This window comes from Lutra lutra, chromosome 7, assembly GCF_902655055.1.
Source record: "Lutra lutra chromosome 7, mLutLut1.2, whole genome shotgun sequence".
NCBI classification, from domain to species: domain Eukaryota; kingdom Metazoa; phylum Chordata; class Mammalia; order Carnivora; family Mustelidae; genus Lutra; species Lutra lutra.
The window spans coordinates 37,825,454-38,113,811 of NC_062284.1; the positions used below are offsets into that span (position 1 = coordinate 37,825,454).

General features: G+C 36.2%; 1 protein-coding gene and 1 long non-coding RNA gene across 12 annotated transcripts; both read right to left on the reverse strand.

Annotated features, from left to right (window-relative positions):
- Nucleotides 1-21,198: 21,198 nt before the first annotated feature.
- Nucleotides 21,199-63,309, reverse strand: LOC125103654 (uncharacterized). Its single transcript, XR_007128460.1, has 7 exons — nt 63,134-63,309; nt 60,241-60,358; nt 56,063-56,096; nt 44,063-44,182; nt 42,982-43,106; nt 23,457-23,592; nt 21,199-21,268 (listed from the first exon to the last, which is right to left on the reverse strand). It is a non-coding gene; the product is annotated as an uncharacterized LOC125103654 (long non-coding RNA).
- A 39,273-nt stretch (nt 63,310-102,582) lies between these two features.
- Nucleotides 102,583-235,378, reverse strand: ZNF280D (zinc finger protein 280D). Of its 11 annotated transcripts, none has more exons than XM_047736401.1 (23): nt 235,172-235,291; nt 226,984-227,040; nt 220,062-220,107; nt 219,881-219,942; nt 216,515-216,661; nt 213,711-213,776; nt 213,472-213,611; nt 205,249-205,366; nt 192,877-193,047; nt 192,453-192,562; nt 177,497-177,720; nt 174,236-174,393; nt 173,153-173,253; nt 171,911-172,057; nt 165,909-166,043; nt 163,778-164,085; nt 163,173-163,313; nt 155,355-155,417; nt 148,996-149,114; nt 148,814-148,850; nt 129,662-129,707; nt 110,966-111,021; nt 102,583-106,180 (listed from the first exon to the last, which is right to left on the reverse strand). In XM_047736401.1, exons 4-23 carry the CDS (start codon nt 219,906-219,908, stop codon nt 105,559-105,561), a joined length of 2,937 nt encoding a protein of 978 aa, XP_047592357.1. In that variant the 5' UTR covers nt 219,909-219,942; nt 220,062-220,107; nt 226,984-227,040; nt 235,172-235,291; the 3' UTR covers nt 102,583-105,558. The 11 variants fall into 11 exon arrangements, with proteins under 11 accessions (XP_047592357.1, XP_047592356.1, XP_047592355.1 ...); XM_047736400.1 differs by having other exon boundaries at nt 219,881-219,949; XM_047736399.1 differs by lacking the exon at nt 226,984-227,040 and having other exon boundaries at nt 219,881-219,949; nt 235,172-235,266.
- Between the last annotated feature and the right edge of the window lie 52,980 nt (nt 235,379-288,358).

Sequence of the window (288,358 nt, forward strand, 5' to 3'; positions counted from 1 at the left end):
CTCTGTCCTATAAGGTTTCCGGTAAGGAAATATCAGTTGTAAAAGTAGCAAAAGAAAAAAAAAAAAAAAAAAAAGAGGAAAAGAGTAAATAGAGCCAGAAGTGACAAGAGCATATATTCTTGTGTCCTCTTTTTTTTTTTTTTTTAAAGATTTATTTATTTAAGTTGAGAGAAAATATGTGTGTGCAAGCAGAGGTCGGGGCAGAGGGAAGATAAGCAGACCCCCCACTGAGCGGCAGCCCAACTTTGGGCTTGATCTCATGACCATGACATCATGACCTGACCCAAAACCAAGAATCAGATGCTTAAGTGACTCAACCACCCAGGCGCCCCTCCCTGACATTTTTTTATGCCTCTTTGGATCTCTAGTTATTTCTACAGTGATATACACATAACAATAGTTACCCACAGTATACCTCTTCGTCATATAATTCTATTCCTTAGGATTTTCTTTCCTTTCCTAGTGGATAGTCTACCTAGTAGACACCCAGGTGCCCCGTAATTATCTATTTTAAGTCTATTTTTTCAGAAAGGCGAAAATGGGGGGAAAAAGTATATCTTAGAGTCTATGAAACATGGATTTTCCCTCCTGGAAGTAAATTTCACTGTAATACATATATCCTAAGTCATGTCATCATGACAGAGCACAGTTAAGAAATTGTAATAATGAGGGGCACCTGGGTGGCTCAGTGGGTTAAAGCCTCTGCCTTTGGCCCAGGTCATGATCCCAGGATCCTGGGATCGAGCCCCACATCGGGCTCTCTGCTCAGCAGGGAGCCTGCTTCCCTTCCTCTCTCTCTGGCTGCCTCTCTGCCCACTTGTGATCTCTGTCTGTCAGGTAAATAAGTAAAATCTTAAAAAAAAAAATTCTAATAATGATAACTACAATGACCAAACAGAAACTATAGCTATTAAACCACCCCTCAGCAGAACAGGATCTTAATTTTTTTCTCAAGTAATTTTTTAATCCCTCCTGGACACCAACCAGGGTGATTGCTATACTCTGCATCAGGTAGGGTCTTCTGTGATACAGATCAAGACCCAACTGGCTGGTCTAGAGGTTTACTTGGGTAAAGGTCATAAAGGAGAAAGGAAAAGAGGACGAGCCCCAAACTGCAGCACAATTGATGGAGTCTCTGCCAGGCCAGTGGGGAGTCTCCAAGCAAAGCCTTCCCATTAGGGATGTCCCATGTTGGGTCAAAAAAATCCCAACTCTAATCCCCTGGTCATGCTCAGGCACTGTCTGGGAGCAGCTTTGGCAGAGTATGGGCTCAGCACGAATAGGGCCGCAGACCCTGATGTGCAACAACTGGAGGTTCTCGGACCATGGCTTTCCTTGAAGCAGCTTCCCTGAAAGAAGATGGAGGAGAGCTCCCCCATGATGACTACATTAACACGTGGAGAGTCACTCTGCTTCCCACAGTTATAGCGGCTGTCTCGTGTCCCTGATCTTCTCATGTGTCATCTTTGTTAGCTTCGTGACTCTACAGATGTCTTCTCTAAAAAGATTCCACATGCCCACTTTTTCTACTTACATTTCGGAATCAGGCACATCAATCCCTAAGAGAGGACATAGTGTACATTCGGAGTCACTCCCAGTGCCAAACTGGGACCCCTGGTTTCCCACAAGCCCACACATGACTGCTCCTCTTTCTAGAAATCCCCTGTTGAAGATGCAGACTAGGACACTGCCCCCCCACATTCTCCCTTGGCTGCATAATCATTATGGAACAGGCTCCAAATTTTAAAGACTTTTAGGCTTAGAAACCCATGAGAGGAGTTCTCAGGTATTTTATGGAATAAGAGAAACTGTGTTCAAATAATATCTTATGATCTGATGCAAAGAAACCCATACAAGCTTAAAGGATGCAATTCTGAACCTACATACAGGATGCACTGGCAAAGACAGACAGGATCTTTGACCTTGAACAAGTTATTTGACCTCCCTGATGTTGGTTTCTTCCTCTGTAAAATGAAGAGGGTGGGCTAGATAATCCTTGAGGCCTCTTCTTGCACTAACATTCTATGAAATAAAAGTCAACTTAGAGATTAATTGGGTTTCTGAGCCTCGAGCAATTAATTACACTGTCGCTGCCCTTTAACAGACCCATCACAGAAGAAAATTAGATTCAACTGACAGATTTTAATCTTAGCCAACTCATGTTGAATTGAAATCCAACATTATTTTTTAAGATTTGCAAATTAATGCTTTCACAAAAGGTTCAATAGCTTTCTGGGCAAGGAATTTGACCTGATGGACATATTACAATACAAAAGCCATTCTTTTCTATTTAAAAAATTGTCATTGTGCTGGTTTTTTTCTATGTTCAGAACCTTGGCAGGCACTCTACCAGAATTCTATAAAATGATCACGAGTGGTTTTGTGAAATTCTTTACCAATTTCTGAAGTGCTCAAGGACACCTGTAATCAGGGACTCTAGTTGTACCCACACCTACTTCATCTAATCCCATTATGTTTTTCTTACTTTTGTTTTCCTGCTGCATTGCCTTTACCTTGAGTCAACACTGAATTATTACTAGAAAAACATCTTGGTTAACTTTCTACCCCCCCCCCCCCAAAATCTGTTTCGATTTCCAGTTAATAAGGAAGTATTTTACTTTTTCTTTTTAATACCTATTCATTTCAACAATGCTGCTATTTTCCTATTTTTCTCTTAAATATAACAGTTTGTATCTAGCTTAGATTTTAAAAATTAAATCCCACAACTTTTGGTTGATTGGACTTGATTCCTGATAATCTAGTTTCTACTTTTTTGTCATGTTCTTTGGATCAGTAATATCTCCCACATAAAGATTCAGAGAATAATATGAACACCCACATTTCCCTAAGAAAACTGAAATAAGAAAAACTGTGGAAGCTATTGTTGTGCACCACTGTACATATTCTGGTCTCATTTCTCCCCCTTGAGATAATACTATTCTATATTTAATAGCATTTATCATTCCCATGCTTGTCTTTATACTTTTAATACTCTAAAAATGTGGTATTTTGCATGTTTAACAAGACTGAGCCGTACTTCCTAAATTGCTCTTCAATGCACATGTTTGTGAGATCACACGATGCTTTTACATGTACACCTACTGTTTTCTCCAAGCCATGGCTTATATGCTTACTTTCTCTAAAATGACTTTTAGTGCATGGAATTTTAAAACTCAATGTAATCAGATTAATCAGATTTTTTTCCCTTTACATCTAATGTGGGTTTTGGGGGCCTTATTTAAATACTCTTTTAGTAATGTGAGATCATAAAGCTTTTCATAATCCAATTATAATTCACCTGGGATTTATACATTCTGTATAATGGGAGATAGGTGTATAATTTTATTATCATTTTGTCTATATGAATAATCATTGTTCCAGTACCATTATATTTCCCCAATGATCTATAATGCACCAATTTTAGTTTTAATTACTACATGTTTATAGTAATACTCACTACCTGGTAGAGCAAGGCTTTACCTGATATACTGTTCTTCAAATTTTTCTTGGCTATTCTTTGCCCTCTATTCTTCTATATAACTTTAGACTTCCATTGTCAAGTCTCATGAAAAAAAAACTATTGGGAATTTGATTAGAATTTCATCAAGTCTATGGATCAATTTGGAGAAAAACCAATGCCTATATGTACAGGGTACAACTCAACAGCTTTTTAAAAATGTCCTTTACTTAAGCTTTAAATTTTTTGTCTCTTTTTATTTCCAGTTAAATTTTTTGTTGCTGTCAAAAACAATGTTTATATCATTGAAGGTCCCAGTAGGAAACATACCCTCACATTAGGTCATTTAAAAGACATAGGCAGGGTTTAAGCCAACTACCAGGGATTCTGCTGTACCTGGGGGCAATAATGTTAGAGAACACTTACCACTCCTAAACTTAAAGGTATGGGAAGAAAGCAATTTTCCAGAACGCAAAGACTAAAATAGCTATGTGGAGAGGGCCCTCTGATGGGAGCTGTGACCTTTGATAGAGGGATACAGCCAGCCAAGAACAACCCCACAGGAAGAGAGATGAGGTAATATAATCCCCATCCTCTTTTCCTCCTCCCTTGGATCTCCTGCTGGGACCACCACCTGCCGAACTGAATGAGAAGCAGGAAAGCAAGGGAGCCTGTCACTACAGTCCGTATCCCAAGGTACTACCAGTGTAGAGAAAGGTGAAGAGGGAATCTAGAGGGGCAAATAGATGTACAGCACCATGTCTTTTTCACTATTAATTTTGTTTATTGCTGCTTTATAGAAATGAAAATTATTTTTGTATATTGACTTTATATCCAGTAGTCTATTTGGTGAATTCCATTTTAAATTGTAATCACTTATCTGTAGATCCTCTTGACTTTTCTATGTTCAGAACCATCTTTTTCTCTCCTAATGCCATTTTAAAAAAGATTATTTGAGAGAGCATGAATGAGCAAGAATATAAGGGGGTGGGTAGAGGGAGAGGGAGAAGCAAGCTCGCCACTGAGCACTGAACCTGACATGAGGCTTAATCCCAGGACCCCGAGATCATGACCTGAGCTGAAGGCAAACACTTAACCCACTGGGCCACCCAGGCACCCCTTTTTTCTTATACTGTTTAAGAAAATTTATTCCCCTGGGTGCCTGGATGGCTCGGTTGGCTAAGTGTCTGACTTCAGCTCAAGTCATAATCTCCGGGTCCTGGATTGAGCCCCTGGTGCTTGGGGAGGAGTCTGCTTTTCCTCCCTCTGCCTCTCCCCCTACTCATGCTCTCTCTCTCAAATAAATCTTTAACATTTCTTTTTACTTCCTTTATTTGAACTGACTATAACTTCAAATAAAATAGAAGAACTAAAGAACTAATGGGGCATCCTTGACTTATATGTTTGACATCTCACCTGTAAGCATGATGTTTGCTACAGATTTTTTTCTGGTTTTACTTCTACTATTGCAAAATCACTATATATGCACTGTATGAAGTGAGAATATATAGATAACTGAATATAAGAACATTATATTTGTATTAGCAGAACTTATGATTATTAACACCTTTGTGAACAATAAGAATATATATGTATAGATTTTTAATAGAATGAGATTATACTGTATACACCTAGTATAAAGGTTACATACTGTAAAGTGAAATTCATCATATAGGTGTTTTATTCCTTTGTTTGTGAATTTTTATCCTGAATGGAAATTTAAATTTTATCAGTTTATTTCTACATTTGGAGATAAAGTGGTTTTTTCCCCCTCATTAATCAGTTAATTTCCATTGCAATATTTCTAATAATATTCTTTTTTTAAAAAAAGATTTTATTTATTTATTTGTCAGAGAGCGAGAGAGAGAGTGCACAGGCAGACAGAGTGGCAGAGGGAGAAGCAGGCTCCCTGCAGAGCAAGGAGCCTGATGCGGGACTTGATCCCAGGACGCTAGGATCATGACCTGAGCTGAAGGCAGCCGCTTAACCAACTGAGCCACCCAGGGGTCCCCTAATAATATTCTTATTTGGTTGTTTTGTGGAAGTGGGTAGAACGGGTGGGCCTGTAACCTAGATAGAAAACTTTCTTGTTCAATTAACCTTGGGTACACTGATCAAAACCTACTGTGTTAAAATAGCAAATACTTTATTTTTCTTTTAAAGGAACAAAAGATGGAATTAAAATCATAAATTTAAACAAAATGCAGTGTATTTGATAATATTATATAAAGTATATTAGATTTTTCTGCCAACTCTCATGGTTGATGAGTATTTCCTTGAATATTTGTAATTTTGGATTGTGAGCTCATCTTTAAAGAAGCTTCATTTGTGGGAATATGGTGTGGCCTAGGTTACAGAAATGTCTCCCAATTGGTGGCTTAATTTTTTTTCCCCCAGAGATGCAGCTATGCAACTAGTTCAGAATCACTTTTTAAGTGCTTATTTCTAGGCTTGATTTGGGGAGGAGGTATGGGGTATCTGGAACAATATATGTGAAAAAAGAAAAAAATAGGGAAATAACATCATTGTGGGTTGCAGTCATTTCACATTTTAAATTACTTAAAATAGTGAGCATAATCTAGTTAGTGTATGTGAACTTTGTACAAGTATTTGTCTCTGTGCTTGGTCCTTTAAGGTTTTTTTGGCCACAAACGACTGACCTAGTATTTAGAGAAGGGGTGAAATAGCTGGATATCACTGGCATAACACAGTGGTTCACAAACACCAGAAATATCTCTGGAACTTAAGTACAACTGCTACATGTTGAAGATTGAAGTTGTATCCTTAACTTACATCATATGTTCCATATACAAAAATTAATCCAAGATGAATCAAAGACTTAAACCTAAGAGCCAAAACTATAAAACTATAGAAAACATAGGTGGAAAATGGAAAAACATAGGGGTAAAATGTTCAAGACACTGGATTTGACAATGATTTCTTGGAAAGAACACCAAAAGCCCACACTACAAAAGAAAAAAAAAAACACCATAAACTGGACTACATCAAAATTAAAATGTTCTGTGCAAAGGACAAAACAGAATGAAGAGACAACTTAGAGAATGGGAGAACATATTTGCAAATCATATCTGATAAGGAGTTAATACCTAGAATATATAAAGAGCTTCCACAATTTAACAGAAACCAAGCATCCAATTTTAAAAATGGGTAAAGTATTCGAATGAACATTTCTCCAAAAAAGAAGTACAAAAGACCCACAAGCACTTGGAAAAAATGCTCAACATCCCTCATTATTAGAGAAATGCAAATCAAAACCACAATGAGATACCACCTCACACTCAGTATGATAACTACTATTTTTTAAAAAAATCCAAACCAGGAAACAAATGTTGGCAAAGATATACAGGAGTCAGAAAAATCAGAACCCTTGTGCACTCTTGATGGGAATGTAAAATGGTATAGCCACTGTGGAAGAGTTTGGTGCTTTCTTAAAAATTATAAATAGAATTACCATATGACCCAGCAATCCCCTTCTACATATATACCCAAAATAATTAAAAACAAGGTCTTCAAGAGATATCTGTGCACACAAGTTCATAGCAGCATTGTTCACAAAAACCAAAAGGTAGAAGTGTCCATTGATGAATGAATGGATAAACAAAATGTGGTATATAGATATAATGAATATTATTCAGTCTTAAAAAAGGAATGAAACTGATAAATGCCACAACATGGATGAACCCTGAGGATATTTGGCTAAGAGAAATAAGCCAATCACAAAAGGACAAATACTATATGATTCTACTTACATAAGGTACCCAGAGTAACCAAAATCATAAAATACAAAGTATATGGTGGTTGCCAGGAGCAACCTGTGGGGAGGTGGGAGGAGTGGGGAGCGGTTGTCTAATAGGCACAGATTTTCAGTTCCTCAATGTGAAAAGACTTCTGCAAGTGGATGGTGGTGATGGTTACATAATAATTGGAATATAGTTCATGCCACAGAACTGTACACATAGAAGTGGTTAAGATGGTCAATGTTATGTTTACTTTATACATTTTTAAAAAAATGGATAGATGAATGAGCTCTACTCATTGGATGGTCTGACTCAGGAGGGCAGAGGTGGGACCCTGGCACTTCTCTCACAGCCTTCACAGTAAAAGCCAAAATAAAAAAAATTGAGATTCATTAAGTAAAATGAAGTAGGCTGGAAGAAGCAATAGAGGAAGGACCTGTAAATTATAAAATACCTAACTAAGCCTTGATTATTCTCAATTTCTACTGGATGCTTATCTTTCCTGCTACCTTCAGTAAAACTTTTATATTTTAGAACTTCTCTTCACTTATAGTAGAACAAGATACCAAAGCTTTTACCAACATAGCTATAATTTCAGAGAGGGACCAATTTTCCATTTTAAATTCTCCTTTCTGACTATTCCAGCTTTCCTTTTTCTATTTCATCTTGACTTCCTTGCATTTCATTTTAAAGAAATAATGCTTAACTCCTCAAAATATCTTAAAGCTTGATGGCTGGAAAAAAATCCACAAATTGTTTCATTTATTCAGGCTGAGTTCATACCTGTTATTAGCTTTCTTCAAATAAGAGAAACTACATTATTGGTAATCACATTGCCCTTGGGATTAATTGTCTCCACTACTAACTAGAACAATCTTTCAGCATCGCTTGACAAATGTGTCAACTGGATGCATGATACCATGTCAGAGATAGTAGAAATTTTACTAAAAGACTGTAGAGATGTGGTACCAATACCAACTCTAAGGAACAGAGTGGAGATCTTTTGGACTCATGAATGCAAAGCAGAAAAACATACACATATTTGATAGATTTTAAAGATATTTGCTTATTAACCTTAAATTATCTTCCTTTTACCTCCACTTACAATATTCACTTACTAGATAGATGGTTCATAGTGAGCATTCAATAAACATTTGTTGGGTAAATATGGAGCAGAGTCAACTAGAAAAGCAGTAGGATATGTAAGAAACTCTTCTCTAGTACATAAAAAAAATAATCAATAGGCATTCTTACATAGAAGTTTAGGATTTCCAAACTAAATATCTAAAATATGTAAGAGGAGTGCAAGAAACAGTCCAAAGACACATTACTTTTGACCAATTATTAGTAACTTAGTAGAGCAGAGCCTAAGTTGGCCTCCAGATCAAAATTTGAAATTCTGTTGAGTTTTTTTTTTTTTTTTACACATAAGGGAATTATTACTTACATAATTGAGACTTTCTTGTGAGAAAGGCAGGTTATTGAGTTTGGTGAGGCTACATCTTGTTCTGCTCAGCCAGGGAAGGCTTTCTGGTGTAGGGAGGTCCAATCCCTCGACTGACATGTGTCTTCTGTGATTGACAGAAATAGCAATTCCTAGACTTTCATTGACAGCAAAAGCAATTCCTACCTTAACATTTATTACCTTTGCCACGCTAAGTTGTCTAATACAGCTCCCAGGGACATCTAACTTTAAAGAGGGAATTCTTATTGGTTTCAACTCTGTATTGAAATGATTCTTCTCTATTGCTATTTACTTAATTGTGCATATTCAAAGAATTCTCAACTCAACCAGGGCTAGTTGTTCCTCTCTTTGTTCCAGAAATGTCCAAGTAATTCTTAACCTCATCTTACTACTAGCATATAATAACACCTAATATTATTTTTTGCTATGCACCATCAACACTTCCCATGTATTATCTAATGTAATGCTTTTTACCACTCTAGGAGTAGGCACTGTGGTCACTGTTAATTTAGAGAAGAACCACTTAAGGGCCAGAGAAGATAATTTGGGATGCCCAAGATGATAAAACTTAAATGATGAAGCCAGGATTTGAGAGTCACATGTCAAGCCATTGGACTATATTGCCATCCAAATGCAACATGGAACATAGCCTTCTCAGCAATAAACTGAAGGTGCAAGGAAGCAGTGGATGCCCCTCATCATCCACAGGTACTGGAAAAAGTGCAGGAGAGAGAGACAGAGGAACCTAAGGGCCAACTGGCACCAACTCCAGGTCCCAACCACAATGTTGGAGCCCCAGACAAGGATATCATTTCTGGTAAGAATCTATTATTTGCTTAATGCTTGCTCAGACCTATGCAGAATATACTAAGTATAACTTCCTTGTTCTTTCATGTCCATCTTTCTGCAGAGAGATGAACAAGGTAAGGTGTAATTTAGTCCTATTTCAGAGACCAATCTTGCTCATGTGAAAGACCACCATAGAAAAAGGATACTTTTGTTTGTATCTGCTGGCCAGGCCTGAGCAATGAAGTCTACAATCATGGATCTTATTGTCTCACTTACACAATAAAGATATTTTTTTTTTCCCCTCCCGTGGGATATTTCAATTTCCCCACCTCTAAGGCACAGAACATATTAATTCTCAATTTTGCTTACTCAGGACCCCAATCCACAGTCCTTACATAGACAAAACTATAATGAGAAGCCTGAGTAATTAGTTCCTTTGACATCATCCAGGCTGAGGGATTTTGTTTATTTGCTTATTTATTTTAAGGAAAACTCCTGGGACTTGGATTCAGTGGAGAATGCAGGATTAATGAGAGTAGAATTTTACCTTTCTAGTCAGCCAGACTGGCCACTGCAGATGGCTAAGAAATAACCCCAGACCCTGGTGCTTCCTGTGAATGCTTCACAAAATGTTAAATAAGAATGACATCAACAAACAACAACTTATCATTATAACACATGTTAGGAAAAAGTTACAGTATTTCAGAAGCACCGCATGGATACGAAAAAATTTCTCAGTACTAGAGCCAATTCAGTAGAGACCCTCAGTACATAATTTATTCAACTGTCTTTCGATAGATAGACGAATGTTAGCAACCAAAAAGTGACATCAACATGAAACCCTAGGTGCAATGGATTCTGTGTGGGGTTGCCCAGACCGGTCTTCAGGTAGTGCTGTCAGTGGGCAGAGCTCAGTGGTAGGGCCGGTCCAAAAGTCGCCCTTGGCTACAGAGAACCTTCTTCACCCAGGATCAGCTTGCATCCACTGCCTGTTTGAAGGGAGAGTACGAAAGCCTAGCCTCCTCACTGCAAGGGGAGTTGACTGCAAAGAGCCATTTCAGCTCCTCTGAGGAGCTCCCCAAAGAGTGAGCTGAGGCCTTCGTTGAGACTGTGCTGAGCTCAGTCTTTTGGGCTACCCAGGCCTGCCTCTTTCGCTTCCCAAAATGTTGATCCCAAGTGTATCTACTTTCTAATGAATACTCTGCTAGTTTCTAGCTTCTCAGAGAACCCAAATTTTAGCACTAGAGAAATCCAATTCATTGTCCCTAACATATTATTAAAAATATAAGTATAATAAGGAAACAGGTTTTTAACCAGCATTTAATAACATTTTTTAGGTATTTTTAAATCCCCGGTACAGAACGACTTTCTTATGGCTCTAGGTCGAGCCGGTTGATTTACTATGATAGAAAGAAATCAGATGGGAGAAGAGTGTTAGAGATAGACTACCAAGTTGTCAAGTCCCCACACTCAGGAAGTTACAGTGGGGATTGAGAATGGAACTGGAAGTACACAGGGCAGAGAGAAATAAATTAGGAGGTTGCTAGTCCCAACAGAATAACATAAACCGAATAAGAACAGAAAGTTTCTTGTTAAGGCAGACAGCCATTCAGCTTTCTATACGACCAGTTTCCTCAAAGGGCACTGTCAAAGGCATTATGGCATCATGAAGAAAATTTAGTATGACAATCCTCCGTCTTCCCTTTGTGCTTTGTCCCCTCAGCTCTTGCTCTGGTCTCTCAAAAAAATCTTCTCTAGTGTATCTTTTTAGTCAACAGACACATGCTGAAAGTATTTGATTTTTAGTAGAGAATTCTACGGAAGGTGAAGACCTTTCAATTCAATGAATCTAAATTGCCAAGGGGAGAATTTCAGATACTGTGAGTAGAGGAAGAAAGGGAGTTTGCGGGGTGGTGGTGGTAGGGGACAGTCTGCCCAAAGACTAAGCCAGATACTCCCCTAAAAGACTTGTTAACAGAGTTTTGAATTCATCATGCCTCAGGCTGAGATACTTCGTCCGCCTCACAGTGGCGATCTGCTAGGACAGTCGGCTTCACTAGCAGTTTGAATTTCAATTCTGAATTTAACAATTCATTCAACACATAATTACTGAGAACCTACCAAGTGCCAGAGAGCCAGCAGACAAACCGGCAACAAAACAGACAAGGTCCTGGCTTTCTACTGGGGGCAGGGGGAGAGCAGAGAAATGAACACAAGTAAACATTTCAGCTAATAAGAGAATAAAGCAAGGTTCAGATGGGGACCATGGTGACCTTTTTGCCTGAAGGGACTAGGTCAGTAAAAACCTTTCTGAAGAGGTAAGATGTGAGCACAGGTTGAATGGTCATCATCAAAACCATGGGAAGACTTAGGTGAAGAGCATCCTAGCCAAAAGCTGTGTTCTGCAAACAGCAAAAAGTGTAGCAGGAGCAGAGCAAATGAAGGGAGCATGAGAAAGCGGTAAGAGTAGCAGGAAGGGAGCACATCGTGCAGAACTTTGGAGGCCAAAGTCAAGAGCTTGAATTTTGTATTAAATGTCATAGGAAACCACAAGACACCGTTTTCAGGATGAAGGAATAGGATAGGATGTATGTTCTCCAAGATCCCTCCAAGAGCTGTATGAGGAAAAGACTGTAAGGGAGGGGGTTGAGAAAGGTGGAAGGAAGTGGTTGGGTCTAGAATGGATTCTAGAAATAAAACTAGCAGGACACAGAGGTGGATTTGATGTGGGGGGGGGTGTGAATTGGATGTGGATGTGGGGGTGGGGTTGTGGTAGACTGGACCCCAGGATTGGGGGGTGAGGGGGGATGGATTGGACACCAGGGGTGGGGGTTGGGGTGGGGGTGGGAAGGGGTGGGGGATGGATGTGATGGAGGGGGAGAGGAGGGGAGAAAGAAACAAAGGAGTCAAAGATAGCTGTCAAGTGGTCTTTGCCGGAACAACTGGACAGATGACACTATCAACTGAGATGGGGGATTTTTAACAAGAGTCACTTTTAACAAGAGTCAAAATTTCCATTTGCACCTGTTAAATCTGAGATGTCTGTATCCTAGTGGAGATCTCGAATAGGCAGTTCTACATATGAGTTTATAGTTCAGAGGAGAAGTTGGAGCTAGAAGTATAGGTCAACATAATAAGGATGCTCTTAAAACCCATGCACCGAGGGGTATAGCTAAAGACAGGAAGAGATTTAAGACAAAGCTCCATGGAACACTAATACTTGCCACAGTGGTTTACAACACTGGAATCATTAGGAGAGCTTTAAATTAATATTGAACCTGGACCCATCCCTCAAAGATTCTAATTTAATTGGTTCTGTGGTACAGCTTGAGTTGTATCAAGAGATTTTAAAAAGCTTCCCATGGGATGCCTGGGTGGCTCAGTCAGTTAAACGTCTACCTTGGGCTCAGGTCATGATCCTGGGGTCCTGGGATCAAGTCTCACATCAGACTCCTTGCTTAGCAGGGAGCCTGCTACTCTCTCTGCCTGCTGCTCTCCCTGCTTATGCTGTCTCTCTCTCAGACAACTAAAATCTTTAAAAGAAATTAAAATAAAGAGCTTCCTGAGATTCTAATGTGCAACTAAGGCTGAGAACCATTGACTTAAAAACTGGGAAGAGGATTTTAAGCCAGAATGACCAGAATAAACGGAGTCATCAGCAAGACAGGAAGAAAATCATGTCTTGGACGTGAAAGGAATATTCCAAGAATGAAATGGTCAGCTGTGTCAAATCCTGATAAGAAGTAAAACAAGAGAGGGGAGACAAGGGCAAAAAGGGTGGAAATGACCCAAACATGATGAAGTTGTGAGGATGAGGGCCTGCCTGGCATGGGTCACAGAGACTGCAGAATGAGGAAGGAGGGGCAGCTGCTGTCTGAGTCTCCTCTGCCCCAGGACCAGGACCACCCAAGTCCTGGGCTCAGATCCAGAGTCCGGCTGCCCCTTGTCCAGCAGCTGGGATATCCACGCCCCTCAAGTAACAGCATCACAATCACCTACTCATAAAGTCGGCCAACATTTACTGCACAAATACATTTAAAACATGTTGCGCACTTTTATATGCTAGTCGGTGTTGGGCAGTGGGAATATAAAGTCAAATAAGGTACTTCTGCTTTCACAGGATTTTCCATCTGTCGAGGAAGGTCACAAGGAAGTACGACAAAATAGTCATTTTGATTCAACATCCACATTGCCAATCTACTTTCCATTCCCATTTCCACTAACCTGGTGTAGGCCTTGAAAATATAATGGTGTTCTAGCCAGTCTCCCTGTGTGTCTTCTCTCCCTTCTTGCCGCTCTCGTTTAAAACTTGCTGCCAAATTCCTCTTCCTAAAGCACAGGTATGATCATGTCATTTGTTGTGTGAGGAAGCATTAATTGAGCACTTACTAAGTATAAAAAGAAATACAGCCTTGTCTCCTAGAGCATAGGTCCAGTTCTAATCCTAACTGGGTAATCTCAATTCAAAGTGGACCTTAGCATTATCCAGTCCATGCAGAAGTCCTCTGTACACACCTACTCAGAAATCATAAGTACATGACTAGATAAAAGCACGTCATGTACTTCAACACCTTCAAGGATGGAGAATGCACTTTTTAAACAGGAATTCAATACATGCTCAAGAAGTTAGACATTGGGGCGCCTGGGTGGCTCAGTGGGTTAAGCCACTGCCTTTGGCTCAGGTCATGACCCCAGGATTCTGGGATCGAGTCCCGCATTGGGCTCTCTGCTTTGGCAGGGAGCCTGCTTCCCCCCTCTCTCTGCCTGCCTCTCTGCCTACTTGTGCTCTCTGTCTGTCAAATGAATAAATAAAATCTTTAAAAAAAAAAAAAAAGAAGTTAGACATTTTTCTAAGTTCTTCCTTCAGGAGGGCTTCCTGGCTGGCATTCCGGGCCTGCTGTCTGAGGACTCTAAGGCATCCCAGTCAGCTTCTGGTGTTCTTCTTCAGGCTTCCTTCCCCAAATGTGCTTTTACAACACTATGCCTTTCACCTGTTCAAATCCTTCAAGATCAGTTTCAAGTGCTACTTTCTCCTTAAAACCATCCTGAATCCCTCAGCTGACATACCACCTCCCTCACCTGAGATCCCTCAGACTTATCTTTACCTTCCTCATGGTTTCCACTTTTAGGCATGGGGGCACGGGTCATTTTCCATGCCTCACTGCTAGGGGCAGGAGAGGTGGCCCATCTGGTCGGCACCTTGGTCTCCTCCACGTTGCCCAGCATGGGGACACTTGTGGAGTGAATGATGCAGCTGTTCTCTGGGTCTGTTTCCCATTTTTGAGACAAGGACACCATATTAGCTTTGTTCCTGACTCTAATATGCTTATTCCCCATTTAGAGTATTAGGCACCTATTGCATGCCTGATAGTATAGGTTTCCCATTTCAAAGACACAACTGTATTCACAAAAGTGTGGGTGGACCTAAAGGGTCTAAGGCCAAGTGAAATAAACCAGCAGAGGACAAACACCATGTAATTTCACTTGTAAGTGGAATTGAAGATACAAAGCAAACGAACAAAGGAAAAAAAGAGAAAAAAAAATCTCTTAAATACAGAGAACTGATGGTTGCCAGAAGGGAGGTGGATGGATGAAAGAGATGAAGGGGATTAAAGGTACACTTAGGTTGACCAGCACTGAGTAATGTATACAACGATCTGATCACTCTATTGTACACCTGAAACCAATATAATGTTAACTATACAGGAATTTAAAAATAAGTTAGAAAAAGACAACTGTGATGGGAGCAGGACAAACAATACATATGAAACAACTATCTTATGAACGGAATATAATAAAATGTCAGTTGCAAGCAACAGAAGGTAACTGAGCTCATAGAGGGAGAAGTCTGTGATCAATGGTCACTGTGTGGTGAGGGTGGTAAAAGGAACAGAACCAGTTGAACTGGGCTTTGAATCCTCATTGAATAGAGATGGTAGGTCCCAGGCATTTTAGGGCTGAAACAAAGGTGGAGTCAGGGACACTAGAGGGAGCCAAGGCTTAAATCTGGAGAAAGCTTCCTGACTCATATAGCCTTGGTTCATAGATTCTAAAACATTTGCTCAGTAGATGGAGAAGAATACACTTTATCACACATTCCAATGCTTCCAGTGAACAGTTTTCAAAACTAAAATTATTTTGTGTCTATTTTCAGTTTTGACTGGTGTTAAACCACTTTGGAAGAGATAAATATGTGCGTTTCATGTCGTTTTTACCAGAGATTATCTCCTGAATCTTAACTCTGAGCTTATCTAAGACAGTTCACAACCCCCAACGAGGTCTGGAAGGTGGTGGTAGAGAAGAGTTCTGCGGAACCACGTTCCAGTGACCTCCCTGCCACCTCCGAATGGCTGGAGCTGGGTTGTCCTAGGACTACCGGTTCTCAGAGGTCTGGGCTGTCACATCCTCAGAATGGGGGTCTAGAGGTTATAGCATGTACTGTCCAATATCAGGCCTCTGGGACTTATTACGGCACTGAGGTCTCCCCTCTAGCCTTACCTTTGGTCCAAATCCACAAAAAGTCCCAAGCAAGGCCTGTTCTAAAGTACTCAGCGGCATCAGCACTATCAATGATTGCCTGATGGATGGGCGGCTGAGCCAAGGCCCCAATCACAGGCCCTTGACGGGAGGGAGGAGTAGCAGGAAGGCAGGAGAAAGTACATTGGGCACAGCCCTGCTTTGCTGCCCTACCTCAAATAGGGTGAAATTTTTGAAGTTGCATAGCTACCAAAGGGTTAGAACTGGACCATATATTTTGCTGTATATAAATGTTTACTTGAACTAAATTTTGGGATCCAGGAACTTAAAAAATAAGTGAAAAGGCTATTACAGCTCTAAAGCAATAGTGATTAGAACTGGCCACACCTAAAAGAGAAGTCGTCTCAGGGCCAAGAGAGAGGGCACTCTGAGAAACCCTCACTTGGAGGTTCTTCTCACAGACCTACCACTGGTGCCGTTAGACAGAAGTCTAAGGAATCAGAAGGCATGAGGTCCTCACCTGCTGCTGGAGTGTCCAAGAGGCTCCCTTTCATCCAGATGCAACTTTCAGAGTTCCTCTTGATGTGGCTTTCATCCAGTTTCCACTTAAGGTGAAGGCCAGGAGTCTGAAGACCCCGGTCTCGAGGGAAGACTGGAGAGGAAACTGGGGGTCGGGCTTTTATGCTGAGTTAAGAACAGAGATGAATTATCCAGCCTGTCGATGTTACTTCGAGTCCATGCTGCTGTCCTGGCATCTGAGGATTCTCCCCTCTCCCCTAAACTCAAAGTGAATAAGGAAAGAAAAAAGGAAGCAAGCAGATAGGGAGGAGAGAGAATTGGTCTCTTTGACCACAGGACATGGCCAGAAGGGAGAGCTGCGTGAGAAGAAACAAGAAAGAGGTTGAAGGGGTTACTCCTTGCATTGGGTTGGGGTGCGGGGGGGGTGTAGGGCAGAGCCCAGTTACAGGCAGGGTCAAGGAGAGTGAGCAAGAGTATCCTGTCTTGGGCAAAGGACACTTCTGTGCAGGCGCGGGGGCAGTGAAGAGTCAGCTGAAGGAAGAATGAGGGGGCGGGGTGGGCAGGGAGCTGGCTGGCAGAGAGAGGCTCAGAAGATTCTTGCCTATGTGGTCCGAGTTTGCTTAGCCTCCGGCAGCTTTTCTCAGGAAGAGCCTGGCTTCCTTCCATGGGGAGTGCCAAGCCCTGACGCAAAGAGAGGTGGACAACCCACCCTTCTGCCTCCAAGGAAACCTTTTAAACCCTGTGAAAACCAGGGCCAGGCCCACGGCAGGGTGTTCAATGTGTAGCACGTGTGGGGGGCGGGGAGCTGGGCCCACAGGAGCGCCTTGGTCTGTTGTGCTGAGGCTGGGACAAGACAAGGTCAGAGCCCCTGCCAGCTGCCAAAGGTTAAGGGAGATCACAAGCTTCCCTGCACTTGGGGGAGGGAGGGGACGTGAAACTGAGAAAGGATAGGGAAGAGACAGCCCTCTTCATGAGTAAAGAGCTGAGACAGTCACATCAAGGGACGCTCCTATTTGGGGGATGAAAGTGTCAGCCAGCCCTCGGGGGGCTCAGCAAGGGTGGTAGCCACCACGACAGTTGTCTCAGCTGACTCCTGCGGGCTGGCTTGGAGGTGGATGTAAAGCTTGGCAAAGGCCAATATACATTCCCACTTGTATACACTTCCCCATTCCTACCCATCAAATCCTTCATCGGGCTCAGGTGCCACCTTCTCCACAAACCCTCCCTTCAATTCCTCAGCTGACCCATCACCTCCCTCACGTGAGATCCCTCATTTGCCTTCTTAATGGGTTCCACTTTTGGTAATTAGGCCACACATCCTCTTTCTCATGCGTCACTGGCAGGTGCATGAGAACTGGGTCCTTCTCTGTCTCCTCCACAGCGCCCAGCACGGTGACTCAAAAGTTTAATGAGGCGCTTGTGAAGTAAATAAAGCAGCGATTCTCTAGATCTGTTTCCTATGCTGTTACAGGAAGGTTTCTACAAGCTCTTATTTTCTGATTCCCAGGTTAGGTTAAGTATGAGACACCTGCTGCATGTCTGAGACTGTGTCTCTCATTTCAAAGAAACTCACAAATGCGATCTCGCTGTGGCCACACAACATGCAAGGAATAATTGTGTTATGAGACTGAATAAAATAAAATATTGAACTGTAAATCACATTCCTCAGAGGAGGGAGAGACAGACGGGTGTGGTCCAGCGAGAACTCGGAGGGCTAACAGGATGAGTAGTTAGCTGAACTAAGCCTGGAGGATGGTGACTCTGCATGGGTCAGAAGACCAAGCCCTTGCCTTCGACGTCCTGCCTGTGGAGCTCTTCACTCCTGGTTTTTATCACTGAGTGAACTAGAGGAAGACAGGAGCCAGGAGCAGCCCCTGGCAGGACAGGACACCATCTGTCTGGCTGTCCAGTCTTCGGGCTGATCTGTAAGCCTTCCAGGCAGAAGTTGCTGTCATTGTTGAGGAGGATCTTGGATTTCTGCTACCCAAACCTTGGGAAAACTGGGGTGCAGGGTGGGTGGCAATCCTCCTTGACCTTATCTCCCTTCTCACCTAAGAGAGAGTAAGCTTCCTTGTAACACTTTCCACATAGATCTTGCCCCGATCATCCAGGAGGTAAGTTTCCACCTTCTTCTGGGACTGTCCATCTCTTTACCCTTGTCACAATATGTGGGGTATCTTTTACATGGTTCCAGCATCCAAGTATTGGGGAGTGACTGTGGTGCCAGCTGGCGGCCATACAGACTCAGATGTCCTCAGCTCAGGAACCCAAGATCCCTCTACAGCCCCTGCCTGAGATATGAGACTTGCCCTCTCCTTAGTCCAGTCTGTGTTTGGTTTATCAGGTAGGAAGGACAGTCCTGGCTCCTCCAGGAATAGCTTGTTGCTTTATCTGTCAACATGAGTCAGGGGAGGAACAGAGTTGCCTAGAGACCAGTCTCAGGCCCCAGCATTGCCTTTTCATCTACATATAACAATTGCTCTGGGACAGCATGGCCTGTGAGTCCAACAAACAGGCACCCACTAATCTGAGCCCACGGGCTGGCGTTGTCATGGTGGCATGCTTCATGGCTTCCCAGAGAGCTTCACTCCAGCTCCCACCACTGCCGCCACTTTCCCTCCCTATGTGTATCTGTAGGTCTCTAATGCCTGGCACACAAAAGATGTCCCATAATTGATGCTAAATCCTGAGGGAGATACTTGGCAGATGAATGACACTAGCTAATGCAGCCTTAAAGGTATGGTATTACACAATGAAAAAAAAAATCTTCACTATCTCATTTTACAACAGTAAATCTGAAACCCCATCTTTCAGAAAACATCATCTCCACCATGACGCCCTCGTCAATGATCCTGTTTATCAAATTCTGTTGAGCCAGGGTGGAAGGAACATTGCTCTGTAATCTATTTACCTTAAGGAGCTCAGTCATGTGCTCAGCTCATAGGCTGTTTATCAGGATGAAGGATGCTCTCTGGAGAGAGCAGACAGCAGGACGGGCCGAGCTCAGATGACAGTCTGCCCTGTGGAGATTGACTTTAATGAAGCTCAGAATAAACAGGAAGATTAAGAGGACGCAAAAACCAGTGACACATTCTGAGTTCACCTCTACGTGGGAAATGAAAGGTTCCCTGTCCAGCTGAGGGCTGTCTCTGGGTTATAGATGGGGGCATCTGTTTGGTCACTAACGATCCCGTGCTATCTGGATCAGCCTTTGGGCAAAGGAAGAAGAAGAAAAGTGTTCTCTTAACAGACCCACCTCTGTGCAATTTAAATTTACCCATGGTGCGATGGGATTTAGAGTGAGTAGAAAGATGGAGTTATATTAAATGGTTTGAGAAATTATTTAACGGGCAAAAATGTTAGCCTGATAAAGAGGGGTTAAATATTTTTACTATTGCTTTTAAAAAAAAAAAAATAATACAGTTCCTCCACTTTGTGCCAAGAGACCAGGCTAGCTCAGAGGGTTAGGACTCCAAAGTGTGCTCAGTCTAGGGGTGACTTCCCGTATGGAAGGGCTAAGTTCTTGGAATAAAACAAAACAAAACAAAAAACCCCCTAGTCCTCCTCCTAAAACAGTGCCCTTTCCATAGGCGTTAATGGCATTCTGACATTGTACTCTATATTGTTGCAGTTCCTAATTTCATATATGATTTTTTTTCAATAAATGAAAAGCAAAGTTTACAAAGCAACCGGAGGACACAGTCTAGAATTCACATCCATCTTTTGGAGATGATGGTTTTATTACTTAGAGGATCCAAATGGGGATCTTTCCTTATTTCATTGCCATTTCTTCTTTGAAAACATACATGTTACTAAGGGTGGGAGCAAATTACTTCTTTTAGACAGCACATCCTTATTCTTTAATCAAACGGCGAGAACTGGTGTGTGTCACACGTGTGCAATAGGCAGAATGTAATCGCGCTGATAGTATTGCAACCTTTACACCAGTAGATGGCAGTCTGATTCAAACCGAAACGCGAACCTCCCAGGGGTCCTGCAGGAACGTGTTCTGAGCTCTGTGGCGACAAGGCACTCATCAGCCAGGATGCGCCCAAGTGAAAATGTGTGGCGATACAAAAGTAACTGAAAATCATGTTCGCACGCTCCTTTCAGAAAGTGGACGTGTACAAGGTTATAGAGTGATCAGATGCCGGAGTTAGAGGTATTCGTTGAGAACTCCCTTACGGAAGAGCTTCCTTCAGGAGTAGCGCTCTGAATGGAGTGGAAGGGGCAGGAGGCAGCAGGCAGCAGACACACCAGGTGGAAGTGGCCTGGAGTTGGAGAAGTGGTATGGGGACTAGGAGTCAGATTCGGTCTACTGGGAGCAAGTTATCTGATGCAGGCTTAGGGTCAATAGCAAATCTTCACACAATGGGAAGAGAGTGGGAAGACACCTTGGGCAAGGTTGCTGAGACCAAGAGAAACACTCAGCTTTGCAAAAATAAAACAGGCAAGTGAAACATGGCCAAAGTTATGGATTGTATTTCATTCTCACTTCTGACTGTTTATCGCAGTAAATTAGATTCAACTCAGCCAACTGAGCCAATACCTTTAGCTTCTGACTTTATGTAAATTAAGAACTTGTGTTTGTATTTTATGTTATATAATTCTGGAGATGGTAGAACTCGTACTGGTCTACGTAAATGCTGAGGTTTCCACCTAGATATGGTGAAGACTCCGTGTGTCTCCAGCACTTTCCAAAAGCCATCCTTCAAACTTCAATTTTTTTCTTACCTTCATAATTTCCCAATCTTCTGGCTTGTCTCTCTCCGCCAAGTTGCGTGTATCATTTCTGTCTTTTGCCTAAGGTTAGGATAACAGGAAGGTCAGAGTATAAAGAGAGAAATGTATTTATGGTTGGGATTTAGCTTGTATTTATTTTTAGAGCATTTGAGGCAATGGAGGAAGCTTAATTGGCATTGTACTTCCTAATGCAAGTTCATAGTTAAAGCAGTAAGGAGGTGTTTTAAATAATTCAGCAGAAACTGCACCAAATGAATGCATTAAAATCTCTTTAAGTTCTAAAGTATAGAAAACCATTAATGGGAACTATGTTGCTTAATCTACAAAAAGTGTTTTCCATTCACCATATGTTACCAGGACTATAACTAAAATAGTAATTTATTATGAGGATGAGTCTTTAAAATGCTGCGCTGAGGCCCCAGGTTCTGGAACCACTGGCTGGGTCAGCACTTCGTGGTTTTAAGCAGTGATATGCCTTAGGTAAGAGAAAGAAAATGAGGTTCATTAATTCTTGATGTGCTTTAAACACAGAAACACTGCACTTTTTTTTTTTTTTTTTCCTAGACGGGGAAAACCATCCTTAAACAAATAGGCTAAATGCTTTGATTGGTTAGCTCCCCTCCAGGTTAGTAATAATGTCTCCATCTCAATGTGAGCGAATGAATGGTCTAGACAAGCTGTCATTGGGACCTGGCTTTGAGGTTTCCACAAGGTCCCTGCCTCAGTCACCATTCTAGTCAATAGAACCAGTCTGTAAGAGGACTAGGTGAAGTCCAGTGTGCAGTCTGGTGGAAAGGAGTGGAGGAAATGGAGCTGTCATGCTGGGGGTCATGACCTAACCCTCGTTAGCCCGCTGCTCTCTCTAGCTCAGCCAGTTGGTCTCTGTCTGGCTGAGTTTCTCATGGTGGGCGCCATCGCCCAGCTCCCATGCTGGCCTTGGGATCTGAAGATAGTCCTGGGGCCATATTCCTTGATGTGAAAATGCATGTTCTGTTCAAGTAAGTTTGTGCGACTGGAAGGAGGTGTGGAGCTGAATTAAGTGGGGTGAGTGTGAACGACTAATCTAGGAAGATAGGAGGAAAGAGCATTGCATTGTGGAGGGCCTTGGACACCTAGGACTTGAGTTTTTTAGAAGCACATTTGGGGTGGAGGCTACACACACACTCTTACACATAGTCCCAGTGGTTTATGACGTGTTTTCCAAAGCAGTTGCCACTTAAATTTTTTATTTCCAACCATAAGCCGTGAAAAGAGTCTTATGGCCCCTAAAATATTCATGTTATTGCTGCTGCGTGTTCGTGCTAGAATTTGAGGGCTTGCCTTCAGCTATACCTTAGCATAAAAGAAATCGTAGTAAAAATAATTGGCATAAAGCCATCAACTTGTTCATTTGCTCTCTTTCACTGTAAGACAATAAAGGAATTAAATGAGGTCTCATTTGGCTTTACACATTTGCATACTTAAATGTTCGGATGCTTCCCTGCTAAGTAAATTGAGCCTGATCAGGCAAGCTAGTAGTGGGTGAATACGTAGAATTTTCAATGGATTAATTCTCTGACTGCAGATTACTAATGATATTTTTAATTATTATACTATATCGATGGCATATTGTTGGATGGATAAAGCAGGTTAACAAAACTGTGTGCTATCTGTGAGGAAAAAATTACATATACATCACACATGGGTTTTTTCTTTCTAGATACATGTGATAAGGTAGTACACACATAGAGACATATACACGTCTAAGAAACCAGGATGTCACTATCCATGAATACAAATTAAGTCATTTTAACATTTAAATGGCCAAACTACAGTGGCCCTGAGCCCCTTTCCCGCTCCATTATCCAGGCTTTTAAAAAGTCCCCTTCCCAAAATATTTCTGAGGGCCCCAGGGGAATTCACATGCATCAGAAATATATTAGCCTCAGGCCCAATGACTCCATTAATGTGAAGCCCCCATCTACATTTCTGATAAATTTGAAATTTACTCACACACATCAAGAACTACGAAAAAAAAAGTGCTTCCAATGGCATCACTTATTCCTGCCAACTACATGCTTTGTTCAGGAAGCAGCAGTTTGGAGGTGATAGTAAAGTCTCCTCTCTTCTTTGTGTTTTTCCACCACCCAGGATGTCCCAAAGCAAAGCAGTTTGGTGCCCAAGTGTTGCAATTCCTGAAATGTATACTCTCTCTCTCTCTCTCTCTCTCCCTCTCTCTCTCTTGCTGATGTGTACGTACACATATTACCTTTCTCTGGATTATAGGCCATCCACTGGGCCTAAACTGGAGAAATTTTCTTTGATTTTCCTTCCACTGGGAGGAGGCATTCAGCCAAAACTCAGGCACTTTCCTCCTTCATTCTCTGCTTCCACTCTTCTTACAACTGTTAATAAAATACATGTCTCTGTAAGTGCCTGGGTGGCTCGGTCCTTAAGCCTCTTTGGCTTAGGTCATGATCCCAGAGTCCTGGGATTGAGCTCCGCATCAGGCTCTCTGCTCAGTGGGAAGCCTGCTTCCCTCTCTCCCACTCCTCCTGCTTATGTTCCCTTTTTCACTGTGTCTCCCTCTGTCAAACAAATAAATAATTTTTTTAAAAAATGTATCAGCATAATACAGTCATATTGAATATAGAAGGAAAAAAATTCTCTCCCCCATCAACCAATTTATGCCCAATCCTCCTTACTGACACTCATCCAACTCTGGATTAGGACATTTTAAATCCACATGGCCAACTTTTGTTCAGATTTTTAAAAAATCAAATATAAAGAAGATTTTAAATAACAAAACTAAGAAATTGAATCTATCTACCTATCTATCATGTACCTATAATCTTTAAGAGAGAATATATTACTCAAGCCCATTTGAAACATATATATACCAATCAACAATGTAATAGCATACAGAGGAAGCCACAAGAAATTCTGAAGAATCAAATAATACAATATTACCTGACTATATACAAAAAAATTACTATAGAAAGAAATCAGTAATAAGAAAAAAATTTTTTTTAATGTACATGTCTGGAAATTGAAAGATGTACCCTTTGGTTAAAAGGGAAATTTAGGGGTGCCTGGCTGGCTCAGTCAGAAAAGCGTGTGACTCTTGATCTTAGGGTCATGAGTTCGAGCCCCGCAGTGGGTATAGAGATTACTTAAAAAAAATTTTTTTTTTAAACTTAAAAAAAAAAAGGAAACTTAATAACAGAGAGAGACAGGCAAACCATAAAACAGACTCTTAACAAAGAGAACAAACTGAGAGTTGCTGGTGGGGAGGTGGGCAGGGGGATGGGCTAAATGATGGGTATTGAGGAGGGCGCTTGATGTGATGAGCACTGGGTGTTATATGTAAGTGATGAATCACTAAATTGTACTGTACTAAAACTAATGTTATACTATATGTTGACTAACTAGAATTTAAATAAAAACTTGAAACAAAAAGAACCCTTAAAATTAAATGGTATTAAAAACATACCAGTTAGAATCACTACTTGGAATGAAATTTATAGATTCAATAAGCTTATACTTATCAGAAAACAAGAAAGATTTAATGAGCTAAGTGCTTACCTCAGCAAGTTGGAAATGAACAACAGAGAAGGCCCAAAGATATATGAAGGAAGGAAATCATAAACATGAGAAGTCAATAAAATACTCAACAACAGCAACCCTCCAAAACAGAGAAATTTAGCTAACACAAGACTTGAATTTTTTTAAGATCAATAAAATAGACAAGCTTCAGGTAAGAATGATAAAGAGGAAAAAAATGAGAGAGAGAAATTGCAAATAAGCAAAATACAGAAAGAAATTAGAAATTTAAAATTACATACATGCATATATAAACACCAATGTATTTGAAGACCTAGACCAAATGAATAAATGTCTATAAAAGTATACAAATGCCAAAATTGATGCAAGATGAAATCTAAAATGTGAATAGATGAAAACCACTACTCAAATCAGAAAAATAATAAAAGAATTCACCTTTGCATAAAAGGAATAAAAATCCTCCAACCCCAGACAATTATACAAGTAAATCTACGAAATTCTGAGAAATATTTGATTCCTACCATATGCAAGTTGTTATAGAAAGTAGAAAAAGTGAGAAAGTTACTCAATTCACTTTATGAAGTCAGTAGAACCTGGATTCCAATACAAAATATAGTAGTAGAAGATAATTACACCCATTTCATATGTGAAAATAGATTTTAAAAATCCTAAAAAAGCAATAGCTAACTGAACCTAGCAGTGTTTTTTTTTTTAATGACATAATAAAATAAGATTCATCCTAGGAATGAAGAATCGTTTTATAATAGAAAATCTGTCATATAAATCACCATATTGATGAACTAAAAAGGAAAAATTACCCAGCTATCTCATAGAAGCCTAAAAAGAATTTGGAACAATTGAACAACTATTTGTAATATAAAAATATAAACTCGCAGATAACTAAGAACAGAGGAGAACTTCTGCAATGTGTTAAAGGCTCTACATTGCCACCTACGGCAAACACCATACTTACAGGAGAAAGTTTAAATGCAGCCATTGTGAGATTAAAAAACAAGGCAAGAAAACAGTTACCACCACTATTGTTCAGTATAATATTGGAAGTCATGGCCAGTGTAATAACAAAGAAAAAAAAATTAGAAGTAAAACTATTGAAAGGGAAGAGACTTCTTTTTTTTTTTTAAGATTTTATTTATTTATTTGACAGAGAGAGAGAGAGATCACAAGTAGGCAGAGAGGCAGGCAGAGAGAGAGGGGGAAGCAGGCTCACTGCTGAGCAGAGAGCCCGATGCAGGGCTCGATCCCAGGACCCTGAGATCATGACCTGAGCCGAAGGCAGAGGCTTAACCCACTGAGCCACCCAGGTGCCCCGGGAAGAGACTTCTTTGTATCATTATTTGCTGCAGCATGGTTATCTACATGGAAAACCTTCAGAATCAACAACCTGTCAGAACAAAAGAGCTGGGATTTTCATTACACTAACAATTAAGGAGAAAATATAATTTGCAAAGGAAACAACTCACACTAACAACAACTATATAAAGTGTAAGAGTGAAATAATAAAGTATGCTAAGACCTCTATGGAGAAAATCTAAGGCTTTATACCCTTAAAGGGTATTAAAACAATCTGAATAAATGTAGGGATTTTTTATGTTAATGGATGAAATGATTTACTTATTTTAAAATAACAGTTCTCCCCAGATTAATCCATAAATACGAAGGGCATTCCCTATTAGAAATAAGAGATAGCCTAAAGCATTGTGGTAATGCTGCAGAAATAGGCAAAGAGAACAATGAACAAAATAGAATCCTCCAAAAGACACTCACTGACATATAGCTACTTGACAAATGAAAAAGGTGACATTTCACATCAGTGGGAAGAAATGGATTCTTTAGTAGATAGAGTTGGGGTAACTTTCTTAATATTTGGAGAAAAACAAACATAGATCCCTCCCTTACACCATATATAAAAGTGAACTTCAGATCAACAAGTCCTAAATATAAAAGATTAAAATTATACAGCTAAAAGAAGAAAATGTAAAGAGTATCTTTGTCTACTTGGGGGTTGGAGAGAATTTCTTAAACAAGACCTAAAAAGTATATGTCATAAGGTAAGAAAAAAATCTTGATGGTTTTGACTTTATCAAAATTAATTTTTTTCTTTTTTTGAAGATTTTATATATTTATTTGACATAGAGGGAGAGATCACAAATAGGCAGAGAGGCAGGCAGAGAGAGAGGGGGAAGCAGGTTCCCCATGGAACAGAGAGCCCCATGTGGGGCTCGATCCCAGGACCCTGAGATCATGACCTGAACCGGAGGCAGAGGCTTAACCCACTGAGCCACCCAGGTGCCCCAAAATTGAGTATTTCTGTTCAAAGAAGAATACTATGGATAAAATTAACAATTGACACTCTGGGAAAATATGTGTGCAATGATTAAACAAGCCAAGGGATTTATATCTTAATACATAAGAAATACTTACAAATAAGAAAGAAAACCCAGCAGAAAAATAAAAAATATAAATGAAAAATTCACATAAAGGGAAATCCAAAGTTACCAAATCACTGAAGAAATGTTCAACCACATCAGCAGTCAGAGAGATAGATATTAAAATGAGATGCCGGGGCGCCTGGGTTAAGCACTTGCCTTCGGCTCCAGTCATGATCCCAGGGTCCTGGGATGGAGCCCCACATCGGGCTCTCTGCTCAGCAGGGAGCCTACCTTCCCCTCCCTCTCTCTGCCTCTCTGCTACTTGTGATCTCTGTCTCTCTCTGTCAAATAAATAAATAAAATATTTTTTTAAAAAAATAAAAAAAATAAAATGAGATGCCATTTGACATACATAAGTTCAAGAGTCAGAAAATACTGTTTTTGGTGAGGATGAAGGGACATGTACTTTCAGGTATTATGAGAGGGAGTATAAACTGACATAGGTGTTTCAGAGAGCAATCTGCCAAGTAATTGGTAAACCAAGGATTTATAAAGCTCTCATTCATAACCCCAGTCTTGATTATACATCCTAAAGAAAATCCTACCCAGATCCGTAAGGGGACATATTTGAGGATGTTTATTGCTGCCCTGTCTTTTCTAGTGAGCAGTGAACTTCGAATTGTTCAACTTTAGGGGAAAGGATCAGAAAATGTGAATAGATTCTATGGGATATTATACAGGAGTAGGAAGCTAGAAATTAAATATACGTAGAACCACAAGATAGATCATAAAACAGTGTTGAATCAAAAAAAGTTACATCACAATACCCTTTGTGCGAATTAACACATACACATACAAAAGAGCACAACATAAGTTATCAGCATACATAAGTATCTGAGACATCTGCCAAAGGCATCAGAGTGGATTATCTTCTGTGGGGAGGAAGGAATGGGTGTGTGGGGACCGAGGTTGAAGGGGGAAAATAAAATAAAATAAAAATAAAAATATGATGAAATAAACAAGGGGCTGTGCATAGACCCATGTCAGTAGCAAGAGTGCTGGGAACCAGAAGTGTGATTAACTCAGCCCTTGGCACCTGAGGAGAACAGGGTCCTAAAAAGGAAGAAAGGGACATTGCAGAGCACTGACCGTCCCTGAGACAAATCTCCATTGCTTCATAGCTAAAAGGTATCAGAATTCCTCAACCACCCCATAACTTATAAAGTAAAACCCAAGGTCCTTAGCAACACATTCAGCTCTTTTCACATCTGACCCCTGCCTCCTTCAACCTCTTTGAACTTTTCTACCATTTGTCCCCTAAGAAGGCACTAGACTGTTTCATTCTCTTTGCACCTGCTATTGCCACCACGTGGGTGTTTTCTTCCCCAATTATCTAGTCACAAGCTCCTCCTCATTCAACTTGGCCCCCTCTATGAACACCTTCCTTGACATTTTGTCCTGCTCTTCCCCCATATATACAACTATCAGGGTACTCACCACCTGGCATTGCAATTACTTGTCCACATCTCTCTCTCCCGGATTAAATTGCAAGCTGCTTGAGGACGTGACTGTGTCTTATTTCGGCATCCAAACATGCCTTGAATATACAGCCTTCTTATAACTGGTAATTGAATAAATGAAAGCATGCTCAGTCATCAGAATCTGTAGAGATTTTTAATAAGTATCCATCTTTGTGTCCAGAGAAGCTCTTATTCAAGAGGTGTTGGGAAAACACCAATGTATCAAGTTGTGAAGACTGGAAAGGTGAGAGAGGATGGACTGTGAAGCTAAAGATGTAAGGAATTCTGAGTTATGTTCGTGATGCTGCCACTGCCCCCCTCCTTTTTGCAGGACTCATCCCTACCACTATAAACAGCCATGGGCCCTGGGTAGGGACCTGGACTTCCTTGCATCTCTGACCTGTTGATTCTCCCTTACTGGATCACTGTTGTGATTCCCATCAGCCTTTTTTTCACCAATGTGACAAGACATATGGACTTAAGACATAGGGCAAAACCAAGAGCGTAACTGCTCGCTTCGGCAGCACATATACTAAAAAAAAAAACCAAGAGCGTGACTAAGCTGTTTGAAGAATTGTGAGGTGGATGCAAGCTGGCTTGTGCACTGGGCATGTGAAAGCTGTGGCCGCCCTCACTTCTCATCTCAGAACTCATCCAAGACAGGTGGGTTCAGGGAAGTCACCATTTTGGAAGATGTTCACAGATTTTCTTAAGAACCAGTCCTGGGGCGCCTGGGTGGCTCAGTGGTTTAAGACTCTGCTTCCAGCTCAGGTCATGATCTCAGGGTCCTGGGATCGAGCCCCGCGTAGGGCTCTCTGCTCAGCAGGGAGTCTGCTTCCTGCTCTCTCTCTCTGCCTGCCTCTCTGCCTACTTGTGGTATCTGTCAAATTAATAAAAATCTTAAAAAAAAAAAAAAACAGTCCTAATGTCAGTTCCTCAACCCTTGTTGAGTTCCAGCCTAGAATTCTGATTCACTATGTATTTTACAGGTTTGTGGGAAAGATTAACTTGGACGATATTTACAAAGCTTCTGTCCAGTTCCTGGTGCACAGTGAGTACTTGGCAAGTTAGTCTGTTCCCAGCCACTGCTCATGAGAAAAATAAATTAACTAATGGGAAAAATTATTCGAAGCCCCAAGCGCATTATAGATTCTGATCATATTTTTTTACATGCTCACCACCTTCCTTCAGTCTTGCAACTCTATCTTCATCAAACTTAATCTTGATATTCTAATATGCATGTTTTGAGCTGGCTCATTGCTTAGATTAAGCAGGTATGACTCCAGGGACTCTGGTCTCTTAGCGCAGTTTCCAGTCCATAATGATTTCCCCAAATGTCCTGCTTTCAAGACTGATGTTCTCTCCATTAGAATCAGTCAAGTCCCAGGCTACTCACACCCTTGTTTTAGACTTTAAAGATAGTGGCTTGCAAAGTCGACATATTTATACCTATTACAAGGGCATCACATTAGCAAAACCATCACCCAGGCCAGGGATATAGAAGTACATCCTAGGGCGCCTGGGTGGCTCAGTGGGTTAAGCCGCTGCCTTCGGCTCAGGTCATGATCTCAGGGTCCTGGGATCGAGTCCCACATCGGGCTCTCTGCTCAGCAAGAAGCCTGCTTCCCTCTCTCTCTCTCTCTGCCTGCCTCTCCGTCTACTTGTGATCTCTGTCAAATAAATAAATAAAATCTTTAAAAAAAAAAAAAGAAGTACATCCTAATGAGGATCAAGGGAATGGCAGACAGGAAGGGGAGGTTAGAGGAGGGTGCCCCAGGCCAAACACAGAGAGATAAGGAGAGGACATAGGGTAGTAGAGGAAATGCCGAACAGGCATAGGATGGTACCAGAGAGGCGCTATCCATTTCTTAAGTTGATTTCCTGTCTTCCACAGTTCTTCCATTCTTATTATGAAATTCTTGCCTGGGCAAGATTTGTGGGTATAGGGATGCCTGGGTGGCTTAGTGGGTTAAAGCCTCTGCCTTTGGCTCGGGTCATGATCCTGGGGTCCTGGGATTGAGCCCCACATCAGGCTCTCTGCTCGGCAAGGAGCCTGCTTCCTCCTCCTCCTCTCTCTCTCTCTCTCTCTCTCTGCCTGCCTGCCTCTCTGCCTGCTTGTGATTTCTATTTGTCAAATAAATAAATAAAATCTTTAAAAAAAAAAAGACTTATGGGTATAGTTTTTTTCTTCTCTTTGGTCTACCTCCTCATTTTCTTAGACAAAATATCTCCCCAAAGACACATTTTCACCTCTTTGCATGAGTTTTCAGGAAACTCATCCTTCTCCCCACCTCCACTAGCCCCAGTAAGTTCTCCAGGTAAAGTTAAACTGCTTGGGCCAAAGGTCGGTCACATTTTATTTACATAAGCATAGGGACTATCAAGAACACCGGGAAACACGATGCAGATGTCTGCAGCTACACTTTGATAGGCCCAGCAGCTGGGGCCGTTTGAACTCTTTCACGGGAAGTAAGAAACTAAAATCCATAAAACAATCTTCAGGCAATAACAGTGAGTTTGTCCACCGAGAATAGAAATCATTGGAGTAAGACTCAGCATTAGTGAGCTTCCTACTAAATCTAATTATTTTCTGGAGTGAATTTGTTGTGGGGAATGTAACAATGGGTGCTGACTTTCAAATACTTCTGAACTTATTTAATGTTTGACCTCATTTAAAAAAATTTTTTAAAAGATTTTATCTATTTCTTTGACAGAGAGAGTGAGCGAGCCCAAGCAGGGGGAGTGGGAGGCAGAGGGAGAAGCAGACTCCCCACTGAGCAGGGAGGCCAGCGTAGATCGATCCCAGAGTCCTGGGATCATGACCTTAGTGAAGGCAGATGCTTAACCAACTGAGCCACCCAGGTGCCCCATATTATTTGACTTCATTTAATGCATTTCCTGGTAAGTATTATTAAGAATGAAGCCAAAAGAAGAGAGAGCAAGTTTTTCTTGTCTGTTTGTTGCGAATGAGACCAATGAAACTAACCCTTAAAACTACTGAATTGCTTATACCAATCGGAAAGCCACTCTCTTCTTGACTTGAACTACAAGGTCGAAATGTCACTTTGGTCAGTTAAAGTGGTATGTCCTGCTGGCGTGTTTATTCTTTGACAACCAAGAATTATGATTTTAAAAAGTGCAAAGTCTAAGTAAATAAATAGGAAGAAAGAAAAGGCAACTCTGTGTAATTCTTATCACAAATGGCACTTAATATCCGGTACCAACAAACCTACCACTACTTTCCTCTGCTGGGGGCCACCTGTAAGGGTTGAAGAAATAGTGGAAGGCAGCAGAGACTTGGTAGGCGCTGTCCTATTCAATCCGGGCACAGTTCAATTTACTCAAAACCCCTTTATAAGAACACAGTTTACAAAACAGTTGTGAGTATCCACTAATTTGGCTGAATTAAAAACATTGTAGACTTCTACTGATAATAGCGGTAGCCATCAAAGTGCATTCAGCGAGCTTACTGGACATCAGGCCCTCTTGTAGGCAGCTGTATTTACCTTACATATTGAGCCTAATTTTAGAAATAAGGATCACGAGACTCAGAAGCAGTAAGAACTAGTCCATGATTTCATAGCAATTGAGGGCAAAGTGGAGATGGGAATGTGATTCTGTGGGACCCTAAAACCCAACTTCTTTCCTTTACTCCTCATACCACATCCCTGTCAGTGGTGCCTCCGAGACACCAGCATGTTTCATTCGGAGCCCATCTGTTGGGTAAGGTGGGTGATGGATTCCTATTTGAATAAAGGATTAAATGACTCTTTAGGAAGGCTTTTCTGGAGCATCTTAGGCAGCTGCTTCATTTTGCTTCTCCTGTCTCTTGCAACAGGGTAGTATTAAGAAAAAAAAATTCATGGTGCTTGCTTCCTGGATCCAAGACTTTCCCCTAGTCTTGTACTTCCAGCAGAGCCACTTAAGAGCATTTACTAGTGATGGCGGCTCCGAAAGTCATAAGTAAAGAGAGTGGAGGAGTTAATGTGCAACTTTTGATATTGAAAATAGAGTTGTGCAGAAAAAGATGTTAGTCCTCAAACAAGATTATTTTCTCAAGGTAACATTTCCAAAGTTCTTGTTTCCCCTTGAATATATCAAGAAATAAGTCTAGAAGAATCAACTCGAAGAGTTCTCTCATGCTACAGAGAAGGTATTCCTTCCACTAGAGCAAGCTAGACCATGAAGCTTATTGTCCTAAGTTAGGAGTAAGAATATGGTAGAGAAAGATTAAAGGTCAGGAGAAAAAACTGATCCTTCTGACTCTAAGGGATAGAGAGAAGAAGAGAACAGACACAGTAGCTGTCAGAGTTCTTATTTTTTCTCTTTCTTCTTGGGACAATGGTCTAAGGGAGGGTGGCTATGGAAACACCAGCTAAACTGAGGAGCAAACAGTGCAGGGAGGGGAACCATAGAACGAAACGAGAGCCTTTATTCCCACGTGCTGTGGTTCTGAGTGAGGGCCTTGAGGGCTTACCTTGGAATCAGTGGAACCTTCAGACCTGGGTTCCAAATGGAGGCAGTTGGAGTCCTGCATGGTAAGGATGCAAAGGGGGCAGGATCTACATGAGTGAGAATGGGGGGAAGCCAAGTAAGCCAAGGAGCCTCTAGACTAGGAGTGAGCACACTATTGTCCGTGGGTCAAATCCAACCCAAATAAACACCCATTTGTTTACACACTGTGGAGTTGGATAACTGTAACAGAGACTCTAGGGTCCACAAAGCCTAAAACATTTACTGCCTGGCCTTTTATTTAAAAAGTTTGCCAACTTCTGCCCTAGACCTTATGAAAGGCTGAAGGACAAGCTGCAGTGAGGCCAGTATGAGATGGTGCTTTGGAGCTCAAAGGACCAGAAGGTACCGAGCAAGTCCCGGGAGCTGGACTCCTTTCTTTCATCATGAGATCACCTAGCATAAACTCTTCCATACACAGGCTATCCTGGAAAGAAGCTGGAAAAGGGACTGAAGACTGAACTAAGAAATTCAGGAGGCTGAGCTTTTTACCTAAAGAGATTAAATATTATCTAAAGGGATAGCTCTATTTGCTCAGTAGGTTGGCCTGAATATAGTTTTTCCAACATGAAAGGGTTGAGATTCATGAAGAAGCCTGAATCAGGAAATTGCATTTCCTCTGAATATCTCAAAGAGTAAGTTTTATAACCCACCTACTGATTTATAGATTATGAGCCCTGATAAAAACCATAGAGATATTTTAAACCTCTTCTCTCATTGTACAGATAAGATAAAGAAAGAGTGTCCCAGAAAGACCACGTTCCTGTAGTTATGTAGAGGATGAATGGAGGCTTGAAGCTAAGTCCCCTGATCCAGTGGTTCCAAATACCACATTTTCAAAGGGATCATTAGTGCTTTGTCTTTCCGGTCTTGGTAGGAGATAGCACAGTCAAACATCAAAGAAATGAAAGGAGTTTGATAAGGAAACTGTTCACAAAGGTGTGGTCAGGGTTTAGGTATACCACAAGGGAGAATATAGTACACCAGGGCTAGCAACAATGGGGAACTCTTCCCGTCCAGGGGTGGAGTGGGGGGTGGGGGGCTTGTCCTGAGATAAGGTACTTAGGAGGCAAACACCAACAAGAGTGGAAGGATACCTCTAGCTCAAAGTAACCCAACAGGGAAAAATCCAGGGAAGTATGTTTCCTGACTTCACTTTTTTTCTACTCTTTCCTCTTTCTGTTATTCCATTAGCTGAATCCAGAAAATTAACCTCAGAAGATAAGTAGGGTGGATGTAGTATCTAGAGGAGAAAACAGAAAAATTGGTACCAAGATATAAAATAATCCTACAAAACAGTACCTGGAAGCATTCCTAGCTTGTGGTAGGTGCTCAGAAATTTTTGGATGAATGAATTGGTGAATTAATTAACTTTACTGTTGATAAAGCCATTCTTATGAACTTTTAAGGGATTCTTAACAAGTACCATATCCAGTCAACATACCATCCATCCAAGCAGGAAAGTTCTAAAGGGAGACATCTCTTCCCCACAACAGAATATGCAGCTCTCATAGCTGTAAGGGTTATTATCAGAGGTAGGCTTTGGGTCTGTGATTGTAATAGTTGCCTATCTATTGGTGCATAACAAATCATCACAAACTTAGCGGCTTAGAACAACATGAATGTATTATCTCACAGTTCCCATGGGTTAGGAGTCCAGGCATGGGTAAACTGAGTTCTTTGCTCAGGATCTCACTGGGCTGAAATCAAGGTGTTGGCTAGGTTTGGGGTCTCATCTGAAGGCTAGGGGACTCTTCCACGCTCATTCAGGTTATTGCCAGGATTCACTTCCTTGCAGCTGGAGGACTGAGGCCCCTCTTTCTTGCAGGCTGGTGGGCAGGGGTTGCTCTCAGCTCCTAGAGGCTGCCCTCAGGTATAGCTACACGGCTACCTCTGTAAACCCCTTCATACCTCCAATCTCTTAGGTCTGCCTCCATAATCCCACTTTGGAATAAGTAAAGTCAGTTCACTTATTAGTAACCTGATATCTGATATCTCATCACAGGTTCTGTCTATATTCAAGGGGAGAGGATATATAGGATGTATGCTCCAGGCTGTTCGGGTCTTGGGGGTCATGGTAGAATACTGCCTTCCACAGTGATGCAAGTTCTAGTGTTCTTCCAAGTTTGCAGATTTTTTTTTTTCAAGTAAACAGTCTGTTTACATTTGTCATCCTGACTCAGAATCTTTAAACTCTAGAGTGCTTTTTGTTTTGTTTTGCTTTGCTTTAATTTGGGAATATTTCCAGGCCATTTTTATTTTCAGAGATGCATGTTGAGTAGGCTGGGTATATGCTTGGATTTTTAAAAATTTTTTATTATTTTTTAAAATATTCTATTTATTTATTTATTTGACAGAGAGATAGAGAGAGAGCACGAGTAGCCAGAGCAGCAGGCAGAGGGAATGGGAAAAGCAGGCTTTCCACTGAGCAGGGAGCCTAATGTGGGGCTCGACCCCAGGACCCTGGGATCATGACCTGAGCCAAAGGCAGCCATTTAATCGACTGTGCTACCCAGGCACCCCTATGCTTGATTTTAAAGCCATTTCTGAGAAGGGGATTTGGTGAATCCGATGTTATTCACAAAAGAAGGAAGAAGAAAGAATGGTTGATTTAAATATGAAATATAATTATTTGAATTACTAAGTACCTTATAGATTCTGATTATAGCTCTACAAAATTTTGTAAGCATGGTAGCTAGGGTCTACAGTAATTTGTAGACCAACCATGAAAAGCTAAGCAAACTGCAGACCATTTACAACCAAATCAAAATAGCATTAATAGACCAAATAATGTTTACTCTTAATGCCAAGAGCAAATGTATTTTTTATGCTTTTATGCTTTCCAGAATATCTGTGAGATAGGAGCATTCACACAAATGGCCACAGTTAAATATGAAGAAAAATTCCTACTAGTAAATATTTATAGGAGTTCAACTCCTGAACTTGACCCTCTTTGTATCTTAAAAATCAAAGATTTATGTGGGTCCTACACAAAGTGAGATCATATTTGATTGTAGATTTTTTTAGGGCCGCAAGGAGGAAAAGTATCAGATACATTATTTTCCATAGAATCTTTGACTGAATGTTCCCTTTGGATTTTGTGAGAAAAGAACAGGAATTTTAATGTCTTATCTAAGGTTTTCTGTACTATCCTACTGAGGACCAGGGAAGGAAGCAGAAGGGGCTGTGGAATGGTTTTGGTAGTATCCCCACTGAAGCCACCATTTTGGCATGGACCAACTCTGTTACTGCAGTTGTTACACTTTGAGAAAAGTCCATCCTTGGATACAGTTTGAGCAGGACATCATGGGGTGAGTAAGGAGATGGCACTGATTATTTTACGGACTCCCTGATCATCCCACTTTTGAAGTCTCCCACTCCCTCACTCCCTGCCATATGAAGCATGGGATTGGCAGCAGAGAGAAGAGAGAGGAGAGCAGGGGAAAGGGAGAGAAGCACTGTGGGAAGAGTGGCAGAAATCGTTCAGAAATGGTTTTTGCCTCCTCATAAATAGAATAATAAGAAAGTCTTCAAGTAGGGAATTAGAGTGTATCTGGTTCCACCTTTCCTCAGAAACTAAATTCAGTCACATTTAGCAGCTCAGCCCCAGAGGCACTACTATCGACCACCAGGCAGAGCTCCTATATGGAAATACCATGAAAGTGGATAACTTTTAGGGAAGAGATTCAGGGAACTCTTCCCTTACAATTTAGACAAACAATAGTTTTCCTGGAGGCCCCACCAGTTTACTTTCTCTTGCATCCCATTGGCAGAACTAGATCACACGGCCATCCCTAGCTACAAGAAAGTAATTTGGGAGGTGGGGGAAACCTGGGTGGCACAGTGGGGTAAACATCTGAGTCTTGGTTTCAGCTCAGGTCTTGATCTCAGGGTCATGATCTCAGGGTGTTGAGATCGAGCCCCAAGCTGGGACTCATCATTCAGCATTCTTCTCTCCTCCCTCTGCCTCTCCCCCTTCTCACATGCACATTCTTTCTCTCTCTCTGTCTCTAAAATAAACGTCTTTTTTTTTTAAAAGAAAGTGAATTATTTTTTAAACTGGTATGTATGGAAGTGTTGAATTACTATATTGTACACCTGAAACTTACACTGCATGTTAATTAACTTGAATTTAAATAAAAAGTTCGAAAAAATAAAAGTAAAAACTGCATGTAGACACTGATGAAAATGGGGTTCTGTTAATATAAGACAGGGATCAGCAAACTTTCTGTAAAACACCACGGTTTCATCTTTAGGGTCTGAGGGTGTCTGTTGCACCTGCTCAGTTCTGTCCTTGCCTCGTGGAAGCAGTCACAGGCAATACATGGTGAGACTGTGTTCCAAGGAAACTTTATTATTAAAGAACAAGCAGCAAACTGGATTTCGCCTAAGGACTGCAGTTTACCCAATCTTGACAAAGGAGAAGAATATTAGGTAAGAAACAAGCAGGATCTCCCATCCCACTTGTCTGTGTTTTTTTTTTTTTTTAAAGATTTATTTATTTATTTATTTGACAGAGAGAGAGAGAGAGAGAGAGAGCGCGATCACAAGTAGGCAGAGAGAGGAGGAAGCAGGCTCCCCACTGAGCAGAGAGCCTGATGGAGGGCTCGATCCCAGGACCCTGAGATCATGACCTGAGCTGAAGGCAGAGGCTTAACCCACTGAGCCACCCAGGCGCCCCCCACCTGTCTGTTTTTAAGAATCATTCCTTGAGGGCACCTGGGTGGCTCAATGGATTGAGTTTCAGCCTTTGGCTCAGGTCATGGTCTCAAGGTCCTGGGATCGAGCCCCACATTGGGCTCTCTGCTCAGTGGGGAGCCTGCTTCCCCCCCTCTCTCTACCTGCCTCTCTGCCTACTTGTGATTTCTCTGTCAAAGAAATAAATAAATAATTCTTTAAAAAAAAAAAAAAAAAGAATTCCTCCCTGAGAACCCTTTTCTCACCCTGCATTCTAGGACTTGAATACATCAAGTAAATAAGGATATCAAACATGGCATTTCATATTTGGAAGGGGTTCAGATTCTGGGCTGCCATAAGACTTGGTTTCTAATCTTCTGACATAGGTATCTGAGATTCTATGCGACATGGAGCTCAGCTACTCTGGTACCTTAGTCATACTGTTTATTCCAGTGCGGGAGCCCCACAGCACCTGAGTCTAGAAGTCACACACAAAAGTGAAGAAATGACTGTCACAGGAGGATGAATGGCTGCCCTCTGAAGTTTTCATTTGGCTCCTAAATGACAAAACTGGGCCGACCAAGAGAACTTGGTAATTTTCTCTGCTTGTAGAGAAGCCACCTGGTGAATATCACATTGCAACCACCAACCCTTGGCAGAGGTTGGAACAGCAGCTATAATTATAAAAAGAGCAGGGAGGAGAGTCTAAAAATCTCTTCTGAGTGGCAAAAATTCTGAAAATCAAGATAATTACAACACTCGTTCATCCTGATTTCCTTAGCTATTTATAGATGAGGAGAAGCTGATGCACTGAGAGCTTTTGCTTTTCTTTTCCTTTCTTTTCTTTTTTTCTTTTCTATTTGCATTAAATCCTGTGTGGCTCCTCTCTGAAATGTGTGCATATGCTGAGTCCATGTGAGATGCCACCACTGGCACTTGTCATAAGAATTAAATCCCTCTCAAGCTTGTTTACAGCTCAGCACTTGTCATACTGCTCCCTTGAGCTTCATGGCTGGTTGGGTTCTTTTTTTCCCCAGCTCTGCGGAAGATTTAATTTCTTTTTTGTTTATGTGTGTACTTACCCTTGCAGGTGCAGGGAAAAAAAAATTGCTGTGCCCAGATGTTTTGAAGCTGCAGCAGCATACATACAACTCAGATTAAACAGAAAAATTGCATAAGACAGGGCAGGCATTTCAAGTACATTATTCTATAGGGTATTTAATAAACCTATCATGTTTGCTCGACAATAAGACTCTTGAATATAACTTTAGGAACAGAGGACTATTTTAAGGCATCACCAGCTTGATTTGTTTATAGACGACTTTACAATGAGATTTGTCACTTTTGAGTGGGACCCGTTACATTTACCCCATTTTCAACTTAGGAAATATCTTCCCAGAACAGAACAGTCTGGGAATTGGATGGGAACATCGCCTATCAAGTTGTCTCAGTTCATTACTGGATTAATTAGACCTCAGGGATCTAAGGCCAGATTTCACCTTAGTTTTGAAACACAGCAAACATAAGCCAAGCACAAACAACCCTCTTGCTGCTCGTTGGGCTCTGTACTAATATGCAAACGCCCTGTTCAAGCTGCAGATGGATAATGCTGCTGCGGACCCTCAGTTTGGATTTTCCTTTACCCAAGGCACTGGGTTAACCTGCTTTGTACATAGCAACTGTCAAATAGTGGCGGGAAGGAGTTCAGCTTAGGAGAGGAATTAATGCTCAAAATTCTCCAGACTCCACTTCACCAGCCTCCAGCCATTGTTTCCCAGGACTGCGTGGAGGTAGCTCATCACCTTTGGCAATGAGTCTTTTAAAATATTCCCTCACATCACAGCCAAAGCTTAGCTCACAAGGCTTGTCAGGAAGGCCTATACAATATACCCACCCCCCGCTTTGTGACATCCTCCCCGCCACCCGCCCCCAGCCCGGAGCATGTTACTGTTTTTACCTTTCCCTGAGGTGTAGAAGAGTTCCCAGCTGACTGGCTTAGGATGTTGGTTTAAAAGAAAACCCCTATCTCTCTTTGCTCATGAAGCTAAAGACCCCCCAGTAGAATTAGTGAGGTCTTTAGCTAGTAGAAAAGAGTGCTGTAGGCCTGTTTCTTTGTAGGGAAGAAAAGAGGTCTTGCAAAAAAAAAAAAAAAAAAGAGAGAGAGAGAGAGGGAAGCTCTCACGTTTTAATTTAAGTGCCAGTGTTGGATCCCCAGTTGGCAAAATCATTTATAGTCAGTATTTGGCCCAGCATTTTGCATATGCAAGATCAGAGCTTATTAATATCATCTCTTACTTGTGCCTCCCAACACTGCCACCAGAGAACATAAAAGGCTTAGACCATGCACACTGCAAAATGAATGGCTCCTTCTTAACTTCCACAATGCAGGTTTTTGCTTGTACCAAAAGAGTTATAGTCCCCTGGTCATCCTGGTAATATGAAACACTCTCTTCATCCCAGTCACTTCTAGAACCCCCACTTGGAACATGGGGACTGTATTAGAAATCAGTATCTCCTGTAATGGGCTGTGTATGGAAGACAGAATAGTAGGCTTCAGAAAGCATCTGTGATTTCATAGAAGATGACTGTTTGTAGGTCATTGTCAGTTCTGGAAACAAAGCCATTATATAATTTATAGTCTTGTCTATTTATGTTTTCTGTCTTTAATTTGTTCAAAGCATATCATTAGACATTGATTATTCTTATAGCAGGAAGCCTATGGACTCATCAAGATGGGGTGGGACTTTATGAATGAAATCTGTTGTAGCGGTGGCTTTGCTAGTGTAAGTAATTTATTATATCTCTACAGGTAATGATTATAAATATTTTAAACATATGAAGCTTGTACGTTGGAGCTCCAATCAGGCATAGCTACCCACCACCAGACTATGGGTTAGATAGAACCACAACCACACAACCAATGAGATGAAAGTGGATAGATATGGCCAGCTCCTCACTCTCAGTGGAGTGTGAACCCAGGTGATGACTTCAGCAGCCCAGAAACATCTGCTCCCCTGCTCCCCCCAAATCTTCATAACCACACAAACAAATAGACATGCGTATACTTGCCAGATCCAAAAATTTACTTGTGTAAAACCCTGATCACTTCTGCCAAGAGTCAGGTATATTGTGTTAAGAAGTAGCACAGGGAAGCTACTTTTTAATGTATTTGTCAGGGTCATGGGAGCCTGGAGCAAAGCCATGAGGAAGGGAGTCTCCGGCTGGCAGTCTCTGTTAGGTCACCAGAATAAAAGAAGCTGGAAAGAAGTCTGGCGGCAGAGGGTACTTTTGGGAAGGATGGAGGGGAAGTAGAAGGGAGACAGAGAGATATTGCCTATGCACTTTTCCTGCTTCAAAACTGTCTTAGAAATGACTGGGCTAATGTACAAGAGGAGAAGCTAAACAAAGGTCAACTAGGGCAAGCTCCATTATCTCTCAACTCACAAGTTCAGAGGGGCTAAAGCTGTAATGCAACTAGTTGTTTCCTCTTTTCTGTATGGCTGTCCCAGTCTATCTTTCCAGTTCATCTCCTGCCACTGTAATCTTTACCTAAACCTGGTCACCTGTCGAATACTGTGACATCTTTCTTAGGCAGATCAGTCAGTTCCTCCACTGTGCTTCCAGTGTACATTGTATAAATATTACCTCCTATGGGATTGTTTAAGTGCTGCCTCCCATCGAGATTCAACTCCCAGAGAGTAGTAATAGCATTTGATTATCTGGGTGTCCTTAATGTTTAGCCCACGATAGGTACTTGATATATGTTTATCTGTTGGATGGATGGATGGATGGATGGATGGATAGCTGGATGGGGTATTGCAAATTTTAAGGGAAAAAGAAAAGAGCACAAGGAATTCACAGGTGAGAAATTTCCAAATGAAGTCCTAACCAAAACTCCAGCCACTTTCTCACAGAGGTTCATCTTTCACCTCTGAACATTGGTCTCGACGCTGCCATCCTTTCCAAATGAGAGCTACAATCCAGGCAAGTCGTAAGGCTTAGAAAAACCATAGGAAAAGTCATGGGATCCTGCTAATTTGAAGATGGATTTAAACTTCAGTCAGGTATCAACATTGCCAGCTTGTGTTATCTCTTCATGCATTTAACAGAGCACTTACCTCTCAAAACCCGGCTGTGGCTTGATCTCACATGTTCTTCATACTTGCTTCAACACCTGTTAACCACAACACTGAGGCTGCCAGTCCTGGCTTCATCTTGCTCTCTGACTGTTACTACGACGTTGTAACCACAGCTCTGCAGCTGCTACACTGGCAGCCATTCCAGGGACTGGGGCTGGCCTCTGGTCCCTGGGGTGCTTTAACCGCCACACAGGTTCTTGGTGCAACAGACACTTCTCTCTCTCCCTTCTGGCCCTCACAGCCCCTTGCTCATCCTGCCTTTATAAAGCCTATTTCTTTGGTGTTGCTAGCTTGCGTGTGTCTGTCACTCTCACTGGAGTGCAAGTTCTGTGAGGGAAGGACTATGTCCTACTCGTTATTGTTTCTCTCATTCTTATCAGAGCCTGGCAATGGAAGGTAAGAGTGAAGAATGAATGAATGAATGAATGAATGAATGAATATGTTCTCATTAAAATTCTTTGCTGCAACCTCAATTAAGTCACTCATCACTCCTACCTCCTATTACGCCCCCCAAAATTATACTTGTGATTTAGTGTGATTGCTTTTTTTCCTTCACCCCAGAAACAGGTAATTTTTCTTGATTATCAACAGCAATGCTGTAATACAAAAATAGAAAAGAAAAACCTAGGAATGGTATAAACCTGCTAATGGTTCCCTCTAAGAGTTATCTTTATACATCTCTAAATTACATTTAGTAATATTTGATTTCCTCAATCTCTCAGGCCAGTTGGACATGGTGTGCCCTGCTTAGGAAGCTAAGTGCATCTAATTCCATGAACACCAGAGATATAGTGACTCTGCATTTTAACTATACGACTTGTAATTTTTTCACTTAAAGAACTGAATGTTTCTGCTTTTTTGGGTCTTAAGAGCTAAGTGTCTCTTTGGAATCTTTGGGAAATTAGACAATATATTGAAGCTTTATCACACCTTTTAGTACTAATGATTCCAGACGGATGATACCTCCACTTGACGTATCTAAATTGACTCACCTAAATTCAATCTCCATTTCCAAGTCAGAGGGCACATCTGGGTGTGGTGAAATGGGAAACGAGGGCCTCGGCTCAGAGCAGACTGAGGCTGGTCGACCAGCTGGGCCATACCTTTCTCTTCATGTCTGTGAAACAGGGATCATAATGTTGACTACATGGGGTTCTTGTGAAAATTAAAAGAAAATGTGGAGCACCTGGGTGGCTCAGTGGGTTAAAGCCTCTGCCTTCGGCTTGGGTCATGATCCCAGGGTCCTCTCTGCTCAGCAGGGAGCCTGCTTCCTCCTCTCTCTGCCTGCCTCTCTGCCTACTTGCGATCTCTGTCAAATAAATAGGTAGAATCTTTAAAAATAAATAAATAAATAAATAAAAGAAAATGTGGCATGCATAATGCTCTTAGCCAAATTCTGTGAAGCAGAATTTCCTCGATTATATTAGTACCCTCCCCCTTTGGACATCCAGGGCGCACTGTGGTGCCAATATACAGACACAACCTCCTGTGGCAGAGGGATCCCTGGGAGTGGGGGTGGGGGCGCAGGGTGCTTCACAGAGTTAGACAGTTGGGGCAAATGGTGAGAACAATTTTACAATGTTTTGATATAAATCATCCAGAGACGTTTTGCCTCTTCCCTACTGATAGCTCCTTTTTCCCCCACCCAGTCCGGAAATTCCTCTTCTAGGCCTCGGCCTTTGGGATTACTGATTTTCCAACTTCACCCTTGTAATCCTCCAAATCTCAGGAGCAAGATCTTTGCTTCCCCACCAGCCGTGCTGGCAGTTACCTTTGCTATCAGTTTAGCCAGAGTCCTCTGTTGGTTCTCCTCGCAGGCAAATGCTCCAGCTTTCCTGGTCCAGACTCACCTCTCTGACCTAGGGCCTTCACACCCTGAGTGCCATTCCCATCAGTGCAGCCCAAGCAAACACTCCTGCCTTCAGATGTTCAGGTGTTGCTTGACAGGGTATTCCTTCAACCCTTAACAGAGTATTCCTTCCCTCTGACACTGGATCATTTTGTTCCATTCTTCTTCGGACCCTCAGTGATCCTAAAAATACATCTTAGCTCATCACAGTCACTCTCACTCACCATTTTAATCTTCTCAGACTCGTGTGGAAAATTCCCGTCCTTCACAGGGGTAATAGCGATGGCCACAGCAAAGGCACATTTACAGCTCAAGAACACTTCTGGAAGTTGTTTCTCATCTTTCTTTAAAATAAAAGTAAAAGAAGTTCAGAGTGCATACTTATTTTTTTTATATGTACTACTTCTACCTTTAACTAACTAGTTCCCTTTTAACTAACAGTCAATTTATGAGGAGTAATATTTTTAAATTTAAAATGTCCATTTTTTTCTCTTTAAGAATTTTTTTATGTCAAAAATGCAAAACGGGGCACCTGGGTGGTTCAGTCGGTTGAACTTCCAACTCTTGGTTTCAGCTCAGGTCATGATCTCAGGGTCATGGGATCAGGCCCCACGTCAGGCTCCCTGCTCAGAACAAAGTCTGCTTGAGATTCTTCCCCCTTTCTTCTCCTTCCCACTCTGCTCTTCCCCACTACTCATGCGTGCTCTCTCTCTCAAATAAATAAACAAACAAACAAATAAAACAGAATCTTAAAAATAATACAAAATTTAAAAATGCAAAACATATAAACAAAAAGAAAATGTAAGATACTACATAATCCCATAAATCAGCTTAACCACTACCAAGTTTTTTGTTTTGTGTGTTTTTCATATTTATCTATGTATCTATATCTGTGCTACAAAATCTCCATACAAATTTGTTGTTAAAAATCATTAAGATAGGGGCGCCTGGGTGGCTCAGTGGGTTAAGCCGCTGCCTTCGGCTCAGGTCATGATCCCAGGTCCTGGGTTCAAGCCCCACATCGGTCTTTCTGCTCAGCGGGGAGCCTGCTTCCTCCTCTCTCTCTGCCTGCCTCTCTGCCTACTTGTGATTTCTCTCTGTCAAATAAATAAATAAAATCTTTAAAAAAAAAAATCATTAAGATACTGGGGTGCCTGGGTGGCTTAGTCGTTAAGCGTCTGCCTTCGGCTCAGGTCATGATCCTAGGGTCCTGGGATCAAGCCCCACATCGGGCTCCCTGCTCAGCAGGAAGCCTGCTTCTCCCTCTTCCTCTCCCACTCCCCTTGCTTGTATTCCTTCTCTCCCTGTCTCTGTCAAATAAATAAGTAAATAAAATCTTTTTTAAAAAATCTTTAAGATACTGAAAATGTTCTGCCTTATGTTCCACTAAGTTTATCATGTGATCACCACTTGTCATCATGATTTCAAGAGATTTCTTTAAATAATGTGCTAATATGTGTACAGTAGTTGCCTAATAAATATAATCTCCTTTTCATAAACTAGATTGGATTATATGACTTCGTATAATTTTGGTTGTGTTAAAGGTGTAACATTAATGCAATAATTTTGGAGAAATTTAAATTCTACTTTTTTTTTTTTTACTTTTTAAAAGTTAAATTCAATTAGCCAACATATAGTACATCATTAGTTTCAGATGTAGAGTTCAATAATTCATCAGTTGTTTATAACACCTAGTGCTCATCACATCATGTGCCCTCCTTAATGCCTGCCACCACTGCCTTCCCTCCAGCAACCACCAGTTTGTTTCCCAGAGTTAAGAGTCTCTCATGATTTGTCTCCCTCTCTGATTTCTTTCCATTCCATTTTCCCTGCTGTCCTCTATGATCCTCTGAGCTATTTCTTATATTCCACAAGAGTCCAGTGCTAGATGGCTCCCCAGGGGAATTCTACCAAACATTTAAAGAAGAACTAATACCTATTTTTCTGAAGCTGTTAAAAAAAAAAAAAAAGAAAGAAATGGTAGGAAAACTTCCAAACTTGTTTTATGAGGCCAGTATCACCTTGATCCCAAAACCAGACAAAGACCTCACCAAAAAGGAGAATTACAGACCAATATCCCTGATGAATATGGATGCTAAAAGTCTCACCAAGATAATAGCTAATAGGATCCAATAGCACATTAAAAGGATGATTCACGGGGTGCCTGGGTGGCTCAGTGGTTAAAGCCTCTGCCTTCGGCTCAGGTCATGGTCTCAGGGTCCTGGGATCGAGTCCCACATCGGGCTCTCTGCTCAGCAGGGGGCCTGCCTCCTCCTCCTGTCTCTCTCTCTGCCTGCCTCTCTGCCTACTTGTGATCTGTCAAATAAATTAAAAAAAAAAAAAAAAGGATGATTCACCACCAAGTGGGACTCATTCCTGCGATGCAAGGGTGGTTCAACTTTTGCAAATAAATCAATGTGATACATTACATCAATAAAAGAAAGGACAAGAACCATATGATCCTCCTAACTGATGCAGAAATTCTACTATTAAGAAGCACTTAACAAAAGGTTTCACTCTTTCCACTCGTAGTGTTTGTTTTCATAGCATTTTATCTTTAAACTAGCTCATATTCATCAGTGATTAACATAGCAGCAAATTGTGTTACTTTAACTATTTCAAGCTTGGGATTATGAATATACTCAGCCTTTTTAAAAAATAAGAAAATAGCTTCCCCAAGGAAGTTTCTGTTCCATGTCCTTTATTGTCTCTTCAAGCACCCATCTTTCTCTTGTGGTCCTTTGTACTGAGAAATACTGATAAAGATTGTCCACATGAGCTGCCTTAAATTCCTTACTAATTATCCCATAATTCTGGACACTGGATTCCTCCCGCTCTACTTTACTGACACCGGGCTCCTTTATTTGTTAGGACAGAGGTTTAGCTACTATTAATCAAACTGTTCCTTTTCTGTTGAGTTGTGTGAGTTCTTTATATATATTGGATATTAACACATTATCAGATACATGATTTGCAAACATTTTCTCCCATTCTGTAGGTTGCCTTCTCATTTTGTTGTTGGTTTCCTTTGCTGTGTAGAAGCCTTTTAGTTTGATGTAGTCCCACTTGTTTATTTTTGCTTTTGTTGCCTTGGCATTGGTGCCAAATCAAAAAAAAAAAAAAATCGTTGTAAAGATCAATGTCAAGGAGCTTAGTCTCTATGTTTTTTTCTAGGAGTTTTATGGTTTCCCATCTTACATTCAAGTCCTTAATCCATTTTGAGTTGACTTTTGTGTATGGTGTACATAATGTTCATTTTTAGATGCATGATTTGCAAGTATTTTTCCCAACCTGTGGTTTGTCTTTTCATTTTTAAATGGTGTCTTTTGAAGAGAAAAAGATTTTAGTTTTGGCAAAGGCCAATATACCTTTCTTTTTTTTTAAAGATTTACTTATTTAATTTTTTTATTAAAGATTTTTTCTTAATTTATTTAACAAACAGACATTACAAGTAGGCAGAGAGGCAGAGAAAGAGGAAGAGAAGCAGGCTTCCCGCTGAGTGGATAGACCAATGCAGGGCTCGATGTGGGGCTCGATCCCAGGACGCTGGGATCATGACCTGAGCTGAAGGCAGATGCTTTAACCCACTGAACCACCCAGGCGCCCCTACTTATTTATTTTAGAGAGAGGGTGAGAGCATAAGCAGGAGGGGCAGAAGGAGAGAGAAAATCTCAAGCAGACTGTGCTGAGCACAGAGCCCAATGCAAGGCTTGATCTCAAGATCTCAAGATCATGACATGAGTCATGTTGGAGGCTTAACCAACTATTCGGCCCAGGTGCTCCCAATATACCATTTTTAAAATGAATTATGTTGTTGATGTCATATCTAAAAAAATCTCTGTCTAACCCATAGTCACAAATATTTTGCCAATGTTTTCTTCTATAAATTTTATAGTTTTAGGTCTTACCCTTATATCTATTGATCCATTTTGAGTTAACTTTTGTGTATGGTATGAGATAAGGGTCTATATTTGCTTATTTGTTTCAATGGATATACAATTATTCTAGCTCCAGGTTTTAGAAAAGAATAGTCTTCGGTGAGCCTGGGTGGCTCAGTCAGCTGAATGTCTGACTCTTGGTTTTGGCTCAGGTTGTCATCTCGGGGTCATAGGATTGAGCCCTATGTTGGGCTCTGGGTTCAGTGTGGAGTCTGAGATTCTCACCCTCTCTCTCTTTCCCCACTCATGTACTACTCTCTCTCTCTCTCTCAAACAAAAATAAATAAATACATAAATAAAATCTTTTAAAAAGAATATTCTTCTCCTACTGAATTATTTTAGAATCTTTGTCAAAAATTGATAGACTGTAAATGTGTGCATTTATTTCTGGACTTGCTGCTTTTTTACATTGATTTTAATGTCTGTCTTTATGCCAATACTACACTATGTTAATTTCTGAAATTTTGCAGTAAGTTTTGAGATTGTCAGTATAAACCCTCCAGTTTTTTCAACATTTGTTCAGCTTTTAATTTTTTTAATTACAAAAATTGTTTTATTAACATATAATGTATTATTTGTTTCACGGGTACAGATCATAAATTTTAGGATCAATTTGTCCATTTCTATGTCAACAATGTTTTATAGTTTTTAGTGTATAGGTCTTGCTCTTTTAATGACTTTATTCTTAAGAATTTATTCTTTTGTATGCTATGGTGAATGGAAATGTTTTCTTAATTTCATTATTGGATTGTTGTCCTGATCCTGCATCTTATGACCTCACTTCTCAATTCTAGTATTTTGTTTTGCTTTGTTTTGTTTTTACTAGATTCCCTAGAGTTCTTGCAGGGTGGGAGGGAGGAAGACTCAAGGTTCTCCCTGGTAGGGAAGTCCCTCCCTATTCCAATGTCCGCATAAGAGCTGTAGTTTTATCTTTTTGATATGTTGAGGTCCAGCTTCAAAATACCGTTTGGATACAAATAACCTATCTTACTGTCATTGTGCGGATGAGGAAACTGATCTCAGAATCACTGAGTAATTTGATATACGGTTTAAAATTAAATGAAATACTCCAAAGGCAAAATAAGGTATGATATGGACATACAAAAGAAGTCAGTGAATCAGTAAAATTGCAGCTAGTCTTGTTCCCAATGAAACATTTTATTCTCTCATTATAAATATTAATTCACGGTGGATACAACTCTTTGGCTTTAGGTAAATTTCATAGAAAAAATATGTAGATTTGTCATTTTTCTTATCTCAAATTGAAGCTGCATTTGAAAAGGTTAAAAGGATGCATAATTACACCGTTATTAAATGTCATATGGACTGATATTGTGCAGGTTAGGCCAAGTGGCTCTGTAACTCGAGTGTTAATTATTTGCAAACCTGCATATGGGAGGCCCCTAAGGATATTATTACTGAAGTATTGGCCTTCTCCTGACTTCACTGATGTTAGTGTCAGCAAAGCCAGTGAATCTGTCATGTCTTTCCTGTTTATTCATAGAGGTTGTAGTGGTATTTTAGCAATATTCTTGCTTTTCATGGATAATTGTTTCTACTTTTGAATTTATACTCATGTAACATTTTAATAATCTTTTTCATATGCAGAGCTCACTTAAAATGTATAATAGCCAACTTGTTATTAACTCTTTTTGACAGTGAGAAGTTAGTGAGAACTGAATATTAACAAGCAGAGAAAGAAAGCCGCCAGGACTTTCAATTATTAATAGAAGTAGGAGTTATACCCAGAGACTTTTTGACACAAGATACCAGGTAGTGAACAGTCTTATTTTAAAATAGCATGACAGAAATACTCTGAAAAGCCCAAGTAAAATAACGATAACAAGAAAAGAGAATAATATATATATTTAAAAATATTTGAAAATGTCTGCACTTAACTTGGTAGAAAAGCTAATCATAATCATTACACAGTAATTAGAAGCCATTGAGTTTTTGTCATTTACTTAACTATGCTTATATTTTGTAAACATGAAGTGTCTTCAGTTGGGTAAGAACAGAACAGAATAACTATTTATTAAAGTATAAGATAAATGTTGCTGTGTTTAAATCTACCTTTTTGTTGTTGTTATGATATCAGGAAGGTATCAGGGAGCAGTTGAAAATGAGAAATTGGGTCATTGCTATACAAGGAGATACTAGAAATTTTAATACAACATTTTAATACAGTTAGAAACAGCTTTATGATTGGAGATTTGTGTGTGATAATACATACAACTATAAACCTCTGTTATATTTTAAAATGGAAAACCCAACTCCAAGATCCAGAGATGTTTTTATAAACATATTGCTCATACAGAGAATTGTGAATTACAAATGTAACACATGAGGAATATACACATAACTAACATATTCTATTTTTTTATAGCTAATATATTTTAAATTGACTTCAAAAAATAATTTTACCAGTTATTTTAGAACTTAGAAGCATTTTGGTGGACCAGAGATCATTTAAAACCTGTTAAGATCATGGGCACTGATGCCTCCTTTTTCTATTGATCAACTTCCCTACAGCACAACAGAGTATACAAGATGCTTCACTTGACTCTAAAGCTGTCTATGTTCAAAATTTATTTTATGCCATTGCTGCTCTTCTCATTAATAAGCATTTTTAAAGTGTCTATTGTATCTATTGTTCTTAGAACACTGAAAAAATTAAATTAAATTAAATTAAAAAATAAATAAAGTATCTATTGTCTTACAGTGCCTGCCATGGGAGAAGGTCACTGCCAAGCATTACACATTCATACTAGGGCCACCTCTAGTATGACCTCAGGGAGGTCAGATGTCTGGGACTAGGGCTCAAATCCTGGCTCTGCTGCTTAACTCAATCTGCCCTAAACTTAGTTTCATTAGTTTCACAACACCAACTTTATGGGATTGTTATGAGAGTTAACGTGGCTGTATATAAACAAAGACCTGGCTCCTAATAGACACTAAATTAATGATAGATGTGTAGTAACAATGTCTTGTTCATCACTATCTCAGGGTCAGGGGATAAAGTTTCTGGTGGGAAAAGTGAAAAAAATGATGAAAACCATCTTCTGGGGGCACCTGGGTGGCTCAGTGGGTTAAGCCTCTGCCTTCGGCTCAGGTCATGATCTCAGGGTCCTGGGATCGAGTCCTACATCGGGCTCCCTGCTTGACGGGGGACCTGCTTCCCCCTCTCTCTCTGCTGCCTCTCTGCCTACTTGTGATCTCTCTCTGTCAAATAAATAAATAAAATCTTTAAAAAAAAACCAACTATCTTCTGTTCTATTCCTTGCTTGCCCTATGTCTTCTGTATTTCTCCACTGTGGTAAATAGTAGTAAGCAGTGAAGGAGGTTCTACTGTGTTGAGGAGAGCAGCAGCCCAGCTCCAGACCTACCTCAGTCTGGTCCAGGATTTCAGTAAAAAGAATAAAGCAATGCAGTGAGTTTACTGTGCAGGCCAGCACACTACAGTTGTCAAGCAGACAAAGCTGGAGTCAGGGTGCACCTGCGTGGCTTAGTTGGTTAAGGGACTGACTCTTGGCTTCAACTTGGGTCATGATCTCAGGGTTGTGAGATCAAGCCCCATGTGGGGCTCTACTCAGCAGGGAGTCTGCTTCTCTCCCTCTTCCTCTCCCTCTTCCTTTGCCCTGCCCCCATGCTCATGCTCTCTTTCTCTAAAATAAATAAATAAATAAATATTTTTTTAAGAAACGTGGAGTCAGAACCTTTACTTAGGAGTACAGATGATGTACTGGACTGTAGACTCTTTTGTGTTATATCTCTTAAGGAGTCTGAAAAAAGCCATCTCTGGCAAGAGGGGCTACAAGTCAAAAACCCTTAAATTAGACAGCTCTTGTACATTAGTAAAGGTAATTTTTAAAAAAAATTCCAAAACCATGTGTGGGTGGGCAATGGGGATGTAGGCTGACTCATACATTGCTGGTGATACTGTAAGAGTAGACTTTCGGGACAGTAAATTGAATGAGATTTAGGGGGAAAAGAATCATTAAACTAATCATATTGGTCAAGACTTCCTTATTTAAGAAAATACATTCTTCCATAACTTTGGAGGACTAGAGTTGCTAACATTATTGAAGATTGAGTTGTTGACCATCCAATATTTTGTGCTACATCTCAAGATGTGCAAGAAAGAGTTAGCTATCTTTTCCTTTCCAGCTTGGACATTGACTGAACAGACTTGGATCATTTCTTCCCACCAACAAACTAGTCACTGCCCAGCCATTGCTCTCCTCTTCATACATTCTCCAAAGGAAAGAGGATGAATGTACCAGACAACAGAGGATAGGAAAATATCCTAGATAAAGTGACTGTCACCACATCTGATACTCTAATCATGCCCATTGCCGTGATATTATTATTTCTGAAAATACATTCCAAGAAGCAAATTGAAATGGTGATGGGGGAAGGTTTGTGCAATTACTGTGCCAAAATATCATAGCTGTGTACATTTTAACAGGAAAAGAAAAACAAAACAATACCAAACCTGGCAATGGCCCAAATTCTCAGAGGCTGAGGAATGATAAAAGTACTTCATCATATTATAATAATAAGCCATCTTATCCAATTCAATTTATTAAAGATTGAGAATGTATGTACTTTAACAGCTAGTGGGAATATAAGGATGTATGATAAGGCACGGTCCCTTCTGGCCCTTAAGTGGTCACTGTGTGGTGTTGGTGATAAAGGTAATGGGCGTTTTTGGACACTTACAGTTACAAAAAATAATACAGAGAACCTGTGTACCCTTTACCCAATTTTTTCCCTAATAGCAACATCTTGCATTACTAATAATATCAAAACTGGGATATTGACATTAATAAAGTGAAAATCAGAACATTTCTATCACCATGTCCCCCCTCTATAGCCACATCTACTTCCCTTCTTTGTCTCCCCACCAAGAACCAAATACTAATTAGTTCTCTATTTCTAAAACTCATTTCAAGAATATAATATAAATAGAATCATTCGGTAGGTAACCTTTGGGGGTTATCTTATTTTTATTATTAAGTTTTAAAATTTTAATTCCAGTATAGTTAACATACAATGTTTCAGGTATACAATATAGTGATTCAACAATTCTACACATTACTCATAACTGTACTCTTAATCCCCTTTATCTATTTCACCTGTTCCCCTATCCACCCACACTACCCCACCTCTGGTAACTCTCAAGTTTGTTCTCTATAGTTAAGAGTCTGCTTCTTGGTTTGTCTCTCTCTCTCTCTCTTTTTTTCCTTTGTTCATTTGTTTTCTTTTTTAAATTCAACATTTGAGTGAAATCATATAACATTTGTCTTTCTCTGATTTATTTTGCTTAACACTATACTCTTCAGTTCCACCCATGTTGTTACAGATGGCAAGTTTTCATTCTTCTTTTATGGCCAAATAATATTTCATTGTATGTATACACCACATCTTCTTTATCCGTTCACCTATCGGATGCATATTTGGGCTGCTTCCATAACTTGTCTATTGTAAAAATGCTGCAATAAACACAGGGATGCATGTATCCCTTTGAATAGTGTTTTTTTTTTTTTTGTAAATAGTAGCAGAATTACTGGATCATAGTGCAGTTTTATTAACTTTTTGAGGAACCTCCATACTGTTTTCCACTGTGGCAGCACAGTTTGTGTTCCCACCGATGGTGCAAGAGGTTCCTCTCTCTCTACATTCTTGCCTACACTTGTTCTAGTGGGGATTAGCTTTTTTTTTTCACTCAGAATAATTCTCCAGAAATTCATTCAGGCTGTTGTGTGTATCAGTTTGCTGGTTCCTTTCATTGCTGAGCAGCATTCCTTGATATGGATTTATTGTATTTGTTTAATCATTCACTCACCGAAGTACATTTATGTTGTTTCCAGTTTTTGGCTATTACAAAAAAGTTCCTATAAATATTCACTTGCAGGTATTGATATAAATGTAATTCTTCATTTTTCTGGGATAAAGGCCCAGGAGTGCAATTGCTTGGTGATATGGTATTTGCATGTTCAGTTTTATTAAACATGGCCAAATTGCTTTTTAGAGAAGTGATGCTGTGTTACCATCCTACTGGAAACATGAGTGATCCAGTTTACTCACATTGCCAACATTTGGTATTATCACTGTTTTATTTTAGCCATTCTGATAGATACGTAGTGATATCTTACTTTAATTTGCATTTCTCTAATGGTTAATGAGGTAAACATCCTTTCATACGCTTTTCCACCATCTATCTATCTTCTTCAGTGAAATGTCTCTTTGTGGTTTCTTCCCATTTTCTAATTGGATTGTTTTTAATTTTTGACATTTGAGAGTTCCTTACGTATTCTAGATGGTGCATTGTTAGATATGTGGCTGGCAAAAATTTTTTCACATTCATTGCTTGTTATGTTACCTTCATAACGTGTTCTTGGAGCTTTAATTTTGATGAAGCTCAGTTTATCAGTTTTCCATTATGGATTATGCTTTGGTGACAAGTTTAAGAACTCTTGGTCTGATCCTAGATGCTGAAGATTTTTTTCCTTTTCTTCCCCCCTAAAAAGTATTATAGCTTTATATTTACAAAGTGCAGGTCAAAGTCTGGTTTTTTTAAAAATTATGTGTGTCCATTTTCTCCATCACTGTTTATTTAAAGGCGAACTTTCCTACATTGAATTGCCTCTGCACATTTGCCAAAACTATGGTATATTTGTGTGGGAATTGCAGAGGGGGGATGTCTCTTCTGTTCCATTAATTAGTGGGTCTATTCCTCAATAATACCAATCTGATTGTTTTAGCTATTCTAGTTTGTCTTCCATAGAAATTTTAGAAGAATCTTGTCTATATCTACAAAAATTCTTGCTGAGCTTTTGATGGGAATTGTGTAAAATCAGAATATTAATTTGGGAAGTATTGACTATGTTCTTTCTTCCAATCCATAAACATGGTATGACTCTCCACTTACTGAGATGCTTGATTTTTTTTTATTCAAGAACAATAACATACAATGTTACATTAATTTCAGGTATACAATATAACTATTCAACAATTCTATTCATTACTCATTGCTCATCATGATAAGATTACTCTTACTCCCCTTCACCTATCTCACCCATCCGCCCACCTACCTGGCAACTGCAAATCTATTCTCTACGTTTAAGAGTCTGTGTTTCTCGTTTGTCTCTTTTTCTTTTGTTCGTTTGTTTTGCTTCTTAAATTTTACACATGAGTGAAATCATATAATATTTATCTTTCTCTGTCTTATTCCACTTAGCCTTAGATCACCTCGATCCATCCATGTTGTTGCAAATGACAAGATTTCATTCTCTTTTATGGTTGTATAACAGTTCACTGTCTATATATACATCTTTTTTTTGTAACTAAATTTTTTTATTTGTATCATGATTTGTTCCCCCAAAGATTTTTTGTATTTGATTTTAGTTGACACATTATAATACATTAGTTTCAGATGTACAGTTTAGTGATTTGACAAGTTAATACAAGTTATACTATGTTCATCACAAGTTTAACTACCATCTGTCCTGTTACATTACTATTGTAATATCATTTACTGTATTTTTTCTGTTGTGACTTTTACTCCCATGACTTGTTCATTCCATAAATTAGAAGTCTATACTCCCCTTCCCCTATTTGGCCCAAGCCCTCCACTTCTCTCCCCTCTGGCAACCATCAGTATATTCTGTTTTTATAGTTCTGATTCTGCTTTATAATAGATATGGGAGTTTGGTATATGACAAAGCAGGGCACTAGTGGGAAAAAGCCAGATTCTTCAAATAAGTCATGATCATACAACTTATACCCAAATAAATTCTTCCCAAGGCAAAATATGATATCAAAAATGACTCCATAGTTACTAAAAGAAAACATAGATTACTACATATAATCTTACAGTAGGGTTAAAAGATGTAAAACCAGCATTACATTAAGGAAAATAATAAGTAAATTTGACTACATAAAAATCAGTAACATTGTCAATGAAAACTATATATATTAAAGTTAAAAACAACATACTGGCAAGAACATCTGAATATTAATTATGAAGTGTCACTTAAAAATCCACAACAAATATTTACAACTCAGTTGGAAAAGATAAACACCACAATAGAAATGTGGGAAATGATATGAGAAGTCATTTCATGTATAAAACATGCTGAGAATAAAAACAAATGCTCATCCAGTGCGTACTTTAAAAGTTGCAAGTAAAAGAAAAAAACGGTATACTACTTTTTACCTATAAGTAGTATATCTTTACTTAAAGTTTAACAAAGACCAAAACATTTGTTTAATATTACTCACCGGCATGATGTAGAGGTACAGATGCTGTCAAAACCTGAGGATGCAAATTTAAATTAGTTGTAACCACTATAGCAAAATTTAGCTGCATAAATAATTTGTCAGATTTATGGAGGTATAAATTACATGTAGTAACATATATTCTTTTTTTAAAAGATTTTATTTATTTATTTGAGAGACAGAGATCACAAGTAGGCAGAGAGGCAGGTGGGGGCAGGTGCGGGAAGCAGGGTCCCTGCTGAGCAAAGAGCCTGATGTGGGGCTTGATCCCAGAACCTGAGCCCAAGGCAGAGGCTTCACCCACTGAGCCACCCAGGTGCCACAGAAAATATATTCTTTTAAAGTGCATAATTTGATGAGTTTGACAAACACATACAGTTATATAACAATCACTAAAATAAAAAATTTATCTATGAATTATATTTTGTTCATTAATCTTTCTAGTCATATAATATTCACAAGTGTTGATAACATTCACAATCTTGCCTTAAGAAGTAACTGTGCATCTAGCTATCCTCTATCTCCATCTTATCATAAGAAAGATAACAAGTAATTGCTTGACTTAGTATTTCAATAAACCCAATACAACTACATTATTTAATACCTATTACTGAGTGTTATATTTAAATTAAATCAAAATAATAACAAATTTAAAAGCAAAATATAATAATATACTAGGAAAATTTAAATGTCTTAGCATCAGTGAACAAACTTAGAGTACTATATTTAGTTATCCTATTTAAGACTTTCAACATAATAAAATCTTTTTGTAGTTTTATGTTCTCCTCCAAGGAATGACTGGTAATTATGTTTAGTGCAGCAAACAGTGAGTTTCTGATTGCACTGCAGCTCTAGTTCATTAGTACTAAGCTAGAATGAGCTTGCACATTTTGAATTAGATTGCAGAAGGGTGCAAGCAGTCAATAAACTTTGGCACCATTTCCAGATTGGCATGTGAAAACCCGAAAGACGCCCTTTGTTCATAGTCATTTTTTCAAATGCTGGAGAATTAATAATGCTTCTGTTCAAAATGAATGCGTTAAAATTAGAGGACTGAAGAAAAATCTTTTTAAATAAGAGGGTCAGTAAACATGAATCACCATTTGTATATAGATCTAGCAGACTGTAAGAGTAGACTGAGTTTTCCAAGGCCTCCCCAGCCTGGATATAAATGGGGGTCATGGTCACACAACAGCCTCAAGTCCTCATCTTTTTTGTGTCATAGTATTTTAGACGAATTCTGGGTATAAAACATATAACTCGATTGTGTTTTGAAATCCTGTTTGACAATCTTGACCAGTTTAATCCCCCTCATTTATCATGACCACTCATATATTGGGATTCATTCCATATATATATATATATATATATATATATATATATATTAAATATTTTATTGTTTCCTACTTTCTAGGCTTTTTATTTGTTCCTCCTCATCTTTGCTTGCTTATGTATGTATGTACGTATGTATGTATGTATTCATTCATTAGATTGAGTTTTCTTTTTCTTTTTCTTTTTTTTCCAGTGTAAAAAGGTGTTTTTATTAATGCATGGGGACAGGAACTGTGGGCAGAAAAAGTTTGGGTTGAGTTTTCTTTACTCACTTTTTCCCCCTTTACTGATTTGGGAGTTACTTGACTGAAAATCTAAAATTGGTCAATACCTCTTTCTTCTTAAAAATATAAGGACTCTAATTACAACATGCCTTTACTACCCACCCTCTTCCATATTAATTTGGATTGTTTTTCAGCTTCATTTTATTTTTTTCCAGTTCCATAATGGTGATTCTTTATTTTCTTTTTTATATCATCAACTAGTAATTTTTAAAAAGATTTTATTGATTTATTTGACAGAGAGAGAGAGAGAGAGAGATCACAAGTAGGCAGAGAGGTAGGCAGAGAAAGAGGGGGAAGCAGGCTCCCCGCTGAACAGAGAGCTCGATGCAAGGTTCAATCCCAGGACTCTGAGATCATGACCTGAGCCAAAGGCAGCGGCTTAACCCACTGAGCCACCCAGGTGCCTCTCAACTAATAATCTGATTTATCCACATTGTTTTGGTCATATTATTCTTACAGTCCACATCTCACATGGGTTAAATCGCCTAAAGTATATATTTTTATCTTTCTTCAGGGGTCTGACTGCAATAAATTTATCCTTTGCTTGTTTAGAAGGGATTTCATTTTTCCTTACTCTTAAGATAATTCACTGGGCATAGATTTATAGACCTGTAGTCATTTTCCTTTAATATTTTGAAATTATTATTTTATCATCTTATGACAACATAACTCTATAGTCAGTCAGTTGAAATTTTTTTGCATTATAAATACAGTCTTTTCTTCTTTGGTGTCCTAAGATTTTCTTTCTCTTTTTGGTATTTTGTACTTTGGTGATGATGTGTTTACTTCTGCATTTCATTTGATTTATCCAGTAGCGGACTTGGTGTATATTCAGTCTGAAGATTCATGTCCTTTCTTTAATTCTAGAAAATGTGCACCATTTTCTCTTCAAATATTGATGCTTCTCTATTTTTTCCTTGTAGAATTGTTTTGAGATATATGTTAGACCTGCTAATTATACCCTTTATATCTTATAACCTCTCTTTTGTGTTTTCCATATCTCTAATGTGCATTCTGTGTAATATTCAGTGATCTATCTTCCAGGTCACTGATTCTCTTTTTTACTATTTAAAGATTTCCTGAGTTTCAAATTTCACTGCCTATAATGACAATGACTATATTCATTTATTAAAAATATGCTTGGTTCTTTTTAAATTTTGCCTCTTTTTTCTCACAGTGATTTATTTATCATTGTGATTGCTATTACTTCCTTCATCTCTGATCATTTAACAGATTTATTTTGTAGACTGTTTGAGAATATTCTGTTACCTCAAGTTCTTAGCTTGTCAGTTCTCCAGTTTGTTATGTCTTGTGACTCTTCCTCACACTACATCACCTCATTTTGTTTATAAATTTTTATTTCTAGCTTAACAGTAATGGGGATTTGCTTTATATGTGTGAATCAATGCATCCTGGGGGTGTAGAAGATCCCCATGGAGCAATTTTGTAGGTTTTTTTCCCTGCTGTGTGCCCTCAAATTTTTTCAATAGTCATGGATAATATTTAAATTAATGATTCAGATCATGGGATAATATAAATTCAGATACTATATGCCACATGCAGTACTGGTGGAATGGTCTTATGGTTAATTTTCTTAGAGGAGAACCCCACCCCCATGTCTCTGACCTTCCTCAAATCAGGCAGATGACCAGCTACTTTTTATTTTCCAAAAACTTTTTGGGTGAAGTTCATTTAGTCTCATTTTCATAGAAATAGCCTCCTTGGGGAGACCTTAGCTTTATTCAAGGGCTCAGTTCCAGTTCCTTATTTAGGCTCAAGGTTATATCCCAAAGTAAGACAAATCTCTATAAAGACATTAAAACTCCCATCCCTAGCTTTTAGACCTGATCAGGACTTCCCCTTCTGGTGATGGTGGATAGGTAGTTTAGACAAATCCTCCTATTGAAAAAAACTAAAAAAGGTTAGAATAGAACAACTATATTCTTAGAAGCATCAAAAAATGTAAATGATATGAAGGAAATAAATACTGGAGCTAAATCCGGAGTAGAGAACAACAATTCAGGGGTTTGCTTTTGCCCAGGGAGCATTTGCTGACTCAGAACAAGTAGCTGAGAGGATACACAGTTGTATAGCCCAAATTGGTCTTCAAGGAAATAATTGATGCCCCAGCTGCTAAGAATGTTGTCAGGAAAGAGCCTTCAACTCTTGCCTTTTTCAGGGATTGTCTCAGCTGTAGGAAGCCACCTGACCAAGATCATGCCATTCCTAGAATGGCCCACATCCAATAATTGATTGATATGGAGGTATAAAAGTTTGGCCATTTATTCCTACTTAGGACAACATTAATGGGCCATTTCAACTCACCTCTTATTGGGTCTGTATCTTAGCCTGACCTTTCCTTCTACCCAATTTCTGCTTCCTTCACCTCTTTTTCACAGTGGTTGATCTCAACAACACTCTCAAATAAACACCTTAAACATTAAACTCCATTTAACTTTGCAGAATTCTCAAAAACATTTTTTGTTGCAGGTTGGGTTTTCTGTGAAGCAGAGCTTTTCATAGCTTTCAAAAGTTAGTATGGAAGACTTAGATTCCAGGGCTTACCTAATAATCATCTGTGGCCCAGAAAATCTCAAGTCCTAGGACTGGAATATAGTAATTTGAGATGTCTGGAGCATTCATTCAAACACTTGACAGCAGCAACACAATCCACCTTGGAGAACTACAAATCAATAAGGAAAAACAACAATAACCCAGTAGAAAAATGGACAAAGACTTGGATAGCTTCTCAACTCAGTAATTTTCAGGAAAATGCATACTGGGGCACCTGGGTGGCTCAGTGGGTTAAAGCCTCTGCCTTCGGCTCAGGTCATGATTCCAGGGTTCTGGGATCGAGCCCCACATTGGGCTCTCTGCTCAGCGGGGAGCCCGCTTCCTCCTCTCTCTCTGCTTGCCTCTCTGCCTACTTGTGATCTCTCTCTGTCAAATAAATAAATAAAATCTTTAAAAAAATGCATACTAAAACTATATTAGATGCCACTGATCACTCACTAGAATGGCTGAAATTTAAGACTGATATAACCAAGAGTTGTCAAGTATGTAGAGGAACAGAAACAGTCATGTACTTCTAAGTGGAATATAATTGGTACAACCACTTCAGAAAATAGTTTGCTCCTATTCACTAAATTTTAAGATATGCATACCTCATGATCCAAAAATTTTACTGCTACAATGTTCATATTCTACAGAATTGCATGTGTGTATGAAGAGATACATGCAAGGGTGTTCTTTGCAGCCAATGAACTGCTACACATAGTATTATTATTTATAGTAGCAAAAAACTGGAAAATATTCATGAATAAAAAATGTAGAAATTATGTCCCTTAGTTATAGAATGTAAAATGCTTTTATTACACAATGAAATAATAGTAATGAAAAGAAACAAACTATAAATACAATCCAGATGCAAAAACATGGATAAGCTAACATAATGTTAAAAAAAGGAAGCCAGAAACAAAATAATACACTTTATATGATTCAATGTATATGAAGTACAAAACCAGGTAAAAGCAAATTATACTACTTGGCCATGCATGTTTTATGTCCTCAAGTATAAAGAAAAACAAGGACATGATTACCATAATTCAGTCAGAAGATTACACATACACACACACACATACACACACACACAAATGTAGAATTAATGAATGAATTCAGCAAAGTGTCAGGATACAAAGTCAACACACAACAAAAATCAGTTGCATTTCTAATATGCTAACTGAACAATTAAAAAAAGGAATTAAGAATAAATGACAATTGTTGGTGAGGATGTGGAGAAAAATGAACTCGTGTGCACTGTTGGTGCAAATGCAAACTGGTATAGCCACTGTGGAAAACAGTATAGAGGGTCCTCAAAAAATTAAAAACAGAGTTATCATATAATCTAGCAATTCCACCAGTAGGTATTTACCCAAAGAATATAAACACACTAATTTTATTTATTTATTATTTATTTAATTAGTTTTTTAAAGATTTTATTTATTTATTTGACAGAGAGATATCACAAGTAGACAGAGAGGCAGGTAGAGAGAGGGAGGGAAGCAGACTCCCTGCTGAGCAGAGAGCCTGATGTGGGACTCGATCCCAGGACCCTGAGATCACGAACCGAGCTGAAGGCAGCGGCTTAACCCACTGAGCCACCCAGGCGCCCTATTTATTTTTTTAAAGTAGCCTCCACACTCAGTGTGAAGCTCAACATGGGGTTTGAATTTGAGACCCTGAGATCAAGAACTGAGCTGAGATGAAGTCAGACACAACCAACTGAGCTACCCAGTCACCCCCAAAAACACTAATTTTAAAAGATATATGCATTCTTATGTTTAATGTAGCATTATTTATGATAGCTAAATTATGGGAGCAACCCAAGTGTCTATCCATAGATGAATGATAAGGAAGATGTAGTACACACACACACACACACACACACACACAAACACACACACACACACACACACACACACACTGGAATATTACTTACTATAAAAAAGAATAAAATCTTGCCATTTGCAACAACATGGATGGATCTAGAGGGTATGATGCTAAGTGGAATAAGTCAAAGAAAGACAAATACCACAAGATTTCACTCATACATGGAATTTAAGAAACAAAACAAATGAACAAAGAAAAAAAAAAGGAGACAAACAAAAAGCAAACTCTTAAATATAGAGAACAAACTGATGATTACCAGAAGGGAGGTGGCAGCGGGATGAAGAAAATAGTGGGGATTAAGGAAATTAAGAGTACACTTGTCATGATCGGCACTGAGTAATGTATAGAATTTTTGAATCACTATATTTTACACGTGATACTAATATAATAAAAATAAATTTTAAAAATAGAATTACCATATGATCCAGTAATTCCATACCTGGACATATACCCAAAATAATTAAAAACAAGATTTTGAAGAGTTTTCTGTACACCCAAGTTCATAACAGCATTATTCACAATAGTCAAAAGGTGGAAGCAACACAAGTGTTCATCAACGAACGAATGGATAGCAAAATATGGTATACAATGCAACACTATTTAACTTTTAAAAAGAATGCAATTCTGACACATGGTACAACACAGATGAACCTTGAGGACATTATGCTAAGTGAAATAAGCTAGTTACAAAAAAATAAATACTACATGATTCTACCTATATGAGGTACTCAGAGTAGTCAAAAGAAAGAGACATAAAAGGGAATTGTAGTTGCCAAGGGAAGGGAGATTATGGAGTTAGTGTTTAATGGGTATAGTTTCAATTTTGCAAGATGAAAAGAGTTCTGGAGATAAATAGTGGTGATGGTTACACAATAATAATAATATACTTAATATCACCAAACTTTACACTGAAAGCTAAGATGATAAGTTTTATGTTATGTGTATTTTACCACATTAAAAAATTGAAAATAATCCACAAGTCATGGTTTATGGGTTATTTTGTACTCACAATTCTATGGATCTGTATATCTGTTCTTATTCCAGTAGCACATTGTTGTGATTATGTAACTTTGTAGTAAGTTTTGAAATCAGAAAGTGTGAGTCCTCCAACTTCGTTCTTCTTTTTCAAGATTGTTTTGTCTATTTAGAGCCCTTACATTTCCATATGAATTTGAAGATTGGCTTTTGCAATTCTGCAATTAAAAAAAAAAACGTCATTGGAGTTTTGCTAGGGATTGCATTGAATCTGGAGACCACCTTAGGCAGTGTTGCCATCTTAACAATATTATGTCTTTCAATCCATAAACAAAGGGTATCTTTCCAATTATATAGTATCACTGTTCTCCAGAAAGACAACAAATAGGTTAGGAGAGAGAGTGAGAGGAAGGAGAGGAAAGAGAGAAAGAGAGAGAGGTAGATTTACTATAAGGAATTGGTTCATGCAGTTATGGAGGCTGAAAGTTCAAGATCTGTAGCTGGCAAGATGGAGAAGGAAGGAGGGCAGTTGGCAGGAAGTTGGCAAGGAAGCTAGTGGTATTGTTCCACTTTGAGTCTGGACGACAGAACCAGGAGAGCCAATGGTATAAATTCCAGTCGGAGTTCAAGTCTGAGGGAAGGAGAATATCAGTGTACTAGTTCCGAGACAGGCAGAGAAGAAGCTTTCTTTCTTACTCAGCCTTTTCTTTTACTCAGGATTTCAAGGGATAGGATGAAGCTCACTCACATTGGGGATGGCAATTTGCTTTACCTGATCTACCTATCAAAGGTTAATCTTGTCTAGAAATATCCTCAAAGACACAACAGAAATAATGTTCAGCCAAAAAATCTAGACACCATGGCCCAGTCAAGATGACAAATAAAATTAACCATCACAACTGGTTCTTACCTGCAGCCAAAGTTGAGAACCATTGCTCTAGATACTAGAAAGAATGAATTCTACAGCCTGGAACTGTCCCCAAAGAGTTAACAGTCGTCTTAATTGTTAGGTGCTCCTCATAATAAGTAGGAATACAAGTAAAGAGAATGGCTAAATAGGTTGGCTAAGGATGCAGAAATTGGAGGAAATGATATCCTAACAAAAGTTTGTTATATGTACATCTAGAAACATTCATTTTTCTCATATCTCCATACAAGAGAAGCAGATTCTAAACATGTCAACAGGGATTTTGATCTCTTTTAAGCAATGAACTACTAATGCAGGTTTGTTGCACTGAACAAGAAAAATGACTTTAATTTTCCAGCATAATTTGAAAACTTGCCATTCAATTACTAAATATTTTAAAACTTTTCAGTATGTTCCCTCTTGTGTTCTTATAAACCTTTTATGAGTTGGGAAAAATTAGTGTCACATTCATGAATAAGTAAGCACAAAGGCTGCATTGGTGCAAATTCAATGATCACCACTATTTCGTTTTGTCATTTGGCAGCAAGAATAGACTTAACATCTAAACATAATCAGCACTGCATTTGTGATGTTTTATTCTACAGCTCCAAATTCTAAATACAGAAGTTGAATCTGTTTATCCTCTGGTAGCATATTTAGGCACAAAAGGCAAACTTTTGAATGTGCATCCTATTGCCTATTGGCCAAGCATGGACCCTTTCTCCATTTAGCAAAGCAGCTTTGTCAACAGCAACTGGTAAAAAGTGCATGAAAAAATGAGAAAGGCCAATGATGCATTCTTGATCAAAAGCTGATTCTGACTTCTTTCTGGTTATAATCAAGCTAAACTCAGAGCTAACCACCTCTGGGGGGACAGAAAACCACCTTAGAACAGATGTAAACCACCTGAGTTCGGAACTCTATTTTCATATTCTGTGTGATGTAGCGAACTTTGAGGATGTTATCAAGAAGTTCTCTTTTTATTCATTTATACAAAAGGAAATGGTAATGTGTATCTCGTAGGGTTGTCATAAATATTAAATGACATAACCTATTTAAAAACAATAGTGCAGATTTAGAGATATACTCTGTAGGCACTTGTTCCCTCCATCCCTCTCTTACGGTTTTCTACCACCTTTCCTCCCCCAGGTAGAAAGTACATGGACTTCACTTATTGTCTGTCGAAACCTATACTGTGGATTAACACCATGTAATAATCTGAGGCCGAACTTGATCTAAAAGGGATGGAAGAAAATAATCCTTGCAAGATCCCAATATTTGGTAGAAATGAAGCTGAGGGGGAGTACAGTGAGCCCAGAGAAATTGGACACTCTAGAGAATCACAGAATTGTGAGCTCACTAATTGTGGCTGTTGTTCGAATTGGTTTGCTGGTGTGTTATATCAGCCCTAGAGGTACTGAAAGAGAAAGAAAGAGATTTCCTTGATAAATAATTGAAGCTAATTTTCAAATACTTAAGAGACTGTATGACCCAATCAATTAATTCCTATCTATCCTAACTGCCCACCCTCTGCAGCTGGGTGAACTCATTCTCATGAACTACATGAGGATATTCAAATTTGACTATTAGAACTGCTTCATGTAAAATTCTACTGCTATCAAATTTCCCGATTTTATTTTTTTTATTTTAATTCAATTAATTAACATATGTTATTGGTCTCACGGGTACAGGTTTGTGATTCATCAGTCTTATATTATACTTAGTGCTCATATAGTGCCCTCCTTAATGTCTATCACCCAGTTACACCATCCCTCCTTCCCCTCCCCTCCAGCAACCCTCAGTTTGTTTCCCATGATTAAGAGTCTCTTATGGTTTGTCTCTCTCTCTGGTTTCATCTTGTTTTACTTTTTCCTGTTTTCCCCTGTGATTTTAGCTTATGCTTTGCTCATTGTACTTGATATTATCTCCTTTAAAAAATCAGAAAAACAAAAATCTGCACAACAGTTCAAATTTAAGATACAACCTCACTAACTCCCAAAAATTCCACGAAAATTATAGTAGAGGGGTACGATGACAGTAAAAGTGTATGCCTTTTCCTCATCAAAACCCCTTCCTTACTCTCCAAAGACAATTACTATATTGACTTTTAAAAATCATGGTAGAATAGAATCATCACAAAATTTACCATCTTTGCTAATTTTAAGTGTACATTTCAGTGTTATTAAGCACATTCATATTGTGTAAACCAAACTCCAGAATTTTCATCTTGTAAAACTTAAACTCTATACCCATTAAACATTAGCTCCTCTATTCCCTCCCCCTTATCCTTGGCAACCATCTTTCTACTTTTCTCTCTGTATGATTTTGACTACTGTATGAACCTCATATAAGTAGAATCATATAGTATTTGTATCTTCGTAACTACCTTATTTCACTTAGCATAATGTTCTCAAGGTTCATCCTTGTGGTAGCATGTGTCAGTTTCATTCCTTTTTAAGGGCAAATAATATTCCATTCTATGTACACATCATATTTTGCTTATCCATTCATCCATTGTCAGACAGTTGGGTTGCTTCCACCTTTTGTTTTTATACAGTAATTAAATTTGCAAATTACGGTGATAAAGAAAAAATTTTTATTTTTTAATTTAATTTTTTTCACTGTTCCAAAATTCATTGTTTATGTACCACACCCAGTGCTCTATGTAATACATGCCCTCCTTAATACACACCACCAGGCTTACCCAACCCTCACCCTTCCCTCCAAAACCCTCAGTTTGTTTGACTACAGTAAATAATGCTGCTATGAACTTGGGTGTACAGATCTCTCTTAAAACCTTGCTTTTAGGGGCGCCTGGGTGGCTCAGTGGTTAGGCCTCTGCCTTTAGCTCGGGTCATGATCCCAGGGTCCTGGGATTGAGCCCCATATCGGGCTCTCTGCTCAGTGGAGAGCCTGCTTCCTCCTCTGTCTCTGCCTGCCTCTCTGCCTACTTGTGATCTCTGTCTGTCAAATAAATAAATAAAATATTTTAAAAAACCCTTGCTTTTAATTATTTTGGTTATACGTCTAGATGTAGAATTGCTGGATCCTGTGGTAATTCTATTATATTTTTAAGGAAGCATCAAACTGTTTTCCACTGTGGCTGTACCATTTTATCTTTCCTCTAACAATGTGCAAGAATTCCAACTTCTCCACATCCTTCCCAACACTTGTTATTTTCTGTTTATTTGATAGCAGTTTTCCTAAAAGGTGGTATTTCATCATTGTGGTTTGGGGCTCAATTTACCTAATGATTAGTGATGTTGAACATCTTTTCATGTACTTGTTGGCCATTTTTTAATCTTCTTTTGCCTCTTTCTGAATTAGATTGTTTGCTTTTTTTAGTTGCTGAGTTATATATATAAATACCAAATAAATTTATATTTAAATATAAATACCAAGAATGCATGTATTCTTGGTATTTACTCTTTATCAGATACATGATTTTCAGATATTTTCCTCCAGTTGCCTTTTTACTATGTTCATAGTGTTTTTTGAGGAACAAAATTTTAAAAGTTTTGAGGTAGTTCTATTTGTCTGTATTTTCTTTTGCTGCCTGTGCCTCTGAGGCCATTTACTGATTTTTAACATATGTGCCAGAACCATTTAATGGCAAAAGAAGTCACTTTAACAAATGATATTGGGACAACTTGATGTTACATGCAAAAGAATGAAGTTGTACCCCTACTTTGCACCATACACAAAAATTGACTCAAAAATGGATCAACGATCTAAATATAGGAGCTGAAGCCAGAAAGTCTTGGAAGAAAACATAGTAGTAAATCTTTATAACCTTGGATTTGGCAGTGGATTCTTAGATATTACAGCAAAAGCACAAGCAGCAAAAGAAAAAAAAATGGATAAAGTAGATGTCATCAAAATTTAAAATTTCGTACACCAAAGGACATAATCAAAAAGTGAAAAGATAATGTACAGGATTAGGAAGACTATTTGTAAATTATATATCTGATAAGTGACTAATATCTATGATATGTTACAACTTTTACAACTCAACAACAAAAAAGACCCACAACCCAATTTTCAAAATTGGTAAAAGACTGGGGCCCTTGGTGGCACAGGTGGATAAGCATCCAACTCTTGGTTTTGGCTTGGGTTGTGTTCTCAGGGTTGTGAGATGGAGCCCAGTGTCAGTGGAGTCTGCTTGAGATTCTCTTTTTCTCCCTCTGACCATCCTGCTTGTGTTCTCTTTTTCTCTAAAATAAATAAATCTTTTTTTTTTAATGATAAAGAACTTGTATAGACATCTCTTCAAAGAAGGTATGCAAATAGTCAAGGAGCATATGAAAAGATGCTCACTATCCTTAATCATTAATGAAATTAAAATCAAAACTACATGAGGTACCACTTCATACCCACTAGGATGGCAACAAAAACAATGACAAACAATAACAACAACAAAATAAGAACAACAAAATATAACAAACCCTGGTGAGAATGTGAAGAAATTGAAAATCTTGCACATTGCTGGTAGTAAAGTAAAATGGTGTAGTCACTGTGGAAAATAGTTAATGGATTCCTGAAAAATGTTAAAAATAAAATTACCATGACCCCATAATTCTATTCCTAGGTGTATATCCAAAAGAACTGAAAACATATACTCCAAGTACATGTACACACATGTTCACAGCAGCACTATTCACGGGAGACAAAAGGTGGAAATAACCCATCAATGGATGAATGGATAAACAAATTATGGTACGTACACATATGGAATATTATTTAGCAACAAAAAGGAATGAAGCACTGACACGTGCTACAACATGGATGAAACTCAAAAATATTATAGCAGGGGTGCTGGGTTGGCTCAGTTGGTAGAACATGCAACTATTGATCTTAGGGTTGTCAGTTCTAGCCCCATGTTGGGTCTATGTAGAGGTTACTTAAATAAATAAATAAATAAATAAGTCTTTTAAAAATTACAGTAAATTAAAGAAGTCAGATACAAAAGGTCACATATTATATAATTCTATACATGTGAGCGATCCAAAATAGATAAATCCATAAAGATAGAATATAATTTGTTGATTCCTGGGAGCTGGTGGGGAGGGGAGAATAGGGAGAAACTGCTTATTTGGCAAGGGGATTTTTACCTTGGAGTGATGAAATGTTTTGTAATTAGATGAAGGTGGTGATTGCACAACATGGTGAATATACTATATGCCATTGAAATGTCACTTTTAAATGTGGCATGTTTTATATGATTTTTATATGATTTTATACGATTTTTTAAAAAATCAATTTTTAAAACAAATGTTTAAAAGAAGAATATTATATTTACAGACTTACCAGGAAAGCTGGAGAAGTAGACTTGGAATTTGACTGCAAAAGAAAAAAAAAAAAAAAAGGAGGCCAGGCAGTCAGAATTACATGACATTCACACCATAGAATTAGCCTGGAGGGCAAGTGCTGCTCTGAGATTGAGGCTATGTGCCACAGTTTGCTTAGAATTTTCCTTTACTACATTATGGATGGTGCCATGGGCAATGTTATCCCTTAAAGAAGAATGTTGTGCTATTGTCAAAATATGAATTCTTCTTTGGTCCTCCATCCTTGCTTCAGTATCTCGGAGTCCTAATGGGGCACATCTGACTAGCTGAGTCTCAATTCAAGTGCCCACATTCTTGCTCAAGGGTGTTGGGAAAAGTATTTGACTTTTTCTGCTCATATAGGAAGAGGCAGGTCTTACCTGATTCACCAAACACAATATTCCTTACCCAAAAAAAAAAAAAAAAAGGCTCACATGTTTAGTAGCCTTTTTCCTCCAACTGGTAAATGTCTACTGCATATTTACCTTAATTTGGCATTCCAGGTCATGCAAGTAGAAAATACAAGGAAAGGAGAAAAATAGCTCCATTTGCAGATGACATGCCAGTGGAAAACTGGAAATGCTAGTGAAAGACTCTAAAAACTACTGAGAAAATTTGCTAAAATGGCCAGATACAAGATGAATATACAAATGCCATTAACTTTTCTAACCCATTAGAAATGGGAATTGAAAATGTTCCCATGGTGGCACCTGGGTGGCTCAGTGGGTTAAGCCTCTGCCTTTAGCTCAGGTCATGATCTCAGGGTCCTGGGATCGAGCCCCGCATCAGGCGCTCTGTGCAACAGGGAGCCTGCTTCCTCCTCTCTCTCTGCCTGCCTCTCTGCCTACTTGTGATCTCTGTCTGTCAAATAAATAAATAAATAAATAAAATCTTTAAAAAAAAAAAAAAAGAAAGAAAATGTTCCCATTATCATAACATCAAAAATGCTAAATGCTTAAAAAAAATGTGATGAAAAATTATGTATAGCAGTCCCCTCCCTCATCCACAGTTTTGTTTTCTCTAGTTTCAGTTGCCAAAGGTCAACTGTGGTCCGGAAGCACATGATCCTCCTTCTGACACGTTGTCAGAAGGCCAGGAGTTGCCTAATGGTACATTGTGACGGCTGGTCCTTCACTTCACTTCATCTCATCATGTAGGCATTTTATCCCATTTAACATCACAAGGGTGACTACAGTGCAACAGATATTTTGAAAGAGAGAGAGACCACAGTCATACAACTTTCATTATAACATACTATCTTGATTGTTCTATTTTATTAATTATTATTAATCTCTTACTGTGTCTAATTTATACATTTAAAATTTATGACAGTTATGTATAGGGAAAAATGTAGTATAAATATAGGATGTGGTGGTATCTGTGGTTTCAAGTATCCTGTGGGGTCTTGGGACATATTCTCTGCAGGAAAGGGGGGGAATATTATAATCTTTAAAAAGACATAAAGCAAAACTTCAAGAAATAAACTTACCATATCTATCCAGAATTGGAAGCTAATATTATAAAAGATTCAGTCCTCCCCAAATGAATACATAACATGAATAAAATGCAGATCAGAAGAGTTATTCCTGAACTAGATAAAATTGTCCATATACAAATATTCATATGGAAAAGTGCATGTGGAAGAGGAAAACTCTCTAAGAATATCCAAAATATTGTGAGAAACAATAGGGAATAGCTAAAATTTTGTGAAGAACAATTGCCTTCACATATTAAACTTACTATAAAACTACGGAAATAAGAATAGTGTAGCATAAGCGTTAGAGTAGGTAATTGGCCTAGTAGGAACAAATAGAGAGGCAGACATTAACCTGCATTATAAAGGTGACTTTTTGATTTAGTTATGAAATGGTAGCTTAGTTGTGTTTTTTTTATAGTTGATTATTGAATAATACATGGTTCTGTTTGACTAAAACAAGTGTGTGTGTGTGTGTGTGTGTTTGTGTATGTCTATCTATACTCCTAACACACAAACACACATGCACAAAGCCTGAGAGCTTTCATGTCAAATTTTAACAGTGGTTACTTCTAGGGATGAGGATTTAAAAGGGAATAGGGAGAAAGAGGAGGGAGGGGCTTTCACTTTTTATTTGACATGCTTCTGTAGGGTTAGTTTAGGTTGTTTGGGTTTGTTTGTTTTTATTTATAAAGAGAACAAAGGCACAGTTTGATAGAATCGACAACGTATTGAGCAACCAGCATTGAATTACTTTCACTGTTCTCTGTTGAAATGTGCAGGGGGCCTAATTTATTTTTTTAATATCTGCATTCTGAATGCTGCTTCTTTAATAAAGACTTTAGCAACTCTGGGGCCTCATCGGTATGTCTGCAATATAATCTTTTCACTGAATCAGTATACAATTTTAGGCTCATTCACTTCACTAACAATTTTAACTCATTTCAGACATTCCATTGGTTTTAGATTCCTTGGCACAAGCAATGTATCATATTTTTAGTCGCTGTTTTGTCTGTCACTGAAGTCTTAATAATACGACATTTCTTCCCTAATAGGTCACCAAATGTTTCTATTTAGACTAGTTTCAACTACTTAGGAAAGAACATTCATTATGGATTTCAGCTTCAACTGTTCTGAGTTAGTCAACATAGGTAAGTCATATTTTCCTCATCTCTGAATGATTAGAAGAGCTGCACTTCCAAATAAAATTGTGAGAGGCAACATAAAATACTTCATAGAGTGTTTGACACTTTGTAAATCGGTTGTGAATATTATAAGGGTCTTCTGTTTTCCAATATCTGACAAAAATATTTTTCTCCGGAATTCTCCCAAACAATAATCTGTTTATTAGAATAGCACAAATAGCACAAATCTGTTTATTAGAATGACAAAATGAGTTAAGTGTTGAGTACAAAATAGAAATATATAGGATGAGGTTAAAAACAGTGGGATAGGTTCCAACAATGCATTTTACTGGCACCATCTTGTATATGGGGGATAATACCCCCATCTATATATCCTGGTGCCATCTTGTATATAGGGGATACAGAGATAAAGTTACTTGACCAAACTTGCTGGCTGGCATAGTAGAAACTATTGATCATGCCCAGTAATACTTCTTCACTTTCTTTCTGGTAGTGCTATCTGAGATGAAAAATTACATTGCCTGGCCCCTGCTGCAGCTATGTATGGCCACATGATCAAGTTGCTGGCAATGGGCCAAAAGGAGTGATTGTTCCTAAAAGGGGAGTGTCTTTCCTCACCTGGGCTTTTTTTTTTTTGGAGCAGTTTTAGGTTCACAGCACAATTTAGGACAAGGTATAGAGATTTCCCATATCCTTCTTGCTGAAGAGCTTTTTAAAGTTATTTTTAGGGGCACCTGGTGGCTCAGTGAGTTAAATTAAGCCTCTGCCTTCTGCTCAGGTCATGATCTCAGGGTCCTGGGATCGAGCCCCGCATCAGGTTCTCTGCTCATTGAGAAGCCTGCTTCCTCCTCTCTCTCTACCTGCCTCTCCCCCTACTTGTGATCTCTCTCTGTCAAATAAATAAATAAAAAGATTTTTTAAAAATAAAAAAATAAAAAATTATTTTTAGCACAAATGATTAGATTACATAAAGGAAATTTTGACGACTAATACTCTACTGAGATTATTCTTTTTAGTAGTTATATATGAAAGCCATAGAATCATTTGATTGAGCCACATTAACATTTGTCTGTTCGATTATATTATTGAGTTTGAAATAGTAACTTTACAAATTTGTATTCATAGTTTTTATTGACCTAAACTGGCCACATTTAAACCGCTAATGGTTTCTATATTTACCAGATAAAGCAAAGGATGGAAAAACATTTCACTGTGAAATGTGTCATCCTCCAGGAGTTTCATCAAATTGCCTTTGCCCACTAGCTACAATAAAGCTAATGCATTTACTAACATAAAATAGTGCACTGGTTTTGTTGAGGTTTATTTACTGGTCTAATGATTATTTCAGAAAAGCCAGGACTCTAAATGACAGCCACATGGATAATTGCATTGTAATGCGTTTTCTTTTCAATTTAGTCAGGTTAATTTCATATCTAACAAAACTAGTGCTTTTCAAATGTTGTGACTGGTATAATATGAATGAAAAACAAATAATTTGTAAAATATTTGAGCATATTAGTTCTAATGCTATCTACAGTGTTTTTTCAAAGTACATTTTAGTAATGTTAATAAATATCAACAAGTAATTTGCTGCTCATTTGATAAATTAACTTTTATACATGAGAATGAGTGTTATAAACTTACATTTTTGTGACTAGGAAAGGTAAGATTGTTAGCTCTTTTCTGCAAACTTTGAGCTCTGTGGCTGCTATCTATCTGAAATGGAACTTACCTAAAAGGTCACTTAATTGAGTTCTTGGTTGTCATGGAATTGGCCAGTTAAATTCTGGCCTACCTTATCATTTTGGTATCTTTTGAGAAATAGAATTTTTATTTATTAAAATTTTTATTACAATGTAGTCAACTTTATCAATCTTTATTACGATGTAGTCAAATTTATCAACATTCCAATATGCTCAGTACTTTGTTTTCTTTTTGCTTTGTTTTCTGCTTCTACAGAAAACTTTCTATATCAAAGTCACGAAAGTCATCAAAGTCATCAAAGTCATTCTCCTATATTATATATCAAAATTTTATTATTTGATTTTTCACACTTAGATTCCTAATCCACCTTAAATATTTCCATGTATGATGTGAGGAAAGGTCAGGTTCACATTTTTCTTCAGTTAGATGGGGCTTTCTCTCTCTTCTGACCTGCAATACCATCTTTTTCATAAATCAAAAATCCATTCCAGCAAAGCTGCAATGTCACTGTGTACTAAATACAATGATATGCCATCTAATTTAACAACAAAATATTTCACACTCCACTGCACCTTAAGAAAACATGACATTTGGAGCTCACTTTTACTTCCTTACTTTTTTTTTTTTTAAATAATGGGGATGTACTGGTAATAAAAAATAAAACAAAATGTTGCACATGGTGGTACACATGACACTTGAAACACTGCTCAGTTATAACCACATCATTGCAATTTATTGTGCCACCCCACAGCAGTGTGAACTAAGGACAGAGCTGCATAAGATCTCTGTTGCAATGACAGTTGACCCTTGAACAACGTGGTTGTTGAAGGTGCTGATGGACCATAGCTGAGAATCCACATACAACTTTTGGCTCCCTCAAGACTACTAATAGCCTATTATTAAATGGAAAGCCTTACTGGTAACATAGTCAATTAACACATATTTTGTATGTGTGTATATATTGTATATATGTGTATATATTGTACTATAGTCTCACATAAATAAGCTAGAGAAAAGAAAATGTTATTAAGAAAGTCATAAGGAGGGGCACCTGGGAGGCTCAGTGGGTTAAAGCCTCTGTCTTCGGCTCAGGTCATGATCCCAGGGTCCTGGGATCGAGCCCTACATGGGGCTCTCTGCCCAGCAGGGAGCCTGCTTCCATTCCTCTCTCTCTGCCTGCCTCTCTGCCTACTTGTGATCTCTGTCAAATAAATAAATAAAATCTTTAAAGAAAAAAAAAAGAAAGTCATAAGGAAGAGAAAATATATTTACAGTATTGTACTGTATTTATAGTGTAAGTTAACACCATCTGTTTATAAAATAAATGGTCTGTCAGTACCTACATCATTATTGTCTGATATGATATAAAGCATTATAGGTGTTACATATATAACTAACATTTGACATAAAAAAATGAAAAGATAATGTGAAAAGGAAATTTATAGTTATTTATACATTGATAAATAAGCAGCAGTATAATTGCTTTATGGTAGCCTAGTGTAATCAACACTATTGCTTCACAGTAGCCTGGCCTATATACTAATGGATGAGTTGTTATAAATTTTTTATAGCACACAGTATTATAGTCATATACATAATACAGTATTGAAAACACTGTTACTTTTTTAAAAAAAGAAAAAAAACCACTTACCTGTGATGATAGATTGATATGCAGTTTCTCCAATTATGAGAGGCATACTGTAATTCTTAAAAACAAAGTTCTAAAGCAGGAAACTAACACATTGTTAATTTTATATTAACTATCACTCACCTTATGCCTATGTGAGGATGGGCTGTCCACTTCCTACCAGTCTCACAGGCGATGTTCTGTGTGATGAACCCTTGGGTGTTGCTGATAATGGTGACACAGAAGTGTCTCACACAGTTCTTGTCCTGTGTTTATTAGGTTTTCATATGAAGACACATACACTATAGAAAAGTTTATTGACTGTATGGCATGATGATTAGTACTATTCATTGAGTGGAAGTGAATCGTCATAAAGCTCTTCATCCTCATCATCTTCACACTGGGTGGGTTGAGGAGGAGGAGGAAGAGGAAGGGTTGGTCTTGCTATCTCTGGGGTGGCAGAGGGGGAAGACCTGGAGGAGGCAGGCGAGGAGGGAGGAGACACAGGTACACTCAAAGTGACTTGTGCAAATACATCATAATTTCTGACTTTTTTTTCATTTCTCTAAAAATGTTTCTATATGGTACCAGTTCTTCTTCCACCATTTGCTTTAGTTTCAGTGCCTGAGTCACAGAATAGTCCATGTTGAAGAAGTCAAAGCAGTCTTGAATAATCAAAACTCTTTTGCCAGATTGTCTAACATCAACTTGTTTTCTAACACTGCTTCTTCCATGTCTCTTTCCTCGTTGTCTGACACTGGTTCCGAAGCACTCATCTCTGTCAAGTCATCTGTTCATTCCTCTGATGTGATGTGTATTAGCTCTTGAGTTTCTCCAAGATCCTTATCTTGAAACTCTCACCTTTATTGCCATATCCACAACCTCCTTAATGATTTCCCTGATTGGTTCTGTCATAAATCCTGTGAAGTCATGCACAAAATCTGGGCAATTTTCTCTAAGAGGAATTTATAGTTTCTGGCTTGATGTTTTCATGGTTTTCCTAGAACAATGACGGCATCTTTGATGGTGATCTTTCCAGACCTTAACGGTGTTCTCTGGAGGTTCTCTTCCATAGCACTGATAATCTTTTCTGTAGAGTACCATGTGTAATCAACCTTAAAAGTCCTTATGACCCCTTAATCTAGAGGCCGAATTAGAGACACTAGAGGTTAAGTAGACTACTTTGGTGCTTTCAGTGTTGAAGTCTGGGTGGCCAGGGGTGTTGTTCAACATCAAAAGAACTTTAGGTGACCAGGTGGGATTTATCCATGGGATGCAAGTGTGGGTCAACATTTGCAAAACAATCAGTGTGATAGAACAAATCAAAGAGAAGAGAGAAGAACCACATGGTCCTCTCAATTGATGCAGAAAAAGCATTTGACAAGATACAGCATACATTCCTGATTAAAACAATTCAAAGTATAGGGATAGAGGGAACATTCCTTATCTTCATAAAATCTAGCTATGAAAAACCCACAGCGAATATCATCCTCAATGGGGAAAAGATGACAGCCTTTCCTTTGAGATCAGGAACACGACAAGGATATCCACTCTCGCCATTTTTGTTCAACATAGTACTAGAAGTCCTAGCAACAGCAATCAGACAACAACAACAACAACAACAAAATAAAAGGTATTCAGATTGGCAAAGAAGAAGTCAAACTCTCTCTCTTCACAGATGACATGATACTTTATATGGAAAACCCAAAAGACTCCACCCCAAATTACTAGAACTCATACAGCAATTCACTAATGTGGTAGGATACAAAATCAATGTACAGAAATCAGTTGCTTTCTTATACACTAACAGGGAAACTGTAGAAAAGGAAATAAGAGAATCATAGCACCAAGAACCATAGGACACCTGGGAATAAACCTAACCAAAGAGGTAAAGGATCTGTACTTCAAAGAACTACAGAACACTCATGAAAGAAGACACAAAAAGTTGGAAGAGCATTCCATGCTCATGGATTGGAAGGATAAACATTGTTTAAATGTACTATACTATACTATACTATACTTCCTAGAGCCATCTATACTTTCAATGCCATCCCGATTAAAATATCACTGGCATTTTTCAAAAAGCTGGAACAAACAATCCTAAAATTTGTATGGAACCAGAAGAGACCCCTGAATTGCCAAGGAAATGTTGAAAAAGGAAAATAGAACTGGGGGTATCATATTGCCTGATTTCAAACTTTACTACAAAGCTGTGATCATCAAGATAGCATTCGACTAGTACAAAAACAGGCACAAAAGACCAGTGGAACAGAGTAGAGAGCCCACATATGTACCCTCAACTCAATGGTCAAATAATCTTCGACAAAGCAGGAAAAAATATACAGTGGAAAAAAGACAGTCTCTTCAATAAATGGTGCTGGGAAAATTGGACAACTATATGTAGAAGAATGAAACTCGGCCATTCTCTGACACCATACACAAAGATAAACTCGAAATGGATAAAAGACCTCAATGTGAGATAGGAATCTATCAAAATCCTAGAGGAGAGCATTGGCAGTAACCTCTTCAACATTGGCCACAGCAAATTCTTTCAAGATAGGTCTCCAAAGGCAAAGGAAACAAAAGTGAAAATGAACTTTTGGGACTTCATCAAGATCAAAAACTTCTGCACAGCAAAGAAAACGGTCAACAAAACAAAGAGGCAACCCACGGAATAAGATAAAATACGGGCAAATGACACTACAGACAAAGGGCTGATATCCAAGATCTATAAAGAACTTCTCAAACTCAACACACACAAAACAGATAATCACGTCAACAAATGGGCAGAGGACATGAACAGACACTTCTCCAAAGAAGACAAACAAATGGCTAACAGACATGAAATAATGTTCATCATCATTAGCCATCAGGGAGATTCAAATGAAACCATATTGAGATACCACCTTACGCCAGTTAGAATGGCCAAAATTAACAAGACAGTAAACAAGTGTTGGAGAAGATGTAGAGAAAGGGGAACCCTCTTACACTGTTGGTGGGAATGCAAGTTGGTACAGCCACTTTGGAAAACAGTGTGGAGATTCCTTAAGAAATTAAAAATAGGGGTGCCTGGGTGGCTCAGTGGGTTAAAGCCTCTGCCTTCGGCTCAGGTCATGATCCCAGGATCCTGGGATCAAGCCCCATATCAGGCTCTCTGCTCAGCGGGGAGCCTGCTTCCTCCTCTCTCTCTGCCTGCTTCTCTGCCTACCTGCGATTTCTGTCAAATAAATAAATAAAATCTTTAAAAAAAGAAATAAAAAATAGAGTCACCCTATGACCCTGCAATTGTACTACTGGGTATTTACCACAAATATACAGATGTAGTGAAAAGAAGGGCCACCTGTACCCCAATATTCCTAGCAGCAATGGCCATAGTCACCAAACTGTGGAAAAAAACAAGATGCCCTTCAATGGACAAATGGATAAAGAAGATATGGTTCATATATACAATGGAGTATTATGCCCCCATCAGAAAGGATGAATACCCAACTTTTGTATCAACATGGACGGGACTGGAAGAAATTATGCTGAGTGAAATAAGTCAAGCAGAGAGAGTCAATTAGCATATGGTTTCACTTACTTGTGGAGCATAAGGAATAATACGGAGGACACTGGGAGATGGAGAAGAGAAGTTAGTTGGGGGAACTCGGAGGAGGAGACAAACCATGAGAGACTGTGGACTCTGAGAAACAAACTGAGGGTTTTGGAGGGGAGCTAGGTGGGAGGTTGGGTGGCCCTGGTGGTGGGTATTACGGAGGGCACATATTGCATGGAGCACTGGGTGTGGTGCATAAACAATGAATTTGGGAACACTGAAAAAAATTAAATTAAATTTCAAAAAAGAACTTCAAAAAAGGTCCCTTACTGGCAAGGTACTTCCTGATGTCAGGGACAAAACATCAACGGAACCAATTCAGAAAAAGGGTTCTCGCTGTTCAGACTTTCTTGTTATACAACCAAAAGACTGGCAGCTAGCATTTATCTTTTTCTTTCAAGGCTCAGGAGTTAGCAGTTTTATAGATGAGGGCAGTCTTGGTCATAAATCTGACTGCATTTGCACAGAACAGTAAAATTAACCTATCCCTTCCTGCCATAAATCCCAGTGTTCACTTCTCTTCCTTACTAATAAATATTCTTCGTGGCATCTTTTTTTCCAGAATAGGACACTTTTGTCTGCATTAAAAATCTGTTCAGGCAGATATCCTTTTCTTCTCAATGACTTTCTTAATGGTGTCTGGGAACTCATCTGCTGTCTCTTGGTTGGCAGAAGCTACTTCTCCTGTTATCTTGACATTTTTAAAGTCAAACCTCTTTCTAAAATTATCGAACCAATCTTTGCTGGCATTAAACTCTTCAGTTTTAGGTCCTTCACCTTGCTTTTGCTTTAAGTTGTCATATAAAGACTTTGCTTTTTCTTGAATCATGTTAGAGTATGTGTGTGTATATATATATGCCTTTCTTATAGCAATGCTGCACGTATAGAAGAGCTGCATTTTCAAAATGAGATAAAAAGGTATTTCACAAAAGTACAAGGTTTTTGTGTTTACTGACAGGGATGGCTTCACAAATTTCCTTTTCTTTCTTCAGTGGTCCCTAACAGTGGATGAATTCATTTTGAAATTTTGGGCAACCATGGCTGCAGATCTCAGTTTATGGTCTATATCAAGCAGCTTCACTTTTTTCCTGCAATGTCATGACTTTTCTCTGCTTTTCTGAGGACTTCCAGCTCCACTAGGGGCATTTTGAATGGGTCCCATGTGTTCTTTATTCAAGGTTTATGATATTCTACTAAAAATGATGAAAAATGAACAAGAACTGCAAAAGATCACTTTTTACTGGGATGCACAATTTATTGGAAAGACAGACTGCTCATGAGATGATTAGCATCACACAGCATTTTAAACAGGTACTCCCAACATGCGAGCTCACCGCAATAGCAACAGGAGGTGGCCGCAAAATTAATTCAGAGGACAGTATATACTACAGTTAATTTTATGTGGTTATGATTTAATGCTGCCTCTTTAGGTTTGTTTACATTTCTCTTGACTGTGGAGGGTGCCATGAATTTTCTGTGTTTTTGTGCACAAATTTAGATAAATTTGAACCTTTTCTAATAGCTTAGTGTATGTTTATAGTAGCAAATGATAAAATAGACTACCACGTATATATGTTTTGTGCATTCATGACATATCTAGCTTTTTCTTTCTTTTTTTTTTAATATTTCTGGACTATGCAGTTTGAGAGTTTTTTCAAATTGTCACAGACCTCCAAAATGATTTCCAATATACTTATTGAAAAAAAATCTGCACATAAGTGCACCTATATGGTTCAAACCCTTATTGGTTCAAGGGTCAACTGTATTCAACACTGCCATTATTGTATAAAAGCAGCCATTGGCCATATGTAAGCCAATGACCGTGGTAGTGTGCCAAAAAATGTTCAAGGTCACTGAAATGTAAATTTCATATAAATTTCATGCATCACAAAGCATCCTTTTGATTATTTCCAACCATTAAAATATATAAAAATCACTCTCAGCTCAGAGGCTATACAAATACAAGCAGCAAGACAGGTTGGGACATTGAACCATACTTTTCCAACACCTAACCTAGATGGTCATCCAGAACAGTATTTATCAAAATGAGCTGTGAGGAACTTTAATTCAAAGAAATCTTTCTCAAATATAGAAGGTCAAATAGCTTTATGAAAGCCGTAGATAAGACCTCTGGGAAAGATGGCAGGATAGGAGAATCCTAAGCTCAATTTATCCCATGGATACTACTAGGTGATAGCCACACCAGTGTAAATAAACCAGTAAATGACCCAAAGACTGGCAGAACAGACTCTCTACGGTGAAGTGTAGAGAAGAGGCCATATTGAAGAGAATAGGTAGGGCAGAGATGTGTTCTGGAGCTAAAGGGACCCACAGAACTGTCTGGGTGGGACAATATTGGTGTGTAGAGGGAAGAGAAACAGACTTTCACACCTGGGAGCTTGAATGGGAAATATGAATCCCAATAACTTCTGGCTTTGGAAAACTAGAGGGGCCAAATTTGGGGAGTTCTTAAAATTAGTGCGGCATGATAGCCCTGGAACTTTAAAAATCAGCAGGTTCATGGGAGAGCCTGGAGGATGAGAGGAGACTGAGTTCTTGCCCTTACAAAGACAGCACAACAAACAGACTCCAGAGATACAGCATAGAAGCAGTGGTTTTAAAAATACCTGGGATATACAGGAGGGAGTTTTTACTAATCTTTGACCTTGTGCCTGAGGGACAGGGACATTGGGAGACTTCTCCAGGAAAAAAGGAGCTGGCAAGCACCAATTCCTTACACTCTTGGCCACCTGCATGTACCAATGCAGCACAGATACTCACTACCTATCTTGCTAGCAACATGTTCTACTCACTGTTTCCTTATTGGTTTTCTGTTTGGATGATCTCCTACTGTTATTGTATTACTATCAATTACTTCCTATATGTTTATTAGCTGCTTTATGTATATATAATCAATTTACAGAAATCAACTGCATTTCTATCCACTAATAATGAAACACCAGAAGAAATTAAGAAAACGATCCCATTTATAATTGCACCAAAAAGAATAAAACACCTAGAAATAAACCTAACCAAAGAAGCAAAAAGTGAAAAGTGAAAGACCTATACTCTGAAAGCTATATAACATTGATGAAATAAATTGAGGATGACACAAAGAAATGGAAAGACTTCAGTGCTCAAGGATCGTAAGATCAAATACTGTTAAAATGTCCACACTACCCAAATCTATGGATGCAATGCAATCCCTATCAAAAATACCAACAGCATTTTTCAGAGAACTAGAACAAATCTTATAATCTGTATGTAACCATAAAAGACCCAAAAAACCAAAGCAGTCTTGAAAAAGAACAAAACTGGAAGTATCACAATTCCAGATTTCAAGATATACTACAAAGCTGTGGTAATCAAAACAGTATGGTACTGGCACAAAAAGAGACAAGTAGATCGATGGTCCAAACAGAGAGATGATAAGATGGTCAAAATGGAAAGCCCAGAAATAAACTCATGATTATATGGTCAGTTAATCTTTGACAAAGAAGGAAGTATATGCAATGAAAAATGATAGACTCATCAACAAATAGTGTTGGGAAAAACAGAACAGCTACATGTAAAAGAATGGAACTGGACTACTGTCTCACACTGTACACAAAAATAAACTCAAAATGGCTTAAGGACCTACATGTGAGACCTGAAACCATAAAAATCCTAGAAGAGAGCACAGACAATAATTTCACTGACATCAGCCATAGAAACATTTTTCTAGATATGTCTTCAGAGGCAAAAGAAACAAAAGCAAAAATAAACTATTGGGACTACATCAAAATAAAAAATCTGCATAGTGAAGGAAACAATGAACAAAATTAAAAGGCATCCTATGGATGGGAGAAGATATTTGCAAATGACATACCCTATAAAGGGTTAATATTCAAAAAATATAAAGAATTCATACAATTCAACACCCAAAATATAAATAATCCAATGAAAAAATGGGGAGAAGAAACAGACATTTCTCCAAAGAAGACATACAGATGGCCAACAGATCCATGAAAAGATGTTCACTGTCAGTCATCATCAGGGAAATGCAAATCAAAACTACAATGAGATATCACCTGTCAGATTGGCTAAACTAAAAAACACAGGAAACAACAGGTGTTGGTGAGGACACAGAGAAAGGGGAACCCTCTTGCACTTTTGGTGGGAATGCAAACCTTTTCAGCCACTCTGGAAAACATTATGGAGTTTCCTCAAAGATTTACAAATAGAACTATACCAGTAATCACACTACCGTGTATTTACCCCAAAAATACAAAAACATAGATCAAAGGGACACATGTAACCCTGTTTATAGCAGCATTATTTACAATAGCCAAACTATGAAGTAGCCCAAGTGTCTATCAAAGATGAATGGATAAAGAGGTGGTACACACACAGGAATATTATTTAGCCATAAAAAAGAATGAAATCTTGCCATCTGCAACCAGATGAATGGATCTAGAGAATATAACACTAAGTGAGATAAGTCAGAGAAAGACAGATACCATATGATTTCACTCATATGTGGAATTTAAGAAACAAAACAAATGAACAACAAAAAAGAGACAAAAAAAACAGACTCTTTACTACAGAGAAGAAGCTGATGGTTATCAGAGGCGAGGTTGGTGGTGGGAAGGGTGAAACAGGTGACGGGGATTAAGATTATACTTACCATGAGCACTGAGTTGTTGAATCACTATATTGTACATCTGAACCTAATATAGCACTGTATGTTAACTATATTGGAATTAAAATTATGAAAGGAATTTTTAAAAAGCCATATTCTATGTATCTCAGTTGTAGATTCATGCTGTACATATTAAACATTCTGAAAACCTCCGCAATAAAGAAAATTATCTTTGCCTAATCCAGCTGTAAAGAACCTTATATGTTTGCCCAAGTTCTCTTTAGTTAGACAACACACCTATTTACATGCCTTAGAACCAAGATACCATATATACTTTGAGAAATTTTGGTATGGTCTACTTATTTTACAAACGAGTAAAATAAAGTAACAAAGTGCTGAGAATAAAAAAAAGTCTTATTTTTCCAGAAATGGTGTGAGCATTTATTGGTTCTATCAGTAGTAAGAACAAGAACCAGTTTAAAAACCATCCCAATCTTTCAATAACTTCACATCAGTAGTCAATGATCACCCCTTCCACAAGTCAGCCAACCAAAACAGCCTTACTCTAGTACACATGCTTCTGAAAGTAGCCAGTCAGCAATAGTCTCATTTAAGTAACTATACAAAAACAGATAAAGGTTAACCAATCCCTAACCACTTCTTACAAGTCTTCAAGTGCATATATAATGAAAAAAATATTGAGATCAGGTTTCTGCGGAAAGGTGTAAATAACATTAATTAGTTCAAAACAATTTTCCATCAGAATCTAGTGGTTTCTACTATACTTTCAGGTGAAAATTTTGTTTAAAACCTGAGGAAGTCTAGCTGAGAGTAAACTGTGTACTCTTGAAACTTGGTAGCTGTGCTATAATATGGGTATTTGGAGGAGAGATCACATCTTCCTCACTCTGAAGGAATTTTAGGCTTTTCGAATAAAAACAAGTTCTAGAGACAGCCCATTTGGCTACAAAAGTTTAATCTCAGGGCTGAATCCAGAGATTCATAGGTCTTTATCTTTTATCTATTGGCTCTTTATATCTGAAAGGAGCTTTAGAAGCCTAGCTATTATTCTGGCAATAAAGTTTTGGTTGGTTGCTTAACTCCTGAGAATTAAAAGGTTCTCATCCTCTGTTCTAGGAAAGTACTCCTTGTTCTCTGCCAATAAATCAAGTAAACTCCAGAATCAAGTTTTAAACCCAACTAAACCTATCAATGACAATGTTGCATTAGTAACTGTGCTTCTGAAAGCCAGAACTTTCATCACCAACTTGATATTTTTGGCGTGTTCTTAGTGCCCTTCTCAAGTTACAAGTTAGTCAATCATTCAACTCTTTATTGAATGCTTATTATGTGCTATGAAGCTCTAGGTTAGTAGTTCTTAACTTGGACCATATATAAACCAACTATAAGGATTTAAAATCATGATGCTCAGGTCCTATTCGCAGAAATTTGTCTAGTGTGTACCCCGAGTAGTGAGTTTTTTATAGAGCTAGGCTGATTTTCACCTGTAACTATTGAAACCCAGGGTCTTAAAAAGATATTTGTACACCTATGTTCATAGCAGCATTATTCATGATAGCTAAAACATGGAAACAACTCAAGTGTAAATCTACATATTAATGGATAAATAAAATGTATATACATGTAACTGAATATTATTCAGCCTTAAAAAGGAATAAAATTCTTAAAATGCTACAACACGGATCAACTTTGAAGAGATTATGCTAAGTGAAATAAGCTAATTACAATAGATAAATAGTGTATGAGGTCACTTATGAGTAGTCAAAATCAAGAGATAGAAAGTAGAATAGTGGTTACCAGGCCCAAAGGGAAGGGAGAAAAAGGAGTTATTGTTTAATGTATTTATTTCAATTTTGCAGGATAAAAAGTTCCGGAAATGGATGGTGATGGTGGTTATTCAACAACATGAATGCAATTAATACCACTGAACTCTATATTTTAAGATAGTTAAGGTGATAAATTATGTGTATTTTACCACCAAGAAAGAATTGAAAAACAGGGGCGCCTGGGTGGCTCAGTGGGTTAAGCCTCTGCCTTCGGCTCAGGTCATGATCCCAGGGTCCTGGGATTGAGCCACGCATCGGGCTCTCTGCTCAGCCAGGAGCCTGCTACCCCCTCTCTCTCTGCCTGCCTCTCTGCCTACTTGTGATCTCTGTCTATCAAATAAATAAATAAAATATTTTTTTTAAAAAAGAATTGAAAAATAGTCTTTGGCCATAGATAAATGGTTTACTTCTGAACTCACAATTTTATTTCTTTGATCAATATGTCCATTCTTATGCCAAGCCTACTTGTCATAATTATGTAGTATTGTAATACATTTTGAAATCAGGAAGTGTGAGTCCCCCAATTTGTTTTTCTTTTTCGAGATTGTTTCAGCTATTTGGACACTTGCAAATCCATATGAATTTGAGGATTGGCTTTTCCAGTTCTGGGAAAAAAAAAAAAAAAGAGCATTGAAATCTCGCTAGGGATTGCATTGAACCTGTAGATTAGTATGGGTGGTATTGCCAAGGTAACAATATTAAACTTTCTAATCCAGAAGCATAGGCTCTCTTGCCATATATTTAGGTCCTTTTTAGTTTCTTTCAACAATGTTTTGTAGTTTTCAGTATACAAGACTTTCACCTTCTTGGTTTCATTTATTCCTAGTATTTTACTTTATTGGATGCTATTAGAAGTGAAATTTTTTTTCATAACTTCCTTTTTGGGTTATTCACTAGTAGTGTATAGAAATACAATTAATTTCTGAATGTTGATCTTGTACCCTACAGCTTTGCTGAATTTGTATCCTAGCTGTAGTATCAAAGTTATCACCTAGTCACTGGTCAGGAAATGATTATTTCTTTCTCTGGTATCCTCAGCCCAGATTTAGGCAGCCTGAAATGAGGAAATGGTCACTGGTGTGGTGAGAGATTGGTTCCAGAGAAGTCTTCTAGCTCAGGCTCAAAGAGGAAGAGTGTCTTCTGGTTAGCTACAGGACTCTACAAGCATCAAAAATGTTATCATGTTGCACAAGTTCCCTTATATTCTTAGTTTTGAGTTTTTATCATGAAATGGTGTTGGATTTTGTCAAATGTTTGTTTTTTTTCTGCATCAGTTGCAGTGATTATGTAGTGTTTTTTTCTTCATTCTATTAATGTAATATGGTACATTGATTTATATTCTATGTTGAACTAACCTTGCCCTCCTGGAATAAATTCCATTTGGTCAAAGTGTTCAATCTATTAATATGCTGCTGGATTTGGCTTGCTAATATTCAGTTGAGGATTTTTGCATCTATATTCATAAAGGACATTGATTTCTAGTTTTTAAATGTCTTTAAATGACTTTGGTATCAGGGTAATGCTAGTCTCACTGAATGAGTTACAAAGTGTTCCCTCTTTTATTTTTTTGAAAAGTTTGAAAAGGATTGGTGTTAACTTTTTAAAATTCTATGGTAGAATTTACCAGGGAAGCCACTTGACCCTGGACCTTTCTTTGTTGAGAGGTTCTTTAATTACTGGTTGAATCTTTTGTGATAACTCTGTTAACTTTTCTATTTCTTCTTGATTTAATTTTTATAATTTGTTTATTTCTAGGAATTTCTGTATGTTACTTAGGTTATTTAATTTTTTGATATGCAACTGTTCATAGTATTCTCTTATAATCTTTTTCATTTCTCTAAGGTTAGTAGTAATGTCCCCATTTTCATTTCTGATGTGGGGTGGTGGTGTTGGTTTTTTGTTTTTTTTTTTTTTTTTTTGTCTTCTCATATTTATTTTGTAAGCTATTTTTTTATCTTAAATCAGCCAGAGTAGATTTTCTGTGATTTGTAAGTAAGAAGCCTGAGTAACATGGCAGACATCCCTGACTTGTTCTTGACTTAGTGAAATTTTAAAAAGTGTTGGCTTCTACCTGAAATTTTGCTTAGATTAAAATTCTGTAAGTCAGTCAGAGAAAGAAAAACATCATGTGATTTTACTCATATCTGAAGTTTAAAAAACAAAACAAATGAGCATAAGGGGAAAAAAAGAGGAAGGTAGAAGGAACAGATTTTTGACTATAGAGAACAAACTAAGGGTTACCAGAGGGAACATGGGTGGGGGGATGGGTGACATAGGTGATGGGGATTAAGGAGTAAATTTGTGAGGAGCACAGGGTATTGTATGGAAGTGCTGAATCACTAAATTGTACACCTTGAAGCTAATATAATACTGTATGTTAACTAGTTGGAATTTAAATAAAAACTTAAAAAGCTGTATGGAAACTTTTAGGGAAGCTTTGGCTTAGTCTTGCAAGTGTTTACACATCAAACTTGTTTGATTTTTAAAAAATGAATAAACAGCCTTCCTTGTTATTTCTGTTTTTAATTACAAAATTTTAAGGATTCAAATTTGGGGGTAAGGTGGAATAAGCACACTCCATTCTGATTTTCTATTGAACGCAGCTATAAAACCAGGACAGAATGAATGCAACACCTTTTGAGAACTCTGAAAAGCAGATAGAAGTAGGTCGAGTGGAGGAAAAGGACAGAATTCAAAGTATCACTTAATCAGTGGTGAATGAACCATTTTTCTCCCTCTGGTAGCCCTCAGCCTGATTTTGAAATGAGGAAATGGGCATTGGTGTGGTAAGAGGGAGGTGTCAGAGAAGGTTTCCAGCTCAGGCACACAGAGCCTCTGGTAGCTATAGGACCCCACGAGCACCAAAAACTGAGGGAGGCAAACTTCCCAATCAGGGGAATTATAGTCTCAAACTGGTGAGGGGATCCCCATTGCTTTTTTAACTCCCTCTGACTTCCCTTCTCTACTTAGCCCTGGACATCAGTGCAGTTATGGTGTGTTTGGCAGAAATGAAATAAAGCCCCAGCATTCTAAGCGAAGGATCAAAAGGGAGTCCCATGGAATTTGTAAGTACCAAGGAGAGTAAGAGTAAGAGGGAGAAGCTTTTGACAAGTACCTGATAAAATTGTTAATGAACTCCTGATATCACTTCTGAGGAGTGCATGTGTGGTCCTGTTCATAAACAATATACCAAAGACTGAGAACTCAAAAAAGAGAGAGATGACCATTCAGGACTCTGGCCACTGAACAGAATATGTGTGAGACAGATTTGAATAAAACTGTGAAGGCTTTGAAAATGGGAGTGACATTGAAACCATACCCACGGATGGCTGGTTGGAACTTGCAACCTGAACCCAACCAGGTTAATTGCCAGCTAAAACAAAAATATCAACATTCTCCATATGAGTAAAACAAAACACAGAGTCTCATAATATTAAAAATGTCCAGGATACAATCCGGAATACAAAGTCTATAAAGAACCAGACAGATCTGAACTTACATGAGAAAGAGACAATCAACACATACCAATGCTGATTTGATACAGATGTTTGAATTATCTGTCAAAGCACTGGAGAAGCTATTATAAAATTGTTCCTGGAATAGAGACAAACATTCTTAATATGAACATGAAGACACAAAGTCTTAGTAAAGAAATGGAAGACAAAACAAAGAACCAAATGAAAATTTTATAATTAAAAAATACAGTATTTAAAAAATCTGACTGGAATGAATGGATTCAATAGCAGAATTGAGAAAGCAAAATGAATAAGTTAATCAGCAGATAGATCAATAGAAATTATCTGGTCTGAAAACAGAAAAATATTTTTCAAACAAGTACAGAGCCTACAGAACCTTTGAAACAAAACCAAACTAATGTTTGTGTTATCTGAGTTTCCAACAAGGAGAGAAATCAAATAGAGCTGATACCATTCACTAAGATGGCTATTATTAACAAACCCTGAAATTAATACATGTTGGTGAGGATGTAGAGAGATAAGAACCTTCTTTCATCGTTATTGGGAATGTAAAATGGTGCAACCACTGTAGAAAAGTTTGGCAGTTTCACAAAATGTTAAATATAGGAATTATGATATAACTCAGCAATTCCACTCTGAGGTGTATACTCAAAAAAACAGAAAACAGGATTCAAACACACAGGATTTGTACACAAATATTCATAGCAGAATTATTCACAGTGGCTAAAAAGTCAAAACAAGCCAAATATCCACTCAACATAAATGGACAAACAAAATGTAGCATATACATGCAACGGAATATTAGTCATAAACAAGAATGAAATTCTGATATAAGCTGCAACATGGATGAACCTTGAAAACATTACACTAAGTGAAAAAAATGCAGATGTAAAATAATACAGACAAACATGGTATGATACTACTTTTGGAAGGTATTGGAATATACAAATTCACAGAGACAGAGAGTAGAAGAGAAGTTACCAGAACTAGGTGGTGGGGGAAAGGGGAATTACACTAAATGGATACAGAGTTTCTGTTTGGGCTGATGAAAAATCCTGGAAATAGATAGCAGTGATCCTTGTACAACATTGATAATATACTGTATAGCACTGAATTGTATACTTAAAAACATTAAAATAGCATACCATCCTATATTATTGTATTATTAAGTGTAAAATTACCAAATTGTAACTCTGAAACTAATATTACACTGTATGTTAACTAGAATTAAAATAAAAACTTTTTAAAAATGTTAAAATAGTAAATTTTATATTGTGTATATTTTACCACAATAAAAAGGGTTCCCTTTGCCTGAAAACTTCCCAAATTTGGCAAAAGACAGAAATGTACAGATTCAAGGAGTTCAGCAAATCCCAAATAGCATAATCCCAAAGAAATTCAGACCCAAAGACGCCATAATCAAACTGCTGAAAACTAAAGACAAAGAAAACAATTTGAAAGCAGTAAAAGAAAAACACCTCGTTATAAAGGAACAATAATTCAAATAACTACAGATTTTTACCAGAAACCGTGGAGACCCAAAGTGGCACAACACTTTTTAAAATGCAGGAAAAAAAAAAATCTGTCTACCTAAAATTCTATATCTAGTTAAAATATTATTTAGGAATCAAGGTGAAATAAAGACATTCTCAGATGAAAGAAAGCTAAGAGAATTGTCATCAGACCTACTGTAAAAAAAATTACTAAAGTAATTTCTTCAAACAAAAGGAAAATGATACCAGAAGAAAACTTTGCGTATTATTAATAATGGATGAGCAAAAGAAATGGTAAGTTTCTGAGTAAATATAATAGATCATTCTCTCGAGTTCTTCAAAAAATATTTGACAGTTGAAACAAAAATTATAACATTATCTAATGGAGTGTTCAATGAATATAGGTGTAATATATATATATATATGACAAATAAAACATAAAACAAGGAGGATAAACGGACATATGATGGCAAATATTCTACATTAAACTTTAAGAGGTAAAATATTTATTCTAAGTAAAATGTTAAAGCTAAGAATGCAAATTGTGCAGCTACTCTGGAAAACAGCATCTTATCAAGTTAAATATGCACTTACAATGTGACTTAGCAATCCTTCTCCTAGGTAATTATTCTATAGAAAGAAAAACTTACGGTTACACAAAAATATGTATATGAATGTTTATATCTGTTTATTTTAGATATTTATTTGTATTCTCCACACTCCATTTATAATCACCAAACTCTATTAACAATATATTTATAATCACCAAAGAGGAAACAATTCATCTGTCCTTTAATGGGTTAATAGATAAACAAACTTGGTTTATAAATATAATGGATTACTACTCAGCAATAAAAAAGAATCAACTATTTATATATGCAACAGCTGTATAAATCTCATAGGCATTACACTGAGTGAAAGAAGCCAGTCTCAAAGGTTACATAAGGTAGTGTTATATTTATAGGACATTCTGGAAAAGACAAAACTATGGTAACAGACCATAATATCAGTGATTGCAATAAAAAAATTGAAGAACTGGAAGGAGTAACAGGTTAATCAGAGTGATATTTTACCTCACATTATACCCAGTAAGCGACAGAACAAGTAGACAAACAAAATCAGTAGGATATAAAGAGATTTGAATTACAAAATTAAGAAAATTGACCCAGTGGACATATAGCCAACAACTACAGAGTATATATACCTTTTAAGTATACATGAAAAATTGACATTTACTCAGTCATAAAGATAATCTCAACACACTTGAAAGTTTGAAAATCACAGAGAGTATATTCTCTGATATACTACTACAATATAGATACCATACATACCCAATGGATTTGATAAAATTAAAGAGATTGATTATAGCAGGTGTTGGTGACAATTTGGAACAACTAAAACTCTTGTATAATGCTGATGAGAATATTAAGCAATGTAGCCCCTTTGGAAAACAGTGCAAGAGTTTCCTAAACAACTAAACATGCATTTGCCATGTGACCTAGTAATCCCAGTCCTCCGTATTTACCAAAGGTAAATGAAACATTTATCCATTTAAAGATTTGTATACAATGTTCATAGCAGCTCAAACTAGCAAAAACCTGGAAAGAGGGACGCCTGGGTGGCTCAGTGGGTTAAGCCGCTGCCTGCAGCTCAGGTCAGGATCCCAGGGTCCTGGGATCGAGTCCTGCATCAGGCTCCTTGCTCAGCGGGGAGCCTGCCTCTCTCTCCGCCTCTGCCTGCCTCTCTGCCTGCTTGTGTGCTTTCTCTCTCTCTTTAAAAAAAAAAAAAAAAAAAAAAAAACCTGGAAAGAATCTGTACTGTATCCTTTTCTGTGCTGCATACTAAATTACTATGAATTTAGTGCTTAAAATTGGTATTTTTGAATAATTAATTCATTAATAGTTCAAAATGCCAAAGGTATATAGGATATGAAGTGAAAAGTCTTCATCACCCCTGTCTCTCAGGCATCTACTTCCTTTCCCTACTCAAGTAATCCTTGTTTAAATAACTCCCAAAGAGCTGTTTTGTACATAGTAAAGCAAATCTGTAATGTGTATATGTGCATGCACACACATGTGGTACATTTGTACAAGTACCAAGAATGGAATGATACACACCAGGGTTATTAACACTGGTTACTTTGGGTATGTAGAGTAAAGGGAAAAGAACTAAGAAATGAAGAAAATCTGTTAACTTTTTAAAATACATATCTGCATCATTTAACTGGGTTATCTAATTCTAGTCAGGAACACAGGAAAGAAGCAGATTTCCTACCTGATTACCTTTGGCAAATTTCTTATTCTTTATGCCTCCATATCCTCATTTACAGATGGAAGTACTGATAGTTTCTACCTCCTAAGACCTAGGGGCAAATTTTAGCAAATAATTGATATAAAGGACTTTTAGCCTAGTGCCTGGCATATAGAAAATGATTAGTAAAGGTTAACTATAAAAAATAATAACCTTAAACTCATTTTTAGAAAACAAAATGATTCAGAAGGGCCCAACCATCCAAATAAAGAAGCTAGACAGACAGAGAACAACAAAATGTACTTAAAGAAATGTGTAAGGGACACTTCAGTTCAAGAGTGTTATAAACTCATACTTTAAACTCTCCTCCTGCTCTATATATGTGGATTATAGATTCAGTCAACAAAAAGAAAAAGACAAACTCATGTTCAAACATAAAATGGACACTTCTCTGGGTCAGAAACAGAAAGCAATAGTGACATGTAGCCAAAGCCACAGCCCTGCAGATTTCTGGGTCCACAAAGCAACTAGAAGCCAGTGGGATTTTTTTACTCATTGGAAGTGACGAAAGCCTTCCATATGTGGCATGGAACCATGGTCTAAGTGGGCTCTGTGAAAATGGTTGTGATCACTATCCGACGTTACTGCTTATGTAAACCTGTATAACTTCATTATTAGTAGAATCAACAGAAAAAACTGCACTGACACCTGAGCAAAGCTACATCCTGCCCAAGATACTGGGCCAGCTGCAGTCTCAAGCCACTTTGGGGCAGGAGTTTCTAGACATCGAAACCCAGTTTTGGACTAGGGTCCTGGATGACTAGAGGGAGGAAACTACAAAACTGCCAAACAGAGAGGGGTGATCAGAGAGAAGTGGGGGGGGTGGGGGGAGCAGGAGACTTCCACTGAATATTGAATCTTTAGATAAAAATTCCACACCATCTGATGGAAATAAACACTAAGAAAGAAAACCAAGAACAGAATAAGAAATAACCAAAAAGTCTGGACAAATATTTTAAAAAATCTTCTTAAATAGGTCCTAATCTAGTAAGAAAGAGGGAAAACTCAGGAGGAGAAACTTACTGCAGGCAGGAACCCAGAGAGTTTGAGCACCGAAGTTGACTTCTGCTTTGAGAGTACTTGCTGAACTGGAGGAACCCGAGCATTATACAGTCTATCCCTGGTGAAGGAAAATAAAGCTCATGTCTAGTAGGAGACTAGCTTACAAAGCTGAGACCACAAAGGTCTACATCTTAGTGTAAGGATGAATTAGAAATACTCGCTTACTCCTTACTCCTTCAACCACTGGTACAGAAAAAAAAAAAAAAAATATATATATATATATATATACACATATATATGTCTCAAACTATGACTTATCTGGAGTAAGGAGGATTTCCCCTGAGAATTTGTATTTATAAACTAAGAAAATTTATGTAGCTATTTCAAGCAAAATAACTTTAACAAAATAACAAAAATGTTAAGCATTACCTGATTTGATAAAGAGGGTCACTATATAATAAAGCTCAATTCACCAGGAAAATAAGCTGTGGTTGTATGTACATTATATATAATCTTAAAACAGAAATTGATAAAATTACAACTATAAACTGATAAACCCATCATCAGAGTCTGAGAGATTTTAAAATGTTCTCTTTAGTAACTGATCAAGGGGAATAAAAAAATCAGTAAGACTACAGAAAATCTGAACATAGTTAAGTAATTTGATCTCAAGTGTATGCCTTCTGCCCACAGGACTTCTTTCAGTGTTTCTTAGATTGTGGTCTCCTGATGATAAATTCAGAAAAAGTCTTTGCCTTTGTTTTTGAAAAGCATTTTTGCTAGGAATATAATTCTAAGTTGACAGGTTTTTTTTTTCTTTTTCAGTGCTTTTAAGGAAATCTGATGTCATCCTCATCTTTGTTCCTCTGTATGTCATGATTTTTTATCTGACTACTTTAAATTTTTATCTGGCTGCTTAAAATTTTCTCTTTATTACTGGTTTTGAGCAATTTTATCATGCTGCCTTTGTGGGGTTTCTTCCATGTATCATGTACTTGGGATTTGTTGAGTTTCTTGGATCTGCAGGAGTACAGTTTTCATGTTTGGAAAATATTAGGCCTTGATGCCCTGCAGCTCATTGGATTGTTTCTACTGCTATCTTAAAAGACTCTGAATTTTCTTTTGCTGTCTCTGATCTGCCATTAATCACATCAGCATGATTTTTATCCCAGATGTAGTTTTTATCTTTAACATTCAATTTGGATTTTTAAATATCTTAGTTTTTTAAAGATAATTCTATTAACTGTTTTAATGTCCTGTCCTAATTCTAACATCTGTATCAGTTCTGGGTCAATTTTGACCAGCTATTTTCCTCATTATGACTATGTTTTCCTGCCTCTTTGTATACCTCGTAGCCTTTTCCTGGATGCCAAAAATTGTGAATTTTACTTTTGTGGATACTCAATATTTTTGTATTTCTTTATATCCTCTTGAGTTTTGTTCTGGGATATAGTACACTGGAAATTACTTGACCCTTTCAGATCTTGCTTTTGTGATTTGTTAGTTGGGTACAGAGCAATGCTCAGTCTGCTATTACAAGTGCTAATTATTCTCGCATTGAGGCAAGACTTTCCTGAGTTTTCTATCCAACGATCCCTGAATTTTACATTTTTAAATTCTTATAGGAATATGTACTGTTTCTAGCCCTATTTAAAATGCCAGGATTATTCTGCCTAATCCTTTCAGATTTTTCTTTCCCTAGTTTGTTTTCCCTAATTTCTTCACACACAACATAGTACTCTGCTGAACACTGCAAATCTCTGTGCAGCTCTTACCTCTCTAGGACTTAGTCCTATGAACACTTCTTCCCTGGGCCTTCCCAGACTCTCAGCTCTGTCTCCTCCAGGAATCTCTGTTTATGCCTTATTTTCCTTTCTCTGTGCTATGGCTTGTGACCTCTCAAGACCATAAATTCAGGCAACCATAGGGCTCACCTCATTTGTTTTGTGTCGTGGATCACTATCTTTCATTTTTGAGGTCACGGTCTTGAAAACTATTGTTTCATGGGTTTTTTTGTTTATTTCATGGGGGAAGGTTAATCCAATACTTATTACTCCAAATTGGCCAGAAGTGAAAGTTCTAAAAACTATTTTTAAGTTATGCAATAAAATGATTCTTAAAAATCTCAGGGGGAACTAATCTAAAACTAGTAAGCAAGATGATAGTAGTAAAAGATAGGAAATGCTGAGGTAGATCTAAAAAGGTTAGGAGGGGCGCCTGGGTGGCTCAGTGGGTTAAGCCTCTGTCTTCAGCTCAGGTCATGATCCCAGGGTCCTGGGATCGAGCCCCACATTGGGCTCTCTGCTCAGCAGGGAGCCTGTTTCCCCCTCTCTGTCTGCCTGCCTCTCTGCCTACTTGTGATCTCTCTCTCTGTGTGTTAAATAAATAAGTAAAATCTTTAAAAAGAAAATAAAAAATAAAAAGGTTAGGAAATTCTGACAAAAGGTCCTTGGATACTGGCATGAAAAGATTTTCATGATATTATCAGTCAGGATAGGTTAGACTTATAGTAACCACTCCATAATGTCAATTACTAAAAGCAACAAAAATTTATTTCTCACTCATTTTATTTTATTTTTTTTTTAAAGATTTTATTTATTTATCTGAAACAGAGAGAGAGATCACAAGTATGCAGAGAGGCAGGCATAGAGAGAGAGAGGAGAAAGCAGGCCCCCCGCCGAGCAGAGAGCCCGATTCGGGCCTCGATCCCAGGACCCTGAGATCATGACCCGAGCCGAAGGCAGAGGCCCAACCCACTGAGCCACCCAGGCGCCCAATTTCTCACTCATTTTAAAAGTTCATTGCAAATTGGAAGGGTGATTTTTCTTTTCATTAGTTACTCAGATGACAAGCAACCACCATCTCAACTGTCGCCAGTAGACAAGTCAGAGGAAAGACAAGAGTCTAGAAGGTCTCAAATTGGCAATTCAGTGCCTGAGTTCATAAGTTACACATCATATTTGCTCACAATTCACAGGCCAGACCCAGACAGATGGCCCCAATCACCCACAAGGGAAGTGTAATCTTCCTGTGTCAGGTTCTCTAGGGAGAACCTAACTATATGATGAAATATCCTAAGGACTATCACAGACCATCCTTCTGGTCAATAGTTATTCAGTGCACCCTCCTTCCTACAGCCCAAACACATTTTCTCTTCTGAGGAGAGGTAACTCAAAAGTCCCATTAAATCAATGGCAGCAAGCTCAAAGTTCAGTTATCTTCTGCCAGTCTCTAATCGGGGGATGGTATGCACTAGTCTCCTCTTGAACTATTGACCTCTGACCTAAAAAGCTATCTGTCTCCTACACATACAAGATTGAAATAGAATTAGAAAAACTGTAATAAACGCTCTTATGCAGAAAGGGAAAGACGGGTGATACACAAAGTCACTGGCCCAAAACAATTCTCTCCTACAGAAATCCCTCAAGGAGACCCTAATCCATTGTTGTCCATAGTTATTGAACCCACCATCTAGGAGGTCCTTCCTTTTTTTCTTTATTCTTTTCACATCTGAGGTGGATATTGGAAGTAGGTTCTATTTGGGGACCAAGCAACTTTTTCCATCTGCTATCTCATGTAGAAAGTTGGGGGCCCCAAAAACTACTAGTTCAAAGGAATACATGCACCCCAATGATTACAGCAACGTTATCAACAATAGCCCAGATTATACAAAAAGCCCATATGTCCATCAACTGATGAATGGATAAAGATGTGGTGTGTATATATACAGAGAAATATTAGCCATCAGAAGGAATGAAATCTTGCGGGATGCCTGGATGGCTCAGTTGGTAAGCGCCTGACTTTGGCTCAGGTCATGATCTCAGGGTCCGGGGATCGAGTCCTGCACTGGGCTACTTGCTCAGCAAGGAGTCTACTTCTCCATCTGCCTGCTGCTCTCCCTGCTGTGTGTTCTCTCTCTCTCTGATGAATAAATAAAATCTTTAAAAAAAGAGAATGAAATCTTGCTATTTGCAAGGACATGGATGGAACTAGAGTATACTATGCTAAGCAAAATGTTAGTGAGTCAGCAAAAGACAAATACCATATGATTTCACTCATATACGGAATTCAAGAAACAAATGAACATTAAAAAAAGTAAGAAAGGGTTTTTTTTTTAAAAAGTGTAAAACCAAGAAACAGACTCTTAATTATAGAGAACATGTTGATGGTAACCGGTGAGGAGGTGGGCAGGGAATGGGTTAAATAGGTGATGGGGTTTAAGTGGATTAAGGTTTTATAGGTGCTGGGGACTAAGGGGGATTAAGCCATTTGTGATGAGCACGAGATGTTATATGGAAGAGTTGGGTCACTAGATTCCACACCTGAAACTATTATTACTGTACGTTAATTAATTGGAATTTAAATAAAACTTGGGGAAGAAAAAAAAGGAGAATTAGGGGCCTAAGTGTTCATTTTAATTCTTGAACAATTATAAACTTTAAGTCCAGGTTCTTGGTTTCTTTGACAGTGTCACTTTCTCAAAATATCTGCTTCTTAATTATATAATTCCAGTTAGCAATGAGCTAATAGTCATACCCACAATGTTAAAGACAAGGTCCCTCTAGCTTTTCCTCACATTTAGATGGAGTACTTTGAGCCATCAGGCATTGGTTACAGACTGACACTTTAATACCCATTTCCCAAGCCATTTTGCCCATCTGAACAGACTTGCAGGCATTAGTATTTCCAACTCTTGACAGATATTAATATTTAGGATATGGGAATAAGGAATCAAAATCTCTGGGAATTCTCAGGAATCCCAAAATTATGCAGAATCATCACTCTGTATATGCTTAATATATTTTAAAATAGTTATCAGTGACCATAATAAATATGGAATCATTTTTCTGTGATAATTATGCTAAATGTTTCATATATCTTCTGTTGAAAAGACACAATAATATGTGGTTTATTAATATGGATCAGTGTATTGTGATGATTATGTATTTCAATACCACTGTCTCTGCCTGACAAAGGTATTTTGATAACAAAAATATTAAATGAAGGAAACATTAGCATAAATGCCAAATAAAAATCATTTTAAAAACTGAAAGTACTACAGGGGCGCCTGGGTGGCTCAGTGGATTAAGCCGCTGCCTTCAGCTCAGGTCATGATCCCAGGGTCCTGGGATGGAGCCCCGCATTGGGCTCTCTGCTCTGCGGGGAGCCTGCTTCCTCCTCTCTCTCTGCCTGCCTCTTGCTGACTTGTGATCTCTGTCTGTCAAATAAATAAATAAAATAAATCTTTAAAAAAAAACTGAAAGTACTACAAATACTTGTTAAAAGTTTATCTTAAAATGAAACTTAAAAGCACATAATAACTGCCCTATCTGATAGTTTTTATCTTTATTTTGTAACAATCATTTCAGACACAAAAACTTATCTTTCATTTTTGCATTGGTATTAGTTGAGTTGCTAAGGATTATCCAAAAACATTTGCAAGTTGGTTTTAGGTTACATGTTGATTTATAAAAGCTTTTTTCCCTTTTTGATAATGAAAATATTTTGTCTGCATTCCCTGGTTTTGGTCTTGCTGTTGAACATGATACTGCTTTTGCTAATTTAGAGTTTAGATCAATTTCTGATTTCATTTCAGCATGTTCCCAAACATTACTTCTTTTCTTAGCATTTCTAGTTAAAGTATTTGCAAAGAACAGCAGCCTTTGACAAATAGTCATACAAACTAGGAAATGCCAACAAACTTACTTGGTATATTTGTTGTTTTTTTTTTTTTTTTTAAAGATTTTATTTATTTATTTGACAGAGAGATCACAAGCAGGCAGAGAAGCAGGCAGAGAGAGAGGAGGAAGCAGGCTCCCTGCTGAGCAGAGAGCCCGATGCGGGGCTCGATCCCAGGACTCTGAGATCATGACCTGAGCCGAAGGCAGCGGCTTAACCCACTGAGCCACCCACGCGCCCCTACTTGGTATATTTGAATGTTACATTTGGATGTCCCATCAAGGGTAATAGCACCATACAGAATCAGAAGTCAAAACTGCCAATTTAAGGAATTAATTTGCTTCCACATGGTACTTCTTGGAACACCATTGATGGGATTTGCATAAAGTATACTACATACATAATCCTATTAATATTCATTTTATTTACAAGAATGACTCACCATTAGTAGCAGACAGGAACATAACATGTATTTGTAACATGGCAATAGCTACAAGCAAGATTGTGTAATCAGACGGTGACCACTTCTCTTCTACATCCTCCTGTTCTGATTCCTGGAAATGTTGACCTTACTCTTGGACTCTTGCTTTTGGGCTTGATTTCAGTGAATTCCTTCAATCCAGTAATGGCTCTAAATTCATTACTAAGCTTTAATTCTTGCTTAGTTGCAATACTTTCTCCTATTTCATCAATTTTTTAACTGACTTGTCATGAGATTCAGAAAAATACATAAATTTCCCAAGAAATGCTATGAAGAATGCCTGCATAGAAACACTATCAGGCGGCCTCTTCTTAACCAAATTCATAGTTTGAACAATTAGTATGATGGCCATATTCTTGATTTAGTTAAGCTTTGTTGCTTAAAGGTTTTCTCCTTTTTCTGATTGGGAATAAGAAGTTTTATATCTTCCAACCCTTCAAGTATCTGAATTTCTGAACTTTCCCTATTCTCTATTTCCACTGGCAATCTTACCATTTCACATCTGGGTTCACTTCTTTCTTAAAATATCTTATCAAATGCTAACTAATATAGTAAATAAAATTGTTATACATACCCTTCCAATAGAGATACAACTTTACTGTATTATTTTTCTTCCAAATATTGTAGGCAAGTTTACCAAATCTTCCACCACAGCTGAATGGGGATCACCCCATGTAACTTAACCATCTGTCATCTAAACCAATGCAATATAGTTTAATTTAGTACAGTTTTGTTTCTTTTTATGGCAGCACTCCACTTTCAGGGCTAATCCTCTATCAGATGGATTAACTAACTTGAAATAAACTGCCTTAACTTAAAATAAAAATGTTTCTTTCTTCCTTATGCTGCATGTCCATCTAAATAAACAGGGACTCTCTGTTCACAGTCCCTCAGGAGCACTGACTGATGTAGTAATCATTATCACCATGTCAGAGAGAAAAGAAGGTTTTAAAGAGTCTCACATCAACATTTAAATGATCCAAGTCAGAAGTTACTTTTCACTTACAGCTCGTTGGCCAGGGAATCATCATACGACCACATACTAGAAATATTTGGTGAATAGCACGAATGAAAATCACACTAGGTTAAAAAAAAAAAAACAAAACTTTGTTTGAGGAGTCAAAGAAAAAAAATCTAGGTAAATAAACTCCTAACTCAAAGTTCATGCTGGAGCAAGAGGGTGCCCATAACCATTTTGGGGAGATAATTGAAGTTAAGTATTAGTATTTTTCAATGTATAAACCGAATACTCTTCAATCTAATATTGCACTTAGAATTCTAGTACAGGTAATAACAACAAAATTTATGAACTAAGAGCTTCTCTGTCATGTTTATAATAGCAAAAATAAAAGAATGGTTATAAAATAATGATATATCTATACAAAAATATAGGGCAGGTGCTGGCAAACTTTTTCTTAAAGTGCCAGGTTTAAGCTTTAGGCTTAGGAGCTATATGGTTTCTGTTCTGTACAACAGTGCAGTTTCAGTGCAAAAGCTACAACAGACAATATGTAAACAAATGATATGGTTGTATTCTAATACAATTTTATTTATAAAAGCAAGTGACCAACTATGGGTCAGAGTTTGCTAGCCCCTGAACAGAACAATTAATGTCATGTTTTTAAGGCAGTGGGTGAGGACTGGAAATATTTAAAAAATTTAAAACTATTATTTAAATTCTCCCAAGTTCTCCACAAATGGCAAGTTTTACTTTAATATCTGGGGTGGGGGAGATTCATTTTTAAAAAGTGGTTGGATTGGGTGAGTAATGCAGTCAATTTTTCTGTTCTATTTTCAGAAAAGCCAAATGGCCCCAGATGTACTTGGGGTATTTTCTGGAAACCAAAATCCAAGGTAACTTCTGTGACCTGCAATTATTCAGGCCATTAACATTGCAGCTATGGCTTCATTTATAGCTTAGTTCAATAATCTTCATAGTGATGAAGTGTGTCATCATTCATCACACAGTATGTCATCAAAGAAGACTGACTTATTTTTAGTATATTATTTTAAATAATAAAAGCGATTTAATAATACTTTTAAAAAGCAATCAAAAGTTACCTTTACTTATCTGTAAAAGTAATTTCTCAGGATACCTTATCCCTCTATGATGTTACATTTGTTACTACAGATGTATTTAATTCTTTACAAGATGATTCTAGACAAGTATCTTTTTATTTATAGCTTTTGAGCTGAAAATTAAACATTGCCATAACTTTAAAAATCTACCTGACTATTCATTTTGTCTATATGGACCGGCAGGTCTCTCATTTTTAAAAAAATCTCATTTCATATCTCATTTAAAAAAATACTTTAAAAATAACTGTTTCTTTTTAATACTTAGAAATATATAAATCTAATGATTCATGTCTTAGCTGAAAGAACAAATCTTAGTGTGAAAGTAATCTAGTAAAAAGGAAATATTTGCAATCCTTCTTTAGTGTCTATACACAACAAAAGTCCTCCTTCATTGAAGTCAGCACAAGTGAGTGGTTTTGGAATAATAATTTCAATGGAACAAGAAACGATCATGTCAACCATGAACTAAAAAAATGACATTACAGAAATCTATAAATATTTGATGATGTTAAAACTTCTATAATTATTATACAAAGTATATCTTTAAATTACTTGCTATCTTTCCTATTAATAATATATTCATTTACTACATTAATAATATATTAATAACTCTTTCCTCCTGAGGTAAAATTCCTTAAATCCTATTAATAAAAGAGATCATTAGGTCCTTTTCTTTAGGTTAATAAGTCCTCCATTCCAAATGCTGTATGAGTAAATAATACAAATCCAAATCACTGTATGAGTAAATAAAACTACAATTAGTATCATCAATGGGAGGGAGGGTTATTTGCAAAAAGGTAATTTATTTTAAAAACAGACATTCAATATAACTATAGATATGGGAAAAACACTAATTTCAGAATCAGATCAAATTTCATTTAAATCTTAGCTTTGTAACCTTAAGCAAATAATTGCTTAGATATTTGGTTTTCTTATCTTTTTTACTTATAGCTAAAACAAGGTGACTTGTATCTTGTCAGTTCCTTTTTAAAATGTTTAGATAGTTCTTAAAAATTGTTAAGGGATGAAAAAAAATCCAATTTCCTCCCTAAAACACTGGAAGGAAGCAAAGGGGAAGAAATAACACAAATAGAGATGGCATTCAGAGTTTCAGTGTAAATTAAAAGTATACCCCACAAAATGAATATAATGCTTCATAGTGTCATTGAACTGCACTTAGAATCAACCCTGATTTTACTGTTAGGTAACAAGGAACTATAATACACTAAGGCACCTTACTTAGTAGGTAGTTCTGAGGCAGTCACTAGAGTGCATCATTGGCTCTTGGTAGTCTAAGCACTCCAAAGCAGGCACAGGCAAACCACAATCCATTGGCCAAACATTCTTGTTTTGTAAATAAAGTTTTATTGGAACACAAGCAGACTATCATTCACATTGCATCTACGGCTGCTTTCAAACTACAAGGAAGAGTTGAATAATTGTGGCCCACAATTATTTATTATCTGGCCCTACACAGAAGTTTGCTGACGACTGAACTAAAGCATTGCTACTCAAAGGTTTGATTTGCACACCAGAACTGTTTGTTCCTGAATGGAAATGAGATGAGATGGTGTGAGAACATAAACAATGGTTATTTCAACTACACTTTTGTTTTCATTGCCAGACTTTCTCAATGAAGGACGTACAGTCTTGTACAGGTTCCTTTTCTCATAGTGGATAGGTAAAAACAGCTCATTGATTAGCTATTTTGAATACCACTACTCTAAAAGTACATAGAGCACAGCAGAAGGAACTACCCAAAGCTCAAAGGGATAACAGTGTCACTTCGAGACTTATCTTGGCACAGTGATCTAGAGTTTTGTAGCGTTAGGTGATAGATTTGGTAACTAATTAAACAGGATCCAGAAAATGGCCTTTACATAAGACTTCCTTCTATTCTTTGCTCTTCCTAAGTTTTAAATTACTCCAAAAATCTTGTCTGCTATAGATTTATGTTTCAACAAGATGAAATGTAACAGCTAACATCCCTCTCTCCCTATCTTTTCTTGGTAGCAGGAAAGATGAAAATATTTGGCCCTCCGAGAACAACTTTTCAAGAAACTAAGTCAATAATATATTTTACTTATTTAGCTTCTTTAATTTGCTGAACAGATAGAAAACTATAATAGTAAATTATATTTCTCTTGAAGTAAAAGAATTTTTAAAGTAAATCTATTCTCTGCAAACATTAACAGTATTATCCCCTGTACTTAAGTCCTAATTTAAAATAAACCATGCATCAATTAAAGAATACAGAATGAAATCCTACCGCTAAATTTAACATGAAATTTCCTTGAACAAGTATACAATTTCTAAAGGCGCCAAAGGTAATCCGACTCAAGCAGTTTTCTGAAAAATAAAATTATTCAGGGACAGATTTTTATTGCAAATATTTACTCAAAAACTACTATATACAGCAGAATTTTAATAGCCATTTAAAACACTTAACATTCAGTGAAACAAAATTTAAGAATTCAAAGCACATTTTAAGAAGTAAAAATGTAGCATTTTAAATAAAATTTTTTTAGTACTTTAAAGCAAACTACTGTTATTCATATTATTTATTTCTATATCTATTATTTTCTAGATGATAAAAAAAAACTGAAAAAACAATTTAGCAGCCATTTTATGGATAAAATAGGATACGGATAAATTAGGCTAAATATCCCAAACCAAGTTTTTACATCACTGCTTTAGGTCCCATTTGAAGTTTCTATTTAAATTACAATTAAAGAAAAAGTCACTTAAACATGGCATGAGCCAGGACATGTTTTCAGTTTACTGCTTTACAATATCTACATTATACCATACTTTGGTTTGGCTTCCAGACCATTTTATGGGTCTATTTCTAAAGATCATTAAAACAATATTAAAAGCATAACAGCTACAGGAGTTTGAACAACGGATTTCTATTTTATACAACTAGCACATCAAGGATTTCTGCACAGCTTACACATTGACAAAAAGCACAAATATAAATTTATATCTTAATAATTTCACTTTCACTGAAAGTTTAAGATAAGCTTACAGCCTGGCAGGCTAACACTTGTATGGAGGTACACAGATTCAAATATTCTGTTTACATGCTTCTGACAGTCTGGAATGTTATATTAAATCCAAAATTGATTTTATGTTCATCCAAATTCTCATTAGATCAATTAATTTAGCACTCTAAGCATGCTCCATTTGCCAGCGTCATACTTAAAATGAAGCCTTCATTAACAATGCCTATCAGCCATTATTTTTAATCAATTATTCCCAAAAAGTATGTGGTTCCCAAATCTCTTCCTTTAAGTTAACTGAAAAGGATACATAGGTAATAAGAACTTTTAGCTTAGGACTGATGTAAGTTTCAAAAGCTTTATTATTATAATTAATATTCTAATAATCAATTCATATTGGTCACAAAGTTCTTCTCACAAACTGTTAAATGAGAATTTTCCATTGCAAACGTAACTTTCAGTAAAATCCTGTTATGTGTTAAAGGCTTCCTGGAAATCCATAGAAATCATGCTATTATCAGTGAATTGATTTAAGAATCTGGGTTGAACATACAGGTAAAGTGTATACAAATAACTTCCTTCACATTTTTCTCTTTCTGAACTCCAAAACAGCACCACTGAGCTCACCTGATAGCACTGTTCCAAATGTTCTTACCGTTGGTACACTAAACTTAGAATGATTAATAAATTTCAACTTCTTTCTTTTTCATCTGCCAGGTCTACTGGTGTCTCTGTCGTGCTAGGGCTATTTTCTCCAGGAACACTGTCAGTTTGATCAGACTCTACTTTATCAGTCTTGGCTGAAGGATCACCACTACCTTTCTGAAGAATCTCTGTGGCTTCATACTCAAGTACCTCTGATGGAGTCAAAGGTTCTAAATGAATACTGCCTTGCTCACTAACATCAGAACTAACAGATTCAGGTTCATCTTTTTTTCTCAAAAACTGGTCAATGCTAACATCACCAGATGTTAACCGCAAATCCTTAATATTCTTCGAAGAAAACCTAGCTTCACTGGAGTTGGAATCTTCAATCTGATCACATGAATTTATATTTCCTGAACTTTGACAAATCTTCAACTCTGTTTTCTGACAAATGTGCTCTATTTGTTTTTCCTTTTCTACTTTATCTGCATCAATATTTGAATCATGACTGAAGATATTCTTTAACCCAGTCTTTTGGTCTCCAAGACAGGTATCATTTTCCTTATTTGAAACTGTTTTGCTTTCTTCACTTTTTGTTGCTAATGAGCCTTCAAATGAATTTGTATCACATCCATTTTTTTCTTCCTCTGAAGCTTTATCTTGTTTACTGAAAAAATAAAGCCATTTATTATGTATTTTTTCAGAACACAATGTATCTGAACACTATCAAAATAAAGACATGCTCTTAAAAAAAAAAAAAGGTCTAGGTACATTTGCCAAAAAGGAAAAGAATAATGCAGGTCCCAAGTCCTTGCCATGTTAGAATTTAGGATTTAGGAGTGGCCATTTTCTTAGGCAAGAGAGTGAGAAACTCCAGAGCCACATGTTAAAAAGAGACCTGGGGAATCTATCGAAACTGGTTTTAGTCCTGGTAATCATTACTTTTATCTATTCAAACCATTGCTTATCTTTAGTTGAAATTTAAGCATTTTTATTAATTTATATGAGTACTTTAAATAAGAAGTGAATATATTTGAGAAAAAGACATTTTTTTTAAAAGATTTTATTTATTTATTTGACAGACAGAGATCACAAGCAGGCAGAGAGGCAGGCAGAGAGAGAGGAAGAAGCAGGCTCCCCATTGTGCAGAGAGCCTGATGCAGGGCTCGATCCCAGGACCCCGGGATCATGACGTGAGCCGAAGGCAGAGGCTTCAACCCACTGAGCCACACAGGCGCCCCATGAGAAAAAACCATTTTTTGAATGATTTATACATCATCTTAAAATGTCTTTCCCTATGCAAGATCAATCTGTATTCATAAACAATTTCTCTAATTTTTAAGTTTTACTTAAAAAAATATAAACACATGAAAAAATATATCTAAATATACAATATGCATACATAAATATGTGTATACATAAATATTTTTGTGTATATGAGTGTGTCTGTGTGTTCCCTACTGTCCTAGCATGTTAACACAAAGTATATAGTGCATCATAAAACATTAGAAACAGAAGACTTTAAAGAGAATCTCCAGCTCCTTATCTAGATGTTACAATACATATTTTACCCAAAATAAATTTAATGATTACAGATAACTTATTTCTTCTATTAATCTACCTGGAATTTGTACTTTTTCTAAATGAACGGACAAAATATCAAAGCAACATTATCAAATGGTCATTTATTACTTACTAACTTACATTTATATAAGTTAAATAAATCTGCTATTTATTTTGTTCTGATCTGTCTTTGGACTGTTCTTGGGCGAATACCACCTAGTCTTACCAATTACAGATTAACAATATATTTTATTATTTAATATAGCAAATCATCTACTATCCACTACTTTTTCCCCTAAGTTTAACAGTGTAAACATGTAAAAGACATTTGTACAAGAATGCTCATAAAAACAATGTTTAAATAGCAAATACAGAGGGGTGCCTGAGTGGCTCAGTTGATTAAGTGTCTGCCTTGGGTTCAGGTCATGATCCCAAGGTCCTGGGATCATGCCCCAGGTCTGGCTCCCTGCTCAGCCAGGAATCTGTCTCTCCCTCTGCCTGCCACTCTCCCTGGCTTGCAACAGTTCTCTTGCTCGCTCTCTCAATGAACAAAATCTTAAAAAAAAAAAGTGAATACAGAAAAAACCAAATATCTAACAAGAGAGCAATGATTTAATAAATTATGGTAGTAAATAGAAAAATATGAAACTTCCCTTAAATACCACTGATTTCCACACCAAATCCCATTAGGATTTTTTAACTAAATATTCATTACTAAACCTATAAATTAATTTGGGAAAATGGCCTATCATGCATTAGTTAATAATTAGTTATTTTCTGTCACAGTAAGTTTTCATTTTTCTTCATTAGGTCCTGTACATTTCTCATTTTTGTTATTGTGAATTAACTCCTTTGTCCATTATATTTTGTAATCACATGTTATTGGCATACTGCAACATTCAGATTTTTATACCAAGCTACCTTAATTAATATTCTCATTAACTTTATTCTTAGCTGATTTTCTTGGATCTTATAGGTCAATTATACCACCTACAAACAATTACAATATTTTCCTCATTTAAATTTATATAATTATTATTTTTATTCAGATCTTACTGGACTAGCTACAATTTACAGAAAATATTAAATTATAGAGAAGTGATTAGTCTGCTTTTCCTAACGCCTTCATTGAATTTTTTTTTTTTTTTTTTTTTTTTTTTTTTTTTTAAAGATTTTATTTATTTATTTGACAGAGAGATCACAAGCAGGCAGAGAGGCAGGCAGAGAGAGAGGAGGAAGCAGGCTCCCTGCTGAGCAGAGAGCCCGATGCGGGGCTCGATCCCAGGACTCCGAGATCATGACCTGAGCCGAAGGCAGCGGCTTAACCCACTGAGCCACCCAGGCGCCCCTTCATTGAATTTTTGTTAACCACTGTCCCGTCCCCAAATTCTAGGTGAAGAAAGGACTAGATCATTTTTCTAGTAAAGTCTAAGAGACAACTTCATAAGGCCTTATTCCATAATTTTCTTTTCAGGGGCAATAGATTAATCAATCTCATTCAGTTAATAAGCACCCTACCCCTGACAATGTATAGCTATATATAAGATACACCACATAAAGGCAGACATGCGGAGATTAATTTAAAAAACAAAGTAAAATTATCTTTATTGGAATTAAGTTCTAATTAGAATGTTAGATTCTCTTTTGCTAAGAAAGCTTTTTAAAAAAATATTCATTCTTTTTTTTATTTATATGTTATGTTAGTCACCATATGGTACATCATTAGTTTTTGATGTACTGCTCCATGATTCATTGTTTGTGTATAACACCCAGTGCTCCATGCAATCCGTGCCCTCCTTAATACCCATCACCAGGCTCACCCATCCCCCTCTGTCCCTTCTAAAACCCTCAGTTTCTTTCTCAGAGTCCAAAGTCTCTCATAGTTCATCTCCCACTCTGATTTTTCCCCCTTCATTTTTCCCTTCCTTTTCCTACTGTCCTCCATGCTATTCCTTATGTTCCACAAATAAGTGAAACCATATAATTGATTTTCTCTGTTTGACTTATTTCACTTAGCATAATCTCCTCCAGTCCCATCCATGTTGATGCAAAAGTTGGGTATTCATCCTTTCTGATGGCTGAATAATATTCCATTGTGTATAAGGACCACATCTTCTTTATCCATAAGATACCTTGGAATAAACCTAAACAAAGAGGTAAAGGATCTATACTCTAGGAACTACACTCAGGAAGAAACTGAAGAAGACACAAAAAGATGGAAAAACATTCCATGCTCATGGATCGGAAGAATAGGCATTGTTAAAATGTCTATCCTATCCAGAGCAATCTATACTTTCAACGTCATTCCAATCAAAATACCAATGGCATTTTTCAAAATGCTGGAACAAACAATTCTAAAATTTGTATGGAACCAGAAAAGACCCTGAATCACCAAGGAAATGTTGAAAAAGAAAAACAAAACTGGGGGCATCATGCTGCCAGACTACAAGCTATATCACAAAGCTGTGATCAACAAGACAGCATGGTACAAAAACAGACACACAGACCAACGGAACAGAATAGACAGCCCAGAGAGGAACCCTCAATTCTATGGTCAACTAATCTTTGACAAAGCAGGAAAAAATATCCAATGGGGAAAAAGTCTCTTCAATAAATGGGGCTGGGAAAATTGGACAGTTATATACAGAAGAATGAAACTGGACCATTCTCTTACATGTACACAAAGATAAAATGGATGAATGACCTCAATGTTAGACAGGAATCCATCAAAATCCTAGAGGAGAATTTAGGCAGTAACCTCTTTGACATCAGCCACAGCAACTTCATTCAAGACACATCTCCAAAAGCAAGGGAAACAAAAGTGAAAATAAACTTTTGGGACTTCATCAAGATCAAAAGCTTCTGCACAGCAAAGGAAACAGTCAAGAAAACAAAGAGGCAACCTACAGAATGGGAGAAGATATTTGCAAACGACACTACAAAGGGCTGATATCCAAGATCTATTAAACTTCTCAAACTCAACACCCAAAAAACAAATAATCAAGTCAAAAAATGGGCAGAAGACATGAGAAGACATCTCTCCAAAGAAGACAAACAAATGGCTGACACATGAAAAAATGTTCATCATCATTAGCTATCAAGGAAATTCAAATCAAAACCACACTGAGATACCACCTTAACCCAGTTAGAATGGCAAAAATAGACAAGGCTAAGAAAGCTTCTAAAATAAGATAAAAACAGAGAAGGAGACAAACCATAAGAGACTGTTAACTACAGGGAAAAAACTGAGGGTTGATGGAGGGAGGTAGAAATAGGTGATGGCATTAAGGAGAGCACTTGTTATGAATAGCACTGGATGACATGCTAGTGATGAATTTCTAAATTCTACCCCTGAAACTTTAACTATGTTACTTGTTAACTAATCTGAATTTAAATAAAATATTGAAAGAAGAAAAAATGTCTTGTGGTCTTTAGTGTTGATCAGAGCATTAAATTTTTTTAAAGCCAATCCCTGAAGTTTGAAACTTTTCTGTCAAGGTCCCACCACAGAAGTAGCTTTATGAAGCTTCTGAAATACTTTAGCAAAAAAAGATTTTAAGATTACCTCTTTGCAAAAATTGTCCTCATTTTGTAACTTGTAGGATCCTGTAATTGTTTTCATTTAATAGGGGCAATTAAAATCTGTTAACATTTTATTTACTAGTAAAAAGATTAACTAGTTAAAAATTTTACAACTATAAGATGTTTAAAGGATGTTTAAAAGATTTCAAAATTAAGGATCTACAGTATGTTTATGTTGTATTAAAATTTCAAAAATGTTTAAATTAAACTAAAATAACAAACAAAATGTCAACTAAAATAATACAGCTCAAATATCAGCTTTTTATGTAGTTTAATTTTAAGACATTCAGTTTTTCCTTATATTTACCTTTCAGAATTTGATGTTTCTGTTTCTCCTTCAGCCATATTAGGTCTTGCAATTTCCTGAAATGATTAAGAATATGTTTCTTTTATATTCATGGTTAAACTTAAATTAAACTACTCTAAGTATCCTAAACTTTCTGGATTAAGGGAATTTAAGTGTGCACCTAATATAGCAAGGAAATAGAAAAAACATTTATTAATCTAAAGTATGTACTATATAATAATTCTCAAAATTAAAAACAGAATTTTTAAAACTCTAAATCAATAAGAATTTCAGTATACTAGAAGTCTCTGAATCAAGGTCATGAAACAGTTATCCAGTTATAACACCTGCTTTTCATAGTAAAACTTCAGTGAGCCAGAGGCCAGCTTAACCGTTCATAACAATTACCAATCATTAAGCACATATGATGCATGAGGTAGTATGTTAAGAGCTTTACTATCTCATTTAATCTTCATATTAGACATTCTCAATTCCATTTCTATAGTAAGAAATACAACGATATAGGTTAAGTAGAAAACCCCAGGCAATAACCAAAATAAATGGTGAAGATCCAAATCTAGGTCTAGCTCTTAACTAGTACAGTGATTGACTGAGGACTGTGAAATTGACAGTGGCATATTAATTCCATACATTTTTTTTTTTACTCTTCTAAAACCCTGGTAAAATGAGGCAAAGACATAAAACATTTTCATTCATAAAGACCATGAAAACACTAAAGCATACTAACTGACAATGAGATGTCAACAAATTTTTAGATGGAATGTGGCTGAGAAGTTGACTTTGCAACATGGAGGAAGTTACAACTAAATATCTGAGCAGAGGAGTGCAACGAGAAGAAAATTTGCCCAGAGAACTGAAGCAATCTGAACCAGTACATAAAAAAAATGAAACCCAAGGACTGCTGAGAAATCCAATGCTCTTTCCCTCATTCACACAACAGATACCTATTCTTTCCTCTACCACAGAAGCTAAAAGTTAACTTTCTAAACTAGAGACAATTTAGACTTGTGAACACCAGGAACGGCAAAGGGAAGCCATGAGGCACTGGGAGAAAACAGAAAAATTTAGTCAAAGTCCATAAACTGAATAAAGGTCCCCACAATTCTTCCTCTGCCTGGCTCCCAGAATGCCAGCAACTAGAGGAATCACTCTTCACCACCAACAGCTGGAATCTAGAACACTCCTCTTTGGAGAAAATTATCAGTCTCAAGGAAGACAAGGTTTCCCATAATGACTTTGAAAGTATCTTTCTCACCAAAGAGTCAGCTCAGCATCTGATTTTCTTATGGTGAAGTCTAAACAATTCCCACACAGACTGTGCAGATTGTATAGAGCACTAATTCAGGAGGATTAACTAACCATCACATTATAATCCATGGCAGCAGTTCTCCAAGTGTATCTCACAGATACCTTGGGCCTCCAAGACACCTTTAGGAGGCGGTGAAATTAAAACTCTTGGTACAAAACCAGTAGTGGGTAAATATGCTGGCATGCTGGCATCTTAACATGAATCAAGGCAGTGGCATCAAACCAAACTATACTAGTAATCACTGTATTCACTGGCAAACACCAACAGTAAAATTCACTTTATTAAATATCAGTCTTTAAGTTCATGTCTTTTGAATTTTCTGTGTGATAAAAAAGGAAGTATGCATAAAGCCCTGCAATTGTCTATGATTGAGTTGCAAGCTGAACTTTGGCACAATTATTTCACAGAACATTGTTTCTATTTTAAAGGTTGCATGTTAAACTATGAATATTTAGACTTACTTATTTAGGAGATATTTTCTTGAAAATTGACAAAGCGAGCCTATCACATCAAAGAAAACAACCGACAGTGCTTTTTGTCAGTAATAAAATTTAAACACATGGTAAATTTTAGGAAAACTTGTATTCACCATTAATTAGATTTATGCTAATATCAATGACTTGGTATGATACATAAAGATGTCAACACTTGCAAGATCTATGTAACTCAGCGAACCAGTATTTTCCAAATGACTAATTGATGATGTTATAAAATCATGCATGAATAAAAGATCCAGACAGACCAACAGATTTGAATGTATCAAAGCTTAAAAAGTTCAGTGATGTGGAATGAGATTCTACATTGCAAAAAACCTTTAAGAAATCTTCAACTTGTCTATTTTTGATGTAGTATCCAAAAACAAAAAAATCACAATTATTTGAAAAGATTGTTGAAGTACCATGTAAGGCTGGATATTCTTCATATATTTTGACCACAATAACAACATATCACAACAGACTGAACGCAGAAACATGTGAATCCAGTTTTCTTCTACTTAACTAGACATTACAAAGATACGCAAAAGTACAAAACGGTATCAGTGTTCTAAGTTTCTTGTTTTTTGGAAAATAGTTATTTCTCAGAAAAATATGTTATTTATGTAACTATATAGTAGGTTTGTTAGTTTGATTTTTAAGTTACAATTTTTTTTAGATCTCACATTTTTAATTTCTAATATGGTAAATCTAATACTTTTTGAGAGTATATATATATATATATAGTACCCTTTGGAGTTCTGCAGTGCACAACCTCTATGACTATATAAGGAAGCCCTGTCCCCATTCAACAACAAGTATTCAAAGAACTCGGCCGTGATTTACTCTCTAGTATATGGGTAGCCAAGGATCACCATACCATTGAAGACATCCTTTATTTATTTAGACAACCTTTTTTAAAGGTTTTATTTATTTGAGAGTGAGAGAGAAGTGTGAGCTGAAGCGAGAGGGAGAGAGAATCTGGAGCAGATTATGAGCGCAGAGCCTGATGCGGGGCTTGATCTTATGACCACAAGATCATGACCTGAGCTAAAACTAAGAGTCGGATGCTTAACTGACTGAGCCACCCTAGCACCCCTGAAGACATCCTTTAACATCAGAAATATCAAAATGATAGGAATAAAGAAAGGAGCTAGGAGACATTGGAGACATTGCTGGGGACAAAAAGAAAAAATATATAATAAACATTTAATATGCCCAAAGAAGCATAAGAGGTTATTATATCCATTAAACAATTACAAAAATTATGAAGAGAAAAATGGAAGAATAAAAATATTAAAGAGCTCTTCAAAATTAAATATATGTAACAATTAAAATAAGAAAATAAGTTTAGAATTTTTTTTTAAAGATTGAATGAAAAAGACAAAAAGTAGGAAGGCAAGAAAAATGATACCATACAACTAGAGTAGTTAATGCAGGAAATACAGTGCTACATCAATAGGAGAGGAGAAAGAGAGAGAAAATGAACAAAGAAAAGTAAAAATTTGCCAAAGAAATAATACAAGAAAACTTGCCCTAAACATATATACCCAAATTACAAAGGCTTATTAAATGCCTATCATAATGAATGGAAAAAGGATGACTGGTGAACATATCATCATGAAATTTCAAAACACCAGAGACAGAGATAATCACTAAGGTTGCCAGAAGAAAAAAATAACCAAAATGCAAAGAAACTGGAGCAAGAATGATATCAGACTTATTAAATACTTTCAAAACTGCACAGGAAAAATCATTTCTATGTACTTCAGCCAAACTATCTTTAAGTAAATATAGTTTAAAATACACAATGAGTAAGAAAAGATGCACCCCTTCTGAGGGAGTTGTTAGAGAACATGTTTCATTAAAATAGGAAATAAACCAAGGAAAAGGGAACTCCTAGTTTAGAAAATAGGATATCTAACACAAGATAGCAGAGGAAAATCCGGATACAACAAACTACACAACAGGCTTAGAGAACAACTAGTTTAAACTAAAGGAGATATGAGAGGAGAGATTCAGACTTTCTAACAATTTTTTTTGACGTGTATGAACATTTGGAAAAAATATTTCCAAACATTAGACAAATCGCAACATTTAAAAAAAAACAGCATTAAGTGTTATAAAAACTAAACAAATGAGTCAGTTTAACTCCATAAAAATAAAATAAGATATAGTAAAGGAAAAGAAATCATAAGATCTCAAAAACTTTGATGTAACTATGCTGAAATCAGTGCTATGTCAAGCTATACTGGAACCTGAGGTAAAAGGAAAAACACATACCCTTATATACACATTTTTGTTTCTTTTTTATTGTGGCAAAATACACATAAAATTTACCATCAAAACCACTTTTAAGCATACAGTTCAGTGGTATTAAATACATTCACATTACTGTGTGACCATCAATATCATCCATCCCAATTTTTTCATCTTGTAAAACTTAAACAACCCCACATTCTCCTCTTCCCCTCAGCCCCTGACAACCACCACTATCTCCATTATGCTTTTGACTATTCTAAGTACCTCATATAAGGGGAATCATATGGTATGGTTTTTTTGTAACTGATTTAACTCATTTAGCATAATGTATTCAAGGCTTATCCATGTTGTGGCATACTGCAGAATTTCCTTTCTTTTCAAAGCTAAATAATATTCCATTGTTTGTGTATACTACATTTTGCCTATTCTTTCATCTATAGATGGTTACTTGATTTACTTCCATGTCTCAGCTATTGTGAATAATGCTGCTACGAAAACGGGCATACAAATATCTCCTTTAGTCTCTGCTTTCAATTCTTTTCGGTATACTCAGAAGTGGAATTGCTGGATCATATGTATTTTTTCTTTTGAGGAACTGCTGTACTGTTTTCCACAGTGGCTGTATCATTTTACATTCCCATCAACAGCACACAAGAGTTCTGATTTTTCTACATCCTCATCAACACTTTTTTGTTGTTTTGTTTTTGTTTTTTTAAATAGTAGCATCCTAACAGGTATGAGGTGATATTTCTTTTAATAATTTTTTTTAAATAAACACATAATGTATTATTAACCCCAAGGGTACAGGTCTGTGAATAACCAGGTTTACACACTTCACAGTGAGGTGATATTTTATAGTAGTTTTTATTTGCATTTCTCTAATAAGTAGTGCTATTGCATATCTTTTCATTTTAGTGGCTATTTATATATCTTCTACAGAGAAGAGTCTGTTCAAGTCCTTAACCCACTTTATTAATTGGATTGTTTTTTGCCATTTGAGTTTTAGGAGTTCTCTAAATATTCTGGATATTAACTCCTTATCAGACAAATGATTAACAAATATTTTCTTCCTTTTGTGGGTTACTATTTTATTTTGTGTGTCTGATGTACAAAACTTAAAAATTTTCATGAATCTAATTAGTCTTTTATTTCCTTACTTGTGCCTTTGGTGTGGTAACCAAGAAATCATCGACAAATCCAATGTCATGAAACTTTTGTTTTCTCCTAAAAATGTTACTGTTTTCAGACTTACATTAAGGTTCTTGATCCAGTTTGAGTTAATGTTTGTATATAGTGTTAGTAAGGTTCCAACTTCATTCTTTTGCACATGGATATCCAGTTTTCCCAGTACTGTTTATTGAAAAGACTGTCCTTTCTCTACTGGTCTTAGCCTCCTTTTCAAAAATAATTTCAGCCTATTTCTGTGGCCTTATTTCCAGGCTCTTTATTCTATCCCACTGGTCTATGTGTCTGTCTTTATGCCAATACCATACTGTTTTGATTTCTGTAGCTTTGCAGTAAGTTCTGAAATCAGTGTGAGTCTTCCAGTTTTGCTCTTTTCAAAACATTTTTTTAGCTCTTTGAGGATCTTTGAGATTCTATATATATTCTAGATTCTAGGATGCAATTTTCTATCTCTATAAAAATTTTTAAAAATGCCTTTGGGATTTTTGTACAGATTGCAATAAATCAGTAGATTACTTTTGGTGATATGGACATTTTAATAATATTGTCTTCTAATCTGTGAATATAAGCTGTTTCCATTTATGTTTTCTTTAATTTCTTTCAATAAGGTTTTATAGTCTTATTTTACAAGTCTTTCAACAATTCCTATTTCTTTTTTTTTTTTGATGCTACTATGAATGGAATTATTTTTGTAATCTTTTCAGACTGTTCCTTGTGTTTAGAAATGCAACTGATTTTTGTGTATTGACTTTGTATCCTACTACCTTGCTGACTTCATTTATTAGTTCTAACAGGGGTCTTTTTTGTGGACTCTTCTGGATTTTTACATAAACAGGATAATTTTACTTTTTTCCAATTTGATTGCCTTTTGTTTCTTTTTCTTGACTAACTGCTGTTTCTGGGCAGAGTTAAATCTAGCTCTAAATGTCCACTAAATCTAGTTGGCTTATTAGGTTCTCTGGTTCCTTACTTACGTCTGATTGTTCTATACATTATTTTAAGTGGGGTACTGAAGACTCCAACTGTTATTGTAGAACATTAGTTCTTCAATTCTGTCAGTTTTAACTTCATGTATTTTGGTGATTTGTCATTTATAATTGTTGAATCTTCTTGCTGTATTGAACCTTTTAATATATAATGTCCTTTTTTTCTTGTAACCTTTTTTCATTTAGCCTATTTTGTCTGATATTAGTAAAGACACCCAAGTTCTCTTTTGATTATTATTTGCATGGAATATCTTTTTTATCACTTCACTTGAACTTGTGTCTTTATTTTATTTTTTATTTTTTAAAGATTTTTACTTATTTGTCAGAGAAAGAGAGAGAGAGAGAGAGAGAGAGCATGCACACAAGCATGGCAAGCAGCAGGCAGAGGGAGAAGCAGGCTCCCTGCTGAGCAAGGATCCCAATGCAGGACTCAATCCCAGGACCTTGGGATCATTACCTGAGCTGAAGGCAGAAGTGTAACCAACTGAGCTACCCTGGCATCCCTAACTTCTGTCTTTATCTCAAGTGAGTCACCTATAGATTATATGCAGTTGGATCCTGTGTTTTTATCCATTTTGCCAACATCTGTCTTACAATTGGAGAGTTTAATTCATTTACATTTAAATTACTGAAAAGGAGGGATATATATCTGTCATTGTGTTATTTTTAATATGCTTTATATAACTTTTTTGGCACTCATTTCCTCTACTACTGACTGTGTTTGTTTAGTTGATTGTGATGAAATGTTTAAATTCTTTTTTCATTTCCTTTGTGTAAAGTTATTTTTTTTGTGTGGTTACCATGGGAATAACATTTAATATTCTAAGGTTGTCACCCTCTAATTTGATTTTATACCAGCTTAAATTCAATAACATATAAAAACTCTGCTCCTTTATAGCTCCATCACCACCCCTTTTGGCTGTTCTCACAAAATGACATCTTTATAAACTGTGTACCCAGATATACACTAATAATTATTTTAAGTGCATTAGTTTCCTAAATTATGTAGAAAACAAGATTTGGAGTTAGAAATCAAAGTTATAGTAATGTTAGCTTTTACACTAATATTTTTTCTTTTTATGCATTTCTCTCTTAATTCATGTAGAAAACAAAAAAGTTTAAAAGCATTGTTAAAATAGTACTAGCTTTTAAAATTTCCCGTGTACTTACCTTTATTGAGATATTTATTTCTCCTCATATCTTTGAGTTACCATGTACTGTCCTTTCATTTCATCATTACAGAACTCCCTTGAGCTTTTTTTGCAGGGCAGATCTAGTGTTTACAAACTCTCTTAGAGGTTTTATGTCAGAATATCTCACTTTTGAAGGATAGTTTTTTCTAAAGATTTTATTTGTCAGAGAGAGAAAGCACAAGCAGGGGAAGTGGCAGGCAGAGAGAGAAGCAGACTCCCTGCTGAGCAGGGAGCCCCATGTGGGACTGGAGGACTCGATCCCAGGACCCCAGGATCATGACCTCAGCCAAAGGCAGATATTTAACCAATGGAGCCACTCAGGCGTCCCTTGAAGGATAGTTTTAACACATATAAAATTATTGAGCTTTTTTTCCTTTTAGTACTTTGAATATATTGGTCCACAGCCTTTTGATCTCCAAAGTTTTTGATGAGAAATCTGTTGATAACCTCATTGAGGATCCCCCTGATGTGATGATTTGCTTCTCTCTTGCTGCTTTTAAGATTCTTTGTTCTTTGAGAGTTTGATTACAATGTGTCTGAGTGGGTGTCTTTGATCATCTTACTTGCAATTCACTGTGCTTCTTGATGTTTACATTTATGTATTTCATCAAATTTGGGAAGTTTCCAGTCATTATTTCTTTATGTCTTTGTCTCTGTCAAATATTCTCTGGAACTCCCTTAATATGTATGGTGGCCTGCTTAATGGTAGGCTCCAGCTGCCTCAGGCTCTGTTCACTTTTTCTCAATCTATTTCTTCTCTGTTCCTCAGACTCAATGCTTTCCATTGTCCTGTCTTCAAAGTTTGCTGATTCTTTCTTCTATCTGCTCAAATCTGCCTTTGAGTCCCCCTAATGAATTTTTCGTTTTCAGTTAATGTACTTTTCAGGATGTCTTTTTTGTTTCTTTTCAGGTTTTCTCTCCCTTTAATATTTTCATTTCATTAACATACTGTTTTCTTGACTTCCCTCACATAACCTTTTGTTCATTGGGCATCTTTATAATACTGTTTTAAAGTCTTTGTCTAGTATATCTGCCATTAGGTCTTTTTCAGGACCAGTTTCTATTTAGAGTTTTTTCCTTTGAATGGGTCACACCTGCCTGTTTCTTTGTATGTCCTGTGATTTTGTTGAACACTGGACATTTGAAACTAATAATGTTGTAACTTTGGAAATCAGATTATCCCCCTTCCCAGTGTCTGCTGTTTTTGTTTCTTTTGATTGTTGTAGGCTATCTCTGTTCCTGGGATCAACATGAGATGTAAACCTCAGGTCTTCTCATGTCTAGTTTGAGCTTTTCTCTGGGCAAGTACAACTGCTTTCTAATTTAACCTATATATGTGATTGTTTTTGAATGTCCTAATCTTTAATGTAAGGCTCCTAAAAGGGGAAAAACACAAAATTAAGTGGAATAAAAGGGCACTGTATCTTTTAAATCTCCTGAAAGTCACTTCAGTTATAAAGGAAGGGGCTTGCAGCAATGAGGAGAGGTGTAACCTCAATGTGCCCACTTCTGTGGAATGCTGTGGTGAGAAGCATCTATTAGTGACAATAGCACAGATACTCAATATTTGGAGGCCAGTATCCTTTTTGGGCACTGTGGTCCCTTAAGCTGTGTGCAAGCTGCTCCAGGAACATGTGCACAGCTGCCTGCTATGTGGCTGAGGGTAGGGAATGGGTAGCTGCTACTGTGCTGAATGCTTACACTGACTGATATTAATTACAACATACTGCCCAAGTCTTCCCAGGAAGTTGTAGGCATTCAACAGACTCTAGACTTCCAAAATACAGGAATATTCCATTTTCCTTAAGCACATCACAGATACTGCATTTTATTTTGCAAGTTGAAGATTTATGGAAACCATGGTGCCATCTAAGCCTGGATGACAGCCTATCTGTTTACTACATAGTTTACCAAATGTTTTGAGCCCACTGTTGAGACCTACTGCTCAGGAAAAAAAAAAATATTCCTTTCAAAATATTCTGCTCATTGGTAATGTACCTGATAACCCAAGAGTTCTGATGGAGATGTACAGTAAGATCAATGATGTTTTCATGCCTATTAACACAGCTTCCATCCTATAGCACTAGACCAAGGAGTAATATTGACTTTCAAGTCTTATTATTTTAAAAATACATTTCATAAGATTATGGCTGCTCTTCTGATGGATCTGTGCAAAGTCAACTGAAAACCTTCTGGAAAGGATTCACCATCCTAGATGCCATTAAGAACATCCATGATTCATGGGAAGAGTTCAAAATATCAACATGAATGGGAGTTTGGAAGAAGTTGATTCCAACCCCTATGAATGACTGAGGGGTTCAAGACTTTAGTGGAAGAATAACTGCAGGTGTGGTGGAAATAGCAAGAGAACTAGAATTTGAAGTAGAGCCCGATGATGTGACTGAATTGCTGCTATCTCATGACAAAACTAATGGCTGAGGAGTTGCTTCTTACGGATGAAAAAAAAGTGATTTCTTTAGATGAAATCTACTCTACTCCTGGTGAAGATGCTATAAAGACTGCTGAAATGACAACAAAAGATTCAGAATATTACATCAACTTCATTGATAAAGCAGTGACAGAGTTTAATAGGATGGACTCCAATTTTGAAAAAAGTTCTACTGGTCAGCCAGTAGCCATCAACATGGAGGCAAGACCCTTTACCAGCAAAAATATTATTACTTGATAAAAGTTCTGATGATGGTTCGCATTTCTTGGCAACACAGCAATTTTAATAAAGGTAATGTACATTGTTGTTTTAGATGCAATGTTATTACATACTTAATATATAGTACAGCATAAACATAACTTTTATATGCACTGGGAAATAAAAAATTCATTTGACTTGCTTTATTGCAATATTTTCTTTGTTACAGTGGTCTGGAGCCAAAGCTGCAATACCTGTGACGTATGCCTGTAGTTACGTCAGACAGATTCTGCCAGTACAACTGTTGCCTCCGTGGGAAGATAGATTCCTGGTGCTTTCTACTCTGTCATTTTCCCAGAATCCCAGAATGCTTTTTTTCCTCAAAGCATCAGTTGAAAAAGTGAAAAGTAGGTGTACTGAACTCACAAAAGTAATTTAAGTTTAAACATTTCTCTGAAAACCCGAATTTATTGTTTCATTTTACTGGCTTTACAGGAAGCAAGCCTATCTATATCTTCAAACGTAGTTCTTTTCCCATCTTGTTTTCAAATAAGCAAATTGTCATGTTTATCAATTTCTCTTGACCAAGTGATGATTTTAAATAATTTAAAACTAACTTCAGCTTACTGAAATATCTTTTACAGGATGCTACTTTGGCTGGTATTATTTTAATATTTTGATTAACACTTTGCTAATCAGTTTTAGAGGACCAAAATACATTTCTTAACTTAATATTACAATTTGTTGATATTGTGATAACCTATTCTACATGAAATTTCTATAGAACTTAACTTGTTCTTAACTCTAAGAACAGAGTCAGTGGCTGCTTTTTGTAAAACAATATCATTTATAGAAAATAACTTTTTTCTGGCTTAAAAATTCAAAATCTGCAGACACTTCATTTAATTTTTCATATATATATTTCAAATATGAAGTTAGCCCATTTATAATCTTAATGTGGATTCAATAAGCACTTTCCCTATAATTATCAATATTCTCATTCACTGATTCATGCATTTCTAATTTATTTTATCTAATTTAAAAATTCATGTGAATATTTACATCTCCTGCTCAAGTTTTATATTCACTGAACACATTTTAAAAATTACTTTCTTTCATTTGTTAAAACCAAAGGGACAGGACTTTTATTAAGCATACAGCTTTATTTATGGTCATTTTTCTGATTGTAGAGTTTTATTAACTTTTGCTACTTTGTTCAAAATATTCTATACAGGTAATTTGTGGAAAAATTTAATATATTTGTATGAAGATGCTTTTGAGTTCAACATAATTTTGACATTTGATATTAAGTATTTTCATATTTAATAAGCATTTTAGTTTGGATGCAAAGTGTCTCAAGTGCATTTGATCTTAATGCCTATATCTGTATGTGATTTTCATTTGTTTTTAGAATAGACAAGAATATTCCATCTGCTTGTTGAATTACCCCACTCCCAAAATACATATCTTTTCTAAAATAGTAAAAAAGATAATCATATTTGAATTGACAGATGAGGCATTTTTTATATTAAATTATGATTATGAGTTGAGCAAGGTACAAATATGGCATAATTATTTTTTGGGAGAAAAATTTTATCATTTTATCTTTTCCTCACAATTCAGAGAGAAGTTTTTAACTTTGAATTTCATAGTAATTCTAAGAGTGTCAATGTTAAAGACTTCAAAACTTTCAGTATCTGGAAAATTGTGTTTTTCCAACCTAACTTGTTACAGTGCCCTATAACTTTGATAAATTTTTGCATGTGTTTTTCATCTTCTAAACAATACATCACTTGACTTTGTAGATGCCGTACTTTAAAAAAAAAATTTGGTATACATTTTCAGTATATTTTTAATTAATACACACAGTTAGACATAATAAAGATTAACAATCAAATAGGTGTACATAAACATTTGTATAAAAAATATAAAACATCAAACATTACAAAAAACAGAAAATTATGTAACAGGAGAATTAGATAAATGTTAAGACAGAGGAATTTATCCCAAGTCAAAGAACAAGATAAAGCCACGGCCAAAGATTTAAGCAAAACAATATAAGTAACATGCTTGATGGAGAATTTAAAGCAACAATCATTAGGATACTCACTGGGCTTGAGAAAAGAATAGAAGACATCAAGGTGACCCTTACCACACTGATAAGAGTTAAAAAAGAATCAATCAGAGATGAAGAATATAATAAATGAGATTGGAAACACGGTTGATGCAAGGAACAGCAGGTTAGGAGAAGCAGTGGAATGAATTAGTGACAAAGAAGACAAAATAATGGAAAATGATGAAGATGAACAAAAAATAGAAAGAAGAATTATGGGACATGAGCACAGACTCAGGGAACTCAACGACTCCATCAAACATAATAGTATTAGTATTACAGGAGTCCCAAAAGAAGGAGAGAGAGAAAAGAGAGCACAAAATTTATTTGAAGAAATAATAGCTGAAAACTTCCCAAATTTGGAAAAGTAAACACATCCACATCCAGGAAGCACAGAGAATTCCCATCAAAATAAAGAAAAGCAGGCTAACACCAAGACATACTGTAATCAAATCTGCAAATATGGTGATAAAGAAAAATAAATCTTAAAAGCAGCAAGACAAAAGTCCTTAACTTACAAAAGGAAGACCCACAAGGCTAGCTGAAGATTTCTCAACAGAAACTTGGCAAGACAGAAGGAAGTGACATGATACACTCAAAGTGCTGAATGCAAAAAATCTGCAGTGAGGAATACTCTATCCAGCAAGGCTATCATTCAAAATGGAAACAGAAATAAAGAGAGTCCAGGAAAAACAAAAACTACAGGAGATCGTGACCACTAATCCAGCCCCATAAGACATACTAATGGCGACTCTTTGAGTGGAAGGGAAAGACCAAAAATGACAAAGGCAAAAAATGATCAGAGAAAATCTCCAGAAATAATGACAAAACAAGTAATGAATCCCACTTACAACTGCACCAAATATAGTAACATACCTAGGGATAAACCTAACCAAAGAGGTAAAACATCTGTACTCTGAAAACTATAAAACACCAATGAAAGAACCTGAAGATGACACAAAGAAATGGAAAGACATGCCACTTATGGATTAGAACAAATGTTTTTAAAATGTCTATACTACCCAAAGCAATCTACACATTAATGCAATCCCTACCAAAATACTGAGAGCATATTTCAGAGAGCTAGAACAAACAATCCTAAAATTTGTATGGAACCATGAAAGACCCCGAACAGCCAAAGCTATCTTTTAAAAAAGAAGCAAAGCTGGAGGCATCATAATTCTGGACTTCAAGTTATATTACAAGCTGTAGTTATCAAAACAGTATGGTACCGGTACAAAAACAGACATAAAGATCAATGGAATAGAAGAGAAAACCAAGAAATGAACCCACAACTATTTGGTCTATTAATCCTCAACAAAGCAGAGAAGAATAGCCACTATAAAAGAGATAGTCTCTTCAAGAAATGGTGTTGGGAAAGCTGGACAGCAAGAAATAGAAGAATGAAACTGGACTATCTTAAACCACACATAAGAATAAATTCAAAATGGATGAAAGACCTAAATGTGAGATAGGAAACCTAAAAATTCTAGAGGTAAACATAGGAAGCAACCCCTTTGACACTGGCCATAGCAACTTCTTTCTAGAGATGTATCCCGAGGCAAGGGAAACAAAAGCAAAAATAAACTATTGGGACTTCATCAAAATAAAAAGCTTCTGCACAGCAAAGGAAATAATCAACAAAACTAAAAGGCAACCTATGGAATGGAAGAAGATATTTGCAAATGACATATCTGATAAAGGGTTAGTATCCAAAATATTTAAAGAACTTATAAAACTCAACACTCAAAAATGAATAATCCAATTCAGAAAGGGGCAGAAGACATGAACAGACATTTTTCCAGAGAAAACATAAGGATGGCCAGCAGACACATGAAAAGATACTCAAAATCACTCATCACCAGGAAAATACAAGTCAAAACTACAATGAGATATCACATAGGTCTATCAGAATGGCTAAAATCAACAACACAAAAAACAACACTGTGGCAAGCATATGGAGAAAGGGGAATCCTTTTGCACTGCTGGTGGGAATGCAAACTGGTGTGGCCCCTGTGGAGAACAGTATGGAAGTTCCTTGAAAAGTTAAAAATAGAACTACCCTCTGATCCTGCAACTGCACTACCAAGTATCTCCCAAAGAATACAAAATACTAGTTCTAATTCAAAGGGATATGTGCACCCTGATGTTTATAACAGCATAATCCATAGTAGCCAAATAATGCAAACAGCCCAGGTGTCATTGATGAATGGATAAAGAATATGTGATATATATATATATATATATATATATATATGGTATTTATATTTATAATATTATAATTTGTTCTAATATATTATATATTTATACATTGTTATATATTATATAAAATATATTATATAATATATAAATATATATATATAAAATATTACTCAGCCATGAAAAATAATGAAATCTTGCCATTTACAACAATATGGATGGAGCTAGAGAGTATTATGCTAAGCAAAATAAGTTAGTCCAAGAAAGACAAACACCATATGATTTTCACTCATATGTAGAATTTAGTCAACAAAAGAAATGACCAAAGGTGGGGGAGCAAGAGGGAATCAAACCAAGAAATAGATTCTTAATGAGAAAGAACAAAGTGATGGTTATCAGAGTGGAAGTGGGTGGAGGGATGGGTAAATTAGGTGATGGGGATTAGGGAGTGTACTTGCTGTGATGAGCCCTGGATGTTATATGGACATCTTGAATCACTATCTTATACACCTGAAACTAATAATGCACTGTATGTTAACTAACTGGAATTTAAATTAAAAGTTAAAAAGAAAAAAAGAAAGAAAGAAAAGCATCTGTACCTGACTCCTCTCTGTTATCCCTACCTGTGTTATAATGAAATTCCACTAACCCTGAAATTGGAGGGGAAGATCCATGGTATATATTTAGTTAGGGAACAACAGCAACAGATTGTTGCAGTATATAGAATACACAAGCAGCAGAACAGAAACTATGTTAGAAGCCACTAAATCATATGGATTCCAACTATAATATAGTATATGAAAGGAATTAATTTTAAGAGAAAATGTAAAACTATAGAAACGAAAAGTGATACCAGGAAAATCTTACCTGGGCATGTTAACAATTCCAGTACACTGCATCTGATCAAAATCCTGAAGACTAACTCAAGCTATCCATCCTATCAGAGGTGTACCTAAAATAAGTACCTACATCTATTCAAAGAACTATCCACATCACATATATTCTTGAAAGAAACACCTGGACCAAGATTGGTCTACGTGCCTTCCATTCAATAAGGCATTCCTTTAATTATTTTTGGCTTGCTAAATTTTTAGTGTGAAGTTTTTTTTTCTTTTAACAAAAAATAAGCTTAAGAAATTTGGTTTTTGTATGAAAGGCAGCTTCATTTGACACAGATGAAACAGGACAATCAAAGGAAAGTAAGAGTTTGATGATTTATTCTAATCAAATATGAATATATCAGGAAAGAATAGATGATATGATGAAATTATGGATTCATAGATTTTCTTAATGTTTATGCCTTTACATATTTGGAAAGAAGAGAGGCAAACCCTGTTGCCCCTAGGGCACAGGAACTGACTGACTAGGGGATAGAAGGAAAAAATCCTACTCTCAGGACCCAAAACACAGAACCAGCTTAAGAGTGAGGCTACACCAGTTCCCACTCACTTCCCACCACCCACTCCCCACCACCCACCTCCAGGCTAACAAACACCAAATAACAAGGAACAACAGTACTGATGGAAGAAAGGCAAGGGTCTATTTATAGAGAAAGACACCCTTTAAGCCTCAGTCTCACAGGAAGAGCTAAAGCTGAGTATGAAACAAGAATCCGGAGGGAAAAATCCTCCAGTAATATAACTCCCACCCTCAGCACAAAGAAATACTACAGGAATTGAACCTGGTAGTATACCAAGGGTAACTATAGCAACAAGAAAGCCAAAACTCAGATCAACTCACTAGGTGAAATCAAATCCCATAGTAATGACCTAACATAAGAAATGGTATGCCCACTTTTCAGATACAAATACTATTTATCTGTCTTCAATATAATTTCTTGCTTTCAACCATACATTGTATAACACAAAAACGCAAAGGGGGAAATGAACTGTCAGGAGACAAAGCAATCAGCAGAATCAGACTCAGATATGACTCCACTACTGGAAGTATCAGACAGAAAATTTTAAATTACTATTATTAATATGTTAAATGTTTTGGTGAAAAAAGGAGGACAATATGCATGACCAGAATGGTAATTTTAGCAGAGGGTCAGAAACTGTAAGAATCAATGGAAATTCTAGGGGAAAAAAACAACCACAATGACAGGGATGAAAAATGCCTTTGATGGGCTCATCAGCAGATGTGACACAAATGAAAAAATGAATCAGTGAAACTGAAGATAGGTCAACAGACAGAAATTACCCAACATAAAACACAAAAAAAGTACATGGAGGATACGGTGGATACTAAAACAAGGCATCTAAGAATAGGGGTTAACATCAAATGGTATAGTATTTAGGAAATTGGAATCCCAGAAGTAGAAGATATGGGACAGCTCGAAGAACACCAATCAGGATAAACACCCCAAATAAATAAATAGATAAACATATAGGTAAATATATGAACAAACCAGACTTAGACACATCTTGCTCAAACTGATGAGAACTAAAGATAAAATCTTGAGGGGAACCAAAAAATTCAACACATTATATATATATAGGAAACAAAGATCAAAATTACAGTAAGACATTTTGTCAGAAAATATGCAAACCAAGAGAAAACAAAATGACTTCTTTAAACCGCTGAAGGAAAATAAAACTGTCAACCCAAAATTCCATATTCACCAAAAAATATCTTTCAAAAATGAAAAATATATTTTTAAATGAAAAAGGCATAGAAGAATTAATTATCAGTAGATCTGCAACATAAGATATATCAAAGGAAGTTATTAAGGCAAAAGGAATGTGGAATTAGACAGAAATGGAGAGCTAACAAGGAAATAAAGAGCACTGGACATGGTAAAGAGAAAGTTGAATATAAAATTATTTTTTCAAGTTTTTAACTGCTCTAAAAAATAACTATCTAAATCAAAAACAGTAACACTGTATTCTGTCTTTATAACCTATGTAAAAATAAAACATATGACAACCACAGGAAAAAAGAACCCACAAACTATTAACATCAGGAATGAATGAGAGAATTATCACTGCAGACCTTAAGACATTAAAAGATTAATGGAATAGTACAAACAAGTCTATATAGATAAATTCAATATTAAAAACCACAAACTACCAAAATCCATTCAAAAATAATCACATAACTGGGGTGCCTGGGTGGCTCAGTCAGTTAAGTGTCTGCCTTTGACAGAGGTCATGATCCCAGGGTCCTGGAATGAGGCATGCATCAAGTCCTGGGTCGGGCTCTCTGCTCAGCAGGGAATCTGCTTCCCCAGGCCTTCTACCCTCCCTTTTCCCCCTGCTCATGCTCTTATTCTCTCTCAAATAAATAAATAAAACCTTAAAAAAAAAAAGAATAATCATATAACCAAAAAATCCCATATCTATTAAACTTATTTGTAGTTAAAAAACCTTTCAAACAAAAGAAAACTTTCTATGGTGTAGAAGAAAGCTACTTGGAAGAAAGTGGCTAAGTCCTGCTAGGTTTCACTTATTCACTGTTCAGTATGGAAATGCTGTTCAAAAGATAAATGCTGAACCTGCCTCATGCATCTCTGAGCATACTCAGAGATATGGAAAATTTTGTAGTATTAAAAAAACTGACATCAAAAAAACATGTACTTGAACAAAAATATTTCTACAAAAAAACCCCCAAAAAACAAACAAAAAAAAACCTATTTCTACATACACCATTAGATTGCCCAGTAAATAACATTTATAGGATAACCCCAAGTATTTTATTCAGAGTGCCTGTTTAAGACAGTAAGAACACATTTAATATATATTCAAAATATTTTTTAAACAAGATTTATTTATTTTAAAGAGAGAAAGAGTGCAGTGGGGGGAGGGGCAGACAGAGAGAATCTCAAGACGACTCCCTGCTGAGCAAGGACCTCTACAAAGCGCTCAATTTCATGACTAATGAGATTGTGACTTGAGCAGAAACCAAGAGTCAGATGCTTAACCGACAGAGCCACGTGGTACCCTTGAAATATTTCTATTTTAAGTATTAAATTTTCCTGGCAGCCCAGAAAATAAAATCATCTGGAAAGATTAATTTTCCAATGTGTAAACTATTTGACATTTTATTGATTTCAGGATTTTTAAATAATAAACTTATCTCCATTAACTCACTAGTTGAGCTAAAAAACAGATAAGTGAAATATATGATGCTTTTATAAAAACAGAAACACCTTAGAATTTTGCTTAAGGTTAGATATTTTTATATCTAATGACAACAAAAAACAAATCTTTTTTCCTGATAACATGCCAATAATTGTTATATGCACAATGAATTGAAATGTTTTAAAAATTAAACCAGTAATATTTTCACATATTCAAGCCTTTAAGGTACAGGTAAAACAAAATTTACCTCAGACACAGGTTCTTGTTCCTTAGTGGGAGCTTCATTTTTTAATCTTGAAAACAAAATAAGTATTGAATACTTTATTTTATATGTACAATGGAAAATATGCAACAGTTCTTTTCTGCATGCTTAAAATAATTATGATGTGAATTTAAACTAATGTAGATTTGTAAATGACCTTTATAAATATTAAGGGAAAAATAAACAGTAGATTCAATAAACGTGCTAAAGAAATCAATACAGGCATGTATTTCCTTCTTTTCTAAAAACAAGAGCACTTAAGAAATACAATTATAAGTAAAAGACATAATATATTAGTAAAATCATTTCAAAAAGAGAATTACTCTGTAAAAAATAAAAGCAGGTTGTATGCTTAATATATATAATACGCATAAATATTTGCTATTATAGGGCTTAAAAAGTGAGAGAAGAGAAATTTTATCTACTGTGAAATTCAATATAATGCTATTTTGATATTTATTACAATTAAGGTAGCAAAATCACAGAAATAATTTATAATTCTGCAAGATATAGTCTCTTAACCTTCATAAGCATAGCTCAAATATTAACTACAATTTTTTTAAACCTGGTTTCTAAAAATAGAAAAATTATAACTTACTACAACATTAAGAAAGGCATATGCCATCTCTAAAATAATCTAATATAAAACCTATCTTTCCCAAAAGATCTTTTAGAAACTGCTGATAACGAAATACTATCTACTGATTATATTAAACTCAATTTTAAACTACATAAGTCAAGTGCCTACCTGATCTGAAATGCCATTAATAGTTAAATGTTCATTACTTTATGAAGGCTTAGAACTATACTTAAAGATAAATATATTTAATATAAGTAACAACTATACTGACTTAAATTTCATGTACAAAAATGAAGACCTAAAGTAGGACAGAAACATCAACTACCCTAAAAGCTACTCTCATGGTTAGTTGAAATACGGAGTTGATAATCATCTTTATCCATTCTCTGAGGGCACACTGAAAAAAACAGGTCTATAGATTCTAATGCTTTATTAGATATTAATAATAATTTGTGTAAAATTACTTATCTATATTTTAGTTATTACATGAAATTATAAACAATTTAAAATAGAGTGTGTCATTTTTCATTCTTTTATTATATTGGTAATGAATTATAGTAATTTACAACTAACTTACTAAACAAATTTAGATTAATAAAACTTGCAGAAATACTGACAAAATTCATAAATGTCAATCACTTTGGAGATTAAAGATTTTATAATCTTTTAAATGTTTAATTGTGAACAATATTCATAAAGATGAAGTTTCACATTAGTCTTTAGTGATTTATACAGGAAAATGATAGTCTTACGAATAACATGTATAAAGTCATATGAAAACATGAAGAATTAGTGTAAAGAAACAAAAAGTAGACATTGGAGTAATGAAGTTTTGAAATAAATTTGTATATTACAACTGATTTTTATTTCTAAGTAGTTAAAAATTTTAAACTCAATTTGAAAAACTGAAACAAACGGGTCAAAAAGAAGTTTAAAAGTATTTTATAAGAGAATTTCCCTGTCGAGTTTATGGTTGAAAATATTATCAAAGATCAACCTTACATTCTTATAAAAGAAACATTACCATGCTAATCATTTTTCACATATGGCTATTCCAATAAACTGATTTTAAGCAACAATTAAAATGAAAGCTATTAAGCATGTGTTAATATTACTGCTGGTATTTCAATTGGAGAAACTAAGGCCTCTCACTATCTCTGCAAAACAGGTTAGTGACAGAGTTTTTTTTTATTACTCTTCATCTTTAAGAAACTGGTAGATGAGAACAAAAAAAGTTATTGAAATAATTAGCACTAAGAGGGCTATGATACCAATCTTATTTGGGGGCTTTAACCACACTGTTATTCTATTTGTGGAACAGAATTATAATAACCAGTGAAATATTTAAGTAAACAAATATTTAAAAAAACAAAAAGTACACTATATAAAATTTCATTGAGAAAAAAATTCAGAGTTAAAAATTCATCACTAAAATGTACACTGCATTTTTGTAACTACAAAAGCATATTTTAGGATTAACAAATTAAAACAAAAAGATGAACAAATTTTAACACAACTACTAACATATCATTAACACTATTAGAAAAGAAAAAAGTGTTCTTACCTGTAATTCTTACTCATTAAAGATACCTGCTGAAATAGTCATCATTTAAGATATTCAATTGCTTGGTAGAAGACAGTGAAATTTGCTAAGCTCAAAGTTCTGAGCTAAAGACCTGCTATTAGATAATTATACTTTTCACCTGTAAATGTTGCAATAATTTTTTAACAGAAAAATGTAGTACAACATTTAAAACAAACACTAAAATTTCAGTGTAAAGAGAACAGAAAGATTGGTGATCATTTCAAAATGATTACAGATCAAGATTGCAAGTAAATTACTTTTCTTCTGTATTTGAACCCACTGAAACAGATCTTTCTGATAAAGGACAATCCTTTCCCTGTAAAGTTTAATATAAAATAAACACTCTTTCTTGCATTTTTCTGCAGTCACATAACTAATCCAAGGCTACATGTAAAATAATTCTGGGTTAACTACATTAGTGTGTTATTCTGAGGTTTCTTTTGAGGTTTCATTCACACGATACACATACCTTGGGGTAAAGGGAAAAGCTATAAAGGGAAAGTCATTCAGATTCATTTTAGCCAGGCCATATTCTGTCCTTCTAATAACATTTAAAAGCCCCAAAATTCAGCGTTGATTTTTAAAATGTAATCTTCAATTTAAGAATATTTGTAAGCATACTAAAAAAGCTGAAAAGTTGCATAAGCCAGTAGGAAAGTCGATCACTCAAGATCTTCTACTTAAGATATTCAAGACTATGGATGCCTGGGTGGCTCAGTGGGTTAAAGCCTCTGCCTTCAGTTCAGGTCATGATCCCAGGGTCCTGGAATCTAGCTCCCATCGGGCTCTCTGCTAAGCAGGGAGTCTGCTTCCCTTCCTCTCTCTCTGCCTACTTCTCTGCCTACCCGTGATCTCTGTCTGTCAAATAATTAAAAAAAAAAAAAAAAAAAGACATTCAAGATTAAATTTAAGATAGTAATCATCAGGGGCGCCTGGGTGGCTCAGTGGGTTAGGCCTCTGCCTTCGGCTCGGGTCATGATCTTGGGGTCCTGGGATCGAGCCCCACATCGGGCTCTCTGCTCAGCAGGGGGCCTGCTTCCCTTCCTCTCTCTCTGCCTGCCTTTCTGCCTACTTGTGATCTCTGTCTGTCAAATAAATAAAATCTTTAAAAAAAAAGATAGTAATCATCAAACTACTAAATTATAGTAAAACATCTAGTGTGCCATTTCTGATCATTTGTTCAGAGAGGTGTTAATAGATACATGGAAAGGGTAACTGAGCTAAGCACTTACTGGGTTACACATACATCAGGTACTGTGCTAAGAGTTCTAGTCCAAAGTTAAGACATAGTCCCTCCTATCAAGGAGTTCATCATCAAGGAAACATGTTGAAGCAAATGCTTATGGAATTGTGAAAAGTGTTTAAAAAAAAAAAAGCGAGAGAAACATCTATACGATGGAATGGCTGTTCAAAGGACTGAGCCACTACAAAAGGGAAAGATGCAAGGAAGCAGTGAATATACTGTAGTAAACTTGGTTTTGCAGGAAGAGCAGGAGTTAGCAAAGCAAGGGAAGGAGATTCAAGGCAGAGCAAAAGCAAAGAATTATGAAACAAGACAACAGTGTTATGAGAACCTGAGTGGTCTCATATGACTGTAATGTAGGAACAAAGGAGAGTAGTCAAATATGCAATTGAAGAGATAGCAAGGGCAACTTCAGGAAAGATCTTGATTGCCAGGATATAGTGTTTGTGCTAAGTTAACTGGAAAGTATGATGATGTGCATCTGAAAGACCAAGGGGAGTATTAAAAGAGGGCAAGCTCCACTCAGGAAGCCCAGAGAAGAGATAGTTAATGACTGTCTTAAGCAAAGTAGAAGCAGTGTCAGTGGAGAAGAGGAAGGTTTAGGGAGATGATTAACAAGGTAAAACCAATAGAATATAAGTACCAACTGGAAAAAGAACATTTAAAAGAAATATTTACCAGTCAGACCAGCTCAGTCTTATTATTCTCACCCTTAAGGAAAAATTCCAACCATCACTTCTCAACAGAGAACCCCAGCGTCATCATCCAGAGCTTTATTCCCCCATTTGTATTACTATTTATTTCAATCAATCAGCAATTCAATTCAGAAATATCACAATATATTAGAATTAGACTTGATTCCCAAGAGATTGGCCAGCTGCCCCCATCTTGTAGATGAGAAAAATCTGAGGCCTAACAATGCTGAAGTAATAAATCTATTAAGTAACAGAACCAGGATTAAAAGTGACAGCTCTACTTCAAATTTCCACCGCATTTCTTCACAGCCAATTCCTTTCCTGTGAATCAGGCTCCCTTATAATCATGCCAGGAAAAGTGAAAAAGCTTAACTGATCTCTCTGCCTCTGGATGTTTTCCACTCTCAAACATGCTGAGTATCATTGCCAAATTAATCTTATGAATAGACCAATCCATGCCATTGTTTGCTGAAAATGTCCTATTGCCCATACATCATAGACCTATTGCTCTAAGACTGGGAAACTAGATTCTGGTCCCAATGTTACAGGTTTGTCAGGTGCTGCCTACTCTCCTGTGATAACGCACTGAAGCTCAGTCCCATCTAGTTCCTCAGCCAATCATAACAAGGCAGGAAGTACATCTGTAACCACAAATACAACCAGAGAAGCAATAGAGTACAGTATGTATTAGTTTGGTCTCTGAAGACAGACTGCTATAATTTAAACTGAGGCCCTCTACCTGGAAGCTATGCAATCATGAGCAAATTACTTACCTGTACCTCAGTGGACTTAATATCCATAAATTGGGACTCTTAACAGCGTGTATCTCATTAGTTTGTGAGAATTAAATGAATGAATAAATATAAAACACTTAGAAGAGTGTCTGGCACATTACATGTGCTCAATAAATGTTAGTTATTATTATTGACATGGTGGAGTTGGGAGTCAACCTTATTGTCCAGAATCTACTTGAGAGTGTAGCACACAGCCCTTAAAGTTTATTACCACTTAGATATCTTCCGTATTTTGAGATTTTCCTGTGATACTTCCCCCAACTTCCAAACACAATCCATTAATTTTGATTGCAGGGCCACTCCTGTTAGGACCAGCCCTATTTGGTCTCACACAAAATTATCTACCCATTTCTGAACACCTAGGTATGATCTAAAGTTAGGCAAGATAGAGTATAAAATCATTCTAGATAGAACGAATTAGAGACAGGAATCAAGAGAAACAAAATATTTGTGTGTGAAAATTTGAAGCAGAAAAAATAAGACCATCAGTGGAGGCAGAAGATTTTAATGCCAAACTAGGGGTCTATTTTGTTATTTTGTTGGCAATGTTGAATTAGCCCTGGATATTTAATTTATAATATACAAGCAAATACTATCAGGACCAGCAGACTGAAAAAAATGGTAGTAACCCTAGAATCCCTGGCAGAAGTTGGCACGGTGTACCCTAAATGAAGAACTACACTAAAGTTTCATTTGTCTTTCCATTTCACTGGGTCTCCCATCATTCTCTGCTTAACAGATATCAAAGAAGTCCAAACTGCCAGAAACCACCATATTTTGACATACTGCTCCTACCTACTGTCTAGCAATTATATACCAGGGACAAATATGTTGCATCCACTTTGAAAAGGAAAAACTATTTTAGAATTACTCAAGATTTGGTTTGAGATATTAATGCCTGTGGTAGGATGAGACAAGTCTAAGGGCATGATCTCCCATCATTTCTGAAATCAGTTAGATTTCAAAAGTTTAGAAAAGGGAACCACAAACTCCCTGAAATGAAGAAACAAAGCTATCCTGAGAAAGAAGAACAAAGCTGGAGGTAATCACAATTCCAGACTGCAAGATCTATTACAAAGCTGTAGTAACCAAAATGGTATGGTATTGGTACAAAAACAGATATATAAATCAATGGATTAGAAAAGATAGCCTAGAAATAAACCGTGCTTATATGGTCAATTAATCTATGACAGAGGAAGACAAGAATGTTCAATGAAGAAAAGACAGTCTCTTCAATAACCAGTGTTGGAAAAACTGTACAGCTACATGCAAAAGAATGAAACTAGATCACATTCTTACACCATACAGAAAAATAAATTAAAAATGGATTAAAGACCTAACTGTGAAGGAAAAATAAAATAAGATGAAAATTGAGAGGGAGGCAAACCATAAGAGATACTGAACTCAAGAAAACAAACTGAGGGTTGCATGCAGGGATGCTGGGTAGGAGGAAGGGATAATTGGGCTATGGGCATTAGGGAGAGCACTTGATGGAGTGAGCACTGGTTATTATATGCAACTGATGAATCATAAAACTCTACCTATTAAATTAAAAAAAAAAAAAGACCTAAGTGTGAGACCCCAAACCATATAAAACCCTTAAGAGAACACAGGCAGTAATTTCTCTGATATTGGCCATTGCAATATTTTTCTGGATAGGTCTCCTTTGGCAAGGGAAACAAAAGCAAAAATAAACAACTGGGACTCTATTAAAATAAAACAGTTTTTATTGAAGTGAAGGAAACTATCAACAAAACAAAAAAGGCAACCTACAGAATGGGAGAAAATATTTACAAATGATGTATCTGGCAAAAGGTTAATATTCAAAATATATAAATAACTTACACAACTCCACACAAACAAAATACTCCAATTAAAAAATGGGCAGAGAACCTGAACAGACAGACATTTTTCCAAAGCAGACATACAGAAGACCAACAGTCACATAAAAAGATACTCAGTATCACTCCTCATCAGGGCAATGCAAACCAAAACCACAATGAGATATCACCTTAACACCTGTCATAATGGCTAAAATCAAAAGAGAAGAAAGAATTAAGTGTTGATATGCAGAAAAAAAAGGGACCCTTGTGCACTGTTGGTGGGAATGTAAATTGGTACAGACACTGTGGAAAACAGTATGAAGGTTCTTCAAAATATTTAAAAATAGAATTACCACATGATCCAATAATTTCAGTGGCTATTTACCCAAAGAAAACAAAAACATTATTTGAAAAGATGTATGTATCCCTATGTTCATTGGGCATAATTTATAACACCAAAGATATGGAAGCAAACCAAGTATCCACCAATATAGAATGGATAATGAAGGGGTTATACACACACACACACACACACACACACACACACACAAACAATAGAATCCTACACAGCCATAAAGGATGAGATTTTACCACTTGTGACAACATGGATGGACCTAAAGGGTACTAGGCTAAGTGAAATAAGTCAGAGAAAGACAAATACTGTATGATTTCATTCATATGTGGAATCTAAAAAACAAATGAATAAAGGAAAATGAGCAAGGAGCAGAATCAGACCTATATAGAGAACAAATTAATGATTGCTAGAGGGGAATGGGATGGGGAATGGGCAAAATGGGTGAAGGGGAGTGGGAGATCTAGGCCTCCAATTATCAAAGGAGTAAGTCACAGAAATAAAAGGCACAGCATGAAAAATACAGCCAATGATATTGCAATAATGTTGTCTGGTGACAGATGGCAGCTACACTTCTGGTGAGCACAGCATAACATACAGAGAAATTGAATCACCATATGTTGTACATCTGAAACTAATGTAACATTGTGTGTCAACTATACTCAAATAAAAATTTTTTTTAGTTTAGAGAAGGAAACAAGCCCCCAATAAATTCTGCATATCTCACAGATGAGATCAGTTTTTTTTCCTGCTAAATCAAATATATGAAATGAAGACACTGACCATTTTGAATACTTAAGATTCTCCAACTTAGATTATGTTCAAAATGACTAATTCATTCAAATAATTTCAGAATTTCACAGGGAAATAATGGAATGACTTCTTACATATTCTTCAACGGTCATAGTATTCAATGGAAGTAAACATTTTTGAAGAGAAATAGTATTCTTAAACGTAAAACTTATTAAAAATGTTGCCATTCTACTTCTAAAAGAGTTTACTTACTGCTTACAGTTATGAAAGGTAATAATGACTTACTGGTATAGTTTAGAATGATATAATAGTGATATTTGTCTTTGGAAACAAGTCCAGATTCTTTACCGGTATAGCATTTCACAAAAATCACATAATGTAATATATACATGGTATTAGTGTTTAACTCATTGTGAAATCAGTGTACCATGGGCCCTGTGAAGATATGGATTCAGTGTCTACAATTCTGACTGCCTTATTCTGTAATTACTCTGATGGTATGAACCATGTCTTATTCATATTTCCATTTCCAGCACTTGATACGGAGTCTTGCATACAAAAGGCAAGGAATCAATGTTCTGGGTCAAGGGATATATGGAAGGATTATTTATATTACACTATTAAAGAGCTATGCAGTTACAGCTGGTGCTAAGTATAAAACTCTAGCCATTCTGAAATAAGACAGAGGAACTCAGTTTCAAGGAAAGTCAGTTTTGTTTTCATTTCTTCCTAGTACTCTTTAAATTAAGGGTATTTTAACACAATATAACAAAAATTTTTATTTGTAAAATATTCTACATTTTTTAAATCTTCTAAACAATAGTGTAAAGATTATTATTAGAGAGAGCACACATGCATGCAAGTTGGTGGGGGAGGGGCAGAGGGAGAGAAGGAATCTTAAGCAGGCTCCATGCCCATGTGGAGCTCGAGTTGGAAACTTAACTGACCACCCAAGATTATTTTTAATTTCATTTCAAAAATGAAGAAATTGAAGTAATATCAACATAAAATTAGTAAGAGAGATGTGTCTTGAACTGATATTTTGACTTCAGTCAGTGTCCTCCCGTTGTACTTTTGCTAAGAACAAACTTAAGAGGTAAATTGAGAGAACTAGACCAACTTTTAAAATCACTTCAAATTGTGGCTTTCAGGACGTTTTAGTCAATCAATAAAAGAGACAACTGGTTAAGTAGCCCAGTTTTCCAAGTTTGACATTTTATGGATTTACTATGGACTCATAGTATGCTAGAGGGAAATACCTATGATATGTTAGAGGGAAATATCTTTCTAACCTAAACTTTCTGTCAAGAAAATTAACCTTGTGTAGGGATAGATGGAACATACCTCAACATCACAAAAGCCTTATATGAAATCCCACAGCTAATATCATCTTCAGTGGGGAAAAACGGAAAGCCTTTCCCTTATAGTCAGGAACAAGACAAGGATGTCCACTTTCACCATTACTATTTAACATAGTACTAGAAGTTTCAGCCTCAACAATCAGACAACAAAAAGAAATAGAAGGCATCCAAATCAGCAAGGAAGAAGTCAAATTTTCACTATTTGCAGACGACAGGATACTGCAGAAAATGTGAAAGACTCCATCAAAAAATTGCTAGAACTTGATTCAATATATGAATACAGCAAGTCGCAGGATATAAAATTGCCATATAAAAATGTTGCATATATGTACACCAATAAGAAATCAGAAAAAGAAATCAATCCCATTTGGCAATTGCACCAAAAAACAGTAAGATACCTAGGAATAAACCTAACTAAAGAGGTAAAAGATCTGTATTCAGTAAACTATAAAACAGTGACGAAAGAAGTTTAAGAGGACACAAAGAAATGGAAAAACATTCCATGCTCATGGATTGGAAAAACAAACATTATTAAAATATCTATACTACCCAAAGCAATCTACACCTTTAATGCAATTCCTGTCAAAATACTGACAGCATTTTTCAAAGAGCTAGAACAAACAATCCTAAAATTTGCATGGAACCACAAAAGATCCTGAAAAACCAAACGAATCTTGAAAAAGAAAACGAAAGCTGGAGGTATCACAATTCCGGATTTCAAGCCATATTACAAAGAAAGCTGTAGTCATCAAGACAGTATGGTATTAGCATAAAAACAGACACACAGATCAATGGGACAGAAGATAAAACCTGGAAATGGACCCACAACTATATGGTCAATTCATCTCCAGCAAAGCAGGAAAGAATATCCAACGGAAAAAAAGTTTCTTCAACTAACAGTGTTGGGAAAACTAGACAGCAACATGCAGAAGAATGAAACTGGACCACTGTGTTACACAAAAATAAATTCAAAATGGATGAAAGACCTACATGTGAGACAGGAAACCATAAAAATCCTAGTAGAGAACACAAGCAGCAACCTCTTTGACCCCAGCTGCAGCAATTTCTTACTAGACACGTCGCCAGAGGCAGGCAAAAATAAACTACTGGAACTTCACCAAAATAAAAAACCTCTGCATGGAGAAGGAAGAAACAAAACTAAAAGACAGCCTACAAAATGGGAGAAGATATTTGTAAATGTCATATCTGATAAAGGGTTAGTATCCAAAATCTATACGGAACTTATCAAACTCAACATCCAAAAAAGCAAATAATCCAGTTAAGAAATGAGCAGAAGGCATGAACAGACATTTTTCCAAAGAAGACATCCAGATGGCCAACATACACATGAAAAGATGCTCAACATCATTCATCATCAAGGAAATACAAATCAAAAACAAGATGAGCTATCACCTCACACCTGTCAGAATGGCTAAAGTTAACACAAGAGACAACAGGTGTTGGCAAAGATGCAGAGAAAGGGGAATGCTTTTACACTGTTCGTGGGAATGCAACCTGGGGCAGCCATTCTGGAGAACAGTATGGAGGTTCCTCAAAAAGTTAAAAACAGAACTACTCTATGACCCAGCAATTGCACTACTAGGTATTTACCCAAAGGGTACAAAAATTCAGAGATGAAGGGTACATGCACCTTGATGTTTATAGCAGCATTATCAATAATAGCCAAACTATGGAGAGAGCCCAAATGTTCATCAGCTGATGAATGGATAAAGAAGAAGGACATATATATATAATGGAATATTACGAGTCATCAAAAAGAGTACAATCTTGCCATTTGCAACAATGTGGATGGAGCTAGAGTGTATTATGCTAAGTGAATGAGTAAATCAGACAAAGACAAATACTATATGATTTCACTCACATGTGGAATGTAAGGAAGAAATCAAGTGAACAAACGGGAAGGGAGGGAAAAAAGGAGAGAGGGAAACAAACCATAAGAGACTCTTAACCGTAGATAACAAACTGAGGGTTGATGGAGGAGTTGGGTGGGGGTATGGGCTAGATGGGTGATGGGTATTAAGGAGGGCACTTGTTTGAGCACTGGGTGTTGCATGTAAGTGATGAATCACACAATGCTACTCCTGAAACCAATATTGCTCTGTAAGTAAACTAAAATTTAAATTTTTTTAAAAAGAAAAAGGAAAAAAAATAACCTTGCAAAACCTAAAATTTTACTTGTATTCTGTTACAATAAATATACTCAGATAGATGTACTGGAGAAGGCAGAGGAAGAAAATAGAAATAAGGGTGAAATAAATAGAAAAGTACAATTCCATGATTGAATTATGATCTAACACCTGAGAAAAGCAATTTTTAAAATCATTTCAAAGGTCTACAAAAGGAATGACCACGTTAGTACTGCTAATTGGCAGAATCACACATTTCCATAAGCCTAGTAATATTGACTAAGTAGTCAGAAAGTGAATACATGGTAATAATTTTAAAAGTGTTCTTTAAAAAGGGGTTTCTATAAGCTCAAAAGGATTGTTCTCCTCCTCAACAGAGAGTATTATGCACTGATTTCGAACAAGGGCATTGTTTCATAGTCTCTAGCTCGATCTGACACTGGAGAATACAGCAGACACATGAGACTGAAGCCCTGCAGTGAAGAGCCATCCGTGCGGCAGTCTGTAGGAATGGACTGCGTGACCTGGAAACTATAAGCCAAAATTTCAAATAACTACAGTGCAGATGGATTGCATTAAAACTCTCAGTGACGAGAAGGTGCCACTGATAGGCCATTCCCAGGGTCTTCTGTCATCAGTAGTAGTGGTAATTGCAGTATTAACAGCAGTAATAGCAGTAACAGCTGGAGCAGGAACAGGAAGAGCCATCATAGTAGTAGTAGTGACAACAGCAGTAACTGGAGCAGCGATGGCAACAACACGCAGTTATTAAGTACTTTTTGTCAGGCCAATGCCAAGTAATTTTAATTATTTAACTAAATACCTTCAATTATTTAAAATTTAACTAATTTAATTTCCATACCTAATCTCTATTTCTTAAAACCACCCCGCACGGACTTTAATTACGGACCTTTCACTGATGAGGAAGCTGAGGCTCAACAAGCTGGATAGACACCCAACTAGGATTTAAACCTAGGACTACCTTATTCCAAAGCTGCACTCCTTTCACGACACCATACTTCACAGTGGTACAGATATTTTTCAGTGTGGAGGATTAAAAACAGTAGGTTCCTGTATTTGAAGAAGTGACATAGAATAAAAGATGCACAGTAGCTTCTCCAAGTTTGCAGAAGAGAGTAAACTCTTTCAGGCAGTCAAATACCAAAATGACCAGAGTGAGGCTGCAGAAGGACCTCAAAACCAGAAAGGTGGACTGAAAATATGAGATGAACCATACTGCAGTTAGTATAAGGCAGTATAATTAGGGGAAAAATACAGTTATGACTAAAATGAACACAGAAGCATTCATAGACATTCTCTAATAGTAGAAGTTTGGAGAGCTTTAGATAAAAAATCTATGGTATGACTAATGTTTGCTTCAATAGTAACTCCAAACACACACACACACACACACACACACACATACACACACACACACACTGAGTTAGAAAAAGAAAGTTAAAAAAAGTGATCTGTGTAACCATAGGGACTCTTAATCTCACAAAACAAACTGAGGGTTGCTGGGGGGAGGAGGGTAGGGAGAGGGTGGTTGGATTATGGACATTGGGGAGGGTATGTGTATGGTGAGTACTGTGAAGTGTGTAAACCTAGCGATTCACAGACCTGTACCCCTGGGGCTAATAATACATTATATATTAATAAAAAAAAAAAAAGAGGAAAAAAAGTGATCTGTGAAATGGTATGGGAAGCTCCAATTGAAAACTGAAGTTATTTTAAGATGAATAAAATACAGGCAGAAATCAAATCATGAAGAGTAGTAATATAACAGTAGTAAAAATGATAACTTTACATGTGTAGAGCACTTCCTATGTGCCAACTACTTTCTAAGTACTTTACGCATATACTAATTCATTTAATTCCCTCAATACTTTATGAGCAAGTACTGTTATCTGTGTTTTACAAATGAGGAATGGGCACAAATGTCTGGTAACCTACCCAAACTCACACATACCCTAATAAATAGCAGGAGAGGAACGCCACACTAAGCAATCAACTGCAGAGCCTGTGCTGTTCAACCACTGTCCCTTCAGCAGTCTGAGAGGGTTTAATGAAGAGCTGGGTATAAAAACGCTCATCTTTAGTATCAAGAAAGATCTCCTGAAACTGTTTAAGCAAGAAAGAAAACTTTACAATGTAAGAAACTCCTTAACAGATAATAAAAGACAGGAAAAAGCAATAGTTTCAAGAAAAGTAAATAAGTGGGTATACTGATGAACTAAGCATAAGGGGTAACAAAGAGAAGCTATAAATAAATATGAGAGAGTCTTAAACATCTTAGTGTGAAATCAGGAAAGGTAACCATACCCTCCAAAAACAAACAAACAAACAAAAAACCACAAAAAACCCTTGCTGCTATATTCAGAGGCAGAATATGCTAATAACTGGTCTGTCCTTGTTATGTATTTCTCAGATTTTATAAATAGTGGATATCATTTTATTTCTGTAATTTCTAAAAATATTTGTACATTGTTAGCATCCAGTTATAAACTCTACCTTACAAAGATTCATAAACATGAAAGAAAAGTCTAGGAGTCCATCCTAGTTAAACACCTTACACAACTACTTTTTATTCCCCAATTCGGAGAATCCAAAGAATGATTCCTCTAGATCAGCATTCTACATACTAATTGATGGAAATTAATGTCAGAAAGTTAGTAAGTATTGAAGGAAAAAACATTCCAGGGTCAAATAAATATTCTTGTTGATAATCACAGGCCACATCTAGCAGGAAAAATCCTATATTAAAGAATTTATTTAATTTTAACTTGCATTTCCTAAATTTATTTGACCATGGAAACGTTTCCCCTCAGATAGTTTAAAAATTATAGACACACTAGTTCCACAATTCAGTTTGGGAAACAATGACCTAGTTACTTTCTTTTGTAAAAATGTAAGAGAATTAGAGAATTACTTTTATGAGAGTATTTGTAGGAAGTTAAAAGTGCTGAGGAAGAACGTGGACTTTTAGTTTTTTTAAGGCCAAAAGTTCCTGCTACCAGAGATACAGATATGAGGCATTCTGTAATGATCTCCTAAGAACAAATTTTAACACGTATGTATAACCAATACTGAATAAAGAATCCCAGAACTCTACAACATGTCTGCACTCATACTTTACAAAAAGGATACCATCACTTCCCCGGTTTTCCCTTTACATCATTGGCCACTCCTGCTTAGTTTCCTCTGCCAATAACTTTTCATCTCCTTAACCCTCTTGTCAGATTCCCCAGAGTTCAATCTGTGGACCTTACCTTCTCTCTAGTTCTACTATGTCCCTTGGTAATCTCATAGAGTCTGACTTTTTTTAATTTAACATTTGTTTTGGGACAATTTTATATTCCATGTAGTTGTAAGAAACAACATAGAGACTCCATGTACCTTTTGTCCAGTTAATGATAACATCTTACAAAATTATAGTGCAAAATCATAACCAAGATATTGACAGTGATATACCAATTTTATTCACATTTCCCTGGTTTTACTTGTATTCATTCCCATCACACTTAAAAATGTTCTGTGGTATTTATAGCCTAGAACATTCCCCTAAGTTCATATAAGTGAATGACTATGGCATCTCCATTTGGATATCTAACAGGCCTCTCAAACTGAAACATGCCCCAAGCCAAAGTCTTCATCTTCCCTTCCAAATTTATTCTTCCCAGTCTTCCCCATCTCAATTAATATCAATACCATTTTCCCACTTGCTTAGATTAATAACTATGATGTCACTCTCAACATTTTATCTTATTTCACATTGACACTATCAACAAATTCAAAATATATAAAAAAATCAAACCTCTTGATCACCCACACTGCTAGCTGCCTAGTCTAATCAATCCCCTGCCATCTCCCGCTAGAGTATTACAATAGCCCCCCAACTAATCTCCCTGATTTTGCCCTTGGTCTTCTATAGTTCATTTTCAAGACAGGGGCTAAAGTAATATAAGCACTCTTCTCTATTTATGGTTTTTTGTTGACTGTAGTTTTTACTGAGGCATACAAGACTCACTACTGAAAATCATCTAATGAATGGCTTCTTTTTTTTTTTTTAAAGATTTTATTTATTTATTTGACAGACAGAGATCACAAGTAGGCAGAGAGGCAGGCAGAGAGAGAGGAAGGGAAGCAGGCTCCCTGCTGAGCAGAGAGCCCGATGTGGGACTCGATCCCAGGACCCTGAGATCATGACCTGAGCCGAAGGCAGCGGCTTAACCCACTGAGCCTCCCAGGCGCCCTAATGAATGGCTTCTTATCTCAGAGTAAAAGCCAAATTCATACATGGCCCACATCACCTCACAGCCCCCATCTCCTACTATTCTCTCTTGCTCACTCATTTGTGGCCAACCCAGTTTCCTTGCAGTTCTTCAGGTCTTTACCCAGATGTCATGTCTCAGTGAGGCCTTCTCTGACTACCACGTTTTAAATGGAAGCATCCCAAATCTCAGGCTGTACTCCTTCTCCCCCTTCCCTATTTTATTTTCCTCTACAGTTCTGACCACAATCTAACATACTGTGTATTTTATCTACTTTTTATTGTCTGTCTTTCAGCACTGAATAAAACATGAGCTCAAGGAGGAGAGATTTCAGACCATTTTTCTAGCCTAGGCACAAAGTAGATGTTCAAGAAATCACTGAATAAATGAGGCCTGAAGCAGCATGGTGTTTTGCCAAAATATGACAAAAATATGGCAAGAATCCTAAGTCTCTATAGTTTAGGAGTCATTTCTAAGAATGGTAATGGATTCAAATAAAACCAACTTCACTTTTTATTTGGCAGTAACCAAAACCACAAATGCATAAAATGACAATTTCTGATCAGGTAAATAAACTTGATGGTAAGGAGGGATCAGACCCAGGCACCTGGGTGGCTCAGTGGGTTAAGTGACTGCCTTCAGCTCAGGTCGTGATCCCAGAGTTCTGGGATCTAGTCCCGCATTAGGCTCCAAGCTCCGCAGGCAGTCTACTTCTTCTGACCTTCTACCCGCTCATGCTCTCTCTTACTTGCTCTCTCTCTCATATAAATAAATAAAATCTTAAAAAAAAAAAAAAGGAGGGATCAGACCCAAACTAAAACTCATCATCAGCACCAAATTAAAATTCAACCAACTACCTATTACAAGCAAATTTTGTACCAACTGCCTTAAGTGTTTTATTTATACCAACTTCTTAATAAGGAAGTTATATGTGATAGAACTTCTAAGAGTTTAAAATTTAAGAAAATGAACTTGATAATACTATAAAATAGAGTCCTGGGAAAGAACACAAACCAGTACTCCTATACTGTAGGAGTTCAACAAGAATGTAGTTTATCATATTTTTGAGCAAGGATTTATAAATGAAAAAGAAACTTCTGTTACAAATGGAAAGAAGTTGTTGCTTCTGGGCAAAATTTTAAAATATTCTTTAAAATTGGGTAGAAAGAGGGTGAATGGCAAAACATCCTAGAGATAAGGAAATAAAGATTAGTATATCACCAGGTCCACTTATTAAGAAACAAGCCACTTTGGGAGCTTTTGGAAAACCATTCATTTACAGTAATAATTAGTTGGGAAATTTAAGACTAGTGGATTCAGCTTTTTTTGATTATTATTTGCAAGGAGCACATTATATAATATGTAGTCATCAAAATTGGCTTTAAATTTCTTTCAAAGTAAAATTAAAGAAGTTCTGATTTTAGAGTAAAAAACATAACTGAGTCATACTTTCAGAGCCTGCCTGTCCTCACAGCAGGTAAGATCACAAAAGGCATTTTGCTTGTCTTTAAGATTCAAGAAATTGGAATAGTATAGTGACCTTTCAATTGTTCTGGAGGAAAAAATATAAGGTGTATTAAGTAGATACAGATTTCAGTTTGTAGGCCAAATAATAATAGGGCCTCCAGAAAACAATTAAAGCAATCCTCCTATTTATATGATAAACCTATAGCTTTTGTATGAATTCTTTATGAGTAAATAATTCCTGAGGCACTTAAACAATATAATTTTTTATTAAAAGAAATTAATAGCATCAAAATTATTTAGTAGATCTATATTTAATGTAACTAAAATGTCAAATTCTTAAAATACACATATGAGGATATACACATATACACATATGTATGTGTATATATGTGTATATATCTATATATATATATCACAACTACATTATTGGCCCCCATAATTTTTAATGTTACCTTTACCCAAAGAGACTACATTAATGATTAAGTGGCTATTATGTATCAGATGTACAAATATGTGACTTCAAAACTTGCTTTAAGGTCTGCAAGAAGAGGTTTTGCCAATTCTTTACACTTTAAAACCCACAATTATTAAGATAATATTGATAATAATAATCCCAAAGTAAGACAGAGGATATAATAATGTTGAATGGTCTGAACAACAGCCAAAATGAAAAACTATAAATAGGCAGCTATAAGGGAATCTGTAGAGTATCCCAAAGAATTTCTTGGAGTTCTTAACAAAACAAAGCAAACACTAAACAACAGTTTTAAAGAAAAGAATATAAAAATAGACATCATAAAATAGACATCAGTAAATTTGGAGAACATAAAACCAAGTTACCAAAATTAAATTTTTAAAATTCAAAAATCTGAGAATTGGTATTCCTAAAAAACTAGAAGGTTAGTACTGGGCAATATATTTTAAATGATAAAAAAATAACTGCAATTTGGAACATAATTTTAGAGACCTGTTGTTCCAAGGACATGAAAATAACCATGGTTTCCTAACAACCAGAGAGCTTTTGTATTTCTTGGACTGCATTCATGCTAGATGAAGATTAAAAGGCAGCAGCCAAAATGACTACACTTCAACTTGGATGTTGAAGTACTGATCTGATGGGGTTTTCTCGGCCACAAGTGACCCACAAGCTTAAGATCAAGAGCCAAAGCCCCCAGTGGGATGTTGTGCTCAATTTGGTGGGGCTTGATACCATCTCTGGTTAAATCATCATCAGCCTGACGGGAGGCCAGCCATGAAGGAAGGGAGTCTCCCCAAAATCTGATTTCTTGAGACCACAACCTAGAGCAGGTCCCACAGTCAAATTATTCACATTCCTTGAAAAGAGAGAACAGGCATCAGTTGTGTCCGTCGAAGGGGGACACTGTCCAGGTGTACCCTGGACATTTTTTGAAATCTCTGGGCTGCCTCTGCATCTGAAAAATAAGAAAAATAGCACAATGACAGACAACGGATGAGGAAAAAGACAATCATCTGGCCTAAAAACTTAAGACTTATAAGAAATTAAGAAAGCAGACAAAACAAACAATTAGACAAACAGCCATATCATTTGGAATGTATTATTCTGAAGGCAAGTACAGCAGAGAAAAACACAAATTATTTTAAGCAAAGTAAGAAATGACCATAGCAACAAAAGTTATTTTTGGAGAGAGCCAACTGGGGGGATAAAAAAAACAAAAAAAAACCATTAAAAAAAAAAAATGTTAATATATGTCAACCTGACACAAAGATAAGGTGGAATAAGAATCTAGTCCCATTTGAAGCTGAAATTTGCTGAATAATGAGAGCTAGTGTCATGAACTTGGCTGCTTAACTGCCTTTGTGTAAGAAAACATCTCAGAACTTTGAACTTAGGAAATTCCAACTTGTCTTGCACCAGGTCACGAGCTCCAAAGAGCAGGAACCTATTTCAACAAGCAGCTTTAAAAAAAAAAAAAAAAACAAAATACTTTAATATTTTTCATTTCTTTTAATGATACATTTTAAAATGCAATAGTGCTAAAATCCACCAAAGTAAAATGCACTGAATTAAAAATTAAACTTACTCAGAAAGATGTTCAGAAGTTGGGATACAAACAGAAACTGAAATTAGAAGAAAAGTTTTATATTTAAAAGAGCACATGAAATATGATGAGTGAGAATAACGATTTAGTAAAGAGCTCATATTGTGGCTGACCAAAAATACTAGAATAAATATAAAAAATCCAAAACAATTATATATACATACCTTTCTCTAATACAACTTGACAAGTATGAGTTTCATGTTGACTTAAGTGTGTGGCCATAATATCTAAGCCAGAAACATCAGCTATGAAATCACAATTAAGGCACACTAGAGTAATGCCCCTATAAAAAAAAAAGCAAATAGTATAAAAGAAAATGTTTTTATCTTTTATAAAAATCCATACACAAGTTCAATGATTTTTTCCTATAATTTGGTTTTTATGTCATAACTGTCACTATCATTTTTGTTATAAAACTTGATATAACTGAAATGATTCTCTAGAAAATGGAATAGCCATATTCAAATTTATTTACAGAAAGTATTTTTGTTTTATAAACTTTTACCACTCATGCTAAAAACTAGGTGACAGGAGATCTACAGCCCAGCCCTGGCCTCACTAACAACTTGTGTCATTTCAAAAAGTCACAATCGATCTGTGCCTCTGTTCATCTGTAGAGCAAGGATACAGTGTTAATTCACTCAATATATATTTACTGAGGCTGCCTTTACATATATTGTACTATATATTGCATTGTGGTTATAATGATGACCAAAAAATACAGTCTGTGCTCTAACAGAACGTACAATCTAGTATTTTATTTAGGTAATGAAAAAATTAGAAGAGAAACGTTAATGATGATGATGTAGCTGCCATCAATTGTGTACCATGTGTTAAAGGTATTTCCATATATTTTTAATTACTCTCACTGTTCTCATTTAACACTGAATTAATGAAAGTAGTTAATTTAGTAATTACTAAAGTAGTTAATTCACTACAGAAGTCCAAAGCCTGGTCCTCAGGATACCAGCACGATCAACTGGTCCATTGCTGGGGCCTAAATTCCTTGTTTCTTAACATAACTTCACTGAATGCTATAGTTCCTAAATGAAATCTCTAGTGATTATAAATTTTAAAAAATGTTTGGAAACAATTCCCACATTCAATAATTTGAATTCAGGAATAGTTTTTATACTCATTGGGTCAGACTCTGTAGTACTTGCTATTTGAAATATCAACTGACATATAGGATGTAACAATGGCCTTCAGATTCTAATTTAAATTGTGTTTAAACTTTAGATTTTTTTGTTGAAAGGTATTTAAAAATATTATTAACCCTGCAAAAATATGGAAATGTTTCAGAGAACTTAGAAAACCACTATATGTTGGGCGCCTGGGTGGCTCAGTGGGTTAAGCCACTGCCTTCGGCTCAGGTCATGATCTCAGGGTCCTGGGATCGAGTCCCGCATCGGGCTCTCTGCTCGGCAGGGAGCCTGCTTCCCTCTCTCTCTCTCTGCCTGCCTCTCTGTCTACTTGTGATCTCTCTCTGTCAAATCAATAAATAAAATCTTTAAAAAAAAAAAAAAAAAGAAAGAAAACCACTATATGTTTATTATATTTTCTAGACTAAGTACTTTGGATCTTGTGAGTCAAGCATCTGAAATGCTGTTTAAAAGAAAATCAAATATATTAAATGTATAAATGATGTTAAGCTGATTAAGGAACTTGAATTGTAAATATTATTGTTTAAAAAATTTAGTCTATTTAACTTAAATGAACTTTTATCAAACATAATTAAAAGTCCTCTTGAAAGCAACTATTAAAATGTACTAGACATCTAAATGGAATATTTTTAAGTGAAATCTAAAAGCTTAATTTTAATAACAAATTATATAATCTTCTCTATTAACAAACTGCTCCTGCAGAAATCAAAAGTAGTCTCAATGGTAAGTAGTAGCTAAATTACTATTCCACTAGTCATAGTTACTTGCACCAGGGATGGAGTGCCTAACTCATGCCTTCACTAAACAAGGATTGCAAATTTCTTGATCTGGAAAGATGTGGGAGACTGGGACTAGTATGTTCAAGTGATCAATAGAGAAAGCTGGTCCGCACTAAAAAAGGAAAACGGAACCCAAGTCCAGAGAAAATAATAAAGACAAGATCATCCTGCCTCAGCAGGTCAGACTAGAGAGAAGCCATGTTACTAAATGATCCTATTTCCCTTATTTGTTCTGGTTGCACCTCCTCCTCTTAGGGGTCCATGAGATTCTTTGGAATCCTGCTTATAAGTTATTTTTGCTTAGGTGAAAAAAAAATAGACCATGTAATGTGATCATTGTTACTGTCAACTTATTAACAAAACACAAATATGGTTTTGAAGTTCATCACATGCTTTAAAATTTAAAAGTTTTGGGAATACACAAAATACAAGCGAGTAACATACCTTAGATTGACTTCTCCCCTGAAGCTCTAGTCTAAGTGTGCTGTGTATCTACACTTAGATGCCACATTAGCACAACAAAACTGACCTACGTTAAACTACAATCATGTACTTCCTTCCCAAATCACCTACTCCTAGCTGGTCTTTCTTATGATAGTAAAGCTCAAACTATAGTTATCCGTCTCTTCTTCCTTAAAATAATCAGTATGGCAAGCATTTGATAATATTTATTACTTACATTGTACCAGTCTAAGAATTGTAGATGTATCATCTTATCTAAATATTTTAACAACTCAAAACACCTGGGAGGCTCAGCTGGTTGAGTGTCCAGCTCTTGGTTGTGGCTCAGGTCATGATCTCACAGGTTGTGGGATGGAGCCCTGCATGGGGCTGTGTTCAGCCGGGAGTCTGCTTGGGGGATTTTTTCCCTCTGCCCCTCGCCCCACTCGCATTTTCTCTCTCTCTCCCAAATAAATAGCTAAATCTTAAATAAATAAATATTGTAATGACCAAAAAAGGTAGTTGCTATAATTTATCACCTTTTTATAAAATTAGCTTAGTAAACTACCAAGGATACAGAGCTGATAAAGGTCAGGACTTGGTTTGAAACTGAGCACTTTGATTCTAGACCCTATATTCTTAAAGATGATATAATACTGCCTCATCATTTTAACTTAGGTCCTACTAAATTGTTCATAACAATCTGTTCATAACCACAATAGTTCTAATCTGTAGGATTCATGCATCTATAACTCACCCTACTATTGAAACTTCCTTCACGATCACCTGATTCTATATAAGATATCAAAGGTTCTCTAATGCTCTGCAAATTAAGTCCAAACTACTTAACTTTATTTTCAACACTTTCGCAATCTAGCTCTAAGCTTAAAACTATTCCTCCAGACTTCAATCTTATTACTATTATCTGAACTTTGTGCTCCATCCATTCACTACTAGCCATTCCCTCTGTATGTCTTCTACTTTTTCATTTCTGCACCTTTATTCACGCTATTTCTTTTAACTCAAATGACTCTGTGCATCTTTTATCAGTTTAAATAATGTTCATTCTTTAAAACCAAGTATACCTAACAGCTATGCAGATCATTCCAAGTTATCTCTCTCCCCTTTCGCACTTAGTAAAAGTTGTCCTTGCTTTATTATAGTTTTGCACATTCACCCCTTATCTCCCACCCAATAAACTATACATTCTCTGAAGGTTGGTTTCAAGACTTACTCATCACTCTCATCTTCATAAGACCTGCTATATTGTGTACCTGACAGATGTATAATAAATAACCAAAGAATGAATATTCCATTCCAACAAGAGTAATCACAAAAATTATTGTTCTATAATTTTAAGTATGCTATGTCCATTCATAGAAATTGACCAGTTTTTTATTTTAGACCTATTCCAGTTGAAAGAGAAGTATTCCAGATCTTTAAAATCATATAATTCATTTAAAAAAACAAAATAACTGAGCTTGACAACAGTAAGGTAAAAATCAAACCAAAATCTCATCTTTTGAAAAAACCCTTTTTAGTCTTTTTTTTTTTTAAGATTTTATTTATTTATTTGAGAGAGAGAGAGAGAGAGATCACAAGTAGGCAGAGCAGCAGGCAGAAAGAGAGGGGGAAGCAGGCTCCCCACTGAGCAGAGAGCCCGACATGGGGCTTGATCCCAGGACCCCAAAATCATGACCTGAGCCGAAGGCAGAGGCCCAACCCACTGAGTCACCCAGGCACTCCAACCCCTTTTATTCTTATAAAAATTTTCAGGAAAGGCAACATCTAATATAATCGTAACCCATTTCCTTGAATTCAGTAAATGTCTTAAAATTTATACTAATATTTTTTAATACTAAATCAAAATTTTCTCTCCCTGTGAGTTACAGATCCCTATGAGCTATATCATAGATGGGACCTACAGTTCATATAAGTCATTTTCAACATATACATTAACTTATTCAGTGAATATTTACTGAGTGCCTACCACGTGCCAGGCACTAGTCAATGCCTGGCAGAGACAAAAATCCAAACTACGTGTATATTCTAGTGAGAGGACACAGAAAAATTTAAAAGGTAAAGTACACAGTATGTCAGATGATGAAAGATGATCTGGATAAAAATGTAGAATAAAAAGGAGATAGGAAGTGCTGGGGTGAAGCACAGGGGAGAAGATACAATGTAAAAATCAAGTGGTCAAGGAAAGGGTCACTCTGATCAGAGTAGCAGCCCAATGTAGATAAAGGAAGACAGACAGAAATCTGGGGAACAAAACTAGTCACAGGGACTAATATGTACAAAGATCCTGAAAAATAACATCATCCCTTTCCCACTTTTTCTAGCAACTCAAAGCACGAAGACAAGTACTGGTAATCTTATCTCTATATATTAGCTTGGTATAGCAAAGACACTGACATTTCAAGTAGCAATGGCAACATGAACAATATAGAGAACAACAGAGTCCAAAGAATTTAGAAGAATATTTTAAAAATGGTGCTCAATGGATTCTGAGTTTAGCATGTGGTACAAAGTTAAGTATCAATGTCTTTAGAAATATTCATCAATACATCTTCCTGCACAGTAAACAAGTTGTTCATCTCTCTTTATTTGAAAAAGGAAAAATAAGGATTATTAAACTACCTAATAATTTCAAGGTTTTTTTTAAGATTTTATTTATTTATTTGACAGAGAGAAATCACAAGTAGGCAGAGAAGCAGGCAGAGAAAGAAAGGGAAGCAGGCTCCCTGCTGAGCAGAGAGCCCAATGCAGGACTCGATCCCAGGACCGTGAGATCATGACCTGAGCCAAAGGCAGAGGCTTAACCCAGGTGCCCAAGCATTTCAGTGGTTTGAGAAATGTACCTCAAAAGTAAAAAAAAAAGTATTAGTCATTTTACTAGGTATCTTAGGTATCTTTTTAATATTCAAATATTGTTGGAGAGCCTTATTTTTGTTCTCACTACACAATATAAATGCACAAAGCTATCTTGACACCACTTGTCGCCAGTGAAATTTAGCAAGAGAAAATAGGTTAATCATACCTCTAGTCTAAGGATATAATGGATAGAACTTTGTAACATCCAGTAGCAATCATTTAGATTTCCAAATTGGGCTTCCCAACATCAAGTTTTTAAAAAATTAGAACAAACCACAGAAAGATAACACTTCACACCCATCAGGATGGCTGTAATCAAAAACAGATAGGGGTGCTTGGGTGGTTCAGTCAGTTAAGCATCTGCCTCTGGCTCAGGTCATGAACCAAAGGTCCTGGGATTGTGTCCCAAATTGGGATCCCTGCTCAGCAGGGAGTCTTGCTTCTCTCTCTCTCTCTCTCTCTCTCTCTCTGCACCTAACCCCACTCTTGCTATCTCTCTCTCTCAAATAAATAAATAAAATCTTAAAAAACAAACAAAACAAAACAGATAATAACTAGTGTTGGCAAAGATGTGAAGAAACTGGAACCCTCGCACACTGCTTGTAGGAATGTAGTGGAGGTACTTTATAAAACAGTTTGGCAGGTCCTCAAAGGCTCAACATAGAGTTAGTTACCATATAACCCAGAAATCCTAATCTTACATATATACACAAGAAAAATGAAAAGACAATTCCAGACAAAAACCTGCATACAAATGCTTATAGCAGCAATATTTATAATGGCTTCAAAGTTAAAATAACCTTAACAGATAAACTATGGTAGATCTACACAATGGGATATTATTCAGCAATAAAAAATGGAAGTACTGACATGTTACTACATGCATGAACCTTGAAAATATGCTAAGTGAAAGAAGCTAGTCACAAAGGATCATATATTGTATCATTCCATCTATATGAAATGTCCACAATACATAAATCCATACAAACAAAAATTAGTGGTTGCTTAGGGATGGGAGGAGTTGGAAGGAAATGGGGATGATCGTTAATTGAGTACAAGAGTTTCTTTTTGGAGTGATGACAATGTACTAAATTAACTGTGGTGATGGCTGGACAGTTCTGTAAATATACTAAAAACTATTCATTGTACAATTTAAAGCATGAATTAAATGGGATATGAACTATATCTCAATAAAGATGTCATATATATACAATTTAAGTTATATAGTTTTTCAATAGAAAGAATTTAAGACCAGCTAATTACCTGAGATCTTCTGAATGCTTCTTAAAAATACAAAACCTTTTACTTGGACGGTTACTATGAAAGCTGGAGAGACAAAACAGATTTTATTAATTTTGTTATACAGTAAGTCCTACTAATTTATAGCTTTATTACAAAGTTTATATTTAAAGTTTCTAGTTTTATGTAAAAGATCATATATAAACAAAATAATGCTTGCCATCCCTGTTTAACTCAAGTTTTATCTTAAATTCCATTTTATCCTTTTATTTTCTAATGACACACATTTCTCTAAGTATATTCTTATAAGAGCAGTACCTCACCATTATATAAAAAAGGAAATACTTAAAATTTTTCTTTAAAAAGCAAAATAACTCAAACTAATTTTTTTCATCTGTTAAGGAAGAGTTGAATACACTTTCAAACTTCTACAAATAACATGAATCTTTACCAATCATCATTTTTTTTTTTAAATCATTTCCGATCTTAACATGCCTATGTCAAGGTAGGGGGAATAAAATCCAAAAGATCTTTGAAGCAAATAGTACTTCAGCTAACTGCTACTGTTTACCATTTGTAAAACTGAACATTTAGAGAGTTCTTTCCAATTACTAGTAGAAGTTCTGTAAAAAACAAACAAAAGCAGAACTCTTGAGCTAAAATAATGCTTCCCCTAAATACAAAACAGAGAACCTCTAACTAAACTTTGTACCCAATGATAATAGCTTTCATATACCTTTTTAAATCTGTTAAAGAAAGCTTTCCTGTATTAGAAACCCAGGATTAGCTTTATTTAGCACAGTATTACTCAAAGTGGAGTCACAGACTAGTAACATCAGCCTTACTTAGGAGCTTATTTAGAAATGCAAAGTCTTATGCCCTCTACAAACCTAACTGAATTAATCCCTGGTAGTGGGGCCCACCAGAACATGTTTTAACAAGTTTCTCCAGTAATTCTTAGGGCAAGCTAAAGATTGAGAAGCAGCAGCCCTAGTTTGCACTGATAGATTCAAAGTAGCCAACACACCAAATCAATGGTCACTCTCAGATACAAGGTAACCATCATCAACACAGCACGTATGTATGTATGAGAAAATAAATACTGTGACTAGCTATAATCCCCAGAAAGTGTCCTCAGAAGACTTCTAACAGTCATTTCTACAATTTGGGGATAAATACTATTAAGGAATTTACAAATATAAGACAACATCACAAAAATAATAATTGGGTTTTTTTAAGAAGAGAACCTCAGGAGTTAGGAAACACTGAAATTACATGCAAAAATTTGTGCCCATAACTGTTTCTCCAGAAGAATAAATCCAAGATTTTATCTGATACCCAAAGAATGTGAACCAAAAGAAGTTATTTTTTAAATGAGATTTTAAAAGTTACTTTTAAAAGCTATTTTTTCTTTTTCTTTAGACAGACTATTTTGGTTGTTTTGGTAAGAGGAGAGGAAAAAAAATTACATTTTAGGGTCTTTGATGGCTTCCATTCTGCCTACAACTGGTAACTTATTAAAATGCTGGCATTTGGGGGAGCCTGGGTAGCTCAGTTGGTTAAGCGATTGCCTTCAGCTCAGGTTCATGATCATGGAGTCCTGGGATCGAGTCCCCCATCAGGCTCACTACTCGGCAGGGAGTCTGCTTCTCCCTCTGACCCTCCCCCTTCTCATGCTCTCTCTCTCTCTCAAATAAATAAATAAAATCTTTAAAAAAAAATAAAATGTTGGTATTTTAAAATTCTGTTCTCCGAACCCAGTTTATAAAAAAAATTATAGTACCCCTTTACTTGTATTTGCTATACAAATTCCATCCTTTTATTATTATTCTTATAGCAAGGAAAAAGTGGTTCTATAGCTCACAAATAAGAAGGAAAAAAATTCTACTTCCTATTAGATCTGCATAAAATTAATAACAATATAGATATAAATTTTTAAAAGAAAAAAGGTTATGATTTTAAAAACAATACAGTAAAAGCATGTTAAAATTTAGGTTCTAAAAATTCACCATCTGGTTATATGACTGTATATAATTATCAAAACTCATTTAGCTATTCTCTAAACATGGGTTAATTTCATTGTGTATAAATTATACCTTAGTAAGACCAGAAGGAAAAAATCCCTTTGACCATATTTTAATTCAGTACAATTAACAACTTTGTTTCTAATGAAACAAACATCAACAATATTGATGGTATGCCTCCTGTTTAAGACATTATACCAGAGATTGAAGATACAAAAAAGAAAGAGGGCAAGCTGTCAAGGTCCAGGGGTGAGTGGGGGAAGAGAGAAAAGTCCAACAGCAGCTGGCACAGAATAAATACCTAATAAATGCTTTTAAAATGAATGAATACATATTCATAAATAATCATAAGATAAATGTTAACAGTGACACATACAAAGTTTTGTGGCTGCATGAAGGAAAACTGCAGGTAAATGGACTAGAAGCCAACTAGTAATTAGGAGTTCATTTCAGTTAAGATGGTCACTCTATGCTATGAGCTGTGTTAAGACTGATGATTCAAAGACCTGTACCCCCGAAGCAAATAATACATTATATGCTAATTAAAAAAAAAAGAAGAAGAAGAAGAAGGTCACTCTACTACCTTACTCCAGGCAAAGCAAAGCAAAGAGCAAGATACAGAGGGATTTTCAAGAAAATAAGCACTAAAGGGGCTGGAAAAGTGGTCAAAAATTAAATATTGTAAGGTCTTATACTCTCCAGAATATGTGAACTTCATGACTATTAATGTTAGGAAGGCAAAGGATTTTAGGCCAAAAATGACCTGACCAGACATGCCTACTATAGTATCAGAAGAAAGGAAGAACTGGGGGAGTGGGGGGGTAGGGACTGCAGGTAGGATGTCAGTTATGATGCTATCACAATAATCCAACAGTTCTTCTAATGACTATTCCTTAATGCAAATAAATCTATACAAAATATATCATGAACTCAAGCGTATCTTCTAAAAATCAATTCAGTGCTCTGTCTTATCCATTGTATAGGAACAAACTGTTATACCAGCTTTCTTTTTCCTTGGAAAAATTTTAAAACACCCTTCAAAGCCTTTGTGAAATGTCATTTATAGACTACCTCCCCTTATTTCCTGTTTAAAGAACTCATTCTTACTTTCTCTGTGCTCTCATAGTCATTTGTTTACTATCTTAAGCTAGGTAAATATCATCTCTCCTACTAAATTGTGAAAATTAGAAGCAAGTACTTTATCCACAATACATAATAATGACAACCTAGAAATGATAACAGCTATAATTACTCGAGTATCTCCTAAGTAAAAATCATTTTGTTAAGCACTTTAAGTACATTTTGTAATTATCACAATGACTTTCTTTTTGAGAAAAGGAAACTGGGAGTCAGGTTAAGTAACTTGCCCAAAGTCACAGAGTAATAAATAGGTGGTGAAGCTTGGAATCAAATCCAGATTTGTCTGATTCTTCACCACCAGCTTGCTATACTTCCTACTTAGCAAACAGTAAATGCTGTTAGAAAAAGAGATATTAAATACTTATGTCTGTTAAATTAATTCTATTACATGTAGGAAAAGCCTTTCTTATACATCGTATTGAGGAATAACAACAATATTATATGGTAATTTGTTTCCATTTTTTCCAGGTGACTTCTATTGCCACCTGAAGGCTGTAAGCAAATAAGATGCAGTAATTTAAACAACCAAATCCAGATAATACTACTTTAAAAAAAATCACTTAAAATTACATGTTTAATAATGCTCTTCTTCAAGTCTTATTCCAAAAACGTCCCAATGCATCAAGATTTTTTAATACCCTCTTTCAAGATTTTATTTAGAGCCCTTTAAAATTACAAATAATGACTTGCTATTTGTAATTTGCTAGGTGACATGGAAAATACAAATAGCCCCTTCTTCTCAAGGAAATAATACAGACACAAACAAATATAATAAAAGGCAAAATAAGTGAATCATACACAGCTCAAAGTGAAAAATAATCTTTGTGAGTGGCTGTGGTGATCAGACACTCCAAAAAAGTGGGGAGCCTGCTTCCTCCTCTCTCTGCCTGCCTCTCTGCCTACTTGTGATCTCTGTCAAATAAATAAATGAAATCTTTTTAAAAAATGAGTTATGCAATAAACTTTATTCTGGGGAAGAGTAGTCAGTTTATGGGGATGGGGCCAAAAAAAAAAAAAAAAAAAAAAAAAAAGACCAGAGGGAAAGAGACCAACTGAGAGTACAGAGATGGTACAGGATAGAGATTAAAGGTACTCATCCTTAAGAGAAAATGAAGCTCCTATACATACAGAACTCAACCTATAATATGAATCCATACTGGGCAGAGATAATCGTGGCCATTCAATGGACAATACCTAAGACAGTGAAGGAGACAAGTGTACCAGGCAGATAAAAAGGAAAAGAGACCTACCAAACCCTAAGAATGGCAATGGAAGCTTTCAGTTCCTAAGAGGCTAACAATGAGTAAGAGCTCAGTGTGTGAAGTCAACGAAGATCAGGGTTGTGGCTCACTGGGAATTGGAAAAAGGATATGGAGGGAGGTGGGCTAATTGGCAATGTTCTGGAATAGAATGGATTTGAAGGTTCTGTAGGACAGGTGGGAAGCCTATGATAAATGGGAGAGGGAAAGGTGAAATGACCCTTGCTTTAATAAAACAGAAAACATTTTCCAATTTGACCTCCTACAAATTAAGGGCAGAATTAAAGCCTCATGCAGGCAACCATGTATTTGTCACAGAATGAAGAAACATTCCACACAGCAGTATATTGGGGGAAAGGATGCCTGGGGCCTGGTTTAAAGGAATGAAATATAGGTGTAGACCACTGCAATAGTAGTGAAGGAGAGTAGCAGACGGCACAAAGGGGAGTCTCAGAAAACCATAATGCACAGTGACTGATCAAGAGAACTTCATGGGCTTAAGAAACTTGGGAGAGTAAACTATTTCCAGCAGGTGTTCCACATTCACAGAAATGATGCCCTGAAAGAGTATCTGGGTGGTCATTGTGTGAATTCTGGACAGATGATAATGTTTGGCTCATCTGTGTTCTTTTTAGAATCTAGTGAGTCAAAAGTAAAAATACATATAAAGTAATTAGAAATATAGAGTTGGACCTCATGAAGACTAAGGATTAAAATTGGAAGACTTAAAGTTGAAAGGTAAAAGTGACAGTAGTTGAGTTACCAAAAAAAAAAAAAAAAAAAGGAAATGTAAAGAAGCAAGATGAGTTAAAGGAAGAAAAGGCAAAGAAACAAGAGTAGCCAAAAAGGAAGAAAAAAGATAGTGGTAACAGTTTAATAGAAGCTAAAGAGGAGACTTTCACAAGTGAGTGAGGACAACTTCAAATACTCTAAAGAAGTCATGGGAGTAGTAAGAGCAAAAAAAAAGTGAATAAACATGGTGATAAATAATCTTTAAAGGAGCACTGTTAATGGGTAGATGGGGATGATATTCAAAAGGTAGAGAGAAATGAATCACAAATAAGCTAGTAAACACTTTTTTTTTTTTTTTTAAGTAGGCTCCATGCCTAGAGTAGAGCCCAACACAGCGCTAAACTCAGGCTGAGGTCCTGAGACTGTGTCCTAAGCTGACATTAAGAATCAGACACTTGACCAAGCTAGCCACCCAGGCGCCCCATTACAAATACTCATGGTAAAAGGAAGACAAAAAATAAGGATAGTAGACAGTAGGGATAAATTTCCCTTGTCTTAAAAAAATTACCTGAAAATGTTTGTAAGTAGAAGGAATCTGGGAGAGAGAAGAATTGAAGTTGCAAGTTAAATGAATAAGATTGTATAAGAACTAGAGGAGACCACGGACAGGGTTAGCTTTGGAGAAGTGGAACATATTTGATTTCTGAGATCAATGTCTAGAATAAAAGTAACAAGAAAAACATTTGACATTTTAAAGATTATTTAAAAGGATGACTTCCAACTGAGTACTTCCTAGGAGGCCAGGTTAACAGCTAAGAGACTACAATAAAATCTCCAGAGAACTGGAGAGAAGTTTAAATAAACACTGTAGATAAAATACTACATCAAAAACGAATGATGTACTTTATGTTGGCTAACTGACTATAATAAAAATTTTGAAAACCCTACAAAAGAAGCATTAAAAATTAAAAAATAAATAAAGAAGTATTTTAAAATAAAAAGATAAGACTAGTCAAAGTTAAAAACCACAAAGTCAGAGGTGATTGAATCAAACACCGGTTGAGTAGTCTAGAACTGAGCATAAACTTCAGCAGAGGAAGATGTTCCAGTCTCATGTTGGGTTTTATGCCAAGTGAGCATGACTAAAATTGTAAAGGGTTCTAGAACAAAAACAAAGCAGCAACCAAAACAGATGACTCTGAGAGTGAGGTTGACTATAAAGTGAAATAGGTGCTACTGGTCTGGAAAAAGGAGTCAAAGTCCTAAAAACGCAAAAGGGAGTTACCCATACAAGGTAATGGGAATTGAAAAGAAATGAAAGTATGTATGATGAGATTAAAAGTGGTATTGTGGTATAAGAAAGGGGGTATAATGATGGGTGTTAAGGAGGGCATGTATTGCATGGAGCACTGGGTGTTACACAGAAACAATGTATCATGGAACAGTACATCAAAAACTAATGATGGACTGTACACAATAAAAAAATTTTTTAAAAGGGGGGGCTACAATAACTTAACGGTTGATGTGAAGCACTGGCACTGAAGAAGTACAAGTACCTGAGGTCAGGCTAATAAGGGGGAAATATCAAATGAGAGAGGTGATAAGCCATCAAGAAAGGTGGGCAAATCCTTGAAAACCATAGCTGATAAGCGACCAAAAAGTAACATAGAGGTCATTTTATGATCTGTAAGAAAATAACTTTTATACTTCAATTTCTAACTTAAAAAAAAAAAAAAAAAAGGAACCACCTCACTTTGCATAACAACGTAACTGCTCTATATCTAAACAATTTTTGGCTATTTTTAAGAAAATAAAAATCCATCCTAAGGGATGCCTCTATTAATGAGATAAAAATGAAAGCAATGTGGGCTGTGAAGGATTTCTCTACATAAAGCAAATATTAAGTACTCAAATAACCTAAGTTGAATGAATTTAAAAAAAGAATTCCAACAGTGGCCTAATGACTGGAATAGTCTCTCATTCCACTGAAGGATAGATGGTTTGATGGGTAGACGGACAGAGACAATGGCTTACAGAAAGAGAAAAAAACAGACCTAATAAAGTTCCTAACATCACCAGAAACCCTAGAGTCTCTCAAAGTAACTGCTTTGAAAAGAATAATATTCATGAGATTATATGGATTTGTTTAGTAAATATATTTAAAACACTTGATTTTCTATACTTGAAAATGACCATTTAAAAAATTCTATAGAAAAAAAATACCCATAGAGAAACCATTTCCCTAACAAACCTATCCTAATTTCTTAGTCTAACTATTCTTGCAATTTTAGTCCAAATAATTTTATGAGTTATGATGCCGGAAAAATAGTACCAGGCATTATTCTAAAAAGTTCACTATAACTAGACACTTAGTTCCTTAAAGAGAAAAACTGGCTTCTAAAAGGATAACTGTTTTGTTTTGTTTTGTTTTTTTAAGATTTTATTTATTTGAGAGAGAATGAGTGAGACAGAGTATGAAAGAGAAGGTCAGAGGGAGAAGCAGACTCCCCAAGGAGCAGGGAGCCCGATGCGGGACTCGATCCTGGAAGTCTGGGATCATAACCTGAGCCGAAGGCAGTGGCTCAACCAACTGAGCCACCCAGGAGCCCTAAAAGGATAACTGTTTTAAAACAAACTTTCTGAACTACAATTTTAATTGGTAATTACAGATGTTTAACTCATCTTACCTCATCATATGATTTACATAGGCTTTGCTACAGCTAGTGTTGTATCTGCAAAAACTACAATGGACATACGTAGGAAAGTGATTTGCAAAATCTTTTATTTCGGAACAACACTCAATGCACTTGTGAACTCCCCGACGATACCTTATGGAGATATAAAGAAAATTATAAAAATATATTTTAAGACAAAAATAATAAGGAAGGGCCTTATTAATATTGTATTAAGGACAAGATGTTTAAATGAACATGCTTAAACAGTCATAATTTGAAAATCTGTTATGGAACAACAGCTAGAGTAAGTGTAAACAATCTAACGTATGTCAGTGTTTTCCACTGGCATAAAAGGAATTAAATTAAGCAATACAAACATCACAAGACCTAAGCACAACACATAATAATATCAGTATAATAAATGAATATTATAAAAAAAAATTCCAGTACTGTCCAATAATTGTAAGAAAATACCTTTTTATTATGTGCTTGGCCTTTATGTCATAGTGATAGCATATAAATGTACAAGAGAGTTGTGTAATAGGGTAAATTTATATTAAATAAAGTTTTTATACTTAAGATTAAATTAGTGTTATATATGAGGAATAAAAGATTACCTTAAGTTCCTCAATGCTGTATTGACTTTACTTTTTTTATTGCTACTAGCCAATGTGCTTTGTTTCTTTTGCATATTAGAGATTTTTGATTTATATTTAGATTTACTTCCATTAGGCTTACTTGCATTAGGTTTACTTGTATTGGATTTAGTTGGATTAGGTTTGCTTGTGTTAGATTTTGTGGGATTTTTAGCAGTTATATTTTTAGTCCTTGGAGGTGAGAGCTGAAGGGTAGAAGTGCTTGCACTAATGGAAGGTGTAGTTGAAGATCCTGACTGAAGCGGTCCAACTGAAGCTCGAATAGTAACCTACAAAAATGGAGACAATGTTTGCTTTAGAAAATTAATCATGGCATTAGTATTGAAATATCACTGTATAACAAAAAGTTAAACATCAAGTATTTGGAAAGGGCAAATATAAACTATAACTGGATAAGTCTTTCATTTATTCTAAAATGTTCATCCCAATTAAATGAAATTAAACTTGGTATTTATTCACTTGTAATATTACATTTTTTGTATTGATATCAGTCATGTTAACAGTTATTAATATATAATTAGGAGTTAATGCAAATTATATGACTATTAAAACAACACATTCCATAGCTATTTTTACGCTCTGATATAACTCAAATAATTCAGAGATCAAAATTTAAATCTCAGAGCCCAAAAAATAATTCTAGAAAGGCCTGCATTACCCCTCAAAAACTATAAAACAAAAAGATCTAGAGTAAACATGACCTCCTCTTTCCAGGGGCTCATTAGGCAGGATTTATCTATACATAGGTTATGGGAGAGGTTATATCAATCAATTCATTATACTGATGGAGAGTTTAATAATATTTAGAATTTCCTTAAAGAGAACTAATATAAAGTTTATCATTTAGTATCCAGAAATTGTATTTTTTGGTTGGCAATAAAAAACAATTGCCTACCAACATTCTCATTGATCATTAAACTATACCTCTCCCATGTATTTGTCCTATGGAATACATGTGTTTTGGTATCACTCAAAAGCACTGGACTAGGAATCAAAAGAATTGAGTTTAAATCTCATACCATGCCTTCCTAGCCATGTGACCTTGAATAAGTAACTTTTCTTCTTTATCTATAATATGGGGCAATAACTGTCTTGCCTTCCTCACTGGGTTGCTGTATGGATTAAATAATAGAATGTATGAAAAAGCATACCAAAAGCCTTATTCTAAGGTGCTATAAAAACATTTAGTATCATTATTAATATTATTACTACTATTATTAATAAGGGAAAATATGAGAGAGGACTGCACTGCTTACATTAGTGTTCTGCATGTCTAGTCCCAGCATGGAATGAATGGACTGCAGGGAAGGATGCTGGATAGCTTCTCTTGCTCTAGGTCTTCAGAGCATGGCTTTATATTGTTTTAGTTAATTCAAATAACAGACATACCCACATTCAAAGGTAAGTACCCAAAGCCAAATATAAATGTTTTGGGGATTATTTCACTTTGGATTATCCATGCCTCTGTTTCCCTCCACTGGAGCAAATATTCAAGAGCTGACTGTATATAAAGAAGTCAGAGAAAACAGAGGTATATAAGGCAAAAAGGGAAAAGTAAATTACAATCATCAGTATGCAGTCAGACATGTTGTTTGCTCACTTAAAAAACATAATGCTATCCAGCAGCAGAACTTGCTTCTCTTAGAGTAGACTCAGTAATAACTGCAATAAATATTTTAGAACCTATGGCACTCAAGGCACTATACCAGATGCTGAGGACACAAAGATAAAATATGAGTCCCGATCTCAAGCATCTTATAGTTTAGCAGATAAAACCAACATATACACTGCCAACTGGAATAGCTCAAACACAGCCTATATAATATTGACAAAACCCACTGACCCAGGGAATAGTTAATCTAGTTGCACTTCTTATAAAGGAGTATCACTTTAGCACAGCACACACCACTGACCATAAAACAATGGTCAGAAGGTTATTTTTTCTAGATATAGGAATGACAAAACCTAAAATTAAAGGTTTACTAAAAATCAGGCATCATTTTTTAAAGTGTTGTATTCAATAAATAAAAGAAGGCAGGAGTTAATTTCTATTATCACACAAAATGTTAAAATACAACACATTTAAACTCACTTTTGTTCCAGGAGGCAACCCTTCCAGTTGTTTAGGTTTTATAAATGTTCTATGATGTTGAGTCTTATGATCCATTTTCTCTTTGCATGTCAAAAACTGCAGTCTGCATTTTGTACAACGATGTATTCCTTTTTTCTGTTTAAAACAGAAAAAGGGAGGAAAAATAATTTCTACAACCACAAATATTGTGTCCTTAAACTGCTCTGATTTCATTTTAATGATACCTAAATAATTTTAAAACTAGTACTTTATATCACACATATAAATAACAGCAAAATATTATTTCATTTTTTACATACTCTGCATTAGTATTTGGGTTTCAAAAATGTCTATTCCTATACGGAAACTGAACATAAAAGTTGTATCTGTAGGTTCTTTTTTTTTTAAATTTTATTTTATTTTTTCAGTGTTCCAAGATTCATTTTATCTGTAGGTTCTAATGAAAGTTCTCTCAACAGTGGTGTGAAACCTCATCTAATTGTCACTTTGAAATGTTTAGACACATGATATGGTTAAAAAGAGCTATACGACATTTTTATCCTGGAAAAAAGTAAATTCTTTTTAATTTTTGCTATTTCCAGTTGGTTGACAACCTGGTAAAATAAATTCAAATATTTAACCAGACATTTCAAAAAAGGTTGTTAGAGAAATGGTTGTATAAAGCAGTGCTGTCTAATGTAACTTTCTGCAATGATGAAAATGTTCTACAGCTACACTGTCCAATATGGTAGCCTCTAGCCACATAGGTTATTGAGCACCTGAAATGTGCTAAGTGCAACACAGGAACGGATTTTTTTATTTTATTTGACTTTAAGTAATTTTAACTTCACTAGCCACATGAACATTGAACAGTGTTGATATGAAGACATAAATCAAACAACTACTGCTAATCTATTTACTGATTAAGATCCCTTGTGTGAGTCCCTCTTTAAACTCAATCCTGCTATTATTCTATAGCTGGGAAACAAGATTCAAGAAAAATCTAAATCATTCCCCAATAACTAGTCACTGGCACTGCCGACTCCTGACCCAGTTTTCTTTCTACTATATGATAGCATCTACAATCTTATTCATACGCGCTCATTAAGAAATGATATATGTATGTACATATATATATATACACATACTTAAACAATACATAAATACAAAAGAATGTTTTCTCAAAAGTTACATTCTGCCAAATACATCACTACTTCCATTTAAATACACTCAATCATTTATAAAATTCGAACAAGGTAATATACTGAGAAGTACCTGGCACAGTTACTAGCATATAGCAGGCATTTCATAAATCAAAGCTCTTTACAAAATTCAAAGCAATGTATAAATATAATGGGTTTATATTACTATTCTAGTTGCATCTTAAGACTATTTTAGAAGTGTGGTGCATTGGATTGTATCATAGATACAGGCAATTTTTAAAAATTCACTTATATGTGCTGAGGGAATAGGCAGAAAAAGAGAAAACTCGGCTAAGAAACAGATACTAAGGCACAGGACAGAAAGAAAGTTCTCCAGAATCCAATTCCCAGAAAGCTTTTCTCTATCTATAATCACTCCCCAGGTTACCTCATCCAGTTTCATGGCTTTAAATACGATCTATCCATCTGTCTACTTGACATCACTACCTAAGCACGAATATCAACAGGTACAAAATTGAATTCTGGATTTTCTCCCTATCTCCCTGTCCCCCCAAATCTGTTTTCTCAGTTTTCCTCCTATGACAGTATATGAAAATTCCATCCTTGCAGCTGCTTCAGACAAACATTTGGTAGCTCACCCCATATCCAACCTATTAATAAAACCTGTCAGCTCTACCTTTGGGAACTTTCATAATCTTTCTACTCCTCATTACCTACTACTGCTGCCATACTGGTCCAAGCCACTCACTTGGACTCCTATATTCTTCCTGTCATGTTTTTTCCTCCATGTGGTCTATTCTCCCCATAGGTGCCAATGATCTTAAAACAAGGCAGATTGTTCAGACACTTAAATGCTCTGATAGTTTTCTAAAGCCCTGTTCCTGGTTTACAAGGCTCTGCATAATCTGGCCTATACTTTATCACTACAAGCTTATCTCCTACTAGTTTTCCTCTTATTAGTTTACTCTGCTCTAGCCACAACTGGTCTCTTCGCTGTTCTTTGAGTGCCCCATGTATATATTTACTTCAATGCCTACAGAATATTTCTCTTCCTAGATTTCCACATGGCTTATTCCTTATTTCCTTCAGAGAGGCTCCTGTTTTATCACACCACATACATAAACAAGCAACCGTTTCTCCACTCCCAACACCTCCCTGGTACTTTCTACCCTCCACATTTTCCTTCCACAGTACTATTACCAGCTAGCAAGCATATACATTCAAACATAAGTCCACATATATTTATCTTCCTCTACTATAATTCAAATTCCAGAAGGCACAAACTTTGTTTTATTTACTGCTAATATAATAGCCAAAACAGCCCCTGGCACACAGTAAGGCACACAATAAATATTTGTTAAATAACTGGACTGTGAGGCAGAAAGCAAGAGACTGATAAAGTACAAATGAGAAGCAGGTACAATTTAACTAGTTCAAAACGTCTGCCATTCCATTCAATGAACATTTGTCCAGTCACGAGATAGACTAATTAATCCTCTATTCTCTTAGTTGGACCTAAGTCTTACACATGTCTCTTGTGTATGAATGCATTTCAAAGCAATAAAAGTAATAAACAGTACATTTTAAAATAACATCATGTTCAGTCAATGAAACAGTGATCTGTTCCAAGGCTAGGGACTAATGATCTGTTTTGTACTTTTCTGATACATATACCACACTGTCTGGGAGACTCGAGGGATTTAAGAGTTAATTCTGACTATATGTAATTTTTGCCCTTAGACCTAATGTCAATGTGAAATCTGGGTCTGTGATAAAGCAGTAAAAGCCTGGGCTCTGAAGTCAAATTTTAATTCTGCTTTTTATTAGGTAGTAGGACACTGAGCAGGCTGCTTTCTCTAAAACTCTGACTCACCTAAAAGTTAGAAATAATAGTACACATATGGTGATTGTGAAGATGATAATGCTTGTAAAGCACCTGCTGCTGCCATAAGGTAAGTAACTTCATATGTTAACTGCTTAACATTCTTACTAAAGATCTAATGAACATATCTTACACATCTGAAATCACTTTTATTCTTTCTTAAAAGTCATACAAGGATTGTTAACTCTAAAATCACCTGAGACTTAATACAGCTTTTTTTTTTAAGATTATTTATTTATTCATATGACAGACAGAGATCACAGGTAGGCAGAGAGGCAGGCAGAGAGGCAGGCAGAGAGAGAGGAGGAAGCAGGCTCCCCGCCGAGCAGAGAGCCCGACGTAGCGCTCGATTCCAGGACCCTGGGATCATGACCCGAGCTGAAGGCAGAGGCTTTAACCCACTGAGCCCTTAATACAGCTTCTTAAAAGAAAGTTACAAAGTTTTTGAAGACAATAAAATGAGCCATAGAACCAACAATTCTTATTGTCTAATATCGCACTAATGATGTAATCTCAACCACAAGTTTATAGTCCTACTCAGCTATGATGTTCCAGTCTTCAAAAATAATTATGCAAATTGTAAGTATCTTGAAGGATGCTGATGATCCTTATTAATAGATTCCCCTCCCTTTACTCTAACTGCTTACCTTCCTAAATATTCCATATAAAAAAAAAGAAAAACTGGCAACAATGGCAAGACAAGACATAAAATTCAGTGTATAAAAACCTTATAAATCACATAGCCCACATAGTGGGTCCACACATCTCTCTCATAATTATCATTCTTCCCATTTCTACATCTCACTCTGGAGCTTAGGAAAGCATGTGGGGGAAATTATGATAAAAGATCCATAATGAAACAGCACTACCATTTCATATCTCATTCTCGCATTCAAATTTAAGCCCAAAGATGAAATAAAGAGTACCAAGAATAGGGTTTCCAGAACTCTATTCCTCAAAAAATGTTAATACATATTATGCAAATAAAGGGCTCAGGGAACTAATAAGCACTATACCTGTTGCTTGGAGATTTACAATATTCATTAGCTTAATATTAAAAGCTCTGAGAAGTCCTGTTTTAAAAAACAGACAAGCAAAACTGTTTGATATTGTAAGTATTTACCAAATTTCTTTCTTTTCTAGTAACCATTTGGGGGGAAACATCTATTAACACCTGATGGAACACTGTTGGGGAAACCTAGAATAGAAAGATTTTGCCAGAACTTCTCAAAGATGAGTATCATCCCAACATCTCATCACAACATAGGAGATACTAAATTCACTTGGATAAAGAGGATAAAATTGTATTAAAAAATTCACTTGGATAATTATATTTTATAAATGTATATATACATATACATTTTACACACCCACAATGGGATATTAGTTATAAAAAAGAATGAAATCCTGCCATTTGTAATGACACAGAGAGAACTATAGAGTATTATGCTAACTGAAATAAGTCAGAGAAAGACAATTACTATATGATTCACTCATATGTAGAATTTAAGAAACAAAACAAGCAAACATAGAGGGGGTGGGGGGAAAGAGAGGCAAACCAAGAATCAGACCCCTAACTGTAGAGAACAAACTGATGGTTACAGGAGGGGAGGTGCCCAGGAGGATGGGTTAGATAGCAATGGGGATAAAGGAGAGCACTTGTAATGAACACTGGGTATTTTATATAAGTGTTGAGTCACAAAATTCTACACTGAAAACTAATATTACACTTTATGTTAACTAACTGGAATTTAAATAAAAATGTAAAAAAAATTTCACTTGGAAATTCTACTTTTATGATCTTTCCAAGTTAAAAACCACAACCTGATTTCATGATAATCAAATGATTAGAACTGAAAGCAAAGTGAGCACCAATCAGAATGCCAATTTCATCAATAATAAAAAAATGCAATGAGCTGATTAGGGAGGAGGCAAAACTTGATTACATGATCAGATTCAGTAAATCCAGTGACTTCTGATTTTGGCAAAGACAATGTTGTTGAGGGGTGCCTGGGTGGCTCAGTTGGTTAAGCAGCTGCCTTCGGCTTAGGTCATGACCCCAGGTTCCTGGGATTGAACCCCACATGGGGCTCCCTGCTCATCAGAGAGCCTGCTTCTCCCTCTCCCTCTGCCTGCCACTCTGCCTACTTGTGCTCTTTCTCTCTCGCTCTGAAAAAATAAATAAAATCTTTAAAAAACAAAACAAAACACTGTTGTTGCTCTTTCAAGCACACTTAAGAATAGGATCAGTGGTACATAAAAGTTTTCAGCCCAAACAAAGGATGGTTTAATTGTTCCTGGAAAAGAACAGTAAACATAACATCAGAATTCAAGAGAAGGGTGTTAAGTGCTAATACTGGTGCAGTATAATAATATAATGTAAGCGCAAAAATTTATATAGCAAAACTAGCAGAATTCATCCACAAGACAGGTGATGACCTAAATACAGTTCTTTGGCAGAGTTCATATACCAAGCAGTAAGTGTCATTACTGTTTCCTTTATTACTGGTAGCTATAAAAGACCACGTCTGGTCAAAGATAACAACATTTATTCTCATCATAAAGGAGATAATAAATGGAAATTAGGTTGGAAGGAAAATAAGATTATGAGTCCTCAATCTTTTCTTATTAGTTCAAGCTCACATTTACCCTGATAACTACCTTTAAAATCATTCCCATGCCCACTCTTGGACCCTGAAATATCCAATTTTATGGGTATTCCACTCATCTGCCCTTTTCCCCTTCAATCCTCGGTTTCCAGTTTCTAGCTATCTTTCAAAATTTTCACTTGTGAGCCACAACATCACCAGAAAGGAAGCAAGTAAAAGAAGTGGAAGTTTTATAAGTAATTCAGCATAAATTCCAAATTATGTCATTTGGAAAATTTTGCTTCCTTTGCAGAACAAATCTAACTAATGTCCTAAGTAATAATCATTTTGCTAAAACAACATGAACAAATAAGAACTGGTAAATCTCACCTGATGCTTCATATAATGATGCATGTAGGGTGTTGCAATTTTAATAACTTTGAGGCAAAATGGACATAGCAAGTTCTTAGTGTTTTCGTGGGATGTTCTAAAATGAGTTTCTACATCAGAAAATGATGATGATCTGTAATTGCAAACCTACAAATAAAGAAAGTTTAGTTTAACTTGAAAATGTATGATATGCAATTACAAAGTAACAATGATAACGTCATTTGTTTAGAAGAACATCAACTATTTCTCATTCAGTTCTGATACCTACATAACCAAGAATCTCATTAATGTAAGCACCAAAAGATAATCTTTGAGACAGAAAAGTTATCTGTCAAAGTTTAGGGATACTTCCCAAAACATAACTAGGCTCCCTTCTTTTTATCAGATCTTTCTATTTACCACCCCCATCTTAACTTGAATTTTCATGCTTTAACACCTCTTGTTCTGTAAAGTTTTCTTTCTTTCGTCATAAAACAGCACCCTCCTTTAGATTATAAGCTGCTTCCAAGCTATGGCATTGCAATGTATTTTTATCTTCTTTTTCTATTTCTTCTTCAAATTCTGAAAAAATGCTAATCCCACAGCAATTGGTAGGGTTCTCTGTAACGAAAAGCATTTCGTACTTCCCTTGTATGCCTACATTCTCCTCTACATGGTAAAATAAGTCCCTATTCTTGTCTTACTGCCACAGGGCTTTTCTTTGTCCAATCACGAGTAAGTATAAAATGGCCTATGGGTCAATTTCAACTCTCTGCTGATCCCACAGATAATACATGAGGTATGCCAAAGGTTTTTTTTTTTTTTATTAATAAATAGTTTACAAGAGGAATTTTAATTTTAGTAACCAATTTTATCTAAATGGTTAGGAAAATAAAAGAATATATTTCATGGCTCTTGAAAATTATGTGAAATTCAGATTCCAGTGTCCATAGATATTTTTTTTAATTCTTATTGTGTTTTGTTAGACACCATACAGTATATCATTAGTGCATAGATAGAGTTTAAATAAATAAACACAGCTGGATCACATCTATTTACTTGTTGTCTATGGCAGCCTTTGTGCTACAATGTTACAGCTGATTGTTGCAACACAGACTATATGACCCTCAAAGCCTGAGGAGCTTTAAATCTGGTGATTTACAGAAAAAATTTGCTGGCCTCTGGGTCCCAGTAGGTTTAAATCTGAAAATCAAGACAACAGAAACAAACAAACACTAAGTAAACAATAAAATATGTGTATACCTGACAAATATATGGCATTTCCCCAGGCTTATGATTGTCCTTCATATGTTGTAAAAGAATATGCTCCGTTTCAAATGATAATTCACAGATTTTGCAAATGGCTAAAAGTGAGGAGGAGAAAGACATTACACCATTTTAAGATACAGATACAGACATACACACACACACACAAATATCAAAGTATTTTATATAACTGAAACTATATGTCACTTACACCTCAATAAAAAAAAAGTATCTTCACCAGGCAAACAAAACAGATATATATATATATATATATATATTCATTTTATATATCTATATCAACAAAAATAACAATAGTATTGGTGGTGATAAACAACAGTTACACAGTTTTTAACTGTATGCCTAACACAGTTCTAAGAACTTAACTTACATTAACTTATTTAATTCCCATAACAGCATTATGAAGCAGATATTTCTATTATCCCCACTATTCAAATATTAAGTAACTTGCCTGAGATCACATAGCTGTATTAAGAGGCAGACCTGGGATTTGAACTCAAGCTATCTAGCTCCAAAATATGCGATTTTTAACTATGACTGTAGTTACTTTCCTTACTCAAGTTTAAAAGAAGAGCATTAATTTCCTATTTGAAAATAATGATCTGAAGTTTTTAATTTAGTTCCCCACCTATAATGCACAGGTTATTTACTTTAATGAATTATTTATAAGAGGGACTTTAATTTTAATGACTTGTTTTAAAAATTTAGATAAGTTAAAACTTTTCCAATTTTGTCCCCCAAAATTCCAAAGTCTTTTTCTTAGTCTTATGTTTCTTTTTTTTTTTTTTTTTTAAAGATTTTATTTATTTATTTGTCAGAGAGAGAGCGAGCGAGCACAGGCAGACAGAGACAGAGGGAGAAGCAGGCTCCCTGCTGAGCAAGGAGCCCAATGTGGGACTCGATCCCAGGATCACTGGGATCATGACCTGAGCCGAAGGCAGCTGCTTAACCAACTGAGCCACCCAGGCGTCCCTTAGTCTTATGTTTCTAACAAGATTCTTTCTCAGAGTTTACATTATCAAAATTGATAATATCCAATACTTAAGTAGAAGTGTAACTTACTAGAAAATTCATGGGGTGTATGTGTGCTTTCAATGTGACACTGCAGTTGAAATGGTGTGGGAAACTGACGATAGCAGTGCTGGCAGGTGGTGTGGTTTTCCCAGCTCTCACTGCTCTGCTTCTCAAGTTCCAAATGGTGTTTCATGTGGTTCATAAACCTATAAATGATTGCCAACAGGTGCAAAAGCTCAGATTTAAAAACAAAAATCTAACAAATAAGTATCTGAGTCTAAATCTTAAAACTATAGATATATTATTCAAAATAAAATCTCAAAAGCCTTAAAATCCTCTAGAAAACCATGTGTTTTAAATAATCACTTTCAATTAAGTGGCTAAATATAAACATCTTTGCTTTAAAAGAATTCATCAATGTAATTAACCTGAAATATCACTAATTTGTTCAAATTCTTAATCATTTCAGATTATTAAAATGTCTTTTAAAGATAAAAAAAAAAAAAACAGGGTATTTTCCCATACATGAATACTATTTACATTTTTAAATAAAATACTTCAAAGGAAGGAAACCCTACCACCAAAAGCAGCTACAATCATAAGAGAAATCTTTTAGGGCCATGAAGATATACAATAGATTCCAGCTGTTTAAAAGACAAATTACTGGTATTTTTACTTGTGTCTTGGTTTCTAAATGCCTGTAATAGCAATTTTAATGCCTACAATTACAAGAACCTTTTGTTTTATTTAATGATACTGGTTTACTGTTAGCACAGACTGTTCATTTTAACTTGCAGACTGTGCCCTTTGTAGGCAATGTCCATTTTTCAGTTTTACATTCTGCTATTTCAGCTTCCTTAAAAGGCTTCTTATGAGCAGGAACTATGACCTTCAACAGCAAAGAGTGCAATATAAATGGGAATACCTATTTAAACGAGCTTACTGAAGCTTTTTGCTGAATTTGAAAGTAAAGTTGTAACAATTTTTAGTCTGGGTCAACTATTAACAATTATTCACTTTAGCCCAGAAAGGAAAGAATCTTGAAAGTAAGTGATAATGTCATCAATCTGGATAGCAGTCACCATGAAGGCTATAACGTTTATCTATCTTTCACACCTCCACAGTAGTACTTCTCTTGAACAGGTTATGGCACACTTTGAAATATCTTTTTGTCCTCCCTTGGTTTTAACACCAGTTCTACAAACACCTACAGAAAATCTTAGTATTGGCTAAATATTTATATAGAGAAAAAAGGTCACGAGCCATTAAACTTTCAGCTCACAACTTTAAGCAATTAAAGTGTATCTATATAAAATAATCTCTTAACTAGCAAGCTTTCTCACAATTACATGGGCCCACATTGGGAACGTAAGCTACTTAAACCAACAGATGGAAATGAAGGAAACATAAAAGCAAACTTCTTAAAATGATGTTCACAGAATAAAATCAACCTAACTGTTTCAGGTGATATTCAATGTAGGAGGAAAAAAAATATCATACCACAATATGCTGACAAGGCAGAGAGTAAAAATCTATAGCTATCAGTTTTCTACCATTCTATACAAACACCAATTTGTCTTTCCAGTTTTTACTGTTTAACATATATAACTTCTTTGGTTACAAAGTACTTACCATTTACCATTAATTTACCATTGAGATTATGTTTCCTAAACATTTCAAAAATGCTCAATTCCAAGATGTTATAAATGCTGTTTGCTTTAAATTTTGAAATATTCAGGTACTCTAGAAATATATAACTACTCTTCTAAAATAATAACAAAAAAGGAATTTAATTTTCATATGTTTAATATTAAGTGGGCTAGTCTCAAAGGAAAAGCCAAAAGCTATTGCTGAAATAACTTCTAATATATACATATTTAAATATAACAAGGAACTAAGTCAGTGAAACATATTTCTATGCTATCACCATATTTACTAACATGATTTTTCTGGTGTATTTTACTATGAATATGGAAAAAGGTGACATAGAGTTCCATTGTAGTATTATTTCAGTGTTATATCACAAAGTACAATATCCCTTCTGTTAAATTATTTAACTATGGATGGCTGTTAAAGTTTAAAGGAGATAAAGAAATATGAGGGCTCATATGAAATAACATGTGAAACAATTTGGAAACTATAAAGCACTACCATGAACAAAGCTTTAATAATTGTTATAGGAGTATATAACAATGTATTTCAGGGTTTTTCTATATGCTTCTTTTTGGACCCAATAACTCACAAGAAAATGAAATAAATACTGCATCCAGAAGTACCCTACAGGTACCTAAGAATGCTATTTACAAAGTTAACAAAGACAAACATAAAAAGGCATACATATGTATGTTTCCACAAACATACACACTCATCTAAGGGCAGTATAATGGTGTCTGCAACTTACTCTGAAAGGCATAAGAAAAAACTAGCTTAGAGGAAGAATGAACAGATATATGATAAAGCAAGGAGAGTAAAATGGTAATGGCAGAATCTAGGTGATAAGCATACAAGTTATCTGCTGTAAAATTTTTTAAACTTTGCTGCATGTCTGAACATTTTTATTATAAAATGATATAAAAACAATCTTACCTAATATAAATGTCAAGCTACATAACTACTGAAAAATATCAATCAGTATGTCTTGTTACCTTGTTCTTGTTGCACACTCACTTATAGGATAACAGTTACTAATATGCCATATAACTCAAAGATCAAAAAGTAAAGTTCCTAAAATTTAAAGCATACATGTATAAAATTCAAAATTCCACTGGAAATTAAATTTCTAATTTTTAATGGGGTTAAATTTTAAAATCAAAGCAGACCTGTTTCTAGAACTGGTACTTCTCTAAAGATCACTTTTCCTGCAAGGGAAATGTTCTAAAAATTATAAATCTGAATTAAAAGACTTGAGCATTAAATAAGATTAGTATGGAGGAGGTAAAACTGGAAATACTAAAGTGGTTCTTCTTGTGAAGAGAAATAAAATTCAAACGCAGCTAAAAATGAAATAATCTCATGAAAATTCCTAAAACAGTGATAAAATAGAGGAAAAGTTAATTTCCCCTTATTTGAAATGAAGTTTGTCCTTTCTTAAGTTATCTTAAACAAATACAACTAAGTAAGTCCAGGCATCAACTCTAAATTACAAGAAAGAACAAAAGCTTTTCAACAGGACAATCTGCCTTTGTCCTTAGTAGAAAGAATTAAAATTGTTTATCTAGAATGACACAGAAAAATATAAGATAAAGATAAAACATTTATATCTATGGCATTCCAATTTTCAAAGAGAAATGAAAGTAAGTATTTACATACCTAATATTATTTTTAAGAATTTTCAAGCAACTGAAGCATTTAAAAGTTGTGTGAGTCTTCTGTTCTTCCTGGGCATCTCCTTCATGTTTTCCATAATAAAAGTCATTAACTAACATGATCAATTTTCCTTTCTCTGAATCAACAGTCTTGTTTTTATTTGCTGTACTTGAAAATTCTGTTTTAGCCAGTCCTAAAAAGTTATTTATCATGTCTGGACAACAGTACTGAAAGAGAAAAAAAAGTTCTTTTATTTATCCCTTAAAAAAATTAGATTACCAAAAAACAATTCTGTTTACAACTAAAGTCAGATCATGTAAAACTATGCTTGGTAATATGTCAGGAAAAATATTAATTTACAAGTATGTGGTATATACTCACACTCTAAATAACAATAAACACCAATTATCTTCCTATTATCTTAAAAATCAAAACTTTTTAAAAAAACAAAATTTTTAAAAATAGTAACCCTAAAACTAGGACTTGGCTATTGATCTAATAGTTTTTTCCCTTGCAATTTATCTTTTATGTTTAACTAAATTAAACTCATTCATTTCATATCCATGTCTAGATAGAGCATTGAAAGGAAATGTAGTTTTACATGCCATAATGTGTATGTTTAACTATCAAGTGATACATGAAATTTCATATCTAGTTAGAACTAAAAACCGAACACAACTAATTTACCATTGCCCAGATGCAACGTGCTAGAAAATGTGTGAGGAGAAAAAAGATCTTTAACAATTCTTTAAAAATTAGTTACATCTTAAAAAATTCTATAGTTACACCTTGAAATCTAGATCCTTAAATATTTGAAGGGAAAATTTAATTCCTCATGAATAAAATCAAGATGTCACATAAACTGGTTCTAATGTGGAATACTTTCCTACTCATAAACTCATAAACTACAACATTATCTAGATACAGGGCCCAGAAACCTTTATTTTTCAACAAGCCACCCAGGTAATTCTTTTATAACATACACCAGCTAACTTAAACTCTTCCTAAATGTGTTATTTAGTAAATTAATAACAACATTAAAAAGCTTGAAACTCTAACAGAATTCTATTCCTTTTTTTTTTAAACCCAATTAGCCAAGATATAGGACATCATTACTTTTTGATACAATGTTCAATGATTCATTAGTTGAATATAACACACAGTGCTCATCATATCACGCGCCCTCTTTAGTTTCCATCACCCAGTTACCCCATCCCCCCCACCGACCTCCCTTTCCCCAAACTTCAGTTCATTTCCCAGAGTCAAGAGTCTCATACAGTTTGTCCCCCTCAATTTCTAAGATAACATCCATTTCCTCTCCTGCCACACCGAAATGTTAGATCATTGGTAAAATGGTCTATATCACATGGGAAGCTGGGTCTTTGATCCAAGACAGACCTAGTAACATTTCAATTGCATTTATTTTGTTCACTTGTCAATTCTGAAACCTTTAGGGGAAAAAACATCAAGAAAAAAATAGAAAATACATCTAAAAGGGGAAAAAATCTGAAAAAAATGAGCCCACAAATAGTGACATAATCTGCGTTTGGGAGTTAAGGTTGCATCTATAAGCTAAATAAGGATAAATACATTAGGTTCCTAATACTACATGATCCTCTGAGGCCAATCACTCAATACATACAGTTGAAATGATACCACAACGAGAAGAGGGAAATGAGAAGTTTCTAGATACTTCTTGGGACACATGTAATATTTAAGAGTTCAACCTTAGGAAAGTTCGACTATTTTTAAGGACTATTATAAGGCAAAGTTCCTTCTAGAACATGCTGGCTTTGAATTTAAGGATAAGTGGAGAAAAGGATGGTTCAGAATAAATCCATCAGCACTATCAGAAAAATAACTCAAAATTCATGTCTTACTACAAATGATGTATACCCGTAGTTTCATTTTGATAGAAAAAAATCCCTGACGGTATGTGCAATTTTACCACACAAGTGATCTCATACAACAATGAGAAACATTATAATGCACAAAAATGATTTAATATAGAATACTGTCCCTAATTAGAAATGACAATCATATATATTCAAACATTAAATCTGGTTTTCACACTGTAGAAGTTATTGAGTCATATTTGAGACTTGATTCTTTTCTGAAATCTACAAAATAACCTAAGTAGTCTATAGTAGAGTGTGCTACAAGGTTATATTTTTCAGAAACATCTAATTTGGTACATCTATAAAAGTTAAAGTTACCTTAAATGCTCATAAATTATAATATACATAACAGATGATCAATTGCTAGCTGTTTTTTCATTTTGGTTTTTTTTTTTTTAATAAAAGAGATGAGAACATGTTTTAAAAATAAACATACAAATCTTAACATATTTTTTTTTTTGGACAGTTGACACACAATGCTACATTACTTTTATTCACAGTATCTTTTAAGCAATGTTTTGGATCCCTGTAAGAGAGATGAGCAATAAACCACTGAAAACCAAGAAGGGACAACCAAGTTCAGGAAATTCAGTAATTGAAAGAAAAGCAAAGAACCCCAAAGAAAGTATCTTTTTTTCAGTCTTAAAACCCTTTTGGGTCTAGCCCTTCACTGTAGCCCTGGATTATCCCTTATTTTCCTGGGGACAGAATATTAATACTTTAAAGCCATATATTGTAATTTGACAAACAGCAGATACCACCTAAATAACATTCTCATCTTCACCCCTCCCAGCAGAGATACCATGTTCTATTGCTTTGTTTGTGTCTAAAATTTAGGTTAGGTTTTCAGAACAAAGAAAGTGGGATGTTATTTTTAAATAGTAAAAAAGAAGTTGCCATATGATCAGCCTACATAAGTCAACATTTTCCCCTTCTCCTGCTGGGACTCATCCAAAGCCACAACAACCAAATTCTAAAAATTTATTTTCATTGAAACTAAGAGCCAGATAAAATCCACAGACTCTACAACATATGACAGCACTACCCAAAGCAGCCAAGCTCAGACAGAAGACATGTAGTTGGAAGCAAATCAGAGAAGTCAAATGGACCCAACAGTAACAGATCTTAGAAAGTCTCAGCAAAAATTTGCATTCTAAAGGTGAAAGACACATCCTGAAGTGCAAAGCTACATACTTTGTTTATAAAAACAGGTACAGAAGCTGGGGCAAGAAGGATCTCACAAGTCCCCCAGACTTCATTTCGTACTGAGATTAGGCAATGCTACATATAAAAATCAGACACACAAGTCACATTTACAGAAAGCCTTCTGCCCAGCAAAGAGGTGTATAAACCAGTTAGTAGGATATAAGATTATCCTGGCAATCCTTCCTAAAATGAGCCTTGTACAAAAATCCAACTTGCTCTTTACTATGATTGAAACTTACATCTAAACAAAAATAAGATAAAAGGAGGAAAATGTAAAATTCTGACAAAAACATCATGGAGCAGTTGCAGATGAAAATAGTATCCATTCGGCTCAGGTCATGATCCTAGCGTCTTGGGATCGAGCCCCGCGTCGGGCTCTCTGCTCGGCAGGAAGCCTGCTTTCCTTCCTCTCTCTCTGCCTACTTGTGACCTCTCTCTGTCAAATAAATAAATAAAATCTTAAAAAAAAAAAAAAAAGAAAATAGTATCCAAAATTTTTGCTACAAATTTTTAAAAACTTAATGAAGTAACTGTGTCTATTTGGAAAACCACAAAGCAACAAGAGATGGCAAGACAAAAGAGATCTTAAAAAGGAGTGGCAAAATTGAGGGAAAAATAGAGAAATCAGAGCGATAAAGACAGAAAGGAGAACAATGGTGAACAGGCATTGGAAAGTAAAATGAAGGACACAAAGGCTGATAATGACAAAAGCAAATAAAGAAAATTTAAGTGCTAAAAGGATTAGAGAGAAAATGACAGATATGCCAGACAAGGGACATCAAACGAATGCATACTGGACAACATTCTCCCCTCCCACAAAAAGACAAAACAATAGTATGGGATCAATATTTTAAAATATGAATATGAATCAGAAAACCACACTAAAAGACACAAACATACACTAAAATAAAGACACATACAAGCAGAAAGAGCATGTTATATATCAGAGTAGACTGACCCAAACCCCAACACCAACTCAGTCATTATAAAATTATCAGTCTTCCAAAATAAAGAATCATATGGACAGCTAGGCAAAAAGATCAAATCACTTATAAAGAGCAAAATAATTCAGGCTTATCCCAGATTTCTCAACAGCAATATTCAATATTATAAAACAGAACCACCACAAACAAGATCCTCAAAGTAGGATCCAATTTACTTTACATCCTTTTAATTTTTTTAAATTTAAATTCAATTAATTAACATATAATGTGTTATTGGTTTCTGAGGTAGAGGTCAGTGATTCATCAATCTTATATAACACCCAGTGCTCATTACATCACAGGCCCTCCTTAATGTCCAGTGTCCAGATATCCCATCACCCCACCCCTCTCCCCTCCAGCAACCCTCAAGTCATTTCCTATGATCCTAAGAATCTCTTGGGGCGCCTGGGTGGCTCAGTTGGTTAAGCCTCTGCCTTCGGCTAAGGTCATGATCTCAGGGTCCTGGGATCGAGTCCCACATCGGGCTCCCTGCTGAGCAGGGAACCTGCTTCTCTCTCCACCTCTACCTGCCACTCTGCCTGCTTATGTGCTCGCTTTCTCTCTCTCTCTCTCCCCTTCTCTGACAAATAAATAAATAAATAAATCTTTAAAAAAAATAAAGAATCTCTTATGATTTGTCTCCCTCTCTTAGTCTTTATTTTTCCCACTCTAACCCTATGATATTCTAGTTTTATTCCCTAAATTCTTAAATTCACATGTAATTGAGGACATATAACAAGTGTTTTGCCCTGAGTGACTTATTTCACTTAGCATAATAATATACAATAGTTCTATCCACGTCCTTGCAAATGGCAAAATTTAATTTTTTAATGGCTGTGTGGTATTCCATTGTGTGATGTGTATGTACACACACACACACACACATCACACCACACCACACCACATCTTCTTTATCCATCTGTTGTTGGACATCTGGGCTCTTTCCATAGTTTGGCTATTGTGGACATTGCTGCTATAAACACTGTAGTGCAGGTGCCCCTCAGGATCACTACATTTGTATCTTTGGAAAATCCCTACTCGTGCAGTTGTTGGGTTGTGCAATAGCTCTATTTTCAACTTTTTGAGGAACCTCCATACTGTTTTCCAGAGTAGCTGCAGCAGCTTGCATTCTCACCAACAGAGTAGGAGGGTTCTCCTTTCTTTGCATCCTCATCAACACCTGTGTTTTCCTGACTTGTTATTTTCGCCATTCTGACTGTGTGAGGTGGTATCTCATTGTGGTTTTAATTTCTATTTCCCTGATACCAAGTGACTTGGAGCACTTTTTCATGTGTCTGTTGGCAATTTAGATGTCTTCTTTGAACAAATGTTACTTCATGACTTCTGCCCATTTCTTGATTGGATTATTTGTTCTTTGGGTGTTGTTAAGTTCTTTATAGATTTTAGATACTATCCCTTTGTCTGATATGTCATTTGCAATATCTGCTCCCATTCCATAGGCTGCCTTTTAGTTTTTTTGACTGCTTCCAATCCAATGCAAAAGCTTTTTATCTCGATAAAGTCCCAGAAGATCATTTTTGCCTGTTTCCCTTGTCTTTGGAGACATGTCTAGCAAGAAGTTACTGTGGACAGGATGCCTGGGTGGCTCAATGGGTTAAGCCTCTGCCTTTGGCTCAGGTCATGCTCTCAGGGTCCTGGGATCAAGCGCCCACACTGGGCTCTCTGCTTAGTGAGCAGCCTGCTTCTCCCTTTCTCTGCATGCCTCTCTGCCTACCTGTGATCTCTCTTTCTGTCAAATAAATAAATAAAATCTTAAAAAAAAAAAAAAAAGGAAAAGAAGAAGTTGCTGCAGACAAGGTAACAACAGTTGCTGCCTGTGTTCTCTAGGATTATGATGGATTCCTGTCTTACATTTAAGTCTTTCATCAAGTCTATTTTTGTGTATGGTATAAGGAAATGGTCCCGTTTCATTCTTCTGCATGTGGCTGTCCCAATTTTCCTATATATCATAATTAAAGGGTCTATCCAAAAGAAGATCTAACAGTTGTAAATATTTATGCCCCTAACATGGGAGCAGCCAATTATATAAGCCAATTAATAACAAAAATAAAGAAACATATTGATAACAACACAATAAAAGAAGGGTACTTTAACACCCGACTCTTTGCAATGGACAGATCATCTAAGCAGAAGATCAACAAGGAAACAAGGGCTTTCAATGACACACCTGATCAGATGGACTTCATAAAGTACATAAAGTACATAAAGAACATTGTAATCTAAAGCAACAGAATACACATTCTTCTCAAGTGAACATGGAACATTCTCCAGAATAGATCACATACTGGGTCATAAATCAGGTCTCAACTGGTATCAAAAGACTGGGATCAGGGCGCCTGGGTGGCTCAGTGGGTTAAAGCCTCTGCCTTCGGCTCAGGTCATGGTCCCAGAGTCCTGGGATCGAGGCCCGCATCAGGGTCTCTGCTCAGCAGGGAGCCTGCTTCCTCCTCTCTCTCTGACTGTCTCTCTGCCTGCTTGTGATCTATCTCTCTGTCAAATAAATAAATAAAATCTTTAAAAAAAAAAAAAAAAAAAGACTGGGATCACTGCCTGTATATTTATAGACCCCAATGCTTTGAAACTTGAGTTTAACCACAATAGAAAATTTAAAAGAACTCAAATACATGGAGGCCAAAGAGCATCACACTAAAGAATGAATGGGTCAACAAGGAAGTTAAAGAAGAATTTTAAAAATTCATGGGAACAAATGAAAATGAAAACACAACTGTTCAAAACCTTTGGGACCCAGCAAAGGTGGCCTTAGGAGGGAAGTATATAGCAATTCATGCCTTTCTCAAGAAACAAAAAAAGTTCTCAAATACACAACCTAACCTTATACCTAAAGGAGCTGGAGAAAGAACAGCAGATAAACTCTAAACCCAGCAGGAGGAGAGAAATAATAAAGATTAGAACAGAAATCAATGAAATAGAAACCAAAGAACTGTAGTACAGATCAACAAAACTGGGAACTGGTTCTCTCAAAGGATTAATAAAATTGATAACCCCCTGGCTAGGCTTATCAAAAAGAAAAGAAAAAGGATCCAAATAAATAAAATCATGAATGAAAGAGGAAAGATCACAACCAACACTGAAGAAATACAAACAATTACAAGAACTATTACGAACAACCATATATGCCAACAAATTAGGCTATCTGGAAGAAATGGTTGCATTCCCAGAGAGTATAAACTACCAAAACTAAACCAGGAAGAAACAGGAAACCTGAACAGACCCATAACCAGCAAGGAAATCGAAGTAGTAATCAAAAACTCCCAACAAATAAGAGCCCAGGGCCAGATGGCTTCCCTGGGGAGTTCTAGCAAACATTTAAAGAACAACTAATACCTACTCTTCCGAAGCTGTTTCAAAAAATAGAAATGTAAGAAAAACTTCCAAACTCTTTCTATGAAGCCATTACCTTGACCCCAGAAGCCAGACAAAGACCCCCACCAAAAAAGGTAATTACAGACCAATATCTCTGATGATCATGGATGCAAAAATTCTCACCAAAATACTGGCCAAGAGGATCCAACAGGACATTAAAAGGATTATTCACCATGAACAAGTGGGATTTATTCCTGGGCTACAAGGTTGATTCAACATCCACAAATCAATCAATATGATACACTACATAAATAAAAGAAAGGAAAAGAACCATATGATCCTCTCAACAGACACAGAAGAAGCATTTGACAAAGTACCGCATCCTTTCTTGATTAAAACTCTTCACAGTGTAGGGATAAAGGGAACAAACATACCTCAATATCATAAAAGCCATATATGAAAACTCCCCAGTAAGTATCATTCTCAATGGGGAAGAACTGAGAGCTTTCCCACTAAGGTCAGGAACATGGCAGGGATGTCCACTGTTGTTCAACACAGTACCATTAGTCTGAGCCTCAGCAATCAGACAACAAAAAGAAATAAAAGGCATCCAAACCAGCAAAGAAGTCAAACTCTCACTCTTAAAGATGTCATGACACTTTATGTGGAAAACCCAAAAGACCCCATTCCAAAATTACGAGATCATACAGGAATTTAGCAATGAGGCAGGATATAAAATCAATGCACAGAAATCAGTTGCATTTCTATATACTAAGAATGAGACAGAAGAAAGAAATTAAGGAGTCGATCCCATTTACAATTGCACCAAAAACCATAAGATAGCTAGGAATAAACCAAACATAAGAGGCAAGGAATCTGTATCCAGAAAACTATAGAACGCTCATGAAAGAAATTGAGGAAGACACAAAGAAATGGAAAAATGTTCCATGCTCTTGGATTGGAAGAACAAATATTGTTAACATGTCTATACTACCTAGAGCAATCTATACATTTAATGCAATCCCTACCAAAATACCATCAACTTCTTTCAGAGAACTGGACCAAATAAACCTAAAATTTGTATGGAACCAGAAAAGACCCTGAATAGCCCGAAGTATGTTGAAAAAGAAAACCACAGCTGATGGCATGACAATTTCAGGCTTCAAGCTGTATTACAAAGTTGTAATCATCAAGACAGTACAGTACTGGCACAAAAATAGACACATAGATCAATGGAACAGAACAGAGAACCCAGAAATGGATCCAAAATCACTTTATATATGGCCAAACTATCTTTCAAGAATGGAATATAGTCAAACTGTTTGAACGTGAAAGCTCAAAAAATGTTGTTCCTTCTTGAGGAAAATTTCTAGAGGATGAACTTGAGCCAAACAAGATAACTAAAGAAACCGTAAGAAACAGACTGGTAATCAACACTGAATATATTTACTGTGAGAAAAGATTATAACAAATACAGAAATAAAGTTAAGAAAATCAAATGCAAATGTTATCTGCCCTGACAATTAAAAAATGATACAACCAACAAATAAAAACTGTGGGGGGGGGTGGTAAAAGGACAATGAACATAAGGCTGAGAAGGTTCATGATTACCTCACATATACTAGCAGTACATCAAAGAATATCATTTAGAGCTACCAAATGAAGTAGTATAGGTATGAGAAATCTTAATGGTACAAAGAGGTAAACACTCAGAAAGATAACACTGACTAAAATCAGGTAGGAGAGGAAAAGGTAAGGATGGGTGGGTTAAGAACAGAAAATTTAATACTACTTTAATATTAAAATTACTTTAATTTTAATATTAGAGAATGGCCAAAGGAATAGAAGACTATTAGAATTATATCAACATTAAAATTAAATGAGAACAAAAGTACAGCTTCCCTAAAAACCTAAGCTACATACATACAAAGCAACCACATAATGAAAGATTAAAAAATAAAAAATAAAAAATAATAACAATAATAATGAAAAAACCATGACGGGGCGCCTGACTGGTTCAATCAGTTAAGCATCTGCCTTTGGCTCAGGTCATGATCCCAGGACTCTGCATCGGTCTCCCTGCTTAGCGAGGAGCCTGCTTCTCCTTCTTCCTCTGCCTGCTGCTCCCCCTACTTTTGCACTCTCTCTCTCTCTCTCTCTCTCTCTCAAATAAATAAATAAATAAATAAAAATCTTTAAAAACATATGGAAATAAAGAATTATGACAGAACCAAGACCAAGTAAATCTATCATGTACTGTTTACAAATAAGTTTAACTCAAGTGCCATAACAAAAGAGATTTTCATATAGGATCACAAAGGAAAAATCAACTCTACTGAAACTAAGGGGCATAACATGATTTAAAAGGGTAAAGAAAAGGACGCACAAATAATATACCAGGCAAATGGAAACCATAAGAAACCACGGGTTGTAAGCCTAAAAGTCATTAAACATTGAGACAAAAAGAACACTTTATAAAAATGTTAAAGGATGTATTTTCAATACAATTATGAGATTCATTTATGTCAAAAACAACAATCTTAGAACTGCAGTATATCCAAGAAAACATTAGTAATGAAAGATGTAGACTGATATACGGTGTTGCTCAATCCGTGTAAGATCAAGCAGACAACAAAATAAATAAAAATACAAATATCTAAATAATGTAATTAATATGTTAGATCTGGTTGATAAATATCAAATTCTATAACTTAAATTATTTACCTATTTTCAAGTTTCCATGAACATCAAATAACCTATATGCTAAAAAAGGAAAAAATTTGTTAGAACTTGGGTTTTTACCATTAAAAGTGTGAATGCCAGTTATGTCTTTAAATAAACTGGCTATAAAACAATGAGAATTATGTCAATCTCAAAGAATTTTCTAAGGATTAAATAAGATACTCTAAAGTTTAGTAGTCTGGCACATGGTCTCAGATAAATTGCTCTTATTATTGTAGGATTTTGCTTTATGTTTTAGATATTCTTTATTGAAATGAAACATTATTTCTTGGTATAGTCATCTACTTATCTTTAATAACAGCAAAAAATCATAAAGAATCTAAAAATCACATTTTTCAAAAATGGAAATCATTGTTATAATACTAAAACTTCAACTGATATATAAAATGCATAAACTAGAATGCAAAGAATCTACACAGTTTTTAACTTCCTTGTCCTATTCCATCACAACTCTTTATGACATAAACACACGTAAGTTATTCACATATTTAACTTAGTTCAAAAATATATCTTAGAGGGGCACCTGGGTGGCTCAGTGGGTTAAGCCGCTGCCTTCGGCTCAGGTCATGATCTCAGGGTCCTGGGATCGAGTCCCGCATCGGGCTCTCTGCTCGACAGGGAGCCTGCTTCCCTCTCTCTCTCTCTCTCTCTCCACCTGCCTGCCTCTCTGTCTACTTGTGATCTCTCTCTGTCAAAATAAATAATAAATAAAATCTTTTAAAAATATATATATATATATCTTAGAGATCTTTCCATATCATTACCTATTATAGAGATTCCATTCTTTTAAAAGGTTGTGTCGTATTGCTCTATTACATGAATATTGTATGAAATTTTGGTTGTTTCTAATATGACTAATCCCAAACAATGTAATAATACATTTTGGATGAATGCTGCATTTTGGAAAATAGTTAGGAGTTTCCCTAGTACTGAAGTATATGTAATAAACTATATACAAAACAGAAAGGAAATAAGAACATTTCCTTTTACCTATATATGCAAAAAGAAAACTGGCGAAAATACAAAAACCAACTAATAAAAATTCTTTGAGAGCCATTCTGGCAACCAGGTAAATAAGAGACACAATTACGATTTTTCACTTGTGTGACTTTGTAAACTTCTTATTTTGAATAATATCACTGTATTACCAACTCAAATAATTAAAAGTTAATTAAAGAAATTTAACCCTTTTTTCCAAATTCAAAACATAAAAAAAAAATCAGGCACTTGTATGGGTTAATTCTCATGTAAGAAGAAAACACAAGTGCAATTATCAGAGACTGTATTCTGGGAGCTGAGTAGTGATAGACCAAATACGGGTTTGTATATGAATAAAGAGATGGTTATTTGAAATTCTAAAAACTTTCCCTTATTTTTTCTACTTTTTCTGTCAAATGTTGTATTTGTTTAAAGATTTATTTATTTATTTGAGAGAGAGACAGAAAGTGAGTGTGGAGGCTGGGAGGGAGGCAGAGGAAGAGGGAGAGAGAGTCCCAAGCAGACTCCATGCTGTTCTAAGCCACAAAGCCACCCCTCCTTCCTTTCTTTCTTCATATAATCTACCTGGACCTTCTACTTCCTCTTTCTCCCTTCCTGCCATTTATACTAGGCATACAAAGAGAATATAGGCTATCCTCAGACCACAGTGGGATACTGTAATACACACTAAAATATTTCAAGTAAAATGTTACCTACACCCCATATTTCATTTGTACTTTGAAAATTTCTTTTTTTTTTTCCTTTTCTTAGTGGGTGTGGCAGAAGAAGATGGGGAGAAACTCTTAAGCCAGCTCCTCACCCAGCCTGGAGCCCAAACCTGGGCTCAATGCCATGCTGGATCTCATGACCCTCAGATCAGGACCTAAGCCGGAAATCAAGAGTCAACTGTTTAACCAACTGAGCCACCCACGTGCCCCTGAAAATTTCTTAAAATTTAATTTCGAGAGCTTACTATTCCAACAAAAAAACCTGAATTAATTAAGGACAATTACACAAACTACATTCTGAATGGAGCTAAAATAATTAATTTCATATGAAATGCTCCATCATTTGGGACTTAAGTCTAACTGTTGAAAATTAAATGTAAAATTTAGATTTTCATTGTATAATGTGACATGCACATATTACCATAGAAACAAAAATAAGATAACTGAAGAAACTATGTAAAAATGTCTTTTTTTATGTCTTCTTTGGAGAAGTGTTTGTTCATGTCTTCTGCCCATTTTTTGACATTAGTATCTGTTTTTTCAGTGTTGAGCTTGAGGAGATCTTTTAGATCTTGGCTATCAGCCCTTTGTCTGTAGTGTCATTTGCAAATATCTTCTCCCATTCCGTGGGTTGCCGCCTCTCTGTTTTGTTGACTGTTTCCTTTGCTGTTCAGAAGCTTTTGATCTTGATGAAGTCCCAAAAGTTCATTTTCACTTTTGTTTCCTTTGCCTTTGGAGACATATCTTGAAAGAAATTGTTGTGGCCAATGTTGAAGAGGTTACTGCCCATGTTCACCTCTAGGATTTTGATAGATTCCTGCCTCACTTTGAGGTTTTATATCCATTTCAAGTTTATCTTTGTGTATGGTATCAGAGAATGGTCGAGTTTCATTCTTCTATACATAGCTGTCCAATTTTCCCGGCACCATTTATTGAAAAGAATGTCTTTTCTTTTATTGTATAATTTAATAATTTATTAATTTATTGTTCTTTTATTATACTGTATATTTTTTCCTGCTTTGAAGATTATTTGACCATAGAGTTCAGGGTCCATAACTGGGCTCTCTACTCTGTTCCACTGGTCTATGTGTCTGTTTTTGTGCCAGTGCCATGCTGTCTTGGTGACCACAGCTTTGTAGAAAAACTTGAACTCAGGCAACGTGATGCCCCCAGTTTTGTTTTTCTTTTTCAACATTTCCTTAGCAATTCGAGGGTCTCTTCTGGTTCCATACAAATTTTAGGACTGTTTGTTCCAGCTCTTTGAAAAATGCCGGTAGAATTTTCATCAGGATGGCACTGAATGTATAGATGGCTCTAGGCAGTATAGACATTTTAAACAATGTTTATTCTTCCAACCCATAAGCATGGAACGCTCTTCCATCTTTTTGTGTCTTCTTCAATTTCTTACATGAGTGTTCTGTAGTTCCTCTAGTACAGATCCTTTACCTCTTTGGTTAAGTTTATTCCTAGGTATCTTATGGTCCTTGGTGCTATAGTAAATGGAATCAATTCTCTAATTTCCCTTTCTATATTTTCATTGTTACTGTATAAGAAAGCAACTGATTTCTGTATATTGGTTTTGTATCCTACCACATTACTGAACTGGTGTATGAGTTCTAGCAGTTTGGGGGTGGAGTCTTTTGGGTTTTCCATATAAAGTATCATGTCATCTGCGAAGAGAGAGAGTTTGACTTTTTCACGCCAATTTGAATACCTTTTATTTCTTTTTGTTTTCTGATTGCTGTTGCTAGGACTTCTAGTACTATGTTGAACAACAGTGGCGAGAGTAGATATCCTTGTCATGTTCCTGATCTCAAAGGGAAGGCTGTCAGCTTTTCTCTACTGAGGATGATATTTGCAGTGGGTTTTTCATAGAAAGATTTTATGAAGTTGAGGAATGTTCCCTCTACCACTATACTTTCAATCGTTTTAATCAGGAACGAATGCTAAGAAGACATACAAATGGCTAACAGACACATGAAAAAATGTTCATCATCATTAGCCATCAGGGAGATTCAAATCAAAACCACATTGAGATACCACCTTACACCAGTTAGAATGATCAAAATTAATAAGACAGTAAACAAGTGTTGGAGAGGATGTGGAGAAAGGAGAACCCTCTTACACTGTTGGTGGGAATGTAATTTGGTACAGCCACTTTAGAAAATAGTGTGGAGATTCCTCAAAAAATTAAAAATAGAGCTACTCTATGACCCTGCAATTGCACTACTGGGTATTTACCCCAAAGATACAGATATAGTGAAAAGAAGGGCCATCTGTACCTCAATGTTCATAGCAGCAATGGCATAGTCACCAAACTGTGGAAAGAACCAAGATGCCCTTCAACAGATGAATGGATAAAGAAGATATGGTCCATATATACAATGGAGTATTATGCCTCCATCAGAAAGGATTAATACCCAACTTTTATATCAACATGGACGGGACTGGAAGAGATTATGCTGAGTGAAGTAAGTCAAGCAGAGAGAATCAACTATCATATGGTTTCACTTACTTGTGGAGCATAAGGAATAACACGGAGGACATTGGAAGATGGAGAGGAGAGGTGAGATGGGGGAAATCGGAGGGGGAGAGAAACCATGAGAGACTGTGGACTCTGAGAAACAAACTGAGTTTTTGGAGGGGGCCATGGAGGGTAGAGTGAGCCTGGTGATGGGTTCTATGGAGGGCACGTATTGCATGGAGTACTGGGTGTGGTGCATAACAATGAATTTTGGAACACCAAAAAGAAATAAAATAAAATAAAATGGAAAAAAAGTCTTTTTTTAAAAAAATTTGTAGTATACCAAATACCTTATTTTCATTTAAAATCAGAATGTAAAAAGCACATATTATAATGCATATAAATTTAATCTTAAAATTTGATGATTCAGAGGAAATTTTAAAATCTTATATGAAAATAATCATTATGAATATAAATCTTCGCCTAAACTATATGGGAACACCACTAGGAGAAGATTTTTTACCTAAATATCTCCACAAAACATTTACTATAAATCAATCAGTATTTCTAGGGATTTGCAAACCTTTTTAAAATTAAATTTTGAAAAAGTTTTACCTTCATGTGATTTTTCAAAGGATCCAAAAGATTAAAATGAATATTGCACTTTGGACAAGCTCTCGGAAAAGGTGTTCCATTTTTAGATTGATTTGAAGAGGTATTTGTACCTAAAATAAATTCAAAACACATATAATACAAAATTCATCACTTTATAACCTTAAATAACCACTAATAACAATTTCTAAATTTACTACAACTTCTAAAACTTATGTACAAATAATTTTTTTAAGTGGGGGAAGGACAAAGGGAGAAAGACAGAGAATATTAAGCAGGCTCCATGTCCACAATGGAGTCCATTGTGGCTCAATCTCACAGCCCTGAGATCATGACCTGAGCCAAAATTAAAAGTCAGATGCTTAACCAACTGAGACACCCAGGAGCCCCTATAATTTCTTTTTTATATGCCACATTTCACATTTACCTTTTGATGATGCAGCCTGGGAAGATGTCACTGAAAGAGATTTAACTGAAGGAAATACAGCTGAAGAATTTAATCCAGAAATACCATCACTGGGCTTTGGCTTTTTTGGATTAACGCTGTTTACTTCAGAAGTAGAAGGACGTTTTGATAAAAACGAACTTTCATTCATACCTACAATGAATTAAATAGTGGGAAGTATATTTTTAAACATTTAGGCATATTCCTTATAACAAAGTAAAACTATTTTGGAGCTAAATTAGATGTAATACAATTAAATTATCCTATCATTCAACTGACAATAAATAATGATTAAAAACTGTTATGATCAAAAGTCAGGGGGTATACCAAATATCAATCTTGAAAAAGAAGAATAAAACTGGAGTATCACAGTCTCAGATTTCAAGATATACTACAAAGCTGTAGTAATCAAAAGAGTATGGTACTGGACAAAAAGAGACACACTGATCAATACAATACAATAGAGAGCCCAGAAATAAACCCATGATTTACATGGCCAATTAATCTACAACAAAGGAGGCAAGAATATAAAATAGGAAGAAGTCTCTTCAACAATGATGTTGGGAAAACTGGACAGCTACATACAAAAGAATGAAATTGGACCACTTTCATACACCATCCACAAAAATAAACTCAAAATGGATTAAAGACCTAAATATGAGATCTGAAGCCAAAATTTCTAGAAGAAAACATAGACAGTAATCTCTTTGAAATCAGCCATAGAAACATTTTTCTAGATATGGCTCCTCTGGGCAAAGGAAACAAATGCAAAATTAAACTATTTGGACTACACCAAAATTAAAGACTTTTGCATAGCAAAGGAAACCATCAAAACAAAAAGGCAATCTATCGAATGGGAAAAGATATATCCAAATGATATCCAAGAGGGAGTTAATATCCAAAATATAAAAGTAACTTATACAACTCAACACCAAAAAAACCCCCAAATAATGCAATTAAAAATGGGCAGAAGATATGGACAGACATTTCTCCAGACATAAAAATGGCCAACAAGCACATGAAAAGATGCTCAAAAGCACCAGTTAACAGTGAAATACAATTCAAAGGCACAATGAGACATCACTTCACACCTGTCAGAATGACTACAATTAGGACAAAAAATAACAAATGTTGATGAGAATGAGGAAAAAAAGGAACCCTCCTGCATTGCTGGCAGAAATGCAAGCAAGTGCAGCCACTGTGGAAAACAGTATAGAGGTTCCTGAAAAAATTAAAGGTAGAATTACCATATGCTATGAGTAGGATTATAAATAGAATTACCATATGAGTAATTCCACTACTGGGTGTTTACTCAAAGAATACAAAAACACTAAAAGATATGTTTATTGCAGCAATATTTACAATAGCCAAGATATGGAAGTAACCCAGGTGTCCACCAAGAGATGAATGGATAAAGATTTTGCACCTAAATAAGTGGAATAAAAAAGAATGGAATTTTGCCATTTGCAGTAACATGGATGGATCTACAAGATATAAAGGATATAATGCTAAAGTAGTAAGTATATAAGTCAGAGAAAGACAAATACCATACAATTTCATTCACATGTGGAATTTAAGAAAGCAAACAAATGAACAAAGAAAAAAAGGACAGAAAGAAAAAAACCAAACACTTAAAATACAGAGAACAAACTGGTGGTTGCCAGAGGGAAGGTAGGTACAGGGATGGGTGAAAGAGGTGAAGGGATTAAAAATAAACTTATTGTGATAAGCACCAAGTAATGTCCAGAATTACTGAATCACTATACTATACATCTGAAACTCATAAAACACTATTTAATTATACCTGAATTTTTTTTTAAAGAAGGGGAGGGGCAGAGAGAGAGAGAGAATCTTAAGCAAGATTCACACCCACAATCGATGGAACCTGATATGGGGCTTGACCTCACAACCCTAAGATCATGACCTAAGTCAAGATCATGACCTGAGTCAAAATCAAGAGTTGGACACTTATCCAACTGAACCACCCAGGAGCCCCTATACTTGAATTTTTTTTAATTAAATTAATGGGGGGGGTGACTAACATGGTGGCATAGTAGGAGGATCCTAGGCTCCTCTCGTCCTTTGAACACAACTAGATAATTATCAAATCATTCTGACTACCCAAGAAATCAACCTCAGGACTGACATCACAACTAGAGGGAGAAAAGAGGCCACATCTACGAAGGTAGGAAATACGGAGACATAGCTTGGGAGAGAAAGGGATCATGGGTGCTGCAAAGGAGAGGGAGCCCTGGTGGGTGAGAGAGGCACAAGGAGAACAATTCCCCAAAGCTACTGGCTGGGAAAACAAGAAGGGCTGGTTTTCAAGAGTTTTTGCAAACAGCAGGACTTGAAGATTGGAATTTTAAAGGTTGGTGGGCTTGGCTGGAATAGACGCCCTGAGAGCACTGTCTACTCCCTGAGAGAAAGAAGGCAAACAACCCCAGAGGCAGATGACACCATCTGAGGAATGTCTAAGGCACACAGCGGGAAGATTGTTCACTCTTCTTGGAGCACATCTGTGAGAGGTGGTGTTTACAGAGACACCTCTCCAAGGACAAAAGAGCTAGTGGATGCTATTTCCCTCCCCTGCCCCTCAGCCGAGGCACGGAGCTGCCAACTAAAGAAAGCTTAGCTGGACATTGGCTGCCTAGCCTGCTTGCTCCAAGTCCCACAACGCTTTCCTCTGACTCAAGTGCCCTTCTCAGTCAAATCGGCATTAGTCCCAGTGCAGCAAGATGGTCCACCAGAAGACCAATGCAGGCCCCCACCCACACCACATCTCTAAAGTTTGGAGTTTTAAAGGTCAGCAGGGCTGGCTGAGATAGTGCCCAAAGTGCACTGTAATGCTACTGGCAGGCAAGCAACCCAGAGACAAAAAAACAGCAATCTGAAAAATGCCTGGGATGCATGAAGGAAAATTATTCATTTGCTCTTCTGGGTGTCCTTCCCTAAGAGCAGCAAGCAGGAAGCCCCCTCTCTGGGGACAAAGGAATAGGCTGGTGTCATTTTTCTCCCCACCCCCGAACCCCCAACTGAAACCCCTGCACACACCACATCTCCCAACCAGAAAGTTCTGCAAGCCTTCAGTTCTAGTGAAAGTAGTATCACATCTCATTTAATAAGCAGCAGACCAGAGTGCACCTAGTTAAAATTCACCACACACTGGCCAAGGCCCAAAAACTACCCATTGCAGGCAAGAAGAGCATCTGCATATGACTGAACTGAATGATAGAGCAGCCAACACACAGCACCAGAGTGCATGCAGCACACACCAGAGACATACCCTGAAGCACCAAGCTCTGGACACTATATGGCCTCTTCATAAAGCCATTACTCTCAGGAGCAGGAAATATAACAGGCTTTTCTAACTCACAGAAGACAGAGACTTAGACAAAATGCCATGACGGAACAATTCATCCCAAAGGAAACAAGAAAAAGTCACAGCCGGAGATCTAATCAAAATAGATACAGGTAATATGCCTGATGGAGAATTTAAAGCAACAATGAGAGGATACTCACTGGGCTTGGAAAAAAAAAAAAAAAAAAAAAAAAGGAAGACTTCAGGGAGGCCCTTATGGCAGAGATAAAACAGTTAAAAAACAGTAAGTCAGAAATGAAAAATGTAATAACTGAGATTTGAAACAGACCGGATGCAGAGAACACAAGGATGAAGAAGCAGAGAAATGAGTAAGTGATACAAAACACAGAACTATGGAAAATAATGAAGCTGAACGAAAGAAAAGAAGAATTATGTATAACGAGAATAGACGTAGGGAACTCAGTGACTCCATCAAATGTAATTAACATTCATATTACAGGAATCCCACAAAAAGGAGAGAGAAAAGGGGCAGAAAATTTATTTAAGGAAGTAACAGCTGAAAACTTCCCTAATTCAGGGAAGGAAACAGACATCCACATCCAGGAAACATAGAGAACTCTTATCAAAATCAACAAAAGCAGGCCAACACCAAGATATATTGCAATTAAATTTGCAAAATATAGTCATAAAAAAAGTCCCTAACTTACAAAGGAAGACCCATAAAGCTAGCTGCAGATCTCGCCACAGAAATCTGGCAAGCCAGAAGAGAGTGACATGATATGTTTAAAGTGCTGAATGGGGAAAATCTGCAGCCAAGAATATTCTATCCAGCAAGGCTATCATTCAGAATAGAAGGAGATAAAAAGTTTCCCAGACAAAAACTTAAAGAGTTCATTACCACTAAACCAGCCCTCAAGAAATATTAAGGGGACTCTTGAGTGGAAAGAAAGACAGTAAGTGACAAAGAAAAGAAAAGAGAAAATCTCCACAAATAACAACCAAATAATAAAATGGCCCTAAATACATATCTATCAATAATTACTCTCAATGTAAATGAACTAAATGCTCCCATCAAAAGACAAAAGGTATCAGAATGGATTTAAAAAGAAGAAAGAAAAAAGACTCTACCATATGTTGCCTACAAAAGACTTTTTAGACCCAGAGATACCTGAACATTTAAACTGGGGGATGGAAAAATATTATCATGCAAATGGAAATCAAAAGGAAGCCAGAGCAGCAATACTTGCATCAGACAAACTTGATTTTAAATCAAAGACTATAACAAGAGATGAACAAAGGGCACAATATCATAATAAAGGGGCTTATCTAACAAGAAGATCTAACAATTATAAATATTTATACCCCAACATGTGAGCACACAAATATATAAAGCAATTAATAACAAAATTAAAGAAACTTGTGGATAATAATATAGTAATAGTAGGGAACTTTAACACCCCACTTACATCAATGGACAGATCATTTTACCAGAATATCAACAAGGAAACAACGACTCTGAATGACACACTGGAACAGAAAGGATTTAACAGATATATTCAGATCATTCCGCCCTAAAGCAGCAGAATACACATTCTTTTCAAATGCACTAGGGACATTCTCCAGAATAGATCTCATACTAGGTCACAAATCAGGTCTCAACATGTACAAAAAGACTGAGATCATACCATGCATATGTTCTGATTACAACACTATGAAACTTAAAGTCAACCACAAGAAAAATATGTGGAAAAACAATAACATGTGGAGATTAAACAAAATGCTACTAAAAAATGAATGGGTCAACCAGGAAATCAAAGAAGAAATTAACACATGGAAACAAATGAAAATGAAAACACAGTGGTCAAAAAGCACTGACATGTCACAAAAGTAGTCATAAGAGGAAGTATATAACAAAACAGGCCTACCTTAAAAGGCAAGAAAAATCTCAAATAAACAACCTAACATTACACCTAATGAAGCTAGAAAAAGAACAACTAATGAAAGCCTACAGTCAGCAGTAGAAGGGAAAGAATAAAGATTAAAGCAGAAAAAAATATAGAAACTTTAAAAAAAATCAATAAAAGCAGGAGCTGGCTACTTGAAAAAAATCAGTAAAATTTATAAGCCCCTAGTCAAACTTATCAAAAAAAGAAAGGACCCAAATAAATAAAATCACAAACAAGAGAGAAGAAATTACAACCAGCACCACAGAAATATGAACAATTATAAAAGAATATTCATGAAAAACTATATGCCAACAAATCAGACAACCTGGAAGAAATGAATAAATTCCTAGAAATACATAAACTACCAAAACTGAAATAGGAAGAAATAGAAAACCTGAACAGACTGACAACCCAGTAAAGAAACTGAATCAGTAATCAAAAAAATTCCCAACAAACAAAAGTCCAGAGCCAAATGGCTTCACAGGAGAATTCAATCAAACATTTAAAAAAGAGTTAACACCTATTCTTCTCAAACTATTCCAAAAAATAGAAATGGAAGGAAAACTTCCAAATTCATTCTATGAGGAAAAAGACTCAACTACTAAAGAACTATAAGCCAATATCCCTCATGAATATGGATGCAAAAATTCTTAATACCAGCAAGTCAAATCCAATAGTATATTAAAAGAATCATATACCACAATAGAGTGGGATTTATTCCTGGGCTGCAAGGGTGACTCATTTGCAAATCAATGTGATGCATCATAATAATAAAAGAAACAACAAGAACCATATGATCCTCTCAACAGATACAGAAAAAGCATGTGACAAAGTACAACATCCATTCATAATAAAACTCTCAACAAAGGAGGGATAGAGGGAACATACCTCAACATCATAAAGGCCATATATGAAAAACCCAGAGCTAATATCGTCCTCAATGGGGAAAACCTGAAAGCCTTTCCCTTACAGTCAGGAACAAGACAAGGATGTCCACTCTCACCAGTTATTTAACATAGTACTGGAACTCCTATCCACAACAATCAGACAACAAAAAGAAACAGGAGGCATCCTGGAAGAAGTCAAACTTTCATTGTTTGCAGATAACATGATACTTTATATAGAAAACCCAAATACTCAACCAAAAAACAGCTAGAGCTGACACATGAATTCAGTAAAGTTGCAGGATACGAAATCAACATACAGAAATCTGATGCATTTCTACACACCAATAATGAAGCAGCAAAAAGAGAAATCAAGGAATCAATCCCATTTACAATTGTACCCAAAACAGTAAGATACTTCAGGAATAAATCTAACCAAAGAGATACAGGATCTGACTCTGAAACCTATAAAACACTGATGAAAGAAATTGAAGAGGACACAAAGAAATGGAGAAATGTGGGGCGCCTGGGTGGCTCAGTGGGTTAAAGCCTCTGCCTTCGGCTCAGGTCATGATCTCAAGGTCCTGGGATCAAGCCCTGCATCAGGATCTCCGCTCAGCAGGGAGCCTGCTTCCTTCTCTCTCTCTCTGACTGCCTCTCTGCCTACTTGTGGTCTCCGTCTGTCAAATAAATAAATAAAATCTTAAAAAAAAAAAAAAAAAGAAAGAAATGGAAAAATGTTCCATGCTCATGGACTGGAAGAATAAATATTGTTAAGATGTCTATATTACCCAAAGCAATCTACACATTTAATACAATTCCTATAAATACCACCAGGATTTTTCAGAGAGCTAGAACAATCCTAAAATTTGTATGGAACCACAAAAGACCCCGAATAGCCAAACCAATCTTGAAAAAGAAAATCAAAGCTGGAGGCATCAAAATTCCGGATTTCAAGCTATACTAAAAAGCTGTAGTCACCAAGACAGTATGATACTAGCACAAAAACAGAAACATAGATCAATAGAGCAGAATAGAAAACCCAGAAATGAACGCTTAGTTTTATCAATTCATCTCGGACAAAGCAGGAAAGAATACTTAATGGAAAAAGGACAGTTTAGGGTACCTGGGTGGCTCAGTCATTAAGCATCTGCCTTCAGTGTAGGTCATGATCCCAGGGTCCTGGGATGGAGCCCCACATCAAGCTCCCTACTCAGTGAGAAGCCTGCTTCTCCCTCTCCCTATGTCTGTTGCTCTCCCGACTTGTGCTCATTCTCTCAAATAAATATAATCTTTTTAAAAAAAAATTTTTTTTTAAATGTTCTCTTCAACAAATGGTGTTAGGGAAACTGAAAAGCAATAGCCAAAGAATGAAACTAGACCACTTTGTTATATCATACACAAAAATAAATTCAAATTGGATGAAAAACCTAAACATGAGACAGGAACTAAAAATCCTAGAGGAGAACATAGGCAGTAACCTCTTTGACATTGGTCATAGCAATTTCTTTCTAGACATGTCTCTTGTGAAAGGGAACAAAAGCAAACTCTTGAGATTCCATCAAAATAAAAGGCTTCTTCTGAATAGTGAAGGAAACAATCCATGTAACTAAAAGGCAATCTTCAGAATGGGAGGAGATATTTGTAAATGACCTATCTGATAAAGGGTTAGTACCCAAAATCTGTAAAGAACTTATCAAACTCAACACCCAAAAAACAAATAATCCATTTCAAAAATGGTTAAAGACTTGAACAGACATTTTTCTAAAGAAGACATACAGATCACCAATATACACATGAAAAGATGCTCAACATCACTCATCATCAGGGAAATACAAATCAAAACTACAATGAGGTACAAAGGCACACCTTTGTGAGGTATCACCTCATACCAGTCAAAATGGCTAAAATTAACAAAGGAAACAACAGATATTAGCGAGGATACAGAGAAAGGGGAATGCAAACTGGAGTAGCCACTCTGGAAAACAGTATGGAGGCTCCTCAAAAAGTTAAAAATAGAACTACCTATCATCCAGCAATTGTACTACTGGTATTTACCAAAAGGATATAAAAACACTAATTCGAAGGGATACATGAACCCCAATGTTTATAGCAGCATTATCAACAATAGCCAAACTATGGAAAGAGCCCAAATGTCCATCAACAGATGAATGGATAAAGAAAGATGAATATATATATATATATATATGAGAACCCTACTAGACATAAAAAAGAATGAAATCTTGCCATTTGCAATGACAAGGATGGAGCTAGAGAGTATTATGCTAAGTGAAATGAATCTGTCAGAGAAAGACAAATAGCACATGATTTCCCTCTTATGTGGAATTTGAGAAACAAAACAAACGAACATAGGAGAGAAAAAGAAAAAGTGAGGCAAACCAAGAAACAGACTCTTAAGAGAACAAACTGATGATTACCACAGGGAAGGTAGATGAAGGGATGGGTTAGTGATGGGGATTCAGGAGGACACTTGTTTTGATGAGCACCAGGTGTTGTATGTAAGTGTTGAATCACTGAATTCTACACCTGAAACTAATATTACACTGCACATTAACTGGAATTTAAATAAAAACTTGAGGAAAATAAATAAGCATTAATTTTTAAGAAATAATTTTTTTAAAGATGTTATTTATTTATTTGACAGAGAGAGACACAGCAAAAGAGGGAACACTAGCAAGGGGAGTGGGAGAGGGAGAAGCAGGCTTCCCGCCCAGCGGGGAGCCTGATGAGGGGCTTGATGCAGGGCTCGATCCCAGCACCCTGGGATCACGACCTGAGCCAAAGGCAGATGCTTATCGACCAAGCCACCCAGGTGTCCCAAGAAATAAGTAATTTTATAAAAGTGAGGGGTATAAAAAAATTATATCTATTAGGGACTATATATATTCAAATAATTCAAGAAATAATCTCTATGAAAGAAAATACTAAATATGGCTTCAAATAAAGGAATATATAAACAGCAATTATGAAAGAAGCCAGACCAAAATACCCCAAGCAAAAAAGAAAAAATTAAAGCAGAGACTACTCCAAACTAAGTTTCTACAAATGAATCACCTTTCGATGTTTTAAGTGCACTGGAGTTAGTTTACAAATGAAAAATTTTATTTTATTCTAAAAATCTAGAAAGACCTATTTTATTTATTTAAAATGTCTAATGGAAGGTTAACTCTTTTTCTACCTAAAAGGGAGGGGGTCTACTCATGGCTTTAGTTTATATTATCCATTTATTCAAAGTGGAAAAGTGGAAAAACTACAAAAGTGGAAAATACAAAGTGGAAAAACTAAACTTGAATGATAATACCTCATTCACTCATATGAAAGGGCTTGTAATGGAAGGACTAAGTATTTTGGTTTTCAAATTACGTTCCTGGAGCCTAATGGGCTCATTTTAGGGAATATTTTGGTTGTGTCTGATAGAGGAACTCTTTCATATTTTATTTATTAGAACTTTGAATAAAATTTTCTTTACACAGGAATTTTATTTGTAAAAACAGTTTTTAATTTGAAAACCATCACCTTAAAGCTAAAGCATTTTAGCCCTATTCAAAGCATTAGCAAGAGAAATAGGGATATTTAGGCTACAACGAGGCCAGGTAAAAGTTCCTTTTGAAAACACCACACAACTACTTGGTAATAAGGATTCTAAAACTGCACACCATATTTTAATGTTCTCAATTGTACAACAAAAGTAGAAGTAGTAAACATATTAGAAATAATTCAGACTTTTAAACCAGACAGTAGAAGTTGAAATTCAAGCTCTGTCACTGACTGGCCATGTATTCATGGCTTATTTAATTAACTTCTCTGAGCCTCTTTCATAAAATAAGTTATAATGCCTTATTTTACAGAACTATTTTAAGATCAAACAAGATTATGTATTTGAAGCACTCAATACACTATGTGACACACAGAAAGCATTCAGTAATAAATGACAACTACTGTCCTTACTAAAAAAATATTTTGTATCTTAACTTACTTTTAAAAAGCACCCACACAACATCTGGCACAGAGAAAGCATTCAACAATAAATGACAGCTATTATCATTACTAACAAAATACTTTATATCTTAACTTACTGTAGAGGAAAAAAAATTCTAATAGATTCACCTGTCAGCTTTTAAATAGGGGAAATGTGCCAGAAAAAGAAAGAGTATTATACTAGCTGGTTCCTCTGTTTCATCCTGTGAAATAACATAAAAAAAATTTTTTTTCCATTTTCAAGGCATGTGATTATTGATGGCTATAATATAGGTACTTGGAAAAGATTTGTGTATTTGCGGTAGGATTCTTGTGAGATACTTAGGTTACTTGAATAGCCAATGAATGCTGGTATTTTGATTAAGCATCTGCTTATATAATGCAACAGGCTGGACAGTAGAAACACACAGCTTTATACCATAAGAACTTTTTAACATAAGAAGGCCTGAGCACAGGGAACCCTAACTGGGCTGGATCCCAGGACCCCAGGGTCATGAACTGAACCACGGCAGCCTCTTAACCAACTGAGCCAATCAGGTGACCCCATTTAAGAGTTTTAAATTCTTTATTTATCCCTGTTGTCTTTGGTTTGTGTTGCTTTCTACACTGAACACTCTCTGTCAGTAAAATCCTTTCAAAAACAAGCTCAAATCGTCTTCTCCAAATATCCATGATCACTGGACAGTGCTCAGTTAATCATGCTACTGAACATAAAGCACATATTATCATTCATACCAACTATTGTCAAGTCCTTTAAAGTTCATAATTCATTTTCATATTTTATTTATCTTATTTGTGCCTCAAAAAAGCCCTGACTAAAGTAGAACGAGAATTAAAATTTTATCTCCCAATGGCTGACTCCAGGCCTGGAGAATGAATGCATTTAACAAGAAAAATAAAATCTGCATTTTAATAATATGAGAATACTGAAGTGTAAAGACTCAATGGAAACTACAAAAATCTTAAGAATAGAAGTTCAAATCTACATCTTCTTCATCATCCTACTTACTGCTCAGGTTAACATCTCTCTCCACAGCAGAAAACTTAGAGGTAGAGCAGGAGTCATTGTCCTAACTCCCAAGAATACAGACTTTTTCTATTAATAAAGTCCTTGTGTTTTGTAAAACCAAACTTTGGTTCTTACCTATTTTACTAACTAGATTTTGTAAGTATACAAGTGACACCCAAAGTAGTAAATATCAACTAAATATGACCTATATGGAAAAACATTTTAGGCACTAATATTACAACAAAGAAAAATGGGGGTTTGGTAGCTTCTCCACACTGATTTGTTAGTAAATAATCTAAATCCCCCCAAATTTTGTTTATCTCTATCTTGTCAAATATTTGAAATATACCAAAACTACTAATATAAAAGCCTAACTGCCTTGATTACAGGGAATTTTCAATTAGATGAAATTCCTTCATAGCACACTAACTTACTTTAAGTTAATGAAGAACTATGTTTCAGTATACAAAGAACTTTAATTCTACCTTAACAAGGGAATTTCATATTCCTCCAATGGGCATTTACTGAGTAATGGCCATATATAAATTTATTGTGCCACTTTTATAACAGCACTCTATTATCATATATAACTATACCATCTGATGCGTTTACTGAATAGAAAGACACTAATCTAATTAGGAAATCACTTGTAACCATATACTTTTTCACACTAGTAGTCATAAAAATTAATACCTCTTTTAATTTCTGTATTTCTACATTTCTATATTTCTATAACTTACAGAAATTATTTTAAGATTTTTTAGTCCACTTTCAATGCCAAGTGAGAACAAATACAAAGCCAGTTAGCCTACTTAACAGGAAAAAATAAAAAACATCTTATTGTTTTTTTAAATATATTTTTATCTAAATTCAATTAATTAACATACAGAGTATTACTAGTTTCAGAGGTAGAGTATAGCGATTCATCAGTCTTCTGTAACACCCAGTGCTTATTATATCACATGCTCTCCTTACTGTCCAATTATTAGTAAATAAGGTTTTATTTAAAATCACCCAAGGAGGTAAAAAAAAAGTCACCAAGAAAGTCAGTCAAGAACTATTAGCACCATGCCACTTTACAATATATGAAAAACTTAACATGAAGGCAAGAACTTGAAAATAGAAAGTCAATTCCATATATATATATTCATCAAGTTTCTTCTTATAATTTTTTTTTAAAGTGCTAAAACCAACCTGGTATAGAAAGTGTTGGTCCCCCTTGGTAATGTGATGATCCTGTATCCTGGGTCAAGTCAAACAGTAACTCTGAAGAATTATTAGATACAACTCGTGCTGAGTTCGTTACATAACCCTGTTAAAATATTTCAAAGGAAGAATATTACATTTACTCAACGTAGTTACAATTATTTTGTTTCATAAACTTTTATGAAGGCAAATTGAAGTGTATGTCAATATTGTAAGAATAGCCTTTGATGACTCAGTTAGCAATTAATAAGTTATAATATGCAGAGGTAATTATTACTGTCAAAATCCTCATCTACTAAAATTGAAAGCAAGCTCTTACAGTTGTTGTGTTTCTAACTAGCCAATTAAAATAGGGCAAATTCTAGTCTGGTTTTTTTTACCCCAAGAGAAAGAAAACATATATACCCATTTTAAATCAGCAGGATTGATACACTCTAGAGGACTACTAAAAATGCAGTATTCCCGTCAAAGAGCAAATGGTAAAACTTTGCAAAATCTATGGGTAAAAGTAAAAAATGAGGAAAATACACTGACCTAAGTACAAATTTAAAAGCTTCCATATCTCTATAAGCCCCCCAGACAAAATATCAGGGCAAACAAATTAGGAATCAGTCTGCAATACTGTGTATCAGGATTAGGGATGAATATAGCACATGGTTTGAGCTTTAGCATCATTTTTATTGGAAAAATTTATAAGGCAAGTGTCAGAAAAAGAAAGAATGGATTCCCCCCACCACCCCACTCCTCCTGTTATTCCACAGGAAGCCATATGAGATTGAGGTAATCCCATCTCATAAGGCAAATATGAACACTTCGTGGTCAACAGCGTAAACCCAAATAAGAAAACCAGGCAAACCGGTTAGAATGGAAGCTATTTATAGGAATAATCTGAGACAGCTGCTCTGCTCCTGGAAGACTTAGGGCTCAAGTTTTAGCCTTTCCGTCAGGAGAAAAGATGGTCCCAGCTAGTAGGACCACCTCAAGAAGAGTGAAAAGTATGAGATGAATGATAATGTGCTCAAGAATTAGGTAGTATAAATTTGTGTATTTAGTATAATTATGAAAAGTGTGATCAATTTAGGGATGTATACACGAATACTATTATATATTAAACATACTGTTAGACACACTAAAAAAATATATTCCAATTCTATTTTTAAAAGACCATTATTGTATAGTAAGCTCTCAGAGTGAATTTTGGACCATTCTATATGTCGTAATATACAACAAGCAAAAGTTTTAGGATTAACAATGCTTAAAAATCAAAAGGGAAAAAGGCACCTTAAGAGAAAAATGGGCAAAGGCTATAAACTGAGACACTTCAAAAGCAAAATACAAATGACCCATACATAAAACTCTTTCCAACTTACTAATCAAAGAAATGCAATAAAGACAATGGCAATTTTTCACTACTGAATTCGGTTTTTTTTGTTTTTGTTTTTTTGGGGGTTTTTTTTTGACACAGAGAGAGATCACAAGTAGGGAGAGAGGCAAGCAGAGAGTGAAAGGGAGAAGCAGGCTCCCTGCTGAGCAGAGAGCCTGATGCAGGGCTCTGAGATCATGACCTGAGCCAAAGGCAGAAGCTTAACCCACTGAGCCATCCAGGCACCCCTGAATTCACATTGTTTTAAAGATAATAATATGTAATACAAAATAACTGCCTACTCGTCTTTAAAATATTCAAGTAATGAAAGAAAAAAAATGAAGAGCTACAGAAAAATATGAGACTAAGAAGAAAAAACTAACTGTAAGGTGTGATCCTGAATAGGATCCTGGGAATGAAAAATGACATTAATTGAAACTCTGGTAAAATTCAATTAAAGTTTGAAGTTTACTTAATGTTAATTACCTGATTATGATACATAAAATGTTAGCATTAGGGGAAACTAGGTTAGGCATATATGAGAACTCTCTGTATTGTTTTTCTTGTAAGTCTAAAATTAGCTTGAAATAAAAATTTAAAAATTTTAAAGTAATGATAACATTCACTACTGGCAAAGTAGAGGTTATATTTTGGTATATTTTTGCATAAATATGTTGGCAGCAGCTATCAAAGGTTTTATGTAAGTTCACATCGTTTGGTCCAATTATTCCACTTTAAAAATTTATGATAAGGAAATGAAGACATTTAATGAGAAATACTTTTAATAACAAAAAATTAAAATCTGTATGCCCAACAAAAGAATGGTTAAATAAATTATGATAGACTATAATGCAAACACTATGTTTTTGAAAAATATCCAATGACATAATCCCAGTAGAATGTTCAGAGAAAAAAGAGGAATACATATTTGTATACGTAGTATGGTCCTGGTTTATATAATCTATACCATGTCTGCAGGGGGGAAAAAATCAAAATATAGTATGTATCCTTCTTTCTTTCTAAACTTCTCTCCAAAATAAATATTAAAGATAGAACATAAAGGTTTTATTTCGTTTGTGCTTATTAACTAAGGGATAATTAAGTTTTCAGAATTTTGGTTTGCTAACTTTTCTACCGACACTGGTTAAGTTATGGAAACAAAATGAATGGAGTCAAAAGGTATAAACTTTTGGTTACGGAATAAATAAGTCATTGAGATGGAATGTACAGCATGGTGACTATAGATAACACTGTATTGCATATTTAAAAGTTGCTAAGAGTGTAGATCTTAAAATTTCTCATCACAAGAAAAAAAATTCTGTAACTACATATGGTGATAGATGTTAACTAGACTGTGGTGAACATTTTGCAATATAAATAAATACCAAATGATTGTTATGTTGTACATTTGAAATTAACATAATGTTGAATGTCAATTATACCTCAATAAATTTTTAACATTTTAAAAAGAAATGACCTTTCCTCACCACACTCTGCACAAACTGCAGAATAAATAAAATACCAAATAAGTAAATAAACAGCTGTTTTTTAAACAAAAAAGAAGTCATGGAAACAGGTACTGAAGTAATCCAAACCACTTCTAGAATGAGGCCTAACAAGGCAAAATCTGTATTTGAAAATTAACATGTAATATAAAAAATGCATAATGCCATATGACTTGACTATAACCAAGCTCAATCTTGTTTCATAATAAATATATTCTCCAAATATTTGCACTAAAAAAATGGAAAATGTTCACTTGTATTTTCCAAAATAGTTCTTTAACAGAAATACAGTTAATACTCTTAAAAACTTTATTAGGAAAACAACTCTAGTTAATTAAGCTCCAGAATTTCAGAGAACAGGCACACACTGTTCAACAGTAACTGGTTAAAATAATTCTCCAACAGGGAGAATACAAAAAGTTCAGAAAGATATCAAATACAATAGTAAGGGTAGAATAGACACTAGACTTTGATTCAGAAGATTGGCACATTTAACTATATATACCTTGGGAAGGTCACTTCTGAGCTTCAAGTTATTCACCTTTCAAAGTGAAGTAATAGTCACAATTGTGTTTTAAATGTAATTGTACTTCATGTTTCATATATGTATTAAATCAAATAGTTGTCACAATATTACTAATAAAAACCTAGTATTATACCCTATTATATAAATAGGTAAACTAAAGATAGTTGTGGTTATATAGGGCTCCCAATACAGTCCTGCTTGTTATTGATGGAGCTGTAATGAGAACCCAGAACCTGACAGATTCCAAAGCTTATACCCTTAAGCTAGATCACACTGAATTAATTTTAAGTGATAATAATATATCACTATTATCGGCAAGAGCTCTGAAAGAGATGCTAGACTATAGAGATATTCCATGAAAAAGTAAACACACACACACACACACACACACACACACACACGACATAAAATGAAAAACTGTAATTATAATTTATTAAAAGCAGTGGCTTCCAAAATGCAGAGTAAATTCCCTTAAATAGGAGTCTTAATTCATCCCCAGAATATATCTGTCATTCTTAACTTTGCACATTAGAATACCTTGAAGAGTTTTTTGTTTGTTTGTTTGTTTGTTTTACAAGATACCATTTCCAGGACCCACCCAGACCAACTGGCACAGCCTCTCCTTTTAAAAACTTACCAAGACTAAGAAACACCAATTGAGGTGTTTTGATTTTAAAACTATATGCAACTAATGAATCATTGAGCACTATATCAAAAACTAATGATGTACTATATGCTGGCTAACTGAACATAATAATAAAAAAATAAAAATTAAAAACATAAATAAAACTATGCCCAGAGAAATTAACATCTCAGAAATAGCTCTAGTTTCTAACTTTTATAACACCAAAGATACAAACCTTCCCTTTTTTTTTTTCTCACTGGGTCCAATGTTGGAAAGATTTTTATTTATTAAACTGAATTAAATAGTAAAGTTTCTTTTTCCAGTTTTCTAGCCTGCAAAAGCTACAATTTATGAAAAGTAACTGAGTTAATTTGATTCTAATAGCAAAAAATCTTCAATTTTAAGCAGCTTTTCATCTTTTCAAATATTAGTAATAACCTGCAGAACCTTAGGATCCAAGATTGAGAGTCAGTGGTCTGGTTAAAATCTCTCACTTTAGAAATGAAGAAAATGAGGCTCAGAGAGGTTTCAACAATGCTTATTAACAAGGCTGAGTCAGCATTCAAGTCTCTTGCTTCAAATCTAAGTTTTTTAAACTACTGGCCCAGGGCTTATATCACTGTTAGTCATTATTTCAGATAGTTATTATCGGTATGAAGTAATAATAACTCAGGGAAAGAGAAACATTTGCCTAAACATATACTTTTATGATACATAACATCTTCAAAATATAAGTGGGAGGTGAATATACTTAGCTATAGATTTAAAAATCTGTAGCCCTCTTTTCCATTATTACATAAATTATAATTAAAATAACTCTTCTATGAAAACACCTCAAAATATCAATCTTTAGTACTAACAGATCTGCAGATTACCTAATAGTAATATGAAATAGAGGAAAAATGGATTATTCCTACCAAACATATTTGGATTCAATTCTGGTTTTGAACTTGAATATTTGCAAGAAAATTAATAGGTGCTTTCATAGACAATAAGCGAATTACTGTCAAAGCACAAACATTTTCATTCAAATTTATTATTTCTCTAAAGCCAGTGCCAAATAGCTTACAATAAGCATGGCAAAACTACTGAGTTAGTTCAATTCCAACTAACAACAAAGAATCTTTACATTTGGGGTAACTTTTTTTTTTTTGAGTAATATAATTCCTTGACTTCAGGACCACTTTACACATTTAAAAATTAAGGAGGCCCCAAAAGAATTTTTATTTATTTGGGTTATACCTATTGATATTTACCATATTAGAAATTAAAACAGAGAAATTTCTTAAAATATTTAAGTAATAATAAACCCATTACAGATTAACATAAATAACATTTTTTATGAAAACTGACTATATTGCAAACACACAAAATATTAGTGAAAAGAGTGCTACTGTTTTACATTTCTGTAAATTGCTTTAATGTCTAGCTAAACTGTCGTAGTTTCTGCCTTCTGCTTCTGCCTTCAATTTGTTAGAATATGTTGTTTTATTTGAAAAATAGAGAGAAAATCTGGCTTCATAAAGATATATAGTTGAGGGGCACCTGGGTGGCTCAGTGGGTTAAAGCCTCTGCCTTCAGCTCAGGTCATGATCCCAGGGTCCTGGGATCGAGCCCCACATCGGGCTCTCTGCTAGGCAAGGAGCCTGCTTCCCTTCCTCTCTCTGCCTCTCTGTCTACTTGTGATCTCTCTCTGTCAAATAAATAAATAAAATCTTTAAAAAAAAAAAAAAGATATATAGTTAAAAAAAGATATATAGTTGAAAAAGGAAGTAGTATTTTTTTTTAAGATTTTATTTATTTATTTGACAGAGATCACAAGTAGGCAGAGAAGCAGCAGAAAGAGAGGAGGAAGCAGGCTCCCTGCTGAGCAGAGAGCCCAATGCAGGGCTCAATCCCAGGACCCTGGGATCATGACCTAAGCCGAGGGCAGAGGCAGGGAGTAATATTTTAATAGCAATTTAGGATAACTATGGATACACTTCTTTGATACTACACCAAAATTCAACAGTTGATATTTTCTTAAGAGTTTACTGTAATGTGGCCTCTGACTTGCTATTTACTAACCTTTTCATACTTTGTTACATTAAAATCTATCAGTCAGTCTCACACTTTGAATGGATCTTTTATCTGTATGATTCTGTAACATCATGCACTGGTTTTTTTGAAAATACTGGGGGTTTTTTGGATTATGCTGATCCTCCAAATGTACACGGAATTCATTATACGATAACAAAAAATTGTGTTTATTAATTGCACGACCGAGAGGAAAGTCTTTAAGAGCTAGGAAGCTACCAAGATCACAGTGGCAAATACAAGTTTTCCAAAATTCTAATTTGTGCTTGAAAGCGCAATTTTACCCAAGAAATGCTATCAGTTGTTTTCCTTTAAATGTGCATTTTGTTCAGTTTGGAGGAAATGTCTGCCAAATAACCAAGACTGAATCACTCACTAAGTGTAGCAACCAGACTCTAAAGTAGCCTCCATTATCACCATCCCCCTGGCGTTAATGTCCTGCACAATTCCCACCCCTTTGTGTAGGCAAGACATGTGACTTATTTCTAACCAACAGAATACAGCAAAGGTGAAAGGATATACATGATTTTGTGTATATAACTATATTATATAAGATCATAATGCCATTCTCCTAAGGATTTTCTCTTGTGGGCTTTGAGCAAGTAAGAAGCCATGTGGGAAAGACCCAGTTGGCAAAGCCAGAGACTCTCTGTGACAACCGTTAAGAAATTGAATGTTGCCAATTACCATGAGAACTTGGAAGCAGATACCTCTCCAGTCAAGCTTCAGATAAAACTGCAACCTCAGAGTCCACACCTTGAATGTAGCCTTGTGAGACCCTGAAGCAAAGGATCCAGCTAACCCATGACTTGACTTCTGACCCATAGAAACTATGAGATAATAAATGTATGTGGTTTTAAATCATTGTTCGTGGTAATATTGATACACAAAAATATATAATACACCATGGTTTATCAGTCATTCTTTCAAGCAAAAGCAGTCTTCTATTTTTAAAAAGTGGGTAGTTTAGCTCACATTTCAATCACAGGAGTGCTTTTCCTCAAGATAACCATTGAACTTCAGACACAGAAGTGCTTTTGCATACTATCCATTTCATCACACAAAGTATTTTGAAAAGACACATATTCAAGGTAGAGATTTTAAAAAATAACATGTTAATACTTCATCAAGGAAATCAAGCATGAATGTATTTTAATGGGAATGCATGGTGGGAATGAATACAAAAACTACTCATACTTGGTACCACCGTCTTGATTTATACTAAGGCACCAGCAGTTTACTCAATATTACTTTTCCATCACCAACACAAATGTCAACATGGTGGAAAAGGCAAATAGTGTCTTTTATTATTATGACAATAGTACTGACTCCCAAACCCATGAAAGAGTCTCAGGGGACTGAAAACTACACACTGAAAACTACTGCACTAAGGCAATGGTTCCATTTTAAGTCTATATTTATATATAATACATATGTATATACTTATGTAAATACAGTTAGTCTGGATTGAAATCCCATATCTAACATTTTCCAGCTGTGTGACCTTGAATAAATAATTTAACCTCTGTGAACCTCAATTTCCTCAACTATAAAACAGGAATAATAATAATAATAGTGCATCCTTTACAGGGATGGTTAAGAATTAAGTGATTAATTTATGTGTAGCATTTAGAACAAAGCATTACACATAAATATCAACTGTAATATTAACTATTACCATTAACTATTATTATTTATTAAGAGTTTTTTAAACTAATTATGAAGATATATTTTCAGAATAAAAATCTATAATGTCCTCTCAAAAGTTTTTCCCAATTAAGAACAAAGAACAACTGACCCAATTTACAATCTTAAATAATTTTCCATTATGCAATATTCATTATGCTTTTATCATATTCTGATAACACAATTTTCAATACTTTACCTATTAAACTTAAGCATGTCACCTGATTTAGGAACTGGATGGATGAGTAGTTCCTGCAGTTATTACTCTGGGTACTGGCTAAGATGTCATGAAGATAGTGACATTTTCTGATTTTAATTATGCTTCTATTAGATAGCTACCCATGACAATCCAGAATTTTAATTGGTATTGTTTATACTGATAAGTAAGATCTAATGTATCCCTAAGCTGTGTAGTTTCAGAAACACTTACAGGTTTAGACAAAGGCTGAACAATAACAGAACTATCAGAAGATCTAGATTCAGGATGAAAATTTATTGGCGAGGCAGCCACTGGATTTGATGTTGGGTTGGTGTAGTGTTGACTTGTAGGCTTGAATGCAGCAGTAATACCTGTATTTAAAATTACACAATACATTAAATATATTTTCATATAACTAATGATGTCAAAATACTTCACTTTAAAAGTAAAAAAGTAAAGTAATACTGTACCTCGACTGAGTGCACCGTTCTTTACTCCCCTTGAATATGAGCTGGGGTTTACTCTATTCAAAATATCTACAAAAAATTATATTTATTTTAAAATTCATTATTTGAATAAAATATATACTAAGAAAACAGAAATCATGAATTGAAAACAATCAAATAGATTCCCGGAAGGAGTTACTAGCCTTGTTTTATAAAGTTTTTTTTAATTTTATTATTTATTTGACAGACAGAGATCACAAGTAGGCAGAGAAGCAGGCGGCGGGGGGGAGGAAAACAGGCTCCCCACTGAGCAGAGAGTCCTATGTGAGGCTCCATCCCAGGACCCCAGGATCATGACCTAACCCAAAGCAGAGGCTTTAACCCAGTGAGCCACCCAGGCACCACACTAGCCTTGTTTTATAGAATAAGAACCACCTTTCTAACTGTAACTCAAAATCCAAAAGCCAGAAGTAAAAGACTGATAAATCTGACTACATACAAGTCAAACTTTCTGCAAAGTTTCTTTTATGGCAAAGAAATATTCCACATCATTAGTAAAAATCTTCCAAAAATATATGTATATAGAACCTATAATTAACGTATATATCTTTCTTTGAATGGCAACAGGGCTATATGCACTCAGGTTTCTATCACTCAGAACCAAACCCCTAACCAACCTCCATATTCCATTCACACCTTCCCTGGAAGTATCATTATGAGGGATCTCACCAGATTATATGCAGCATTAATCTTGAGTCCTGAAAGGGAAAAACTAGCACAGATTGCAGGCTAAAATTACAGTTTACCAGAGTAACTTATAACTTAAGGGGTTTCAAATCTACCAATATACCAGAATATACCAGAAGTCAATCTGAGCGTAATACAGAACTCTCAGGATCACTTTGAAGTTCCTGATTCTGGCATGCAATTTCTGCAACTTCTAGACTATTTGCTAGTCAAACTAAAATTGGGAAGAGTATGGATTTGCCAAAAATTGATGGTTACAAAAACGTAAAAGCACAAACAAGTCCTAAACGTCATAAAAATTTCCTTTTTCCCTCACAGTAAAAAAGAACCAGATCCCATAAAATAACTCTATGAAGTACAGGAACACACAAAAGTAGGGCTGTTTTCTGATAATGGCAATGCAGTGCTCTATACCTAAGCATTACTTATGTCTTATAGAATAAAAACCTTCTCACACAACTTGACACCATTCTCACTCAGAAACTCAAGATTATTACTCAAACCATCAAAGAAATATTGGCTAATGTACTTTTTCGTGGCTGTATTCTACAACAAAAGTTTTTACTCCCCTTTCTAGCAGTTCTATATAAACACTTAACTCATATTCCATATATTAAAAATTTTATGGCTTACACAAAAACAATAATAAAATTCATTTAAATTCTGCGTAACTGTCGAGAAAATAATTTTTATTGGGGTCAGTCTCCTTTTTGACAGAATTATTTTAACATTAGTAAACACTGTTCTAGTTGAATACTGTTAACAATTTTCTACTAGTATAATTTAACTTGATCTTAACTGTTATTTTTTCAAAAATTCTAATAACTATTTTATAATATGGTAATATTCCAGTAAAAAATGATCACAATGACTAAAAATAGTAATTAAGAGAATGTATAATCATGTTCCACTATCATCAACAAGCATGCCATTATGCCTAGCTCAATTTACAATCAAAGTGGCACTCCACTTAGAACCTAAAAGATTATCAATCTGCCACAGGAAATGGTATTGAGAATTTAATTGGTTAAGTGATTCTCCCTCTGATAAAACTGAATAAAAGTGCCATTCCAAGTTTAGAGGCAACAGAAGAAAGAACCAAGCTTTCAGAAGCTTTCAGAAAAGTACTCTTAATCACACTTCTGAGCACTGCCTTGATAAGAAAACTCTATTACGCTGGTCATATTCTTTGTTAAATTCCCCTGGCTGGCTTAAACAAGCGAACAAATAAACATGTACCTGCAATGGGAAATGATTTATTTTCTCCTTCTGCCCTAAAATCTGTATATTAGTTCTCTGCACTTTTTTACATTTTTGAGTGGACATTTTAATAAGTGTCATTGGTCACTGCTTTAACATTCTAACAACATCAAATCCAACTACTCTAACAAAAATCTAATAATCCACAAAGGTACCAAAATATTGTGCTAGAAAGCCATGAAAGATTTAAGTATTAACTAACTGCTACATCACCCAAGTACAGTGGCTGTAGACAGTGCTCTTCTCTTTCATGACTATAAATGTGAGTTGCTGGAAGATGAATGTGGTCAGAAGCTGAAACCCCTGTTGGCACACAGGCTAGAGACTGAAATTATTCTCTGCCTATATATTTTGTAGCAATGTAGGGATTACACTGTAGTTGCCTGGATGTGACAACCCCTGTTTGAGACTAAAATTTATTTAGCATATTAGGACATTTGAAGAAAAGTATTCTAACCTCTTCCAGTTCTCTAATTCTGTGTTTAAGGTGGGGGGGAGGGGAGATAAACAAACAGATGAACAGATTACTTGGCTCCACTAAAAACTATGATTTCCAATTTCAAAAGACCTCCAATGTATCAACTAATCTTAGTCTATTTCTTTTCCTCACATCTGGTATTTTAACCTTTTACCTCCCTCCTCAAGTCCTTAATCACATCCTCATCCTGATTCTGTAATTCTCACTCACCTCTCACCAAATCTTTCATCTCTAACTCCTTACAGAGGAACAAGTACATAAGTACCTTATAAAGCAGTTCACAAGGTCTTCCATTAGAAACAGTATGTTATAAAAATTAGTTCCACTAAAAGTAAATGCTTACTTGAAATTGCTGGTTTTGAACTTGATATCTCTCCAACAAAGATTGGCTCATCATCATCATCATCTTCAACCTCTTTTACTTTCTTCTGCCATGGTTCTAACTCTTCTTCTTCACATTCCATAAAGAGTTCTGCCATTTTTGAATTACCTAATTTTCAAAAGGAGAGAAGTAAACCTTATTTTCAAAAAGAAAAGTAAATATATTTTTTAAAATTCACAGTATATTTAAGATCCACTCTAATAGCCCTAGTGGCAACTCGTGACTTGATAGTTAGGTCACGGAAGCAACAGTGAGAAACTCAGAGCTCACTCTCTAAGATAAAAACTAACAAATTTAGATAAATAGATAATAGTTGACAGTAGTTATTTACATGAAACAGTCAAAACCAGTTCCAGTCTTATGCCTGGAGTATAATTTTATCTACAAAAGAGACTGCACCTAACCATTATCTGGGGAGTAAATGTATTAACAAAGGGGAGATAAACTAAGAATAAGAGGCAACTCATAGGAGATATACTAGAAAAACTGAACCGAATTCAGGAATTCCAGTCACAAAACAGGGATGAGGTGCTAAAGTAAAATAAGGGAAACAAAGTGAGACTTATTCCATTCAGGGCAAATTAGACATTTCTTATCTAAAGAAACAGATCAAAGAATGTGCAGTAAATATGAACTTACACCACCTTAGAAGTTCTGACCAAGCACAGAGCTCCTAGGATGAATTTTAAATATTAAACGTTTCTCTCAAATGTTAATATTTAAATATTAAATATTAGTGGACAATCAATAAGTACCAGAAATTTGAGGAAAACCTCCTGTCTTTTAGACCAAATCAATAAAAAACATAAAGAATCCTAAGGAAAAGAGATAATGCAGAGAGCAAGAAAAATATCAAGGAAAATATAGTTAGCATCTTTAGAGATATTAGATAAGAATGTTATAAAAATATTCAGAAAACAAAAAGTTTTAAAAATACGATAGCCAAGGGGCGCCTGGGTGGCTCAGTGGGTTAAGCCACTGCCTTCGGCTCGGGTCATGATCTCAGGGTCCTGGGATCGAGCCCCGCATGGGGCTCTCTGCTCAGCGGGGAGCCTGCTTCCTCCTCTCTCTCTGCCTGCTTGTGATCTCTCTCTCTGTCAAATAAATAAATAAAATCTTTAAAAAAAAAAATACGATAGCCAAAAATTTTTAATTCAATTGCTTTTAAAAACTCGAAATATCCCCACGGGTGGAACTAAAAGAAAAAGAGAAAAATACAAACACACACTCACACAAACTAGATAAAGAAGAGGACACAAGGTTGTAAGAGAAAATAAATTTCCAAGTACAACATTCACCTAATAAAATTTACAGAAAGAGAACAGAGAGAAAGCAGAGAGTAGGTTATCTGAGAAGTAATACATATTTCCTAGATTAGAAAACATACGTATCTAGGTTGTAAGGCCCCACTAGGTACACAACACAATGATCAAGAAAAAAGTTACATCAAGACACGTCATGAAATTCCAGAACGAAAGAGATAAAAAGATACGATCTATAGGGTGTGGTGGGGCACAGGGGTTGAGGTAAGGTGGGAAGAACTGTTCATATAAGAAAGGTCAGTAAGAATAAGAACCATAGAATAATACTTTAGTAGAAGGCAGTAAATAATACTTCAATAATTTCTTACCAAAATTATTTTTCAATTTAGAGTTCTTTACACAGTCAAACTTTTCATCAAGTGTGAGAATAAAGAACAGCAACATCACACAAGATTTACTTCCCATGTAAAACCCTTCTCAGAAAGTTACTACAGAATCCATAAAAAAGATAAGACTTAACCAAGAAAGAAGACACAGCATGTAGAAAATATGATATTCAATACAATACAAAGTCCCAGGACAACAACTGTTCAGCCCACCCGGAAGACAACCAGTCCAGACTAGATTGGATCAGTACTTCAAAAGGAAATATCTCTGGGACACCAAAGAAAAGATAATTAAAATGTAAACTTTTAGGTTACCTGACAAGTTTTACTGTGTAGAAAATTGAATTGAGAGGCTCCTGAAGGGTGTGAGAAGACGTGCCTACAGATTTTAATATAACTTAGCAAATGAAAAAAAGTGAAAAGCATTAACAGCTGCACAGGAGAGAAAAAAGAAAGAAAGAGAAAGAAAAAAGGGAGAGAGGAAGGAAAGAGGAAAGGAAGGGAGGGAGGGGGAGAGAAAGAAGAAGGGTGGGTGGGTGAGTGGGAGCAAACAGTAAATGTATGTATTCTATGTATAACAGAATATTAAAAGCATATTACAATGCTCATCAGTGAACAGCATTTATTGTAGTCATCATAAAGAAACATCAACTATGGATTAACAAAATATTGAGACAATAATTATATTGGGAGATACTTGGAAGGAAGGGGTAGCTCTAAGCAAGCAAAAATTCTCATGATTATTAGAAAGCAGTTAAAACTGATTATGCAATTTACGGACTAGGAAACTAAGTAGTCAGACAATGCGTAATTTTTAAAAATTAGGGAAACTTACTGTATATGAATAATAAAAGTTTCTAATCAGTTGGTGTTATGGGATGAACTATGTTTTTCCAAGATTCCTATGTTAAAGTCCTCACCATCAGCACCTCAGAATATTACTATATTTGGAGACAGGGTCTTTAAAGAGGTGGCGAGGTTAAAATGAAGTTATTGGGGTGGGTGCTAATTCAATATGACTGGTGTCCTTAAAAGGTGAGACCAGAACATGGATACATGCTTGGAGGTAAAATCATCTAAAGACATAGGAAGCATATGCGCATCTATAAGCCAAGGAAGGAGCCCTGGTACATATCCTTCCCTCATGGTCCTCAAAAGGAATCAACCCCACCAATACTTTGATCTCATACTTCTAGTCCCCAGAACTGTGAGAAATTCTGAAATAAATTTCTGTTGTTTAAGCCATCCAGTCTATGGTTCTAGGTTATAGAAGCCCTAGCAAACAATACAGAATACAAAGGTCTTACTCATTCTTCTTAACAGGGCATTGCCATTGTCAATACACTCAGGATAGACTGTTGAGAAAAAATTTAAAGACACAAAAGAACTCTATGTTTTTTAGAAATAATTATTTTTTGTTTATGCATAAAAGAAACAGAGGTAATTATGTACACTGAACTAATAGTTATCACTGGGCATAAGAAGAAAAAACATTTCATTTCTACTTTACTCACTTCTTAATTTACATTATCTGTTATGTGAGCATTTGATACTCTAACAACTTTCAAGTTTTTTTTGTCTTTAAGAAAATGTGCCTACCTCTCCTCCTTTCTACTGAAGCAAATTTATTTAGTACAAAAGCCACGTATACTAGTATCGGTTGTGGCAACAACACTTACTTTTTGGCTGAAAAGGGTTGTCCCCCATCAAGCTGCAGAGTTGACTTTCTGTAAATTGTCACCTAAGTACTGACACATGATATCAGTCAATTTTATGAGTCACTTTCAGTAATGCCAAATATTGAAATATGAAACTTGGGGTTCAGAAATTCTTGGATCTAATTTTGATCTCGAAACTCACCATGTGACTCCAGACAAGAGAGCAATTTATATCTCAGTTTTCCTTCCTATAAAATAAAGATACCTAGTATTAGAGTGGATCTCATTAAATTAAATGTACACATACTTAATCTTTTTTCCTACAAAAAGCTCAATTTTTAAGTTTGAGATCTGACATATACTTGTAACTCACTTTATATATAATTGGTTCATTCTTGAATGAATGCAAATTCAGTAAATAAAATGGTAATTCTATTAAGCACTTACTCCTTGGAAGAAGTCTGAATTATTAACCTACAAATAATTTTTTAAAGTGTCCTTTTATAAAAATGAGTAATCACTTTATGATATATTGTTTTAGCAAGTCTGAATTTTCAAATACTAAGAGATACTAATCTTTAACTATAACCTATTCACATTTCAGACATAAATGTAATTATTTCCACAAGAAAACATAACTTTAAATAAATTTTAGTTTATATGTTTCTAATTTTTTATCAAAGACCTTAAAAGGGAAAGAAAATTAATTGGAAAGGGAGAGCAAATTAATTGGACATACTTCATCACCGATTAATTCATTCAAAAGTTTAACTACTCATTGGCATGCCTGGGCTAGCTGTCAAAAGAGCATACGACTCTTGTTCTCAGGGTAGTTCGAGGCCCAGGCTGGGTGTAGAGATTACTAAAAAATAAATAAATAAACCAAAAAAACCAGTAAGAACTCATCGCCTTCTAAATGCAAGATAATGTGCTAAGTTCTAGGGAAAAAACAGAAATGAGTAACTCATGGTCCTGGCCTTCAGAAATTTATAATCTAATATACCTATATTTCTTTGGGATTGAAAAGATATTGCTATTAGAATAAAAATTATCAAAAAGAAATTTTAATTCATTTATTTAAAACAAGAATTATTCTGGATTCCCAAACACACAACAGCATAAATTTTATAAAATTTACAAATTTTAAAATAACTTTTAGTTATAAAGCAAAGAAAGATAAAAACTAGACAGCAGATACCTAAAATACTCAAATGCACACTAATTCAATCTTTATATTTCTCCTTATCCTCAGGCTGACACAAGCAAATATTCATGCTCTCTAGTTCCCAATTTATTTGGACTGCATTAATCCACAGGGAAAAATAACTCATTTTAATTTCAGAAGTTACTGTTATAAATGTTTTCAATAGTATCACAAGAGTCTCTAACGGATCTTTTTTTTTTTTAAGATTTATTGATTTATTTGAGAGAGAGAGAACACGGAGCAGAGGGAGGTGCAGAGGGAGAAAGACAGAGAATCCTCAAGTAGACTCTGCTGAGCACAGAGCCCCATATGGGGCTCAATCCCATGACCCTAAGATCATGACCTGAACCAAAATCAAAAGTTGGACACTTAAACGACTAAGCCACCCATGGGCCAAGACTCTAATGTATTTTGTGTTTAAATGAATTCACCAAGTTCTGAAGTCTATTTAAATCTCATTAACTCAATTATTTGAAAAGTTGTAGCTTACCTCTAAACTATTATCAATATTATGAATATGTCAAGGAGATAAATACATGACAATTTTTGCTCATGTTAAGGACCTAGTTGTTAGCTAGAGTATTTTTCAAGAGCCACAATTACACAGCTTATGAGACTCAAATATAATATTTTTTATCTCAGTAGTTATACTGGGTTCTAATAATGGTTATATCGAATATTATATAGTTGACATATATGCATTTTTTGCTAGGTGATCATATAAATATCTTTTGCCAAAACTCTGAAATTAGTATTCAATTTACAAATATTCAATTAAAGACTGACTTGTCAATACGAAGACATCTACTGCCTGCTATGATAGAGATGACTTTAGGATAACCTACTTCAAAAGCTCAAGGAAACCTCAGAAACCTCAACTGATATAGTCTCAAACACACTATAAAATTGGAAATCCTCTGATGTAATTAGAACCATAATTTCAGCCTAAAGCTGTATTGTATAATATAGTAGCCATTAGCCACATGTGACAATTTAAGTTTAAACTAATTAAAATTAAGTAAAATTTAAAATTCAGTTCCTCAGTTTTACTAGCCATATTTCAAATGCTAAAAGCCACATGTGGCTGGTGGCTACTCTACTGGACAGTAAAGCTACAGAACACTTCCACCGGACAACACGGGACTAAAGAATCATTGCCATATCTTGTTCTGATTAATAAACACTTTCATGAATTCCTTTGGCATCTTAGCCATTGAAGCATGTCAAAATTACCACCATAAAAACCTCTCAGGTCACCACTTCAGAATTTTGGTGGTAAGGAATGGAATTCTATGAAGGATTAAATCAGCTACCATGGAAGTAGAATATCCAGCAAAGGTATGCTGTGGGGATCTCAAAGTTCCAAAATGTCTCTAAATAGCTGCTACAGCTCAGACTGAGCCCCAAAATAGCCAGAAAAAAAGAACACTCAGTTTCAGCTACTGACTTGTTTTATGACCACGTTTAATACACTTGTTTCTATGAAGAAAAAAAATAAATTCCAATTAACTGACTTATCAAATACTTTTTAGAAAATCATTCATTCACTGTTGGAGACTGCTCACATAAATATTTTTAATTCCTATCTTACTATTTTTTTTTTAGCTTTTATACATCTAAAATTAAACAATATCTTAAATAATTTTTTCTATAGATATTTTAAAAAATCAATGGAAATGTAGGTCTAAATTTTTAATTGTTAGAAAAATTTACTTTTATCCATTCAGAGGTATCACCTGATACAATATCACTGTGTTAAATAAAGGTAATGCATTTTCTCTGGTACCTAAGCACAAAGTATGGCACAGGTATGTTATGTACTAGATATAGTTCTATTTACTTTCTGATAAAAGATTAAGCAATTCTACAAACCACAACTGTAGAGTCTGCACATGAAGAAAGAGCATTAGGCCAGAAGCCAGAAGAACCAAATCATAGCCTCAGCTTTGCTACAACTTTCAATCAAATCACCTTAAAATTCTGGGTCTAGGCTCTAATAATCTCTACAGCCTAATTTAGCTCTATACTGTATATTGTGTACTTTAAACATTTATTAACAATAAACAGTAAAACATGGTGAAGAATGAATGCCACATTCAAATTCTGACTCAACCATTTACTAGCTGGATGACCTTGGGAAAGTTAATCTCTGTGCCTTGCTTCACTATACGTATGTAACTTATTTCATAAAGTTATAGTGAAAATTAAATTAGATAACACATAAAGCATGTAACTCAGTGCCTGGCACACAGAAATCATCCAATAAACCTTAACAATTTTTAACTCTGTGCTTAATACCATTTTTAAGAACCCTAAGAACAGATCACAATTTTGTTAGTAAAAGCTATCAGCTGAGCATTCAGAAATTATTTTGTTTTTTAAGATCTTCATTGCAATAGTATTTCACATGATGACATGTTAGTTTTGTAAGTATACCTTCTAGAATGTAGCGGTCAAATCTATCCTACCATATTTTCATCTTTTTAAGAAAGAAGCATGTGAAAACACATAAAAAATTTTATACCTTTATATAAACATAACACACAGACCTAAAATGTATCAATACTGTTAAATTACATATTACTAGTCTCATAGAATAAAACAAATATCTAATTCAAAGATATCAGCAGATAAAAATTAACATTTGGATAAAGTGCCTTATACCATTTCCATAAAAAAAAAAAACTTTCATTTTACATCCATCACTGTATTTTAATTTCTAAAAAAAAATCCTTTTTAAAAATGAGTAAGCAGCAAGTAAAATAAAAAAGTGAGGAATATGGTGAATGGTTGAATTGAAATGGTGAATGGTCCATCTCCCCAGACCCAAAAGTTATTCAATGAAATAATCTGAGAAACCACATTATAAAGTTAATCTTTGTTTTCTTCTCATTATAAAGATAATGTTTTAATCGGGGGCCTGCATTCCTAACCAAGAAATTGGCAACATTAAAAACCAGATTAACATAAAAGGGAAAATACAAAACCAAAATTAATATAATTTTAAAAACTGAAATTATTCAAAATAAGGGTAGCATATACAAATAATGTTCAACTAACTCATAAATTATGTCTAAGATTAACAAGCTAGCTGTAAGAAACACTAAACCTTTAATAATTTTACTTATACTTAGAAGAATTTTTCAGCAGAATGATTTTGATTACATAGGGTCACCAGAACACTGTCATTTTTTTCCTCTCACAAATTTCACAAGAAATCGGGTATTCAAATCATTCCACTAACTTTAAAACTTTGGTTTACAGCCTATTTCATTTTATAAACAATTCTTTAGTCTTTGTGACTAATGGCATGCTGAAATGAAGGTCTATCCCAAATGAACAGAGCTTAAAGATTCAAAGTGAGTTCTTAACTATGAATAACAATTTAGTATTTCCAACCCTGGTTCTGTGATCTCTCAAAAATTTCCAGCTATCTCAAGCTGATACTAGAAAATTCATTTTAATGTTCATTATCTTAAAAACATACATAGTCTTTTGAGGACAGAGAGCCATTTTAAAAATTCCACTTCTATATCACCTTAATATCCATCACCTATTGATCCCATCATGGAAATTAACTGTAACAGGGTTAGAAAAACAGAGAATCATGATGTGTACCTTGGCATATAAATCACACAAATACAAACCTTATAGCATAAGCTTTAAACCCTATATAATTAAAAAAGACCACAACTATTTCATAAAATTCAGATGTTTAAATATGAAATTTTATAAAGAAATTAACTTATTAATTTATAAACATTAAGCAGATGAAACCCAATTTCAAATAAATACAAATACAAATTAAAGTACTTCCCCCTTTTATGCCTCTTATTTCTTAAAATACTTTATTGTTAGAAAACTCAGTACCTATACTTTTTTAGAATCAGTCCAGTTAATCGGTTACTGTTAAAAACCACACTTATTCTTGAAAAGGGCACATTTCAACCACACAAAATGTACAATTAGAAACATCTGATCACTAGCAGCTAAACACTACAGACAAAATACTGGGGGAATCATAGAAACTTTAGAAGATTCCTCACCAAATCTTAACCAATTTCTGAAAGATTCTAATTTTTATTTTAAGCAGAATACTGCATTCTGAAAATGGTCACTCCAAGAGTAGGAGAAAAGGTCCCCCCAAAGAGGAGAATATGGATATACAGTATTATTTTTTAAATAAACCAAACATCTCAGAAGTCATTTTAAAAAAAGATCATACATGTAGCAGCGTTAACAGTGAACAGGCCAAGAAAGAAAGAGGGAACGGGGTTGGAACTCAGCCTTGATTGGAGTTAATGGGGAAAAGGACAGAAAGGAAAAGAAGCATTCCATGCAGAAAGAACAGCATGTATGTACAAAAGATCTAAGGCACAGCAAATATAAGAAACTGAAAGAAAAAAAAAACCTAGTGTGAGTGGAAAAGAAAAGGGGCTATATGGTAGGAGATAAGACAGAAGTCAAACAACACAGCACCCTAGAGATAATATTGGGAATTTTTCCCATAACCCAAAAGCAATGAGAAGCCAAGGAGGGGATTTTCAGCAAGAACTGATACGATCAGATTTGTGATATAATGTCAAAATAACAGAATTTGAGACTAAAAGACACAGTGGTTTAATTCTATTGTCCTAATCAATCCCCACTAGGCATACTATATATTGGCTATGACCCCTTCAACTATAAGTAACAGAAAACCCAACTCAAAGTGGATTAAGCAAAAGAGAATTCCTCAGCTCATTTACAGAACTAAATACAGGTACAATTTAAACAATGATATGTAAGTCTAGATTCTGTATCTCCATTCCTGGGTTTTACTTTTTCTATGTTGTTTCTACCCTCAGGAGAGACTCCCCACTGTGAATGACTATACCAGCTCCAACTTAACACCTTCCAAGATTCAAGTCTAGGGCAATAATAGTGGACTAGCTCTGACTGGAGTTAATTGGTTTGGCTTAAGTCATATGCCCTTCCCAAATCCAATTATTGCTAAGCACCTGTAATAGGTTTAGTCCTACATCCCAGGCTCGCCCTGGTACCAGAGATAGAAGAAACCCAACCAACCAAAAACAACAAAAAAAAAACCCAGTAAGATAAAGACTTTGCCAAAGGATAATCAAGATATCTGTTACCAAAGTAGGAAGGAAGATGCTGGGTAACAAAAACATATGTTCATTATAATGAATTAGAATTAGAGCTCTGTCTCGGTCAAAAGACAAAAGATATTTAACCTAGGAAACATGAGATTGTGGGGTAGAGGTGTTAGAAGTAAAAACAATTTACAGATTATTTTTAAGTTTGTGCTGAGAAAGAAGGAAAGAGGATAACTTATTCTTTGTGATTCAAGTGATAACAATATTAGTAATATTTACTTGCTTTGAGTAAACTAGAGAATTTCATTCCTAGTGTTGAGCTTCAACACTACTTAATTCATTATATACTATTATGTTATCATATTATTATGCTATTTATAATAACAACTTCATTACCATTAAATGCATACATTACTTTGATCCTCAAAAATTCTATGACGTTGGGGCGCCTGGGTGGCTCAGTGGGTTAAAGCCTCTGCCTTCTGCTCAGGTCATGATCCCAGGGTCCTAGGATTGAGCCCCATATCGGGCTCTCTGCTCAGCGGGGAGTCTGCTTTCCCCTCTTTCTCTGCCTGCCTCTCTGCCTACTTGTGATCTCTGTCTATCAAATAAATAAATAAAACTTTAAAAAGAAAAAAGCAATTGCACCACGAATAGCTTTAAAAAAAAAAAATTCTATGATGTAGACACTCTTATCATCCTCGCTTTACAGCTGTAGAAACTGAATTACAGAGGTTAAGTACCTTGCCCAAAGTAACACAACTAAGAATAGAGCAAGGATTCAAATCTAGGCACTTAAAAGGCCAGAGATTTCAGCCACATACCACTTGCCTCTATCAGGAACAAGACCAAAATTACAGGGAAGCAGATTTCATCTCAACCTAAGAACAAAACAATTAATAGTTTAAGTATCAGGAAATGAGATGAACTCAAGATCTGATATATCACCAAAGAAAAATATGAAATATTTAAGCATTATATAATTGAAAATGGTCACTTTCAACATCTCCAAGGGCTCTTCCAACCCTAATATTATAAACATATCCATGTTACAGGGATATAAATTTTTACCTACACAGAAACAAAGGGAATTTATTATTTCAGTTTAAAACAAACAAACAGTTGTTACTCAGAACAGTAACAACTGTTCTGAGAATGTTGAATTATGAAATGCCATTTCGGTATTATGAATAAAGTCTTTTGGTAATCAACCTACCATACCCAGATATTTTCTAGAAACTTTCAAGTTTAATGTAATGAATGAAGCAACAGGGCTTAAGTTCAACACTGAGGATAAAATTCTTGAGTTTACTCGAAGCAAGTAAATTCCTAAAGAAAGAATAATAATTGAAAAAAAATAATAGTAGATAATTTTAAACAATATAAATTGCATTTTAACAAACCTGTTTGATGTCAACTCCCAATGATAGCAAATTCTACTTCATAGACAGTGATTCAGAGCAAAATCTGAAACCTCAAATCATGATAAATCCATTTCTGAAATTTTAACATTTCTGATAACAAAATTTTTTTAATGTAAAAGCACTAAGTAGAAGGCCTGTGCTTCAGTAGACTGCTTACATCTACAATCAATCTAAACCAGCGGAGCTTAAAAGCTTCTATGTAAAAGGACCCCTTCTTCATAAGGATATGGGGACACTCTCTTTGCACCACCTCCATTTCATCCAAGTAAAACCTCTGCTGACCCTGATCCAGGCTGCAGTCCCTTTGCTCTAGTTATCACCATGCATTCTGTCACTCAAAACTAAGTTGAGCACAGCAGTGCAGCTACTACATTTTCTACTGCACAGTATTCTACTGAAGGTATCCAACTGAAGATCCCCATAACCCTCCCCTTGCCAAATCAAATTACCCTTTCTTCATTTACATTTTCCTTGTTTTATCCCAATTTCTTGAAACATCCTCCTTGAAATCTGTTTATATGACAATAGACTCTACCCACCTCTTCCTATTTAACTCTATACAGATTCTCCATATTCTCTTGCTCCTTTAAATAGTATAAAATCAGGTTTTTCAGAGTTTAGTCCTCAGCCCAGCACAAATTGTTCCCTAAATGACAGATCTAATATATTCCACAGTCTCAGCTATCAGTTCTCAATAGCAGCCTATAAAATCATCAAATATTAATCTCCAACCCGGACTCCTCAACTAAATTCCAGCCTGTCATCTCTTAACTGCTGAAAAGTGCTATCTGGATATTTAAACTCACGTCAAATTCAGTATTTCAGAACTGAACATAACCTTCTCCACAAAAATTAGCCCTACAGCATTATTCATAACAACCAAGAAGTGAAAACAAGCCAAATGTTCATCAACTGATAGATGAATAAATAAAATGACATATTCATACAATGAAATATTATTCAACAGTAAAAACTGAAGTACTGATTCATGCTAAATTGATGACTCTTGAGAACATTATGCTAAGTGAAATAAGTCAGTCATATATTGTATGGCTCTATTAATATCAAGTGTCCAGAATAGGCAAATAATCCATAGAGACAGAAAGTACATTCATGGTTGCTAAGACTTGTGGGGTGGGGAAAATGGGGAGAGATTACTTAATGGGTAATGGGTTTCCCTTTGAGAAGCTGAAACTACTGTTCTGAGATTAGTGTTGATGCTTGTTTAACACTGTGAGTGTACTAAATGCCACTGAATTGTACTCTTTAAAATAATTTAAATGGTGAACTTAATGTTACTTTAACCTTACTTCAGTTATAAAAATTAGTCTGTCTCTATGGATTATTTGATACTACAGGGTTTCAGTTAATCATTTTTTAATACAAAGGAGCTCTGAAGGTAAAGTTGGGAAGGGAAGAAAAAATGGTAACAATAAAAATTTTTTTGCAACAGAAACTTCAAGGAATAACTTTCAAAGTACTACCCACATTCAATCCAGATGGAGTGGAAACAGCTGAAAATAGAGAGGCAGGGAGGTTTAATATATGTGTTGGAAAGAGGTGGAACTCTGTATATTTAATGGTCCAAATTAACCATTAACCTTCAATATACTATCAGAATCCATAAAAACAATTCTAGTTTTTTATTTTCTTTCTTGAGTAGTTCTAGTTGTAAAGATTGACATTTTACGGCTTTTATTGTTTCCTGGAAATCTTCAAACAACATCTTATTACTTTTAAATAGAATAAAACTCATTGTATTTTACAATTACTATGTAAGACTACAGAATCCTTTTATAAATCTGAGATACATTATGTGATTTTAGTTGATTTTATTTTTCTACCACTTGAAATATTTTGCTAATTCCATCATCCTAGGTATTACCTTACCATTGCTAAACAAATATTCCCAACTATGCTTACAAGAAAAACAAAATAATAAGAAATTTAAGAATGATTTAATTGCCCAGGATAATGCAACAATGAAATAAATCATCGCTATGCTTTATCTTTCACTTTTCTTATCTTTATTTTCTTATTGCTTTGCACAAAATATTGCATCAACTTTCTAAAAGATATATAAGACTGAAGACATCATCTTTGCAGTCTGCACCGAGAAGAAAAAACTTTACTTCTACCCTTTTATGTTGCAGTTCCTGGGGACCTGTGGATTAAACTAACAAAAAACAGAATAATAGGAGGAAAAGCACGTAATTTTTATTAGTATTTATATACACGAGAATTCACAAAAAAGAAGTAAAGCTCAAAGTGGTTAGACTCAAGGTCTTCTATACCATTTTAACAAAGAAAAGGGGATTAGAGCTTTGAGAGACAATAAATCATGGAGAAGTAACTAGAATATACATGGGAGAACTAATGGAAGATAAGGGTTATTATTCTCATTAAGTCTGCTTATGCAAATTCATCTTGCTATTAATTCTCCATCTCAAGTAGTAAGAGTCACTCTTCCTTTCCCTGGACAAGGGGGAAAACATCTTCAAAAAGGGATATTTATGCCTGGCTTTTAGGTGGGTAACAGGAGAACAGAAAACAGCTTTTGTTTCTATTAATTCTAAATTGCCATCTACTCAAAATAATCCTTAGGTCAAAGTGACATATGTTAGCACAGCATATGCTGATCTTCATTTGTCTTTAGTTTTCACTGGATACAGTTAAGAACTCAGAACTTTCATTTTCTGCCCATTTTGGAACAAAAGGAAACTGGCAGAGGTCACATTTCACCATTATTAGATGAACCTAAAAATGAAACCAAAGACAGATAGCAAGCACCTTAGACTTAATATTAGACAAAATCTGGGAAATCTCAGACTGAATCTTCAGAGGAGAGTAACCTGATACAGTTCATAGTTGGACAAGTGTTGAATGCAGGTATATATGATGGTGACTAGAAGGAAACAGATGATGTGGGAAATTTTTAAATTCACTGGATTGGTTATGCTAACTGGCATCTACAAATCTAGAACTGAAAATATCTTGCAATTATGAAGCAAAGAAGATCACCAGCTTCCCTTCAACAAAATTAAGAACCCTCAAAGTTTCGAAAAATTCTTTAAGTATTGCATTTAATGATACACATGCAAAAAAGCCCTGGAATGATAAGCTAGAATTTATCATTAGTATTTTAAATATCAAATCAATATTTATAAGATGGAAACATCCCAGGTTCACATGACAGCTGATAAGTAGTTAGTCACATTCCATGTTGCCCATTTCAAGTATATATACACCTTCAAAACCCGGAAAACAGATATAAAAATCTGGACAACATGGGACAGTGAAACATCCTAAGCTTAAAAAATATAAATCTACACAGAGCTTCAGAAAAGGAGAAAGAGTAGAACCAAGATTAATACAAAAATTGCAAGAATGGACAAAAGAATTTAAAATTTCTGTCAGGAATACAACTTGTGACAAATTTTTGTAAGTGTAGAAGTGGCTTAGTATTACCCAGCAAGAAATTTTCTTGATCTGGCAATATCAGGAAAAACAGGGTTGAACTTCTATGGATTTTCACAAATGAGAAGCAAGAAAAGTCAACTGCACATAATCTGGACTTCATACATATTTGACGAAGAAATACTTTTCCTAAGAAAAACTAGTTTTTCTTCTCAGCTCAATGCATTCCCAAGCATAAATGAATTCAAAAACCCTTTCAGGGGTGCCTGGGTGGCTCAGCCCGCTGAGCAACCAGCTCTTGATTTTGGCTCAGGTCATGAGATCAGGGTACTGGGACCAAGCCCTGCACTTAGCAGGGAGTCTGCTTGAGGATTCTTTCTCTCCCTCTCCCCCAACTTGCACACTCTCTAAAAATAAATAAATAAATCTTAAAACAACAACAACAACAACAACCTTGCATAAATTAACATGGAGAGCCGTATAATGAAAAAATTACAGGAGAGGTAGATACACTCATTAAGAGGGTCAGAACCTATACCGAAAGGAATGACTCAAAAATCACTTGCAAAGGAATGACACAGGAAAAGTTTAAATTACCAAGAAGACTCTTGCTCATGCAACTAGGAAAAGAACTTGTGGAAACCAGGGAAAGAATTTTGTCTAACCCTTCAACCACAACTTTTTTTGCACATTTTTTATCCTGAAAGTGGGAAGAATAAAGGAAGATGTTCTTTGTGTGCATATAAAAACTAGAGAAGTATGCATATTCACTGTAGGGGTGGTATGCAATTAGATGCAGGATTTATATTTGTTTTTCATGTGTCAATATATATATATAAAGGGATTATGTTTAAATTCTAATTAAAAGCTCTAATGAGTTGTTTTACATAATCTCTTTATTTTTCTATAAATTATATAATATTTATATAAAATAATTTAAAGTGTAAAAAAAAATAGTTCCTTTAAATCTAGATGGCGAATAGCAGTAAGCTATTTTTCCTGTTATGAGTTGAGTCCTTAAAAGAAAATTACTTTGTAGAAACGAATAAAAATTCCACATACACGTTTGATACAAATTACCAAGTATATCATTATTTATATCTTTAAAATAATCTGAGTGAGAAATCATATTTTTTTGAGTCCTCTGAAACAGGATTATATATTTAATTAGTAAACAGGTATAAATAAATATATCTCACCTTTCAAAAGTTACTTTTGAAGCGAAACAAAATATGTTGTCAATAATCTCCAATTTCCTGTCACCTAAAACTATAGTTTACTTTCTATTTACCAGAATTGTTTCTCCATTCAGATACATCCCCTGCTGAATTTGTACAGGGGGGGAAAAAAATCTTGGTATGGTTCTAAGTGTTCTCTTGAATAAAAAAAGCAAGTGTGGAGAGAGGAGTGTACAAAAATTATATGTTCTTTTCCTTTGCCTTCTTGTCTCCTACTAAAAACGCCAATTCAGAATAGTAAAACACTGGACTCAAGAAGCAGAACTGGACTAGACAGTGTTAACTGGTACAAATGGTTGAAATGGGAAGGCTGAGATTTGTAGTTCTCCAACATTTAACTAAGAACTTTCCTAATCACAGCTCACTACTGCTACAAGGGCCCTGAACAAACTTGGAAAGCAGGTGAAGTCTGTGACATCTCTGATGTCAGGCTCCAATGGCAATGGATGGCAGCAATTCAAAGTTCCCTAAACTCATAAGTTGGTCCTATCCAACTTTCTTTCACCCCCATTTCTAGAGGATTGCTCCCAGTGATTTCATTATCAGATTACTACAGGTTAATTCATGCCAATACTAATGCCAAAATATCACTCCCTACATTACTTGCTAATTGCAAAAGAAAAAGCTTAGCGTGGAAAGATAGTCTGTCACCGTTTTATTGGAGAGATCAAATTTAGGATTACTAATAGGGTAACATATAACCCTCCCTTATGTGCCTTCTGATGTTGTATAACGTGAAGTACATTGCATGACTTGAGTATTTTTGCCAAAAATAGTAAGCCTGATCTACACAAGCCTTCAGATCTAACTTCAAGTTTACAGAAAATACAGGGATAGAGGGTATAATTTAAATTTAATGAAGAGGAAACGGTCAGTAAAATACAGAATGGGGGTTATTCTACAAGACTACTGGTAGCCTGGTCTCTTCAAAAGGTCAATGTCATCCAAAAAAAAAAAAGAGAGAGAGAGAGTGGGGGGGGGGGGGAACTACACTAAATTAAAAGAAACTAACAGAAACAAACGTACATGATTGGATACTGGTTCCAAAATAAATGACTAAAAAGGACATTTTCGGGACAAAGGGGAAAATGTGAATACATACTACATATCTATATTAGACTGTAGAGAGTATACTTCAGTACAATTACAGTATTGTGCTTATACAGAAAATTGGTCTTATTCTTATGACATCCACATAGACACATCAACAGGACTTAGGTGTGAACTGTCATGATACCTGCAATGTGCTCTGAAAATGTTCACCAAAAAACATGTAAGATAAGCAGATAAAGGAAATGTGGCAAGATGGCAACACTTTTAAAACTAGGTGGTGTACATATGAATGTGCAAATGGGCTATTCTTCAATTTTTCAGTACGTTTGGGGAAAAAACATGAAAACTTCAGTAATAAAAGTTAAAAAGCTAAAAGCACAAACTCTTAAAAACAAAAATGTAAAAGGAGCAGTTGAGTATTTAAATTTTGTAGGTGAGCCTCCCTGCTTCTCCTCAGTCAGCTTATTCCCACAAAAGAAATATAATATAGTGAACTGAGCACTGAATGAGAAACCAGAAGACCTAAAGGTTCTAGAAATGGTTCTATCACTTCCTAGACATGACCTCATTAAAGACGTCTCCCTGAGGCTCTCTTTCCTCATCTTCGATACAGTTCCATAAACAGAACAGTCCAAAAGGGGTCTAGAGGTACAAATCAAGCGTACCGATGGCAGATACAAATGCAAGATACAATTATAACAGTATTTGTACTGATGTTTTAAACATTAACAGCACACAGCCCTAACAATTCTCCAAGTAAACCTGTGCCTTCCATGGCACAGCAAGTTTCCGCTTAGCCTGAGTTGTCACTAATCCCCCAAGGCAGGACTTATCACAAATGCTATGAGGTGGCTTTTGTACTTTAAAACTCTCCTCCTAGGTTTCAATTTTATGTCTAATGGCACTCAAAGACGTCAAATTCTTAAGACCCAGTCCAAATCTGAAAACAATGAAGTTTACATTCACAGAATTTTCAAAAACAAATCTTTGCAAACAAAGAGAACCCCTTGGACCAAGGTCTTCCCGTGCTTGCAGAAGCGGGTACCCTTTGAGGTTTCTCCTCTCTAGCAAGATTTCTCCTTAAAAGCCTTCAAACTTGAGCTAAGTTGGGAAGAACTCCCTCCATCTGTAGAGCAGGATAAAACCTCAGAGTGAGCTCATTCTTTCCGTCTCATTAAGTGAAACCTGAAAACTCGGTCAGTAAATTGTGTATCCAACTCCACGTTTCTCCTCAGGGCCCTTCTGTAGACAATAACGGGCAGAGCAGGGAAGTCCCTTTGACAAGAACGAGGGTGTGAGCGTGGGATGACTGGTCACCTGGGCGGGAGGTGGAGGGTAGGGGGGACAGGGGCCCGAGGCCCCGGATGTCTGGAAGTTCGGAAACCCTCCGGTCTCCGTCTACCATGAAGAGACTCCGGGGAGCGTTGTTGTTGGGGAAGCATGGGTCCCCGCCAAACATCAGCACAAAATGTACAGCAGACCAAGGGGAGCAGTGGGGAGGCAAGCCAAACCCAGGCTGGGGGCAAACAAGCGCACAGGCCCTGGGTGCCGAGGTGGAGGAGGTGCAGGAGGCGGAGGAGGCGAAGAAGGCGGAGGAGGAGACGGAGGAAGAGGTGGCGGAGGCCTGCGCGGCTCCGGCCTGCCGCACCAAGCCGTCTGCCGCGTCGCGCCGGGATCCCTCCCCCGCCGGGGCCGGCGCAAGATGGCCGTCCGGCCGCTGCCGCGCAGCCGGTCCCCTCCCCCGCGCCCTGGGCGCTCTCGGCAAACCGCGCCGGCCTCGACACCCCCGGCCCAGCGCCCCCGGAGTGAGGCGGCGCAGGCCGCGCGGGAGGGCCTCTGCCTGCTGCAGCGCGGGGCGGGCGGGGGCGGGGGGCGCTTACCGTGAGCGGAGCGGATCGGCCTGACTGGGGCCCTGAGGAGGAGGAGAAAGAGGAGGAGGAAAAGGAGGAGCACGAAAAACTACACAGCGGCGACGGCGGCGGCTCCCATTGCGGAGCAGCAGCTGAGCCGTGGGAAGGTGGGGGGGGTTTCTCGTGGAGCCGGCGCGCTGCCTCATGGGTAGGCTCCGGGTCAGCCTCCGCGCGTCCGGGTTCCCTTTCTTCTCGCCGACGCGGGAGGCGGGCGCGGGCATGTGCGTCGCGCCACAGGCCCTCGAAGGCCGGGGCGCCCCGCCACGCGCCCGCCGCGGGCGAGGGCCAAGGCTCGGCCTGGCGAGACTGTGGGTGGTCACCTGCTTGTTCCTTGCCGGCGGGCGGGAGGCAGCGATCCCGAAGTGGGGGCTGCACCGTAGGTGTAGGCATGGGAACGTGAGTTCCGGGTCCTCCCTGTGTGTAACAGCTAGTATTCGCAGGCTTGGAAAGTAAGAGGGTCTAGGAAGAGAGGCGCCATTACAAAGAAATACTGTGCAGGAGGGGCGAAGACCTACGCCAGAGGATAAGTAAAGTCGGGCTCTTTTAATAATTGGCTAATTTTCCCATATTTGTTTCAAACATACGATTTCACTTGTGTCTCCTTTAATTCTTAACTCTGCCATTTGGATCCCTGTAATCACTTTTTTAAAAAGATTAAGTGCATTTACAAAACACTTAGCAAGATACTGCCTGCATAAATACTTGCTACGTCTTATATGTTGATCTATCTGTAAGGGAAGTTTCCTCTCCCAGTTGTCTTCACAAGATCACTCTTGCTTCCTTAGATTTTAACACAAACCAGTCACTGCACAAACCCATCACTGAATTGTACTAATTCTTCCTGTTTGATTTAGTTTCTTCTTTCTCATCCAGACGTTCCTCCCAGCTTTTCTATGGTGTTTAACATTACAGTCACTTCCTTATTGAATACCATCCCCAAATCAATCTCACCAAAAGACCACTTAAATTATTCCGAGACCGGGAAAGGCTACAGGTAACCATGACCTAGAGTCCCCCAAACTGTGCCCGAGTTAATCTATCCAGCTTTCTCTTTCTTGCCCTGAAAGTAAGCTTTACAGGAAGAGAGAATAATCAAAATACCAAACTGGAAATCTAGAAGTTCAAAAATCTTGCAATATTCTTAAGTCATTGTAGCTCAAATATAGTTCTAATGGTTTGCAAAGCATGTTATGGTAATGAAAATGAACTGAAGATTTCACTCTGTGTTCTGTAGTTTGGTCCCAGGTGTAGAAACAGAAACTTAATGTTGTTAGACCCTAGAGCTAATTTAAATCGAGGGGATGATTCATGTCAACCAAACCTACTAGAGACTGATATACAAGCCAAAATTTAAATTTATTCCTTTTTTTTTTTTTTCTTTCATGGCAAGCATATCTGCCCTGAAGACCAGAAAATTCTGCGTGACACATTTTCACTCAAAGGAAACATTTACATGAGAAGCCAAATTATAAAAGATTTCCAATGAGTATGAAATCAACATGCATGGAGTAATTTAGATGATTTTTTTGATGACTCCATCCTTAAAACTTCTTCCTTGGCTGGTAGAACATGACTCTCTTGGTTCTCTTGACTTACTGTTCACACTTTCCTATCATTTTTTAAGAGTTTCTTTCTCTGACTTAACAATTTCCTGCCCCTTAACTTTCTGTACCTACTTTTTAAGTATCCTCACAGTACTTATTCTCCTTAAGTGAGGTCATGCTCCACATTCTTCCCATTTTAATCTTTTTTTAAAAGTAACGGATAGAGGGACGCCTGGGTGGCTCAGTTGGTTAAGCAGCTGCCTTCGGCTCAGGTCATGATCCCAGCATCCTGTGATCGAGTCCCACATCGGGCTCCTTGCTCGGCAGGGAGCCTGCTTCTCCCTCTCCCTCTGCCTGCCATTCTGTCTGCCTGTGCTCGCTCTCTCTCCCTCTCTCTCTCTGACAAATAAATTAAAAAATAATAATAATAAAAAAATAAAAAAGTAATGGATAGAGTTGATTGTCCAGCTTCCATTTTCACCTCTCCATTGTGCTCACCTATGTAATTTGGGTGGAATAACCACTACCCACCCCTAATTCCAAGAGTGGTCCAGCCAGCCTAAAACTACTAGAAATACCCTTACTTCCCTTTGAACCAGTTTTTGTTTCAGAAACCAATCAGAGTGAAGCCCAGGATTTTTGTTTGACTGTGGGAAAAAAGAGATTTTTCTTTCTCTGGATTATATGGCCTTGACATTAGAATGTGAATACTGGAAGAGCTACAACTTTTTGTCTACTACGGAGAGCCAACTGATGATAAAGCTAACAGGTGGAGGAGGAAGGACTGGGTGAATCAATCTTAGAGAAAGAAACACAATCTCAGACCATCATAAACCTCCAAATCAAACCCGATCTGAACCCTATGCTACCTCTAGACTTCTCTGTTATATGAGCAAACAAATTCCCCTTTTCTTTTTAAGCTGAAGGGGTCCAGAATAAGCCTCTGTGACATAAAAATTATTTTTAGCTGAAGGCATTTGAGTTTCTGAAATCTCTTATCTGCCTGAAAGCAGAGCCTCCCAAAAGAACTCAATTGTCATAAATCTCCTCCCAGGCAGCAACCAGAGATGATTGACTCTTATCACCAGAGACAATGAGAATTGTCACCACACCTAAAGAGTCATTGTGCCAAAACTATCATATCTCCCATCTATTTTCCTAAGGGCCCATTTATCTTTCCTAAATGTCATTTGTTTTCCCATAAGTACACACTCTCCCCCACACCCCTTCCACTAAGTCATTTGTTTTCACATAAGTGCCCTCTCCCCTCCCGTCCACCTATTAAAATTGTATATAAGCCCCAATTTCTAACCACTCCTTTGAGTCACATATCTTGGTAAACTCCCTCACATAGTATGTGATTAAAATCTGTCTTTTCTCTTGCTAACCTGTCCTTTCATCAGGTTTAATTCACAAGCCCCCAAAAACTAAATCTAAGAGGGTAGAGAAAGGTTCTTCTTTCTGACAAAGCCAATTGAATTGGGTTTTCTGTTATTTACAAGTGAAAGCATCCTAACTGTGGTGGAGACAATGATAAGTACTCACCATCTTACTTTCCTCTTGTATACTCAGGAAACCCACATTTCCTAGTTCCTTTACTTCTGTATCAGGCCATGTGACTGTATTTGGCCAGTGCAACATAGGCAGTGATTTCCCAATCTAAGCCTGACCATTAAAACCTCCAGTGATTTATAGGTCCTTTCTGTTTTTCACATTTCAGTGGTCGCATACAGAAAATTCTGAGGAACTAGGGGATGGCAGTAACATTGGATGGAAGAACCACAGGTCTTAAATAATTGCACAAAAGCACATCTATTACACAGATCCTCCCTGTACTGATTAGAGCACACGTAAACCTTTACTGGGTTCTGAGTTTTGAGGGTTGTTTGCTTCTAAATTCACTAACCCTGATTAATAACAGAAATAGTGGCCTACTGTAACAAAAAAATCTAAAATATGCAGTATTAGTTGAGCATAGCAGTTAGGTGGGAATTAAGGAACCATGTAGTAGGCTGGATAACCAAAGATTCATATTAGCTGGTGGGTATACTGTTGTCTACAATACCTTAGAAGACAGATCAGTACAAATATATATTTTCTAGCTCTAAGGGGAGAGTTCAGAAAACAGTAGTAGATGTTGGTGATTTTTTATGTGCGATTTGTAAAATATTACCAGAAAAAGATTACCATGGAAGAGAATTAACCAGTTTACCAAAAAAAAGAGAAAAAAAAGAAAAGAAAGAAAGAAAACAGAATCCAGCATTTGGGCCGCCTTACAGAGTTTGAGAACACAATGCTTCCAGATTCCAAAGAGAGCTGTATTTTAAAAGGCTTTGAGCAAAGAAGCCTCAGTAGGATTTGAACAGAATGACTCAGCCCTTAGGAAAAGATCAGATTACACACGTTGTTTCAGATAGTATCTATTGTTTCAGATAGCCTCAAAGAAGCAGCTACTATTTTTTCCCCAGCTTTATTAAAGTATAAGAGACAAAATTGTATATAAATAGGATGTGATGATTTGATATGCATATCCATTGTGAAATGATTACCACAAGAATTAATTACCACATCCTTCCCCTCATATAGTTACCGTCACTTTGCATGTATGTGGGAAACAGCTTAAAATCTACTCTTAGCAAATTTCAAGTATACAATACAGTGTTAGGCTATACATTAGATCCCCAGAACATATCTTATAATTGAAGAAACAGGTATTAAGTTGAAAGATAGATTTGATTATGAAAGCAGAGAAATAAGGCAGCTTTTAAAACCATGTCCCCAGAGGGTTATATGGTTGGTGCTTCAACCATTACTTTTGGGTATCTATCTACCTTTTTTGGGTAGTCCCTTTGCCTCGAGCTCCGTTGTGCCTTTACTTCCAACAGCCAGGATCTGCAGCTCTTTTTCAGGGGACTACCCTTAGGTTATTGGAGCTACTTCACCTGCCTTCATAGAGACTGAAAGAAACTGTGAATAATGCCAGCACTTTAACCAAGTACTGATAAATGCAGGACTGTGGAAGCCCTAACTTTCTTGTCTTGGTTCTCACCCAACTTTGAGGCATGACCTACACTCCAGAATCTCGCTGTAGGACCAGGCTGAGGCTACCTTCTATAGGGTTTTGTCTAATGTACCCTTGCTGGTGTGCATGTTAAGCTAATATGCTAGCTCCAAAGCCACCCTTCTTAAAAGATAAATGGATATTTGGGATGAGAAGAGTGGCTTAAAGATGGAGATAATCACTTACTTTCCTCCTCTGAACATTTCCCATCCCTTTCACATTCAAGTAGCAGCATGTAACTAGTTCAGGCCAGTGGAATGTCATCAGAAGCAATTTATGCCAATGCTAGGAAGAGTGGTTCAGAGACCAGTATTGTTCCCTGATTTGTTTGTTTCTGGTCCATTTCAAGGTAAGTACAGCAAATGAAAATGTTTAGAAACTTTTATAGAAATTTGACATTTTCACAACATCTTTATTGTCTTCTACAAAAGTAATAGTCTGTAACAGATTGTAAAGTTTTTAAAAAGTGGTCCTTTGCTACAGATAGTTTTAGATGTGCACTAACAACACTTTCTAGCTCAGCCTCTAAAACCTCTTTAGATTTTTCCCAGACATTTTTGTTCTTCAATTGGTCATGTGCAGAGATCTGCCAGAGTCCTCGAAGCCCTAGAAAACAGTTGGAGGTACTAGGTAGAAGAAACCTGGGGTTTCTGAATGATTGATGGAAAAGAAACACCTCCCCCAACAAACATATCAATATTCACTAGACTATAAGGTGAAACATAAACTTTAATATGTTAAGTCTCTGGGATTTGGGGGTTATTTTTTTGAGTACCTAGTATTAGTTATCCAAATACACTGTTACTGAATTTTCCTATGACATTGACTTTTATCTCTACTTTCATGAGATGATATATCTTCAAAGCACACCCCTTTCTAAAGACTCAGAGCCATATACCTCATCACGTACTTGATAATCCCATTTGGATGTCCCACGGGACCTAAAAACTCAACATATCTAACACTTATTCCATCATGCTCCCCTCTTCTTCTCTATTTCATTTTGTTCAGCCATATCACCTTCCCTTCAACTGTCCAACCCTGAAACGTAGGAGTAACACTTGGCTGTGTCTTTTCTAGTGCCCATCATAACCCTCAACCCTGTACCAACTTCTGAAGGTTCTACCTTCTTCACATCTTTCCAACCCTTACCCTACTCTTAATTTCTAGTTCCTCTATCACACTTGAGTGAGAAAATCTTCTATTGTACACTCCTGCAATTCATTACTTCCAACATCATAAAACACCCTTTTGAAAAGCAAATCTAAGTATGTAACATCCATGCTTTAGAAATAGATCCATTTTTTACATAGTCCTTAAGACAAAACTCATGCTCTATAACATGGTGTGGTAGATACGATGGATCAACTACTTCAATCTCCATTCCACTCTCCTTCTAACTGGAAATGATAGGAAGCCAAACAAAACAGACCACAAGACAACCATATTCCCCATACAGCCTTGCCACTAGAGTTCAGAACCTGTATTGGGTTCTGCCAATTTAATGCCCTGCACTAAATCTGAAAGATGAAAATGAGATAGAACCCGTCTTCTGTTATTGTAGCTACTACTGGCAAACGTGGCAGGAGCTCCCTGAACCCTGTATCTCAGCTAGGAAATCACAGCAGCCTCTGATTTCTATTCCTCTAGCCCTTTCACTAATATTGCAGTTCCCTGTATTTAATACCTTTCTATCTGAAATACTTAAAAGAGTTTCTATTTCCTGCATCACCACCTGGCCAATTGACATGACATACAAGGCTCTTCATGCTCAAGCCCCAGTTTCTCTTGCCAACCTAATCTCATGATGCTTTCTCCTGCTGCCACTTCATATATCCATCCATATACACTGTAGTTGAGCCATGCATGCTGAACTACCTTCTGATCCCTAGATGGACAGTGTTTTCGTCATTCATGTTACTCCCTTCAACTCCTTTTGTGTTACTCCTTTCTAACTCCTGTTGATTCTCTAACATTCAACTTGAACCTTATCTACTCTGGGAAGCCTTCCCTGATATCTCTGCTCTCATCTGCCAGCTTGTAATAAAAAATTTCTCATTCTTTCTTTTGCCACCTGGTATGTGAGCCCCTACCTATGTCTGAGATATTCCCTATTCTTATAGGGTCAGAGGCTTCCACCTCTGTAGAAATTGAAGATGCCAGCTGCTTGCTTTCCCACTTCACCTGTAGTTAGAGAATGTGTACATAATCTAGGATCTGTAAGTCAGCCATGACTACCCTGGATTATGAATCATCAGCTAATGGCATGGTTTTCTTGCTAACTCTAACAATGTGCAGCAGGAGAGAACGAACCTAAAACCAGTTTCTAGAGGCAGTAGTGCCAATAGTTCTAGAAACAGAGGTGTGGGTAGCTTGAGCTGGAGTGTCTGTGCTACTGGCAATAACAACAGTGTCTTCTCCAGCCTAGTTCTATGTGATTTTGAAAGTTGTTCTTGGATGCATGGTCTCTGAGACTGATTTTTAAGGCTTCTAAGAGGCTATATACTAATGAATAGCTCCTTAATAGATTCCTTCTATGCTTAAATAAGCCAGAGTCTGTTTCTATGGCTTAAAACCAAGAATTTTGATTTATATAATATCCTCCCTGTTCTCTGCTATTGCACTTCATATGTGTAAGTTTGAATTATTGCTCAGCAAATATTCCCTCCTGTATACTCCAGATATACATTCCTGCTCTATTGGTGTTGGGCTTGATCATATGTTTTGCTTTGGCCTGTGAGATGTCAGCATTTATAATTCAGACAGGGGCATGTCCCAGGTGGCTGGTGATTATTCAGCCTGGGCTGCATAGCGAGACACATGGACAGACCACATGCCTCAAGTAGCCATTGGTCCAAAAATAAAGGACACTGGGACCCTCCCTGAAACCTATCATCATCGTTGAGCTCAGAACCTGAAGATTTTAGTCTTAGCTAGCCATCCCAAAGACTATACGCAAGAAAATAAGATTACTATTTTAAGTTACTGCATTCTTTTTTTTTCTTTTTGATTTCTTATTTTTAAAAATTGAGGTGTAATTGAAATAACATTATGTTAGTTTCTGGTATACAACATAATGATTCAGTATTTGTATATACTGCAAAGTGATCACAATAACTACAGTTAATATCCGTTACCATACATGTCACAAAATGTTTTTTTCTGGTAACAAGAACTTTTAAAACTTACTCTCTTAGCAACTTTGATGATAGTATTATTATACCATCATCAGTATGATATAGTAATGATGTAATGATGTAGTATTGTTAATTGTAGTCACCATGCTATGCATTATAACTCCATGACTTATTTATTTTATAACTGCAAGTTCGTACACTTTGACTCCCTTCACCCAATTAGCTCACCCCCAGTCTCTGCCTCTGGCCACCACCAATCTGCTCTCTATATCTATAAATTTGATACTTTGCTTGTTTATTTAGATTTCACATATCAGTGAGACCATGCAGTATTTGCCTTTCTCTGTGTGACTTATTTTACTCAGCATATTGACCTCTAGATCCATATTGTCACAAATGACAAGATTTCATTCTTTTTTTGGTTGAATTACATTCCACTAAACACACACACTTGTGTGTGTGTATATGTATATGTGTGTGTGTGTGTGTGTATAAAGTGGCATGTCATATACGCACCCACACAATCACATTTTCACACACACACACACATACACACACACACACACACACATATCACATTTTCTTTATCCATTTATCTGACAGTGCACACTTACATTGCTTCCACACCTTGGGTCTTGTATATAATGCTGCAATGAACATGGGGGTGCATGTATCTTTTCAAGTTTGTTTCCTTGGGATAGACACCCAGAAATGGAATTGCTAGGTCATATGCCATTCTATTTTTAACTTTTTGAGATATCTCCATACTATTTTTCCATGATGGCTGCACCAATTTGTATTCCTAACAACAGTGCACAAAGGCTCCCTTTTCTCTACATTTTCACCAACACCTGTCTAAAAGCTGTGAGGTGATATCTCACTGTGGTTATTGGTTTGCATTTCCCTGATGATTAATGATGTTGACCATGTTTTCATATACACATTGGCCATCTGTATGTCTTCTTTGGAAAAATGTCTATTCAGATCCTGCCCATTTTTTAATTGGATTGGAGTTTTTTGTTATTGAATTATATGAGTTTTTTTGTTTTTGTTTTTGTTTTTATATTTTTGTTTATTTATTTAACAGAGAGAGAGAGCGATCACAAGTAGGCAGAGAGGCAGGCAGAGAGAGGGGGAAGTTGGCTCTCTGCTGAGCAGAGAGCCAGATGCGGGGCTCGATCCCAGGACCCTGGGATCATGACCCAAGCAGAAGGCAGAGACTTAACCCACTGAGCCACCCAGGTGCCCCTTGACTGAGTTTTTTTAATATATTTTGGATATTAACACTATCAGATAGATGATTTGCAAATATTTTCTCCTATTCTAAGTGACTACATTCTTATATAACATTGTATTTATAGCTAATATAGTATGTAATTAGTATTAATCACTGTAGCAAAAGTCTGTCTGTATTATAATTATGGTCTATTGCTCTCTACTAAACTGTAGGCCTGTTGAGAGTGGAGACTGTGTCTTATTAGTCTTTACATTTTCAGTGATAACCACACAACCTATATTAAGCCTCAGTGAATGCTTGATGAATTAATAGGCAAGTAAATGAATGAATGACAAACACTCTAAAAAACAACAATTTTTTTTGTCTATTGTACCAGTATAGGAAACTTACAGAGCATTTCTTTATTAAATGTTCTTCTTCAGTCAGAGCTGGTAAAATTTATTAGATTAAGCTGGATTGAATTATTGCATGGTAATACAACCATTCTTTCCTGAGACCACTCCTTTTTTATTTTACTTGGAATTTTGGGTACTCCTCAATGAGGTAAAAACACAGGTCCTGCTCATAATAAATATGTTCAATGAATTTCACTTCAATTTTCTTTCCATAACTCCTTAGTTACTGATTTACATACAGACTTCTACTACTTCTGTAGGTAGTCAGTTACTTCCCTTATGTATAAATTCTACTAGTTTCATTTCTAAATATTAAGTAAATCCTAGTTTTCAAATTTGGGCATATTTGGTAGTGTCTCACTGTTTCATGTACCAAATACCTGACTGATAGCTTAGACTTTGTGAAATTAACTTGTTAAATGAATTTGGCATTTGTTATACTAATAGTTTCCTGAGTATGTAAAATTTTCAAGTAATCATTTTGACTAGGAAACATTTTGGTTCAGACTAAAATAGAAACTCATGCATGTTTTTCATTTTGACAAAATATACAAAATTATTTTTCTCAACCCATTCCTAAGTTTCATAAAATTACTCCCTCAGTTGGAGTAAAAATTGAAGATGTGATGAGGCTTAGAGATCAAGTGAGTATAAGGAATGAGGTGCAAACAACAAAAAAGAGTTTATATTTTGTCATGATCTTGACCATTCTGATCAGACTCTAACAACTGCATCAAAGTGGCCATGTCAAGAAACAGAATTCAGAACTATGTTTATGTCCTGTCTCCATTTCTAAGTTTAAGCTCTGAAGCAGTTCTAGGGTACTGGGTCATATATATCTGGGCAGATACATTTCTTTAATTTTTAGAAGCGATAATATTTGTAAGGGATTAAACAGGTGAAATGATGTAACATAATCTCTAAATATGTTGACTGAGTACCCATGAACAGCATTTAGTCATGAAATAAAAATATAACACATTTCATCCAAAACATTTAATAATATACATAATCATGTTATTCATCATAATGAAACATAGTTAACAATGAATTCACAAAAGTGACAATCAGTGATTTTTTTCCAGATTATTGGGACATAATTGACACATAACATTGTATAAATTTAATATGTACACCATATGATTTGATAGATTATTATATTGCAAGATAATTACCACAATAAGTTTAGTTAACATCCATTAAAGCTCACATAGTCACATTTTTTCCTTGTGATGAGAAATTTTAAGATCTACTCTCTTAGCAGTTTACAAATATGCAATATAGTATTGTTAGTTATAGTCACCTTATACATTACTGTATTTTATAGTCCCAAAACTTGTAACTGGAAGTTTGTACCTTTTGAATACCTACACCCATTTCCTGCACTCTCCAACCTCTGTCTCTGGGAGCCACTAATATGTTTCCTCTTTTTATGAGTGGGTTTTTTAGGTTCCATATATAAGTAAGACCATCCAGTGTTTGTCTTTCTCTGCTTGACTTATTTCACTTATGTTGTAGCAAATGGCAGGATCTCCTTCTTTTTTATGGCTGAGTAATATTTCCTTGTATATATAACAAATATGTACAATACTGTACATATGTATGTATAATAAATTTTCTTTATTCATTTACCTAACAATGGACACTTAGGTTGTTTCCATTTCTTAGCTATTGCAAATAATACTACAGTAAATACAGGGTGCAGACATCTTTTCAAGACAATGATATTTCATTCAGATATATATCCAGAAGTGGAACTGCTGGATCATATGGTAGTTTTTTTTTTTTTTAAAGATTTTATTTATTTATTTGACAGAGAGAGAGAGATCACAAGTAGGCAGAGAGGCAGGCAGAGAGAGGAGGAAGCAGGCTCACTTCTGAGCAGAGAGCCCGATGTGGGGCTCGATCCTCGGACCCTGAGATCATGACCTGAGCTGAAGGCAGAGGCTTAGCCCACTGAGCCACCCAGGCGCCCCCATATGGTAGTTTTATTTTTAATTTTTTGAGGCGCCTCTATGTCATTTTCCATAGCGGCTACACCAATTTACATTCCCATCAACAGAATATAAGAGCTACATTTTCTCTACATCTTTGTTAGCACTTACAACTTTTTTTCTAATAGCCATCCTAATAGGTGTGAAATGATATCTCATTGTGGTTTAGGTTTAGTGATGTTGAGTGCCTTTTCATATACCTGTTGGCCATTTGAATATCTTTTTTTGGAAAAATGTCTATTCAGAGCCTTTGTCCATTTTCTGATTGGATTATTTGTTTTGTTTTGGGGGAGTTTTTGGTTTTGGGGTTTTTTTTTTTCTGTTTTGTTTTGTTTTGGGTCTTTTAACTGTTTGTTGGTTTTGCTATTGAGTTGCATGAGTTCCTTATGTATTTTGGATATTATATTTTTGCAAATACTTTCTCTCATTCCATAGATTGACCTTTCATTTTGTTGATCATTTCTTTTGCGAGGCAGAAGCTTTAAGCTTGATGTAGTTCCGCTTGTTTATTTTTGCTTCTGTTGCCGATGTTTTAGATGTCCTATCCAAAAAAATCATTGCCAAGACCAATACCCAGGAACTTTCCCCCCGTGTTTTCTTCCAGTATTTTTATGGTTTCAGGTCTTATATTTAAGTTTTTAATCAATTTTCAGTTAATTTTTAAAAAATATTTTATTTATTTATTTGACAGAGAGAGAGAGATCACAAGTAGGCAGAGAGGCAGGCAGGGGGGTGGGGCGGGGAGGCTCCCTGCTGAGCAGAGAGCCCGGAAAGAGGGCTCGATCCCAGGACTCTGAGAGCATGACCTGAGCCAAAGGCAGAGGCTTAACCCACTGAGCCAATTTTTGTGAGTGATGCAAGATAGGGGTCTAGTTTCATTCTTTTGCATGTGAATATCCAATTTTCCCAGTACCATTTACTGACTATGTTTGTTCCGTTGAGTATTCTTGGCTCCCTTGTCAAATACTAGCTGATAATACATGCACAGTTTATTTCTGGGCTGTCATTTCTGTTCCATTGGTCTATGTGTATATTTTTATGCCATTATACCATTCAGATTACTATAGCTTTGTAATATAGTTTTAAATAAGATAGCATGTTGCCTCCACTTTTGTTCTTTTTTCTCCTGATTGCTTTTGCTATTCAGGGTTTGGGCTTTTTGTGTGGTTCTGAACATATTTTAGTTTTTTTCTAAATCTATGAAAAATGCCGTTGGAATCTTGATAAAGATTGCATTGAATCTATTGATGGCTTTGGGTAGGGACATGGGATGTGAACATGGGATATCTTTCCATTTATTTGTGTCTTCTTCAATTTCTTTTTTTTTTTAATATATTTTTTATTTGGCAGAGAGAGACACAGCAACGAGAGAGAGAACACAAGCAGGGGGGTGGAAGAGGGAGAAGCAGGCCTCTCGCCAAGCAGGGAGCCCGATGTGGTGCTTGATCCCAGGACCCTGGGATCATGCCCTGAACCAAAAGCAGATGCTTAATGTCTGAGCCACCCAGGTGCCCCCAATTTCTTTCAACATGTTACAGTTTTTAGTATACAGATTTTTCACTTCCTTGGTTAAATGCTAAGTATTTTATTGTATTTGATGCCATTTCAAATGTGATTGTTTTCTTTATTTCCCGTTTTAGATAATTAATTATTAATGTATAGAAATGCTACCGATTTTTTATGTTGTTTTTGTATCCAGCAACTTTACTGAATTCATTGATTAGATCTAACAAGTTTTTTCATGGAGTCTTTAGGATCTTCTATATATAAAATTATGTCATGTGCAAATAAAGATAAGTTAATTTTTTCTTTCCAGTTAGGATGCCTTATTTCGTTTTCTGCCTGATTGCTGTAGCTAGGACTACTAGTGCTATGTTGAACAGTCGTGGTGTGGGATGGCACCCTTATCTTATTCCTGATCTTAAGACGAGCCTTCAATCTTTTTACCATCAAGTATGATTTGTTATACATAGCATTTATTATGTTGAGGTACACTCCTTCTATACCCGATTTGAGAGGTTTTTTTAATCATGCATTAATGCTGAATTTTGCTGAGTTCTTTCTGTATCTATTGAGATGATCATATGATTTTTATTCTTCAGTCTATTAATGTGGTACATTACATTTATTGGTTTGCATATATGAAACCATCCTAGTATCATCCCAGGGACAAATCCCACTTGATGATAGTATATGATACTGTTATTCTGTGGCTAAATTCAGTTTGCTAATATTTTGTTAAAGGGTTTTACATCTATTCATCATAGATACTGCCCTGTAGTTTTCTTTAGTGTCCTTACCTGGTTTGGAATTAAGGTAATGCTTGACCTGTGAAATGAGTCTGAGAGTGTTGCCACCTCTTTCTTTTTTTTTTTTTTGAAGAGTTTGAGGATTGCCATGAATTCTTCTTTAAATGTTTGGTAAAAGCCACCAGGAAAAAAAAAAAAATACAAACAAACATGCAGTCCTAGGCTTTTTTTTTTTTAATTGGGAGGTTTTTGATTACTGATTTAATCTTTTTACTTTTCATTGGTCTATTCAGATTTCATTTATTTTCTTCCTGATTCGATTTGGTGAGTTGTGTTTCTAGGAATTTATTTATTTCTTCTGGTTATCTAATTTGTTGGCATATAATCATTCACAGTAATCTCTTATGATTCTTTGTATTATGGTATTGTTAGGGTCCGTGATCAAAAGAACGAGACTAATGCAAAGCAAAGGTCAAGCAAAGCTTTATTTCGCACCAAGCATTGAAAATCAAACCGACTGGTTGGGGCCATCTCTTACAAAGAGGCAACGACGACCAGGACACCGACCCCGACAACGCCGCTACCCCACCATGCTGCTTCCAACAACCATGACACTCCCCACAACCCCTACGCTCCCAAGGACCACGACGCTCCCAATGCCTACCATTCCCAGCCTCGCAAGCTAACCTTTATAGAGGTGGTTGAGCCCATCCCACACACAGGTGGCCAATGAGACTACAACACACAGGGAAAACTGCACAGTCATGCTCGATCAGCAATACGGGTGGCCAATTGAATTCCAATTCACCATGGCAAATATATGCGCACCCCACTGATTGGATGTCTCTATCCGGCTGGCCCGCCCCTGTATTTGGGGTTTGCAAGTAAGTTCCTCTGGGAGGGGCAGGGTCAATCCAAGCTTACAACAAAACGGCTCCCTCTGGCCAACCAGGCCCCTACAGTATCAGTTATAACATCTCCTCTTTTGTTTACAACTTTATTTTTGTGTCCTCTTTGGTTAGTCTGGCTAAAGATTTGTCAAATTTTTTTTTTAAGATTTTTTATTTATTTACTTGACAGACAGAGATCACAAGTAGGCAGAGAGGCAGGCAGAGAGAGTTGGGGTAGCAGGCTCCCCGAGGAGCAGAGAGCCTGATGCGGGACTTGATCCCAGGACCCTAAGATCATGACCTGAGCCGAAGGCAGAGGCTTAACCCACTAAGCCACCCAGGTGCCCCAGATTTGTCAATTTTATCTTTTCAAAGAACAAATTCTTATTTTGCTGATTGTTCCTATTGTTTTCCCACTGTTTCATTTATTTCTGTTCTAATCTTTATTATTTCCTTACTTCTGCTGCTTAATCGGGGCTTAGTTTTTTCTTCTTTTTCTAGTTCCCTGAGGTGTAAAGCTCGGGTGTTGAGATCTTCTTTATTCTTGATGTGTGCATTTATCACTATAGATTTCTTGCCTCATAAAACTGCTTTTGCTGTATCCCACAATTTTGCAATGTTGTATTTCCATTTTTGTTTGTCTCAAGACCTTTTATTTCTCTTTTGATTTCTTCTTTGGTCCACTAGTTGTTCAGGATTGTGTTGTTTAATTGCCATGTATTTGTGAATTTTCCAGATATCCTCTTGATGTTGATTTATAGTTTTATACCGTTGTGTTCATAAAGGATACTTAGTATTATTTCAATCTTCTTAAATTGGTAAGCCTCATTTTGTGATCTAACATATGATATATCCTGGAGAATGATCTGTGTGCACTTGAGGAAAATGTATATTCTGCTGCTATTGGATGGAATATTCTGTATAAGTCTACAAGGTCCATTTGGTCTATAGTACTGTTCAAATCCACTGTTTCCTTATTGATCCTTTGTCTGATCTATCCATTGTTGAGAGTTGGGTATTGAAATCCTCAACTATTATTAATGTGTTTTTATTTTTTAAAATTTTTATTTAAATCCATTTAGTTAACATATAGTATATTATTAGTTTCAGGAGTAGAATTTAGTGATTCATTAATTGCATATAACACCCAGGGCTCATTACATTGACTGCCCTCTTTCATGCCCATCACTCAGTTACCCCATCCCTCTAACCACCAACCCTCAGTTTGTTTCCTGTAGTTAAGAGTCTTTCATGGTGTGCCTCACTCTCTTTTTTTTACTTTATTATTCTGTCCCTTCCCCTATGTTCATCTGTTCTGTTTCTTAAATTCCACTATGAGTGAAATCGTATGAAATTTGTCTTTCTCCAACTGACTTATTTCGATCAGCATAATACCCTTTGTTTCACCCACATCGTTGCAAATGGCAAGATTTCATGCCTTTGATGGCTGAGTAATATTCCATTATATGTAGGTACCACACTTTCTATATTCATTTACCTGTGCATGCGCATGAGGGCTCTTTCTGTGTTTTGGCTATTGTGGACACTGCTGCTATAAACATTGGGGTGCTTATGCCCCTTTGAATCACTATGTTTGTATCCTTTGCATAAATATCTAGTAGTGCAATTGCTGGGTTTTAGGGTAGTTCTCTCTCTAACTTTTTGAGAAACATCCATACTGTTTTCCAGAGTGGCTACACCAGCTTGCATTCCCACCAGCAATGTAAGTGGGTTCCGCTTTCTTTGCATCCTCACCAACATCTATTGTTTCCTGAGTAGTTCATTTTAGCCATTGTGTTAGCTTCATTGTGCTTTTGATTTCTATTTCCCTGATGCTAATTGATGTTGAGCATTTATTCATGTGTCTGTTAGCCATTTGTATGTCTTCTTTGGAGAAATGCCTGTTCATGTCTTTTGACCATTTCTTAACTGGATTTTCTTGGGGGGGTTGTTTGATAAGTTCCTTATAGATTCTGATATGTCATTTGTGAATATCTTCTCCAATTCTGCAGGTTGCCTTTTCATTTTGTTGATTGTTTCCTATGCTGTGCAAAAGCTTTTTATCCTGATGAAATCCCAATAGTTCATTTTCTTTAAAGATTTTATTTATTTATTTGACAGAGATCACAAGTAGCAGAGAGGCAGGGGGTGGGGAGGAAGCAGGCTCCCTGCTGAGCAGAGATCCTGATTCGGAGCTCTATCCCAGGACCCTGAGATCATGACCAGAGCCGAAGGCAGAGGCTTAACCCACTGAGCCACCTGAGCGCCCCACCAATAGTTCATTTTTGCCTTTGTTTCCCTTGCCTTTGGGAACATGTATAGCAAGAAATTGTTATGGACAAGGCTGCCTGTGTTCTCCTCTAGGACTTAGATGGATTCCTATCTCACATCTAGGTCTTTCATTTAATTTGAATTTGTTTTTGTGTATGGTGTAAGAAAGTGCTCCAGTTTCATTCTTCTGCATGTTACTGTCCAGTTTTTCCAACACCCATTTGTTGAAGAGACTTTTTTCTTTTTTTTTTTCAAAGATTTTATTTATTCATTTGACAGAGAGCGATCACAAGTAGGCAGAGAGGCAAGCAGAGAGAGAGTGAAGCAGGCTCCCCACTGAGCAGAGAGCCCAATGTGGGGCTCAATCCCAGGACTCTGAGACCATGACCTGAGCCGAAGGCAGAGGCTTAACCCACTGAGCCACCCAGGTGCCCTGAGACTGTCTTTTTTCTGTTGGGTATTCTTTCCTACTTTATCAAAGATTAGTTGACCATAGAGTTGAAGGTCCATTTCTGGGTTCTCTATTCTGTTCCATCAATCTATGTGTCTGTTTTTGTGCCAGTACCATACTTGTCTTGATGATTACAGCTTTGTAATACAGCTTGAAGTCCAGCATTATGATGCCTCCAGCTTTGGTTTTCTTTTTCAACATTCCTTTGGCTATTCGGGGTCCTTTGTGGTTCCATACAAAATTTAGAATTGTTTGTTCCAGCTCTGTGAAAAATGCTGGTGGTATCTTGATAGGGGTTACATTGAATATGTAGAATGCTTTGGATAGCATAGACATTTTAACAGTATTTTTCTTCTAATCCATCAGCATGGAATGTCTTTAATAGTTTGGATGCCTTTTTATCTTCTTTTTATTGTCTGATTGCTGAGGCTAGGACTTCCAGTACTATGTTGAACAACAGTGGTGAGAGTGGACATTCCTGTTGTGTTCCTGACCTTAGGGGAAAATTCTCAGTTTTTCCCCATTGAGGATGATATTCACTGTGTGTCTTTTGTATATGGCTTTTATGGTATCGAGGTTTGTTACCTCTAACCCTACATTGTGGAGGGTTTCTATCAAGAAAGAATGCTGTATTTTCTCAAATACTTTTTCTATATCTATTGAGAGGCTTATACAGTTCTTATCCTTTATTAATATGGTGCCTCACATGGATTAATTTGCAGATGTTGAACCACCTTGGTAGCCCAGGAATAAATCCCACTTGGTTGTGGTAAATAATCCTCTTGATGTACTGTTGGATCCTACCGGCTAGTATCTTGGTGAGAATTTTTGCATCCATATTCATCAGGGATATCGGTCTGTAATTATCCCTTTTGATGGGGGCTTTGTCTCGTTTGGGGATCAAGGTAATGCTGGCCTCATGGAATGAGTTTGGAAATTTCCCTTCCATTTCTACTTCTTAGAATAATTTCAGAAGAATGGATATTAATGCTTCTTTAAATGTTTGATAGAATTCCTCTGGGAAGCCATCAGTCTCTGGACTCTTATTTGTTGGGAGATTTTTGATTACCTTAATTCATTTTCTTACCTGGTTATGGGTCTATTCAGGTTTTCTGTTTCTTCCTGTTTCAGTTTTGGTAGTTTATATGTTTCCAGGAATTTATCCATTTCTTCCAGATAGCCTACTTTGCTGGCATATAATTTCTCATAATATTTAAATTGTTTGTATTTCATTAACTCCTCACTCACAGTAACGGACAGATCATCTAAGCAGAAGATCAACAAGGAAACAAAGACTTTGAATGGCACACTGGAGCAAATGGACTTAATAGATATAAAGCATTTCATCCTAAAGAAGCAGAATACACATTCTTCTCAAGTGAACATGGAACATTCTCCAGAATAGATCACACACTGGATCACAAATCAGGACTCAACTAGTATAAAAAGACTGAGATCGTATCATGCTTATTTTCAGACCATAATGCTATGAAACTTAAAGTCAATCACAAGAAAAAAATTTGGAAGGACCACAGATATATGGTGACTAAAGAACATCCTACTAAAGAATGAATAGGCCAACCAGGAAATTAAAGAATTTAAAAAATGACGGAAGTAAATGAAAATGAAAACTCGATAGTTCAGAACCGTTGGGATGCAACTAAGGCAGTCCTGTGAGGGAAGTATAAAGCAATACTGGTCTTCCTCAAGAAGCAAGAAAAGTCTCAAATACACAAACTAATGTTACACCTAAAGGAGCTGAAAAAAGAACAGCAAATAAAGCCTAAGTCCAGCAAGAGAAGAGAAATAATAAAGATTAGAGCAGAAATCAATGATACAGAAATAATAATAATTTTTTTAAAAGAACAGTAGAACAGACCAATAAAAGTAGGAGCTGGTTCTTTGAAAGAATTAACAAGATTATCAAAAAGAAAAGAGAAATGACCCAAATAAATAAAATCATGAATGAAAGAGGAGAGATCACAACCAACACCAAAGAAACTCAATTATTATTATATTGCTGTTTATTTGCATCCAGCTCTGTTAGTATTTACTTTATATATTTAGGAGGTTTGATATTTGGTACATAAATATTTATATAATTATTATTTTTAATTGTATCTATACAATGTTTTGTTTCAAAAAAGAAAATATATAAAAGATACAAACAATATAGAAAATCAAATAAATTAAAAATAAGAAGGTCAAAAGGGAAGAAAAGTTAGGAAAGTTTCATATCATCCTAATGCAGAAAGCAAACCAATTTCTTAGGAAAGCAAAACTATGCTTCAATTCAAACCGGAAAATAATTTCTCCATTGGGTCATTGTAGGCAAGATTTGATTCAATGTATAGTATGCCTTAATCTGGGAGTAGATTTCAGTGTACCCAGAGAAATGGATGAATTATAAATCCTGTAGGTAGTCTTCCTTAGTGTTTCTTTCATTTAAGCTTAAAAAAAAAAAAAAAGGATAGTGAACAGCTCTGAATTTGAAATTAAACCACCTGATAAATACCTAGAATACAGCTATTCATTGTCACTAATTAAGTATAGAGCCTTAGGTTTTAATAAGCAGTAGAGCTGGGGGGTAGCTTTGACATTTTCTGGTGAATATTAAAATATGCAAAAAGCTGCCTGTATGAAAGTCACTCCACCTGGCACTTGGAGTTGTGCCAAAAAGGGTCTAGGAATAAGGATGAAATTGTCTTCAGAAAGTAATTTGTGTCCCCTCTAAACTACAGAGAAATGAGTAACTGAAACTATAGAGTTCCACACCATAAAGCATGGCAGCAATAATTTTGGTCTGGAAAATTCTAAGTACTACCACCACACTTTGCCATTAAAATTTTTTATACTAAAATATCCACAGAGCATCAATATGTAAGTACTATTAATTTGTCATTATTGAATAGCCCACCTGAAACTTGCCTGCTTTTTTTTTTTTTTTAAGATTTTATTTACTTATTTGTCAGAGAGAGAGAGAGAGCGAGCACAGGCAGACAGAGTGGCAGGCAGAGGCAGAGGGAGAAGCAGGCTCCCCACAGAACAAGGAGCCCGATGTGGGACTCGATCCCAGGACGCTGGGATCATGACCTGAGCCGAAGGCAGCTGCTTAACCAACTGAGCCACCCAGGCGTCCCTTGCCTGCTTTTTTAATATAATATTGGCCCAAGATGGCTAGAGTTCCAAATTATCAAGTATGAAAGTGGCAGTTTAAATTCACATATCTGGTAAGCAGCACATAAGTGAAGCTTCTTATTTTCATTGCACAAAGGAAACAGTTTATTTATTTATTTACTTACTTTTAAAAGATTTTATTTGGGTGCCTGGGTGGCTCAGTGGGTTAAAGCCTCTGCCTTTGGCTCAGGTCATGATCCCAGGGTCCTGGGATTGAGCCCCGCATTGGGCTCTCTGCTCCGCACGGAGCCTGCTTCCCCCTCTCTCTCTGCCTGCCTCTCTGCCTACTTGTGATCTCTCTCTCTGTGTCAAATAAATAAATAAAATCTTTTAAAAAAATAAATAAATAAAATAAAAGATTTTATTTATTTACCTGATGGGGGGCAAAGGGAGAGGGGGAGGGAGATAATTTTAAGAAGATGCTGGACTGAGTGCAGAGCCTGACACAGGGCTTAATCTCATGACCCTGAGATCACAACCCCAGCCAAAACCAAGAGTTGGATGCTCAATGGACTGAAACACACAGAAACCCCCGGAAGCAGTATTTTTAAGAAGGTTCCACACCCAGCATGGAACTTGAACTCACCACCATGAGATCAAGACCTGAGCCAAGATCTATAGTTAGACACTGAACTGACTGAGCCATCCAGGGACCCCGAGAAATAGTATTATTATTTTTTTTTATTATGTCCAGTTAGCCACTGTATAGTGCATGATTAGTTTTTGACATAGTGTTCAGTGTTTCATTAGTTACATATAATACACAGTGCTCATCATAACACATGCCCTCCTCAATACTCATCACCCTTTTAACCTCTCCCCTCAACCCTCTCCCTTCTGAAACCCTCAGTTTATTTCCTGGGGTTGAAAGCAGTATTTTTAAAATAGAATAGCCCATGTTGCAAATATTTAAGAGCTATCATGAGATTGCCAAGTCATCTGAAGTGAGATTCTTCATCATTTTTGGAATGTCCTTGGTCATTACTTCGTCAAGCAATGCCTCTGTTCCATTCTTTCCTTCCTCTCCTTTTGGAACTGTGATTAAATGAATATTAGATCTCCTCTCCATGTCTCCTAACTTTTCTTCTATATTTCCTATCATTTTTGTCTCTCTGTGCTGCATTCTGGATAATTTCTTCTAAAATATTTTCTAATTTGCTCTTATATATATATCTGCTCATTTTAAAATTTTATATATTGCATTAACTTATGTACAGTAGCATTGGTTCTTTTAAAAAATCTTATCAGTCACTTTTTAGACTATTCTCAATTCATTTTTTACTTAAGTATAGTAAGTCACTTTTTTAAACTAGAGAGGAGGAGAGGGGAGGGGCAAGGGAGAGAGAATCTTAAGCAGGATCCACGTCTAGTGCTGAGGCCAATGTGGGGCTTGATCTCACAACCCTGATATCATGTCCTGAGCTGAAATCAAGAGTCAGATGCTTAATTGATTGAGCTTCCCAGGCACCCCCAGTAAGTCATGTTTTAAAAATAATCTCTGTCTAGGGGCACCTGGGTGGCTCAGTGGGTTAAAGCCTCTGCCTTTGGCTCAGGTCATGATCCCAGGATCCTGGGATCGAGCCCCGCATCGGGCTCTCTGCTCGGCAGGGAGCCTGTTTCCCCCTCTCTCTCTACCTACTTGTGATCTCTCTCTCTCTCTCTCTCTCTCTCTGTCAAATAAATTTAAAAAAAAAATCTCTGTCTAATAATTTCAATATATGCCATATTTTGTTTCTGTGATTTTTCTCATGGGATGCTTTCCGTGTGTGTGTGTGTGTGTGTGTGTGTGTGTGCATGCACACGCCTGTGTGTTTTATTGAGCACTGCTCATTGTCCCTAAAATATTATGTGAAAGGATTCTCTGAGGTCCAGGATAAATGTACCTTCTTTCAAAAAGGATTTCCTTCTACCAGTTCAGGACCAAATTATCCAAATTCAGGGCTTCATGTTTCCTGGACCATTCAAATCCAGGTTTGTAACTCTTGGGAAGAGCAAACCCATTGCCACAACCTCTAAAGGAGGAGTTTTTCTCCTTTTCTTCTTATCTCTGCTTTTCTCAATGTGAAGACAACATTCCCTTTGGTCCTCTGGGTGTATGGGTAGGTATATTTCAGGTTTTCTTTTGTTCTGAAGTTGACACCACTTCAGTGGAGAAGGGGTGGTCTACTATGCTTCCCAACTTGAGCAGGACTCTAGTTTCAATTTCTGATTTCTCCACATGTGAGATTGTTAAAACCAATAACCAGACCTGCCCAGGTCCACAAGTTCCCTTAGAGAGTAAATCAACCTTAGTGTATCAGTGTTCTGCTTAGCTATCCAGAATCTAGTGTTTTCTTCAATTTTTGTCATAATTTTGGCTCTACACCTTCTCGAAGAAACACTTAATTGTTCCAATATTTGTAGGTTCCTTCGTCGGGAAGATTGAGAGTAAAAATAGAAAATATAATTTTACGAAGAAGAGAGATTTTCTTTTCTTCCAATGTCTGTGTCTGGTTTTGGTGAGGGAGTAATGATGGCCTCGCAGATTTGGGAAGTTGATCATCCCTCCTCTTCAGTTTTTTGGAGTGTTATTGTTTTCTTAATTAAATATTTGGTAGATTTTCTCAGGAAAGTCATCAGGGCCTGGATTTTTCTTTGTGGGAAAGTTTGTTTGTTTGTTTGTTTGTTTTAAGGATTTTATTTATTTATTTGACAGACAGAGATCATAAGCAGGCAGAGAAGCAGGCAGAGAGAGCAGGGGAAGCAGACTCCCCACTGAGCAGAGAGCCCAATGTGGGGCTCCATCCCAGGACTCTGAGACCATAACCTGAGCCGGAGGTAGAGGCTTAACCCACTGAGCCACCCAGGCGCCCCAGGACTGTCTTTTTTCTGTCGGGTATTCTTTCCTACTTTGTCAAATATTAGTTGACCATACAGTTGAAGGTCCATTTCTGGGTTTTCTATTCTGTTCCATCAATCTGAGAATGATTCAATCTGAGAATGTTCCATCAATGAGAATTTCACACTTCACCCAGTGGTGAGTTTTTCTGCTCTCTTGCTTGTGTATTTGGATGAACAAAATTTATTTATTTATTTTTAAAATATTTTTATTTGTTTATTTGACAGAGAGAGAGAGAGAGATCACAAGTAGGCAGAGAGGCAGGCAGAGAGAGAGGGGGAAGCAGGCTCCCGGCTGAGCAGAGAGCCCAATGCAGGACTCAATCACAGGACCCTGAAATCATGACCAGAGCTGAAGGCAGAGGCTTTAACCCACTGAGCCACCCAGGCACCCCTGTAGGTAAGTTTTTAATGACAAATTCAATTTCTTTAATAGACATACATATATTTAGGTCATCAGTTTCTTCTTGGATGAACTTTGGCAGTCTCTGTATTTCAAGTAATTCATCCATGTCATCTAAATTGTCAGATTTATTGACATAAAGCTGTGCACAATATTCTTTTTAACGTTTTAACATCTGAAGAATATGTATGTCTCTTCTCTCATTCCAAATATTTTTAATTTGTGTCTTCTCTCTGTTTTTCTTTTTCTAATCAATCAGGCTAGAAATTTATTAATTCTTTTTCCATTTTCCCAAAGGACTAACTTTTCATGGATTTCTTCTATTGTTTTTCTGTTTTCTATTTTATTGATTTCTGTTCTAATATGTTCTATTTCCTTTCTTCTGCTTATTTTGGCCTTAACTTTCACTTCTTTTCCTAGTTCTTATGATGAAAGGTGAGGTCACTGAATTGAGACCTTTCTTACTTCCTAACACAGGCATTTAGTGCTATAAAGTTCTAAGTATAGATTTAGCTGCATCTAACACATTTGACTTGTTGCGTCTTCATTTTCATTCATTTTATTTTAGCAAAATGCTTTGTTTCAATTCAAATCTATCTTGATATGTTATTTGACACTTAGGTTATCTAGAAATGTGATTTTAGTTTACAAATATTTGAGGGTTTCCTAGATATTTGTTTGTTTGTTATTGATTTACAATTTGGGTTTTTGTTTTTGTTTTTGTTTTTTACATTAATTGACTTTACTTTTACAACAATTCTAGGTTTTCAGAAAAACTGGGCAGGAAGTACAAAGTTCCCTTTTACCCATTCTCCTTCCCCCCTAACTTCCCCCATTATTAACATCTTGTATTAATGTGGTACGTTTGTGGCAGTTGTCTATAATTTACATTAGAGTTCATTCTGTTTTGTATTGTTCATTCAAATATTCATTTGTTTTGACAAATGCATATTGTTATGTATCCACCATTGTAGTATCATACAGAATAGCTTCATTATCCTAAAAATCCCCTGTGTTCCACCTGTTTATGTCTCTCTCCCTGCAAACCCTTAGCTATGACTGATCTTTTTGTTGTTTATTGTTTATCTTATTATTGTCTATCTTTTTATCTTTTTATTGTTTATCTATTTATTATTCTATAGATTTTCCTTTTCCAGAATGTCATATAGTTGGAATCATAGAGTATGTAGCCTTTTCAGAATGGCCTGTTTTGCTTAGCAATATGCATGTGAGGTTTGTCCATGACTTTTCATGGCTTGATAGCTCATTTCTTTTTATTGCTGAATAATATTCCATTGTCCTGATGTACCAGTTTGTTTATTCAAATTCACCTATTAAAGGACATTGGTTGCTTCTAATTTTTAGCAACTATGATTAAAGTTGCTATTTACATTTGTGTTCAGGCTTTTGTGTGGACACATTTTAAAATCATTTGGATAAACATCTAGGACTTTAAGAGTTTGATTCCCTTGTCCAGGGTCATATAGTTAAGGAATAACACAGCTAGAGTTTGAAACCAAATAATCTGATCTAGAGTCTGTACCTTTAACCACTACCTTAAACTGCCTTTCAACATGTGATACAAGTGAGATGAACACAGTAAGGGAAGATTCATGGATGAAGGGGTTTGAATCCAATCTTTTTCTAAAAAGATTTTATTTATTTATTTGAGAGAGAGAGAGAGAGCACAGGCAGGAGGGAGGGGAAGAGGGAAAGGGAGAGGGAGAAACAGACTCCCCACTAAGCAGGAGCCTGATGGGCTCTAAACCATGATTCTGAGATCATGACCTGAGACCTGAGCCAAAGGCAGATGCTTAACCGACTGAGCCACCCCCGGAATCCAATCTTAAAAGAGAACTAAGAATTGGATAAGTGGAAGTGGGAAGAAACTTTCAATAAAGGGTATGGCGAAATGATGCTTGGAAAAGTATAGTGTGGGAAAGTGACGATGGTTGCACAATAATGTGAATTGCTTAAGGCCACTAAATTGTAAACTTAAAAATAGTTAAAGTGGTAAAATTTATGTCATGTGTATTTTATTGCAATTTTTAAAAAGGTATAGTGTACATGTTGATTTATGGGTGTGGTAGAAATTAATCTGATGGAAGTTAAAGTTTTATTGGGGGAATAAAAGGCAATGAAGTTGAATATGTTAATTTAGAATAAGATCAGCATGAATTTTAGTGATAGTATAAGGTTTTGGGGAATCATTAAAAATTTTGGAAGATGAAATAGACAAGAAATCTGCAACTTTCAAGTTCTAAGCTATGCTTTATGAGAACTTTATTGAAATGGGGCAAGGCTGGGGGCAACTCAGTCTAGGTGTGTTTGCATGTACATTATCTCATTTCCTCCCATAGCATCTTTATAAGGTGGGTATTACTGCTCCCATTCTAAGTCAAGGAAGCTAAGGTTTATTCGTGCTCAGAATACTAATACAGAGTAAAAGCACAGTAATTTGAAACCAGATCTCTTAACTTCAAACCTAGTGGGTTCATAAATGGCAAAAACAACATGGATTTAGGAATTACATAGATCTTCATCTGAATCCTGGCTTTGCCTTATTAGCTATGTGACTTTATTTAGCTGGTCTAAGCCTCAGTTTTCTCATCTGTGAAAATGTGATAAAAATATGCATCTCCTAATGATTAACTTCTTTGTATATAGAGTGATTAATGAGTACGTAGCATCCAAAAAGTGCTCAATAATCGTTCATTCACTTTCTTCCTCCTTAATTTCTGATGTTTATCTGACATTTATTTGTAGCATATATGTGCATCATAAATTATTTGTTGATTGCCTAATGACATTTAAAACTTATTTGTGAATTTAGGTTTTCTTGCATGAACAAATGATAAATTTTCATACATTTGTCTCTTTCTGGGTAGTAGAAAAGCACATTTACTAATTAAAGGCACAAAATTCTAAAGAAAAATTATGAACATGGTTTGGAAACTCATGTACATATTTATTTAACACCATTTCATATCTTTGAGAAGGCTTTTGGAAACTTATTTAGAAAGCTGAAAAGTCCTTGAATACCAAGTGGTTTAACAAGAATTTTTTAATGAGTTAAGTGTAAAGGAATCAAAAACATATGAATTCTATTTTCTGTAAATAACACATGGTTTTGAAAACTGAAAATGTACTTGAAAAAAATGTTTCCTGTGCACTATTGAATTAAAGCTCTTGAAAAATAATGTCCCCCCAAACTGAGGCAAGTTCCATTTAGATTCTAGAGTACTCTCTGTCCACAATGAAAATATTGGCCATAGCATATCTTATATGTTTGATTTTGTTGAGATAAAATTACTTTAAGATGGTGTCTAAAATAGAAGGAGATTTCCTGGATATCTGCACTTTCACAGTGGGTAGAATCATTTTCTTTTTGGACAAAAGAGGAAGCAGTTGTTTTAATTCACATAAATTGTTCATAGAGGAGCAATTCTAGGAGCTCTGACATGAGAACAGTGGGAAGACAGTGAATGAAGGAATGTGGCAAAATGTGACATCACAATTTTCCAACAAGAATAGTTTATTTTTTGGAAAGGCAGGAGAACTAATCAGCTAAATTTTCATTAAGATATTAAAACTGTTCACTGGCAATGCTACGTAATATAAGAGCCTTCAAATATTTTATTTATATTGTGCCTATAACTGCCTCTATCTTTTCTAAGAGGGAAATAAGCTATCTCCATATATCAGATATATATAAGATCCATATATAAGATCCAGATGAGGCAATCATCTTTTCAATATTACCATTCTTCTTGAAACTACGTAGTTCCCAATTGCATCTTTGGGTATTCAGAAGAGTTTCCATTCATTTGAAGTAGTTCATTGCCTCTTATAATTTGTAGTCCTCCTCTCGCCTAAGATGGCAAAACTGACTACATTTTGTTAGTTGTAGAATGAAAAACATACAGATAAAGTTGCTTTAGAATAAACCATATGTTTGTGCAGTAATGGACAAATGGAAATTGATTAAAAGGACCAGAAGCACTGGCAGAAGGAGAAATATATAAATGCAACAGAATTGAGAGTCCAGAGATAAGCCCTCACATTTATAGTCAACTGATGTTCAACCAGAGTGCCAAGACAATTCAGTGGGGAAGAATAGTACTTCCAAAAATACTCCCTAAAGGGGAGAACTAGTTATCTTAATGCAAAAGAATGAAGTTGGACTCTTACCTTATACCACATACAAAGTTTAACTCAAAATAGATCAAATACCTCAGTAGATCAAAGATCAACTCAAATTAATCAAAGCTAAACTAAAATTCTTAGCAGAAAACATAGATATAATTCAGCATGGCCTTAGAATTAGCAATGGTTTCTTAGATGTGACACCAAAAGCACATGGAACAAAAGAGAAAAAAATAAAGTGGACTTCATCAATATTAAAAACTTCTGTGCTTAGGGGTGCCTGGATGGCTCAGTCGGTTGAGCATCAGACTTTTGATTTCAGCTCAGGTTGTGATCTCCAGGTCGTGGGATCGAGTCATGTATTAGGCTTCATGCTGAGCCTGCTTGTCCCTCTCCCTCTGCTGCTCCCCCTGCTTATGCTCTCTCTCTTTCTCTCTCTCTCTCTCCCACAAATAAATATATAAAATCTTTTTTTTTAAAGATTTTATTTATTTATTTGAGAGAGAGAGAGACAGTGAGAGAGAGCATGAGCGAGGAGAAGGTCAGAGAGAGAAGCAGACTCCCCGCGGAGCCGGGAGCCCGATGTGGGACTCGATCCTAGCACTCCGGGATCATGACCTGAGCCAAAGGCAGTCGTCCAACCAACTGAGCCACCCAGGCGTCCCAAATATATAAAATCTTAAAAAAAAAAAAAAAAACAACTTCCGTGCTTTTAAGGACACCATCTAGAAAGTGAAAAGACAACACACAGAATAAGAAAAAAATATGCAAATCACATTTCTGAGAAGGTACTTCTAACTAGAATATTCAAAGATTACACTCAATAACAAAAAGACAAATAACCTATCTTAAAAATTGGCAAAATATCTAAACAGACATATCTCCAAAGAAGATACACAAATAGCAAATAAGCACATGAAAAGGTGCTCAATATTAGGGAAATGCAAATCCAAACCACAGTGAGAAACCACTCCAAATTATTAGGATGGTTATAATAAAAAATAGAGATGACAGCAAGTATTAGCAAGGGTGTGGATACATTGGAACCCTTATACACTACTGGTGGAAATGTAAAATGGTTTGACTTCTTTGGAAAACAATCTGGTCATTCTTCAAAAGTTTAAACACAGAGTTACTGCATGGCCATATGGCTCATTGATTCCACTATTGAATTATACTCAAGAAAAATGAAAACATATATCCACACAAACAACTTGTACATAAATGTTTATGGCAGCATTATTATAACCGAAAAGTGGAAGCAACGCAATGGATAAATAAAATGTGTTATATCTCTACAATGAAGTATTATTTGGCAATAAAAAGAAATGAAGTTTTGATCCATGCTACAAAATATTATGCTAAGTGAAAAAAGTCACAAAAGACCACATATTTTATTATTTCATTTATATGAAATGTCTAGAATAGGCAAACTCATAGAAACAGAAAGAACTGTGGTTGCCTAGATGTGGGAGAGTTGAGGAAACTGAAAATATTCTAAAATTGATTGTGTTGATGAATGCACAACTCTATGATTATATTAAAAACTACTGAATTGTAGGGGCACCTGGGTGGTTCAGTGGTTAAGCCTCTGCCTTCGGCTCAGGTCATGATCTCAGGACCTCTGCTCAGCAGGGGGCCTGCTTGCCTCTCTCTCTCTCTCTCTCTCTCTCTCTCTCTCTCTCTGCCTGACTCTCTGACTACTTATGATCTCTGTAAAATAAGTAAATAAAATCTTTTAAAAAAAACAAAACTACTGAATTATATACTTAAAGCGGGTGAATTGTGTGGTATGTGAATTATACCTTAATAAAGGCTGTTCCTCTCGCCTGCAAAAAAGAACCAGAAATAACTGGTAAATAGAAATGTTGGGTGATTTTCACCTTAAAATATTTTTATGTAACTTAGAGCTGAACTCTGTTATATATATATATTTTATATAACTTAGAGCTGAACTAATATATATGTGTCGAATTTCAGGTTAGAGAGGTGAGAGAAGAAGGATACATCCATCTATCCTTCTCTAAAGGTCTCACTGTAATTGTCTTTTCTCTTCTTTTGTGTTTTTTTTTTTTTAATTTCCCAATTTACTGGTTAGAATATGAAACTAATTCCAACTGCTTTTTTGGTATTGGAGATGCAGGGGAATAAAATTCCCTGCTGTCAGCCTTCATTCTAATAAGGGGAATAGAGTGGGGGTAGTAGGAGGGAATGGCCTCTTCAAGGAAGTAATATTTGAACAGAGATCTAGATAATGTAAAAAAAAAAAAATCTGGAGGAAGAGAACATTCGGTAGAGGACGCAGAAATAAAAGCCTTGAGTTGGGAGGAAGATTAGTGTATCAGAACAGGGGTTCTATAACATAAGCATGCACTGGAATCAGCTGGAGATCTTGTTAAAACAGACTGCTGGCTCCCCACACAGTCTTATTCCGTAAACCTAGGAAAGGGCCCAAATTTGCATATCTAGCAAGTTCCCTAGTGATGATGTTCTGTGGACAACACTTAAAGAACCACTGTTAGGGGAACAACAAAGAAACTAATGTAGCTAGAGAAATTTGAGTAATTGGGAGAATGGTAGGCGATAATGGGCCAAAGTCAGTTTATACTAGCTCACAAGAGCTGAAACTGTGCATCTCTTTCCAACCTTATAGCCAGTGCATTGTTAGCTTGATAGCCATGGTGGAAGTACTTATACTTCAGAAACTGGCAAGAGCAACATATTAAGGGTCCCATTATGAGTGATAGGATTGAGGTAAAAAAGGTAGGCCAGTGTCAGAATTTGAATGGTCTTGTCCTCCATGACAAGGAATTTGGATTTAAGTACAAGGGCAATGGGAAAGAAGAGATGTGACCAAAGGAGAGATGTGATTTGTTTTTTAAAATGGAATATCCTGGCTGCTGATAGGTGCACAGATGATAGCATTATGATTGTACCCTCCAAACTCAATCTGTACTTTACTGCAATTAGCTGCTTACCTAAAGACGACATTTCTCAGCCTTCCTTGCAGCTACAGGTGGGTATGTGCTTAAATATAAGCCAACAGAATGTGAGTAAAATGATGTGTGGCATTTTTGAACCACTGGATAAAGAAGAAATCCTTTCCCTGAATGTTCACCCTATCCCTTTCTGGAAGCCACAACCCAGACATAGCAGTGGCCCAGTTTGGACTATGCCAATGATGATAATACCCAGGAGATGGAGAAGCAATGACTTAGAAGCAACCCTGATCTCTGAATCACTGCAAGAACAAAGCTCCCCATCAACCTGTGAGAGACCAAAGGGAAAAAAAAAAAAAAAAAGTTTTTCTTTAAGCAAAAGCCACGGCACTGTTGGTTCTCTGTTACAGTCATCTCATCTTAGCCTAACAGCAGGAGAAGGTAGAGTAGAAGCAGGGGGAAGACTTGGGAGAACTGTTTTTTGTTTTGTTTTGTTTAGATATTTTATTTATTTATGTGAGTCGGGGGAAGGGCAGAGCAAGAGGCAGAGGGACAAGCAGACTCCCTGCTGAGCAGAGAGCCTGACACAGGGCTGGATCCCAGGACCCAGAGATCATGACCTGTGCCAAAGTCAGACGCTCAACCTCAACCAACTGAGCCACGCAGGCGCCCCCAGGAGACTACTGTAATAGCCAGTGAAGAGATGACGATGACTTGAAGTAGGATGTGTGCCAGTTGGGCCTGTTTGTTCTCAGACTTATTCCTCTCCCTTCTGTTCCTCTGTTGCCTGATTCCCTAGCAACTGACTTCTGGCTGGCATTAGGCACTCTCTAGAGATGGAAGGGCAGGAATGGGGGAAGCCAGGTCATTTCTCCCTCCCTCTCTCTCTCTCTTTCTCAATCTCTACCTCAGGCAGCATGTCTGGCAGGGATGGAATGGCTCTGGCTTCTGCCAAATGGTGTCACCATGGATCCAGCTTCTTCTAGGGGACTGTGACCCTTCCTCCTTCTGTTCTCCCAGCCTGGACATGGCAGCATCTTCTAGGTTGTCTCATCATCCCATTTGGCTCCTCATTTCTCATGTCACTAGTATAACCAATTTCCTTCATTAAATCTCTGTTTTAAATGGTTTCACTTCTGCTGGGTGAGCCTGGACTGCTACAGGAACAGGTGGTAAGTGAGTGAGAAGTGTTGGAATCAGAGCATATTTCTAAGTAAAAATGACAGGATTGGTGAGAGATTGGATATGGTGTATGAGGGAAGGGTTTAAAGATCAAAACAAAACATTTCCCTGCAACCTCCCCACCAAACTGCTTCTCAGTCTTCCCACTCTCAGAAAACTAACATGATCATTTACTCAGACTCAAAACAAAAATCTCGGCCTCATCTTTTATTTACTGGATTCTTCATCTAGTCCTTCATAAAGTTCTACTTCAGTTTTTGTGGTGTGTGGGCACTTGTCTGGAATTACAAATATCCATATACACTTTATCATACTTGATCAAAAATCTTATACTGGAAATAGAGCCCAATTCAGACATTACTGCTAATTTCAAAAATTCCAGTGAACTTCACAAAAACTGTCCTTTGAGAAATAAACCAGAAACTATATCTGGATTAGACAGCCTGGTCCCTGGACCATTGCCAGGAAAGCCTCAGGGAGTGTGAGGATGTACAACAGCCAGGGTTTTGCTGTGTCTCTTGGGAAACCAGAGCAGGTTTAGATAGGAAGAAACACAGGAGCTAAAGCACGCTTGAAAGATGTTAGGCAAGTGGAAAGTCATCACCAGTTAAAAGGGCTGGGGCTCAGATAAGTCTTGATTTTCCCTTGATTTGAGAATGCTGAGGATAAACACGATCTCTGGGAGGGACAAAGACCTCTCTATTTATTAGCTGTGTAATCTAGGATAATGTTGGTAACTTCTCTAAGCTTCAGTTTGCTAATGTGTCAAAAAAACAGGAAAAGCATTACCTACCCTGCAAGATTGTTGTATTAAATCATGTGGTAGGCCTGAAAACATGGCACATAGCATGCCTTTTTATTCATTTTTCTTCTCATCCCTTTCATTCATCCCACGCAGGTAGCACTGCAGAGTAGATTAGGTATAACTGTTTGTAACATAGGATACTCTCAGTTAATGACTATTGCTCTTCTACACATGTGGTTCCCAGATCAAATGAGTGCCATGGTTTGATTCATAATTAAGATAAAATGTTTTCTTTGCAAAATTCATTGCCAGCTTGTTTGCGGAGATACTAACTGTGGTTAATGGAGTAGGGTGCAAAAGTTTTGGGAAGAAAGGCAAAACACTGTTACTATCTATGTCACATGCAAGACTAGCAATTGCAAAGTAACGACCATGGTTTCATAAGAAGCTCTTCCCTCATGAACACCATTGTTTTGTTTCTCTGGACCTATTGGACTATACAAAAAAAGTGGCAATGTGTACTATGGACAACCCATATTTATTGGCATCATATTAAGTTTTCTTAAGACACTTCATAAATTTGACTTTAAAATATTCCTTATATAAAAACTTTAATTCTCCAGGGGCACCTGGGTGGCTCAGTAGGTTAAAGCCTCTGCCTTCAGCTCTGGTCATGATCCTGGGGTCCTGGGATCAAGCCCCGTATCGGGCTCTCTGCTAAACAGGGAGCCTGCTTCCTCCTCTCTCTCTCTCTCTCTCTCTCTGCCTGCCTCTCTGCCTACTTGTGATCTCTCTCTGTCAAATAAATAAATAAAATCTTTAAAAAAAAAAAAAACTTTAATTCTCCAATTTATGAAGATACTCTAGACAAAGACCAATTGAAAAAGGCAACTCAAAATGATGAGGACAGGGTGATTTTGTTTTATGTATTCTATTTTCTGACATTTAAAAAATTATAGTAATACAAATCATTAATTTTTCTTCTGCAAGTAAATTAATTTCCAAAATATCAAACATGCTGCTTGTATGATTACTGGATTCTCTCTACTCAAAAGCTGGCCAGCTCTTTCTGTTTACAGCTAAAATGAAATGAGAATATTAAAATGAGTTACTTTCCTACATAAGAGGGTGTAATTGTTAATTTTATGTGCCAACCTGGCTAGGCCCTAGTATTCAGATACTCGATCAAACTCCAGTTTAGATGTTGCTTTGAAGAGATTTTTTTAGATAAACATTTAGGTCAACTGACTTGGAGTAACACAGACCACCCTCCGTAATATGGTTAGGTCTTATCCAACCAATTGAAGACCTTATGACAAAAAGACTGAGACTCGCCAAGAAGGGAATTCTGCCTCCAGAACGCTTTCTCAGACTGCTTTCAGACTCCAAGTGCAACATCTACCCTTCTCTGGGTCTCCAGCTTGCTAGCCTGCTCTGCAAACTTCAGACTTTTCAGCCCCACAGTCACATGAGATAATTCCTTAAAATATAATTCAGTCTCTCTCTCTCTCTCAATCTGTCTTTCTCTATATGTGTGTGTGTGTGTATGTAAGTATATATATATGGATGAAAGTATATATAACAATATATATATTATGTTGCATAATGTATTATATATATTATACATGTGTTCAAGTTCTCTGGAAAACTCTGACTAATACAGTGGGAAACACTAAACCAAGCATCAAAGTAGCAAAAAGATAATGTTTTACCAGATATAGATAATGTTCACCAGATAAAACATTTTTAAAACTTGTAGTGATTCTTATTTTATTATTAATTTGCCTTTTATATTCTATATCAAAATACCACATTTTGCTCCAAAAGGACTGTTATCTCAAAAATTGGGCTAATGTGAAAATTATCCTTTTGCACTTTCTTTTTTTTTCTTTCAATTTTCTTTCTTTTTTTTTTTAAATTTCTTTTCAGTGTAACAGTATTCATTGTTTTTGCACCACACACAGTGCTCCATGCAATACGTGCCCTCCCCAATACCCACCACCTGGTTCCCCCAACCTCCCACCCACCCCCACCCCCGCCCCTTCAAAACCCTCAGGTTGTTTTTCAGTGTCCATAGTCTCTCATGGTTCTCCTCCCCTTCCAATTTCCCTCAACTCCCTTTCTCCTTTTGCACTTTCTAATGGCTTACTTGAGATATACTACCATACAAATCACCCATTTAATATACAAATCACTCATGCATATAAGGCCAATTAATTTATGACAGAAGAGCCACATCCAATGGGGAAACTACAATCTCTTCAATAAATGGTGTTGAGAAAACTGGACAGCAACAGGCAAAAAAATGAAGCTGGACTACACCATACACAAAAATTAACTCGAAATGGAGTAAAGATTTAAACATAAGACCTGAAACCATAAAATTACTAAAAGAAAAGATAGGCAGTAAACTCCTTGACAATGGTCTTGATTATGATTTTTTGGATTTGACACTAAAGCAAAGGTAAACAAAAACAAAACAATCAGAACTACAAAAAAGCAAAAATCTTCTGCACAGCAAAGGAAACCACCAACAGAATGAAAAGGTAACCAGCAAATGAGAGAGGATATTTGCAAATATCTGATAACTGACAAGGGGTTAATATTCAAAATACTTAAAGAATTTATACAATTTAGTAGCCAAAAAAATAAACAATCTGATTTAAAAATGGGCAGAGGATCTGAATAGAAATTTTCCCAAAGAAGACATACAGATGACCAACAGACACATGAAAAGATGCTCAATATAACTAATCATCAGGGAAATGTAAATCAAAACCATAATGATATTTCACCTCACAACTGTTAGAATGGCCATGATCAAAACAAACAAACAAACAAACAAAAACAACACAAGAAATAATAAGTGATGGTGAGGATGTGAAGGAAAGGGAAATCTTACGTATTATAAATTGGGATAACCACTAGGGAAAACAATATAGAGCTTCCTCAAAAAATTACAAATAGAACTACCACATGGTCCAGCAATTCCACTTCTGATAATTTATCCAAAGAAAACAAACAAACAAAAGCTAATTTGAAAAGATATTGGTTCATTGCGGCATTATTCATATTAGCCAAGACATGCCAACAATCTAAATGTCCATGAACTGAAAAAATAAAATTTCATATATATATGAATATTATTCAGCTATTTAAAAAATCAAATCTTGGGGCACCTGGGTGGCTCAGTGGGTTAAAGCCTCTGCCTTCAGCTCAGGTCATGATCCCAGAGTCCTGGAATCGAGCCCCCTATGGGGCTCTCTGCTCAGCAGGGAGCCTGGTTCCCCCTTTCTCTCTGCCTGCCTCTCTGCCTACTTGTGATCTCTGTCAAATGAATAAATAAATTCTTTAAAAAAAATCAAATCTTGCCATTTGCAATAACATGGATGGAACTCGAAGGCATTAGCTAAGTGAAATAAGTGAGACAGATTCCACTTACATGTGCAATGGCACAGTCAGTTAAGTATCTGACTCTTAGTTTTGGCTCAGGTCATGATCACAGGGTCGTAAGATTGAGCCCCACCTTCAGCTTTGCACTCAACAGGGAGTCTACTTATGATGCTTTCTCTCCCTTTGCCCCCTTCCACCACTCTCTCTCTCTCTCTCTCTAAAATAAAATAAGTAAATCTTAAAAAATATATAAAAATAAAATAAAACAAAAGACTGAGCTCATGGATCTAGAGAATGGATTGGCAGTTGTCTGAGCCAGGGGATGGGGGTGGGCAAAATGGGTAAAGAGCCTCAAAAGGTACAAATTTCCAGTTATAAAATGAATAAGTCATAGGAAATTAATGTTCAGCATGGTGATAATAGTTGATAATACTGGACTGCATATCTGGAAGTAACCAGGAGATTGGATCTTGAAAGTTCTCATCACAAGAAAAATATTTTGTAATTATGTATGGTGACAGATATTAACTGCATTTATCATGGTGATCATTTTGCAATATATACAAGTACAGAATCAGTACAAGGTACACCCAAAACTAACATAATATTATATCTATTTATGCCTTAATAAAAATATTTTGAAATCTTAAGTATGTAGGGGCACCTGGGTGGCTCAGTTGTTAAGCATCTGCCTTGGGCTCAGGTAGTGATCCCAGGGTCCTGGGATTGAGCCCCACATCAGGCTCCCTGGTCAGTGGGCAGCCTGCTTCTCCCTCTCCCACTCTCCCTGCTTGTGTTCCCTCTCTCACTGTGTCTCTCTCTGCCAAATAAATAAATAAAATCCATTAAAAATATTTTTAAGTATGTGATTCAATTATTTTTAGCACATTCAAAGTTGTACAGCTATCACCACAATCAATTTTAGAACAATTTCATTGCCCCAAAAGGAAATCTGATATCCTTTAGCAGTCATTCCCATCCTCCTTCCCAGTGCTCAGCCTTAGATAAATATTAGCCTCCCTATCTCTATGAATTTGCCTATTCTGACATTCTATATAAATGGAAGCATAGTTCCTGTGGTCACTTGTGACTGGTTTCTATACCACATTTTATTTATCCATTCTACTAGTTGATAGACATTGGGCTATTCCCACTTTTTGGATGTTAGCATTTGTCTTTCTCTTGATCTTAGTACCAAAATGTGAAATGACTAAAAGGTAAGAAGAAAAAAACATATTAAATTCTGGAAAAGTTCTCAGGAGAATGATCAGTGAATAAATGAGTTCTCAGAACACTGCATTCAGTATATGCATGATTTCTATTAACTAATCATTTCCAAAGCCATAACATTAATTAAATGTCCTTCAAAACATTTTCTTATTAAAAGCATTTTCCCTAAGTGCTTCTGTTTATGGGACAAGAAATTGACATGACTGTCTTGGCAGTGTAACTCCAGTTGTATAAGCCAAGGGATTAAGAGTACTTTTGAGAAGGAGTAACAATGTGTTCTCCATGGCTTTGAAAATGATGGCAAATTTATATATAATGTATGGATGATTGTATTATATATACCTTTATGAGATTGTCAATCAAAGTAGCACTTCTATCAGGAGATAGTTTCCAGTTCACAATTTTTTTAACATTAGAATCCAAGCTGGTCTTCAATGTTCATATTTCCCCTCAACTTAATTTTTTTTTAAAGATTTTATTTATTTATTTCACAGAGAGAGATCACAAGTAGGCAGAGAGGCAGGCAGAGAGAGAGAGAGAGAGAGAGGAGGAAGCAGGCTCTCCGCTGAGCAGAGAGCCCGATGCGGGACTCGATCCCAGGACCCTGAGATCATGACCTGAGCCGAAGGCAGCGGCTTAACCCACTGAGCCACCCAGGCGCCCCCCTCAACTTAATTTTTAAAATCCATTTGTAAAAATGAAATGACTAATAGTTCTGACTTTGAGCAACAACTATCCATGCCAGCCTGGTACCGGAAAGCTTAAATCTAATCCTAAAATCACTCTTCATATAATATAAGTGCCTTTGATGTTGCAAAATCTCAAGGTGGTACTCTTTAATTACCCTTAAACTAGCTGCTATGGCCAGTATTGCTTCACAGGATATAAAAAGAACAGTAGCTAAGCTTGCATAGAGGAGCTCTAGAAAGAACAATAATGTCAACTGGACTTAGTGTGGAATGCAAGGCTTAGTAATTCCATAAAGTAGAGAAGGAAAGCAGGAATTTTACTTATAGGCATCTAAAAAGAGTTTGTCTTCTCACCAGGATGTGTTCACATACTAAATTTAGGTTTGATTTGCCTTTAAGTATGTTTATATAATTTTAACTATTAATAAAATGTAAGTAACCACTTCACTTGCATTCTTTTTTTTTTTACTCTTTTAAAAAAGGTTTTATTTATTTATTTGACACAGAGAGAGATTGTGAGAGCAGAAACACAGCAGGGGGAGTGGGAAAGGGAGAAGCAGGCTTCTAGCAGAGCAGGGAACCCGATGTGGGACTTGATCCCAGTACTCTGGGATCATGACCTGAGCTGAAGGCAGATGCTTAATGACTGAGCCACCCAGGTACTCATTTTACCTTTTTTTTTTTTTTTAAAGATTTATTCATTTAGGTAAATGAGGGCCTGGTTGGGGGAAAGGGGAGAGGGAGAGAGAGAATCCCAAGGAGCCGTCCACTGAGCAGGGAACCCAACTCAGGGCTCAATCCCATGAAATAGAGACTATGACCCAAGCTGAAATCAAAAATTGGGTGCCCAACTGACTGAGCCACCCAGGCGCCCCTTGACTTGCATTCTTTTTACACAAGTCCAGCTAGATCAAATGCTTAAATGGGCAGTGTTCATCTTGGTGTTCAGTGTTAATCTTGGATGTTCCTTAATTTCTATTTCCTCTATTCCCTTTTTCAGTGTACCTTCCTCTAGAAATAATTTCTAAAAGTTATTTACACAAAGATGTCAATGATGACTTATTTTTAAAGAAATATAGGCATTTGAAAAGAGCTCATAACAACAAAAAGGAATAAATTGCTACCAATGGAATTTCACATATGCACACAGATCAGAGAGGTATATTTCACGGGTTTCCTGAACCCACAGGTTTTTTTTTCCACAATAAAGCAGCCCTGCCATAGACCCTAGACATAAAAAGTGATTTGTAGAACTGTATAATGAGTGCATTTTGCAGAAGGAAGGGGAGTTCTTACATCACAATCCCAGTATCAGCCAGGAACAGCTATTTTCATTCATACCTGAAGATTATTGGAATGACTGAATAATAGAAAAGACACTGATGGTTCTGATCATTGAATCAGAGGGTATGAAGATAATTGCATGCAACATACAAAACTAAGAATGACCCATTTCACACCCAGTTCTCTGACCGATACTCCTTTGTGTTCTACTTTCTTATCATAATCCTCTTGATTGCAATTGTCAGCTGGGGCTCCTTGGTTCAAATAACCCCAATATTACCTAAAAGCATTCTCAAACCTGGAGGTTTACAAAAACAACAAAACAAAACAAACAACAAACAAAAAACAAAAACAAACAAACAAGCAAACAAAAAACAAACAAAAACAAGCAAAATAATAAAACATTTAGTTGAGAATGACTTATCCTAACCTATGGAAGAAGAATTAGATATAGATTTCCAGTTTGATAATGGAATGAAATTGAACTTTCCTCCTTCTCTAGGAAATCATCCAAAAGAAGAATGAGAAAGAGAAATGCAAGGTAGGCTACATATGAAACCTTAAGCCACAGATAGATAGAAGGGCTGCCAAAAGCAGTGAAGATCAAACAGGATGTGGGAGGAAGCTGAGGGGAGGACTGTGAATGCAAATCCCTCAGAGAGCTGGCAATACCCCAAGATGAGGAGCATGCCCAAGATACAGAGCTAAAATCTTCAAGTATCCTAAAAGGGACAGGGAGCATGGAGTAGTGACAGAAGTATCCATACACTAGTTTGATTCTGAGAAGCAGAGGTAATAGGACTTATCAAGGATATAAATGATTAACAAGCCAGTCTGTTGCTGAGGCAGAGGGTTGAAAAGACTCTGAATGATGTGAGTCATAAAGCTGCTTCTCTCTGCTGGCCTGGGAGAGGTAACAGTTAAATAGACTCTCACATTTAACTAAGGGCTCTACAGAGAATGCTGCTAGCCTTGGACATAGCTTTAGCATTTCCAGTATAAGATCTATTAGCAAGCAGCTGGTCAAGGAAGCCCACTCATCAATTTGAAGGATTGAAAATAAACCATTCAGGATCCATATAAAAATGTAAGAAAAGAGGAGAAAAAGAACAAAAATAAAAATGCAGATGAACACTTATCAAAGCAGTATTTCCATGAAACAGATGAAAATGTTGATCAAATGTTTTGTCATAGCTTTAAACAGTTAATGAATTCAGTAAACAATTCATCAGTAAACAAGAGCCCATACATACAAGCAATGTATTTAAAAGCCTTGAAAAATAAAGGAGAGAAAATCAGTGAAACCAAAAACTGGTTCTTTGAAAAGATAAATAAAAGGGTAAAGCCTCTAGCCAGCCTAAGAAAAAAAGAGAGTTGATAAAAATTACTATCAGAAATGAGAGAGGAGACATTGCTACAGATCCCAAAGACATGAAAAAGATAATAAAGGAAGATTATAAACAAGTCTATTCCCACAAATTTGATAACCTAAATGAAATGGACCAATTTCTTGAAAGACACAATCTGCAAAACTCACAAAAGAAGAAATAGATTGTCTGAATGGGCCTATTAAAGAAATTGAATCAATAAAATTAAAGAAACTGAATCAATAATTAATAACCTTCCAAAACAGAAAGCATGAGGTCCAAATGGGTTCACTGGTGAATTCCATGAAACATTTAAGGAAGGTATCATACCAGTTTTTGACAATCTTTTTCAGGGGATAAAAACAGGGGGAATACTTCCTGACTCATTGTATGAGGCCAGCAGTACCTTAATATCAAAACCAGACACAGACATCACAAGAAAACTATACAGAACAATATCTCTGATCAACATAGATGTCAAACCCTCAACAAAATATTAGCAAATAAAATCCTGCATTGTATAAAAAGAATTATATACCATAACCAAGGTGGACTTTTTTCCAGGTATATACGGCTGATTCAGATTTTGAAAGCCAATTAATGTGCTCTGTCACATCAACAAGCTAAAAAAGAAAAAGCACATGAGCATATCGATAGATACAGAAAAAGCATTTGACAAAACCTAGCAGCAATTTGTGATTAAAAACCCAGTAAAAGAATAGCTGGGAGGGGCACCTGGGTGGCTCAGTGGGTTAAAGCCTCTGCCTTCAGCTCAGGTCATTATCCTGGGGTCCTGGGATCGAGCCCCACATCAGGCTCTCTGCTCCGTGGAGAGCCTGTTTCCCCCTCTCTCTCTGCCTGTCTCTCTGCCTACTTGTGATCTCTATCTCTCAAATAAATAAATAAATAAAATCTTTAAAAAAAAGAATAGAGGGGAATTTACTCAATTTGGTAAATAATATCTACTAAAAAACCCAGAGATAACATCATTGTTAACAGTGAAAAACTAGAAGCTTTTCCACTAAGATCTGGAATAAGGCAAGCAAGTCCCCTCTCACCAGTTCTTTTCAATATTATACTACTAGAAATCTTAGTTACTACAATAAGACAAGAAAAGGAAAGAAAAGTATACAAATTGGGAAGGAAGAAATAAAACTATCTTTGTTTGCAGGTGACTGATTTTCTATTAGAAAATCCAAAAGCAGGGGCGCCTGGGTGGCTCAGTGGGTTAAGCCGCTGCCTTCGGCTCAGGTCATGATCTCGGAGTCCTGGGATCGAGTCCCGCATCGGGCTCTCTGCTCAGCAGGGAGCCTGGTTCCCCCTTTCTCTCTGCCTGCCTCTCTGCCTGCTTGTGATCTCTCTCTATCAAATAAATAAATAAAATCTTTAAAAAAAAAAAAAGGAAAATCCAAAAGCATCAACAAAAACTCCTAGAACTAGTGAACAATTATAGCAGTTGCAGGATATAATATTAATATACAATAGTCAATTGCTTTTCTATAGACCAGCAATTAATAAGTGGAATTTAAAATAAAAAACACAGTACCACTTACATTAGCAACCCACCAAGATGAAATATTTGGGTATAAATGAAATAAAATGTGTACAAGATTTTTAGAAGGAAAACTACAAAACTCTGCTTAAAAAAATCAAAGAAAAAGTAAATAAATAGAGAAATAGTACCAGTTCAATATTGAGGAAAACTGAGCATTGTCAAGCGGTCAGTTCTTCTCAACTTGGCCTATAGATTCAATGCAAACTCAATCAAAATCCCAGCAAGTTATTTTTGGGTATTGACCAATTGATCCTAAAGTTTATACGGAAAGATCAGACTCAGAAGAGTCAACACAATATTGAAAGAGAAGAACAAAGTGGAGGACTGATGCTACCAGACTTCAGTACTTACTGTAAAGCTACTGGTGAAAGAATAGACCAAAAAAGAAAAAAAAAAAATCAATAGACAGCCCAGAAGTGGACCCACATAAATATAGTCAACTGATCTTTGATAAAGGACCAAAGGCAATAAATGGAGCAAACACCATCTTTTCAACAAATGGTGCTGAGACAGCTGGACCTCAATCTGCTTTTTTTTTTTTTTTTTTTTTTTTTTGCTAAAAACTAGCAAAAATGAACTCAAAATGGGTCATATATCTAGATGTAAAATGGAAAACTATGAAATGTATATACAAGTAGGAGAGATTATAGGAGAAAACTTAGATGACCTTGGGCATGATAACAACTTTAGACACAACACCAAAGGCACAATATATGAAAGAAATAAATGATAAGCTGAACTCCATTAAAATTTAAAACTTCTGCTCTGCAAAAGACAATGTTGAGAGAATGAGAAGACAAACCACAGACTAAGAAAAAAATATTTGCAAAAGACACATTTGAGAAAATACACAAAGGATTCCTAAAACTCAACAATGAGAAAACAAACAAATTGATTTTAAAATGTGCTAAAGACCTTAACAGACACATCACCAAAAAAGATATATGGATGGCAAATAAGCTTATGAAAAGAGGCTCCACACCTTGTCATCAGAGAATGCAAATTAAAATAACAATAAGATGCCACTACATACATTAGAATGGTCAAAATCTTGACCACTGACAACAGCAAATGTTGCCAAGGAAGGAGAGCAACAGGAAATCTCCTTTATTGCTAGTAGGAATGCAAAATGGTGCCCCTACTCTGGAAGACAGTTTGACAGTTTCTTGCAAAACTAAACATACTCTTACCATTTGATCTAGCAATCACGTTCCTTGGTATCTACTCAAACAAGTTGAAAGCTTACAGCTACACAAAAAGCTGCATGTGGATGTTTATAGCGCCTTTATTTATAACTGCCCAAAGTTGAAAGCAACCAAGATGTCTTTCAGTAGGTGAATGCTTAAATAAATTGTGGTACATCCAGACAATTGAATTTTATTTAGTGCTAAAAAGAAATGAACTATCAAGCCATGAAAAGACATGGAGGAAAAACATGTTACTAAGTACAAGAAACCAATCTGAGAAGGCTACATACTATATGATTCCAAGTATATGACATTCTAAAAAAGGCAGAACTGTGAAGACAGTAAAAAGATCAGTGTTTGCCAAGGGTTTGGGCAGGAAGAAGAAGAAGAGGTAGAACACAGAAGATTTTTAGTGCGTATGATACCATAATGATGGATACATGTCATTATAGGTTTGTCCAAACCCACAGAATGTACAACACCAAAAGTGAACCCAAATGTAAACTGGTGATTATGATGTGTCAGTGTAGATGTATCAGTGGTAACCAATGTACCCACTGGTGGGGGATGTTGATAATGGGGGAGGCTATGCATGTGTGGGGGCAGGGAGTTTACGGGAAAACTCTGTACCTTCCTTTTAACTTTTCTGTGAATGTAAAACTGATTTAAAAAAGAAAAAGTCTTTTTTTATTTTTTTTTAAAAAAGGACATTCTGACACATGCTGCAACATGGATGAAATTTGAAGACATTATGCTAAGCAAAATAAGCCAGTCACCAAAAGAAAAATATTGTATAATTCCACTTACATGAGGTATTTAGAGTAGTCAAATTCATAGAGACAGAAAGTAGAATGATGGTTGCCAGGGTCTGGGGGATGGCAGCTTGGAATCAGGAGTTAATATCTAATAAGTACATTGCTGGGAAAGACAAAAACGTTCAGGGTTGAATGGTGCTGATGGTAGTACAACAATGTAAATGCATGTAATGCCACAGAAACGTTCACTTAAATGTGGTTAAAGTGGTAAATTTTGCATTATGTATATTTTATTACACTCTCTATATATACATATATTTATATTTAATTAACAGAGCAAAAGGCAGGCGTATGAGGCTTAGGAAGATAGAGAAAACTAAAGGAATAAAACACAAGTTGGCATATCTCTCAGGGGAATAGTGGTTTAAAAAATAACAGGGTAAAACCTGGAAGGAACCCCCGGGAAGACTAGATGCTGATGAGAACGCAAAAAGGAACATAGGTTAGATATGAGAAAAGCAAACAAAATAAGTGAAAATAAATAGCATTTAAAACAATTAGAGGTAAAGTGATACCTAAGGAAGACAGGCAAAGGAGGTCTAACATACACTTACCTGAAATCCCTATACACTGTGTCAGAACAAATACCTGAAATATGATTAAAGAAAATGTTCATTTTGAAATGGCATTTCAGGTCCTGGGAAAATTTGACATATAACAGTCAACACAGATATAGCCTAATACAATTGCTGAATTTTGAATCTTTTGGGCAATCAGGCAAAAATAATGAGTCATCTATGAAGGATGAAAAACAAAACAGGCTGACATCAGTCTTCTCTGCAACAATACATGGTTCTAGAAAACTGGAGAAATGCCTCTAAAAGCCTTAAGGAAAGAAAATATGATCCAAGAAGTTTATATAACCCAAATTGTTATTCAAAGATAAAGGCAACCAATAATTTTTAATATTCATGAACTCTGTCGAACTACTGGAAAGAATATTTACAATTCATATCACAAAGTGCCAATTTTTTGGTCTATAAATAATTTTATTTTTTAACTATAAATATAACAGTTATATGCTAACAGTTTTGAAAACTTAGACAATATGAACAACATATTATATATGTTTCTTGAAAACATACATATACCATATGACATGTGACAGAAGAAGAAACTAAACCTTGAATAGTCCCGCAACTCTTAAATATATCGAAGCAGTCATTAAAAATCTTCCCACAAAGATCAGATTAGGTCATACAGGTAATATAAGGATATATTTTTCTGATGGTCAGGAGAAAGGTCAGGGCTAATACCTGTCAAGACGTTATCAGAGAATGCGCGAAATAGAAACACAACTATAAGAATTGTTAGAATTTCTTTAAAATAAAATTAACAACACCACCTTGAATACGTGTAGCAACAAACTGCTGTTGTTCTCAAAGGCACAGCTGGCAACTTACCCAGCCTGAGCCGTTCAAATGCTGCTGTGCCAGGGCTGTTCTTTGAGATAGATTGCCCCTGTCAGACCAGTCATAAACCACTACTTCTCACTTCTGCCAGGAAGGAAGAACACCTTCCTTCAGTGCATAAATGCAGGTGGCATTTATGAAAATAAATGAATTGTGACACAGAAAATAAGGAAATTCAGTGGAAAGGAGACATTTGTAAAGATTGGGGGGTTGAAAGTACTATTACCAAACATTTGTAGATTTCTTTGGTTTCTGGGAAAGGGAAAGGCATCCCACTTTCCCCATTTCCAGCATATTTTACATATAGTTTCAAAGCTCAGCCCTCATCTTTCTTTCCAAACGGGCTCAATTATCAGCCATCGTTTTTAGGATTTGGGATGAAGTTCAGTATCTGAACTAGCTGCACAAAGAAAGGGGGCTCAAGCCCCTTTCTACAAGTGAATAGCTCTTCCTTTAGGAGAAGCATTACCAAAAGTAACCTCATTGAAGTTCTTGAACAAACTTCGAAAGGAGCATCAACCACTCATCAGAATATAAGCTTGAAGCTCATTTGTCGGGATCAAATATGACAGCAACTCCAGATTCATTTTGGCCTAAAGTAAAGGGAATTAAATAAGAAGAAAAAATAAATTAAAAAAAAAAAAAAACAACCTACAAGTAAACCAGTAACCCTCAAGATAAATGGGCAAAGAATGAGAAGAGTTTGCATAAAAGGAAATATAAATGGATCTAAAACATATCTGAAAAATGTTCAGTCTCATGAAGAGAAAGGAAAATTAAAATTAAACTGAATTATCATGGGTAACCCATCAGATTGGAAAAGATCACAAAGCTTGGTAACACTCTGCGTTAGTGAGAGTGGTAGAGGCGTTTTCATATATTGTTGATAGGAACATAAATTAGTACAACCTCCCTGTAGGGTAAATTAGCAATATTTATCAAAATCATAATCACACATAAGCTTAGGGTCAGTAATTCTTCCTCTAGGAATTTATGCTATCGATTTTTGACATATGTAGAAAATGCCTTATGTACAATACAAGTCATTAGAGTATTATTTGCAATTGCAAGACTGGAAACAACTTAAATGTCCATCAGTGTGGAGTGGGTCAAATAAATTATGGTGCATCCATTCAATGGAATACTATGCTGATGAAGAAAAATGAGTGAAATTTATTATCGATATAGAATTAGTTCCAAGATGTAAAGTGAAAGAAAAAAAATTCCAGAGTATACAGAATGTTATCATTTGTGTGAAAATTGTATGTACATTTGCTCATGTATGCGCCGAAGGATGATATATAAGATAGTTGTATTATTAGTTGCCTTTGAGGAGGGGGAGACTAGTTGACTGGATAGGAGTTAAAGTGAACTTACTGGTACTCTTGTACTTGGGTAATTTTTAAATGTGAACTCATCACAAAGAAAGAAAGAAGGGAGAGAGGAAGGGAGAACGAAGGAAGGAAGGAAGGAAGGAAATGTGTGTCTCTGTTTATGTCTATCTTTCCCAGGGAATTTGTGATTCCCCTTGGCCGGAAATGGCTAAGGGAAGTGTCCTGGGCTGCCTCTTCTTTTATCAACCCAGTGTTGGGTTATTAATCACCTTTCTTCTGAGTCGTACTTTATATTCCCAGGATAGTCTGTGTCAGATGAGTGTCTCCTTGCATCAGGGCTTTAAAGATTTCAAGTAATTCTCATGCTTATTCACATGCAAACACCAAAAATTTATATTTTAAACAAAAGTCTTTATAAAGCTCTAACTATACCTGATTTTTAATTCCATAGAACTTAAAGAGGTTTCTATTTGTTGTAAAGTCTGCCAAATTAGGAATACTTCCCTGCTCAGGGACAAGCCATATTTTAATTCTTTTATAACAATGAGATAAATTCAAGACTCTAAAAACAGAAACTGGTCAAAAGTGATTAACATACTCTTTTATTTTCTATCAAATCCAATATCCAAACAATAATTCTATTTAGCCATACTCTTTCCAGTTGTTTGCTTAAAGGGGGGAAACTTTCATTGTCCAAGCACTCCTGAGCCCTAAGTTTATGTGGCTTGCTCATGACTGGAAGGTGACTACAGATGGGTTATCAGAAGCCTACAGGTAATCCCCACAGGATATTTCTAGGTTATTGCTCTAGCAAATTGGAGGGATATCCTGACCCTGTACATTTTTAAAAGTATAATCTTTCAAGAGGTAGTGATAGTAGCTTTCTAATGAAATTTACTTAAAATCTCCCGATACCCTGTTAAGCCTCCACCAATGGCAAAGTCCCATTAGACCTGTCCATGCTAAAGCCTATTTGATATTAAAACAAAAGGAAAGGTCTCTGCCTAAGTAGATTAGGGAGACAAAATCAAGCAAGCCCGATTTCTAAACGAGGGGACTTTAAGCATGGAATTTGCATATATTATTCATTCTCCCTCCATGCAAACGGGCAGCGATTGCTCAGTGAACTTTGGCCTACCGTGCTTAAAAACAATGGTTATAACATTAGTATCCCTCTTTCCATGGCTGCTGCCAGAGGAATTTCAGGCTCCATTGGGATTTCCACAGAACTCCCTCTCAACATTCTCCAGTATCCTTTCTCTCAAATGCCACTTAGAACTTTTTAAGTGGAATGGTTTCTTTGCCTCTGAACAAGTTTCTGCTCTGTACTATCCGTGGCTGCTAGCCTGTTGGTACTTTTCCCCTCTTATCTTCGCTTCTGGCTAAAGGAGTAACTTACAGGTCAAATTTAATTTGATAAAGGATTAAACATTGTAAAGAAGTAACAGAATCCATGTTGTACCCTGTGTAACAATACTAAGTGCCCTCCATTCCACTTTGCTGCAGACATAGAGGGTTTTGTGATTAAACAGTTTGAAGTGTGTTCAGATTCTACAATTGGAACGCCTGTTCTTTGAGTCATACTGTTTACCACTTTGATTTAGTGCCTTTGTTCATCTATGTCCATGCCTGCATTTCACTTATGAAAAAGCATAACTTATTGTCTATTTTGGGCCTCAAAAATTTACTCAGTGGGGGTGAGATAGAGTGGGTGGTCTTCCTTTTTATTATTTTTTAATTTAATTTTGATTCAGTTAACATATACTGTATTATTTGTTTCAAGGGTCAAATTTAGTGATTCATCAGTTGCATGTAACACCCAGGGCTCACTGCATCAAGTGCCCTCCTTAATGTCTCACCCAGTTATCCCATCCCCCCACACACTCTTTCCCCTGGATGAACGCTTGGGAAAGCTTCATCAATTTTCTGACCACTCTAAGGTACTAGAAAGATCAGTGTCATTTTATTTTTTTTTTATTTTTTTAAAGATTTTATTTATTTATTTGACAGAGAGAGATCACAAGTAGACGGAGAGGCAGGCAGAGAGAGAGAGAGAGAGGGAAGCAGGCTTCTTGCTGAGCAGAGAGCCCGATGTGGGACTCGATCCCAGGACCCTGAGATCATGACCTGAGCCGAAGGCAGCGGCTTAACCCACTGAGCCACCCAGGCGCCCCAAGATCAGTGTCATTTTAAATATATGGGTGATCTCACGTCAGAAATTAGAATGTTCATATTCAGAAAAAAATCACAATTCTTAACTTCATTTAATATGCACACCTGTTTTTATTTAAGCTAGAGAAAGAAATATTTTAATAGCCTTTTCATATCATTGTGGATATTCTTTGATACTATGCCAAAACTCAACGCTTAATAGTTTCATAACTGTTGGTTACAATATGGAATTTAAAAGCATATAAATGAACATTCATACTGTTGTCCATTCATTTGTTTTGAAGTCTGAATTGATCTTTAACCCACTCATGATTCTAAACATCATGCATTGATCATGTGGAGAATGGTTGGGCCCTGAGTTATGTAGATTTCCAAATGTTGACATTTTTCTTTATATAATAATCATAAACCACATCAGTTACCAATATCGCATTATCTCATTAGAAACATCTTTAAATATTGAGAAGCTGCCAAGTTCTTGGTGGTGGATACAATTTCCAAACTTCTAGTTTTTGGTTGAAAGTTCAAATTTTATTGTTGGAACAAAAAGTTTCAGTTGTTTTCCTTAAAATGACAGACTCACTCACTTCATTAATTTTTAAGAAAATATTACTCAAAATGCAAGTCTAGCTCATCATAGTTTGTTTCTTTATCAGTTGTTCTTTCAAGCAAACATGATGTTCCATTAAAAAAAAAAAAACCTGCTGATTCAGTTCACAACTCAAAAATTGCATAAATGCTTTTCTCGAAACAGGATAGCATCTTGAGGTGGAGAGCTCTCCCAAGATCATGGATCAAGATCTTCATCTCCAATATTAATTTTATTTCTTTTGCCTTTTCACTACTTGTTTTTTCTCTGTTAATGGATGAGAAGACAGTGTTCCTTACCTCTGGCAACTATTAGTAACTCTACTCCTAAGGCCAAAGCTGCACCACAAAAGTCCTTCAGTTTTCTTGCTAAGGTGGTTTTAGATAACAAAATTGCTTTAGATTACTAATTGTCTGAACAAGGAGGAGTCTGTGCCATAGCAAATATCTTCTGCTATACTTCAATCAATGCCTCTGGTATTGTAGCAAATACAAGAAATTAATAAGCAGCTCACTTGGCTAGAACAGATTGGTACCCCATCAGGTACATTCTTTGATTTATTTGATACTAACTGGTTTGGTAATTCAGACCCTGGCTAAGGAGCGTACTTTGGTCTCTTGGTACTATCCTCCTTAGAGCTAGCATTGTAGGCTCCCTGGTGCAATATGTTCTCTCAGAGGTCTTAAATATATGTTCATAGCCATCAACAGTATATCACATGGTCTCATTGTGCTTGGAGAAACAGACACAAGATGAAAAAGGACAGGAACAGCAAAACCACTTCTTCTACAATCTGACAACATAGCCTATGAGTTTTACAATGAAATGAGGAACTTAACTCTGATGGTGACTGAAAGTGGCACTAATACTTTTCATCAATCTCTCATATATGATAACTAATAGGGGAAACTGTTAAGCTAAACAAGGAGGCCATTAGACTGATGTGGCTCTATTGCCATAGAGACCTACATAAGCAAACCAAAGTCTAAACCTATAAATGCCTCAAGGTCATAAAATCAAAATACAAAGGATGACAGATCATTCAACAACAGCAAACTAAGCTTTACCAATAGCCAATTAACTCCCCTACTTTGCTTCCTCCTGTTAATAGTCTCTCCCCAGCACCTGACAGTCAAAGGCTCCTAACTACTTCTGGCTTGGTGTTGCCCAATTCCAGTCAATTTTTGCTAAGATAAACTCTTAAAAAACTTTTTTAAAAATGGAAAGCCCTCAGATACGGAATGAGTGAGTCACAGGAATAAAAAGCAAAGCATAAGGAATATAGTCAATGATATTGTAATGGCAATGTAATGGGACAGATGGTGGCTATACTTGTGATGAAGTATAAACTTGTCAAATCACTAGGTTGTACAACTAGAACTAATGTAACATTGTGTGAAGTATACTAAAAAAAAAATGGAGATCTTGAGGGGAGAAGGAGCCCCTTACTCAGGGAACAAGCTGAGGAAAATGAGGCAACTACATATATCCATATTCAGAAATGATCACAATTCCTTTTTTTTTTTTTTTTTTTGAGCAGGGGAGGGGCTGAGGAAGAATGAGAAAGAGAGAGAGAGAGAGAGAGAATCTTAAGCAGGTTCCATACCCAGCACAGAGCCTGACATGGGGCTTGATCTCACAATCCTGAAATCATGCCTTGAGCCAAAATCAAGAGTCAGACACTTAACTGACTGAGCCACCTAAGCACTCCTGGAATAATCACAATTCTTAATTTCATTTAATGTCCGTATCTACCTTTAATGCAAGGACCACTACACATATCCTTTATTATTTTCCTGTTGCTGTTATCACAAATTAGCACAACTTAGTGGCTTAAAACAACACAAACTTACTATCTTACAGTTCCACAGGTCAGATGTCTAACATAGGTCTCAACTGGCTAAAATCAAGGTGTTGGTTGGGCTATGTTCCTTTCTGGAGGTCCTATGGAAGAATCTCTTTCCTTGCTTTTTCCAGGTTCTAGATGGTGTCTTCATCCCCTGGCATATGGCCCCTTTCTCCCATCTTCAAAGCCAGTAATATCACATCTCACTGTCCATTCTTCCTTCATTACATTTCTCTCTCTCTGACCACAGCTGGGAAAGGTTCTCCAATTGTAAGGACTTGTGATTAGATTGGGCCCACCTTAGTAATCCAGGATAGTTCCTCATCTCAAGGTCTGTAGCCTAATCATATCTGTAAAGTCCCTGTACCACTTGTTCAAGCCAGCATCATCTCTCACCTGCTTCTCTCCTGGATTATTGCAATAGCCTTCTATCTGGTCTTCACTGTTATACTCTTGACCATTATAGAAAATTATCCTTACAGCAAAACCAAAAGTTGTGTTCTACACATTTCAAGTTTGATATACCTATTAGACAATCAGGAGGATTTGACATAGCTTTCTAACGGATAGATGAGTCTTCAATTCTGGAGCTTAGGGAGAGGTTTTGACTGGAGATATAAACTTGGGAGACATCACCATATAGATGGTCCTTAAAATCATAGGGCTGGAAGAGATAACCAAAGGAGTGAGTGTAGCTAGAGAACAGGCTGAAAAATGAGTCCTAAGGCATTTCGACAAGGAATGAATCAGCAAAGACTACTAGTCTACCAGTGAAAATAGGAGGAAATTTGAGAGTTTGTGGTTTTTTGGAAGTCAAATGAGGAAAGTATTTTAGGAAAAATAAAGTAGCTGTGTCAAATGCTGATAAAAAGTCGAATAATATAAAGATTGCCAACGGATTTGGCAAGATGAAAGTAGTGATTTCAACAAGATCAGTTTTAGAGGATGAGTAGGTACCAGAGCCTAATTGCAGCATGTGGTAGCCATGGAAATATATGACTCAGATCTCCTGCTACAGGGAGCATAGCTGACTGACAGCCCCAGCCGCAGCCCCTGTAGATCCACCACTGGATTTGTGCTGAGACCAAGCTTTCTCCAGACTGTTCCCAACCAGTGATTGAAACTTCTGAGGTATTAGTACAGGCCCACCTTTGTGGGAGGCAAGACCCCTCTAACAGGCAATTTTTGGGGTTAAGGACTTCTCATCAACATCACCAAAACTTTCTTCAAAGTCTGAAATTCCTCATCCCTACCTCCTTCCTTCCCTCTCTCCTTTCACAGGCATCAGCCCTGTCTGAAATTCCTCATCCCTACCTCCTTCCTTCCCTCTCTCCTTTCACAGGCATCAGCCCCACCTAATGGCCCAAGGGCTCCTCCTAACTACTTCTGCTCCACAGCCCCTCCCCTTATCATTGATTAGCATTTCCCCCAATAAATCTCTTACATATCTAATCCCATCTGGGTATCAGTTTATCAGAGTACTCAAACTAACACAGAGTAGCTTAAATAAATAAAGAATAGGAAGAAACAAACATGATACAGAGAGCAGAAAAATTACACCTCGTTGGGGGGAACTTGAGGTCTAG

What these genes read in the sequence shown, in the direction of transcription:
- ZNF280D (XM_047736401.1), bottom strand. Translation starts at nt 219,908, where the DNA reads ATGGGGGACAACCCTTTTCAGCCAAAAA. An exon ending in GGTTGCCTCCTGGAACAAAA is followed by an intron (nt 164,086 to 165,908) that starts GTGAGTTTAAAT and finishes CCATTTTTGTAG; the next exon opens with GTTACTATTCGAGCTTCAGT. An exon ending in TATGTAAATCATATGATGAG is followed by an intron (nt 155,418 to 163,172) that starts GTAAGATGAGTT and finishes TTGTCTCTCCAG; the next exon opens with CTTTCATAGTAACCGTCCAA.